This window comes from Trachurus trachurus, assembly GCF_905171665.1.
Source record: "Trachurus trachurus genome assembly, chromosome: 19".
Taxonomy (NCBI): Eukaryota; Metazoa; Chordata; class Actinopteri; order Carangiformes; family Carangidae; genus Trachurus; species Trachurus trachurus.
In genome coordinates, this window is record NC_139913.1 from 13,145,700 (window position 1) to 13,434,057 (window position 288,358).

Genomic DNA, 288,358 nt, shown 5'->3' on the forward strand with positions numbered 1-288,358 from the left:
AATCCACCGTTCAGTTCTACATATGACTGTCTGGACACAAAGCCACAGTCACTTCAACTCAAGGCTCTGGGGCTCAACTCACAAATCTTTGCATCCTGATTTTATTCTGACAGTCCTGACCAGAAGTTGTGATTTCTATCCTTCCACCACGTCGATGCTTTTTCCGAAACGGCTGCAGAGCAGAACAAGGGCAGGCTGCACTGTATGGACTTTAAAATTAAATATATAAATATCGTTCGTGATCTGTATGTTGGAGTTGTTAAAACAATATAAATGTATACATGTACCCAGAATGACCAACTCTCACTCCCAGCCAATTTTAGCCTCAGTATCTGCCCATGTCCCAGCCTCATTTACGCCACCAATTTATGCAGACCCATAAATTGCAGCACTTTCTGTGTTAGATGGTAAAATAACTGGTCATAAAAACTGCGCAAGCAGCAGAAAACAGCTGTTTCTGTCTCTGGAAGAACTAACACAATAACTATTTCCACACTGTTTATGTGTCGGGCTTAGAGCAACACATTTATAAAACAAATGAAAATGAAAAACTGGGGCATGGAGATTGAAAAGCAAGGGGACGGAGGAGAGGGGCATACATTGTGGAGCATTATGCTGTATTGTGGGAAGTCTAGTACGTTTGGAGCTTGACCCACTGGGACTGGTACGTTGCTGCTTCAACACCTTATCTGACAGTATGTCACAGTCAGAGCCACGTCTCCTGCTGACAGCTGCGCCGCCACGTATGGCTCCGCTGTTAGCCCAGGCCGTGCTTCAATTTGACATCTGAATTAATATGGTTGACTCTAATACTGGTCAGTGCAATTTCAGACCTGCTTAAAATTCATGGAAGTCCATGGGTGTGAACGACAATTCTCACAGCAAACAACAGAGCCTGCAATTCCACTCCTCCACAAACACACACACACACACATAAAAAAGAGGACGGACAAAGGGGGAAAAAAAAAAAGGAGAATAAGTTTGGGTTTCCAATTTGCACTGATCCTCTAGCCCATCACCATTTAAATGAAAATATGAGTCTGCAATCAAAAAGAATCTATGTATGAGAAAGCAGCTGAAGCGTGAGAGGCAAGATGGCAGCTGGAGGAAACTGACCGAGAACAGGGCTTTCCATTAAATAATCAGCAGCATTCCACATCTCATGAGACACAACAATGTATTTCATTACAGCCTCCTCCACTTTTAATCCAAACATGATGCAGGGGCAGAGGGCTTATCGTGCTGCTTAAAAATTTAGCTTGCACTCTGTGTACTTGGCCTTTTTTTATTTGCTTGTTCTTTGCAGTGGCTGTTGGTCCTGACTTGGAATACAAAATGAAAGTTTCCCTATCTGTGACAGTAGCTGGGTTTACAGGGAGCCAAATATTTCAACTACAATCGATATAAACACCTCAATCAGAATAAACAGGCCCAAACCAAATGGAATTTTAGAAGAACGAAAAAGCAGGCACTCACTTGCAGAAGACAAGGGTGATACGAAAAAACCCTTTAATTAATCAGGGCATATAGAACAAAAGTAAAAACCGCCGACCGGTTTCGACCGTCTTGGTCTTCTTCAGGGCATGTCAGTAGGACCAGAGCTACAGGTGGAAGTCCCTTATATAGATTCAGAGGGTGGGCTAGAATGTTGACAACACTGGCCGCTATGTAGAGACAATATTGATAAATTAATACAGTTATTCAATTGTGAGAGCATATCAACCAAATAATAGAGGCAATGTTTATAAGTTATGAGGACATGCCAAACAAATAAGAAAAGTATATCCACAGAAATATATCTGGAAAAATAAATAAATATATAAGAAGAATATGAGAAAAATACAGAAAACCCAACTTAGACAGAACAGGATAATATCAAAAGGATATATCAAAAAGACATGTCTAGGAATATGTTTAATCATTATATGATTAAATCACATGACAGTTATCACAGCAATTATAAGAAGGGTCTAAAATCTCCTCATTCAAGTCCGGATGTGTTAAGGCATCGGACAGAAAGATTCAAAAGGTTTCTCTTTGGAGGAGTTTTTGGAGGCGATCTCCTCCCCTAATAGACTGCTTGACCATATCTATTCCCTCCAAATGGAATTTTATTTGGTTTCAGAAAGCTGGAATATTCCATCTCCCAAACCGATCAAAAGTCAAATGATATCATGTACAGTAAACGGTGAAACAGAAAGTTGTCTGGTTGCGTTCTTTCTGCACATGCAAACGCGTAGTGACGATTCTTTACTTGCAAGCACGCCACACAGAACATGGTGTGCAGCGGAGAGTATGTTTTTGATACAAATTCTTAAAGGACTGAACTTCATTCAACTTCGAGAGAGAGCGAGAGAGAGAGAGAGAGAGAGAGAGAGATTTATATTGCTCTTTTTCTTCAGGTCAGGCAGAGATGAGGGTGGTGTGACCTCTGCCAGCACGTCCACTGTGCAGAGCACACACACAGTCCACTGTAGTTAAGTTCGAGTGCATCATCATTTCTTCTGACTCTTGAACTCACATGTCAAACCCTCGTCTCCCTCAGCTTCCACCACTTCTACCTGCACCACTTCACAAAACTAGTGCCACACACACACACACCGACCACCCATCAAGTACCAATTGACACCGGCAGCATAAGATACAGGAGGTGCAGGACAGACACTGTTAGTTTCACAGTCTTGAGAGGTGGATTTTTCATTTCCTTTCGAAGAACAATTCAACTCAGAGGCTGAACTGAGCTCCAGCAAAAGGAGAGCGTTGGCTTCAGGGGCGGAGGTAAAACACATACACTACTCACTAAGAGTCAGGGATGTTTGGCTTTGGGATGAAATTTCAGAATGCACTATAACCTTTACAGTAAACTTTTACATTTTTGAATGCACATGTCCAACTGTTTAATGTTTCAGTACTTAGAACATAACATGCTGTTCTCTAACAAGTGTCTGATCCATGAATCCTCCACTAAATGTTCTGTTTCAGGGACAGTTTGTATTGAAACAGTCCTCTTCATCATCCTGTTCACATTCTGACATCAAGAGCCATCAAGACCACACCTGTATAGCAATCCATCAACAGGACCTGGACATGTGGAGGCTTCAGATGATGGGATGTTGTCAGAGGGAAGTGTCTACTGAGCTCAGAGTGTCATCAGAGACATCTTGAGACAGACAAGTGAACGTCCTTTGGACACATGACGACTTACTGACACATTGACATGTTTTGTTGTTAAATTTGTTTCAATACATTGTTTTACATGAAGAAATGGCCATTCCATACTTATAGTTAAATGCTCTACTTTCATGATATAATATCACTGTAGCATGAACTTTTTGCACTTTCCATAAATTTCACCCAAAAGTCGAACATCCCTAACTTGTTGTTAGTAGTGTGTATACATACATTCATACATAGGCTACATATAATAGAAAATATAAGTTGGATCTGAATGAATTGAAATATAATCAAATCAAATTTGCAGGATGAAATTGTGCAATATCTAAATTACAGAGCTGGATTAATTTTGATAAAGAGAAAATACCATTTTGTGCATTAGTTCACCTGCCGTGGACAGACATGGTGCCTGACCACAACACAGAGATATCCCACTCTCTCATGCTACTGATTCCACCTTAAAACATTCTGATGGAGTTCACCACTGTGACCTGAACCTGAGAGACACACAGCTGCTTCTCACTAAGAATCAACCTCCAGGGCTGGACCATCAGGCCAGCAGTGAAGCACCAACAACTGCAGTTCCTCTAATGACTCACATGACCAGTCAGTCTCCATAGACTCCCATGTAAAAAAAGAAAAAATCTAACTTTACAGCAGAAATAAACTGTCTACACTAGCCTGGTACAGAAACAGTCTGGGTCTCTACAGTTCATTTCCTCCTTCATGATGACTGAGATTTTTTTATTTAAAAATTCACTTGTGATTTTATCAAGGCTTCATATAAGGCTTAATAAAACAGAACGTCCTGTCAGAGCTTGGCCACTGACAGGTGGGTTAGTGTATATTTACCACAATAACGTCTCAGCTTCACACACCCCTCCTCTTTGATCACTTTTGTATTTGCCAGATGTTCAGCACTTTCATAATGACAAGATGTCGACAGTGGAGCAGAAACCTGTGGGTGACGTCACAGAGGCTCCGCCCATATTTATTTGCAGTCAGTGCTTCTCACCAGCAACAAGAACATTAAAGGGGACATATTATGGAAATATCACTTTTTGAAGGCTCTTTATTTGGGGTGTTTACTTGGCCTCTGGCCCCTAAAATGTGAGAATTGACAAAGAAATCTGTAATTTTCAGACTCCCTAGGTTAAAATCTGCAGTATGTGGTTCATTTGCATTTAAAGGGACAGGCACTGAAACCAGCCGTTCTGAACAGGGCTATTTTGAGAGGATGAAAAGAGCTGTGATGTTTGATCCTTGGGGTATTTTGACCTAAGCATGCCACAGACATGTCTTTAAGACACCTGGGAACTATTTTAATTTGTGGAAAAGGGACAAAATATGTCTCCTTTAAAGCCACAGTATGTAACTTATTTGGCTTTTTATTAGCAAAAATCTTTCATAAATACGTATTTCACTGAAGTTGAATCACACCAGCATACAAATGAAAGCTTTCTCATACCTTAGAATGAGTTGTTACATGTCGTTACAAATATACAAGGTGGGGCGCACCGAAGCGAGGCTGCCATGTTGCATCGCCATTTTTTACGTTTAGTGGCAGTGTGACCGTCGGTAACCATAGAAACTCACTGGAGCTGTCGGCTCGGGGAGAAAGTTTTCCAGGTAGCGCCTGTTAAAACTGTCACCACTGTGTAGTAACGGTGCATTCAGGCACCTGAATGACGCAGTTGGCAAACCAATCGGATGTCATTTTACTCAACGAGAGAAAGACGGTAAAACATGGGTCAGGTAAACAATACAACATAACCATGACAACATATTGTCACACCTGTATTGTTTTGTCTCGTGCTGGCGGACCACTTGTTTACATAGATGCTTATTTATCCTGTTACATGCAGCGTCTGTTGTCTGCCTGAGGTCTGCCCGATTTCACGTGAACGCAACATCAAGAATACGTTCCAATATGCAACCGCACTGCTAGATGGGGGCGATTCCTACATACTGGGGCTTTAATGAGAAAATAGGAAACATAAACTGAAAACAATGTGTATGTGAGTCATTTATTTGGAGAACATTCATAATGTCCTGACTTTTTTGGAGCTATTATCCATCCTGAGTGTTTTTGTTTTATTGAAATATTCAGTGGTGAAAGAAAAAAACACACACTAAAGGTGAACTGCTCTGTTAAATATGTCTCGGATGTGATGAAAGCCGGCTCTGATGACAGGCTTTCAATGGAATTTTATTAGATTTAAAATTCAGAATCAGACAAAAATGATAACTGGTGCTATACTTGTCACTAAAACCTCCGTGTATTACACAGGTGCCAGCTTAACTACACTGTTAGACATTTATTGTAATTTTTACAGGAAATTCCTGGCAAATAATTGCCGTAAATTTACTGTAAACAGTATACAGGACCCTTACTGTAAAATAATTACAATAACGTACTGTACTTAATACAGTATCCTACTGTAATTTATTACAATAAAATAATGTATATTTACTCAAAAAACAGGAATTTCCTGTAATTTTATAGGATATAATCTTGTAAATTTTACAGCAAAAGTTTGAATTTGCGGCAACTCAGTTGCCAGGAATTTCCTGTAATTTTACAGGATATATTCTTGTAAATTTTACAGCAAAAGTTTGAATTTGCGGCAACTCAGTTGCCAGGAATTTCCTGTAATTTTACAGAATAGAATCTTGTAAATATTACAATTATATGTTGTAACTTGGATTTAATGCCCCTTTTCAGCCTTCTGCAAAAAAACACAAAACAGTGTTCTCTTTATCTGTCTTTATTCAATAAAACAGCAAAAAGTAACAAGTGAGTAATAACAAATTAACAAGTAAACAAGAAAATTGATTATTAACATATGAACAACAAACAAAAAATAATTTAAACCAACAAACAAAAACAGAGGAGGAAATACCCCACAAGGTAAGCGGTGTTGGGGGGGAGGAGTGCACACACGCACGCAAGTGCACGCACGCACGCACGCACACACACACACACACACACACACACACACACACACACACACACACACACACACACACACACACACACACACACACACACACACACACACACACACACACACACACACACACACACTCTCTCCTCCACCAGACACCTACTTGCCATGAGTTCAAAGTCCAGAAGTTTCCTCAGCAGAGTACAAACTGGTGCAACTGGTCTCTTCTTTTTTGGATTTAGGATTTATGCCACAAAAGACTGTGAAAAGAGAAAAAACACTTTAGTTGAGATTGCTTTGTCTCCCAGCCGTAGCTGCAGCTCATGGTACTGGCAACCTGGCTGCTGAAATGCCACTGACCCTGTGATTGGGAGAGAGTGGTGGCTGGCGCAACAGGCTAAAACACAAAATCAAATCAACATGATTTGTCTGCCGCAAATAACATTTTTAAATGCAAATATTATGGTTGTGTTATTGTTGTCATTTACAGTAGATCAGTATTTCAAATGAACAGGATTCCTTCATCTCTGGTGACATATTGAGTGATCTGTATAATGTACACTGAAAGAGGAACTAAGCAGGATTTCTCCGTGGCTATGCTACATTTTTACCTCAATTAAAAAGGCCCAGAGTAATTGTGATAGTTAACTACATGACTTGTGACTGGTTACGAGTGAGAACGGAGGCTCTCTGCCTTCACCTGGCGTCTCTCTCGTTGCAACATCAGTGTAGCAGGCTACCTGGCCGCCCCCCCCAGTGTCTGTGTCCCAGCTCTTGTCTCTGTGGCACCGCGACACAGATGCGCTGCGTAACGTAATGTTTATGGCAGTTACGTAATCCACCGCTCCATTTATTGATTTCTCGCTGGCTTCGTTGTAAACACATACACGTGGCCAGGCGGAGGTTAGAAAATAAAGCGACGAGTTCCTCTCTAACAGGTGTATTAAGCCCATACAGGGGATTTAAATGACGAGGGGCGTTCAAGCTCCTCCGTTCCTCCGCTCGCCATGACCACGCTGCACTTAACAAGTGTGTTTATTAAACATGCGCGCAACTTTTTCTTTCAAAAATCAATCCGCGGATCACATGTGTGCCGAACCGAAGATATTGATCTGAACAGATCACGGATCAATGATGATCCGTTGCACCACTAATACCCCCCCCAAAAAAGGAAAAAAGAAAGGTTCCTCCCGATGGCAGTTAAACGATGCATCGGTGCATCCCTAGTATAAACCATACAGTCTATAAACATACCTCTGGATAAACTCAAGGGGGCAAGAGGCCTCGGTTGGATACTGCATGCTGCCTCTCTGGTCAAAAGACTGTGGTGTGGCCTCATCACACAGCTTCCCTCCATTGAAAGAACCATGTTTCTGTGCTCAGTGTGTCTCCTGAAAAACATTAAAAAGATGATTATTAAAAGTCTGAACAACACACACCCAATACACAGGGTTGAACTCTCATCACTATGGCCAATGTGATGAGAAACACAAACAAAACAACTACTACTGCAATTTCAACCACAGATCGATAATTCAGCCACCTGACATGAATCCTCATTTGGCTGGGCCACATTATCATGACGTGAACCGTATGTTGCGGTTAAAAAAAAGAAAAGAAAAAAAAAGACCGTTGATTCGGTGGAAACTCGGCTTTACGGGCGGGGGCGGGGGCCTGTCAGATCGGCTCGTGGTCGGAGGAACTGGTCACAAGCCAGACACAGACACAGACACAAGCTGTGTATCTCTCAATTCAGCGGCTGCAGCCTTCGGAGGACCCAGTCTACGCGGTCTCCGGAGGCAACGGCTTTGGAGGCTCCTCTGTAGGCTGCGTCAACCGTCGGTAAATGAGACGTTAAACATACGTGAAAGTGGTGCTTGCAACGGCTCTTCCCTTCCTCCGTTCCTCACCTGTGCGGCCAGCGGAGCCCGGCTCAGCGGGCGACCGCGCCTCCAAGCCGCCGCAGAGCCGGGGCTCCGGCGGAGAGCCGCTAACGTTCGATAGCATGCTACGTTGCACACACGACGAGGTCCCCTGTTAGATAGGTACACAAGTAGTGCACACACACACACAAGCCCCGAGCCGATCTGACAGCCCAGCTCATCGACTACCCACAGCGGCACTCGTTTAAGAGAAAACTAAACACCTCCGTGTCTGGATCAGTGATCAGAACAAGGCTCACACACATCTGGGTGAATTACACCATAACGTTAATTTACTGTCCAGCATTTGAGACGAGATGACCGTCTCTTCCCGCGGTAAACCAGTCTCTCCACGGGGCAGTGGAGAGACTGGTTTACCGAGTGAATATTATGCTGAAGTGAAGTTGCATTCTGAAATTGAGTCGCGAGATTCGTGTATTTCAATCCCGTCGCGTGAAAAAAAATCGCTTCGTGTCCGGTGTCAACGTACCGTAAACGGGGCAGATTAAAAATAAAAAATAAAATAATAGCTTCAACCTCAGATGATAACGTTAGCTAACTTAGCTAACGAACTAACTTAACCTGATTTCAGTTCACTTATAGCTACGTAACTGAATCAAAGTAAACAAAACAGTCACCAACACCATCAGAACGGCACATTAATATAACATTATCCATTTTAAAATATATGTTAGGTTTACATACCTGCTGAATTCTGGTCCGTGATGTTGAATGAAGTTCTCTGAGTCGGAGTCTCGTCTGTTTTGGTTTTAGCGCCTAAAAATTCAAATCGGCAATCCCATGATGCAACGCAGTGACTGTAAAACTCAGCTTGTCCAGTGTAATTACAGTAATAATACAGGACTGTCCATATATTTCCCACAATGCATTGTCATTTACAGTAAAAACACAAATACAATGCATTATTGTAAAATTTACTGTAGAAATTACATCAATTGCTAACAGTGTATGTATGGAGATAATGGTTGTCATTATGAGTCACAGTAAGCTGCTAACACACACACACACTAAGTGCTGTTGCAGGGACTAGTTTCTGCCTGACTGTTCAGAAACGTGCCCTAAATCGCCGTCCTCTCCCGGCTTATCTGCCTGCATGCAGGACCCAATCCCAGTTATTTGTGATAATCCACAGATTGTAGGCAGCTAACAGACATTTGTTTTACGACAGATGCCAGATTCAGATAAACATTTAATTAGCAACTCATCAGCTCTGTCAAAGCTAATTACCCCGTACTCCAGCCCTCGCCAAAAAACTGCTCCTCTCGCAGTTGGTCTTGCACAGCAGCTGAGCGGAGCTTTCTCCAGCAGGGGGGGTGGGGAGGGGGAGCAAGGAGCCAGAGGCTGCACACACAGCCCAGGCCCTCCTACTTGCACCGGGATCGCGGGCGGCTAATCCAGCTATTCTGCCGCAGCTGAGCCTTATGGGGTCAGCAGCGGCGAGCAGAATGGGTTAGATAGAATTACAGGCCCAGATAACATTGTGCTATTTATCAGCAGCGTTGCACGCCTGTTGTGGAAGCGACTGCGATGCCAGGCGGCGCAGCACAACACTTTTGGGTTGCTAAGACAGCACATTCCTCGAGTGTGATGTGCGAGTGTGGTGACGAGGATGGGAAGGGGAAGGGGAAGGGGGGGTAAGTGGGTTCTCGTACAGGTTAGAATCAAAGTGCAAGAAGATACGACTCCACCAAATGACCCCGGGATGTTTAGACCGCAATTATTTTTGAAGCTTTATGCAGAACATGTGAAGAATGAGTGTAATCAGAGAAAAAAGGCAGGAATTCCAGCATGGTCTCTGTGGTTATTAGTTCATTTCAGCGCTGCTATCACATTAAGACATCTCACTGGAATTAGAACAGACTTAGATATTACACCGAGGCATCTCTACATCATTCGCATTTGGAGTTCCTCTGGACTGACCTGTAACCTAGCAACCACCTAACGTACCACACAAGCAGATGATTAAAGGTGGCTTCCAAGCATGAGCTCCCACCACCACCACCACCACCAAGCCTCCTCATCCTCACAACAACCCCCACCCTTGACTCCGGCATTCTGTCCTCAGTAGCGTGCCGACAACGCTCACATTACTATGAAATATCAATCTCCGTGCCGTGTTTAGCCGCTGGAGACGGTGGTTCTCTGTGGCTGATGCTCCGGCCTGCACAGCCCCGTCATTACCTGCTCTGGAGAGCTGTTAGGCAGCAGCAGATGATCTGCAGGGGCCAGTTGGAGGACTCTCTGGTCCAAAGTGAAGCTCATGTTCTGGGTCTGAACTGAAAGGTACACCGATGCTAAAGAGGCCGAGGAGTGTGCCAATTTTTTTAAATACTGTACATGTTCAAAAAAACAAGAAGCATGATTATTAGCCACTGGATCCCACAGTCTGTTATATAACTATCTTAATTCACTAAGTTGTTGTTATTGATCACAAGATAATAATACAATACAGTGGGAAAGGAATTGAACAAACGCGTCAACATTCTTCTCAGTAAATATATTTCTGATATATTCACAGGCTATTCACATTAAATTTTCACCAGATACTGGTAACAACCCAAGTAATCCACGCATACAAAGAAATGAACACATATAGGTCAGTTTTTCTTTTTACAAAAGTAAGACTGATTGCCCTGAAACTGTCAAACGGTGTAACCACAAAAGAATGATATAAATATTTTATGCACATACACTGGATTTCCGTGTATAAAAAAAGTATATTTTCTTGTGAAAACATTAAATTGAAATAGATTTTTTTTGCTCTGTTTCTATGAATTTGAATGGATTTTGGCAACACTGAGCAGAACACATTCTAAATCCACACTACTTTTCTGAAAAAAAAATGTGACAAATTATGTAAGAAATGTCTTTTTTATATGTACTGTAGTGTATCATGTCATTGACCCATAATGAAGTTCTGTGTAATAAAGTGAAATGACACAGGGAATAAGTAGGCTACTGAACACATGAAGAAAAGGAGGAGGAGAAAGGAATGAAAGACAAGAAAGCAGCTGGAATCTGTCAGAGTTTAGAAAGTCCTCCTGTCTCCTATCAGAGCTCATTAACATCAGCTGCTTCAGTCCTGGTTGATGATATAAAAAGGTTTGTCATCACCAAGGTCTCACACGGGAAGCATCTCATGATTGGACCTTCACAACCTTAGGTTCAGAAACATAGGCTACTGATGCTGTTAGTTACATACATGTTTCTGAACCCCTGAATGCACCATCACAAACTTCTCGTATATAAAACATGCCATACAGACAGTAAAGGATTAGTATTGGCTGTGGTCTCTCAACCCCTCAGAGAGATTCCACAGCCACCGAGTCTGGCAGAACCCCAGGCTCCCACTCCGGCCCCACCGTGAAGAGTGAAATGTCTTGACAACGATGGGCTGCCATATTTGATGCACACATTCATGTCCTCCCTCAGGATGAACTGTAATAACTTTGGCCATTTCCTCACATTCCTTCTAACCCCAACATCAGGTCAAAATTTCAATTAGTCAGGGCACCGCATGGCCCGGGGGGTTTAACACAACCCAAGAGACTCATACGTGGAGACTCTGTCATATCTCTCTACTGGCTCTATCTATTGGTATGGATGGAATATTGAAAAATAAAAAATTACAATAGCTTAATCGTAATAACATGGGAAACAAACATGGGATGTCTGCAAGACAAACAACAACAATCCCATCAGCCATTGCTCTTGGATGCGAACCATCCAACAATGCACATAAAATAATATACATAGCTGAAAAAACCAACAAACACCACTAACATCTAGATTTTGTCATCGGTGCAGACTAGAGCACACACTCCCAGGTCAGAAAGACTCTGAACTGAGAAACTGTACAACCACACAGGCCTTTAGAGCCCACACCCAGGCCACTGACACAGGAAGGATTTCTTTGCACCAGGTGACAGTAATGTAGGAGGATAGTAGGACAGTGTTCACACTCAGTACTACAACCAGAGACGGACTTTGGTACAACGCTGTCTGCTCAAAGTAGCTACTTCATATAGGCTTAGTACTCACCAATGGTCTGCCTGGAGAAACCGGAAGCGCTGGTTGCCTGGAGCATGGATGTCCGATTGTTTCCCGCCTGGTGCTGGAACAGTGAACCAGCAGAGTCAGGTCTTATAATAGATCCATGAGTCAGCTGTAGCTTGTTGCTGCTAGCAGCTACAACAACACTGTAAAGTTAGTTAGCAACCGCAGTGGTATTCTCCAAGACTGTATCTCAGCAGGTCCACCAAAACATACTGATGTTGTAGCGTGTGTCAATGGTCTGAGCAGGTCAAAAGGTCTTCTTTCGGACTGTAGTGGTGAGCCGAGACGCCTCTGGCCGAAGAGGCACGCAGCTTCTTCACCTGCGCGCGCCGCATGAGCACGCTCTTGCAGGACACTATACCACGTGACGAAATTGGACCGGTTTTATTGTTCATAAAAGATAATCATTCACACAAATAGTTGTTTATTATTATAAAGCTATGCATTATAATAAATTACTTTTTTTTTTTTTTTTTTTTTAAATATTAGAGATAATATTTAAAGGTCCAGTGTGTAATAATTGGCAAGGTTTATTGGTCTGAATACTACCCATGAATATATTTGTATAAGTGTATAATCGCTGTAAAATAAAACTTGTTTGGTTTTCGTAGCCTTATAATTATTCTTTTATACATGTAGCTGTAGAGAGTGTCGCCATCTTGTGCCGCCATGTTTGTATGGGAGCCCAAACGGAAAATCCAGCCAGCCAGAGTACCTTTTGCAAGTTTCACGTACATAAACAAACCAATGGAGAAGAAGGTAGAAGGAAAGAAGGAGTAAGAAACAGCAGACATATTCTAAAATGGTTTAGATCTTCACCTCTTCGCTCCATGCTCCTAATACTCCCGAAATACTCCCAGCTGTCCCAGTCGTGGTAAACAAAAAAGTAAGCATTCAACATTTAATTTTAAAATAGTGATGGAAAGCCTGTTCTTAAGACCTAGAATACCGTGAGAGCCTCTAACTTCTTCTTTACCTAAACATTTACCCTTTTACCATTAAAATTTAGCATGTTCACCCTCATGTGAGCACTGACTGTATATAAGGTTAGAATGCAGCTTTACCCACAACCAGCCTCACAGAGTCATAGCTTTCAGTCTTCCTCTTCCCCGACAGTAGGCAAGCACTCAGGGCTGGGATAGAACAAATAACACATAGTGACTATCTGTTCAGCAAGGCTGCTCCTCTCTTTCCTGTCTTTTGGATCATAAACTGATGCGAGCATACAGGATAGCCGTCATGAGGCCCTTTCACTGACTCCTCGATTCAAAACAAGTCGTAAAATGTGGTTTTCATCTTTGAAATAATGCAAACTGGCTACATAGTCTGCTATAGTGAGTATATTACAACTGACGGTGATTACCTAGAAATAGCTTTGTATACTCATAGTACTCAGTATCAGAGCATTGTTTAAAAATTAGCTCAGCAAAGGGTCAGCTACGTGAGTTAGTAATATTTCATCACTTCACATCACAACATTTCTTCAGCACCACTGCTGCATTAATGGCTGAAATATTTCTGTCTCTGCAGTGCCGCACTACAGTTGCATGGGCACTGCGTGTACTGTGCATACACAGAATCTGTTTTCATAATGCCACCTGAAGGTGTAATTTGGCAGTTCTATATAAATTGTCTCATCCTCCATCTCTGCTCCTCCTCCTCCTCCTCCTCCTCCTCCTCATGCCTCCCTGTCTCTGAGCACATTGTTAAAGCTAGCTCACCAATAACCAGAAAAAGGAGACGCAGGGGAACCTGGGCTGAGATAGCGAGAGAACAAGACATAGGGAAGTGGGGAGAAATTTTTAGAGCAGGGTTCTACTGTGTGTGTGTGTGTGCATCTAATGTACATGTTGAGGGATCTGTGAGACTCCACACTTTCTGCTTTGGAGGGTTTATTTAATCTCAAATGGGGAAGGAGAGAAGACGAAAGGAGTGAAGTGGATGGAGGAGGAGGAGAGAGGGGGGCAGAGTTGGTCTAAAAACTTGGAAAAGACAGGCAGGCCTGGGAGACTGGAAATGGGAGATAGGGGAATGACTGCAAATTGACAGCAAAATGAGGTTTAATGTAGAGTAATTGAAAATGAACCACAGGTACAACCTGGAATGACAAGATAAAACACCTTTATTCTTTATGATTTTATGAAGAAAGTGAAAATTAATGAAAAATTACTCTCACACATATAAAAATATATACTGCATATGATGAAAACGTGGACGTATTAGAAAATGTGTACATGGTGTAGGTAGTTTTCAGATTTGGAGTCAGCTAAAAAGTGTGAAATCTCCCAATAGTTAAATTTATTATGTGATATTCCCCGACGAGCTACAGATTTTTAACACCTCCTCATACAGTGACTCACAGATACATGATTTTACTCGACTTGTTCCACAAACGCATACAGATAATTAGCATTTTAATGAGTCAGAAACAGCAGTTGAGACAGTCTACAGAGCAGATGATTCTAACAGTTTACTGAAGGCTCAGAAATCTGCGTTTAAACATGATTTTACATGATGGATCCCTCAAACCCACAACACCCGGAGTGGAAGAAGACGGTGAGAGAGGCTGCTGCTTTCTGTAGGAAGTATGTTTTGCTCACTCACTTCTGTTTCTGAGATTTTTCTCTTGAGATGTTAATGTGTCACTGTCTGTGGGTGGGGAGAGATTTCCTGCCACTGGACATGACACCAGAAATTCACTCGGGCAAACAGACACAGTCCACAAGATGTCTATTTGTGGAGATCATATGCACTTTCATTATGCAACAAGCTACGTGTGGCTCTGCCAGGACTTTGGCAAGTGTGGAAAATAGAACAATGCAGCTTTTGGCTCAGTGTGGCCACAAGTGGAAATTACCGAGTTATGGCACACATCCATCCATTGGCTATACCGCTTATCCGCGCTGGAGCCGGTCCCAGCTGACACGGGGCGAGGGTGGGCCTACACCCTGGACAGGTCGCCAGAGGATCACTGACATACAGAGAAGAACAACCTCACACACTCACATTCACACCTATGAGCAATTTAGAATCACAAATCAGCCTAGTGTGTATGTAATTGGACTGGGGGAGGAAGCCAGGGAACCTGGAGAGAACCCACACAGGCTCAGGGAGAACATGCAAACTCCACCCAGAAAGCCCCCAGGCCTAGGAAACAAACCCAGAACCTTCTTGCTGTGCAGCAACAGCACTAATCACTGCACTGGCACAGACCTTCTATTCCAAAGCTTTGATTTTCTCAGAATTATGTTCATGTTCTGCACTGACTAAAGATAAAGAAATAAATGAGCAAGATAAACCATGTTAGAAGCAGCTAACATGGTCAGATTGCTAAGCTCTGAGCTGGACAGTGTTTTTCCATTAGTCACATGACCTGTGGTGGAAGTACTTCCTCAAAAGTGTCAAAGTGTGCTGAACATAGTGGTTTTACGTTTTGTTTTATTTCTTTTTGTTAGCTAATCTCCGATTTCCACTGGATCCGACTCCACTCCGTTCCGACTCGCAAACGCTGCAGCAGTTCGCACCCATTCAATTCATTCAGAGAATTTCCACCGCGTGCGCCCCAGCTAGTCACAGCTCCGGCATCCGGCAGAAATACGCAGCAGGTCTATCAATCCATGTCGATTAGATCGTAAATCATCACTTTGTCAACATTAATTTCACCCGCTGGCACATGCAACAACTCAACAATCAATCAGAGGGACCTAAAGCTTACTGTAGAGGACGTCATGGAAAAAAAAATATTAATCATGGAGGTGGAAAACCGCAATATTTTACGATACAACACACCCGTTCTACAAGAACACAAAAAACAGAGTAAGTAGCCTGATAGAAAATCAACCTCAGTAAGACAAAGTTATCTTTCGTTTACATTGTAACATCACTTTATACACGGCTGTTATCACGATAGTTTGTAGTTCTCTGTGATCTCGGGTCTCCAGCTGCTCTGGGCATCAGAGACGGATTGGAGACGGATCAGAGATGGATCGGAGATGCGATGCAACCAGTCGGAGTTGGAACAGAGCGGAGATGGATCCAATGGAAATTGGGGGTAAGTTTGCTAACATTAGCTAAGTTAGCTTAGCGTCAAACACAGCTCCTAGTGGAACTGATCAGGCTGTAGCAACATAAGCCCTGAGTGCTTTGAATTGATAAAGTTTCAAGCTTCAACAAATTCAAGTTTTCATCTCTTCAAGCAAGATTGTCATTTCTTGTCTGGCTTTTAAATATTTGGTCCAAATGGGATTTGAACCCTTGACCCTGTTGGCACCATCACCACATTCATAACAGCAACACTAGATCTGCAGCAGCAGGGCCACACCGGCTAAGGTCCACTTGGAGGGGCTCTCTTTGGTCTTCAGGTTGAAGGTCCACACATACGTGGGTCCCCTCTGACGGGTCTTGTAGACGGGACACTGGTAGACGTTCCTGCTGTCCTGCTTGTCCACTGGGACGGCTCTGATGAAGATGACCGGCATGGTTGGGGTGAGCTCCTTCAGACGGGCGTCAACGATCATACCGCTCTGGAAGGAGGGATGACAAACCAGTTAAAGGGATAGGAGAATTTGACAAAATGTTGAACTATCCCTTTAAGAACAAAATAAACATATAATTAAAGGTTAAACTCCCTATCTCTCATCCATACTTGTGGTTTGTCTAGAAAGTGAATGTTTGTGCCATTTTTGAAGAAGTACCATCAAGGTGTTACTGAGGTATGTCACCCACACATGGACGGACAACCTGCAGGCAACATGCCTCTGGCTCTCACTGCTGCCGACTCAGAGGGTTTAAAAATACATGTTTAACTTCTCTGGTTTGGCACCGGTGACGTCAGACCCGGAGTTTGCTGAACACAGTCCTTTGGTGCCCTTGAAAAGTGGTGAAAGTCGGCCGAGTCTGAGTGGAAGTCAAGCCGCCCTGCCTCAGAATACACACTCTCTAAACACACTGAAACAGAGTGGTCTGTCTCATTAATTAATCCTCCTACACTTAGCGCCTGACAAACAGAGCTTTCTCCATGCATGCACAGTGACTTTCAGGAATGAAACGTAAATCCTGACGACTTTGCAAAAGCTCGAAGGACAAAGCACTAATTGCATCTGCAAACTGCTGTAAAACTTTAAAGACGTGTTAAATACGAATAAGTTTACGTTTGAGTGTCTATAGATACAAAACAAAGCGTATCTTGAAGCACAACATGTGGGCTCAGTCACATTCGCTCTAAATGAGTTTAATAACACACTGTTCCTGCTTTTATTGTTCAATCTCAATCTCCCATATTGAGAGAATATAAATGCATGACCGAGCTGGAGTAAGTATTGTCCATCACATGAACACACTGGCTCCCCCCCCTGTGCATTTCCATCAGGCCCATTCAGCAGCACACAAGGTGTTTATCATGTACAGTATCTGGCTGTCTTTGATGTCTGAAATACAACGCTCATTAATATAGATGAGTAGGTTTATCATAAATCTTTGACTTTTATTGCTGCACAGAGCTGCGTCCAGATGGAGAGCTGCTTACTCTTCTGTTCACACTCGGCTTCTCCCCGCCAGTGGCACAGAACTGGCCTTGGGGCCGAGAGGAGGACGAGGAGGAGGAGGGGTGAGGAGGTGGGGGCGAGGAGAAGCCGCCTGGCCCCGTCTGTCTATTTGCCTGCATCTCCCCAACTTTAATGAAGAGAGAGAAAAAAAAAAGCGCTCCGCTCCTCTAAAGGGTGTTCTAAGTGTTCAAGTGCAAAGTCGGCATATTCTCTAATTAAGAAGTCTACAGGGATGCTCCTTGAAAGCCGGGTGTGTATACAGTAGCTGTATGTATGTAGATAGATAGCGCCCTGGGAAGCTGAGTAATGCACTGTGCTCTGAGAGCTCGACGCAAGCAGGATGCAAAGGAGAAAAAAATTAAACCGCAAAGGGAACGTGGAGGCCTTTTAGGGGGGAGAAACGTGGAAGTTGCTTCACTGGCCACGACTGATGTGTCGAAGAAATTTTCTGTGGAAGGGTTCTTCGGGAATCAAAGTGCCAATACCGTTTTCCGACTCTGTGACGATCAGCCCAGGAGAGAGAGAGAGAGAGAGAGAGAGAGAGAGAGAGAGAGAGAGAGAAAAAAAGAAAGAAAAAATCAATGGTGTACCTGAGTGTCCCAGCGCGCTCCCTCCATGTACAGCCCGTGCACATACGCGCCCTCACGAGGCGGTGAGCTGAAGTCCTCGCGGTTCTTCTTGGTGACGTCGCACTGCAGACCCATGCTGTCCAGAGGCCACTCGTTCCTGTCAACACACACACACACACATTACACCAGGCTGTTTCCATCACATCCTACAGTGGCATGCAAAGGTTTGGGCACCCCTGGTCAAAATTCTGTTAATGTGAACAGTTAGCATTCATCTTGTATTATCTTTCTGCTATCATCTCTGGTGTTAGGGTCTGTTTTGATCTGTGTCTAAAATCAGCTGTGAAATACACTAAAAACATTTTTTTTCTTCCAATTTGTTAATCATCTCTTGGTTACATTGTTAGACTTCTTTATCCATGAAAATGTTGGTTTTAATATTTTTGGTGTGGGCCCCTGGGCCTTTTTTGTCAGTATACCTCTTGACTTCAATGTAACCTTCCTCTTGTTAGCTTTCTGCTACCATCTCTTGTGTTAGGGTCGGTTTTGACCCGAGTCTTAATCCCATTAGTTTCTCATCTCTTGGTTACATTGTTAGGCTCCTTATCCATGAAAAGGTTGGTTTTTCACTTATGAGTTCAGTTTTGACTCTAATTATTGTTCTCATCCTTATAACCGGGTCAAAACCGACCCAAACAACACAAATGTCATAATTTTAACCAGAGCATTTTAGAATTTTGTAAAAAAAAAAATATATATATATATATTTTGTTTAAATAGAGGTTCAAAGTCAAGAAGCCTTTGCGATAAACAAATTAATGTGGTTCTTTTATGAATTAAAAACCTAAAAACAGGTCAGTGGCGACCCGAACACAAGAGGATGATTAAGCAAGTGGAAGATGAAATGATCTCCAAAAGACTTAAAGTTAAACATGAAACACTCTTTTGCAATATTTTAATCAACATCAGTGTATTATTTTAGATTTCTACAGTTTTAGAGTGAAAAGGGGAAACAAAGCAGCAAAACCCAGGAGACTTGAGCTCTCAAGATAAGTTTGACCAAGGTATCAAGATATACAAGATATTTACTATTTACACACTGTGATAGTTTCCAAAGGGGGGGCTTCTAGCTACTAACTATGCAGGGTGGTCAAACCTCTGCTGAGGGCCTTTTGAAAATGCCAAAGATGAAAAAAATATATATATTATTTAAAATGTAAAGGGAATGTGTCATCATGTAACTATGCCTTTTGGAGATCATTTCATCTTCCACTTCTGTTCACATTAACAGACATTTGGACCAGGGGTGAAACTTTTGCATGCCACTGTTACATGTGCGATGCCCTCGTGACAAACTGAGCCTGTACCTTCGAGCCATGGCCTGCATGATGGCTGTGAGGAAGGACTGGGGGTTGAAGAAGCCGGCCAGCCAAACCGCCGAGGGTAAGACAAAGTCTGTGGACCAGGCCTCCAGCTCCTTGATCCGGACCAGCAGGTCGGTGAACCACAGGGCCAGGCCTGACATGGAGGGGTACGCCCGCTTGGTCCAGTTCTCTGGAACCAGGTCCAGGAAGATGGCGTTCTGCAGGTTCTCCATGTCGCTGGTCATGGTTAATTCTCCCTGGGGGGATGGGGCATCACAGACAAAAAGACATTTTAAAGGTCCAGTGTGTAAAATGGGAGGGGGGGGTGACATCTAAAGTTCAGCTTCTGGATCGCAGTGCTCACTCGCTCACACTCACCTCTCCCGTCGGCAAAGGGACGGTGGCCTCCGAGGACAAAAGAACTTGTTTACCACGACTGGGGCGACTGGGAGTATTTCAGGAGCATGGAGTGATGAGGTGAAGATCTAAACCATTTTATGATATGTTTGCTGTTTCCTTCTCCTTCTTCTTGGTTGGTTTATTTATGAACGTGAAACTCTTGAAACGTGCTCTCTGGCTGGCTGGATTTTCCATTCGGGCTGCCATGCAAACATGGAGGCACTCTCTAAAGCAAGACCCTTGTTATACAGTATGTAGATATAAAATAATAATTATAAGGCTACGAAAACCAAACAAATTTTATTTTATAGCAATTATACAAATATATCCATGGGTAGTTTATTCAGATTTTGCCAATAAACCCTGCCAGTTATTACACACTGGACCTTTAAGTCCAGCTGAAATAAACACTTTTAATTTCAGACAGAAATGCCAAAGCTATTTTCAAATGCATTGTTAAATCTTCAGCAGTGATTCTCTCTGGTCTTATTCTTGTGCCGTTGAGTCTCGTCTCATCACTGTGTGAAAACCTCTCTCGGAACAATTTGCACCCTGACAGAGGAGTTTAAATAGAAGTGATGCAACCCAGCTAATTAACTCCGATAGCATCTTCTGTTTTGGACACTCTGGCTTTCTGTTCCCACAGGCCCACGCACTGTATGGCAGCTGGCCTGCCACTGGGAGAAACATCAGTGTGGACATTTGACATATGGACACAAGCTCTGTGGTAAATGCACAGACACACTCTGCTCTACCTCTGAGCCATGGCCTCCTCTGACCTGAGATGTCTTTTTATCCTTTTTGGGTCAAATCACAGTGTAATATTTGCAGAAATTGACAAATTGACACAATTTGTCATGACTATGAATGACACGTACACACTCAGAAGACATGGACCCGATGGGATGTGTTGCAATTTGCTGAAATTCAACTCAAGGATGGTGAAACTTATTTTAACAGTTTTAAATTAAAGAAGCGACCTGAGTGAGAGGAGTGTTACTGACAGATCACACGCACTTACAGAGCACTTGCAGAGCACGCATACACACACACACATACACATACACACAGTGGCTTCTCGGTGCTGAGCAGACTTGTAAAAAGCATCTGTCAGGTCAGAGTTTGGACGGTGACTGTGTGTTTTATATTTAACTTATTTCCAGGGTGCGCTCACTCTTTCATCACTTTGAGCTGTGTAGCTGCCGTGTTCTTCTGGTGTAGGCCACGTGACCGACAGGTGACAGGTGTGTTTAGAGTGTCTGCTCTCAGGGGGAGGTTTGAAAATTAGTGGGTTCTTTACATAAGCCAGTAGGTTTACATGCACAGCTAAATTGAGCGTCTCATCGGTGTTCTAGTTGGGATAACTGATGGTGTCCAACTCTTCAACATAGGTGGCGATATGCATCGTTTCAGCAGGTTAATACAGAGCCCCTTCTGGTCAACTTTTTTGTCACCTAGTAAATAACTGGATATATATAATCAAAGGGATAGTTCAACATTTTGGCAAATTGGCCCATTGCCATAATCCCTATACCGTATCCTCATACTCATAGCAGTAGGTTCGTTACCTTTAATTGTCGGTGCAAGCTATTTTTAGAACGGCGGAGCAGACCCGCGAGCTGCTCAGAGCTACGCTACGGAGGCTAATGGGATTTCTTGGTTTCCCTCATCAAACTCATCAAATACACAATCCAACAACTCCAAAACGCTGTAAAGTAACTTGTAACTATAACTAATTCCTTTTTAATGTATAGCACCCAGCACTGCTGTAGCTAGAACCTTCCATTCCCTCCATGCGAAGGGAGGTGGGCCAGTCAGTATCTGTATTTGTTTAGCTGAGGATAATTAGAGATGCTGCAGACTGGGACCCAAGGACACAGTCGGCCACATGAGACAGAAGGATGAGAAACTGACAGAGAAATATTTGGGTTTTATTCCATTTCAGTTGACTCGATCAGTGCTGTAATTAAAACATCCCAGTGTTTGCTGTACTTTGAGAACAGACTGAGTAGATATTAGAAGAGTCTGTTGTATAGTTTGGCCTCCCTCCTCTTTCTGATCATCTGAGAACATTTATTTTAATTAGACTGAGCGTTCTCACGGCGACAGATGCTGTCTGGTTCCTGCATAAGTTCTTTTGTTAGTTTGCAAGTTTCCAATCAAGAAGCCGGAGTTTAAAGGGATAGTTCAACATTTTGGCAAATTGGCCCATTGCCATAATCCCTATAGTCATAGCAGTAGGTTCGTTACCTTTATTTGTCGGTGCAAGCTATTTTTAGAACGGCCGAGCCGAGCGGCGAGCTGCTCAGAGCTACGCTACGGAGGCTAATGGGATTTCTTGGTTTCCCTCATAAAACTCATCAAATACACAATCCAACAACTCCAAAATGCTGTTGTGGACAAGTTGTGACCTGCACATTCACCACGTTATGGGATAATAACGGAACGTTACGAGACAGAGTTGTTTTCGAGGTAAATTCATGCAAAATCGCTGATGTGTGTTCCTGTCGGGAGCAGTTTTCCAGCAAGCAGTCTCTGCATTTGCCTCGAAAACAAATCTGTCTCGTAACGTTCCGTTATTATCTCATAGCGTGGTGAATGTGCAGGTCATAACTTGTCCACAACAGCCACTCGGCTGTTCTAAAAAGTAGCTCACCGACAAATAAAGGTACAGTAACGAACCTACTGCTATGACTATAGGGATTATGGCAATGGGCCAATTTGCCAAAATGTTGAACTATCCCTTTAACAGGTAACATCCTGTTTGCCTCGGCAGCTGAAACGGCGGAGGTCACATCAGGCATTGAGCAGTTACAAATGGTCGCAGACTGCTGATGCGCACGGCATCCCGGCGGCACGCAGCACTATTCCAGATAAGGAAACATGTTGTAAGATTAGCAGAGAGGCGACAGCACCGAGGAGTAATGAGACAGAGTCAAAACAGTGGTGTCCTTCACCCACTGATTCTGCAGCTGATCCTGTGGCTGATGTATTGCTGATGAACAGATACCTGTACGTGACGGTCGGAGCAATTCTTCACGAGCTCGATATGGTTCTGCGGATTTACCGTGAACCTTTCACCTCCTCAGTGTGATCCTGATCTGTCACTTCAGCCACAGACCGCCTCACCAAGGCTAAACCCGCGCACTTCCTATTTATTCCACTATAAAGACAAAATATGATTCCATTTGCTGCTACAATAGTTGACAAGGCTTTTAAATCACTGGGCCGATTTATTGAGGCTTGTAGTGTCGGGGAGATCGAATCCTCATAACTCCTGACAAATGCTTTTACTCATTTTTTTTCTTTTTTCTCTTGCTCTCTTCGTTTTGTTGTTAACACGACTCAGTCAGGCTTGACACACAAGAGCAGAGACGTCTCATTCCTTTCTGCTTTCTCTCTGAGTCACTCTTAAGACTGGGCCTTCTGATAAACACAAGAAAGAGTTCCAGTTATGCAGGAATACTAATGTGGTGTGAAGAGCATCACAGTGACGACAACTGAGGGTTTGTGTGGTGGAAGATGAGAAGATAGTTCATTTTAAAGTTTGTTTGTTTTACATCTAAGATATTCAGCTCTTAGCAACGTCCCTGCTGGGCCGGCGCCTCTCAGGGGGATGATTTAGATTGAGATGATTCCTGAGTCCCTCCAACAAATAAGAAATACAGCCCATTCAGAAGGATGGAGAGATTATATTAGAGTTATAGTTACTGTTATGGCTCTTGTAGAGTTACATAGTGTCATATTTGGCTGAGATGTTGCTGCTGCTGTAGCTGCATCTCTGACCTGCTACAGTATGTTGTGGAGATGGTGGCTAGTGTTGTCTAAGATGTCCTGGATCTTACACAGTGTTCCAGTCTTACACACTTGTTAATGAGTCCATTTTCGATAAATATATCATTTTGTCTTTATAGTTATTTTGTTATTATTTAGTGGTCGACTCACCCAGCATTTCCTTGTTTTGGTTTTGTGGACACTGCAGCAAACAGCTGAGACTCAGTCAGTGGGACACAGCCATTTAAGGGACAGATATTTGTCTCTGAGGAAGATGAGTGGATGTTACATTTACAGTTGTGGCCAAAAGTTTTGAGAATGACACAAATACTAATTTTCACGAAGTGAGAATGTTATGAAGAGTCATCAGATGAATTGCAATGTATTGCAAAGTTCCTCTTTGCCATGAAAAAGAACTTAAGGAGAGAGGTTCAGTCATTGTGGAGAAGGCTTCAGGGCGCTCAAGAGAGTCCAGCAAGTACCAGAACCGTCTGCTAAAGTAGATCCAGATCAGGGCTCCACCAGTGCAGAGCTTAAAGGTCCAGTGTGTAATAATTGACAAGTTTCATTGGCAAAATCTGGATGTACTACCCATGAATATATTTGTATAAGTGTATAATCGCTATAAAATGAAATGTGTTTGGTTTTCGTAGCCTTATAATTATTTTTATATACGTATATACATATAGCAAGGGTCTTGCTTTAGAGAGTGTCGCCATCTTACGCCGCCATGTTTGTACGGCAGCCCGAACAGAAAATCCAGCCAACCAGAGAGTTTTGCGTTTATAAATAAACCAACGGAGAAGAAGGTAGAAGGAAAGAAGAAGGAGTAGTAAACAGCAGACATATTGTAAAATGGTTAAGATCTTCACCTCATCGCTCCATGCTCATGAAATACTCCCAGTCGTCCCAGTCATGGTAAACCAGTTTTTTTGTCCTCGGAGGCCACCGGGGAGCGAGCAAGAGAGCGCTGCAAACTAGAATCTGAACACGAGATGTGACGGTTTTCCCCCCATTTTATACACAGGACCTTTAAGGCTCAAGAATGGCAGCAGGCAGGTGTGAGTGCATGTGAGGAAAAGAGTTTTGGAGGATAGCCTGGTGTCAAGAAGGGGCAGCAAAGGAGACACTTCTGTCCAGGACAGGACAAACATCAGGGACAGACTGTTGTTCAGAAGGTCCAGGGACTGGACTGCTGAGGACTGGGGTACAGTTTTGTCTCTGATCAATCCCCTTCCCCATTGTTTGGGGCATCCAGAGAAGAAAATGTGAGCGCCATGGTTAAAGGATGGTACCAGAACCTCCTCCTTAGATATATTCTGAAACTAAACTAACTAACTCAACTAAACTTGATGTAATTGTCAATAAAAAGCCTTTGATACTTCTGAAATGCTTGTAATTATACTTCAGTAACCATAGTAACATCCTAAGTAGCAAACTTTGTGACTTTGCTCGGTGTGTACACGGCCGCCTGTTTGCATCAGTCTCCTCACCTTCAGTCCCAGGCTGAGCTCCCGGAGCGAGCGTCTGATCTCCTGGGTGAGGAGGTTCATGCGCTCGCACTCCTGCAGCGCCACCACCTGGTAGGGAGTCCTCTCCTCCGCCTTCCCCAGCAGCTCGCTCATGTTGAACTCCTCCGGCAGCTTCTCCGCAATCTCCTCCAGCGCCGCGCGCACCTGGTGACACGTGAGGGGATGAAGGATTGAGTGAGCGAGACCGACGGGAGAAACGCGTTGTCTGATCAATCTCGCCGTCGCAATTAAAGGAACACGGAGAAGGAGCAAACACTGGTTAAATAAAAGACTGATGAGACAAGGGGGTGTCAGATAAACTCAGAGCCAGGACGTTGACAGCCTGAGAAACTGTTACAGTTTCAAACAGATAGGCCATGAATATTCATTGAGATATATTCTGCAACGGCAGCTCTTTGTTTTCAATAACAGTCTAATCCCTCCAGAAAATCAATGCTCACATCATATTTTTGTGGGTAAGTGATGAAAGCTAATGTCTATGTCAACATTTTCCCAAGGCAGCCGGCATTAGCGATCAATCAGCGGATTAGGTGCCGAACAAAGGATATGAGGTCATCATATCTATGGATTTTTCTGTTCAAATATCTGATCTGGGTTTGGCAGCTGCTGGGCTCAGTGAATACAAAGTGGGCCTCATCGGTGCGCCCAGTGTGGGAGTCATCTCTGAGGACAGGAGCATCCAGAAAGGTCACACATCATAATACATCATGGAACAGATACACACACACACACGCAGCAAGCTGTGGCTAAGATTTGAGATACTAGAGGGCTGAGCAAGGCTTACTGAAGTAAACTGGCTTATTTTCAGAAAACTCCTTTTCTTAAAGGAAGCTCAGTTACCATGGTAACCGTCTTGACCAGCTCAGTCCAGAGGTTTATTGTGAAAAGCCAGACCTGAATAAACCTGACAAACTGAACCAGGATTAAAATGTTTCCTGCTAAGAGCTGATGGTGTTGTGTCCAGTTAAGACTTAATGGACACAATATCTGTAATATACCTTGAGGGAATTTATTAAAAAAAAAAAAAAAAACCTGAACCCAAAAACAAACTGATTAGATATTGGTGACTGAAGGTCAAAGGTCAAGGTCAATATGACCTCTCAGAACACTTCAAAGCCAGGACTGAAGATCAACACAAACATTATTGATGTCATGCCATCACATGAATATCAAACTCACCACAAAGAACAGCTATCAGCTAAAAAGCTGCTTGAATTTGAAAGGGAAGAGAGATGAAAGTGAATATCCCAGAGTAGTTTAAGGAGATTTATCACACTAGAACTGCATTCTCTGCATTCTGTCTCTGCTCTGACTTTATTGTGAAAGTCCAGGTAAGAAGTTGTGATTGATCTCTCTCTGCTGCTTTGATACATCTTTCTAATATTTGCCTGCCTGCTGCAACATGTGGAGCAGTGGTACTGTACATGTGGTGCTACAGCAGCAAGAACAAGGTGCTGTTGTCTCCAGCTGCAGTGAGAGAGCCAGTTGTTTACACTTAACAATAGATCAGTTTGCACCACCTGAACGTCAAACATCAAATATCTAAAAACAGAAACTTTTAATCAAGTGATCTGTACCTGCATCTTCTGAATACAGTGGTAACAGAACTTAAAAAATAAAAAGGTGTTTTGATGTGAATAAGTTATCTTTAAATATAAGTAAAACAAATGTATTATTTTTGGAAATTGTACAATAAATCAAGAGTGCAAATTACTGTTGACAATGTGGAAGTAGAAAGAGTTTTCGAAAATAAGTTTCTCAGAGTCGTTATTGATCACAAGCTGTGCTGGAAGTCACATCAACTTTTTAAAGAATAACATTTTAAAAACCATGTCAATTTTATATACATGTAAAAATATCTAATAAACTCACTAAAAATGATGTACCAATCTCTAATAAAACCATATATAACTTATTGTAGAGAAGCGTGGGTAAAACTATCACTAAACCAATTCTCTTACTTAAAAAAAAAGAGCAATAGGAATCATAAACAAAGCTGATTATAAGCAACCAAACAATTGATTATCTATAAATACATATGAACTCAAATTCAAAGAACTGGTGGACTTTAAAACTGCACAGCTTATGTTCAAAATGAACAACAACATGCTGCCTGACTGTATTCAGAAAATGTTCAATAAAAGACAAAGCCACAACTTTCCATCTTCAGAGGGGTGTGTATATTCAGAAAGACAAAAATCAGAACCAACACTAAACTAAGATGTACAGTACAATGGTAACAGCTGTCAATCTATGGAATAATCCGGAAAATGACTTAAAAACATGCAACCCCATAATCTCATTTATATGTATTAAAAAAAAACTCAAAAGCTGTTGAGCTGTAATTTCTACTGTATTGTACAATGAGGTGATGCATCAGCCGCTTATTTCATTACATTTCATATAGCGTCTGAACACGAGCCATAGGGATTCGTTTGCTTCCGGGAGGCGGTTGCTTACATTTGCTTCAACTAATCGCTGCTGCTTGGTGGTCACGTGTGCCATACACCGGTTAAGCTCATAGGTTAATCTTGAGCGCTTGAGTTCAACGTCATCGCCTTCACTTACCCGTCTGTTCGCTGATTGGTCCGTCCGGAACCAGTAGGCGGCGCTAGCCTGGCTACAATGAGGTGCCATGTCAAGACCAAAATAAACTAAACAATTCATCTGAAAAGTGTATTGTCAATGGCCCAGTGCTGTTTATATTGATTTGGGGTTTGTACATAAAATAGGAGCTACTGGTTTTACTGGTGAGAGATACTGGTTGCACGCTGACATTTAAGAAGAGAAAATCAAGTAACAAGTCAGAGTGTGCTGCTGTTTTCAAGCCACACTGAGCATAAAAGACTGTTAACAAAGCTAACACTCAGGCGACCAGGACCCTTATTTATGATATTAAAAAAGTGACACTTGCACTGTGGAGGGAGTGTGCACGGCTGCACTCTCTCTGACAGAATATTTGTTTGAGCTTTTACACTCAAATAAGCTTCATTTCAGAGCAGTGCTGAACCAGAAAACGCTCCACGAAATGCCATCCCTGAAAAAAAAAAAGAAATCACCCTGGCTGCTGTCAGAGGCCCCAAACAGTTGGTCTGCAATTTATTTTCAAACAAGTGCACAGCAGCTATAGGAAATGTCACCTGTTGTCATCATACATTTACGATTCGGCGCCAGCTCCCAGAGTGTAGAGACAGTCGACTTTATGGAAGGGTTAGGTTTAAATATGTGCTCTGAATGTCTCCTCTGTACAAGAGCTCGATTTATTCTTTAAGGAGGAACATCGTGTAGGAATTATACGAGGAGTTCAAATGCAAGTTGATTTATTAGAACAAATTGTTCAAACCCTCCGAATCTGATTTTATATTCTAGTGTGGCTCCACTGTTTTTAAAGATACTGAAACTGTCAGAGTAAACTGGAGGAATGTGTATAAAGTGCAGCGGTAGTAGCACTGAGACTCTTTGCATTAAACTGCAAGAATCTAAAACTCCTCCATTACACTCCATTACAGTCCGACATTCAAATTCCTACTTTCTATCATCTAGTCAATCTGAGTATTATCAGCAAAATCTGCCTCAAGTCTATAAACAAACGTGCATCAGACATTAAAACATACTGATGCATTACAGCCTTTTACTGTTGTAATGTAGCTGCCCCAGGCATCTCTGCGACGTCGATCTCAAAACAACATGCACTGACAATTAAGCCGACACCTAAAACTATAGAGATTTTGACAATGGGCAAATTTGCCAAAATGTTGAACTATCCCTTTACCTAATGTTTCATTTTGAATATTTCTTCTATTATCTGCCATTTTGATGCTGGTGGCCATTGAGGATATTTCAGAGGCAGCAGAGAGAAGCAGCCAGTATGCTGGAGGTGTTATGGGCTAGTCAATGCAACGCCGGTGAAGGAGGATGTGAACTTGATAACTCCAGCCACTACCAGCTACCTCAGCGTGGCGTCTTCCAGCTGTATTGTGTTTGCACAAAGGATCTTATAACATCTGAGCCCAGGTTCTGAAATCCTGTGAACAGAGCATTTTCCTTTGGCACTACGTTTTTACATCCCATGAAGTACATATAACAGTGCATCTAAGGGGGGTGCTATATTAAGGTCCTCTCTCAGCTGACCTGCAGTGTAACAGAGTGTTTTTAAAGTGTTGACAGCATGTTTTTCCCGGTGGCCCAGTGCACAGCTACACACAGCGCTGGTAGTCGTCCACTGCTCCTGGTAGGATTTCCCAAGTGAGAGCTCATTGCTCAGGTTCTTATTCAGGTAATGTACAATTTATGCACAACTACCCCACATAAGCTATGTCAACTAACACAGACTGTCCCTTTAAGGCACCAAATGTAATCAGTTCATAAGTCAAATTTGTTTATTTTTAGTCTCCTCTTTGGGTCATGGACAGTTTTATTAATAGTGATTATTATGGACATTTAAAATGGAAATAACACTGATGAACCATTGGTCCTCCCCAGGTTTAGAAACCCCTCAAGCTTAACTTCTGTGGAACCTGTTAAGGGTTAAAATTTGTTTACAATGTACTAATGCATAAGGAAGTGACCACTTAAGAGTCATGATGGAAATCAGGATTGAGCAATTCAAACAAATCCAATGAATAGTGATGGAGCACCACTAGAGCAGAAAATATGTGGTCCTGATTTCCTACGAGGTTTTGAATGAGTTCTGGGTCTCCTGGAGGAAGCAGAATTAGGGTTTTGTGTTTTTTGTGGCTAGAAACATTTTAAGCAACACTTACTACTTGTCAAGTATTCTCATTCATTGGCGTTTTCCTGGTCTGCAGACATTTTCCTATCAAGTGAAGTCGTGATCTTTCCTGTTTCATCATGACAATGTCTGTGTGCACTAAACCAGGTCCTTTAAAAAAAAAATGATTTCCCTGTTTGGAGTGGACGAGCTACACTAACCTCGGCCCTCACCACACCTTTGGGATTAACTGGAACACGGACCACAGGCTTATTGCTCTTATTGATCTTATTGCTCAGCATCGGTGTCCAAATCCCAGCAGCCGACTTCCACAGACTGATGGTGTCCACATCTCCTGACCTCGGTGTGAACAATACACCACGAATAGATATATACTGTGTGATCAATTTCAGATTTCCTGTGTGAGTCGTGTTTTTTTTTTGTTTTTTTTACCTTCTCCTCCCGCGTGGTACCACCACCCTCGCCCGCTCCTCCGTCCCTGGGCTGCATCTCCAGCACGGTGCGGAACAGCTTCTCTGAGGTCTGCGTGAGGAAGCCGATCTCAGCGTTGGGATGGAGGCCGTACAGGTAGGGCGACTCAGCAGGTAGGGCATCATCAATGTACTAGCACAGAGGAAATGTGTTTTAAAGGTCACATGGTTGTTTTTTTTTTTAATTAAACAAACTTTCTGAAGCTGAATAGAACAATTTTTTTTAACTCCAACCTTAATTCTCATCCAGATTATTTTAAACCAAGAGCACAAAGATTGGCAACTCCAATTACTTCCTGACTGAAAAGCACCAAAGTCTTTTAAAGTAGTGCTGACAAAGGACAAGAATGGAACCATATAAATGACAGGATATCTCTGGGTGAGATTCAAACACTCAGGATCAATTGACACACTGCTAATGACCATAACAAGGGGAAGGAAACGTGGCATTTCCCATCTGCTGGTCCATAATGAATATAAATGCTTTTAAGTTAGAACAGATGAAAGTGGGAGCTCGATTGAGACAGGCTGTCTTTTGTGGGCCACTTAAACTAAATGAAAAAAAAGCTCTTCTAATCATAATGTCCTCATGAAAGTTTTGATGGGAAATATGTTGGCCTTTAATACAGGAACACTTTGTAGTGGGCCCGTTTGATCTCCTCTGTACTCACGGGCTAACTTCTGCTGATTGCATCCACCTGTATATTGTTGAAAGAGGAGCAAAAACTGCTGAGTCACAGGATTCTTCTTCCTCTCCCGAAATACACTGGGAGTTTTGCTCCAGATGGTTGTGAGGGAGGCGACGGCCCCTAGCAGACCCCCCGGGGACCCACAGTCATTTACAGCCACCGTTCTCCAGCCAAATCTTACCCAACTGGCCTCAGAGTGTGGTCGTTTGGTGACGACGCTGTGACAATCAGGGTGTGCCCCACTGAGCAGCACCAAGACTGACGGAGACGTAAATACAAGTCATACCCCTCAGGAATCTGGACTGTCTGAGACAACACATTTTCTAAAACACTATTATTCATAAAAATGTTGCCAGATTTTCAAAGGACTGTAGAAAAAGTGGAAAAAGAAACAACCACAACAAACTCAGCTCACTTACTTACTCCATTCTAAGGACAATACATAACCCTGAGTAGGTCTAGTTTCAGCTGCAGTGGTCTGCATAAAGAACCCAACTTGTTTCTGATTCCACCCTGTCAATCAAAGCTCATGATAAAAACGATAAATGATGATACACAACAAGCAGGGTGAAGCAGGCTGAGGTGAGGCAGCAGCCTGGCAGGACCTGGAGGAGCCGGAGGTCGGGTCTGAAGTGCTCTAAGTCAAAGTCAGGCTCAGTCATGTCAACATTATCAATGGGGATGAAGGGTTAGCGTTAGGATTCACATCTTATTAGTCGGTCGTCCTCACTGAAATTCTTCAGGTTGATGTTGATAGTTTTTTTAGCCAAGTGAGGGTGTGGAAGCTACTGCACAACTGCCGCCGACTCTGAAGACTACGTACTGAAGTTAAAGCATCTACAAAGAACTTTCATTTTGTGTTGGTTTTGGCGACCCCTGTGGATTTTTTTAAGTAGTGGCAGTGGCGGTGACCCCTCCACCAAAACAAAAAAAAAAATCTTTCCAACGTTGTTTATTGAGAACGCAACATCCGATCCGACACAAGAATCAAACCTGCTAAGTTTAAAAACACAGCGGCAGCAGCGACCACTGATCTGTAGGCTTCTGAGACTGTTGTTATTCTTTCATGAGTTCACTGCTGTGTGGAAATCCACACTGTGGTCCACTAACAAGGCGTAGACGAGTTTGTTTGGAGCTGACGAGAGGATCGAAAAAAGAGAGCTCGATGACGCGGCCGTAGCCGCCGTGATATGACGACACCGCGCCCGCGTAACCAAAGAGTAGATACTGAGCAGGATAGTTAGTTTACCTTAATAGTATATTTGCAAGTACCTGACCCACTGCAGGACTCTGCTGTGAAGGTGGAGACATGCAGCCGTGGTGTATTTGCGACAATATAAAAAAAGAAAAAGAATTTGAAGGAGCGGCGGCTAGGATTTAGGAATAGCGGCCCGCCACTCTTAAACAGAGGAAACACTGCAGAATGAAGACTGCATTTCCCATGAGCTCTAGAGCGTATTGTCATAAAGACACTTATCTGGCTCGAGCGCGCCCTCTCCGGTCTGAGTGTCATAAATTGTTTCGTTCGGTGGACCGACCCGCCCAATACCTCCCGAAGGTAAAGAGTTACACTATTTAGAAACAGCTTATCTTCCCATCGATGGCCTCATTAGCTGTAGTAGGTCACATCAGCAGAAACCAGAGACTTTTTCATATCCAGTTAAAAGTTCTTTGTAGTTGCTTTAAAAGGCTCTATCTAACACCTGGAACAAAGTGCATCACAAGTGTTGTTTCAGACCAACACAGTTGTCGTTTTCCCATCCAGTGCCCACACTGTTTAAAGCAGCAAATACACCGGTGTTTGTGTGTATTGGTCCTAAAATGAGGAGCGGTCGGGTGTGATAATGCTGCATTGTTATGTCGAAGCAGCAGAAAATTACTGACCAACAAAAAACTGGTCTGAAGTCAGTGATGCAGTATTTTACTGTTATTGTAAGGCACATTATCTTGATATGGCCCTGCACAGCTGAACAACTCTTTGCATTTCTTCCCTCAACAGTTTCATAATGAACCGGATATGTATTCACACAATATGTGACCAAGTCACCACAAACAAACACAACTAATACTGTGTCAAACTCCTGCTATGTGAAGCAATCCACCAAAGTGTGAGTGCACCTGGCTTTATTAGGGAATGTGCTTAATGGATGACAATCCTATGAATAATTAAAGGATTAAATGTTACCCTCTAGCTCCAGGCACCTGGAGCACTTAGTTTCCTCTATAGTTGAAATAAAAGTGACATGGATACACCCTCCATGCAACCACACTACATTGTTAAAGGATAGTTGAACATTTAGGCAATTTCACCTATTGCCAGAATCCCTATAGTCATAGCAGTAGGTTCATTACCTTTATTTATCGGTGCATGTTGTTTTGAGATCTGCGGGGCAGAGTATAGTAGAGTTAAGTATTTCAAACTATTTGCTTCATATGTTATAATGTTACATAATTATACATGATTATTTCATAGCGTGGTGAATGTGCAGGTCACAACTTGTCCACCAAAGCGTTGTGGAGTTGTTGGATTGTGTATTTGATGAGTTTGATGAGGGACAGGGGACCTGTACCTTTCACCTCCATTGTGTTCGCTGAGCAGCTCACGTCTCTGCCCCGCAGATCTCAAAACAACATGCACTGATAATTAAAGGTAATGAACCTACTGCTATGAATATAGGGATTCTGGTGACAGGAGAATTTGCCAAAATGTTCAACTATCCCTTTAAAATACATTTAGCTGCAGAAACAATTTCGCAATCTTGCCCACTGGTCAAAAACCCACCAAGACTCAGGTCACATGACTCTGCAGTAGACAGCATTTGATTGATGTAAACACATTGCATCCTAATTCACACCCATTTTCCTGCTGTGACTGCAGACAGTGTAAACACACCTCTCACACCTCATCACAGTGCTATCACACCAGACACACCACGACTACACTGTGCACACGGAGATGGAAGAGTGAGTTTTACAGACACACACTTCGTCGCACATCAACTGCAACACAGACTTAGCAGTCCGCACAGCAGCTAGCAGCTTATTCTCTCTCCACTGTGCCTGCATGTGGTGACATCACTGCTTCCAGCTGTGTGTGTCCGTCCGAACAGAACTGCAAACTCCACTGACAGTAGAATAAGGGTCAATCGATGTTTCATGTGTGAAATAGCCACTCATACCTGATAGTATAGGTGGATAAACGGAATAAATAGAGATAATCTGAGGACAGATCATTTATGCTAACAGAGCAGGAAGGATGACACTTTCCTCATAGATTTTACTTTTCTTTCCTACAAATGTCAGCATTGTCTGTGCATGTCTGTGTAGATTCTAATGAAATTAATAGAATCAGTCTGATGCGACCAAGCGCTCATCTGTGTGGAGCTCTCTGCTGCATGCTCCATGGAATGAAAAATGTATTTTCCAGCTTTAACCCTGTATCCACGTGTTAATTCTTAATTTTTCTTTTGATAATTGCCAAATTAATGTCAGAAAGTTATAATCTGAGTATTTATTTCAAAACTGGTGTATTTTGTCTACCTGCACTTGAGGGCGTTCCTAATTTTGCACCCAATTAAAATAGTTTCTTGAATTCTTAAAGGACTTTTCCTGTGTTTTGCTAACCCTCCTCTCCTCCATGTGCATTTGTTTACACCGAAGCCGGCAAGAAAGCAATCAACTGTATAGAGTGGTACATTATGTTATATATCATATTACAATGTGTGTAGTCTTATCTGTCATAAACAAGAGATTATGGGTTACAGGGCGCGTTTGTGTCTAGAGCTGGGACACCGGGTCGGAGGCTCTGATCTTACAAGGTTTGTTTTCAGCCGAGAGACGCTAGGTGGAGGGCAGAGAGCCTCCATTCTCCCTGGAACTAATTACAAGTCATTGATTTAACCAGCACTAGGACTCTGAAGCTGTTTGATTAAGGTAAAAATGTAGCATAGTTAAGCTAAAAATCCTGCATAGTTCCTCTTTATGTCACTGATATATAAATCCTGCTAGTCATCGTCACAACCTCCTGCTGTTAAAAATAAACTCGTACACTCCACTGTGTAAATAAAGTTTTTAAGAAAATGAAAAAGAAAAGACTAAGTTTTACTGACACTGTGAGTGTACGTTTGTTCCAACTCTGTGGAGCATCATGAACCTCCACGGTCTCAGCTCAAAACTCTTCATTGTTTTCCCCCCGTTCCATCTCGGCCCGTCTCATAACCGAGGTCCACAGCTGTGTATGAAGGGTCTTCGTAGCAACTCATAATGTAATGTAATAATGACTTTTATTACATTTAAGTTATTACATTATGAGCCGTTATTACATTATGCGTTGCTACAGTTCTCCACAGTAGCAGACACATGATTGGCTACACTTGACAGCAATCAGTTTCCATGACATGTCCCTCCCTAGCTTTGAGTTTTTACCAGCACATAAGCATGCAGAGCTGTACGGCCACTTCAGAACGTCTTTAAATGAGAACACTGAAGCAAGTTTACCAATACAAGTACATGGCCACTGCCACACAATCTGTTCCGGCTCATCCTACTGTGCATGTATATAAATGTTTTGCGGCTCCGTGATGTGACTCATCAAGTTGTGACTTTCATGCCTTTCAAACTCTCCCTGTTTGATGACTTCATTATCTCTGTTTTCCAACAGTCAAGTTTGCCAGTAAGTAAGACTTACTGACAAACTCTTTCCACCCACAGAGCAACTCCACCTCTGAGAACTATTCATATAACTCAAACTACAATCTGTTATATCCCAGGGAGCCATATGGAGGGAGTTTTATTGTTATTGATTTAGCTCTGAATTGTAGAACTCTGCACTCAACACTGCAGAAAGAAAAAAAACCTTTTAATTATAGTGATTCAATTATGGCAATATTAAACCTCCATTAATTTGCTAGAGGCCACACAGACGCTCCTTGGGATGGTCCAGAGACAAAGCCCAGACAGGTGTAATCTTAAAACTGTCTTGTACTGGTGCTATGGCTTGAATTCACTGCTTTTCTCTGGCGTCCTATTTTTGCAACAAGAATAACTTTATTTAAAGGAGACATACAGTATTAACGGCTGGTTTCAGTGCCTGTCCCTTTAAATGCAAATGAACCACTGCTTTCACCACCCCACCCCTTTTACTGGTACCAGGTAGGGGATGGGGTTATGCAAATTCAAAAACTAATGACATCATTGTCAGACAACTGAGGGAACCACATGGATTTCAACCCAGGGAGCCTGAAAATTACAGATTTTCTTTGTCAATTCTCACATTTTGGGGGCCAGAAGGCAATATAAACACAAAGGGATAGTTAAACATTTTGGCAAATTGGCCCATTACCATAATCCCTATAGTTTTAGGAGAAGGTTCATTACCTTTAATTGTTGGTGCAAGCTATTTTTAGAACGGTGGAGCAGAGCCGCAAACTGCTCAGAGCTACGCTACGGAAGCTATTGGGATTTCTTGGTTTCCCGCATCAAACTCATCAAATACACAATGCAACAACTCCAACGCTCTGGTGGACAAGTTGTGACCTGCACATTCACCACACTATGAGATAATAACAGAACGTTACCAGACAGAGCTGTTTTCAAAGTAAATTCATGCAAAACCGCTGATACGCATCCCTGTCGGGTCAGTTTTTTGGCAAGCAGTCTCTGCATTTGCCCCGAAAATAACTCGTCACGTTCTGTTATCATCTCATAACGTGGTGAATGTGCAGGTCACAACTTGTCCACCAGAGCGTTTTGGAGTTGTTGGATTGTGTATTTGATGAGGGAAACCAAGAAATCCCATTAGCCTCTGTAGCGTAGCTCTGAGCAGCTCACGGCTCTGCTCCGCCATTCTAAAAGTAGCTTGCACCGACAATTAAAGATAATGAACCTACTCCTAACATTATAGGGATTATGGCAATGGGCCAATTTGCCAAAATGTTGAACTATCCCTTTAAATAGCCTTCAAAAAGTGACATTTACACTATATGTCCCCTTTAATGTTCCATGTATTATTATGCATGTCCCACTCACCTGGTGGTAGCTGTTGTAGTCCATGTTTCCAGGTAAGGGGAAGCCGGGCGCCAGGCTCAGCTCTCCCTCCATCATCTCCGGCTTGATAAACTCCTCCAGGTAGGTCCGACACAGGCGGCGGTCCCAGTCGTCTGTGATGTGACCCCCGTACATGATCTCACCGAACAGGTAGCGCAGGTCATCGTACGGCACCTGGAGATTAGAAGTGGGAGGGGATTGGCAGCCTGTGGTGTGCTCGGCCCGAGGTCGTGTGTGTTTAGATTTCCAATTAAGGCGGGCTTTGTAATCCTTCGCGCGCGGATAAAAGAGAAAACACAGACGTGTACCTTAGGATTGGCCTCCAGGTAGTTGTAGAGGACGTTGATGGAGATGGTGAGGTCTCCGGTGTTAAAGGGGTACGATCTGTTCCAGCCTTGAGGACCGAACTTCCTCCTCTCCGCCACCACGGCGTGGAAATAGCACAGAGCGAACAAAATGCTCTTGAACTCGTTCTCCCGCGCGCACATCTCCAGAGTGTCCTGGAAAAACAGAAACACACAGACACCGTGTTACAGGTAAAAAGTTGTGGCACTCGGTCCTGTGATGTGTTTTATTTTGTTACATCTCCAATGGTGCAGTGCACTTACACACAAACGCACAAAATGAGATGACTACTGTAGATGGCAATAAACCCAAAGATGAGATTCCCTTTTAATTGTCACAACTTGTCAGATGCTCTCAGCCTCCAACCGTCTCTGGGGCTCATTATTCCAGACAGGCAAATAAAAAAACTGGATGTAAATGGCATTGTAATCTCTGGGGGGAGAGGCGGTTAAATAAGCATGCCAATAACCCCCGTGAAAATAGGAAGGCTAAATTCTCTTTATTTCAGCATGTGTTATTGTGAGAGCGGCGGTGAAGGCCTCTCACTCTCCTGGCTGCACGGCCCTGGGGAGCTGACTCCTGTGATGCACACACACACGCACACACAAGTACAGTGCAGACTGACTGCCACACACACACACACACACACACTCTTTCGGAGGTTTAGTTAATATTCCACACAGTACCCCTCTGCTCAAAACAGCTGAATGATGCAGAGCCTCCCTATTCATGACCTGTGGACTGGAGAGAAACGACATGCAGAGAGAAAGACACTTAGCATCTATGAATGAATGTGTTCCTGACAGATGTTTGAGATTAGAGTCTGAACGACCACGACGTTTGAGTCTATAACGCCTATTTCACAACAGCATTATCAGGGTTCCCACTCTTTCCTTGAAATCATTTTCCAGGACATTTTCAGCTACTACAGTCTGACAGACATTAGTTTTTACTCCACCCACTGATTCATCCCCTGTCCCTTTCATGCTTTGGAGAAGTGTTCTTTTCGACAATGGTACTTTATTTTATACATTTAATCAGTTTGTTTCTATGTTTATTCCTCTCTCTCATTCTCTCTCCCAGGAATCTGATTTAAAGGACAATTCCGGGCAAATTCAACTCGGGGGGGTCGATGCGGGGACAGACACACAACTACCGCAAAACAGGAGCAATTAAACTGAAAATCTTCAGATTCCTTCTTTTAGATCTAAAATGATAGGAAAATACAGCCCCAAGTTGAATTTCCCCTGAATTGTCCAGTGTATGGCTCTAATTTACGAAATAATCTCTTAAATACTGAGAAATTATGACGAATTCATCATAGAACAGCACACACTTGCAATCCTTAGCAGGGTCTGAAAAAGTCAAATAGAGATCTGGTAGCTGATGTCCTGATGTTATAAATAACTTTCCAGGACATTTGACTTTTTTTTCCTTCTCATTTTCCATGTGTTTTCCAATAAATTGGTCAACTTAATACCACTGTAAAAAAAAAACTAAAAAACCCTCATGCAAGACATTTACATCAACCCAGGAGGCTCTGCGGTGTAGCTTTCTGGGGTGGGGGTGGGGGGCAGTGGAGCTGTACACATCTCCCACTGAAAAGGTCAAGAGGAAAGAAACTGTCATTTCTCTGGCTTAGCGTTGGCTTTAGCCGAGCGGGTGGGCTATTACAGAGAGTTAGCCTTACATTGATTAGCTTTCACTGAGTACACATGACTGGAATATTTTCCTCCACGGTTTCCTCAGTGGGATCCCCCCCCGCCCCCACCCCACAGCTCTCTGCATAAGGCGAGGCTCGCGGGCACGCAGCACTTATCAGGCAGATAGGCATCGGCAAACGAAGGGATGGTGGAAATGGAGCGGGAGGAAGCCGAGCACTCAGGTAACGGCGTGGAGGAAGATGCACCGGCGGGGTAATGGTGAGGCTTAGACAGAGATGGGGAGCTGATAAGGTAAAGAAAGGGCCACTGCGGCGCATTGATGCATTCTGAGCGGAGCGGGCCGCACCGGCCGCGATATTGTCTGGCCGCTCGCTGATAACACACACACACACACAGAAAAAACAAAAAACAAACAAACAAACAAAAAAAAACAGGTTGAATTGACTTTGTTATGAGCTCCGTCCTCAGGTAACACCTCCATCTTCCTGCAGATTATAACCACACAAACTTTTAGCGTTAGCATGTGCGCTGTTCACATCTGCCCCCACCCCCCACCCCACGGGTCAGAGGCAATTCCAGGGCGACCGCAGCCATCTGCCAGCTGCCATATTCCTGCAAATTGGCAACTTGATGAGAAATCTGGAGCAAAAAAATGGCATGTGTTGTTTTCAACTGCTGCTAACAGCAGAGAGGAGGAAGTTACAGTAGCATGTATCAACGTGAAGAGGATACTTTCACGTATCTAAGATGCTTATTACTGTAAAGTGGTGACATCATCCTCCACTACTTGGTGTAATTGGGATCAATTCCTATTAAAGGGATAGTTACATTTTTTTTGAAGTGGGGTTGTATGAGCTACAAATGCCCATTGAGTACACTAGATGCAGTAGAAAGGTCTCTGGCCCCCCCCATTGAGAAACACTAGCGCATTGCACTGCACAAACAGGCAACACACTGTTGGGGGACAATTAATCAGCGTATTTTCACCACCTACTAGAAGTCCCGCCTCAAAATAATACACCAGTTCAAGAGTAGGATCTACAGTAAAAATGTACAATGCATCAGCTGGTCGAAAAACGTTTTATTTATTTATCTGGAACTAACCAACTGTGTGGAGGAGTACCGAGGAGTACTGAGTGAGTTGGGTAGTTCCAGATAAAAAAACTTTTTCCGACCAGCTGATACATTGAAAATGTTTACTTTAGATCGTACTCTTGAACTGGTGTATTGTTTTGAGACGGACTTCTCATAGGCGGTGAAAATACCCTGATTCATTGTCCCTCATTGACAACAGTGTACTACCTGTGTCTCTGTGCAGTGCGATGCACCGGTGTTTCTCAGTGGGGGAGAGCAGAGACCTTTCTACAGCATCTAGTGTACTTAATGGGCATTTGTAGCTCATACAACCCTCCTTCAAAAAAAGCTGAACTATCCCTTTAAGTTTGGAAAATGAAATAGATTTTTTCTCCTTTGGTTTATGATTCAAAGTGAATAGATTTCATTTTCATTTTCCTTTAAACTCTTTATATATAAAGACTCTGATTAAAATCTAGTTTTCTCATCCACATGATGCTTTGTTATTTAATACAAAACCTAAGATGATGTAAGTATCACCACCATGGCTGAGTGTTTCCACCTTGAACTGCAGTGAATCAATGACAGTCTCATAAAAAACAAAGTCAGGGCTCGATCTCACTGCTGCAAAGTGTGTGACACAAGTGTCTTTGTTCATTTCAGAGCGGCATGGTTGACATTTTCCTGTTCAGATCACTGTGCACAAAATGTTTTTGAACCTCGACACCACCCTGTCCCTGAGCTCTGCCAGCAGTTCTCTCCACCTTTTGGCTTCTGCTGTTATCTGCACTGTCAGCTGTGAGGCCGCACAGCAGGGGTCACCAACTATATTTGTCGTAGGGCCAGAATTTTTCTTGACAGACACCTTGGAGGCCAGACATTTAAAAAAAGAAAGAAATTAAATTCACATTTTGGCCTAAAAATTTAGTTTTTGATATTTACCTTTTTGATATTCCATTTTTTCTTGCAGAACTGAAGGCATTTTAGCCTTTGCCAGTCAGGCTCCTATCACCAATACCACAGCTACTCATGATGACAATGTATTTTCTTTTTGATCCTCACAATTTCAGAATCCGTGGGCCGGACTGGCAGGTTCAGCGGGCCGGATTTGGCCCCCGAGCCGCCGGTTGATGATCACTTCCTTAAAGTATGTAGACAGGTGTGTACAGCATGTGTACAGTAAAGGTCTAGAAACATCTGATACAGAGAAATGATGAAACCACAGCTGAGTTTCATGTGTAGCACAGAATCTCAACACGGATGTCAGTCCGTTTAACTTTTTAATAGTTTTCTTTTAGTCTTTAAAGCAGAAGTGAGTGATATATTTGTGTTAATATAAGTCTTAAATAGTTATATCTTCCGACAACAATCACTTACATAGAGTGTTTGGACTGAAACACGGGTCTCTCAGTCCCTCTGCTCTGCTCTGAGCCGAAGAGAAAACATTTATCGTATCCTACAGTTTTTATCCAATGAGGAGAGAGAACGGCATGCAGGGCTGTGTGTGCAGCCAAGGAACGCCGTGAATGTGGTGACGTAGCGACGAGGACTGTTATGGTGCGTTCAAGGAAACTCGTATTTTTCCGACCGTGAAGTGGTACCAGTTCGATCTGGTACGAGTTCACCGGTCGGAAGTTACGTGTAGGAGCCATATTTGTGCTTTTATTTTGGTGTTTGTACTTGGCGGGTTTTATTGTGGTAACTCCCGGTGACACCGGAAGTGCATGATGCACTACGGGTCACGGGGGGTTATTTAAACCGTGGACAATCAGCCTACAGGTGTGCTGGTCGAAGGCATACAGTTTTGACCGTGTCTTTATGTGCTTTCGTGTCCCATCCGCCAAGGTATGTTATAATAAATGTGTGTTTTAGCACAAACCCTCGCCTTGGGCACCTTTTGTTGTTTGCTGCACTAGCACGCGTCCGAACACTGGAGACCAGCAACCGTGCCCTCTTATAGGGAAAAGAAGGGCACGTACATTACGAGTGGCCGTTATAGTGACTTTCACCGGTAAAACAGGTCGGAAAAACACGAGTGGGTTGCCTGGAACGCTACAAAGTCGTAAGTTGTGACTTGAAGCTGTAATTTACGATTTCAAAAGCCTGCCTGGAACGCAGCATTAGCGAAAACGACCGGATCACTCACTTCTGCTTTAAGAAATGAAGGGTTCTAATCAATTTTGGGCTCAGCAGAGAAACAGGGTATTATAATAATCTATCAAGGTTTCAGAAAGTACTCTGAGCCCTTCACACTTAATGTAAATTCTCTTTTTAAATGATAAACTTGCCATTTTTGCACATCAATCTTCTCTTGATATCCCAACATGACAGAGTGAAAGTGCCTAGGGTCATTGTTATGCTGAAAGGTGAACTGTCACTCCATCTCAGGTCACGAGCACTGAATCGTGATGCAGCCTCCACCACGCTACACTTCATCTTTTGCCTTTAAATGTCATTTGACAAACTCCAGTGGGCTGTAATGTACCACTTACACTTTTATTCACTGTGGAGTCTGTCTCTCTGACACAAAGGTCTTAATCTTGTGGCAAGTTCTCTGCTGGACGTCTGAACCTCTGTTGGAGTGGTCATCGGGTTTGTGGTCAGTTACACATAAAACCAACAGCAGAAGAAAATCCAAACTGCAGACTGAGAACACTCCTCCTGCAGCTTTGGAGACTGTTTGAAACATTTGCTCTGTTCATGGTGGAGGTCTGCACATACCAACCTCCATGTCTTGGTTTTCATGTGAGTGAATTATGGGCTGAGCCTCTCTAGACTGAGTCAAATCAATTCAGTTTGACTCCAGTCAAGTTCTTAACTCCCAGACAAAGTGTCTGAATACTAATAAGACATGATGGTTTTTGAATTTTAATGAATTTCTGAAAACCTGTTTTCATCAAGTCATTATTATTGAAAGTGAGGGTGTCTAAAGAACACTGTGCTTCATAGATGTTATATAATATCTAGATATAAAATAGACTGTATAAGCATCATATAATCAGATCAGCTACAGATTTATGTTTTTTAGTGGTTGAGTTGAGGCTGGTTTTTAAGATGCAGGGGAACGAGCTGTAAACACCTGTTATCACCCACTGAAGCAGCTGAGCAGACAGACTCACATAGTTAACCGACTTTATTCACATTGATGTTAAACATCACTGAAATTTCAAGTTTTACATTATTTGAGGTTGTCTGTTAATACAAAATGACAGACAACCTGATCTGATTTCATGAGCTCATGTCAAATGTCAAATATTCCTAAATCCCCTCCTCTTGATTTGTCAGACTGTTTGGAAATTGGTGGCATCTTTCAGAAAAATGCTTCTCAGATTATTGGAAGAGGGGAACACACTACACACATAAAACCCAAGACAAATAATGATGTGTATGTACAGTATATGTATATTATTTTGTTCTTTTCCACCACAAAAGAATGCACTACTCGAAGCTGACATCAGAGTTTTGTTCTTTCTTTTTAGAGTAAAATACTAATGTCCTAATCAGTGTATCCTCTCCATGCTTACTGAACACTTATGTGAGACGGCTTCTGCTCTGTGTCCATGTGGAGAAACGAACTGGACAAGTGGAACAAAAAGGACTGAAATGTTTCTAAACCCTGGATCTAGCTCTGTCTCTTAATATGTACAAATATTGCCATTGTGATTCATCCACCTCTGCTTATTTTCTCTTGCCTGTCTTTTTTTCTCTCTCTCTCTTTTCTTTCTTTGTATACTGTAAAAAAAACAAAAAAACATCTGACATCAGACCTCAGAGTCTTACCTGGGTGAAGTTGTCCAGGGCCTTGTGCAGGTTTGCGTGCATCCCTGTGGGTGGCTCATTGGTGATCTTGATGGAGTTCTCCAGGATGCCCTGTGGGATGATGTGTCCCTCGGGGGTGGACGAGGGCTCGGCGCTGACGAACACCCTGAAGTTCTGGTGGCTGCCCTCCGCGTGCTGCTCCAGAAGTTTCTCCAAAGTGCCGAGCCAGCGGGCCACCAGGTGGATGTTCTGCAGGGAAACAGGAAAACATTGCAGGTTATTGGTTGGTGGATGGGCCAGTTGTTCATTTTCCTGTGTGAGGTCAGAGAGCCTGATCTATACCCAGATAATGTTTTCTGTTGGATATCTGTGAAAGTCGGGGCTTTGGATAACACATAATAGCTTAATTATGTACTTGATGCTGGAATCGCCTGTATAATTTATTTTTGTAATGACAACTAGCAAAAAGGAGCAATTAAAATGTTGCATACTCTCCTCTCTTCACTCTGACTTTGATGTGGCACCAAATTAAATGGTACACAGCACTTGAAACCCATTTCCAGGTTGCTGACATTAAGGGGCCGTTCTCCGGCGGAACTTCAGACTGACTTTTCTGCACATTCATCTCTGGGCGCTGCGCGGACAGCGCGGCTGACTTGTACTATCACACAAGCATGGATGAGCTCAATTTTCCATCTCAACTGTCCTGACACTTACAGGATATCCTGTGAATGATAAGAGTCAGCCAAGCCCCCCCACACATCTCACCATGCAGCACTGCCCATTCCCTAAATCTAATTACAGCACTAATAACTCCAGTCATTAATTCATAAGCCTCTTTACTTTCTCATTTCCCTCTGCTCTCCATATTTAATCTTCCTTGTGATGGCTGGAGTTAGAGCTCTTTCCGTACGACGGGACACGACGGAGAGGAACGTCAGTTTTTTGGAAGAGTTGTTGAGTGAGGAAAAAAAAAAAAAGGGGAGAAAAAAGTTTCACGTTGTGTGACAGAGAAGTCTGGGAGCCGAGAGAGGGATAAGTTAGTTTGCCTCTCGATGCCTTTGAGAGTAATGAATAGTATACAAATTAAAAGTCTGAATTCAAGTGCTTTTTCATCAAGCCACAGTACAAGCCTTCCTCTTGGCATGTGAATACTTTGGCAATAAAGGGAGCCAACAGAAGTGAGAGACTGCCTCAGAACTTGTCACTGTAATGAAACCATTCATCCTCTGGGCTGCAGGGGGAGAAGGGGGGGTGAGAGAGAGAGAAAGACAGACCAGCAGGCCGACAGACAAACAAACAAGACAGAGGAGCAGCCACTACTTTATGGCTTTTTAATTAACTTTCAGGTGCAACATTTTTTTGTTTCCTCAACGTCTTCTTGATAAGGGCCTTCCAGCCCCTGCGATGATGGCACTGATACTACATCAAAGAGTCACCTATTTACATAATAATATGAAAGTTGAATCTAAAACCCATTAGAAGACACCACTGGCAAGGTCTTTGATGCATTGCTATCAAACACAACCTGAGGGAGAGCACAATGGCTCACCCGGCTGCCTATCATGCGCGCGGCTCCGACAATGGCGGACAATAAACACATGCAGGTGCACGCACACAATGCTTTTCCCCCCTCCGCGCGCTCAAAAACACATTCGTCAAGGAGCGGCGTGGAGGACAGCTGCACAGCTGGGCTCCGGCTCCGAGGAGGAGGCGGCACCCGCAGTGGAGAGGCAGTCAGACTCCAGACTGATGCTGGAACACAGGGAACAGGACTGAGGCGCTGACAGCGTGACAGACTGCTGAGTACAGGTTTAAAAATACTGTGGATAAATATGCAGGAGACAGTTTGTGTTTCTGTCCCTAATAGTCAGCTAACTGCAGGAATTATGTGTAAAAAAATATATATAACTGAGGGAGTTTTGGTAGAAGTCACCGCATGAGGTGAAATTCTTGAAGGTGAACCATAAGGACAAAGATAAGAAACTATAGAAGGTCTGTTTTGACTTGAGAAAAGTATCTGTCAGTTTTTCTCAGTCGCACAATTGAAACATCACTCACCAATCTTCATGCAATTCTCATTCCACTGTGTTTATTCCAACTTGTTCATGTGTCAAACCTGCAAAGTCAGTCAATCACTTAAACACTGTCACCAGTCAATTCAAACTTTTCTCCAGCTTCAAGACTCAGACAGCAAATGGCTTGATAAAAACCTGACTGATCTGCAAAATATCTATCCATCCATCAATCCATCTTTCCAACCATCCATCCCTCCCTCCATCCATCCATCCATCCATCCATCCATCCATCCATCCATCCATCCATCCATCCATCCATCCATCCATCCATCCATCCATCCATCCAATCCAGGAAAAACTATAATGAGCAATAAGTTGCTCTGTTTCAGCGCTGCATCAGTGTTTAGTGTGAACACATGAACCTCTCAGCAGATCACTGTAAGAAAATGTACAAGTTTGTGGAGGACAGAAGAGCTTAAATTAAAATAAAAAAGTTGTTTGCCGTTTGATATAAATGCTGGAGTCGTGTTTTTACTGTGTGATATTTCCACTGTAGTGTTTTTCATTTTGAGTTAGAAAATGCGTGAAAGTAGTTCAGTGTTTGTAAAACTGTCTATCAACTATATAAGATGAACCATTCTGAGAACTGCTGTAAATTGTAATGATGTGTCTGATGCAAGACTTGCATGAAAGTGACTTGGTAAAACTATAAAGTAACTCATAATATGAGTGAGTATAATATAATACTATAAAATATTACTGAAACTGGAAATTACAGTTGGGAAAATACTTCCTCCTAGTTCACAGCTGTAGTAAAGAGTCTAAACTGTTGGAGATGTTAGTTGTACACAGCAGGATAATTCACCTCAGATTAACAGATGAAAAACAGTCTTGATCTTCTCACTGTGGCTGAGACTCAATTTATTCCTTGTTGTCCTTGTAGGTTCAAAATCTCTTCATCAATAGTTAAACTGAATCTTGTCCAACTCTCAGTGTAAGATTTCAGAAAAGGAGGAACGCATGAATCATTAAAGTTCCAAAAGACGAGCAAAGCTCTCTGGCTCTTCCCCTCACAGTGAAGTGAAGAGAGGACATTGAGACGGAGCTTTTTTTCCCCATCAAACTGTCTCTGCTGCTCTCTGCAATCCGCCCTGCCACCGGCTGCAAATGGGCTGGCTTTGGCAGTAAATACGCCAAGTGCCTGGTGAGTTTAGGCCACTTGATTGCCCCCCCTGCCTGGCCGAGGTGGGATATTCAACTCCAATCTGAGCGATTGATTGCCTCTCCACCCCCACCCCCCGTCCGTCCATCCCAATGGGCCACTTTCAGACTTTCTGCATCTCTGTCTCCCAGGCCCATCTGAGCCCAGGCTGCCGTTCTGTATAATTACCCCTCAGCCGAAAGGGACCGCTGACCTGGCCCTCCGCTGATGGGAGCCGGGCCCGGCAGAGGCAGAGGAGAGGTGTAGTGTAGTGCGGCGTAGGTAGGAGGAGGAAGGAAGGGAGGGAGGAGGGACATACGCTGCACGAAAAATGATAAATAAGTTACGTAGCAGAATGAGAAGGTGGGAAGAGGAACAGAAGAGAGACGATGGAGCGTTATATCAGGAAAAAAGAGACTGTTGGTAAAAAACAGGAGAGAGATGAGAATGTGATACGTCCCCTCCCCTCTGGTTTCTCCCCCGCCGGTGCCATGGGGGTGGCTCACAGCAGGCAGACCAACGGACAGCCGATGATAAAGCGAGTGGGAGGTTTGTTGCCAGGGGGACAAGGTCTTTTTAAGCCCATCGATTGGGATTCTTATGCAAAGGTAATTAAACAACTGCTTGTCTGTGCTACCCTGAGTCTTCAGCTAGAGAGAGACGCCTCTCTCTTCCTCCTCTCTGTCTCTCTCTCCTTTTCTTTTTGAATTTCTACCAGCTGTGTGAATTAAAAGAAAAGGGTGTCCCGCAGTGGCCCGGTCTGCGGTTCATATCTGTCGATACTCCCCGCCCATTAAAATTCCACCAAGGTTTCCACTTAAAATGCAAACGCCAGCCTTGCCCTCCAGATAAGAGGAGAACAGACACGGCGGCTGTAGATATTGTACTGTATAATGCCACTGCCCTTTCACTTAGGAAATTTCCGCAGAAAATTAAATTCGCTTTTCAATGCAGACGGAACCTGGGAGGAAAGCAAACACCCCACTCAGTGTGCAGTAAAGAACACTGTGATGCTACAACCCACACTCCTTCACAACACACACAGATAGAGGACATGCTCCTGAATGGAAAATCACTGACACAGACGAACCTGGTATCCATTTTACAGAACGTATAGTAGTTTCTTTTTTATTTGTATATATTTAGCCACTTTATAGATTTCATTTCATACATCTTACAGTGGCATGCAAAAGTTTGGGCACCCCTGGTCAAAATGTCTTTTAATGTGAGCAGTTAAATGGAAGATGAAATGATTTCCAAAAGGCATAAAGTTAAACATGAAACACTCTATTGCAATATTTGAAGTCTCTTATTTTTGTTTTCAACAGTTTTAGGCCCTGTTTACACGACAACGCTCACGGGTGAAAACGACAAAATATTTCATCGGATGTGCCTTTCGTTTTGACAGCGACTGCAAAAAAGTGAAACCACCCTCCAGAGTGGAAATCCACCATCACGTTCCCGTCTAACAGTGCGTTCACACCGGGCGTGAAAAATTCACCTCGCGCCCGGTGTGAACGCACTGTAAAGGGTAAAAACACAAAAGTCTGCTCCAATCTGCTCACGTCGCGTACTCGTTTACGTCACAGGCATGAGCCAGCACAGGAAAATAACAAGCATGTCAGATTCTACAAACTTTTGCTTCACCATATGCATGCAGATTTCCCCCCAAAAAACGCTTGTCCAAACACGGAATAAAAAGTGAGAACGTAGCGCCACTTTTGTGTTTCCGTTTCCCTGTAAACATAGTCTTAGCAGCCTGCAAAAGAATAGAAAACCCAGGAGACTTGAGCTCTCAGATAACTTTGACCAAGGTATCAGACAAGATATTTACTATTTACACTCTGTGATAGTTTCCAAAGGGGGAGCTACTAGCTACTAACTATGCAGGGGGCCCAGACCTTTGCTTTTCCTTTTCTGTTTTGAAAGATGAAAATTAAAAAATATATACATTGTTTAAAATGTAAATGTGTCATCTGTAACTTAATGTCTTTTGGAGATCATTTCATCTTCCACTTGCTGAACTGTTCACATTAACGGAATTTTTTGACCAGGGGTGCCCAAACTTTTGCATGCCACTGTATCTCGTTCAAATACCAACCAACCTACCTGCAACTTTCTATGACAACAAATGTGTCGCGTGGGCTCTTTCCTCTGCATTGTATTTGACACCACAGTGGGATATTTTGGTCTGTGTCTGTACAGTGTGTGCTGTGTGTGTACGGGTGTACTGTACCTGTAATATGACCCAGTGGCCGTTCTTAGCTGCCAGATCCAGGGCTTGTTCAGCTATAATCTCCTGACCTTGACCCAGAGAGACATTATGGAAATTCTTGTTGTCAAACGTGTAGCCCAGCTTCTTCCCTGGAGGAAAACACACACACACACACATCATTTCACACAAAACACCTTCCTGACACACTGTTTAACACATGGACCTCTAACAGTTATTTTATCCCGCTGGGAGAGAAGAAGAGCCAACAACCAGGAGCTATGACAAAGAGACTGATTAAAGGTATATTAAATAAATTAAGTAATAACAATAAGTACAAAAAAATCAAAACACATCCAAGAGTCACAGTGGTTCAGAGTGTGGGAGAGTGAACGACTTAATGAGATCGCAGATATTCAGCGAGTCGGCCTTTCTCGAGACCCGCCATTGAGATTCCATTCAAACGGTACAATTACTTGTCTGTTTCATTAACACTCCAACCTGAAAGGAGGCAGATAGCGAGGGTCTGTTTCAGGGATATTAGTCCCCTGCAGAGCATACAAAATCACATCATCTATCTAATGAGAATCTAACTGAAGCCTAATACCAATGAGAAAGCCAATAATCGCAGCTGTAATAGAAAAGCACCTCCTTCTGGTTCAGGCTGCTCCTCATCCCTCTGCAGCTTTGATGTGACTGACTACACTCAGAGAGAAGGTGCCGATAATCAATAATCACTCCTCTTCACAGCCACTTCAGTAGAAAGACTCCCAGGTGAGGATGGAGAGTTTCAGTGAAGGGTCAAAGGTTGGTCCACTTTAACACCTCCTGCTGCTTTCCAAGGCATTTAAAGCATTCACTCTATTACAGATACTAGAACTCCAGCTTCCATACACATCTGTGGTGTACAATCATTTTGTTTAAGATGGATTTTCAAAAAGTAAACAGAAACCGTAGGACATTAAAATCATGTATTGAGCAGAGTGCAGACCTCCAGCGAGGACAAACAACCCTACAGAGCCATTGATCTCAACACCATGACAACAAGGCTGGTTAATGTTCAGAAATGTTCAGCATCTGAGCTGATATTGATGCATTGTGTTTAATCCACTAGTTTTATTAGATAAGCTTGGGCCACAGACTTGAACTCTGAAATATCAGCAGAATTTTGGGATGTGCCACTGTGTCCACTGTTGCTCCATTAACCCACATTACAGGTTCATTCAGTACAAGGTGCTGCACAGACTGCATTACTCAAAAACAGAGCTAAATTGCATTTTTCCATCTGTGATCCCTGTTATGTGATAAGTGCCGTACTGCTGAGGGTTGTGTCTGTTCATTTCAAATTTCATTTTATAGCAATTATACACTTATACAAATATATTCATGGGTAGTATATTTAGATATTGCCAATAAACCTTGACAAATATTACACACTGGACCTTTAAACTTCATTTGTGAGCTCTGGCTCAAATGACGTTGGGTGCAAGGATGAGACATTCAGATTGTTCTGGAGAGGCAGTGGGATTAAATATATGTATTTTTTTCTTCCCGCTCCTTTTCAAATATGTTAACCAAGTTATCAAGTGTTTCATGTATTTATTTATTTTTGCTTTGTGTTTTCATTATCTCTAATTTTTATGATTATTTATTCTTTTTTTCCTCTGCTGTCACTATTTCTTCCAATATATTTGAAATAAACATAAACCAACCAAATGTGTTTGTGTAAACAGCCAATTTATAGAGTCATTGGATCGTGATCCTTGGTCATCATCTTTTGTTCACAGGCATTGATGAGACTTCCGCATTCAACACCTTAGGGATCAGATGACAAAGCACTTTTTGATCTGCGATGTCCAGATTATTTTCTGGGTCTGCACGATCTGCAAAATCTCAACATTAATATGTCAGAATGATTATATCAAGATCTAAACAGTACTTCCTGACAAACTGAGCAACATGGCAAAATATGCTGTATCCTGCAATAAAAAGTAAGGTGAAAAAATTGGCACCAGAATGTAAAAGGTTAATCTACGGATCATCCTCCATCTCTTCACAGATTTTCATGCAAATAAGCTCAGGACCTTTTAATCCTTAACTAACTAACTAACTAACAAACAGACAGACAGACACAGGTGAAAATAAACTCTCGTTTCCCGGAGCTGATTATGATGATGAATTACTTGAACACAAACTGTGCAGTGGTTGAAGCAGAAACACAGTGGAAACCTCCTGCCTCCAGTACAAACTGATACAATTCCCTGCCAGGTGAATATTTCATACAGCCGACTTCAAATACACACAGACTGAATCATTTGGCAGCAGATTCAAAAGTGTCAAGCTGCGATGGCGCCCTGTTCCAGGTCAGCGTGTTGGCATATGTTTGGTCAAACCTCCAAACAGCACGTCCTGCTGCCGTGCACATTATTCACACGGAAACGTAAAGTAACTCTCATACCGACGACATTTACTTTCCACGGCCCCTAATACAGCGCCGGTGTCATCTCATATTTTTCTGACCTTTAGTATAATCTCTTCAATCCAGCTCGAGCCTGTTGTGCATTGCCAGTGATAGCTGGTACGACAGCAGGGACACACAACAGATGTGTTGACTGTGTCTGACTGATAATCCTATGCAGAGGGAATCATGGATGCAGGTATGCAGTCACCTCATTTCAATGGGTCGCTCCAGGAAAACCCTGCATGTTCCCACGCCATAAAGAAACGGTGGATAAAGTGGAAATATGTCCATGATAAAAGCGGAGAACACTCTCCAAGGCTGAATTCTTACAGCTTATTAGAGATAAAAAAAAAAAAAACGAGCGAGGGCCTTACCATGTTTCTCCACATCCTTCAAAGGGTCAACTCCAGGAGAGAGGATGAAGAACATGGGCGTAGCTGGACTCGACTCTTCAAAGGAGACGGCGAAGTCCAGTGATCTGCCAATCACGTACTGGCTTCCCAGTTTCTCCTCTACAAAGTCTCTGCGGGGGTAGAATATGACTCAGTTCCCCTCAACACTTTTTATTATCTTTGACCGACAAGAACTCTAACAGTAGAATTCAGTAGCAGCGTGCAGCGGAGAGACGGCTGCTTATACCAGTCTGTTTCACCGCCAAATCCTTTTGGCCTTTCAAACATCGTCCTTTGTTCAGTGTTGTTCATGAAACTCCTCAGTCCTAAAATACATTTTTAATCTGATTGTTTAAAGATACATATAAATAATATTTGGAGGGATTATTCAATATTACAGTGAATCAAAAGCTTGAATGATTTTGCAGGCATATCACTGACCCTACACTATTGTATATGAATATAAAAATCTGATCAACTCATTTTACTGAATTATATAAAGATCTATTGCTTCACTGATATAAAGGCTGCTCATTGAAATACTTGGAAAATCTAAATTTCAACCCTGGACAATAAATAAAAAAAGCTAAAATAATATTTAACAATTTATTCGTACATAAAGTAAAAAGCAGATATTCTTGTTTTAACCCCTTTCTGGGATAAGACGGCACTGCAAGTGGGACAGCAAATCATTTGAAAAATTGTACAAGTTTGCTTTCAGTCCAGTCCTTCCTGTTCCACCATTATCAAAATAAAGAATAAGAAGTGCCCTGAGCATCACTTACCTTTGTATTCTTATAGGTTTGGTTGTTGACAACCAACATTTTGGTGATTTTTTAAACTGGTCCATGAGTTGGAGAAGATACTGTTGTGAAGGGAAGCGGCTAACACCTGGTAACCTTATATGCACTCATACATGAGATTAATAAGCAGCTCTGCTACACTGCAGTCCACATAAACAATGTGCAAATGCATAAATAAAAAGGTGGATGTTGGTCTGGCCCCAGTGGTTCACCTGGTCATGTCCCACAGGAGCTGAGGTAACATGGTGACACCTCTGCACCTCCACCGAGGTTAAACTACCTCTCCATCTCTCTCTCTTTCCCGTTTCTCACTCATCCATACGTTCCCTTCACAGCTGATTCAGTTCCTTTCCACACCTCAGGCCTTTTGTGTTTGTTGTGGTTTTATTTTCAATAAACCCATCAGCTGGCACCTTAACCCGACTCGCCCTCCCTCTTTGTGACACGTATCGAGCCACCGTTGTATCTTTGAAGCTGTGTAATTGCAGCTATTTCAGCGGCGAGCGGGTCATTCAGACGGCGAGCCAAAGGTTAAGCTGTTTCACCCTTCACCTTCCGTCCTTTTACGGCTCGCGCAGCAAAGGTCAAGCTGCGATCCCACCTCTCACCTGACGGCGTAGGTCATGCGATCGGGCCTCAGCGCCCTCATCATGCACAGCCTCTGCAGCGCGGTTTTGCTCTTCCACTCCTGGGGGAATTTCTCCTTTTCCGGACACTCGGACTCCACGAACTTCTTCCAGCGTTTGGCCGAACCTTCGATGTCTCTGTCCAGGTTTCGGAACTCGTCCATGGAGCACAGGGACTAGTGGAATGAGGAGAGGGAAAATGATTTACACTGGAGGGGGAAAAAAAACAAAAAAAAACACTGTGCTGCTACAGTACTGTGTGATCAGTGATGCTCAGAAACGTTTCACAATACACAGCAAAAAGACCTACTTTGTTTGCAGAAGTTGGAGGGAAAACAAAGAGAAAAAAAAGCAGACAGGAGTGCTTATCTTTCCTCATGCCTATATAAATAATATTTATTCAAACAGAAATGCTGAGCAAACACGATCCCCTTCATAGTGGGACGGGGGCGGGCAGGACTGAATATGCATCGGCTGCTGAACCAGTGGGGGTTTTTATTGTGATACCCCAGCTGACAGATGCCTCATCTCATCTGCAAAGAACAACGGCGTCACGCAAGCACAGCCTCAAGCAGGTACAAGTACATACACACAGATGCAGTGTGTAAGCTGTCTGCTGGTGCTGAGGAGACGAGACCGAGTACAGGGTGTCATGGAAGGAAAGCTCCATGCGGATGGGATGCACGCGTGTTGTCAGAGGAAGCGGCTCTGCTCGGCTCGGCTCGGTCTCCGACTTCAATTCAGTCTGAGTTTGTGTAATTACCACAGGCGGTTGGCAACCTCTCAGCCCCCCGGTGACGGGGGAACACACAGGGTCCCGTGGGATCCCTGCTCGGCTAATATCATCAAGAGGGGCGAGCAATCAGAAGATCTTATCCTCCTTAAAGCTTTCCAACTGATTATGTTTCCAACTGCGATAAGAAAATCGAGTGACAGAATTTGATTAGCAGTGCCTTAAACATTCACAGCGGTTGAGTGCAGTTGGAGAAAGGCCGTCTCGGAACTCTCGGAGGGGGTTTAGGTTAAGTTAATATTCTGGGGCGGTACAGATTGAAAAATTCATGAGCATGAGAGGCTAAAAAAACACGCTGCTGCCACTGCTGCTGCCGCTGCTGCCGGGGTTTAGTTTGCCGCTAAACCGATCTGACAAGCGAGGGAACCTCTGCCGCTCCAAGTCCACGAGGCCGCATCGCATCGCCTGACGTCTGTCCTTTAAGAGGAGGTGCAGGTACGGCCCAGCTTAGAATGAACCGGGACCACGGAGCCTCTCCTCCTCCCTCCCAAGAGAATCACATGCTGTCACACTGGAGGTTTGGGTGAAACAAAGAAAATAGACTTCAATTACGCCGCAGACGCCTTAAGTGCGTTCTGGGTTTAATGCGGAGCCGTTGCCGGGAGACTCGGCTGCACAAATTGCATCATAAGAAGCAACTTCAACATGCTGCACAGAGCGGCCGTGGAAAGTGCTGAAATAACTGGAGGGAGGCTGCGGGTTTCGTTCAGGCTTCTCACTCATGACAGAGTGGAGACGTAGCAGTCAATTAAATTTTTTACAACCTAGACTCTTTTTTATATTATTTTTTGACGTTTCAACATTAGGCTGGGATTCTAAAAATGGAGCTTATCTACAATTTAACACTCTTCATGTATCTTTTTTAACACATCTCCAGGGACCCCAGAACCAGAGCTCAGTCTTTATACATCAACAAACTCCTCTGGTTGGATTTTGTTCAGTTCTTGGCAGTAAAGTTTTGTGCTGTTATTTTCCATTGACATACAAACTCTAGTTACCCAACTCCAAATATGATGTGAATATATAATATATCTAGAGCTGGATATTGACTGATACATTTTAAATTGCTATCACAGACTAATTTCACAGCATCTTAACAGTGATTAACGTTTTAGTGTGACCATGAATAAGGTCAAATTAATTCATATTTCATATTGTTTTATCTGAACAACAGTGCAAAGCAATTGATCAATTTGACTTTATAATTATCATCAGCCACAGCTGTAGCCGCTGTATCACCATGGTTACAGCATCATCCGTTTCATTAAAGTGACCCTACCTGCTCACATATGAACACTTAAAGGGATAGTTCCACATTTGGCAAATTGCCCCATTGCCATAATCGCTATAGTCATAGGAGTAGGTTCCTTACCTTTAATTGTCGGTGCAAGCTATTTTTAGAACGGCGGAGCAGAGCTGCGAGCTGCTCAGAGCTACGCTACGGAGGCTAATGGGATTTCTTGGTTTCCTTCATCAAACTCATCAAATACACAATCCAACAACTCCAAAACGCTCTGGTGGACAAGTTGTGACCTGCACATTCACCACGCTATGAGATAATAACAGAAAAGAGTTGTTTTCGAGGCAAATGCAGAGACTGCTTGAAAAACTGCCCCCATATGACACCACTACAGAATGAGTATTCTGAAAGCCAAGGTTGTCCTGAAAAAAAGAATGTCAATTACTTGATTGTGCATCACAGGGCTGAGGTTTTACAAGCAGTAATACACAAGGAAACCAGGCGAGAGAAATACCATAGACTCTGAAGGGTTCAATTCCAGTACAACTGCCTCCGACTCTCTCCCTACCTTGATCCCTCCCCAGGAATGGTTGGAGAGGAAATCCACTGGTGATGTTACACCTGGTTGGACAGGGTATCTCAGAAGGAAGTCCAGCTCTGCAGGGTTTATTTCTTTATTCATGAGCAGGATCTGGGGGACACAACAAACAGGAAGCACTTTGAATTTTTATTTTTTTTTAGATTTATTTCCAGCTCAATCCATGTTTCCTTTCCAGCCGATTAGACCCAGACAGGGTCGCTGGTCTCGGGAGCGGGCCGATTCGATGGCGAGCTCGTTCTCAAAACAAACCATGCAGGAGATGAAATGGACCTGCTGCTCTCCTACCTGGAAGGTGAGCTGAGCGATGTACGTGAGCTTGTCACATTCAAACAGGCCTCTGGTGGTGTACTGGAAGACTGAGGAGGTGATGCTGTCAATTAGGTTGGACAACCGCTGCTTCAGAGTCTGGTCCGGCTCGGCCTTCAGAACCGCTCTCTGGAAGACCACACTGAACGCCTGAGGACGCACAGGAGCAGGGAGAGGCTCTGACATCAGGCTGCAACATTGCTTTCAACTGTATTGTGTTCATCAATAAAGTGGAGGGTGTTGCCATTAAGCTTCAGTTATAAATTGATTATCACTTAGTCAGTGTCATTTACTTCTCACATGATGGATTTGATGCGGTTTGTTTTAAAGACAAACTGATCGATACGACTTTATGAACAGCTCTAACACATGGATGTGTTATTATACTGTCACCAGTTTAAATGTCACACACTGGACCTTCACTGGACTTAAAGCAACACTATGTCGTTTTTTGACCTTAAAGGGATAGTTCAACATTTTGGCAAATCGGTCCATTGACATAATCCCCATAGTCTTAGGAGTACGGTAGGTTCATTACCTTTAATTGCCAGTGCAAGCTATTTTTAGAACGAGACCTGCACATTCACCACGCTTTGAGATAATAACGAAACGTTATGAGACAGAGTTGTTTTCTAGGTAAATTCATACTAAATCGTTCCCGTCGTGGGCAGTTTTCCATCAAGCAGTCTGCATTTGCCTCTAAAACAACTCTGTCTCGTAACGTTCGTTAAAAACAGCTTGCACCGACAATTAAAGGTAACGAACATACTCCTAAAACTATAGGGATTATGGTAGAAAAACAGGTAATGGGATGAATGGTGCCTCTTCTGCAGCCTGAGTGGGGTCATGCCGGCTGCAACTGCACTCTGCAACTAAGAAGAAGTTAAGAAACATTATTTTAAGGCCGAGAAACTACATAGTGTTGCTTACAGACTAGACTTTTAACACTAGAACTTTGTTTTTCTATTTGTAAAAATCCAAGAACGACCAAAACCAACACAGTTTGTCTCCTACAACAAGTTACAGCCTGTTCTATTGAGCTCCATTGATGAACCACTCGTGTCTTCTTGTCTGGACTTGTGTTTTCTGTTTTATTTTTGTAATCACTTATGAGTTTGTTGTGGTTTTACTGCCTTCAAGTGTTTCTCATGAGTATTCTGAACCTTGTCTTCCTCCTTGTCAGGAGCCAGAGTGCAGTGTTGTTTTACTCTTTGCTTTATGTTATATTTTAGCTCCTGCATTTAGATTTCAGGTTTTTACTGCCTGTCTCCATCTTCTGTCTCCACCGGTGCCTCACCGCTCTGAAAACCTTATAATGAATCATTGAGCTGCATCGGCTCCGTCTCCGTTGGCTCCTGTCCTCTGTGTTCAGGTTGTTCTGCCTTCTCACACAACCAGCAAACATGAGGCAACATCAGCATTAACTGAGAGTTGTGTATCTATCTGATATTCACCCTGTCTGACTTTTTGGACTTTGGCGTTCAGTGGGTTGATCTGGAGCAGCGAAACTCGACCAGAACAATAAAGTCAAAATGCTCCAAACTCTTGGTCGTCTTCCCTCAGTGTGCTTACATTTCTTCAGTCATAATTACTCTCAGACAGTGATTAGTACAGATTTACATGTTCAGTAGGAGTCGGTGGACATGGAGCTGAGCGACGGAGGCAGCGTGTGGCAGTCATTTTAAGAGGAGGATTAACAAACTGTTGGTTTTGGCCTTTCTGTGGGATCTGTTGTGAGCCTTGTCCTTGAAAACCTGGGCTGTTTGCTGATGTGCAGGGTGAGCTCCTGCGGTGGAGCGTCTTCTTTCAATGGGCTGTTAAACAGAGAAAGTTTAGCTCAATCATCCTTGAAATTCATGTTATAAAGATTGGACTTGTGCCCGTCTTCAGGCTGTGATCACGAATCAATTTCTTCAGCACGCCGAGTATTGCAGGTATGACGGCCAGACGGGCGCGTAATCCTCTGAAAAAGTGCTGGAGTGTAAATTGAAACCTGGCTAAGAAAAAAAGAATAATTGTCATAATCTTCCACTCTGAGTGTCATTTCTGTCAATTTCCTGGTCACACTCTCTTTCAACCTGATGTGAAGAACACCTGCAATTTATTTCATTCACAAGGTCAAAGGTATATAAACTGCGAATGAGTTTTCATTTGATTATGCTGGGAAATAACTCGGGCCGGCGCGGCTACCTGCAGAGTCTGAGAATGATTGCGAACCATATCTCAGGCTGCCTTCTCTCAGCGCTCGCCGGCTGACAATATGAAAGACATTACGCTCTACATAACCACATTAGGGAGCCACAAACACAATAAAAGCAGGGCAAAGAGCATAAAACACGGTGAGCAAATGGAAGAAGGAGGGGAGGAACAGAGAAGCCAGTGTAAAGAGGTGTCTCACTGGGGGCCCCGAGAGGCGGGGAGGAAACACGGTGGGTCAATAGACAGGGCTACCTTGAGAGAGAACTGGTACATGGGGTGGATTTTATTGAGGTCGTTCATTATGAAGTACAATAAGGAAGCCCGCGCTGCCGCCGGTCGGTAGTGCTCCCGAGCCTCATTGATTTTGGCCTCTGTCACCTTGGCTTCTTTCACCTACAGTAAAGACGGTGGAGACACAAAGGAAGTCACACACTCACACACATAAACAAAGGAGTACATCTGCACAGATATGCACATGCTCATCACTCAGCTAATGATGAAATTGTGCAACACCCAATAAAAACAAACAAACAACAAAAACAAAAAAACACCCTCCAGTGAAGAGCCGAGCGATTCCAATTTCACGGTTCCAGCCAAAATGTTCTCACACTGCGTGCAACACGACAATTATCAGACTTTTTTTGTTGTTGTTTTTACCAGCAAATGCCGGTGCAATTATGCTTAAGAAAGAACATCTGCAAAGGCAGCGCTCATCTCCTCGCTGACAGAAGGCTCACATCATCATCATCATCATCATCATACAGTACTTTCTTAGAAGAGGAGAATCAGAGGCAGGCGGAGAGAACACTCAGAGATCACAGCATCGGATTCACTGACCAAAGGAATGGAGACACAAACCAGTCAGACAGAGAGAGAGAGAGGGAAATGTTGTCTCCTTAGATCAGGCACCATCAGGCAGAAAACAAGAAAGCTTTCTACATCACTCACATTTACATTATGGCCTCGTCTTAGCATCCAGATGTACTATATATTTTGTATATTTTGTCATATCTGTCCCTTTAATCACTCCTTCCTGTTTTGGTTTGACATATGTGGAGATGCTTTTATCCACAGCTTCAGTGACTGAGGGTCTGGCCATAGGGCAATGTGGGCACGGCCTGTAGAATAGAATGTTTTTGGTCGTCAATGCATTTTCCCACGATCACTGAATGATCACTGATATAGACCTATACTGTATATACTGTATATATATACACACTACCTGTCAAAATGTTGGACACACCTTCTCGTTCAATGTTTTTTCTTTATTTTATCACTTTCTACGTTATAGATTCAAACCAAAGACAAAACAACTATGAAAGAACATACAGTACAATACCACTTTTGATTCTCACCTTCATGAGGGCGTCACCTAGAACAGTTTTCCAACAGTCTTGATGGAGTTCCATCAATCATTCTGTGGTCCAGCTCAGCCCAAACCCTCTCAGTTGGGTTTAGGTCAGGTCACAGATAACACTTTGTTTTAATTAACTTTTGCGTTTACCATATAATTCCATATGTGTTCCTTCACAGTTCTGATGCCCTAAGTATCGATGTAGAAAGTGATAAAAATAAAGAAAGACCATTGATTGAGAAGGTGTGTCCAAACCTTTGACTGGAATTGTGTGTATTGTAATGTGTGTGGCCTCCTTTTGGTACCAGTCTGTCACTTGCTTCAGTGCAGCAGCACCTTCTCCCTCTTTTCTGACTGTTAGCCCCGTCCTACTGTGTTTCACCTCTGTCCAGTGGTTCCGTCCTTCCCTCTGTACTTTGGCCTGTGTCTGCTGTGTCAGTCACAGCTCCCTAATAGTCCACTATGGAGGTGGTGTGACATTTTATAGCTTTAAATAGCAGATCAGGTTCCACTACTATGGACTGTTTGTAGGGGTTTATATCGTTCTCTCTCTCTCTCTCTCTCTGACATGAAGGAGGGACCAGAGGAGCAGAGTGGGCGGCTGCTGTTGCTGTCACATTAGTGATACGTCTGAGGACTGCTTGGGGGTGAATTCTTCTCCCATTTGGTTCCTCTTTGACAAACATGGTCAAGAATGTTGGTTTTGTTGTTTTAATTTCTTAGTTTAGTCACTAGGATGGAGATCACCGGTAGTTCACATGTCAGTTTTTGTTTGTTGGGGTAAGATGAACTTCACCTCTCTTTTTGTTTTTTGTCTTCTTTATTTTTGGCTTGTGCTTGTTCTTACATCTCAGTCTGGTGTTGTTTATGCTATATGTCTTTTTGCTAGGAGGTCGTTAAAGCAGCACTGTCCAAATGTATAAAGTGGAATTAATATACCATATATAATGCTTTCATATTGTCCCATATAAAGTAGTGTAGAACTGATGGTCACTGACCAACGGATACAGAGCCTTCTTGCATCATACACCGCACTGCACTGAAAGGAAGAAAAAACTCCCAGGATACTGAGAAGAGCTCCCTCTGTGTCCTCTGTCTTCTTTATTTCCTGTTTCTGTTCAGTCTTTGTTTCCACAGTTTGGACTTCCTCAGTTTTATCTGTCTGTTCCTCAGTTTTTACACCCTTTCACATCTAAACCACCTGTTGGCTGTGGTTTGTACTGCATCTGCAGACGTAGGAAAACCGTTCCACAGTGTCAGTATGAACACAACAATCTGGACTGATAGATCCAGTTCTCATGTTGTGTTGATTGTGTCATTCAGACAGGCCTTTTTAAGCCACATGGACTGGGGTATTTACTGACGCATTTTACGGCGCGGGCTATAACATGAAAGTGCCTCTAGCTTGTTTTAAGCTCTGACCTTCAGCCACATTCTTGCAGAGACTCACTCCTGCTGCACTCTCTCCCTGCACGCAGCATATTTATGCTGTAATTTAAGGGTGAATAAAGGAACAAACAGTAACAGTAAATTGTTATGTAAGTACTAACTACTTTAAAGTCCCTCTTAAACATTAACACTGTTCCCCCTTCTCCTCTCAGTGTTCTTAAATCCCCCTTTAATGTATCTATAGTACTTACAAGTACTATAGATGATATACTGAGGCCCTTTATCTGATGAGCAGCATCACTGAAGTTTGTGGATCTATCATCTTAAACACTGAAGGAAAGTGAAGTGATGATGAAACAAAAACCTTCTCTTCGATCTCGGCGGCGGTGCGTTTGGACGTCTCCAGGTTTTCCACCAGCTCTATGTCGCCCAGGAAGTTCCCCGAAGCCGAGGACAGACGAGACAGCAGGTTGTCCTCCAGCGTCTTCAGGGTGATCTTGAAACCGTTCTGCTCCTTGGTCAGGTCCAACTGAGGAAAAATACGGAAAACATACATAAAGTTAAAGGGATAGTTCAACATTTTGGAAAATTCGCCTATTGCCATAATCCCTACAGTTAGTAGTGCAGTGTTTATGGGAAATGTAGTGTACTCAGACTGACCAGGACCAGAGCTACAGGGAGACCGACTCTGAACAATAGGCTATACAGTTACCTCATTCATCGCCGGCCAAACTGGCCAGTATGTTTTTATGGATACCCGCCAAGGTGAATTTTAACCGGCATTTGACGGGTTGGCAGTTGTTAAAGGGATAGTTCAACATTTTGGCAAATTCACCCATTGCCATAATCCCTATATTCATAGGAGTAGGTTCAATACCTTTAATTATCGGTGCATGTTGTTTTTAGATGCTCAGCGAACACAATGAAGGCGAACGGTACTTTTGCCTTTCCCTCATAAAACTCATCAAATAGTACACAATCCAACAACTCCAAAACACTCTGGTGGACAAGTTGTGACCTGCACATTCACCACACTATGAAATAATAGCTGGAACTACATTCCGGACACGGCTGCTCGGCGGAGTGACTTCAAAAGTGCAAGTAGTTTTTTCTTTATGTGTTGTAATGTTACATAATCACACATGATTATTTCACAGCGTTGTGAATGTGCAGGTCACAACTTGTCCACGAATGTGTTTTGGAGTTGTTGGATTGTGTATTTGATGAGTTTTGAGGGAAAGGCAAAAGTATCATGCGCCTCCATTCCGTTAGCTGAGCAGCTTGCGTCTCTGCCCTGCCAATCTAAAAACAGCTTGCACCGATAATTAAGTGTAATGAACCTACCCCAAAGACTATATGGATTATGGCAATAGGCGAATTTGCCAAAATGTTGTACTATCCCTTTAAGATCCTTGGCTTGTGGGCAGGTTTTTTTTTTGTCTTTCCTGGTCTTATGGTGGTGGTCTGAAGCGGTGGGGGACGGTGGAGGCGCGGGTCAATATGAGGACATGAATACTGAAGGGCGCCTAAAAGGCACAGCTGATCAATATGCTGTGCATCAGTTATCCAGAGCCATAAAGGAGGCGCTGTGGGCTGGATTAGCCAGCTGCCGTCTGGGTGCCAACATCAAACCTCTGCTGAGCGACCTCAGCCTCACTGTGATGAGACCGTCGATTCCTGCAAGAGGGGAAGTCTCACACACACACACACACACACAAACTGAGAATCATTTGCTACACTATGGATTTCATCATCAACCTATGCAGGCATCACACACACACACACACAGGGTTTTCCTCACGCCTCAGCATATGGATTAGTGCACCCCATCGTCTAATAAAGCTTCAACTCAAACTGTTTCTTTCCGTCTTTGTTCTCGCTGAAAAAAAAAAAGAAAAAAAACTAAAGCGTCTGAGAGAAAACTTTCACTTTTTCAAAGCCGACATGCGAGAGGCGCGGGGAGAACAAAGTCGACAGGGGCAGGGCCGCTCCTCTTTATTGCTTCATCCTGCTTTGTCCTTCATTAGAGCTCCTTGTTTCTGCTCAATAATGACTTTGCTTTATTGAGTTTTCCCTTAATAGAAGCCTCTGCGACCTTTTGAATTGTTGTAATTAGGGGAGGGTGGGCTGTTGTGAGATTTGCCCACTCCGGTGTCGTCAGTAACTGATAATAGCGGAGGTTTTTTTTTTTTTTTTTTTTGAGTGGCATGATTACTGACAGACGGGGCGGTAATACGTTTCTGGCAGTGCCGTTTCTGCCCCCGTGCAATCACCATGGGAGTGTGTGTGTGTGTGGGGGGGGGGGGGGGAACCGTTCCTCCTCCCTGTGGTATAATGTTCAGATGACAAAAAGGAATACCGAGCCTGGATGGCGCTGGGGGAGCACACAGTTTGAGAGATGACACCGCTTAATTGCTCTCTTTATGACAGTATTTCCTATTGCGGTGATGAGAGGTATTTTACACCATTGTTAAAACTAATTGAGCCTCCGCCTTGTTAAATCTCACATTTGACGCTATCACCCACTCCGTAGTTTCAAAGTTCTCCTCTGTCAAAACCACACGGAGCGGGAAAAAACCTTGGCATTTTAAGGAAAAGGAGCTGATTCCAGTGCAGCGAGGACGTACACGAGCGGCGGGCGTCGAACCGCCGAGCTCTGCCCTGCGTGACTCAGCTGTGACCTTCTGCTTGGCCCGGACTCGGTGCTCTGGGGGCAGGGGGGGGGGGGGGCAGAGCTATCCACGCTAAAACATTCCCAACTGGATCCAGTAATGAGTCAGTTTTTAACGATGAGCTTTCCTCTGGCACATTGTACTTGTAATTACCCTTGCTTGGGAAAAACAAACAATTAACCAGTCAGCAGAACAGCCTAATTGGAATTAAAATGAGATATTATATCTATCATTTTTTTTTTTTTAGGCAAATGATTACTGAGTGCCACGGAGCGGCCCTGTTAAGATACTTTGGGAAGTGGAGCATTTTAGCTCTCATTAAAGCCGAGGGGATGGGTAGGAGTTGTGGGTACACACAGACACACACACACACACACACACAGATACATACACATGAATAGAGGGAGGAGCAGACAAGGTAGTAATTGTGGTAAAAGGCTGAAGACTGATCCCCCTCCTGTGCTCGCTCCAAAAAGGCAACTTGACATTTTAAGCTCCTTAGCCCCGTCGTCTGCTCGCTTTAAACGAGAGCTCTTTCACCTGCTCGGCGTCTTACGGCTCGGCGCCGACGCTAACCTCATTAAAGGTGTAATGGCGCCGAGTCACTGGGAGAATACAAACAGGTAGAGCGCCGGCGCCGCGTGCTGCTGCTATCAGTCTGATGATTGTTATCGGCCCGGGTTGTTTACTCACAACAAAAAGCCATTCAGCTCCTCAGTGTTTTGATAGGAGCGCGCACAACAACCCCCCCCCCCACCACCCCCCCAGTCCATCCATCCCCTACCCTGCACCCCCATCACCCACCTTCAACTTTCAGTGTTAATTAAAATGATAAGTGAGTTCCAGATCTTGTTTTTTTTCCCCCCTCACCCTCCGATCTCAGTGAAATGCTAATTAAACAAGCTTCATTAAATCACATTTCACTTCTTCTGCGTTGGATTTTGCTGAGGGGACATTAGGCTTAAAATAACTCGGGCGTTTTGGTGTCGTCCCCCCCCCCCCCCACTCTTCCTCCTCCTCCTTCCATTTATTAAAAATGCTGATTTGTCCGTGGATGAAAAGCCTACAGGTCTGAATAAAACGTTGCCTTGCAGAGGCCCCGACACAAACTAGGACGCCTCTGGGAAAAACCATCAAAATGCAAATAGCGGCGTGTTGGAGTAAATCTTCCTGACTCCTGAACACAGTTCCCACATTATCTAGTGTTCTGATCTCAGACTCTCCACCATAACACACACACACACACACACACACACACACACACGCTCTGAGTGGAGAGGGACTTTTGAGTTTCCTCTGCCACTCCACTAACAAGAGGAGCATTTAAGGAACAGTGGAAGTGTGTGGATGTGTTGTCAAATTGCCGCGGTACAGTAAAAGCCACCGGCCCCGATCCGTTTCAAACGGCTCACATGAAAAGAGCAGATTGTGTATGAAACGAGCGAGAGGCATCATTAGGCGCCGAGGCTTTAATCAGGTGGAGTTTTTGCTTAATTACCAACATTTACATTCACACCGCGCTGCGCGGACCGTACTGCGGGTATCGTAACTATCTGCTGCTCATTACGTCTCCGAAGTCGACTCTGCGGCTGTAACTGTACACAGTGTACTGAGCCGGCCATTAACTCTGACCAGCTATGACAGCTTCAGGCTGCGGCCGCTGACGGCCACTCTGATCAGCCGAGTGGAACGGCAGATCTTCTCCTCCTCGCTGTCGAGGGTCGGGGGTCCGCGCAACAAAGGCGATCAATTAAATTAAAGGAGGGGAAATGGATCTCAAAGCGCCGGGTGTCTGCCTACTGCTTTGATGCTGGAGAGGTGGATGTGGCAGCGCCAACATAAACGAGTCTGACAAAGTGATAAAAAACCAAATGAAACTCCCTTGGGGATAGCATCAAGACACAATTACACAATTCCTGGAGCTGAGTGATAAATGGAAGAGTCACAGGAACAGTACCCAGGGTGAAGGTGACATGCTGGTAAATTGTTAGTACTTCAGAAATAATTAGATTTTCTTTTATTTAGGATTAATGGATTACTGCCTGTACTGGCGATTGTTCATGAACGCTACGAGCGATCACGTCCAAATATAAATAAATTGGCTTTTGATGCTTTTCAGCTCATCAAAGTGTTTATTCTCTCTTTAAGGCTCTTTGTTGCTTTGGCTTTGAATAAAGAGGTGAAGTGTTTGCAGCAACAGGAAAACAGAAGGAGGACCAGAAACAATCTCAACCCAGCTGAATGCCGACAGTGCAGGAGGAGACTGTGTCTGACATCAAAACACTGAAGGGGGGGATATTTTGTTGAACAATGGAGTTCATTCATCCAGCACAGTTCAACACAACTAGAATTTTTTTTTGGAGCAACACGAGCGACAGCGACAAAAATAAAAGGTCCGGTGTGAATGCACCTTAACAGTAGCTGGGTAACACACAATATTCCAATTAGAATCGGTTTCCAAACTGAATAAAAAATGCTCCATTATAAACACCTCAATCTGAATAAACAGGCTCAAACTCAATGGAATTTCAATTTGTTTCAGAGGGATAGAATATTCGATGAAGAGAAAAATTATATCATGTAAAGGCTGAAACTAGATGGCAACAGCGTTTTGGGGGCTTGAAAACGCGAAAAAGTGAAACCACCCTCCAGAGTGGAAATCTGAAAAACGCTCCACCGTTGCGTCCCCATGTAAAAGGTGAAAACGCAAAAAGTCTGTTCTGATTGCTACGACCTGTGGAGGGCACTGAGGGCAGTGTTACGATGGCCGGCGTACAGCCTGCCGGAAATCAAGAAGAGGAAAAAATTCTGTGTTGTACACAGGCTTGGTGGTGTTGTGTGGCACACTGCCACCTAGGCGCCGGACGTGCATACAACATTGAATTCCACAGACTTTTGCGTCATCGATGCACGCGGATTTCCCCGTCTAAACGCGAAATAAAAAGTGAGAACGCAACTCACTTTTGCGTTTTCTGTTCAGATCAATTCTGTGTTGTCTGGTTGTGTTGTTTCTGAGCAAACTTCGTCTCCACGTAAACGCAAAATTACGTTTCTTCACTTGCAAATGCTTGAATAAAAGTGTCAAAACAATGAACAACTACTGTGCTGATCAGACGATAGATCTCCATCTTTGATCAGTGATCTGATCATCAAAATTAAAACCTAACCAGAGGCTGTTGAAGCTCTGACTCAACTTGGTCCGACTCATTAGCACTGATCCTCAGCCTGAACCCCCCCAAAAAAACTGAAAACTGAAAAATGACCTGAGTCATTTGTATATATTTTCATCCAGAACCAGCGCGTCCTGCCGGGTTGGTCGGCCGTGCCCGTTGGGAACTCTCTGTGCATGTCACACACTGTAAAACACCCATTCTGAATAAATGCAGTGGCAGATGTAAACACCAGATCAGAACAAAGTGACATGTAAACAGTTGACAGGAAATCTTCATTTGGAATAATTTGAACCAGAATAAAAAAAGTCTGGCTGCTGTTTCAATAACACATTTGAAAGGGGAATCTAGTGTTGTGATCACTCTTGAGCTCAAGACTCACACACACACACATCCTGGGCCCCAGCCTCCCTAAGTGAGGGACCCAAAGCCCCATAATTATCACACATTCACTTAGTTTGGCGTTAATCAAAGGCGCCGGCTGATTGTTTTGGATTCTCGGGGCCTGGACCCTGCAGCCTCTTGTGATGTTTTCTCGCCGACGCGCGCCGTTAAAGCCGGTTAACGACGAGCGGCGGCTGCGTCTCTAAAGGTGGACTGCTTCTTTTAATTACACCTGCACAAAAGAGATGTGAGGAGAGGGAGTCAAAGAGTCCGGCGTGGAGCGGCTGTTTGTTCTCTGATAGCACCTGAGGAGAGCGACAGATTGGGGCTTTCATGTTCGCTCACGTTTCGCTTTTACATTCCTGAGACATATGATGAGAAGAGATCCGTCGCCGCTTCCTCTTTGTTGTTAAACAGCCGTGTCAGCGTTCCTCCCCGCCGCCCCTGACACGTCCTCACCTTAAGCTGTTCCAGGTCGGGTCTCTCCATGCTGACCACGGCGGCCAGCAGCTGGTCCTCCAGACCGTCCCTGGTCACTGTGAAATCGATAAGCGTGCACTGGGCCTGCAGCTCGGGCTGGTAATGAGGGCTGGCCAGCTTGGTGTGCAGGATGAGGCGGAAACCGGGGTTGTACTCGCACTCCTTGTCTCCGATCTTTATGTACCTGAGCAGACAAAGGAGCGACACAGGCTTTTGATCATTGAGGCAGGATAAATGGAAGTAGAGGAAGCAGAGCGACCAAAACCTACATCACACAATGGAAGCTGACATTAACAGCAAAGCCACAGTGTTCTGCATCTGGAAACTGGGACAAATTCCCCTGAATTCAGAGGAAACCATCCTTCTTGTATCCGGTGTAGAAATGTTATGTCACTATCATTTGATAATCTATATTTTCTCTCTGCTTTGTCTGTGGCTCTCAGCCTGAACCCCTGTTCCCATTGTAGGTTTGTGAAGGTAGAGTCTGTAGGATTATCCTAAAAAATAAAATATAGACTTCAACAAAAGGAATCCTGCTTCATCATCACCTATGGGCTTCTACTCATGTGTGGTGGTGACTGTGTCTGCAGGGCCGCCGCAGTGAGCACAGAAGCCTAGGGCGTGGGGGCTGGGTGGGGGCGCAGTGGGTGTAGATGTTAGTGGTAGAGTAGCAGCAAATATTCAAAGGGGAACTTTGAAGGCCAAAGTGAAGAATGTTACATGCAGGGCTCTAAATCAAAGGGATAGTTCAACATTTTGGCAAATTCGCCTATTGCCATAATCCCTGTCATAGCAGTATGTTCATTACCTTCAATTGTCGGTGCATGTTGTTTTTAGATCGGCGGGGCAGACACGTGAGCTGCTCAGTGAACACAATGGAGGTCAACGGTACAGGTCCCCTGTCCCTCATCAAACTCATCAAACACACAATCCAACAACTCCAAAACATTCTGGTGGACAAGTTGTGACCTGCACATTCACCACGCTATGAGATAATCATGTAACATTACGAGACAGAGTTGTTTTCGAGGCAAATGCAGCCGGAACTACATTCCGGACACGGATGCTGGGTGGAGTGATTTCAAAAGCGCAAGTAGTTCCAAGTATTTGCTTCATGTATTGTAATGTTGTGATGATTTCATAGCATGGTGAATGTGCAGATCACATGAAGTTGTTGGATTGTGTATTCGATCTGTTTGATGAGGGACAGGGGACCTGTACCGTTCACCTCCATTGTGTTCACTGAGCAGCTCAGGTCTCTGCCCCGCTGATCTCAAAACAACATGCACTGAAAATTAAAGGTAATGAATACCTACTGCTATGTATATAGGGATTATGGCAGTGGGCAAATTTGCCAAAATGTTGAACTATCCCTTTAACACCCACCAACTCGTCAAATGCGGTATCAATAAAAACTTACTGGCCAGTTCAGCTGGTGATAAATGAGGTAACTTTATAGCCTATGGTCCAGAGCCGTTCTCCCCTGTCAGTCTCTCAGTACACTACATTTCCCATAAACACCGCACTATGATGCATAATAGTCATACCCAAATTAAATGTTGTCTTTACAAACTGTAACATACAAACTTACAGACTCTGCCCCAAAATATACAGTCGTGTTGTTGCAGAGTCATTTCAAACAGCTGGATCACAGTCTTTAACACCTGTTAATAGTAGTTACTGGAGTGAGCTTGAGTTCTCAGCATGTAATGGGCTTCTCCATTAGTTAACAGACTTTTACACTCTGCCCACTAACAGCGTAGTGAACACACACTGCTGCTATAAAACTCCACAGCAAATTCTGCCCATCTCTCTGTGGAACTCAGTGAATACACCACTAATGGGTGCATGTATTTATAGAAGTAGAGTTACATCCAGTAACTACCTTTTTTTATTTTGTACATGCTCCTGCAGGGGTGGTGATTTGGTTTAAATCTCTGATAATCCTTTTGGTCAGAGTCTACCTCCTGTGTCTGCTCTGATCTTACAATCAAAGTCCTGACTGGAAGTTGTGATTTGTATTTTTCTGTCACTTTGACTCTTCTTTCAGCGTTGCTAGTTGCTATTCTTCACCCACAATGTTTGGAAACAATCTGACTTTCTATGGATAATAACTAGTATATGTATTTGTTTGTATGGTGAAGTTTTTTTTATTAATGAGGTTATTCCCATCTCTTCCTAAAGTGGAGGCTTGGTTCATGTGGAGCTCCCGTTCAACCACTGAGACTTAACGCCTTCATTTGGACTTCAGTGACCTCATCATTCCACCCTGCCTCAGTCCCTACCTCGTTATTCATTTCTCCACAAGCTTATTTATCATTCAATACCTTTAATAACACCTCTGAGTTTCTTCAATGACCAAAGGAAAAATGGTAAATTGTGACTTAGATAAGAAACTGTTTCTGTAAAGTCTAAGAAGTGTCTCACCTGCCCTTCTTGATGGTCTCTCTGCCCAGTAGAGGTCCAAGAACAGGATCCACAGTTTCCTCCAAGTTCTCTATCAGGACCACGTCTCCTGCTGCCAGAGCTCTCTCTATAGCATCCAGGTACCTATCAGAGCAAAACAGCAGGAAAATCTTAACACTTTATTTGACGCCTATCTCGATAATGCGTTATAACCATACTTATGAGTTATGATGCAGTTATAGCACTATATAACTACAGTTATAAACACTCTTAAATGATCATAATGCTTTATAACAATAATCATAACACACTATAAAGCATTTTATCATGACTTATAAGGTCATGTATCATAATACGTTCGATAATGCATTATAATATAGTTATAATGTGTTATAATTGGCTTAGAAATAATAAGTGTATAACTATCATTATAAAGACTCATAAATTATCATAAGGCTTAATAACAATAAGCATAACACATCACAGAGCATTTTATAATGGCTTATAAGGTCAAGTATTATAATAGTTATAATGCTCTATAATGTGCATTGTCAGCGATTTACTAACAATTATAATGTATTATAATACCTGACCTTATAAGTCATGATAAAATACTTTATACAGTAGTGTGTTATGATTATTGTATAAAGCATCATGATAATTTGAGTGTTTATAACTACAGTATAGTTATACAGTTCTATAACTGCATTATAACTCATTATAAGTATGGTTATAATGCGTTATAGAGATAGGCATCAAATAAAGTGTTACTAAATCTTCTATTCAGAATCTTGTCCAAAAACCAGACCACGTCACACACTGCAGCCTCTTACCCTCTCTGGCCGATGCGGATGACACGCAGGCCCTCGCCGTATTTGTTTTTTATCCACTTGATGCCCTGCAGCTGGGGGTCCACCATGAGGGGCCAGCGCTGGCAGGAGGTGATGATGGTGGCGTTCTCGGTGGACATCCTGTCAGCGGGCAGCCCCTCGTTTTGCCACGTTGCAATGTCGGCGTCGTCCGTCAGCATGGTCAGGGGGTCCAGGTCAGGGGTCACAGGGATGGGAACCTCATGGGTGAGAGAACATTTGTACCGAGCTTCAGTTACACAAGTCCTGTTTCTTTATTCAGCTTTTCACCAAATAAAGTGGCAGTGTAAAGCTGGAATGATCTTGTGCTGGTTATGTAAGCACATCACACAGCATGTATCATATGATTAGGCCATACCTTTAATTTCTATACACCCAACATTTATTGTGTGTTGTCTTCCATTCACTTAAAGGGATATTTCAACATTTTGGCAAATTTTCCCATTGCCATAATCCCTATAGTCTTAGGGGTAGGTTTGTTACCTTTAATTGTTGGTGCAAGCTGTTTTCAGATCAGCGGAGCAGAGATACGAACTGCTCAGCTAAGGCTACAGAGGCATATTGTATTGCTAGCAGCCGTGTCAAGTAGTATTTGCTTGCATAATTATACATTATTTTTTCATAGCATGGTTAATGTGCAGGTCACAACTTGTCCACGAGAGCGTTTTGGATTGGTTGGATTATGTATTTGTTGAGTTTGATGAGGGAAACCCGGAAATACCATATGCCTCCATAGCATTAGCTGAGCAGCTCACGGCTCTGCCCCGCCGATCGAAAAACAGCTTGCACCAACAATTAAAGGTAACAAACCTAACTCTAAGACTATAGGGATTATGGCAATGGCCAAATTTGCCAAAATGTTGAAACATCCCTTTAATACAGAGCATCTATGAGAAGGTTTCTCTTGCCTCACTCATAAATAGACCATTGTGGTGTAATCAGTAACTGAAACCATCATGTTTACATTATCAGACCCAGACAGCAGCAGCATAAAAAAAGGTCTCACGGGGCAAGAAATACGAGCAGTCAGAGACAGGTTGTAAACAAGCCAGCAGTATGTTAGGTCAATGATGAACCAGTCAGCTGGGAGTGGAAGCTCATGGATGTATGAAGGAGACTTTAGGAAAGTTTCTGTGGACTATTTTTGGGCACAAGAGCTTTCCTGAGTTGAGGCAGCTCCCTGCACACAATACATGGAATAACTCCAGACCTTACAAATCATAGCAGGCAAAATGTATAGAGTTCTGGTAACTGGAACATTTTATGTATTTAATTTTTGAGAATCCATCATTTCCTCCGGCATCACCTGGCCACTCACCTTCAGCTGACTGAGATAAGGCCTCCAGGTGTTGTCCATGAGCTGGATCCTGTAGGCTTTGGTGAAGTATCCCAAGTAAGAGATGAAGGCAGTGATGAGGAGGACATCCCCACATAGAGTCCTCTCCTGTTTCTTGAAGTTCTCCACAGCCTCTGCCCAGCGAACGTTCTCCGATGCCAGACCTCCCACCTGAAACACACAGACACATTAATTTCCTACTTCTCCACGCTGCATTCCCCCGCAGGGCTTTCCTTTAAAATCAAATCCAAAATCAATCTACGTCTGCTGCCGATGATGCTCACAGTCCTGAACTTCAGAAAAGCTGCAGAACAACAATGCTTTGCTACCTTCAAGTCCTTTTTTATTAGGTTTTCATACGGTATATCATTTTTATTCTTCACTGCAGCAGTGATCTAAGTTCCCTTCAGGGGTTTATAAAGTTCACCTCAACATCTTACCTCCTCTAAACTTGAAAGGTCCCCACTTGAATACAGACCGTAACTTTTCAGTGTACATCATGGAAACACTGATCTGTGTGGTTGACCAGCAGATAAGCTCCACCTCTCCTCCTTCTGTTGCTCTGCTCAGGCCTTTGGAGGCTTCCTCTGAATAATTTACATTATCATACTAACTGTGTCAACACATTTTTTTGTTGCTGCTGTCAGCAGGAGATTTACGCACCACAACATATGTATATATGCGAGTATGTGTGTGTAAGCATATGTATTGTTTACTCAGGGTTTCTAAGCCAGGACTAAGACTGTGGATACACTGTGGACACACTGTGGACACACTGTGGACACACTGTGGATACATTGTGGATACACTTTGGCTGCTGTGGAAATATGATGATTATTATTTCACATGTTTGCAGATTCGAGTGGACACACTGACTGTATGACCTGCCATCTAGACAATAAACTTCTTACCTGTTTTTCACATGTGCTGTGGCTTCTAACAAAGACGGACATAAAAAAGACCTGTCAATGTCTCATTCACATCACAGCAGCAACATTATATAAAACTGACAGCCTCATTATTGTTTACTATGTCTAGGTTGAATCTGAATATGACATACATATCATATATATATCCTTTCCACAAAGAGGCACCAAGGGGTGTTTGGTTCCTTGTACCTGTGAAAGTACCTCCTCCTATCTTATAAATAGAGGCCAAGATGAGGACTTGGGCCAAAGCATCTTGTGTGTCTTTAGCATAACCTTCAAGAACCATGGCAGGGATCTGCATTCCCATCAAATTAACTAATGACCACCCTTGTTTTCTGGTGGTTTGTGGCTCCCGTTGTACTGTCAGTCCAGTGCAGGTGACGTCTGCGTGTGTGTTTGACTGACTCATGGCACTGAGAGGACTCAGGTTTGTGTCAGTGCATTTGAACCATTTGTGTGACAGTTTGTCATCATTGAGTAACAGTCTGACAGGCATCCTGACAACAGAATGGCTCTGATGGAGGAATAAAAACTGTACCTGCGACCATGTCTGTCTAAAATTCAGGTGACTTAACTTATTTTTGAGTATCAGTATTTGTATCTACACAGTTTTACGCACATCTGTATCAACCAATGTGAGTGAGAGAGCATGTGGCACAGATGTAATAGAAAGTGTATCGTGTCCACATGTGTGTGTGTGTCATTATAGAGCTGATGCTCTGTGCGACCTCTGTGTTGTCCTGCTCACCAGTCGGTTGGCCAGAGAGATGGTGCGAGCGGTCGATTCTGCTTCCTGTTGGCACTTGAGCTTGTCCGCCGTCGCTTTCTCAAACTTGGCTGTCAGCTTGGCTAGGTTCTCATTAAGGTGCTGATAGCCCCCACCACACACACACACACACACACACACACAAACACACACAGAAACAGAAACAGGGAACAAAGTGACAGTCATTAATATATTGATATATAGCGCTATCATAAAGAATCCTCAAAGACAGAAAACATAGATGAGTGAAGGAACTTGGGACTGTGTGAAAAGTTGGGTGAAATCCCTCCGTTATGGATTTGCTTGGCATATGGAAGCAATTAGCACAAGGACAAACAGGATTAATTGCTGGAGAGGCACACAGGTTCAGTAGATTAGTTTGAGGATTGTTAATCCCCCCTTGGCTCCGAACCCTATCTGCACTCAACCGATCTGACTGAAGGCTAAAAAATGACAGAGAGAAGTCATGCTGGATCTTATTAACAGTCGTCACTCTGCACTCTGCAGGGTCTGATGTAAGCTGCCGAGTCCCGGGCACCGCGCTCTGCTGGGGCTCTCTGCTGCTCTGATGTGCTGAATGTCAAATGCCACTGAGAAACAATTATTTACAGCTGCTTTTATCAATAGGGTTTTTAGGTTGATGGATTTGGTTTTAGATTAATGAACAGTAAAAGCCTTTAATAGCACTTACAGCAGCTTTGTATTGATGAAATGCTGGTGGTATATCACTGCTGGCAGAGCTCATGTGTCAACTGTCACTCAAGCCTTGATAAAATAATTCATATCCTGAATTTTGGCTCCAGCTCGCGGCCCCGGGCTGCTGCTGTTGTTTTTATTTTGTCTTATTTCTGTAGCGTCGACTTCTTATTATGTTGCATATCTTCAGGCTTTGATAGAGTTGTTGATTCATACTTAGTTGCTGAGATTACTGGCTTTCACAAGTCATTATTCAGCCCACACTCTCTTTTGTGAAGAAGTCATCCCACCAGCTAAAGTGCTAAGAAATACTTCAGTGTTAGTGTGGCTGTGTTTTTCTGTGAGACGACTACGAAGCAAGAATAGTTAAGTCTCGACTTTAATAAAATGGTGATATCATTTCAAAGAATATATTATCAGGATTTCTGAATATTAAGATAATCTTTTGAAACAGACACTTCGCATTATCCAAATAAATTGTTCATTTCCTGTGTCTTCAGTCTGACGTGCGGGCCGGGCTTACATTGATCTTGCTCTTGATGGTGGCGAGCTTCTCCTGCGCCGCAGCCAGCTCCGCGTTGGCCTTGCTGAGAGCGCGGCGCTTGGGCTCCACCTCGCAGTAAACCTCGTAGAACTTGACGATATTCAACACCCAGGAGCACAGGCCGGCCGCGGCGTTGGACTTGGAGGCCACCAGGTCCGGCAGGAACTCTGGATCCTGGAGATGAACACACACATGAGAAATTCCCAAACTCCACCAAAGGCTCTGATTCATGAAGTCTTATCACTGCTAGTCAGACTGGAGGCAGACAATATCTTTACACTGGCCTAAAGATCCGATAACCACATCTAGAAGTGAGTGATATATTTGTGTTAATATAAGTCTTAAATAGTTATATCTTCCGACAGCAATCACTTACATAGAGTGTTTGGACTGAAACACGGGTCTCTCAGTCCCTCTGCTCTGCTCTGAGCCGAAGAGAAAACATTTATCGTATCCTACAGTTTTTATCCAATGAGGAGAGAGAACGGCATGCAGGGCTGTGTGTGCAGCCAAGGGACGCCGTGAATGTGGTGACGTAGCGACGAGGACTGTTATGGTGCGTTCAAGGAAACTCGTATTTTTCCGACCGTGAAGTGGTACCAGTTCGATCTGGTACGAGTTCACCGGTCGGAAGTTACGAGTGGCCGTTATAGTGACTTTCACCGGTAAAACAGGTCGGAAAAACACGAGTGGGTTGCCTGGAACGCTACAAAGTCGTAAGTTGTGACTTGAAGCTGTAATTTACGATTTCAAAAGCCTGCCTGGAACGCAGCATTAGCGAAAACGACCGGATCACTCACTTCTGCTTTAAGACTGGAATTTGCCTGTTTGACATTTCCTCAACTATATTTATTGTATTTTATGTAACAGCTCACCACTTTAAAGGTCCAGTGTGTAATAATTGGCAAGTTTTATTGGCACAATCTGAATATGCTACCCATGTATATTTGTTATATTTGTTTAAGTGTATAATCGCTATAAAATGAAATTTGTTTGGTTTTCGTAGCCTTTTAATTCTTCTTTTATAGATACATATAGCAAGGGTCTTGCTTTTGAGACTGTTGCCATCTTGTTTTTGCAACAGCCCGAACGGAAAATCCAGCCAACCAGAGAGCACGTTTCAAGAGTTTCACGGGTTCATGGTTTCGATCTTCACCTCATCGTTCCATGCTCCTGAAATACTCCCAGTTGTCCCAGTCATGGTAAACAAGTTTTTTTGTCCCTGGAGGCCACCGTTACTTTGCCGACGGGAGGGGTGAGTGCGAGCAAGCGAGTGAGGGCTGCAAATTAGAATTTGGACGCTGGATATCACGGCCACCCCCCCATTTTACACACAGGACCTTTAATCTAGTTTTCATATCCCCTGCACATTCCCGTCAAGCTAGCTTGCTAACTCATTGAACTGGAGCTAATGGTAGAAGGCTAAAACGTGTATAACAGCGGCACACGTTGCAAACAGTCATTTTTGTTAAGCAGGGACAGTGCACATTAATCAACATTTCAGTTTCTACAGCAATGTCAATGAGCTGGAGTTAGCTTAGTCATGAAGAAACTGAACACAATAGGCTAGCAGTTTTGAAAATTAGCTAACGTAAGTAAGTACTTTTGTATTTTATTCTGTATCTGTAAGACTCATAGGAAATACCTGCATCTCCAGGTCACATGGAGTCAGTGACTGTGAATTTTGGGAACAAAATGGTATCAATCTGTCTGTTACAGTTTGGTGGACCTGCCTCTCACCCTGTGGTGTTTTCCCCACAAACATGAGTGGACATTGATTTTGATTGATTTTAGAGTCATTAAATATTAAAGGTCAAATCATGTTACATGAACATTCAGTGGGAGCAGAGCCTGGGCGGTGTACACTGATGAACCTTGTATCTGCTCCACTGAACTTCATCATCGGGGCGTCTGTTAAATCTGTAACGCTTAATTAAGTGGTTGATTTTTGTCTGGCTGTCGTTTAGACACCAGGCAGCCGTAATGTGTCACCGTCTCTGTAATCACGCCCCTGCTGAATGTATCAGTTGAAGTTACAAAGTGTCGGATGCTGCACGCTGTGTGTCGTTAGCGCTGACTTTACTGAGGGTCTCACCTGCAGGTAAGGCTGGATGGCTTTGAGGCAGGCTTCTGGGATGTTCTCCTTGTTGAAGTTTATCAGAGAGTCCAGGAAGGCATCCACTTTGGCCATCATCACCTTTGCTGCCTTCCAGCTGCGGTCCTTTGGGACTTTACCGCCAGGCGCCATCAGGACCATGACCGCCGCCGTGACATTGGTCACGGCTGCCACTGGAGAGCCGAACGACTTCAACTCTGTCAAGTTGTTCTGACGTATAGAAGATAGAGGGAAAAATGAAAAGGCTGTGATTTAATTGAGTTTGAACGACGGCACATCCCTGTGGTTTGCTGAGGGAAAGAGAGAAAGGATTAGAATAAAGGAAAAAGAACCTGTGTTGACTTTGAGAAGACAACAGAGAATACTAATTAGGGCATCTTTAGAGAGCTCTGAGCAGTGATTGAACTGTCTGTTCTGCTTGTTTGAGTAGAGAGCACCTTTTAAACACAGAGGGTGTTTTTGAAAATCCCCTAGGCTGCTCATAAACCTACATGGGATGTGAAGAAGCAGCAAAATGCCTGCAGAACATAGAAGACATTATTTTAGCAAAGACACGCCTAAATCCTCAGATTCAATAATCTTTTATACAGTTCAAGGTCTGTGTGGACAAAGCTTATTCCACTGCAGCTGGGAAAATCAAATCAAACAAAGAAAAAACCCCACAACCCCTCTTTAAAAAGAGAGCAGAAGTAAGAGAAAAAAGTATGATTGAGCAAATCAATAAGACACAGCGAGCGATGAGAGAGTAACTGACCTTATTAAGAGTGTTGAGGGCATCCTGAGCAGCAAGGAGAGCTGGTTCAGCCTTGGCCAAGTCCTCCTCACAGTCTCTCTGTTTGCCGCTGACCACCACAGCGATGGCTGCCACCTTTTGCTCCTCCTCATCAGCCACCGCCTTCTCCTTGGACACCTTCTCAGTTTCTACCCCGACAACCTGCAGACAACACGTGGGATTTGGCGCTGAGTTAATATGTGGAAGTTGACTCAGTGGCTTAGCTTTCACCACGCTACATGCAAGCAGGTCATCCAGAGTTCAGAGCGAAGAGGGGAAACTAAAGAAAGGATAAAGTTGCTGCATGCAAACACATGCAAATACACAAACCAGTCAGAAAACAGCTCCAGCTATTTCACAACACATGTTGCTTATACACACAACACAGCAGAAGTGATGGACCTGGCTGGGACTTGTTGGTCATTACCCAAGTTCTTCACTTGGTAGGTAGGTAGGTAAGTAGATGGGTCTGTAGGGGACGATGGGATGGATTCCTGGATGATGCATCAGGAGCACTGTACAAAGTGTGACTCATATGCAACCACAGCAGACAAATCCAAATTCTAACAAACCTCAGGCTACTGCAAGTTCAACATGCAGAAAATACCCAGAGAAGCTGTTACAGCAGCTAATGATCCCCCTCCGACCTATCAGAGATGGATCTGAACAGAAGATAACAGCAGCTGAAGGAGATCAGAGGCTTAATCCCATCTTTCTACGAATGTCTCACACCACACTGAGCCCTTTCTCCTCCCAGCATCAGTCTTGTGTGTGTGTGTGTGTGTGTGTGTGTGTGTGTGTGTGTGTGTGTGTGTGTGTGTGTGTGTGTGTGTGTGTGTGTGTGTGTGGATCATCCACAGTGATGTGGACACTATTTCTAGAGAGACAGGCTGGAGCTGAATTTTTCAAATGTCATATTTAATTTATTTGAGCCCCACAAGTGAAGTTTCCTTCACCTCCATTGATATTGGGGTCACGGTAAAAAAAAATAAAAAAAAAGATCTTAGAGGGAGACGTGGCAATAAAACTGAACTGTAGAAAAAACAGGAGGTGCTTTAGTGAGAAAACACCAACACTACAACAATGGTATTTCTTACAGTGTTTAAAAGGAGCATGTTCTTGCCTGAATTAGTTTGTCAGCGTCCTCGTTCTTCTGCTTCAGCTCCACCTCCTGAGCCGCCAGCTTGGCCTTCAGGTCGTCCACCTGAGGGAACGAGACATGGAGGAGATGTGTGAGTGGCTGACACTATGTCTACAAATCAAGATGAATGGGCTGTGGATCATATTCAACAGAAGAGGAATAGAAGATATTTCATTTTTGATTTAAGATCTGTTTTTACCCAATGTGTCTTTGAAGGAAAATACTAAATACCAAATTGCAAGTTCATGGTAACATTTTATGTTTGTTTGGTGTACATTTTACTAAGAGTAACTGTGTAAATAGAAACAGGTGCAAACAGCAGTTTTCAAATGATGTTTTTTTGTGTTGGGATCGTTTCCACCGTGGAGAGTTTGGATGGAGAACAGGATAGCTGCAAGCACAAAATTAAATGTGATCCAATGGAGTTGAGGTTTTAGTGGAAGAGGCAAATAAACACATTATTGAGCTGGAGCGAAGAGGAAACGCTGCATGGGAAATGATCTGTGAGAAAGTAAATACAGTCGGTAAAACAAGAAGAACAACAGATGAGGTCAAGAGAAGGTGGTGAGATATAGAAATCCTGTTTGCTTTCATTCAGTGTGTTCTGAATTCTCAAGTTTTAACCCAGATGTGAGGAAATGCAGAGACTGACTGACACCAAATCAGCCTGTAGCTCATCCAACAGCTCCAGAATGACATGGCTGGATAAGCCACAGGTCTGAATATGCCTATGTCTTCTGCTTGCTGCAGTAACAGCAGTCATGGTGCACAGCGTTGGATTAGCACGTTCTTTTCAAATGTAATAAATACAGACACAGCTACAATCTCTGCAATTACTCCCAGGCTTAGTAAATTGCATTGCAAGTGCTAAATCAGACCTTTTCCATTTTCTCCTGCCAGTATTTTTCACACCAGGGCAGAAACACCCCATATTGCATATTCAATGGGCCGTGCATGTTGTTTTGCACATATGAAAGACACAATCCTGTGTGTGTCTGCGTAGATCAGCTTTGTAGGTGGTGTTGGTGTGGGTCGAGTTTGGACACGTTTTTACTGTAATGTGTTTTTGCTGTCATACACCACAGAAATGATGCTGATATAAATATTCACAATATAACATTTAACAGGAAAACACACACAAGATGAAGCTTCTCCACTTTTCATGGGGACAGAAGAAGAGCAGAGCACACGCATCCATATGAGGGAGCAGTCAATAGAGCAGAGGAGGTGGCCTGCTGACAATGACCTACTTTTGTCTCATTAAATGATATAAGTGGCAATCAATGTGTGTATCATGGGCACTAATGAGTCTATTGTTATCATCTAATTGAATCTCTCGGGCGGTTCTGAAGGCCTGATTTCTCTGTTTTTGGTGTCTGCATCATCGTTGGATCTTATTGGTAATAACATCTCTGATCGAGTTCGACTGCAGTTTAATAGGAACCTGAACATCTTCAGAGGAATGAAGATGATTCTGAGACTCAAAACAAATGAGCTCCACACAGCTCTACAGGATGGTGTCATGGGCCACGAAGGTGATGATTAAAGGGACAATGAGGAGTTTTGGAAAGCGAAGGGTTTTCACACTACATTTCCCATGAGCCTCCATGTGCACGGTGAAATTCTTGGACCGGCGCAAGACGGATGAAAGCGAAAACATTTGCTAAGAATGTTTTCATTCATCAAGAATCAAAGTCAGAGGTTCGAAGACGATCAGATACTGTCGTAGTTCCGACCATAAACGGCGATTCGGCTGCGTTATATGACTCGCCGGGCAGCGTCCACGAAACCGAAAGTAGGAAACGCTGGTCGGCTCGCCCAGCATTTCCACCACTAATAATAATAATCAAATAACAATAGAGACAAAACAATATATTTATCGAAAATGGAGCCATTAACAAGTGTGGGTAATGTAGATTCATCCACATTAAGGTGAGACTTTTTTATAACCAAATACAAACTCCTCGTTGTCCCTTTAATCCATTATTTAAAAAATGATCTTATCTGTCGAAGAAGGTAAAAGTACACAGAAAGATGAATGACGTGCATGTGTGCAAAGAAAAAGAAAAAAGCTGTCATAAACATAAACGCACGTACACGACCATAAAGAGAAATTAAAGCTGTTACAAACTCCTCATAACTCCCGTACAAATAGGGGTCTGCATTACCGTCCGACTCCGTCAGAATGTTGCACTGGGGAAATAAAAGCAGACTGTTTTTCATGCTTGTCTTTCAGCTAATTAACAAACAGGAAATGTGTGTGTGTGTGTGTGTGTGTGGGGGGGTGGGGAGTGGGGGGTGGGGGTCCAATCGGGCGGTGGCGATTCTGCACAAAAGATGCGGTCGAACGTTAGACGAGCACCAAGTGAGCCATCAACATGATGAATAGGCAGCGGGGAAGACAGGAAGAGGGGAGGAGGGAGGAGGGAGGGGGGGGGGACAAACTAATTGGTGGGAGACACAGGTGATGTTCAATACATCTGGGCAGCCTGCGTGTTGATCTGCTGCCGATGAAAAAAACAACCAGGCAGCTCCTGACGCTCTTTATGAAGCAGCCCACTCTCTCCCTGCTGCTGTAAATGTAAATGAGAACAACTGTTTCTTTAGGCAACGTGAGATCTGATACCGACTCCCATTCATCCACGTGTGTGTGTATGTGTGTGTGTGTGTGTGTGTGTGTGAGAGAGAGAGAGAGATGGCTTATGGATCAATTCAACACAGTTTGGGATTTTAGTGTTTGGCTTGCATCGCCGCGGTGACTAAGTATAGCTTCATTCATGCAACAAAGAGACATCTGGCTGTGTGTGCGTTGGTGGGGGGGTGAAGTCTCATGTTTCCAGTTACTATCCTTTTAAGGCAAATCCGCTAGTTTTCTCTCTGATGCTCAAGTTGAACAAATACATTTCACATATAACAGCAACTACTGCTGGTACCACCAATACTACTGCTACTCTACTACTATTAGTTAGTACAACTCCGACTACTGTGTCATTACTTGTGTAGTGGTTAAGTGTAATGATAGGAACTGACAACATGATTAATGGTTGAAACTCTTAGTAACTAGTACTACTACCTCTAGTGTTGGAGTCAAGACAAAGACCAGAGCATACCAAGACCAAGACTTTGAGGGGGGTGAGACCAAACCAATGAGAATCATGTGTCTTGATATTTACATTATTCCTCCTGAGCTAAAAAGAAAAGATAATCTGATATAAAACCTAAACCATATTTAATGTAAACAAAGTTTGGATTGAACAGAAGAACACAGCTCAGAACCTGCTCAAGTCCCCTCTCTTTTCTGACTCAGATGGTTACACAAGCAGATACTTTTGTAGAACAATTCCAATTATCTTAAAGTTATTGAACCACATCACATAAACAAAAATAAGCGAGTGACAGAGAGACATTTTCAGTTAAAAACGAAGAAGATAATGAATGTATGGCAAACAAACACTGCATGTCTCCAAAACTAATCAGGCAGGTTTCCACTAGGATGCCAAGTAGCCTACTCATTTCAATGTAATAATTGACGATGAGAACTGGTGTCAAAAAGGAAAAAAAAAAAAAAAAATCGATCACACAAAGCTTCGAAGCTTGTTTTTTTTTTGGGTCAGCCTTAGTCTTTACCTTAGTAAGTGTTTAGGGGAAGAAGGGTGGGTGGTGCAACTAAATACATACACATACACACACATCACTTCATCTATACTCAAGCCTAAAGCAACCAGAGGTAGTGTTCTACCTCCACAAAAGTGAAAAAGGGAAAAAAAAACACTAATGTGTCCTCTAGGGAGCAGATGACTCATTCACTCATGCTGCAGCTCCTACAGTCCACCCCAACACACACACACACATACACACACACACAGAGGAGGAGAGATGGTGATCCTCCTGATCCTTGTTTATCATGACCACAGCAGCCCCATGAGCCCGGGATCCTCTTGCACAGAATGTTAAATAACAGTACTTATAGTGGTGTGGCCATCAGTGTGGATGCACTAAAAACAACAGGGAGCATTAATGGTGGCTCGCTCCTGCTGGAAAAGTGTGTGCTCTCTAATTAGAGGGCTCCTCAATTACCATTCAGCTCCTATATATGTGTGTGCGTGTGTGTGTGTGTGTAAGTTGTCTCATTCCTACAGGAAATGTGTGATGGGGAAACACACACAGGACTGTGTGTTTCAACAGGCTGACGTCACCTGTGTGTAAAGGGCTGTTTATGCATGTGTGCCTCTGTGCGGGTGGCTGTGTGTGGGCATGTTTATGCAAAGCGCTGGATATTCGGTGGATATGCTCGCTATGTGAGTACATTCACTCGCACTGTGTTGTAGAGCATTTATAATTAGGGCTGCTTCACATACAGACCCTGTGTTGCATTATTCATGTGGCTCTCAGGTGCAAAAAGGTGTGGAGATGGTAAACATCTGAACTAATGGATCCAGGTGTAGATATCAAACATGGAGACATGGCATGATGCAGACACACGGTTCACACGATGAACAACCAAACAAGTGTTTTTCTGTTCAACATACTATAGCTTAGCATTAGCTTTGTTTTGCATAAAGGTACAGACATGCTGCTATTAATATTCCTGCTAGAGCTTCAGTGTTTCCTATCTCACCTCCTTTAGTAGAGGAAACGCTGCAGCCACCTTTAACACTGGAGAATAAAGCAGAAATGCCTCAGCAGAAGCACATAATGTGGAAACAACAGAGCTGCATGATCCAGTAGCAACAGAAATCTGATCAAGCCCAAATCCATAAATACAGATTTACTGAATTTAAATCTGTTCAGTCACGACTCGTCATAAACAACAAGCATATTGAAATGAAAGGTAACAGTGTCATCATCATAACAAAATATTATATCCTTGTTGCTTGACTGAACAGCTGTATAAAAATGTCAAGAAACTCTATATACTATAAAGAATTTCCTTATTTCTATCTTATGATAAGTTTACTGGCTCAACTTTCTCTATTTGTGTATTCCTTTCACCTTCACATTATTTCACCAGATCAATCCTTTTTGTCTGGTTTTGTGGTTATATTAGTAATGGAGGATTTGTTGTTCAAGGGTCATAAATAAAGTTACCGCAAATTCTCAAACAGAAGCCCAGGCTTTTATTCGCTTCAACTGCCAAACTGAACTGGCTTCTATTAGAGACAGGCATCTATGAGAGAGGCTTTAAATTCATCTTTTGCCCAGCAAAGATGGAAAAATACTAACAGATTGATTAGGAAAAGGGCTTTCTCAGTGAATTTAACAACACTGCACTCTTTGGTGCTATTTCAACCGATTGACCAAAGGAACGAGCCGGAGCAAGCATTTATTTATGAGTTTTTAAGAAGTTGAATCGATGCCGATTACACTTGTAAATGAATAGAATGCTATTTGGACCTAACTGAAGGTTGTGAGTCTTCAGAACGGACCAGGTCATTTCTTTACTCTGAAGTGTAGAGAATCTAAGCGATCTAACGATGTGTACTGAGTCCATGTTGACGCAAGTTTTAACAGATGGCTAGAACAGTGGCAGCGAGGGAAAAAGAGCAATTTAAACGGTGGCGTCTAACTACTGTATGCACAAATTAAGCAGCTTAGAAACTGCTGTACATTCACAAGAACTTAGAAGAAAATAGACCTGGCTTCTAACTAAGACCAGCTTTTATTAGGCAAACCAGAAGTCTGGCGTCTAATTGAGACCCGGCTTTTATTTGAGAATTTACGGTAGTTTAGAAAAGTGCATTCTCTCTGGACTGGACCTTTTCAAGTCCCTTCTACTGGAGATTTCCACTGAGGTTGAGGATAATTGCTAAAGAAAGGTGATTGTTGTGACCTTCACACCACAGGTTTGGTGAAACTTGCAGGACTGATGAGCTGAGCACTAACCAGCTGGTCAGCATGGTCAGGTTAACAACAGTTAGCTTCCTCTGAGTTTCTCTTTGATGCTCTGTTTTCTCCTCCCTGCCATGTTTTCAGTACCGAGTCATCACAGAGGCAGAATAAAGCTCTGTGAGCAAACAAGCTTGTTAATGATGAGTTTATGTCTGTAATCTTCCTCTCAACAGACAGAGGGGCTTTGATAACAGTAAACTGTGCGAAGCAAATAAGCGCTGACGTCTTCCTCCAATTTGGACTCTCCACCCCCTCAAAGGTCAGCTCTGTCAGAGCCGCTCGCTGTTGGTCAACGGTGCACATTCACATTTGTGTTCACAGGAGCTGAACAACACAACATCCACACAAATCACCTTCACCTCCTCAGTGAACCTCCTCAAAGAACAAATACTACAGTACTCTTACCCACACACACTCCTGCTGCTGGAATGACCATGGATACTAAAACAGCATGAATGAATACCAGAAAGAAACAGGACAGGAATAAAAGAGACAAATAAAATCACACAGACAGACAAGATAAATGAGATTAGAGGGAAAGTTAAAACTGTAACATGACAGGTGTATTATGCAAACAAGAGGAAAACATCTATTAATCAGTCAGGACAGACAGTCTATAAAAACAGTCTAAGTGGAAGATCGTTCTAAGGCCGGCATGCCATGGCAAAGAATGAAAAAAGAACTCTCTGGACAGAGAGAACTTCCTGCACAGCTTTCTCTGTAATTAGTAGATTTCTGGAGGCACTTGTCAGAGAAAGTGACAACTCCTAAAAAGAAGCTGAGATCAGTCGGATGCGAGGAGTGTGTTTGTTCTCCTGAACATTACGCCAGAAAAACATCAGCTCGGGGATGGATAGAACAGACTGTGTGGTTTGCCCTCTTAACTGACTAAAGACTGTGATGCTGCACAACATGGAGGAACACTGTGTGCTAAAGTATATAATCAGAACGGAGCTGTGAAATCTTTAAGACCACATTGACACAGCTTGTCATTTCCTTTCATTATAGCAGCATGATGACACCTGGGCTGACAGGTGAGTGGTGTTCATTACCTGCTCACATAGAGAGTGACGCTCAGGGGCGGAGACACTCTTAGGGGTCATACTGACTTTGCCAACATCGCCTCTGTTGTCTACATAGACGAGACCCAAATTCTAGCGTTGATCTTCAGTCAGGCTGAGGCTACAAAATACTGTAAATGTCCTTTAAATGTAAGAAAGACTCATTAATGGAGATAATTAAAGTGAGCAAACCAAAACTAATTCCAAATAAATTACATTTCAACCAACAGCAGCTCGGTCATGGTGATTTTCAGATGTAAACATGAAGCCATTGGCCTTTAAATTAGAAATGAATTAGTTGCATGAAAAACAACAACAACAACAACAACAAACTATATTTTAACATCACAGATGTGGATGTGTATTAAAATAGTGGAACATTTATCATTTTAAAGAGGACATATTATGCTCATTTCAGGGGCTTTTATTGTGATTCTGGACTTCAGTGGGACATTACTGAAAGTTTCGATCAATAAAAAGCTCCATAACTATCACGTACACGCTGTCTGTGAACTCCTCCATTCTGGCTCTTTCCTGCTTCCCTCTGAAACGCTCAGATTCAGTCGCGGCAACAACTTTTGCAAGACGTCTCTGAATGGTAAACGCTTAATTCCTCCACATAGGTAGATATGTCTATTATTCATTCATGTATGTATTCTTTTTCCTCACTGTATAATCACTCAGTTGACTGCTTCTACTTCCTACTCATTCTTGTTATCATTTAATTTAATTGTTTCTGATATTTTGCCTTTGTTTGTAACAAATGTGATCTTTGATTATTGTCTTCATGGGTGAGGTTTTCATAGGAGCCCTCTCAGGTTTCATACCTCTCCTTCTCCCATTCCAATCATAATAATTGTTTATAATATTTTAAATGATGTTTGTGTAAAAAATAAATAAAAAAATAAAATAAAACCATCTGATGGTGGACGCTACCTGAGCTGAGGTGCTGCTGAGCTTCTGCAGGCCGTTCTCCAGCCGCTCCATCTTGGTGGTGAGCTCTCTGCTCCTCTGGCCCAGCAGGCTGCGGTACAGCTTGATCTGCTCCAGGAAGGACTTGGGCGTGGTGTAGTTGTAGCGCCGCTCGTTGGCCAGGTACTCTCTGGACGTGTGATTAACGCTCGTGTGCACGTACGCCATGAATTTACTGACCGACTCCTTCACTTGCGGCTGTGGGAATTATAAAGTCACAGCAGCGGTTAGTTTGCATTAAAAGCAGATGACTGTGCAGATTCAGCCGGAAAAGCAATATTTCCTGAGGCTCGGGCTCTGGATTCAATTTTGGGGTCTTCCGGTCTCGCTCTTGGAATTAATATCACATTGGCTGCATCACGGTGTCTGACATTTGGAATTACATTTTCAGTGTGAACATCATTATTGTAGGTGCTTTGTCCCTGTGTGTATATCAAAGCACGAGCTGCTCTCACTTCAATATTCTCCACCTCCTGCAGGAACCTGTAGCTGACCGACTCCAGCGCCTCCTGTGGCCACTCGTGGAACCAGTCGATGGCGGTGCAGTTCACCACCGCGGGGAACTTCCTGCTCCGCAGCCTCAGCTTACTGCCCACTGGAGAGAAGCACAGAGCCACCTGTAACACACACACACACACAAAAACAAGGTCAAACAGAACTGAGTGTGAAGTCTGATCACAGTCGTTTTCTTTCCTCTGTGAGTAAAACAGTCAGACTGGGAGAAAGAAGGCTGGGGATTCCTGCTCTGATTCATATTTCTTCATGGTCAAGAGAGGGAGAGAAGAGTGTGAATTAATTATCTGCAGCTCCATCATCAGCATGTGAGCTGTGGGCTACGTCAGACTGATTGGCGGTGCCGGAGATGAACAGGTGGCTGGTGGAGGAGCTCAGCCAGATGCTCGACACCATTAGACTGAAGAAACAAACATGCAGAGGGCATACCCAAAGACACCGCTGACGATCATCAACTGCGGAGGAGGGAAGATTTTACATTTCCTGTTACACTTGTTTTACACACTGACTCATCTAACTGCTCCTCTCCCTTTTTCCTTCCCTGGTTCCGCCACCTATTCCACCAAAAACAACCTGGTGCTGGTTCTCAGTTCACAGCTGGTTCAAGTTGATCTATCTAAATAGATTCAAGATTTTAAACTCCCAAATTCTCCCTAGGTGTTCCTGATGTAACGCATTTAAAAGTGTGTAAGGTCACTTGGACCTTGACCTTTAACCTTCAATGTAAATAATCTAATCAGCTCATCCTTGACTCCAAGAAGATGTTTGGACCAAATTTGAAGAAATTCCAAGGAGGCCTTACTGAGACATCACGTTCATAAGAACAGAGTGGTCAACAAGAGACGGAGAAAATCTGCTACAACACAACAACACAGTATCTTTCCTTCATTATTTCCTCTGTCTGTGATCATCATCTCACTCCTATTTCAAGCCCTCTCAGAACCACTTGTGGGGTCTGGCCCTCCACATGAAGAACCACTGGTCCACAACTATTAATATTCTGCTCCAAGCTGTGATGCTAATACAGTAATTAAGGCATTAACGCTGCTCATTTTGGCACTGTTTTGTAAACCGAGGCAGAGTCACATGCAGAGAAACGTCTTCAGCGAACACAGGAATGAAAACATTTCTATGGAGCAGCTTCTCTCCATTCACACAGAAACCAAAGAGGCAGAAATCCTGTCTTCAGCAGCCTGTGCCCACGGGACTGCCTCCCTCATTTATTCATCCTCCGGTCCAGGGAGACTGGAGCTGAGAGCCAGGCAGCGGTGGAGGATGTGGGTGGTGATGGCGATGGGGGGGGGGGGGGGGGGGGGGGGGGCAGGCTGTAATAATGACAGGATAAGCAACCCCCTGGATCTCTCTCTCTCTCCCCCTGGGGGAGCAGAGCATCCGCACGTCGGTGAAATTATCTGCGGCTAAACGGCGGCTTTTTCTGTCCCTGCTGGTGATTTATAACGAGGTCCGCCACTTCCCAACGCGCTCAAGTTCATCTGGAAATGTCAGGGAAGAAAATTGTCTGGGGAGAGGCTTCATCACAAGACCAGATGTTTATCCCAGTCTGAGGGTTATTTTACTTTGGGTTGCTCCATGAGGGTATGTAGAAGCATGCTACCGTGGTATTAAGAGGGGATGGAGATCAAATTCAGACACAGTTTTAGGAGAGAGATTAATGACAAACTTCCCCCCTGAGGGGAGACAGTGAGAAAAACTTCTTCTGGATGATTAGTGGTGAAAATTCACAGGAACAAAAAAAGCAAAAAAAAACACCCAGATCTGTGGGACTCGTCGGGGCTGGTTCACCTTGAGCTGTCTGCGGACGCGGTCGATGAAGAACTTCCAGCAGTTTTCCCTCGTATCCATCAATCCCGAGCCGCGGACCTCTGGCCTCAGGCTGCCGATGATGTTCTCCACCTCGTCGTCGGGGAACAGGTCAGGGATCTCTCCTAGAGGGAAGAAAACCATCCACATTTACCACAGAGACCGGAGAAAGCAGAACTATTTTTTTTTATGTTTGAGAGCTAAATTTGTGTGAACCCTCTTATCTTGTCAGGGTCTGAACTGACACAGACTGTTGCATCAAATCTGGGTGTGTTAACAGAGCTGCAGGCAGCAGGAGTTCATACAGAGGGTTTATGCTAATGCAGAAATCTGCAATCTGCTGCAAGTCACAGTTGAATGTGGAGGGTGACTTTCTACTCTCGCCTGATAACTGTCAGTATCTAAGTTCAGATCTTTGCGCTCACCCCTCTGCAGCCCGAGTGGCCTCGCTTGTCCATCACTTGTGGAGAAATGCCCCTCTGGGCTGATCAATCCTGCTCAGGTGTGACATCAGGGCAGAGTATAAACCCAAGGTAGAGCAGGCCCACAGCTCACTGCCCTGCTGCTGACATCTGAAGGAGTTTAGTAGCACTGCAGTCTGTGATTTTCATCACGATTAAAGAAATGTCCTAATCTAAGTGATGATTATAGACTAAATCAAATTATAACATCTGGTCGATGATGTCAACAACCTCCGGCTAATTTTACTACAGTAATGAGCTCAACATCTGAAAAAACTTGTAGGCTCCTCCATGGCTCTGTAGATGAAGGTTCCACAGTAGTTCTGTTATATCAGTATCAGTAAAAAAAAAAATAAAAGAAAGTACAATTACCTCATGGTTGTCAGCCAGACAGCTGTTTAATCCAGAATGATATCAAATACAGTTTGTGTGAAATGATAGTTCGAATGATTAGCCATATTTATATGGACACAAATGAGCAGAATAAAATAGGAATAAATGCCGATCCAAATAAAACTGTGTCACGTAAACACATTGGTTGGAAAATTTTAATCCTAAAGGGCTCGTTTGGAAAGAAAATTCTTTCCGATCAAGGTTTATACCTAAAGGGTTAATCTGATCAAAGTCTCTGCTTCTGACCTTCATCTACTGGCTCCTGGTTGTTAGTGGTGCAAGGGGCACAAAATGAAGCGTTGCTGTTATGTGAGGGTCCTGCTGCAGTCGACCCCTTCGCATAGATCGCAAGAGTAGTATAAACTGCTGTGGCTGCAGCTTAATTCATGAGAAAACCAGAAACAAAAAGATACAGGTCCATTTTGATCAGAGGAGGCAACAGGCAGGTAGAGAGAGAAGGTCAGCACGGGGAGAGAGAGGGCCGAGCCAAGGAGCAATTTAACAGCGTCTGTTTATGGAAGGAAAAGCTTCTTCTACTGTTTTCAACAAAAAAAAAAAATGCACATGTTAACGTGGCTAGTGTGTGAATTCCTGCAGTCTGGCTAAACAGCGTTATCTAAAGCTGAAATCTAATCAGTGTCCATGAGAATGGGATTGATGAAACTAGAGCTGTTTTTTTTGTTGTTGCTTGCATTATATCAGTCTGAAAAACACAAAAGTTCCACACAGCCAACTGGTTTTATTGTGGCGGTCTGTCAAAAAGCTGGGAGGAGGGGCTAAACTACTCGGTATAGAATGTTTCTCTCAGCCACAGACACAGGGTGTTTGTAAACTGCCGGTTTTAAGGTGGTCAGTGACTGGGAGCATTAATGCTGGTATATAGATCACATACTTTCAGTCATGATCATCATGATGGTTGTTTATCAATCGGGGCATCTCTTAACCTACTCTGCCTGTCCACAGCACAGAGGCATAAAAAACACAACACGTCTTTCTCTTGTTTCTTTAGTAAAGTCACAGTTCCGGAGACGCTGAATTATTTTAGGTCAGTTGCCTTAAAATGACATCATGATTAGGCAATCTGCTGAGAGTGAATGAAAGCAGCGCTGCTCCAACCTGCAGCTCTGAAGTTACATGACCGCTGGCTGCAGCCGAGCCAGTGCTACTCAACACTTTCCATTCCATTACAACAGAAACACAGCGCTCCGTGCTGCTTGATTAAAACCACACAGAGGTGAGAGGATATAAAAAGGTTCATGAACCTGGCGTCTAATGGAGGCCAGGCTTTTTTCTGTCAAGGCTCCTCAGCTCTGAAAATCCTTACCTCAAGGTCTCTTTGAAATCTCTTGTCAAACCTTATCGCTCTAATTTGGCTGCACATATTCTTCTTTTCTATTGTTTTATCTTGCATTTGCCATTGATGGTAAAACGAGAGACAGTCTTGCACCTACTCTACCCACAAGTAACACAAAAAAAGGTTTCCTCTGCAGATTGTGAGTGGCTCTGTTCTTTCAGGTACATTGCCTGCATCATTAAAGACTGCAGTTAAGCAAGAAACCTCAACGCCTCTGCACTTAATTAATATGGCCCATCTCAAACCTCTCATTCATAAGCAACATAACTAGGAGAGCTTTTTTTTCTTTTTTTAAATCAAATCAGCCACTTAAACATGAACGGCTACTATGACAACTTCCAATCAAATAGAATTTGAATGTCATATATATGTCGTGTTATAAATTAGTGTAACAGCAGCATGTATGATAGTAGTACAGATTAGCCACCACTGGATTATCTGACACACCTGGACTGGTTTGAATCATATCTCGCTGGCTGTACTCAGCTGGTCCAACTCAAAACATTTACATCCCAACCGTCCCACCTCTCTTCTGGAGTACCCCAAGGTTCTGTGCTCGGACCTCTCTTGTTCATAATCTCCCTCATCTTAGCAGTATTTTCTCAGTATTTTCAGTATTTCAGTATTTTTTCTTTCTCATTGGCATTAAACCCACCCTTTAAATATAAACAACTTCTCTTTTTCCATCAACAACTCCTCAGTCCCCCCCCCCCCCAGGTTAAGAGTTCTGGGTGTCATCATTGACAACACTCTATTATTCCAGTCCCAATTAATGTCACTCGCTCAGCTTACTTCCACCTACGTAACATCTCATGTCTGTGCTCCTCTCTCACATCCAACAGTACTGCTGTTCTGGTCCACAGCCTGGTTCCATGCAGGACTCTAAATCAACACCCACCAACCCATCAAATGCAGGTTAATATTCACCTTGGCGAGTATCAGTAAAAACTTCCCGGCCAGTTTGGCCAGTGATGAATGAGGCAACTGTATAGCCTATTGTTCAGAGCCGTTCTCCCTGTAGCTCTGGTCCTGGTCAGTCTCCGTGTACACTACATTTCCCATGAACACTGTGCCATGATGTATCATACATTCATTAGCTGTGGAGTTATGGTGCATCCCAGTTGTACTGTCGGAAATTTCATTTGGAATGCCACCTGAAGTCGGATATCCGACTCGGAAAGTGGGACGAACCTCATCAACCCCGACTTGACCACAACGTCATAAAACATCATCCAAGATGGCTGCGCCATACATCAACAGTAGTGAAAGCTCTTGTAATGTATTATTTATTAGCACGTCTGTTTTGTTTTTGTGAAATTAAATAAGTGGTACATGTAGTATTGTCCAACGTCTATCTCTGGACATGGTACGGTATGGTTTAAATACCGTTTTATGCGTTGTTTTCAACTGGTATTGCTCACAACGGCTAACAACAACAGGAGACGTCATGTTTTCAGACTTGTTTACTGGAATACCGTCAACTCGGGTGTGATGTAATTCCCAGCTCTGACTTCCAACTTCCGAGGAACGCACCATTACCTCATGCTGTGGCGAGCAGAGTCTGACGACACTTCAGACGACACTAAAGAGTGATGAAATCTTGGAATGATAAAATCATACATTTTCTTGTCTGGTTCAAAACTTGTTGTTCTTGTACTTGTAAAATAAATGTTTAAATAAAATGATCAGATGCATTCAGTGACACTCAAAATCTGTCTTATTTTCAACGAAGAAAAAAAAGGCCAGTGGACATTCTGAATGGCTCCTCTTTTGTACTGTGACCTTGAGTGTCCTGAAAGGTGGCCATGAATAAAATGTATCAGTATTATTAAAGAGAAGTCATGTACCTAACTGCGTCTTGCAGCTGTTGTTGTTCTGGCCTCAGTTGCCGTCTAGTGCAACAGAGGAGCCAGATGACTGCACTGCTAACGCTGGTACACAGAGAGCAATGCTTGAAGGTGTTGCGTAAGGCTGCATGTGAATCTCAGCCGGTGATGAGCTGTGGCTGATGAGTGATGCTGCTGAAATGGCACGGCGGTGATTTGTCGCCGAGGCGAAGCGAAGGCATTTCTCTCCTCACAAAAACATGACACGCGGTAATTAGCCGAGCCTGCTGTTACCTGACGCCAACAGATCGTTGACCAGAACGAGGAACTTCTCATCCGCCACTTGGGCATCAGTCATTAGGAACACGGTGCCAATATTCTTCACGCCGGCTTTCATGTAGAGGGATGCCAGGTCGCTCTGGGTGACGGAGGGAGAGGGAGAAGTTGGAGGAGAGTGACATACATAATGAGATTGGGCTGTTGAGAGGCCTTGTTATTTCACAGTGATACATGCCTGAGACCTGAGTGACTGTGGATTAGCAGAGCTGTGTTTACCTACTGTAGGATTATGTCTGTATTTCCATGTTTAAATTTAGACCTCACCTGGCTGCCAGAGCTGCATGTAATAAACTTTTAAGGAGCTAATGTGAGACTAAGTGACTTGTTGAAGTGGATGTGATGTGTTTTTCTTTGCAGTGGAACCTTGAGGTCTGTGATGCTGTAGCCTTTTCTCAAGGTAATCTGGAAAACCTCCAGGTTGGAGATGAAGGCAGCCAGTCGGGTCAGACTCTGCTTGCCGCTGCCGCCCACTCCGACCAGCAGAGCGTTTCCCCGTGGAGACTCCAGGATTCGGTTTATGCGGCAGCTACATGAGGGGGTGCAGACAGTCAGGGGAGGGAGGGGAGGGGAGAAATGTGAGGGAGGAATGAGTGGAAAGGGTGAGATAAAAGATACAAAGGCAGAAGGAGGCGAGATGGATGAAGACAATCTGAGTCATAAGACAAACAAACACAGGTAGTTTGAGTGTGTCTCTGCTTCCTCCATCAGCCTCATCACTCTGCCTCATTAAGATGCAGCACAATGAAATGGATTAAACATTAGACTCAGTTGTACTGTGCTCCTGAGAATCTTTACACCTTCATTAAAACCAGATGAATCCTCCTCTTGTTTTTTTTCACTTTTAAACAGATAAACTGATTTTATTTTTATTTCCACTGCTTGGTCTGAAGCTGCTGCTAAACGGAATGAACGATGACATTTATTAGACACCTTACTCGTTAAATGATGAGAACCCTACGTGCTGCTTGTTAGACCGCCCCGCTCTATGATTACAACTCACAAAACAGATAAAAGGACTGACCTTTTAAACAAGGCCTTGGGTTTCTGGGTAATAACATCGAAAAACAATAAAAGATTATCTGCAGTAGTTACGATTATCTTTGGAAAATCAGGAACATTTTCAGGGATTTTAGCTCAACACTATCTTCCTTCACCTATCACCGTACTTTACTAAACAAACTGGTTCCTTCCAGTTCAATACTACAAGTTATCTTTGGCTTTAAGATATTGTTTTGAATTACTTTGCACTTTTGAACGATGTTTGTTGCCATTTAAAACGTATCCACCTTTGCCTCACTGAGACCAACAGTTCCTCCTGAAGACCCAAATATGGTCACAAATGCTTTTACTACTGCTACACTGCTATCCATTTGTAATTTCTTGAAACAATTATACACAGTCGTTCTAAACTAAATGACATTGAGTTGGCATATAAGAGGTTAAACACAGCTATAAAGACAAGTTATAAAAACATAGATAAATATGATCACAGTAAAAAGTCTTATTTTCTACAATGTATATTGAGTGTGAGGGTGTGAGTTAAGATAAACTAAAGTGTACAACATTGTATCTCACCAATAGTTTGAATAATAATGAAAGTCTGTGGCTCAGAGGAATAAAATATATGAGATATTTTAATACACACACACTGACTGTGTGTATCTGTAATTAGCATCAATTCATAGCTGGTTTGGGTCTGCACTAAGCTGAGCCTGTGAGTCAGTCCACATCCACTTTTATGGTGGATTTTTTTTGTAAATATCAGACAGTTAAAGGGGACATATTATGGAAATATTACTTTTTGAAGGCTCTTTAAGATATATCTGGGTGTTTGTCTTGCCTTCCGGCCCCAAAATTAAGTAATTTTCAGGCTCCCTAGGTTGAAATCCATGTGGTTTTACCAGCTATTCCCTCAGTTATTTAGCAATGATGTAACTAGTTTTCAAATTTGCATAACCCCACCCCTACCTGGTACCAGTAGAAGGGGCGTGGCAAGCAATGGGTCATTTGCATTTAAAGGGACAGGCACTGAAACCAGCCGTTCTGAACAGGGCTGTTTTGAGAGGATGAAAAGCTGTGATGTTTGATCCTTGGGGTATTTTGACCAAAGCATGTCACAGGCATGTATTTAAGACATCTAGGAACTATTTTAATTTGTGGAAAAGGGACATAATATGTCTCCTTTAATTTGACATGTTAGCATTGATTAGCAGTAACCACACGTGGTTCTTTAGTTTAGCTAACTAAGGAGCTACATATTAGCAAACTAATTGGCCTCAGGTCAGCCTTGTGGTCAGCTCCACTTCTTTACCCATTTCTGCATTAGGGCGGAGCTAGACACTGCCAAGATGGCGATGGTGCAGCAGCTCACTCTGAGATTCAAAACAGCTCTTGAGAAACCTGCGGGTGACGTCACGTCCGTCTTTGTTTACAGTCTGTACCATCTGTACCATACTCTGCTATAGAGTTGCTGACAGTTAGAAAAATGTAGAACAGATAAGGTCACCAGTCGGTTAAACAACAAGAAGAGCCTGACACTTCCGTCAGAAACATATTTTCAGACTGAACCTCTGCTCTGCATCCTGACTCTGCCTCTGACAGTCCTTTAATGGAACTGTTAATCCTAAAATACCTGCGAAGCTAGATGATTTTCCTGACAGACATTAAAGCAGAAGTGAGTGATATATTTGTGTTAATATAAGTCTTAAATAGTTATATCTTCCGACAGCAATCACTTACATAGAGTGTTTGGACTGAAACACGGGTCTGTCAGTCCCTCTGCTCTGCTCTGAGCCGAAGAGAAAACATTTATCGTATCCTACAGTTTTTATCCAATGAGGAGAGAGAACGGCATGCAGGGCTGTGTGTGCAGCCAAGGAACGCCGTGAATGTGGTGACGTAGCGACGAGGACTGTTATGGTGCGTTCAAGGAAACTCGTATTTTTCCGACCGTGAAGTGGTACCAGTTCGATCTGGTACGAGTTCACCGGTCGGAAGTTACGAGTGGCCGTTATAGTGACTTTCACCGGTAACAGGTCGGAAAAACACGAGTGGGTTGCCTGGAACGCTACAAAGTCGTAAGTTGTGACTTGAAGCTGTAATTTACGATTTCAAAAGCCTGCCTGGAACGCAGCATTAGCGAAAACGACCGGATCACTCACTTCTGCTTTAAGTGAACCGACAAACACACTGTTCCCTGCTCTCTCTCTCTCTCCTCGGGGTCCTAAAACTTCCACTCACATGTGAGCCATGGCGTCCTCGAACAGCACCAGGTTTAGGGTGGCATTGACCTCATTGTAGCTGTCCAGCACCTCCAGCAGGATTTTGTTGAGGCTGCTCCAGGACTCTGCAGCCATGTACCTGGCCTCCCCCGGCCCACGGGCGAAGTGGCAGTACAGGTTCATTTCCCTGATCTGCTCCAGAGTATCCTCCATGTCCTCGGGGAGGGACACACACACACACACACACACACACACACACACACACACACACACACACACACATTGCAGTGGTAAACATACAGAGCCACACACTACCCTGTCAGCATAACATTAGTGTTAAGCTTAAACAGTCTGGACAGGGACACAGCTGAATATCACAGCTGCGCGAGGGTGACCTAGTTCATTTTCACCCTGGCAACTGTTGGGCCCACCGATATTCCACTGGAGAGATTTTGTGTGTCTCTTCGGGATGTCTGTTCCCTCTGCAAAAAACCGCAGTAGGTGTGATGAACGACTTTTTTCTTTTTCTTTTTTTTTGCACAAAGTCACATATATATTATCATGTGCCTGTGCAGTCTTCATTTTCATAGTATCACTTGAAAGCGCTCTCCTACCGAGCGGCGGTCTCTGAAGACGTTCTTGTTTGCATGTAAAAATAGCAAGAAAACATGCAGGCATATTGCTCCGTGGCACAGGGGCAAATTGTCAGAAGTTTACAGAAGGTGCCAGCTCTGAATAATATATCATGGAGTGGGTGGGTTATTCCCCCCTACCTCCCCCCACCCCCACCCCCATCCCTCTCCTCTCCTCTCTGTCTGTGGGTGTGTGTACACATATACTTGTCAGGTTCTTCATTGTGGCATGACTAGTGTGCATGCCATGGAGCCAGAGAGGGCAGTGAGGGGAACACTGGACAGAAAACCATTAGAATGTTTTTTCCAATTTGCTGGGCTGACAGTGCAGACCCTGACAGCCAGACCCCCCCCCCCCCCCCCCTAAACCACACTGATTAATATTCTCTCCAACCCCTCTCCTGCACCCCCCCTGCCCCATATTCTCCCACACCCACCCAAAACATTCCCTTTACTCCACTCCTCTTTCTCCTCGCTGTGTTGGCCACTGATGTCCAGGGCCAGACACAGAGCAGGCCGCCTAATGATTTCCCCCGCCTCCTCTCCCTCCATCCCCACCCATCCTCCAGTCTCCCGTTCTTGTCCTCCTCCGCTGAACTTTGTAAAAACTCTTACCTCGTAGAACTTTTTCACTGTGTCCGCCTGCAGCTTATCAAAGGCCTGGAAGTCCTGCTCCTCCACCAGCTTGTCTCTGTAGACCCGGTTGCACTCGTGCAGGTAGATTTTCAGCAGGTCCGGAGGGGTTTTCAGACACTCGCTGGTACAGAAGAGGAGGCCCTGGGCAGGGAGGGAGGAGAGGGAGGAGAGGGAGGAGGACACAGCACAGTCACTGTGAGTAAATCAATGGATATTGAATGGAGGAGCTGTTACTAGGTGTGTCAGAGACACTGAGGAGGCAGTGGCAGCGCTGCTCTTTCATCGCACTGTCACATACTGTACGTGCTGCTGTGTGGCGATAAGTTCTATAGGCAGGTGCTGGATGAAAGAAATGAATTATGAAAAACAGAAGAATGAGTGTGTGTCTTCCTGTGTGGCTTCCAAAGATTTTTTTTTCTTTTTTTTTCCAAACACGAAAAAAACTCGTCTGAACCAACTGTTATATATTTTAGCCTGAAAAATTCACACCAAGAAGAGAAAAGTAATGTACATGACTAATGGACTGCATTTTATAGATGCAAAATTACTGTTGTATAACAAGTATCAATGATCACATAAAGGGATGATTCATCATTGACTGTAATTTTAAAGGGATAGTTCAACATTTTGGCAAATTGGCCCATTGCCATAATCCCTATAGTTTTAGCAGTAGGTTTGTTACCTTTAATTGTTGGTGCAAGTTTTTAGATCGGCGGGGCAGAGCCGCAAGCTACTCAGAGCTACGCTACGGAGGCTCATGGGATTTCTTGGTTTCCCTCATTAAACTCATCAAATACACAATCCAACAACTCCACACAACCTACAAATTCACCACGCTATGAGATAATAACAGAATGTTACGAGACAGAGTTGTTACTAACTCACACATTCAGTGGAAATCTATCCAAGATTGGTTAAGTCCTTAGTTAAAGGGGACATATTATGGAAATATAACTTTTTGAAGGCTCTTTAGCATGTATTTGGGTCTCTGTCTTGCCTTCCGGCCCCAAAAATGTGAGAACTGACAAAAAAATCTGTAATTTGCAGGTTGAAGGTTGAAATCCATGTGGTTTTTACGAGTTTTTTTTTTTTTTTTTTTATAAACTTTATTAACATTTATGTACAGAACAATACTGTTGTGCCAGGGGGGAAATAAAATAAAAAAATATATAAGTATACAAAGAGATAATGTTTACCATGTATATATAAAAAAATAAAGTATCTATATATATGTATATAAAAAACAAACAAACCAAAAACAAAACAAAAAAAACATTGCATTAAAGAAGATCATATTAAATAAATAGGTATTTATCCAAAATAAAATTGGTTTTAAATGCTTTTTGTGTTTCAAGTCCTTTGGTGTCGGTGCCATACTGAAAAATCTCTTTCAAAAAAACTGCAAAGTTTGGTTTATTGTCAGTCCATTTTCTTTTGTGAATGTGAAATTTTCCTAAAAATAAAACAAGTTGTACAAAAAATATTAAATCATTATCCAATTGGTTATCATCAAAATAAAGAAAAATGTCCTTTTCAAGTAGATGTATTGGATGACCAGTTTTTCTTTCAAGAAAGTTTTGTACATTCAACCAAAATATTTGAGAATATAAACAATGAAAAAATAAATGTACAATGGATTCATCAAATAAACCACAGAAATCACAGGAGTATACAATATCAAGTTTGAATCGTTCTAATGTTTTTTTTGCCGGGTAAATTTTATGCATTATCTTAAAGGAAACCTCCTTGATTTTATTATTTATGAAAAATTTATTACTTATCAACCACATTTTTTTGCATTCCACATCCCTATAGAGAGATTTCCAAAATATATTAGCTGGTTTTTACGAGTTGTTCACTTGGTTGTCTTCCAGTGATGTCATTAGTTTTCAAATTTGCAAAACCCCACCCCTACCTGGTACCAGTAGAAGGAGTGGGGCGGGGCAAGCAGTGGCTCATTTGCATTTAAAGGGACAGGCACTGAAACCAGCCATTCTGAACAGGGCTGTTTTGTGAGGATGAAAAGAGCTGTGATGTTTGATCCTTGAGGTATTTTGACCAAAGCATGTCACAAACATGTCTTTAAGACACCTGGGAACTATTTTAATTTGTGGAAAGGGGGCATAACATGTCTCCTTTAAAAAACAAAAATGTCGTCCCTGTCCTGCTGCTGAGGTCAGGGCTTTCACAGTTCTTCTTCCATGAATGTCTGCAATCCATCCTATACTGTAGCTGTGAAGACATTTGTGTAAAGACCAAAGTGATGCTCTCTCTAATCAAAATATTTCCTGCTCATAATTCCTACGTCATCCTCTGTTGAATAAAAAAAAAGCAAATGATGACAATGAGCAGTCGAGGCTGGTGGATGTTTGATGATTGATGATTGATGACTGTGTCTCTGGAGGAGGCCTGTGTGAGGTGTTGCCTTTCCCACAGGGCCATTCACGCTGCAGCCGAGTGGAACGGGCGCTGTAATCTGGGTACCTCGCAGAACAGGTGCCGCAAAGGATGAGGAGAGGGGGGGCGGGGCCGGCGGGAACTGTTTGTTCCCCTCTGTGCACTGTCACCCAGGAGGCTGAGGCAAGCAGATGTTGTGTTGTTTCCAGCCCCAGAACTTATTCTAATCAACAGAATCATCTCCGGGGGTAAAGCCAGCTGAATCTGATCTCATATCTGAGCCCAGTGAATGTGACAATTGGCTGCTAAATCCACTGTGTAATGGTGCAGATGGGGAGGTGCGCTCTGTGTATTTGCGTGTTTGTGTGTGTGTGTGTGTGGTCATTTGTGTGGATGAGTGTGTTGAAGGTTCAAACTGAAGCAGAATTACTGCCGCTTCCCTAGATCTACAAAACATCAAGATGTTTTTCCCCGCAAAGTACGTGTGAATGATCTAATGCTTTGACTCTTAATAGATCTGTCTTTTTCTACCCCATTTCATTGCTTAATGGTGTCACTCATGACACAGTGCGTTTGTGTGTGTGTCTGTGTCTGTGTGTGTGTGTGTAAAAGTGTGTGCCTGAGCAAAACAAAACACCATATGGCAACTTCACATAACACTCATACTTGCGGCTTAGCTGTTCGTCGTAGCGATCGAACACACGAGCAAAGCGCCGACAAATTGAGAAGGGGGGGGGGGGGGGACTTTGTTTTCCTTCTCTTCGTCTGACTTTGGCAGACGATCTCCACCGCTCTGTCCCTGATCTTTCGGCGCTTTGTTCCACTCACAGGAGAGGGATTAGAGAGTTCTGGGTGTCGGCGTGTATCTGTCTGTCTGTCAGGCAGTCGGCTGCGGGCATGCTTTCCTTGTAGCCTGACAGCTGCTCCGAGCCCCAAACAATACCACCACCCTCCTCCTAAAACAAAAAAAAAACACCCAGCTGACTATCCGCGGAACATCATACAGACATATTGTACAGTCAGTACTGTTCGGCTTCAGAGTCTCTTGTGTGCTCTCTCTCTCTTTCCCTTTCCCTCGTCTCTGTCCTCTTTCACTCTGTCCGTCTTCCCCCCCTCTCCCCCCGTCTCCTGTTTGCCTCCTGAGTGCAGAGGAGCTCATTTAGGCTGACGTGGGGAAGACAGGCCTCCAGATATGCCCGCTGGTCATGGCAGACAACGAACACAGACGAACGCAGCTCCTTGACAACGCTCCCTTTCTGTTAAAACTGTTTGTCTAGCCCTGTTAGTGTGATTTGGCAACTGTACACTCGTGGTGCATATGTTCTAACACCCATGGGGTACGATGACCACCCCAAAGGAGATGCTATGAAGTCATCAGGGGGATCAGGGACAAAGTGGGAGAAAAAGCTCCTACTAATTATACAACAAAACAGCCCCAACTTGAGAAGCAAATTACATCACAATGATAATCAAAGCCACAAGGAGCAATGTCTGGGATACTTCCATGCCGTGAGTGGCTCGCAGCACGGCTCACAGTCATCGCTGCGACAGTTGGACTCCATGTTCAGACGTTGGTCTGCAGGGACCATGTGGCAGCAGACGAGATTTACTGCATTCTTATATAAAATTGTCAACTGTGTCCAACAGCGGGAGCCAGAGACACCACAGTAGGTACATCTGTCTGTATCAGACCACAGAATGAAAAAGTCAGCGAAGGGACATTTTCTATTTTCAGGGGTCGGCCTCTTGTGAGTATGCTAATGTGTTGTATCTCTTGTTTATAACAAATACGACTAAATATACACATGGTAACATGGTAGATGATAAATAACGTTATCCACCGCTCCATGGATTGATTTTTCACCGGCTTTGTTGAAAACAAATGCACATGGAGGAGAGGAGGGTTAGAGACACAGAGGAGGAGAGACCGGACTTGCATAGTTCCCCTTTAAATTAATAGTCACAATATTCACATTAACCCACCATCAAGAACAAGCAGGAGGACTGTGAGGCTGAGGACAACCTGCCCGGAGGGATAAATGAGGAAAAAGAGTAAAACTTGACGTTTCATTTTGCCGTGAGGTGGCGTTGTGAGTGTAACTAAATACAGGCATGTAGCCTATAAAATCTGGCCATGTTGGACAGAGCATGGTGGAGTTATAGCAAGTAGATTATTCATGGCAAAGGATCAATATTCACTGCATTAAGATCGGTGATGCCGATGTTCATCCTGTATATGCAGTATACAGATGTATACATTTTCTTCATATAATTTTTTTCTTCACCTTTGGTGTTTCTCAGTCTTGTTTTTATTATTGTTATTCTTGTTATTTCTTCTGTTTATGTCTTTTTTTCTGAGTGATGTGCAATTAAAAAGAAAAAAAAATCAAAATCCACTCATAAAGATGCAACCCTGACCACAGTCTGGACCCGCTTCATTTGTCGCATTTAAAAACACCTTTAAAAAACTCACACACGCTCTCTGAGCTTGTCTCTGAGCCTCATTAGACTTGATCATAATGAACCAGTTCCCTTTGGCTGCATCTCAAAGCTGCAAAGTTAAAGAAAAAAATAAAACAACACAGCGAATCACAAAAAGTCACCCAATTATTTCAGCTGAGGTAAACATCTAAGACGTCGAGCTGGAAAAACAGTGAGTGACAGCTATTTAGGCCTCGTGCTCGAAATTAGAGGAAGCGTTTGTACTGTCAAGCCAAATACTCTCCCACTTCTGACGGTGTGAAAGCACAGATGTTACGGAGGGGGAATTGCGGCGGAGGCAGAGCTGTGAGCCGCGGGGCTGCTCACCTCCCTCCCACCGGTCCTAAGGTGTTAGAGCCGGGAGCTGAATTTAGGCAGGAAAACTTCAAACGAGCTCCAGGAGTCCTTTTCCTGGGTTTCTCTACAATCTCTCTCTTTCTGGGTGGAGAGAGCAGCGGCGACAGAGCTTTGACATTGTTTCTTTTCTGTGGTTATTGGACATCCAGTCACACTGTGCAGAATGGGCCTCTTCAAACACCGGCCTCAAAGTGTTGTGGCGTGGCTGAACTCCCCTGCTGCTTGAAGGCAGTGTTATGTGTGATCAAAGTTCTAAAAGGGAAAGTCTCGGGGTCATCGGGGCTTGCGCTTAGGGATGGTAATTACGCTTAATCTCAAAGTGCAGAAGGCTTAAACCTGGTACAAAGCAAAGCTCATTATAATGGCTAAAATCCAGCAGTCATACAGGAAAGCCTCAGTATGTTTAAAACAAAGTGCTTGTCAGAGGGGCCTCTTTTCTTTCCAATGGCCGGAAACTTTCAGGAGATGCACTGCACATCCCACAGTGACTTTCCATGTGTGGTGTGAACTTCTCTTTTCAACAAACACACAGTACTGGTCATCATCTGGGTAATTTGCATTTCTGTAGAAAAACCTTGATAATTAAATTTTTATAGATGTTAAGATATTTCACTGGCTAGCCAAAGACTTGAGTAAAATATCTCAACTACACCTCACAAGGGAGCAGGGTGGAGTCTGATAAATGTCATCATCATCATCATTATCACTTGGTGTTAAAGACTACACATTAGAAACAGGGGGGTGAGCTCACACCTCTGTTTCCTGCTTCTCATCTCTGATGCAAACAAGCTGTCCTGCAGGTAATATAGATGCAAAGTTATGACAAAGCAAAAAAATGAAGGTTTCCTTGAGCACCATCACCAGGACAAGGTTTTAATTTGTCAGCAACACATACAGGTGCATCTCAATAAATGATAATATCATTAAAAGTTCATTTATTTCAGTAGTTCAATTCAAACAATTTAAACTCATACATTTTATAGATTCATTAGACACAGACTGAAATATTTAATGTCTTTGTTTCTTTTAATTGTAATGATTATGGCTTACATTTAATGAAAACCAAAAATTAAGCATTTCAAACATTAGAATATAGTGAAAAAGTTCACTATTGTAACCTAATGATGTCACACTCTAATCAGCTAATGAACCTCAACCACCTGCAGAGGTTTCCTGATCTTGGTTCAGTAGCTGCACTATCATGAAGAACACTGACCTGACCTGACAGTTATATTCTCATTTGTTGAGATGCTCCTGGAAATCATCATATCAGCCCCAGCTCTAATTGATTTTAAACAGCATTCTAAAGTCAGATGGTGACATCCACTAAACATCTCCACTGAGAGATAGTGTTGTGTGGGACATGCTGGTGTTAGGATTCAGCTTTACTGTAACTGTACAGCCTCATGAAGCTGCTCAGACTGCTCATCTGATACCTGTCTTTGAAATAAGCAGATTTGGTCTCTGTAGCAGTAACTTCCTCCTTCATAACAACTGGGATGCATGTTTGTACAACTCACCTTCACACATTTTATCAAGGCTTACAGTCCCCATTGAATGAAAAATGTATTTCCAAGCTTTAATCTTGTATCCATGTTAATTGTCCGTTTATATCCCCATATAAACAAAATCTTACTTGAGTATTTTTTTTTACATCAAAATCTATTTTCTCTTCCTGTTAAACAAATTCAGATGTTTGATGACTCATCCTGCACCCGTCCTAATTTTGCATCTAATTTAATCAATTTCTGGAATGTTTACATACCTTCTCAAACGTTTAATCTTGCCAGTCACCATGGCAACCTCAGTGCTGGACCTGCTGGCTAGTTTGAGAGTCTGGACCTATGCTGTACCAGGTGGAGGTGAAGGTGGAAGAGAGAAATCCTCTACAACAGAGTGCATGTTGTTTTCTACTGTCTAACCCCACAGGTTATACTGCAGATGTCAATCAATATCTGCAAGACCCTCCCTACCACTGAGTTTTTACTGGGTACTGGAAACTGAATGGCATTCAGAGAGACATTTTAGGACCTCTTTAAAGTTATAGATTATTGGGGTGCTCGGAGGTTGAGTAGTTAAAGGGATAGTTCAACATTTTTAGCAAATTCTCCCATTGCCATAATCCCTATAGTTTTAGGAGTAGGTTCATTACCTTTAATTGTCGGTGCAAGCTGTTCTTAGATCGGCGGGGCAGAGACGTGAGCTGCTCAGCTAACGCAATAGAGACGAACAATACTTTTGCCTTTCCCTCATCAAACTCATCAAATACACAATCCAACAACTCCAAAACATCGATAATTAAAAGTAATGAACTTATTCCTATGACTATAGGTATTATGGCAATAGGTGAATTTGCTAAAATGTTGAGCTATCCCTTTAAGTGCTCATCCCATGTTGGCAGTACCCATTATAGTGATCACTGGAACAAAACGTAAATGTGTTGATCTGCACTATGCCACTCCTCCAGTCTCTCCCCCCACTTTCCTGTCTCTCTCGCCACTATTCTGTCTATTAAAGGGACAATGAGGAGTTTCAGAAAGCGAAGTGTTTTCACACTACATTTCCCATGAGCCTCCGTGCGCACGGTGAAATTCTTGGACCGGCGCAAGACGGACCAAAGCGAAAACATTTGCCAAGAATGTTTTCATTGATCAATAATGAAAGTTGGAGGTTGGAAGACGATCAGATACCGTTGTAGTTCCGACCATAAATGGCGATTCGGCGGCGTTATTCCCATGACCCGCCGGGCAGCGTCCGGGAAACTGAAAGTAGGAAATGCTGGGCGAGCTGACCACTAATAATAATAACAAAATAATGATAAAGATAAAACGATATATTTATCGAAAATGGATCCATTAACAAATGGGTAACTTAGATTCATCCACATTAATATGAGACTTTTTGATAACCAACCCTTTAAAGGCAAAAATGCCCAAAAATGCCTTTAAAAAACAAAAAAAGTTATGGATAATTGAGGCCGTGGCCTCAGGTGAGCAGATGCCCACCACCAACCAGTATGTGCTGCAGACACATCTTTGAGGGAATCTTCAGAACCACTCTTTCTTTATATACATTCTAAGCTTTCAACCAACCTGCACCATCAGTGTCCAGATGAATAACGACTCCTTTTACATGACTCATAGTTATTTCATGCAAATATGTGAAATACCGATGGTGTATTCAGAACAGCATTTTATCCCACCTTTAGTTTGCATGCAGTACACAGTATAGTAAGAGTATAGTAAGAATTCAGAGCTGCCTCCTGTGTGGAATGATGAAAAATGAAGTCCCTATAGCTGAGTGGCTTAGAGCATTAATTATACAGCCGAGTATGTTAAATGAGAGAGCCTGCCCTCCATGAAACCGTGGAGGATTCTGACAGAAATATTGCCCCAAAAGCTTCTCCCTTGACAGCCTTCCTGCTCTGATATTATATTCATTTAAATACATTAAATCATCACTAACACCCATGGAAGTGCAAATCCATTCTATTTTCTGTTACACTTATTTCAGACTTATTTCTAGCTTTCAGAGCCCGGCTCTTAAATCAATAATCATTTAGATGAGAAATTAGTGACAGAAGCCTGGCTTTTTCCACATGGGAAGCAGAGCCACAGAAACAGAGCAGAAATATCTAACTCCTCGTTTGAGACAGAAAAAGGGAGGGATGTGAAGAAGCACACAACTTTTACACTATAACTTTTAACAAGGCATTGTGTTGAACTTATATATTGGTATTGTGTGTGTGTGTCTCACCTGGAAGATGTTGGAGAGGTCTCGGAGGTTGAAGATGTAGTGGAACTTGACGGCAGTGGGGAGGAAGGTGGAGGAGATGCGCTGGTGCATGGCCAGGGCCGTCTGGACCAGGGTGGGGCAGCTCTTCTGCAGGGCCACGCTGAAGCCCTCCCCTCTCAGGTGCTGGGACAGGATGGAGGTGTAGATGGTGCTCAGGGCCTCGGCTCCGGGGAATGACAGCGCAAAAACGCAGAAGTGGCGCTGCGGATACAGACAAAGCGGAGAACAAAGTGGAGGTGAATGTGCTGCTCTTCACTAATGATGCGGTTTGTTGTCTTCTGGACCAACAGCAAAGGTCACTCCGTGGGCGTTTGGAGCAGTTAAGTGGACAGGGACTGTCACTCATTCAAATCTGCCTTTTAAATTCAAACATGAGATAATTATGACTGTCCTTTGGAAAAGTGCTTCTCTAAGTTTAGTTTAAACTTGGACCACCAGCATCTCAGTTATAATTCTCATGGTGTTGGCTGCTGTCTGCACAGAGCCCACTGGTATTTTCCATACAACATAGACAGTTGATAGGATTCTCCTTTCATAAGGATTCTCTTCAGTGAACACATCACGCTCTCTATGTTTACTCAGGGCATCTACGTGACTCTGGATACTTTAAGTCTCTAAAACTGAGAATTCTGGAGACTCTGCTGACACCTGCCTCGCCTCCTGATTGGTCCTCATCAGCCTCCACTGTCAGCGGTGAATACTGACCTTGCTGCCTTTGCTGGCAGCTGTTGCTCAGATGAATTCTGTATTCTAATGTAAAAACTCTTTGCTGTTTTTCATCCACAGTATTTTCTGCAGTGCTTTGAAAAAAATATTTCACCCCTTCCTGATTTCTTACTTTTTTCCATATTTGTCACACTTCATCAAACACGTTAAAGATAACCCAAGTAAATATAAAATGCAGTTTCTAAATGATGATTTCATTTATTAAGGGAACAGCCTATCCAAACCTACTTGGCCCTATGTGAAAAAGTAATTGCCCACCTTGTTAAATCATGAACAAACTGTGATAAACCAATTTTTTTTTTGGAAAGCTGAGTTCAATTTCACTCTCCACGCCCAGGTCTGATCACTGCCAGACTGGTTGGATCGATAGAAGCTGTCTGACAAAGTGAAGGAGGCTGAGAGATCTAAAACAGCAACACATCATGCTGCAATCTAAAATAATTCAAGAAAAAGATGAAAAAACAAAATCATTGACATCTATCAGTCTGGAAAGTGTTACAAAGCCATTTCTAAAGCTTTGGGACTCCAGCGAACCACGGTTCATTTAAAAGCATTCATTCATTTTATATTTATTTGGGTTATCTTTGTCTAATATCAAAATATGTTTGACAAATATGCAAGGGGAAGGGGGGAAATACTTTTCAAAGCACTGTATTTGACGTTTTTGCAGGTATGACAGTATGGAAGGAGATTATTTCAGATGCTTTTCTGGACATGTACTATTAGTGATCTAACCAGGCAGCAGGAGGTGTGGCCACTGGTAGTTCTGAGTGATTCCAATGAAATTTAAACTATTTCATTCAAATCTAAACTATAATGTTACATGAAGACAAAGATGCTTCAAAGCTGCATCTTTATTTTATTTTCCGTACCTATCAGCACTCTGTAGTGGATTACCTATATATGATGTCATGACTGTGAATCAACTCAAAAACATCAGTTTGGTACTATAACACGATGGTGATGAGTTAAAAATGGTGGATAACATGAGCTCTTATGAGCATCAGTTGAAGATAAGATGAAGGAGTGACAGTGTGAATGATGTCAGTCCTCAGCAGATGAACAGCAGCAGAGTTTGTTTGTTCAGACGGCTCAGACCTGTGACCTGGTGTGGTGGAGCTAATAATGAGCGTCCTCTCCCAGCAGCGCAGCCGGCAGTAAGGTTGTGCGTGCAATCTGTGTGACCTCAACACTGGAGACCTCAGTCTGTCCTCGGCCGCTGTGTGTTTCTTTTTAACATGAGGGGAATTAAACCAACTAACGAGCGTTGCCTGCGTCTCTTTCCTCCTGTTCCACTGAGTCTAAAAAGCTTGATAAAAACAGCAGTGAGCAGCTGTTGGAGGATGTTACTGAGCTGTTTCAAAGGACGAAACTATGTATTTATGACAGATGGACTTTATGACAGAAGGTTTTGACCTTTAATAGTGTTTGCAGATAATGAATGGAATATAAATGACTGAACATAAACAGACTTTAAACGTAATAGATTACGGAACACATAGGAGGTCATGACAGCAGGCAGGTTGTCTCATTTAAATATGGAAGCATGTATCATTTTTCATCATATTTTTTTCATTTTTCCTTTATATGAATTTACCTGTTCTCCCTGTGTCTGCGTGGGTTCTCTCTAGGTTCTCCAGCTTCTTCCCACAGTCCACAAACATGCATATCAGGTTGTTAGGAGACTCCAAAGTGCCCATAGGTGTGGATTAGTAGCCCACTGATTCATATCAGGGCCACTCATTTTAATTGTGCAGTGTGAGCAGGACAACGCCTGAGAGTTACTGACGAGTGCATCATAACCTCTCAGACTCTCTCATGTTGGGGTGGGGGGGGTGGGGGGATGACCCACCACCACAGTCTGAGTCAAAATCTGGGGAACACTGCACATATTGAAATATGAAGAAAGCAAAGAATATGTTCTCTACAAACATGGAGGGACAGGGAACAAGCTGAGGCCAGGTAAACTTGTACACTGAGTTATTTACATTTTGCAGCATATTTGCCATTAATCCCTATAGTCTTTGGAGTAGGTTCATTACCTTTAATTGTCGGTGCAAGCTGTTTTAAGATCGGCGGGGCAGAGACGTAAGCTGCTCAGCTAACGCAACAGAGGCTAATGGTATTTCCACGTTTCCCTCATCAAACTAAATACACAATCCAACAACTCCAAAATGCTCTTGTGGACAAGTAGTGATCTGCACATTCACCACACTATGAAATAATAATGTAACATTACAACACATGAAGCAAATACTAGGAACTACTTGTGCTTTTGAAGTCACTCCGCCAAGCAGCAGTGTCTGGAATGTAGTTCCGGCTACGCATTTGCTTCGAAAACAACTCTGTCTCGTTATCATTTCATAGCATGGTGAATGTGCAGATCACAACTTGTCCATGAGAGTGTTTTGGAGTTGTTGGATGGATGGATTGAGTTTGATGAGGGAAAGTCGGAAGTACCATGCACTGTGCAGAGCTCACGTCTCTGCCCCGCTGATCTAAAAACAGCTTGCACCCACAATTAAAGGTATTAAACGTACTGCTAAAACTATAGGGATTATGGCAATAGGCCAATTTGCCAAAATGTTGAACTATCCCTTTAATTTTCATGTTGCACAGCTTGATTTTTTTGTATTGCCTGAAAATAGTGTTTTTCTGGGATGGAAGTAATTTAAGAAAAAGTTTTACATTTATTATCATTGCACTTTTTGCACAAACTGCAGAATAATGTTCTTAAAATATCTCTTCAGAAGCATTTATATGAAAAATCCAGATGAATATTCTGTGATATATTTTGTTAACGCATGCTTCAAATTACACTTTAATATACATTTTAGCCCATATCATCCTGTGCTGCAGTGAAGGTGGGACGTCCCGCTCTGGCAGACTCTGGTAGTTTGTTCCACCATCAGGGAACCACAGAGCGGAACAGTCTAGATTGAGTGTGGTCTGTCACCACCCTCCTTATTTGCAGGGAGGATGGTGACAGACCACACTCCCAGGAGGAGAGGGAGCAAGAGGCTGAATGACTGAGATTAAGATGGTGCAGTGGAGGCAGCAGCAGTGGAGGTCAATGAGACTGTCCATGAAAAGTGGGCTGATGGAGGAGCATTTAAAGTTTTATACATCAGATCACATCAGTTCAGTCTGTTGTACAAAAATAAATAAATAAATAAAAACACACACGAATAAGCTAATAACCGCCCTCAGGAAAACAAATGTAATTTCCTAAATGGTGAATTATGTTGAAGCCATTTTCTTAAAGTTTAGTCAGAATCTAATCAAGCGGTCTCTGCATGAGCGCCCTGACAAATGAAGGAACAAATGTTCCCATGGAACAAAACAAACAATGTGCCGGTCGGAAAAAATTACAATAAACAAATGGGAAAGGAGAAGCACATGACGTCGCCTCAGTTTAACAACAGGAGGCAAACACCAAGGCTGTCTATGATAACATGTGCGGGAGGACTTAGTACACATGTAACCTCAGCGGTGTGTTGCATAACCAGTGGAACAAGATGTGCTGTGTGAAGATGTGTGTATGCTGTGTGTGTGTGTGTGTACCTGCAGTCGTGGATTGATGGTGAAGCTGCCGGCGGTGGGGTTCATGCAGGACACATATTGAACGTTGTGTATTTCCTTCAAAAGCAGTTTATTACGGTCATACCTGAGAGTACACAGACATATGAAGAAATCATTATTTAACAGTCTTGCATACTCACAATCTCTCTCACACATTCACACACTCCGAGACTGAACACACCTTCCCCACACACACACACACACATACACCTCTTGCTGATATGGACGCCTCAGCTCCTACTTAAGCTGCCGTGGCTCAGTAGCATCCTCCTTCCTCTCAATTTCATACCTGGAATCCTCCCAGCATATCTCTAATGGGCTGACCGTGTCTAAGCCAGTCGGCTTGTGTCTGACGCGCTGGAACCATGTTCAGAATGGCCTCAGTGTGTCAGGGAGACGAGCAACAAAATCCTTTTAAGGGGGAATCAAACAGCCCCGCTCTTCACATTTGACTTTTGACACTCATAAAAGTTGCAACGCATTGATAGTGAGGCGGGCATCTGTCTGGAAACTAAAAAAGGAGGCTGTTTTCAGTAGGAAAGGCTGTTCATGTGAATTATTAGGGCATTTCACCTGTCAGCTGCTGGCGCTCCGTTATCTGAATCATCTCCTTCTGCGTTAACACATGGAGAAACTGTCTGACCGGCCATCGTTTAAGCAATTACAGTGAGGAACAGTTCTACTGCCTGTGTGCTGTTTTACAGTCCAGACATAACACTCCTCTTTCACGCAGCAAATGCTTGTTCATGCACATATATATGATGTATTATCACACGGCTGCATGCTAACGTCAGAGCCTCACCAGTGGTGGTAGTCCATGTGCTGCCGGATGAGCGTGTGAGGCTGCACCGTGCCGTACGCGTCCACTTCGGGCATATTCAGGTCGTCTATGAAGTAGACCAGTCTCCTGCTGCTGGGGGGTCCGTAGTTACGGCCCGCTTTCTTCTCCAGGGGTTTTTCCAGAACAGCTGCGCAGGACAGGACAGGAAAGAAGAGGCAGAGAGTAGGGAACCAAATAATTTGAGAGAAGATGGAACTCTATGAACATCATCAGCAGTAAACTAGGATTTTAACCAATGGCTCAAACCTCAGGAGTCGTCTATCAGTTGAAGGGGCTGTGCAATGTTTGATGTTTATGAAAGAGGAAAAAACGAAACATTTGCACTCAAAAGGCCCAAAAGACAGATTTTCTGTTGAATTTTGTTCAGCATTTTGAACCATCTTGGCTCCTTATTCATTCCATTGACAAGATACATCTCAAATAACTTAATCTCTTCTATCTCTCTGAATAAAACTTTAATTCCCCTTATATTAAAACAAGGTAAATCAGAAGAATCTCATTCAGACTTGAGACCGACTCATGTAATTAATTGTGATAATCAAATATGAATTTAACTTGTAGCCAACAGACTATCAAGGCTTTTACCAGATCTCATATGAATCTGACAGTATTGAATAAAAACAAACACAAGGACATGTTCATGTTATTGTTGGCATAAAAATAAATTACACTTTATTGCTTGCAAAACCCATTCATGTTGAGCAGGCATTTGATCGTCTCAAAATGCGATTTCTGTTTGAAGCCTTAAAAAGTGTCATTTTCTGTCTGAAATGTTGGAAAATGCTCATATCAGAAGACCACCAAGCTGTTGATGTTGTTGTCTTCTATCCACCTATTTCACTCAACAAAGACGCCCTTCCTGATGAAACCTCAGGACTCAGGGGTAAGCAGCAAAGAAAGCAAATGGAAAATGGATAAATCATTCAGAATCCAGCAGAAGTAAAGATGATCAGCAGTTCAGACAGGCTGACAAGAGAACAGTAGAGGTGTCAAGAGTGATGACCAAACTCATAAATAATGGGAAGCTGCTAGGGGGAGTGGGGAACAGGTGAACAGGGATGTGTAGGAAACCAGGTGACAAGAAGAGGTGGAGGTGTCTGAGGGCATCTGGTGAGGAACAACATCTGGGAAGCTCCATGTTTACACATGAGTACGGAGACATGACCGATCACGAACCAATCAGCAGCTAACATTTTCTCCAGCTGTTGTATAAATCCAGTAGAATGGTTCCTACCTTGGAGCATGGCAGATGTGGTGTAGTAGTTGAAGGGGACGTTTTTAATCATGTATTTCTCGGCGTCCAGTGATCCCAGTTTGTCCCCAACCAGAACGGACTTCCCAGTTCCAGCGTTTCCAACCAACATGACGGGATGACGGTGTTCCAGGAGGCGGTCCATGAAGTAACGGACTCGTATGGTCTCCATGGTGTGGACTAGACACGCCTACACATGGGAAACAACACAGGGCAATCACATTTTCATACTTAATCTTAAAGGGATAGTTCAACATTTTGGCAAATTTACCTATTGCCATCATCCCTATAGTCATAGCAGTAGGTACGTTACCTTTAATTGTCGGTGCAAGCTGTTTATAGATCGGCGGGGCAGAGACGTGAGCTGCTCAGCGAACACAATGTAGGCTCATGGAATTTCTACGTTTCCCTCATCAAACTAAATACACAATCCAACAGCAACATTCCCGTGGACAAGTTGTGACCTGCACATTCACCACATTATGAAATAATAACATATAATTATGTAACACATGAAACAAATACTCAGAACTACTGTACTTGTGCTTTTTAAGTCGCTCTGCCGAGCAGCCGCGTCTGTAATGTATTTCCTGCTCGAAAACAACCATAGCGTGGTGAATGTGCAGGTCCCGACTTGTCCAAGGTAGTGTTTTGGAGTTGTTGGATTGTGTATTTGATGACAGGCGAAAATACCACGCGCCGCTGCCCCGCCAATCTAAAAACAACATGCACCGACAATTAAAGGTAATGAACCTACTGCTATGACTATAGGGATTATGGGAATAGGCAAATTTGCCAAAATGTTGAACTTTCCCTTTAACATAATGAATATACTATATGGTATTTCTTTGTACAAGTTACTATTAATATTTTGCCTATGTAAATGTGACAGTGCGGTTAAAATGATAATCCGGCCGTGGTACCTGAAGCGGTGTATCTGCATCCATCTGAAACCTGGGCACCATTTTGGACCAGGGTTCAAACTTCTTGCTCTCCGGGTCGATGTAGAAATCAAACACAGTGCCCTGCGACGGGAACTTGACGGTTTTGAACTCGGCCACCCACCACTTGCTGAACTCCACTCTGTAGTCCACCACCTACTCACACAGAGCACACACACAGGGACACACACACACACACACACACACATGGGGTCAATACTCTAAAATGACTTCCCCCCTCTGCTTTTTTTCTCTTCCATACAGTAGCTATGGATCTGTGTGTTTGATTTACACTGGTGTGAATACAAACCAGGGGACGGATAAACGGCAGTAACACAGAGATGCGGTCGCAGCAGCTGAAGGGGAGAAAATGAGAGATGGCAGGCCCATCTATCCGTCTGTCTGATCCAGACAGTGAAGTAGCCTCATCACCTGCCGGCTGGCAGCTCCCCTCCCTCCCCTCTGCCCCCCCCCTCTTGGTACCTGTCTCCTCTATTCACTCCCAACTCTCCAGTCAATAAAACTACTTAGCATTTAAATGCATTTGTGATGGGAAAATAAAGTAGAGTACATTTGTACCAAGGGGAGAGCAGTTTTATCCCATAACTTAGATGGACGTGCTTACTGTATGGCACTAACTGGATTGCTTAGCAACTGCTCGCCGCGGCTCTGCTGCTGATTTAAATTTGGCCGGTCTGTGTGTCGCTGAGCGGGTAACGGGGAGTCCGCCTCATTTTCAGATGGGGATCTCAAGAAGCTGCAGTTTCTTCAACTTCAAGAGTGAGTTTCTCATAAACAGAGACACACGGCTGAGTTGCATAAGAGTCATCCAGGCTTAAATAACACCCAGGAATACCCATAATGCAAGTGCAAGAAAACTCTTTTCAGGGAGGAGTTACGCGGAGGGCAAAATCATTCAGCTTTTTTAAGCTATGTCCCATTCTTTTCCCTCTTTACGCAACCACTTAGTAAGAGTCTCACATGGCCAGAGGCGCTGGCAGTACCTGGTCCTGGAACATGGCTCCCCCAAAGGCCCAGACCGCAGCAAAGACAAAATAGAGCTCATAGAGTTCCTTGGCGCAGTCTGCCGGGGTGTTCTCAGGAGTCAGCAGACACTCCAGCAAGTAGCACAGCATCTGGACCAGACTCTGCTCCGGGATGGGGATGATTTTCTTAAACCTGAGCACAGACAGACAGACGGACGCGTTATATCACTAGAATTTAAGCATCACCACTGACTCCTGGTGTGTGACTCATAAAAGAGGAAAACAAAAAGATGAAATCATGTTTTCACCCTATGCCATTTTGTATCGCAGATGTTTTAACAGAACAAATACAGTAAACTGTGCGTACTTCCACAGAACGGTATGACAAATCATTATTAAATATATCCTCTGAGTGAGGACAACATATTCCTCCTCTGTGTCTCCCTCCTCTGCTTCCTGTTTTGGTTGTCTGCTCCAATAGCGGTGCTGATGGAGGTGTTGGAGGAGGCGAGTGGTCCTGTACAATAGAACGCCATCCAATTCTTCTGAGTCAGCCCCTGCTCAATCTGGTCCAACCCACCCACTTTTTTCGCACCGTCCCTCCCCGTGTTATGTCACACCCCGACACCTGCGTCATCTCGTCGTGAGGCAGAGCTGCCGACGAGCTGCTTCACCTGGATCTGACGGCGTCCAGGCAGGAGGGCAGGTACTTGTCGAACAGTATGGTCAGGTTGGCCCTCTCTGATTGGACCTCTCTCCTGTCGATCCAGCTGGTGACTGCTGGGTTCCAGCCCAGATCTGCAGGGTTTATGTACAGGATGCCTGCAGGGGAGAACATGCATGATGCAAAACTGTTGTTGGGCTTTTAATTATGATTAATAACAATTTCCATTTGGTTTAATAAAGTGATGTCCAATTCACACAGCAATATACATGTCATAATACATAAAACATAGTTTTCAAAACAAAGGGACATGTACAAAGATATAAGTTCAATACATACAGTATTGTATTTGACTGTTTTTGTTTTCATCCAGGCATTTTAAATCATACTTATAGAATATATATGTTCAAGTTGATCAATAATGAAAATATTATTGATCAATTAACTGTGATCAATCAATCATTTGGTGTATTATGAAATGTCAGAGGAATGGGACAAGAGCCTGTTACACTCCATCTTTTTACACTTTACACTGATGTTTAACAGATTTTTAAAAATTCCCCAGATTGACCAGTTGGGATTTGTTTGATCATTTATCTTTTTTTTCTGTTCATTTCTGTTAATTCTCTTAACTGGTTAAAGTTACAGGAAAACTTGACACTACTTCGCAAATAGAAGTCTATTATTACCTGATGATAAATGCTTGTGGGACTATAACTATAGTAACACCTCTGACTTCAAGTGGACATTTATGTGTTTGTAAAAATACATGACTAGTGCAGAATTTAAATTACGACAGAGGGGGCAGGTGCTCACTTTCTCTGTTCTTAAAGGGACAGTTCAGTTTCAGAAAAGTTCAGAAAAAAAAGCTGCAGGCAGGCTAGGGCCAGGCGATGTGCTGTATCACTCCGCTTATCAGCTGTTTGGGCAAATTTCTAGCAGTGTGTGGTAGAGGCCGAGTTGGTTAGTTCCAGATAAACTGCTTTTTTTTATACATCTTAAATAATTTATATATTGCTAGGCATACACTTTAACAGGTGCGATGAAGATGGGGCTTCTTGTAGGCAGGGAAAATACTGTTCGTTTGGGTCTGTTCATGTTTATCTCCACACTATGTGCTGGTCTGGCTGACTGGGGGAGAGCAGAGACCTTTCTACTGCAGATATTATACTTAGGGGCCATTTGTACCTCATACAACCCCACTTCAAAAACACTGACCTATCCCTTTAACACGGCCAAGCTTCAACAGAAAGTCACATTAAATCAAAGTACCTGCTCTGGATACGGTGGCGGGCGTAGCAGTGCGGAGGTGGCTGATCTCAAACACCAGCCTCATGGTGGGGTTCAGAGGGATCCTCTCGTTACTGGCCAGAGTCAGCACCTGGTGGAGGAGCGGCGTGTTTACAGGGAGCGGCGGCAGATATCTGAGGGAGGACGTGTTCTCTTTGTGCTTTCTACACCGTCTAAGCCTGGATTATGTTACCTGCCGTCCTCAGCTCTTTTCACCATTATTAGCATTATGTGATTTACTCCGGCTTCCACAGAGGACAAATAGTTTACTACTCTCTCACTTCAGCGATGAGTCAACCACATTCTCCTTTCATTTATATCCGACTGCTGATTTACAGCCAGCGGTGGAAATGTCATTCTGATGCTGAACAAAAGACTCAATAAACACACACATACTCTGTTCCTCTGCTTTTCTGTCTATCTCCTTCTCTCAAACACACACACACACTTCCAGCTCGCCCACACCTTGTTGTCATCCATGACTGTGTTGAGGGATTCGATCCACATTGGGTCAATGTCTCCATCCAGAACGATCCACTTGGGCCCAGTGTGACTGACGTTGGCCAGTTCACGCATGATATTGGAGAAGAGGCCTGTGGGAGAGAGTCAGGGTGTTGGCTACTCAGGTCAGGTGGTGTTAAAGGGATAGTTCAACATTTTGACAAATTGGCCCATTGCCATAATCCCTATAGTTTTAGGAGTAGGTGCGTTACCTTTAATTGTTGGTGCAAGCTATTTTTAGAACGGCGGAGCAGAGTCGCGAGCTGCTCAGAGCTACGCTACGGAGGCTAGTGGGATTTCTTGGTTTCCCTCATCAAACTATCAAATACACAATCCAACAACTCCAAAACGCTCTGGTGGACAAGTTGTGACCTGCACATTCACCACGCTATGAGATAATAACGGAATGTTATGAGAGTTATGAGAGACAGAGTTGTTTTAGAGGTAAATTCATGCAAAACAGCTGATGTGCGTTGCCTTCAGAGACAGTTTTCAGCAAGCAGTCTCTGCATTTGCCTCGAAAACAACTATGTCTCGCAACGTTCCGTTATTATCTTCTAAAAACAACTTGCACCGCCAATTAAAGGTAATGAACCTATCCTAAAACTATTGGGATTATGGCAATGGGCCAATTTGCCAAAATGTTGAACTATCCCTTTAAGGTAAATAGTGTCTCTACAGGGGGACTCCTCCATCACCATCTTTCCACTCCCTGGTCGCCGGGTTGATGATCCCAAAGAGCTCATCGTTGGTCACAGCCTTGGGGTTGAGGTCGGCCCACACGGGCCTGCGCTTCATGTTCTGATAGGTCCTCTGGAGCGACCTCATCACCTGACTCTTCCCGGTGCCAGCGTTCCCCACCACGAACACAGAGTGACGTACGGCCAGCAGCTCCTCCAGCTGCACCACCTGACACACACACATTTCAGATAATCACACAGTGGATTGATGTGGCGGTGCTCAGATAATCATTCACCCTCTCCTCTGCAGCGCTCAGGCTGCCTCGTCTCATCCTTAATGCTCAGGCCTGTATTCACAAAACTGTTTTCAGTTCATCAGGCGGCCCCTTACTGCATGTCGTTCCCCCTCTGTCTGCCTCCTCATTTCCTGTCTCTCCCAACTATCCTATCCCTTGGTCAAGAAAAACAATGACCACATTGCTGTAATGTCTATGACGTGACCTACTCACAACCCATGGTTCTCCCATGTTTTGTTCCTATGAATGTGTTCATATGTATGTGTGCAATAGTGTATATTTGAATATGTTTATGTTTATTTGGACATATGGGTGTAAGCGAACATGTGCACATGTGTGTTCAGGTGCACAGCCATATATGTGTGCATATACCTTTTATTTTTCTTCATTCCTTTTGTGTTGTTTCTTTTGTATCAATAAGGGTACCACATGGTTAGCATTTGAATTATTTTGCCATATCATATTGTACGCACGCCTACTTTTATTCAATACACTGATGCTGCCCATGTTTTGTACAAAAAAACTTGAAAAATAAAGTAGAAAAAAGAAAAAGAAAAAAATAACTATACAGTCCAATACAAAAAGGCATAAAAAGCCCCCAAATATATATATATAAAAAAAAATAAAAGCCGGGTCTCAAACAGACACCGGTCTCCTATACGGGCCAGGTCTGGCTAGCCTCAGACTGGTTACAGGTTTGAGCAAATAAAAGCTAAGTCTCAATTAGAAGCCGGGTCTGCTTCTATTTTCTGCAAGTTCTTGTGAATGGACAAAACCTCTCAAAGCCCATGATCGGCCATTGGAGCAGTTTCTAAGCTGCTTCATTCCTGCTAGAGTTCTCAACGGCCTGAAGATTAAAATGTGACCCGGTCCGACCTGCGGGTGTTGAAGCTTTGACCCAACTCACGAGCATTAATCCTCGGCCCAAATGCGGCCCAACATTTTTTTTTTTAAATGTCTACGACCCAAACCCGGTGCGTCCGGTCGTGTTGTTCGGCCCGTTGAGAACTCCAACTGACCCAAGGAAAGAGCTGGATACTATATATACAGTCTATGGCTGGGAACATGCTTTTATTCATTTGAAGTTTGATCTGTGCCGATTAAACTTCTAAATAATTGCTGCTCTGGATCCGACTCTTTCCTTCTCTTACTCTTTTAAACAGTAAGAACAGAATGATTTGAATGACTTTCCATCTTTGCTGAGCAGAAGATTTGTTCAAAATTAAATAAAAGCTTGTCCCATAGAGACATCTGTCTCTCATATAAGCCTGGTCGATTCAGCAGTTGAAGCAAATAAAAGCCCAGGCTTCTATTGGAGAATTTACGGTGGATAAAATCTTACTGTTTGTTTACAAAGCACTGAATGGTCTTGGAACAAAATACATGCTAGATTTATTAGGTCCAAATGGAGCATCCAGAACCCTCAGGTGGTCTGGGACTGGTCTACTGTCTGTTCCCAGAACCAGAACCAAACAAAGTGAAGCAGCATTCAGTTATCATGCTCCTCATCTGTGGAGCCTGAGGTCTGCTCACACTGTCCGTTTCTTTAAATCAGAGTTGAAACGTTATTATTTGCTGCAACTTTTACTGAAATTCAATACATTATTTCAATGATTTTAATCATTCTAATCCTTAAAACTCTTTGCTATTGTCTTCTACTGGCTTATTTCTCTATTCCTCTTTTCAATGTATTTTTATTCTCTGTGATTTTAATGTATCCCTATGCCTCTATAAAGCACTTTGTATTGCCTGCTGTATGAATTGGCCTATACAAATAAATTTGCCTCGCCTAAATTGTCAGTGTGAGGTTTAGCCTTGATCCAGATCTGTGAGGTAATACCACCGAGCCAGTAACAGAGAGTGACAGAGAGAGAAGGAAAAAAAAAAAGGGAAAGAGAGATTTCCTCCCCACATCCACTCAAACATACAGATGGCGGAGCTCAATCAATGCCATCGACCGGCTCCTCGCGGCTGCTGCTCCGCATCCATTCAGTCAGAGTGCAGGTGCCTTCGCGCTCTCAAAGGCCCCGGCTGATTACTGCTTTGATGTGGGGAGGACTAATGCTAGCACAGGCTAACGCTTAAAGGTATGTGCTCTCTCTCTCTCTCTCTCTCTCTCTCTCTCTCTCTCTCTCTCTCTCTCTCTCTCTCTCTCTCTCTCTCTCTCTCTCGTCTGAAATCAAAAGGTTGGGCCACACAAACAAAGACAGTAAAAGTTCAGGCTCTGGGGGTGGACGGTTGTTATTGACCACTCTGCTGCTCTCTCTCTCTCTCTCCCCGTCTCTCCTCTTTGTTTATTTCCGTGGCTGTCTCTCACAATGTCAGGGTTAAGTGGCGTGGTGCAGCGCCAGCCTCCATTGATGGGCTGTTATTATGTGGTTCCCGTGTCTATTTGACCTGAGGCAGATTGCACTTATTTCCCCTGGTCCTATGTTCATGTGTCTCTGACATATAACGCATTCTATTGTGCATGTGTGTGTCTGTTTGCGTGTGTGTGTGTGTGTTTGTCTGTGTGTATAATACATTTGCCCAAAGCCCAATTTATCCAGATCCTGCAGACGTTGACAGTAATGTGTATTTCCAAGTGGAACACTGCGATGTGAGGTAAATAGCTTTGGGAAAGAACTAAGACAAATCTAAATGAGTGCTACAATTGCAGCCCCACCCCCCACCGACTCACCCACCCACCCACTCTCCCTCCATGTCTTCATCTGCGGCTCAGTTGTGACTCGTAATCAAAGCGGAGTTTGATAAACTGCAGCAGACGAGCGTGAAAACGGATCCTCTCTACCTTCAGTATGAAATTGTCCTCGGCCTGTAGCTTCAGGTCCAGGATGGACTCCTTCACGTGCTTCTCAAAGTCCAGGTCTCTCTTCCTGGGGACGTCCAGAGCCGGGAACAGGTCGCCGATCAGCCCCATGAACACCTGCATGTCGTCGCTCACGATCTTGGGGATGTTGAAGTCTCTCAGCGCTCGCATCAGGACCTGGTCCTCCGCTCGGCCGGGGTCTCCTCTCTTCAGGGAGCCGGCCACCACCAGCACCGACTTGATGGCTCGGAGGCCCCAGTCGTAGTGGTCCTGCAGTAGGGGACGGAGAGACAGAGACAACCGTGTGAGACCAAGGCAGCGGTGGGCAAACGTTTTGGTTCAGGAGAGTGTTTGTGTGAACTGATATAAATAACATGTAAAAGCCATTACCTCAAAGTAAAAGAAAACTCACATTCAAATCACATTTAGTTTCAGTGGAGCAGTGTTGGTGCCCACCCTTTTTTCCCCTGTCAATCACTGTGAAAGACTCTTAACCACTCCTATGTTCACTGTAAAGAGCTACAAGCATTAACTTCTGACTAAGGCTCTTAATCAACTCTGTACAGCAAACATCCCAGTGTTCTGTCTACTAAATAAAGAAAATGGTGTAAGATTGTTATTGTTCTCAATTTCACCATTTGAGTAATGCTTGTTCTGATTATTCTGTATACACTGACTGTTACACAAAACACTGGGATGTTTTGTACAGAGCTGAGCTCTAACAACTGGGTAAGAGTGTTGCATATATGTTGCTTATTCTGCTTTTTATTTATAACATAGAGTTCATTATCTTAAAGCAGAAGTGAGTGATATATTTGTGTTAATATAAGTCTTAAATAGTTATATCTTCCGACAGCAATCACTTACATAGAGTGTTTGGACTGAAACACGGGTCTCTCAGTCCCTCTGCTCTGCTCTGAGCCGAAGAGAAAACATTTATCGTATCCTACAGTTTTTATCCAATGAGGAGAGAGAACGGCATGCAGGGCTGTGTGTGCAGCCAAGGAACGCCGTGAATGTGGTGACGTAGCGACGAGGACTGTTATGGTGCGTTCAAGGAAACTAGTATTTTTCCGACCGTGAAGTGGTACCAGTTCGATCTGGTACGAGTTCACCGGTCGGAAGTTACGAGTGGCCCTTATAGTGACTTTCACCGGTAAAACAGGTCGGAAAAACACGAGTGGGTTGCCTGAAACGCTACAAAGTCGTAAGTTGTGACTTGAAGCTGTAATTTACGATTTCAAAAGCCTGCCTGGAACGCAGCATTAGCGAAAACGACCGGATCACTCACTTCTGCTTTAATGTTGACACTGACAGCGGAATATGAAAATGACACTGGCATCTTCCTTACAAAGTGAAAGATTCAATGTGGCCAATAAAAGCAAGATGAAGACGTACTGTAAACAGTGTGTAACTGTACAGTATAAATTCTGAAGAGAGCGATCAGTGGCAGCCTTCATTTTTATTACTTTTGGGTGCCCCCCCCAGAGTCTTTGCAATTAATTTGGATAATTCTGTACCAGTATTTGACATCGTTTTGATTTGCAAACCAGTAGTAGCAATTTATTGCCCCCGTGGGGAAATTGGGTTGCAGCAGATCACACATGACATTTCATCTATTAAACAATACTAAACAGTAAACACATTTCATTTAGTTCATCATACTAATACTACAACTACAACCACTACTTACTGCCCATGTGGGCTCTGGCCACTATGCAGGAGATCACCGGTTTTATTTCCCAAACAAGACGATAATCTACATAGTGTTCCCTTATCCTCTCTCTCCCTGATGTCATACTTCCAGTCCACTGTCCTCTCCACCAAAGGCAAAAATGACAGAAATATAGCTTTAAAATAATGATAATAATGATGTAGAAGAAAGAAGAAGAAAAGTTCAGAAAAACTGTTTTCCTTCCTTCCTTTTCCCACCAGGGTCATGCTGGGAAATGACTGCAAAGGTCTCAGTCTGAGAGCTCTGACACACGGTCTTTAAGTGTGCTCTGACACACGGTCTTTAAGTGTGAGATGGTGTCATACTTTTCAGTGGGTCCATGTGGTCTTTCTAGTATTTTGTCCATCCGTCTCTCTACCTGTCTTCAGGCAGATGTCCTCTACACTCAACACATTAAAGATTTACAGATTTCAGTGACTCCAGGTCGAGGAACTGCAGCTCAAGTTTTTTAAAGTGGTGTTTGTTCTGGATCATTGGCTCATTCCTTTCTGCACAACATACCTGCACTTTTATCTGACTTTTATATTTTTTTCTTGGAGATCTGGTCTCAACTTGCACAGTCTCCCTTTAACTGCAATTTTCTATTGATATTTCAGTGGAAATTTTCAAGCTGGAAGCACTTTGATAACTTTTTATAACCTCCTCTGCTTCATAGCATTTAGCTCCATTTTCACATCCAGACTCAGCTGGAGGAGCTCATGGTGGTTGAGTCAGAGAATTTATCAGCTCTGGACAATTTCTAACAGCTCATGGTTCACTTTATGAATCTGAACAGTCAATTAAGAACTACCACTAACTTTTTAATGACTTGTTACTGTTATTACTTCCTCTATTCGTTAATTTGATCAAATAAGATGATAAAGCAAGATATGAGTGAGTTTCATGTTGCTGCACAGGATGTGTTTCCCAAAGCAACGACATGTGGTGCTTCCAACTTGAGCCCAACTGAATTTTCACTTTATCAAATCTGTGTTATTATTATTATTATTATTATCCAGATGTGTTTTATGTGAAGATTAAAAAAGGATAGCAGAGTAGTCACATCCACCCACTATGACATAAAAAAACTAGCTGGCTTCATCATTTCATTATTTCAAGGCTTGAATGACATCCCTATAATAATTATTATGAGTCTCGCTGTTGAAATGATCCAGTGATTTTACAGCTTAATGTCCTTTAATGCAATTTATAACATTGGCTTTCAAAGTACTCATATTGTGACTTATTGTTCCCAGCAGCAGCATGTGTCATAGTTACCAGTCCTGGCTAATTCAGCTAATTGCTCAGCTGACACTGTGGTGCTCTGTGGCATTTCTCTGTTCAACAGTCTTTAAAGGTATAGTTCAACATTTTGGCAATTGACCCATTGCCATAATCCCTATAATTTTAGGAGTAGCTTGTTACCTTTAATTGTCGGTGCAAGCTATTTTCAGAACGGCGGAGCAGAGCCGCGAGCTGCTCAGAGCTACGCTACGGAGGCTAATGGGATTTTTCTTGGTTTCCCTCATCAAACTCACCAAATACACAATCCAACAACTCCAAAAGACTCTGGTGGACAAGTTGTGACCTGCACATTCACCACACTATGAGATAATAACGGAACGTTACGAGACGGAGCTGTTTTCGAGGCAAATTCATGCAAAACCGCTGATGCGCATTCCCGTTGGAGGCAGTCTCTGCATTTGGCTCTAAAACAACTCCTAAAACTATAGGGATTTAGGCAATGAGTTAATTTGCCAAAATGTTGAACTCTCCCTTTATATAAGCTATGTACACTTTCTACAGGGCAAAACGGAATATGACGGTGCTTTTACAGAGACAATCTGTCTAAATAACAGTGAGGACTTTTGTCTGCCAGTCGTAGGTGATATATTGCACTGGTCAAAGTGCAGTAAAACAGAGACACCAGGATCATAACACATTTACCAACCACTGTTTTACAGCCATGGACGTTGAGACCCCAAACTTATTAGAGCATTATTTCAGCTCCCTGCAGTCCCTGACATATTTCACTGTTAGCATGCACTGGAGTCTAAAAACAGCACAGTCACTATGCACAGCAGTCCACAAGTCCACAATTACGAACCAGTTGTTGTAACTTGACAAAAGTGAAAATAGTAGATCGTGGACTTTGCACCGATTCGCCGTTTCAGCCTATGAATAGAGTTCAGAGAAGCAATATGTTCATTATTAGCTGATTTCATTACCATTGAGTTACTAATGTTGGAATGAAATGAAAATGAAAACTAAAACAGCTTAAAGAAGTGTCATTAAGGTGACACCTCAAAGTGTCTGAAGAACAGGAGCTTCATAAAACAGCCATAAAGAGGAAGCCCAGCTATGACACTTAAATGGATGTGTGGTCATGGGGAATCATCCAGAGCTGAGGGCCCATAAAACCCAGCTCCACTGTTACTATTAGTCACCACTGTGAGTGACTTTATTGCTTTTTTTAAATCATTAAAATAATGGCAGGACATGTAAAACAGCAGAAGACTGGGAGAGGATTAAAGATGAATTTAGATGGAATAACATCCAAACTCCCCGCAGCTTCTTTCTTCATGTGCATGTAACACTTCAGTCAGACAGTCGAGGTAGAAAGTCAGCTCCTGTGCGGTGCCTCTGAGTCACTCCCTTATCAAAAGCCTCATATATAACAAGAGCATTGTGTCAGTTGTTGGAGCTTTGAAGTGGAAATGTATCTGGCTCTTCTTAAGCGTATCAGATGTGAAGCGTTGCTGGAAGAAGACAGTACCTGTTTGGACAACAGCTCCTTACACAGCGTGTAGAGCGTGATAAACTTCCTGGCGAGGACTCTGGCGTTAATGAAGCCTTCAGCCACCAGCATGATTTCACAGATCAGCTCGAAGTCTGGCACCACCATGGCACAGGGTCTGTGGGGAGACACGGGGAGCGCATGCAAATGAGCTCCACTCTGGTTCAGAATCATCATGCGGGATAAATAAAGCTTTCATTTCACAAACACACAGGCTGTGACTTCTGCCTCTGGGGCTCTCTCAGTCACAACAATGACAGAAGATGGACAGAAGATGTGACACTGTTTAGTGACATGGGGTCATGGGAGTTGTTGTCTTTGGTTTTGGGCTCCCTCTGTGTCACTTACAAGTTTCTTTTTTACCAGCAGTTAAAATCTCCATTGAGGTTGTCTCCTCTCCTCAACCACACCAAGTGTTTCTAACCAGTAAAACACTGGATGAACAGTATCATAATTAAAATCACAGACACAGTTACAGGACACACAACAGGCTTTTTCCTGTGATATTCTAACACAGCGTTTACACCTGGCATTAAACGGGACATATTATGTAAATATCAGTTTTTAAGGCTCTTTAACATACAGTATATTTAAGTGTTTGTATTGCCTTCCGGCCCCCTAAATATGAGAATTGACCAAAAAATCTGTAATTTTCAGGCTCTCTAGGTTGAAATCCATGTGGTTTTATACAAGCTGTTCCCTCATATGTCTTCCAATGATGTAACTAGGATTCAAATTTGCATAATACCACCCCTACCTGGTACCAGTAGAAGGGATGGGGCGGGGCAAGCAGTGGTCCATTTGCATTTAAAGGGACAGGCACTGAAAGCAGCCGTTCTGAACAGGGCTGTTTTGAGAGGATGAAAAATGCTGTGATGTTTGATCCTTGGGGTATTTTTGACGAAAGCATGTCACAGACATGTCTTTAAGGGAACCATTTTAATTTGTGGAAGAAGGAGCATAATATGTCTCCTTTAACATGCGCTTTCAGTGATCAGAATGCTATCGGATAGTTCTTGACCACATGAAGGTACTGGTGAAAACTCACCCAAGACACATTGAGGACGGAATGTGATCCTCAGGGACACAACTACATGGGCGGAAATATGTCATCACGGCGCTGCTACAGTTTACAAAACAAACTAGCCTGGTGGAGAGCAGCGGCCAGCGCCAGAAGCTACGGAAAATGTTGTGGATACTCATCCTGTTTATGTGTGGGAGTCTCTTCTTCTTCTACTATTTATTTTCTTTTTTAATTTACACACGCAAATATGTGATTGGATCTTAATGTGGACACTGGAGATGCATATCGCTGCCAGGTGTAAAAGCTATCTGGTCAAACTGATGCAAGTTACATGCTAATGCCAGGTGTAAATGAGGTGTAAGCATCAGTCTAAAATCCTTTAAGTTGTAACAAGTAATTTTTCAATTAAAGGCAATAAAAGCCCAAAAAATATACTTAAAAAAAAAAAAAACTACTTCCCTCAGAAGAAATAGTCTCTGTGTCCCTTGTTTAGTAATTTAACTGAACTGACCCTTTAGCAAAGTCAAACTATTTCATTTCCTGTGGTTTGAAAATTGAGCTTTTCTTTTTGTCGAGAAAAAAAAACAGCAGAGATTCAGCCATATCACCCAATTAATGTGTAGGTTTAAACATCAATCCAGCCACCCATGCTTATCCTGAGGCAGGTCCTGCTCAGTGTTGCGGGACCGGAGCCTGTACTATTTCAAAATTGGAAAGAGGAGGGATTCTCCTCGGACAGGTCAGCAGCCTGTGTCAGGGCAACTTTTAACAACTTTTGTGAGTTCTGTTTTCAAAGAGTGTTGTTCTGTTTCCTTTAATGTTATAAGATTGTTTTTATATCTGGAGATTTTATATTATTTGAATTTCTCTGGAAAATCAAGACAACTGAGAGCCAGAGACTCTGCTGGATCTGAGCTGTGCAGCTCGGGTGGGTTCCTCACCTGAACAGAGCCTTGAGGTTCTCAGGGAGCTCGGTCCTGCCGGCGTAGCCTGGATTCATGGTGATGAAGATGCCGACGGACGGGCAAAGACTCACCTCCTCTCCCATGAAGTTAAACCTCTGTTTCTTATCTCGAATGGCATCCTGGATACTTTTGACCTGCACATACACAGAATAACCGCAATCAGTTCTTCTACCAACCAGCCAGAGTCACAGTCCTCACAGGTGTTTCTGCAGAACATTATGATGTCACAGTGAAGTTGAACTTTGACTATTTTGTCTTTTTGTCATTTTTTATTATTGCATTTTTTATTTGGTTATGTTAAATTATTCTGTAATTTATGAATTTGTGAGTTAATCCAAAGTAATTCAATTAAATTCTGTCCAGATTTTGATCACATTCATGTTAATGTGATGGACAGGCAACCTGAAATCATCATAAAAACATGGTGCCTGTATTACCCAGAATGCATCTTGATCACTAACAGTTCATTGTCCACCTCACTTGAGCAGCTGAAGTCAAACCTGCAGACTTACAGTACAGACACACCTCATTGTCTATTTGCTTCATGTTTTAGTCATAATACATTACGTCTGTGACACCCGGGGCTGCAGATGCTAATAAGCTAATCGCTGTAATCTGGTGCAAAGCATCTTATCTCAGTCAGATCAGTGGTTCTGGTCCTCCACAAATAAATGAACAAACAAAACTAAACAGTGAATCAACATGTGAGCTCTGCTCTGTGTGAAAAAAACATGAGGTAAAGCTTCTGTTTGTACGTCAATCTTGATGATGATGATGATGATTATTATTTATTTATTTCCTGTTTAGTTGCTGGGTCAGATGCAGGGGCATGAACGCATGATTTTTCCACGTCATCCATCCAAAACCTTTTGGAACATTTCAGCCTGGGCCAAAAGTGGTGGACAGAGTGACACCGACGTTCCTAAAGCCTTGCTGCTAGCAAGACTAAAAATGTCCATCCATCCATCCATCTGCTATACTGCCTGTCCTCAGGGGGCCGGAGCCTGTCCCATCCATCCCAGCTGGGTTATGCCCTGAACACATCACCCACTCACACCCACAGGCAAATTCAGCACTGACAGTAAATCTAACCTACCTGGAGGAAACTTAAGCTAGCACAGTTAGGGCCACAGGGTTTGAACCTTTTTGCTGTGAGGCGTCGGGATTCTGCCCTCCTCTTCGTTGGTTTATTTATGAACGTGAAACTCTTGAAACGTGCTATCTGGCTAGCTGGATTTTCCGTTCGGGCTGCCGTACAAACATGGCGACGCAAGATGGCGACACGAAAATCAAACAAACTTCATTTTATACACTTATACAAAGATATTCATGGGTAGTATATTCAGATTTTGCCAATAAACCTTGCCAATTATTACACACTGGACCTTTAACCATTGCACCACTGCACCACCGCGCCACCCTGACTGAACTGAAGTTCTCCATTAACAGCATCATAAAGTTTCAAACACTACTCAGTGGCAAATCACACTCATCACAGGCACTCCCACTGTATGCTACGCTGATATGGGTTGTAGCCTGGGAAAGTTTGGTATTACTCATTAGCATATCATTAACATCAATTTGTAACAGCCTGTCAAACTGTTATGCAGCATGAACCTTTTTGTTCCAAGGACACAATTTCATCAATACTAGTCTGCTATCAGCCAGGGTTTACTGAATGGATGAACTGCCAACGCTCCGCTTGTCTTACATTATGATTGAATGAGATATCAGAAATTAACTTTGTGTGTGTGTGTGTGTGTGTTGGCCTATAACTCTCTGACTCCCAGCCTGCGAGAGGCTTTATGAATTTAACATGCGTGTGGTAAAAAGAGTGTAGCGAGTCGACAGCTGGAAAAAGGAGGAACATCTCTTCATGGATGAGTACTCGGCTACAGATCAGTCAGTCATACTAACGAAAACAGGGAGGGGAGGAGGAGGGGAGTGGGGCGGAGGTTGCAAAAACAAACAGTTGCAGCTGCAGCGAAAAGAACATGAAAAGTTTCCGTGAGAAAACATCAGTGGGGTTTGTTTTTTATGTGTGATGGCAGCACTCTGCACCCAGGCTGGAGCGTAGATGCTGCTGTGAGAGGTGCGAGGTGAGGAGAGATGCCGCCGTTCCTCTGGACGCACGAGCTGGAGGCAGCATCCGCAGTCCGGGCCCCGTGCGGAACAGCAACAGAGGCGGAGCTTCGCCAATTTATCTCCATGTTGTTACATCTGGCAGCCTTCTGTTTGTCTCTGCTTTATTTAACGTCCGACCGGTCCCCGCCACCTGTGTTAGCAGACCCGGCCGGCAGCCGAGCTTGTCGCCGCACGACGCTCTAGCTGCTCCCACTTTAACAGGATGGATTAGGTGTGTGTGCGAGTGGCGCTGAGAGATGGCTCGGCATCAGCTCTGCTGAAGCGGGCTGGAGCGGGCCGCCAGCTGTCACAGCGGGGGTTTGATGCTCCTCTGTTCTCAAGGTCTACTTCTCCACGTATAAGCCGCCGTGATTTATTATTCATTACGCCGCACAACACCTATTCATTCTGCCGGCACTTTAAAATTCTCTAAGTACCGTAGACTTCCGCGGCTTACGGAGGACGACTGCTTGACTTTCATTGCTGCTGAAGAGAGAAGGAGGCAGGGGCGAGTCTGGTGGTTAATAATGATCCTTTGAGGAACTTTATCTCCATTATCATCACCATCATCATCAGCGTTCCTCTCAGCTGTGCACATTCTGTACAGCTACGACAGTGCTGCACATGCATGATGATAGTGTCTGGGGCAACAGCCCGCAGGATTTGAATATACCAGAGGGAGAGGATCCGTTTGATCCCAGATAGCTGAATGCAAGATAGCAGAAAAGCTAGCATCAGCTGAAACACAGAATATGGCTGATTTCTCAAAAGAGGCCCAGAATCAAAGGGCCCACTAGTGTGGGTCGGCCAGAGTGTACAGCATCCCTCTGTGTGGAGAATGTGAAGGCTTTTAATAACTTTATCTGTCGCTGTGCAGGATGTGAAGGTGAAGGCGGACTAACTGAGGCTGGACCATGTGGAAACAACAAGCTGTTTGAATGTAAATTAATTTTCGTTAGAGTTCCTCTAACGCTCCTCCATGTTCACCAGCTTTTAGGGGTGTAACGATACACAAAAGTCACGGTTCGGTACGTACCTCGGTTTTGAGGTCTCGGTTCGGTTCATTTTCGGTACAGTAAGAGAACCAAATGCAAAACATAAATTTGCTTGTTGTTTATTAGGAATTTTTCTGAACCAAATTTACATGTTTTAGTCAAATGTAATTATTTTACTCATCTACTAATGTTATGTTGTAGGTACATTGTCCCTGGTACAAATAAACGTATAAACGTATTAAACTTAACTTATAAACTTACTAAACCATTATACAAAATATGAAAAATAAAATAGCCTACTGTTGTAAAGTGCTGCCTTATAAGTTCAATAAATTATTCTCAAATTAACAAAACATATAAAATAAGCCTTACAATGAATAAAATATTCACAAATAAACAAAACATATAAAATATGATTTTTAAAAAACTTCGCACACAACTTTTTTTTTTTTTTACATGTAAAGTGCAGCACTAACAGTTCAAGCCGGCAATGTGGGCAAATGCCACAACAGCTGCCTGACGATGCAACCATTCGGCCGCAAATAAATAAATAAATGAATGAATAACGCGGATCATCACGATCGGCGCAGTGCGTTGTGTCAACACAGCAGCGACGTGCGCCTGTTGGCGCATCTGCAGCAGATCCACAGGTGCTGGAGCTCGTGCGCGACACAGAGAGAGAGAGACAGACAGACGGTGGGACGGACGGACAGGGGGCAGACAGACAGACAGACAGACAGAGAGAGAGGAGATAGGAGCCACAGCCCCCACCTCCACTCCTCCTACAAGCAGGAAGGGTCTTCAAACCTCTGTTTTCTCGCTAGCGGCAGTCATGGATGTATTAGGCGGCAGTATTAGCGGTAGCATTAGCGATAGCCACAACGTAAACGGGCTGCACGTGTAGCTGCAGGCGGACTGTAAACACACACAACTTCTACCGAAACGCACTCGTTCTCAGCGCTGTGCCGAACCATAGACTGTAAAAAGAATGGACGTAGCGTCCGTGACGTCACCCATTGGTTTTGGGGAGTCGTTTTTGTGACTCAAATATGGCGGCCTTGGACAGCGCCATGTTGGATTGGCCGGCCGAGAACCGCCGAGAACCCGCCCACTGGCCTCGAAGCAGCTGTCCACGGAGCTGCTCGGACCTGCCACTCAACGTTTCCGCGCCCTAATTGGCCAGAGTTTTAACCTAACAACAGTAAAACGGTAGAGTTAAAAAAAAATTCACCCCCCTCAGAGTGTGTGCGGGGGTAGAAACTATCGATTGAGAAAAAAAAACGTTCTGACACCAGGCTTTTAACATGTTTATTGAGGGTGTAAAATCGGCGATTTTAACATGGGGGTCTATGGGGAATGCTCCCTTCTGACACCAGCCCCCAGAGGAAGCCGCGGGGATTGCAGTTTTTTGAACGCGGAAGTGAGCTTCACTTCTCAGACCCACAACTGCCCCCTTGTGCCGAACCGAACACCCCGTACCGAATCGGTTCAATACGATTACATGTACCGTTACACCCCTACCAGCTTTATCTGTCTGCCTCGTTCTTTTATCACAGCTGTTTCACCGTTTCCTTTATTTAACTAGGTTTGTCTGAGAAAAACATAAAAAACCCAGATAACAATATTATGCAGGTTAAAATCAGAGAAAATTTAAAAAAGAGATCTCATCAGATACTCTACAGCAGACAATTTATCAAGCGGTCATTTGCCATTAAAACAGCTTGGGTATTGCATTTCTTAAAGCAACAACCTCGATTACTCAGTCAGTTGATCCATTATTAATACAATATTTGACATTTAAATGAGTAATTCCTAAAGGCTCAGTCTGCACTCTGACTCTTCTGAATCAATTTGTTATTGTAAGTGCTAAAAAATAAAGTCTTGATAATATTATTATCATTCAACAGTGTTGGGCAAGTTACATCCAAAAGATAATACATTACATATTATTAGTTACTGTCACTTGAAAGTAATTAGTTACATTAAAATATTACTGTCTCTGAATTGTCATGTGTTACACTACTTTTGTGTTACTTTTGAGTTATTTTCGCCAAAATAACCGCAGAAAAAATGCTAGGCATTCTAAAATGCTGAAATTTAGTTGCATTATACATTCAGGAAGGAGATGTAGCATAATGACCATGTAGCCCCTAAAGCTGTTAAAACTAGTAGTTTTGCAGGTAATCTACTAAGAGTAACTGCCTAAATAACAGCCCGGCCAAACCGCACGATTGAAATGACAGTGTTGGGCGTTGTAATCTTGCCCGCCATTGGACAGTTTGGAAGGAGAGCTGGATGGCTGCAAACACAGAAATTTGATCCAATGCAGAAAGGAGCAAATAGTTAGTTCATCCAGCAGCTCCAAAATTACCTGCCTGGTAGATGATATGAATTATGTTTTCCTTTTGTTTTATGTGTTCCTTTGGTAAACGTTTCTATTATGTACTCTGCTACTGTGTGTAATGCTGGGCTGATTAGCACCTCCTTTTTAAACGTATTAAATTCAAACGCAGTAACAGTTCCCGCAACTGATGAGTTTGCACACGTTTTTATGAAAATGTGCTGTAACGTGCGTTACTTAGATACAGTAAAACTGTGTAACAGGTAAAATACTGTATTATCAAAATTGTATTAGTAATGTGTTCTATTACTGCGTAACAGCAAATAGTAATACATTACTGTAATTGTGTTACTTTTGTAATGCGTTACTCCAAAGATTCAGGAAATCCTTCATTCCTGCTGCCATCAAAATGCACAATGCCTGTTGTTAGGCTATACATTTCTACTTGGCATTTATATCATATCATGCTGGACAATTTTAATTTCCCTCCAGGGGATAAATAAAGAATTTATTTTTCTTCTTCTTCTTGAAGGTGGAGCTTCCTCAAAATTAAAGGTGCAAATATCCACTTGAACTCACTCAGGTTAAGTGGTTACACTTGACAAAGGTCAAAGGTCATGGCGAGCACAAAAAATCACTTTTAAGCCATCACTTTTGAAATTAAAAATTTTGATTGTGCAGTTGAAAATCCTTTTTGATGGCTTGTGATTATTTTTGAGCTGGTTGTCTGAGTCTCCTCCAGCTGCACGGTTGAGACCACGGGGCCCAGAGTCGCTGAATTTCCTCTCGTCCTGTCACAGCTCTGTGATCACAGACATGTACCAGCTCTAATTAATGAGTGCTGGTTAGGAGCGTTCCTGTTCGACGTAACATTATCCCAGAGACTTTGCTGCTAGTGTGTGAGTGTGTGTAATGTAACACACGTGAGTCAGGTTTTAAGGCCCTGATTGGACTGATTCTGCTGTCAGTCAACTCCAAGTTTCACTAAAGCGATTCATTAGAAAGCAAACAGCTGCAAATTACAGGTACATATCGTTTCGAAAATCAAAGTTGTGCTCAGAGCAAAAACATTAATCCTCCTAAATGACTGCAGCAAGTCCTGTGAGAGCGTTTAAGAGAGTTTGTCCAAGAGAGTTTGTCCACTCAGAGACGGTGAAGTGGAGGTAGTGAACACTGTGAGCATGATGACCAGCACCACAGGCGAGTGATGGAGGTTTTTTTTTTCTATCCTCTGCTCTCAAATCAGATCAGAGAAAGCTCCAATTATGAGGAAGCTCTGGGGTGCAAAGGTGCCAGCCTTGGTGAATTAGTCTTATAGCCGGAGCAATTTACGCTTTCACTCTGTGATGAAGAGGCTATTTACTCCTGTGCTGCTGTTTTCGGCGGCTTACTCTCACCACAACTTGATCCGGATAGACCTGCCCTCGCAAATATGATCAAAACTTTCACATCTTAGCTCCAGTCCGCCCCGGGGTGCAAAACGCACACTGCCCTCGCAATGAGATCTGGAGCGAATGGGATTTTGGAGAGCACCTGAGGCGGAGGAGCCGGACGTTTCTCACCTGCACGGCCACCACAGACAGCACCTCCACCGAGATCCTGTTGAACTCGTCGAAGCAGCCCCACGCCCCGGTCTGAGCCAGGCCTTTGTAGATGTTCCCACAGGACTGATGGACAGAGAAGACAGGAAGTCAGTCAGTCAGGCTTAAAGGGACAGTTCAACATTTTGGCAAATTCGCCTATTGTCATAATAACCCAGTCTAGTGTTAGGGATAGCTTCATTACCTTTAAGGTCAGGATCAGACTACACAATTTTTTTTTTCTTTCACCACTCATCAATCACGACCGATCACACGCTGGGCGAGTTCAGGCCATCGGGGAGGAGTAACAACAAACTGTCAATCATGGTTCCATTAGCGCTGTGTGTGAAAGTGGTCTTTTGCTCAGACACGAAAAACACAAGGAAGAAAAAAGACTGTGGAGCCTTCAGTGGAGCCGGTTCAGTTATACTGTCCTCTTCACCGGACCCTGATCCTCTATTCTATAGACTGTTCTTCAAAGAGAACATGTACATTAACAAATGTGTAGGCCCACACTTCAAAACCATTAACTTATATTGCGCACATGAAGCACATGTTCACTGTGTGTAAACACTGCGTCAGAGCGCTCTGTCATGCTATTGGTCGACATCAAGGTTCATGTCGTATGAGATGTCAGACTAGGCGAAGAAATGCAAAAACTTGTAACATGCTAGACTTTCTGTCGGGGCATCGCACAGTGTCGTAGAGCGTACTAGATGCAAAATCGCTGTTCGTCAGACATGTTACACTACACGTCCGTTCGTCGTTCCCGATGCTCATAATCGGGCCTGACGCTGGAAATGTCGGCCGCGACAAAATCATGTGAAAATCGGCCTGAAATTGTGTAGTCTGATCCTGCCTTAATTGTAGGTGCAAGCTGCTTTTAGATCGGCGGGGCAGAGACGCGAGCTGCTCACGAAACGGTACTTTCACCGACCTTTTACTCAAAAGTCATCAAATACACAACTGTGACCTGCACATTCACCACGCTATGAAATAATAACGTATAATTATGTAACATTACGACACATGAAGCAAATACTCAGAACTACTTGTGTTTTTGAAATCACTCCACCCAGCAGCCATGTCTGGAATCTAGTTCCGGCTATGTATTTGCCTCTAAAACACCTCTGTCGCGTAATGTTACATTATCATCTCATAGCGTAGTGAATGCGCAGGTCACACCAGAGCAGAAATGTGGAGTTGTTGGATTGTGTATTTGACAAGTTTAATGAGGGAAAGGCAAAAGTACCGTTCACTTCCATTGCATTAGCTGAGCAGCTCGCGTCTCTGCCCCGCCGATCTAAAAACAGCTTGCACTGACAATTAAAAGGTAATGAACCTACCCTAAAACTATAGGGATTATGGCAATCGGCGAATTTGCCAAAATGGTGAACTACCACTTTAAAGACGGAGACTCGGCGTGGACGGAGAGGTTTCATCAATTAGACAGGAGATATATGGGAGGGTGTTTTCTGCAGCGGCGCCACAGCGGGCTGCTGAGAGTAGGCGAATAATTACAGGATGATGCATAAACAAGGCCTCGCACTAATAAAACAAGGTGCTGATGGCAGGAAGACAAAGGCTAAAATATCCACCACCCACATTTTAACTTTCCAAGGATCGACTTGAGAGCAGGTGAACGACGTTCCTCCAGAGAGCAGCTGGACCAGGATGAAGCAGGCAGCTGACTTTTCTCTCCAATTACAGAACTGAGGAAACCTGCTCTGACGCAAACCAGAGCTGACTGGGAGATTGATCCCACTTCTGTGTGTGTGTGTATGACTGAATATGAGTAACAGTGCGAGGCTCTGTGTTCCTCCTGGAGTGTATTAGCACTTCTCTCTGACACCTTGCTGTGGTGTGTATAGCCGGAGGTGTTGTATGCCTTTATACTGTAATGATGAGCTCTGTCTTGAGGGGGGGGGCGGGGAGCATGCCACATCACAAGATTATGTTTATGTCTCCCTTGACCACTCTATATGCACAGGTTGTGTGTGTGAGAGACCATACTAGAGTGTATAATGAAGAGAGGTGCAGGCTGGATACAGAGGGAGCAGGTTTAGCAGAGAAATAAGAATCAGACTTGAACTAATCAGCTCTTTTTTCCAGAGGGGTGGGGGGGGCGCAGGATGAAAAGGAGAAAGATGAAAAGAGAAGGGTGTAAAGGAGGGTTGACAACTTTAATGACAAATGCATACCATATTGCTGACAAAGGCCGGGATGAAAAGAAACATGCATAACGCGCGCTGCTGTGAATACACATTAAGGTTCAAATGTAGATGCATGTGTGTGTGTGTCGGCTCACCTTGTAGTCCATCTGCTCGGAGCAGTTGAATACGTAGACCATGATGCCGAGGGCTCGGCCCAGGTCTTTGGTGGTCTCGGTCTTGCCTGTGCCAGCGGGGCCGGCCGGAGCTCCACTCATGGTCAGGTGGAGGGACTGGGTCAGGGTGATGTAGCATCTGAGTACAGCAGAGACACACAACATTAGACTGTAGGCTACGCTTAGAAGACAAGGTGGTTACACTTCACAATAAGGTACACAAAGTTAGAGTAGTTACTGAGGAACTAATGAGAAGTTAGTGAGGAACTAAGGTACACAACATTAGGGTAGTTACTCATTTTGATGTCTCACTTTAGGGCAGGCTACACAAAAAGGGGTAACTAATGATTAAGTAATAGTTAGTTCCTCAGTATTTTGATCAGGAGTTACTGAAGAACTGACCATTAACTAATAGTTAGTTCATCATTAGTTCCTCAGTAACTACTCTAATTTTATGTAGCTCTGTTCCTCAGTAACTACTCAATTGTTCCTCATTCGTTCCTCAGTTACTACTCTCATTTTAGTGTACCTCAGTTCCTCACTAACTACTCCTTAGTTTGTCATTAGTTCCACATTAGTTATCCATTAGTTCCTCACAGTAAATATTCTAATTTTTGTGTACCTTATTGTAGGTAAGTTGTAAGTTGTTGGACTATACATGATATTTTAATAGTTAAATATATATGAAGAGTTCATTTGCAAAAGCAGATAAACGCCAGTTTGAAAAAAATGAGCTGATGCTTTTGAATTATTCTTTGCATAGTGTTGTTTTCAATAATCTCATCAAAGCCACTCAACTTTGGTTTGACTGATTAATTAAAAATGTTTCTAGAGTTATCTGCATTTGCAAATGAACTCTTCATATATATATATATATATATATATATATATATATATAGACTATTAAGACTAAAGCAGTTGAAAGCAGAAAAAGGTGATTCCATTTAAAATTATTATAAATATTCAATATCTGAAAAATTGATGGATGGATTTAGCAGGACTCCTGTGCAGCATAACCGCTGGTTGCTGTGACAACAAGCCTTCTGGAAGTCAGCACCCTCAGCTATTACAGGGGTCAAAAGGTTCAGGCCAGCTGTTCCCTGCTTTAGTCTTTAGGCTAAGCTAAGATAATGTAATAACAGTAATGATACTGATCTCTTCATCTCATCTAATGGTATAATATAGTATTTTAAAATATTAAATTATTCAGACTGAACAGGGAACAGAATTATCATTTGGCAAATGTAGTTTAATTAAAAAGTTTTTCAGATTTCAAATTTCTCAAGAAATGCAAGTTTAAGTTTAACATGAACAAATCTAGTGGAGTGAAAAATCTGTACTTACAACTTCACAGATGTTTCTACAACTAACTTAATAAATTTAATCACATCGAATCAGTGCAGTAGCATTTGACTGCTGCAGAGGACCACCATTATGTCACAAATAACAATGCTCTTGCACAACAAATCATTCAAGTTAATGCACACAAAAGATTCCCCTCCCCTGCCTCTGCTGCAGCAGTTGTAATGTGATGAACACTGGATGTGTTGCGTGAGCGCAGCAGCTGATGTCGCTGAGCTGCTGCAGAAAAACTCATGTTAACATCAGCTGCACCTCTGTTGAGTTCCAGGATACTATTCAAATGTTAGATTTCTGCTCATTACTAATTCATTTATGATTTCAAAACATCACTAAAATGCCACCGTCTCTGCATGAAGCTGCTATAATGGTTAAGAAAAATTCATTTATATTTTTCCATGTCCGTGTCATATTCAGATTCAGCCATGACACAGAGAGACAGCTGCAGTGTGAATGTGACATCAACAGGTCTTCTCTCTGACTCTTATTGCTGGGACACATGAAAAACTGCTGACTGGGTTCCTGCATCACTGCATGCAGCTGTGACACACACACACACACACACACACACACACACACACACACACACACACACACACACACACACACACACACACACACACACACACACACACAGGCAGTTGTGTCCGCTCTAACCCTTTAACATGTGAGTTGAAATAAAAGTCAACACATTACTCTGTCAGGTCAGACCTGTAAAGGCTGTCAGATGTATGAGCAACACAGTCTCACCCCTTTGCGTCAAACGGTTGACGCTTGGTCAAGGCCCCTTACGTCAATATACTGACGTGGAGGGGGTACCCTCGAGGTCGTTTCTCGACGAATAGGGCCACTCATAGACTTGAATGCAAATCCCTCATCCTCGGATTTTGACGCAGGGGGGCGGGACCGTTTCTCCCTCGACGTTGCTCCAGAACGCAAAGGGCCACTCATAGACTTGAATGCGAATCCCTCATCCTCGGATTTTGACGAAGGGGGGCGGGACCGTTCGCGTTGTTTCCAGACGCTCAAGGTACCCCTCAGCGTGGGACCTGAACGCACAGGGATTTCAATTGATTTTAATGCAATCCCCTCCGCGGCGATATGTGACGCTCAGAGCAAGTGCTCCAGCCATCCATTCACTCCTATTCCGATCCGGCCGCGGTGCTGAAAGACGCCGTGAGCTCCCCTCCCATTGGATAACTGATCCTCGTACCATTTGCAGCTGAATTCGTATATTTATACAGCAATTTGGCCGCAAAAATAACATTTCAACATATTTTTTATGACATTTCTAACGAGAAATGTGTGTTTTACTTTCAAAATCTATGTTGAACGAATTCAAATTATATTTTGTTTGGCAAATTGAATCTGTTAAAATGTGTACAATATGTTCATTCAGCTTTCTGGCCATAAAAACAACATTTCGGGATATATCTGGCATTGTTTGAGGACATTTCTAGCGAGAAATGTATGTTTTACTCTCTAAATATATGTTGAATGAAAGCAGATTGTGTTTTATTTGTCCTGTAACGATATCACAGCTTGTGCTTGTGACTGTCGAGCCGCTTTGGGCGTCATGTTGCCATAACAACGGCCCGCAGACCTATTTCTCCAGCCGACAGGCGGACAGCTTCCGCGTTGTTGCCGAGGATGTGACGTCATTGCAACGGCGCCACCGGTCGCGACCATAGCCTGCGACACTGCCATCTACGGCGTCTGGACGGAACTACAACACCTTAACAGTGTGTTTTTAAGCCATGTTGATTTAATTCAACAACATGTGAATAAACAGTGAGGAATCAGAACAGTTAGACAGCTCTTTTTCAACAAAGTCCAAATAATTCAAGTAACTCAAGTCATATAGGCCTTTTTTTTTTATTCCAGAAAACAACATTTCTCCCCCCTTCTCCCTCCTCCCGCCCAGGAACCTTAGTTTATAATATAGTGTAGAATGAACCCGTCCACTGTAGTAATGTTTATGCACAACTGCACCACTTTAGCCAGCTCCTTTATTTCTGGTTTTACATTGGACAAACTGATTAAGGCTCCATTTTCAGGAGACACAGCTATTCTTTAATAACTTCCACATTCGTTGGGTTACGTTCAGAGGTTTATCAGGGCAGGGCCTAGGGTCATCCAGTGTTAGCAATTACAGACCCATCTGACCTTCACAGGGGTCACAGGTCAACTTTTCATGTGAAATTTGACGATTTTTGCTATCAATTCAGGCATAAAACACCAATACTTTGAGCTGGGAAGCTGAAATTTTACTACCTAGTCCAGACCTTGGAGCAGATTGACGGTGCCAAATATCAGAGCTCTGCTCCACTCAGAAGTGTCCAAAATGGCCAAAAAGCAGTGTTCATTTCTAATCCCCCATTGTGTACAAGACTAAATTCAACAGATAGTCTTTAATAACTTCCACATGCTTTGAGCTGGAAGTCTGAAAGTTTCAGGGTTTTGTCAGGGGCCTAGGGCCACCCATTATCTGCAATTTCAGACCAATCCCACATTCAGAAGGGGTCAAAGGTCAAGGTTTAGTGTGAAATTTGACGATTTTTGCTATCAATTCAGGCATAAAACACCAATACTTTGAGCTGGGAAGCTGAAATTTTACTACCTAGTCCAGACCTTGGAGCAGATTGACGGTGCCAAATATCAGAGCTCTGCTCCACTCGGAAGTGTCCAAAATGGCCATGCTAACTGTCAAAGGTCACAGGGGTCAAACATCAAAGTTAATCCTAACAAAACACCCACGCTTTAAGTAATCATCATGAAATTTAGATATGTTGTATATCAGAGAGTCCTCTATCATTATATTGTATTCCCATTGCTCTGGGGGCCACGGGGGGCCCCTGGGGGCCACTTCGCTTTCCCATGCTCTCACAGATTTGGGTGTCGGGTCAGTGGATAAGGGCCTCACAATGAGTCCACAGGCCAAGTTTCAAGTGATTCGGTTGGTTTCTATGGAAACAGCGGCCTCCTGGAGACAGAGGAATGCGGCTGTTTGAAGCCCCGCCTCTCGAAAAGTAATGGCTCAATCAGGACCGAACGCACATCAACGCGTTCGTCTTGGGCCCCCGGAACCACTGATATCAAATTCAGAACTGTACGACTTTTAGAAATATATTTCATCCATTTCAGCTTTTCAGATTCAGAGCCTCTCAGACTTAATGCCTGAGAGACCTTCTGAGGTCTTCTCCTGAAAATGGAGCCTTAATCAGTTTGTCCAATGTAAAACCAGAAATAAAGGAGCTGGCTAAAGTGGTGCAGTTGTGCATAAACATTACTACAGTGGACGGGTTCATTCTACACTATATTATAAACTAAGGTTCCTGGGCGGGAGGAGGGAGAAGGGGGGAGAAATGTTGTTTTCTGGAATTTAAAAAAAAAGGCCTATATGACTTGAGTTACTTGAATTATTTGGACTTTGTTGAAAAAGAGCTGTCTAACTGTTCTGATTCCTCACTGTTTATTCACATGTTGTTGAATTAAATCAACATGGCTTAAAAACACACTGTTAAGGTGTTGTAGTTCCGTCCAGACGCCGTAGATGGCAGTGTCGCAGGCTATGGTCGCGACCGGTGGCGCCGTTGCAATGACGTCACATCCTCGGCAACAACGCGGAAGCTGTCCGCCTGTCGGCTGGAGAAATAGGTCTGCGGGCCGTTGTTATGGCAACATGACGCCCAAAGCGGCTCGACAGTCACAAGCACAAGCTGTGATATCGTTACAGGACAAATAAAACACAATCTGCTTTCATTCAACATATATTTAGAGAGTAAAACATACATTTCTCGCTAGAAATGTCCTCAAACAATGCCAGATATATCCCGAAATGTTGTTTTTATGGCCAGAAAGCTGAATGAACATATTGTACACATTTTAACAGATTCAATTTGCCAAACAAAATATAATTTGAATTCGTTCAACATAGATTTTGAAAGTAAAACACACATTTCTCGTTAGAAATGTCATAAAAATATGTTGAAATGTTATTTTTGCGGCCAAATTGCTGTATAAATATACGAATTCAGCTGCAAATGGTACGAGGATCAGTTATCCAATGGGAGGGGAGCTCACGGCGTCTTTCAGCACCGCGGCCGGATCGGAATAGGAGTGAATGGATGGCTGGAGCACTTGCTCTGAGCGTCACATATCGCCGCGGAGGGGATTGCATTAAAATCAATTGAAATCCCTGTGCGTTCAGGTCCCACGCTGAGGGGTACCTTGAGCGTCTGGAAACAACGCGAACGGTCCCGCCCCCCTTCGTCAAAATCCGAGGATGAGGGATTCGCATTCAAGTCTATGAGTGGCCCTTTGCGTTCTGGAGCAACGTCGAGGGAGAAACGGTCCCGCCCCCCTGCGTCAATATCCGAGGATGAGGGATTTGCATTCAAGTCTATGAGTGGCCCTATTCGTCGAGAAACGACCTCGAGGGTACCCCCTCCACGTCAGTATATTGACGTAAGGGGCCTTGACCAAGCGTCAACCGTTTGACGCAAAGGGGTGAGACTGTGTTGGTATGAGAGTAAATGCTGGAAACTACAGATAATTTGTGTGTTTGGTCTGTTTTTCCACTTTAAAGAATTCAGTGCATCTATGATTTCCTATTTTTCTGCTTCATATAAAGGGTGACCTCATAGTTGATGATTAGTTGATTCAATTCGGAGGAGTCTGAGTCAACCGCCAATCTCGCCGTCAAATCGTCGCAAAATGTGGTTATGCTCACTGCTGCTGAACATCTGATTTTACAGAGAATTTGTTTATTCTCTGATAATTCATTATGTGTAGCCTGTTTTAATTCAAACATCAGCCTGATTTCTGTTGATTGGAAAATGACGTGTGGGTTTAATCCGTAGTATCCTTACTATGCATGAATAAGGATGTTTTCACACATACTGGTGCGTGCACTGAGTGTTCCTACGTAAACACTGCCTGTGTGAAAACACCCTAAATCACCCACATCAGCTGTAGGATCCAAATAAAATGAGGTGAACGTGTAGCATCTACAATGATTCCTATTGGCTCATTAGCAACTTATTGGCTCATCATGTTCACTAAAAAAATCTTCAGAAGTGGGAGGATGTCCTGTTATTGTGATCTTATGTCAACTGAAGAATTGAATTTGTTTATTTGGGTGTTTTAGCTCTTTTCTCTGGAGCGGAAAAGGATTATGGAAGAGGATTAGGGCCACTGTGAAAAAAAAAGGTAATTCTGACATTTTTTTCTCTCAGAATACTGATTTTAATCTCTTAAACTCAGAATTTTCTGAAATTAAAGTCAGAATTCTGAGAATAAAAATCACAAATTAATTCTGACAAAAAGTCAGAACTCACTTATTTTTAAGTGGCCCTAATCCTCAACAGACAAAAAGACAACATGATTCAGGGGTTGGCCGACTAAAGGCAAAATCTGACCAATCAGATAGAAAATATGAAAATGTTTAGTCGGGGACACTTCTACATCCTGGAAATAAGTTAAATAATGGAAAAAACTTTCAGCCCTAACTGAGAAAAGCTCCAGACTCTTCATAACCATCCATCAAATCTCCCAGATTAACTTTTAATGAATGCAGACTAGAAAAAGGTTTGGTTTCTGCAGCAGCGTTCACACACTGCAAACGACAAACCCTGAGTTGACACAGCCTCCTAACCAGCACTGACAATGTCTCAGTGTCGACATCATACATAACCTCATTATATGATAATATAATCCGCTGCTGTGCTTTGATTATCACGCAGGCTGATTGGTGACGCCAGTGATTGCCTCTCCCGCTGAAAGTGTCAGAACTAACAAACAGCCTGCCCATCTCGTATCAATAAAAAGCAGCAGCGACGGGACATGAACGGATGGAGGCAATCAAGACTTTATTGATCAGGGCAATAAACACTAGGGTTTGCCTTGAATATCAATACAGCAATGATTTTAATGAGCTGCTGGTTAATAGATGATGTATGGAAGGGGGGGGAGTATTGGAAAGCATAACGAGAGACAGAAGCTCAGAGAAGACAAACGATCCCATCTGTATACAGTGTATCATCCGGAAACCAGTGCCAACAGGCTTTATGACTCTCTCTTGAAATATGGCCAAAAATCACACAATCAGTGTTTGAATAGGCCGGAGGAGGAGGAGGAGGAGGACGTCCTGCACGGAGACACCGAAGCCGGAGAGAGGACGAGGCAGAGACTGAACCGAGTGGACGAGACAAGGTGACTCGTTTTACGCCAGTGTTTTTCTTTTTTCTTTTAAAGAAACAGCGATACATCAGTCTCTGGGTCTGACTCATTCTCCTCCCATTCTTTTTTCTGTGTGTGTGTGTTGGCTGGGTAAAAATATTCCTGACATTTTGCATAATGGTGCAACTTTGGAGCTGCTGCAGTAACTATTGAACGAATGCTAACACTGTGCCGATAACATTCCCGCTGTTATAGATTAGCAGGAGTGATTCCTTAAGCTTAATTATCCTGCTGCAGGGAGTGAATACAGCAAATCAACCACAGACCGCCTGTAGTAAACAAGCAGATAGAGGCATTTCAGAGCAGCTTTATACGTGTGACTCAACACTTCAGCACTGCTGTCATTAAGATCTATTTACATTTTATTTATGTTTATAATTTCAAATAATTAAAACGGTTCAGACAGGCTGTGTTCATCAGATGAATGACAGCTGGATCCCACTGAGCTGCTTCAGTTCCCAGCTCCTCCATGGAGCCGCTACATGGAGCTCGTTTTGACTCTGCAGTAAAAGAGAACCAGCGCGTTGATCTGGACTTGTGGGTAAAATTTCAAATTATTCAAAAAATAATGAGAGAGCTCACCTTTCACTGGCTTTCCTTAAGTTGTATTTTTGAGTTTTAATTGCAGCGCCATAGGGAGTGTATTTTTAATGTACTATGACACTGTAGAAATTGAACTAGGCAAGACAACATTCAGGCTCCTGGCACCTAATGTTTGAAATAAATGACAATCGGAGCTTTTGTGAGCAAGTTTTAATTTAATATAATAATAACACATTTTATTTATAACGCGCTTTTACGGGTGCTCAAAGACGCAAATGTTGCGTCTTTGAGCACCTGTAAAAGCACGTCCTTTGATGTTTATTGATTCTAATGTAACTATGCTGCTGCCCTTTTGGCCAGGTCTCCCTTGTAAAAGAGATCGAATAGGTCTAACCTGGTTTAATAAAAGCTAAATAAAAATAAATAATTGTTTTTCAGCAGAAAAAAGTCCTCATCCAAACTAGACACATGCAGGTGTGTGGATAATCCTTAAATACCAAAACTAGACAAGATTCCCCCTGCTGTGCTGCACTAACTCATCTTTTGCACACTATGATCTCATGTTCAACAGTAGAAACTAAAGCAGATACAGTACTGTATCTTGGTCTCTTCATGGACTCAGACTGTTATCAACTGCAGCACCTTAAAAATGTAGCAGGAGTTAGAGAACTTTTGTCTCAGTAAGCCCGACTCCTGTGGTATCTCAGATCTCTCAGAAAGTTCTGTCAGAGTCCACGCTGCCTCATTAGTCCAGATCTCAGGTCTCTGCACCGGTTTCCAACATGTCTGAGGAGTGATTTTAAAAACAGTAGAACTACTAGCACTGTAGCTGCTTCCAAAATACACTTTGAATTGGTGCTGTGCTCTGAACAGTGCAGATCCTCTCTGATTGACTGGGACAGGTCTGTTTACTGTCTCTAAGTAAACATGGAGGAGAAGCAGGATCAGTTTCCAACAGTGTGAGCCAACTCGCAAAGAAACTGTGGCCTGCTCCAACTCTCTTTCCATTCCAATCAAGGCTTTCGTTGATGGGACTATTAATGAAAACTTTAGACTGGATTTAACTACAAATTTTCTTCTGATTATTTCATTTAGCTGATTTTCCTCCTCATCCTCATCTTATTTTTTGTTAAACAACTTTATCTTCTGCTGTGTTTCCATTGTCGCAGTGTTACAGAGTGTTTAAATTGCTACTTTGCAAAATGAGGTATTCAAATTAACCTGCTTTGCCAAGAGGTAAAGAAATGTTTTTCTCCTTCTTTATAATTTGCATCATCTGAACTTAAAATGTGTCTTTAGGCGACACTCAAACATCCAGTGTTGGACTTGGAATAAGGTTTTCATTTTCAGATGACTGTAATCTTCGGTGGCGTCAGGCTTTCACCCGACGGTGGCGAGATGCATTCTTCTCTCTTTCAACAATATCATGGAGCAAACACGCTTTTATCTGTTTTCTCAAGTCATGGATTAAAGGATTTGACACCCAGACCCCCCCCTTGGTCCATGGTCCACCGCTGAAAGGGAGCCAGTGGAGAACCGTGTGAGTGGTAGCGGGGCCGCGGCGAGGCCATGCACCATATGGTGAAGTCTTGCTACGCGGCTGCTGATCCAGCCATCAAAGCCCATTGTTTCTGCTTTGTTCAGGCTTCAAAGGGAATACTGGTCAGTCTGGAAAAACCACACAGTCAAACGCTGCAGTTTGCCAAAGGGCTCCGGGAGGCAGGTATTCATCTCTGTGTAGCTGAAACTTTATCGGGAGCACTGCAGAAACATGTGCATGTGAATGAACGAGCTGCTGGCACGGCGCCCGAGCTGAGCTGAGAGGCTCCTGCCTGTGGTGGGTGTACATAATGACTCCAACCCAGCTTCACAATGAGATAGGTGGGTACTGTGTTATCAGATGAAATGTTTTTATCCTCTACTCAAGTTTATAAGGGGGGAAAAAAATCTAAATCATCAACGCAAATGGACTTTTGAAAATGGACTAATAATGAATTAGGGATTGGCTCCGTGCTAATTGCAAATCCTTCAAAGGATTTCCAGATATTTGGTGCTTTTAGAGTGAGAGTGGCTGGACCGGCAGCTGTCCAACTGTCAGTTGTCCACAGCCTAGCAACAGTAACTGTGAGCACGAGACTGAGTGAGAATGATGCTCTCCATCTAAAGAGGATAGAGGATGTGTGTGGGGGGGTGTCTTTGTCTCTTTGAACTATGGGATGGATTAAACTGTGTTCTTATGTGATGTGACAAACTAAACTAAACATTAACATAACCAGTGAGTAGCGATGAAGCTCCCCGACCAGCATCACTTCAACAACCAACAGACTATTATTAGCCCTGTTCAGCTAGCAGGCTAATGGCAGTAGCACTGTCCTCTCTTTTAAAGAGGAACTACAGTATGCAGGAATTTTACCTTAACTATGCTTCAATTCTACCTTAATGGAGCAGCTTCAGGGTCCTAGTGTTGTTCAATGACTTGTAACTAGTTCCAGGGAGAGTGGAGGCTCTCTGCCTTCCACCTAGCGTCTCTTGGCTGAAAACCAACCTCGTAAGATCAGAGCCTCCGACCCGGTGTCCCAGCTCTCGTCTCTGCGGCACCGCCACACAAACGTAACGAGCCCTGTAACCCGTAATCTCTTGTTTATGACAGATAAGACTACACAAATATACACATGGTAACATGGTAGATGATAAATAACGTTATCCACCGCTCCATGGATTGATTTCTCACCAGCTTTGCTGAAAACAAATGCACGTGGAGGAGAGACCGGACTTGCGTGTAGTGCCCCTTTAATGTGGGAAAGACACTCCAGTGACCCCTAGGCCCTGATTAATCACTGAGACCCCTTTTCCACCAAGAAGAACCTGGTGCTAGTTCGGTGCTGGTGCTGGTTCCAGCTCTGGTTCAACTCATGTGCCTCCAAAGAACAGGTTTGCTCTTCCTCTGGTGTAGAGCCAAGCTTCCCATGCAGTTGCTGCTCCTGTCTTTGCAAGCCAGTGATACAGAGCTCTTGGCGGGCCTGAAAATTAAAACTCGGTCCGACCTGCAGAAGCCTCGACCCCGACACGGCCCGTCTGACTAGCATTAATTCTTGGTCCGAAATATATATGTAATATAATAATACTTCTTCAATCTACATGGAACTGTATGCAGGAGAGTGAAGAACCCTTCACGTATCAACCACCTCAGACCAACAGAACCAAGGAGGAACTCATCTATTATAATGTGGAGGTCACTCAGACCTCATCCACACAGACACACCTCCACACCCTCCTGTCTCTGTGCTCCAAACGCCAAGAGAAGAATCTTCCCCTCCACATTGCTACATCTGCAACACAGTCCTCCCTCCCTCCCTCTTCCTGACACTGGGTGAACCCCAGCCTCACCCAGTGTCAGCTGAGATTGCCCCCATGTCTTCACCTGTCAGGCAGCGGAGGAGCAATCATGTTGTTTTATTGCTTCTCAGTCCAAACAAAAGCCACCCCCAAAAAAACAAGACACCTCCGTACCTGTCTGTGAGGGGAGTGATGACTAATCGTGGTGTGTTGCCCAGGTATTCGTAAGAGTAGACAAACTGGGCGTCGCAAATGTTGGCGAAACAGTGCCTGTCCCTGTCGGCCCAGCGGTGTCTGAGCTGAGACAGCCACACAAAGGCCTGAGAACTCTCCACCTTTAAAAAACAAGACAGGACAGAGTTGAACAGAGAGCGCCACAGCCCAAAATAATCGCAGCTTTCCCACCTTCTAATTATGGAAATGAGATAACATGCTTGAATATCTTGAGCGCATGACTCACTGGTAACAGCCCCCTCCCCTCCCTCCTCACCTTCTGAGCGATCATCTTGGCCACCACGTCTCTGGCGTGGACGTCGATGGTACAGATGGTCATAACCTTCTGTCGGTCGCCCGGCGTGAGCTGACCAATCAGCATGGAGATGAGGGTGTTGAGCTGGGACACCTGTTTCCTGTAGTATTCCTTCATGGCGTTGTCGTAGCCCTCCTCCAGACGGCCGAAGGCCATGCCAACGTCTGACGTCCACCAGATCTGAGTGCAGGTCAGCGCCACCTGATCCCAGCACAGGAAAGGAAGCACAGATTGAGATGGCATGATGTGTGTACTGTACTGTATGTGTATCCAGATGTGAAACAAATGTACTGTAGGACCTGAGCCAAATGAGAATTAAAGATATCAGCATACATTGAACTAAAAACCCTGTGTCTTAACAATCTCTTTATTTCTGCAAAAGTTTGGATTGAGATGCAAAGTTAATTTCTGAGCTCGTTTTTGCTGATCAGCGTGAAAAGTGGGCTTCAGTGAGCACTGGATGGGCCGAGTGGTTTTTATGTGACCTGCCCATTAATCTGTCAGAGGCGTAATTTCGGCTGGAGATCAGAGGGAGACGTCCCCCTCACTTTTTAGAATCCTATTTTCATCTAACTGACCGGTTGTTACGACCCACACAAGAGAAAAACTGGGTTGATAAAAATGTTGACACGCTCCTTTATGTTCCCTCACGTTACAACCAAACTCTCTAAGAGTCATGAGGTTCCTGCAGCAGAGAGCCACAGGTCAGACCTGAGCCTCCAGACCGGAAGTAAGAACTAAGCCTTCAAGATGCTCAGAAACAGATCTCAGAATATCATTAGGACGAGTGCAGGATGAGTCATTAAACGTCTGAGTTTGTTTTATGTTTTGGGCTTTTTGCCTTTAATTGATTGGATAGTTAAGAGAGACAGGAAATGGGGAGGCAGAGAGAGGGGGGATGACATGCAGCAAAGGGCAACCAGATTCGGGATTCGAACTGTGGCCTCTGCTCAACCCACTGATCCATAAGGCGCCCCCATCTGAGTTTGTTTTACAGAAAGGGAAGATACATTGATTTTTCTCAATACTCAAAAATCTATTTCTCTTCATATGGTACTGCTAATACTTTAGCTGGATTAGCATTATGGACATACCATACCAGCTTCATAATAATGTGTTATGTTTATTTAAAGCAATAGTTAAACATTTTGGCAAATTGGCCTATTGCCATAATCCCTATAGTTTTAGGAGTAGGTGTATCACCTTTAATTGTGCAAGATGTTTTTAGATTGGCAGAGCAGAGACGTGAGCTCTATTTCCACATTTCCCTCATCAAACTCATCAAATACACAATCCAACAACTCCAAAACACTCTCTTGGAGAAGTTGTGACCTGCACATTGACCATATTATGAAATAATAACATATGATTATGTAACATTACGACACATGAAGCAAATATTCAGAACTACTCGCATTTTTGAAGCCTCTCCGCCCAGCAGCCGCGTCTGGAATGTAGTTCCGGCTACACATTTGCCTCGAAAACAACTCCGTATCATAATGTTTCACGATTATTTCATACAGTAGTGTGGTGAATGTGCAGGTCACAACTTTTGGAGTTGTTGGATTGTGTATTTGATGAGTTTGATGAGGGAAAGGGGAAAGTACCATTCGCCTCCATTGCGTTAGCTGAGCAGCTTGCGTCTCTGTTCCGCCGATCTAAAAAAAAACGTGCACCAACAATTAAAGCAGAAGTGAGTGATATATTTGTGTTAATATAAGTCTTAAATAGTTATATCTTCCGACAGCAATCACTTACATAGAGTGTTTGGACTGAAACACGGGTCTGTCAGTCCCTCTGCTCTGCTCTGAGCCGAAGAGAAAACATTTATCGTATCCTACAGTTTTTATCCAATGAGGAGAGAGAACGGCATGCAGGGCTGTGTGTGCAGCCAAGGAACGCCGTGAATGTGGTGACGTAGCGACGAGGACTGTTATGGTGCGTTCAAGGAAACTCGTATTTTTCCGACCGTGAAGTGGTACCAGTTCGATCTGGTACGAGTTCACCGGTCGGAAGTTACGAGTGGCCGTTATAGTGACTTTCACCGGTAAAACAGGTCGGAAAAACACGAGTGGGTTGCCTGGAACGCTACAAAGTCGTAAGTTGTGACTTGAAGCTGTAATTTACGATTTCAAAAGCCTGCCTGGAACGCAGCATTAGCGAAAACGACCGGATCACTCACTTCTGCTTTAAAGGTAATGAACTTACTCCTAACACTATAGGGATTATGTCAGTAGGAAAATTTGCCAACATGTTGAACTTTCCCTTTAAAATCATGTTTATTATTTGGGTGGAGACCCCTCTAGCCTGGCTGGCATCTCAGTGTCAGTGATCGTCTGTGACCTGGATACAGAATTCCATCTTTTTTCAAGGCCATATCCTGGACTTCAGCAGCCTGCCCTGTAGTTTCAAATAGTGATAAATGTTGCCTGTTATCCAAACAGAATCTGTTGCCAAGTTGTGTGTGTATCCACTGTATCTAGAAATCACACCCACTTCATGTGTTGGTATCTGCTACTCTAATCTGTGGCGGCTCAGAAACTGATGGTCACAGATTATGGAACATTTTGGAACATCGGACGATAAATGAACAGAAGGGAAGATTTGCTCAGTAAGTGAAACGCAACCCAGCAACTGAATTTTTACCTACAACTGGTAAAAGCCACATGCAAACCAGTGATGTCAGGCAGAGATAGTCACTGTGTGTGTGAGGCTTTAGCAGAGTGTGTGCACTGGACTGAAATATCTCAGAGAGAAACAGTTCAATCTGGTTTCATCCCCGCAGAGCGTGTTTACCTGAGCTGGATACTCAAACAGCCACTGCTCTCTGGGTTTGTCCTCGTAAGCCGCCACAGCTTCCGTCATCTCGTGGCGAACTGTGGAACGCATGGTGTCCAGCACCCGGTTCAGCCACACCTCCACCTTACACACACACACACATATGAGAAAACAAAACCCAAAAACAGTGTCATGAATACAAATGAAGAAAAACATTGCTCTGTCTATCAAGTGAGCACCAACGGGCTTTCTTATCAATGGACCCTAATGAGGTCATTAATAAGCATTAGAGTGGATGTGGAGTCAGGCAAATACTATGGGATGTAATGGAAAATTAATGGATTTATGGGCTTTGATATGCAAAACCCCAGGGGCATCGACAGTCTCAATTTCATTTATAACCTTTATTGTGTGTTAGAATATCTGTATTTGCTGCGTGCTTTTCCCTCAGTGTCTTTTCCATCACAGAAAACAGCAGGTAAGAGAATTCTCTCATCTGTTCATCTACAGTACCACGTCTGTGGATTCACTGAGACTGATGAAGATGAAGATAAGAAATGTGGAAATGAGCATTTAGCTCAGTCCGCATGGAAGTTAAGCAGGGTTCCCACACGTCCTGGGAAACCTAGAAAATAGTTGACCAATTATCTAGTCATGGAAAACACATGGAAATTGAGAAAAAGGATAAAATGTCCCGGAAAAGCTTGAGTTGTCCTGGAAAATTAATTATCACATGGTGGCATGAGCTACCAGAGCTCTATTTGACTTCTTCAGACCCGACTAAGGATTTCTTTTCCAAAGATGTGCCCGTCGAGAAAAGAGAGCTGTTTTAGGTGTGGTTTAAAACCAAAAACAACATGATAAATTTGTCTTAATTTCTGAGCACGTAAGATATTATTTCATAGATAAGTTAGAGCCATACTGTACTGTAGGTTGCACATCTTTAAATCAAACTTATGGGGGTGAGGGAGATTAAATAAATATAAAAACAAACTGGTTGAATGTACAAAGGAAAGTACAACTGTCGAACTATAAATTCTCCAAAGCATGAATGGGACGGGGCGATGTGTAAGGCCTAATAGTATGTCTCTCAGACTGTAGCAGCTGAAAATGTCCTGGAAAAGTCCTGGGAAATGATTACAAGAAAAGAGTGGGAACCCCGTTAAGGCATCTCAGTTCCCCAGCAGGTGTGTGTTACCTGGCCGGTGCAGTCACAGGCCTGATTGAAGGGGACGTATTCCTCCTCTTTGCTGTACATGCCCAGACCAGTTTTAGAAGGATTCCCCTCTCCATCTGCTTCAAACTGCATCTTAGCCATGTTGTCAAACAGCTTAGACAGATGCTTCTGGACCTGAACAAACACACACACACACACATTAAGGTCAGACTCAATTTACAGTGGGCTCATGGTCCGACGGGTATTTTTCTTCACCGTCGCACAAATAAATAACGTTTCATTATTGCGGTTCAGAGGTGTAGGATCCACGTTATGCTGCATGCCAGCTCACATCCTCTCTGAGATATTCAGAGGAAAGTTGTGCTTAACAGAGATTTATTTCCTGGAAATGTAAAAGACAACGTCCTGGTGATGGAGGCTGGAGTTGGCTGCCAAACTACGACCGAGATTGCCCCTGTGTGGACGCTGAGGGAACTGCACAAGGCAACAACAGCAAAGAAGCAGAAAAGTCCTGCACAGAGAGAGAGCCAAGCCAAAGATTCATTGCTGCACCTCCGGCAATAAAAAAAAAAAAAGTAAAGTGAAGCCACCTGATGTGGGTTGGTCCCATTAGAGAGGATGTCCAGCAGATCGGCCGAGGAGATGAAGTAAAACCTGGGGAAGGCCAGACGCTTGGTGTCCAGATATTCTGCCAGAGCTTTTTCACACAGAGACAGCCTGCAGAGAAACAACACAGTGTCACACATTTCATTTCATTTATTTCAGACAGATTACAAGTACGCAAACACCCTGCGAATGGCAATGAGGGAAAATGAAGCTTCAAAAGCTGGTGAGCCACAGCCCGGTCACAGTGTCATCAAATACAATTCCAGCCACAAAATACCTCAGTCTTAATACCTATTACCTTAAATGCTAAAAAGAATAACTAGACAGTCCCAAAGCATCGATCGCATCAGTCCAATTATCAGATTGGACAGCAGCCAACACCAGAGTCACAATGATCTGTTAGGCTGCATGATAATTCTTCATTGGTTATAAATGAGGGTGAGTTCAGACGGTGGTTAGTGTTTATACCGTGCACACCTGCCACTTAGAAAACCTACCTATAAAAACCTGAAAATCTACTTTGAACTCACATTATTATTATTGTAATAATCATTGTTCACATCCTGGGAACGGTCCCAAGCCCCTTGGACATTACAGTTTTTTCCAATTGCTAACGCACTAAAATGACATCCATAGCACAGATACATATAAACTGACACACAGAGAGCAGAACCTCTTCTCAAGTCTCCAAAACTTTAAACATTTTCTGCTTTACACACATTTTGCAACTCAAAATGACACTCAAAAGACCACAGGTGAGCATATTTCTTTCCTTTTTTTTTTTACAACAACAATGGAAGACGTTGCAGAGAGAGGAAGAGGGAGAGTTTTTCTATTTTTTTCTGCAATTTTCTTTTTTAGTTTCCTGTTTTGTGAGCATATTTTTGTTCACTCCAATGTAAATATATCTGCTGTGCATATGTTGCACTGACTTGTTTGGTAAAAAAAAAAAAATGTTTCAACAGTACTGTATGTGTGTGTATCAGCAAATATTTCTGTGCATGTGAACAACCTTAAGAATTCTCTACAATTTGAACTATTTTAGTTTCATGGCAAGTCTAGACTCAGACGTGAGTATCTGTGTGAGGGAAGGTCAGTGTGAAGAAGGACACAGAATATCACTGAGCCTCGTGGAGCCAGCTCTCACCTGCTCTGAATGTCCTCCAGTTTAGCAAACAGGCCCGGTTTATTGGTGGCCTCTATCACGTTGGGCGTTTGGTGCAGGGCATTCACCAGCTCTTTGAAATCTGAATCAATTCCCTCAAAGCGCTTGGAGTCCTGCAGAGGGTTTCAGGTGGAGGGAGGGAGGGGACCAGGGAGTTTAGGTTCCCACAGGAAAGAGAGAAAGAGAGAGAGAGAGAGGAGAGGGAGAGAGAGCAGAATCACAGGTTTAAGTGCAAACATCTGGGTTCAAGTGCAGCCCAAACATCGTGGGAGCAATTAAAAAGGTGTGTAATCTCAGCTCCTAAACCGGCAGTGTGGGCTAATTAGTGCATTCTTAATTAACATCCATTAACAGTCATGCTATCTGCGCTCATATGGCAGGTTAAGGCCTGAGTGTGTCACCTGAAAGAGCAGTAATTAAGCGCGTGTGAGTGTGTAGGTGTTCCTGTGTGACCTCAGGCAGCTGTGAGCGGATGTCCTCTGAGCCGATGAAGATGCTCTCCAGGTGGGTCCACGTCCGCTGCACCTCGAACCAGATGGAGATGACGGAGTCGGCCACGGACAGCTTGCTCTGCCACGACGACACCTCGTCCATGAAGTGGGCGACGTGCTTGGACGACATGAGGTTCTGCAGCTGGACCTGGTTGTCCTCCAGCGTCTCGATCAGCTCCTCGTCCGTGCGCAGCAGCGGCACCTGGGTGCGGTGGTGTGGCTCGTACTGGAACTGCATACCTGGAGAGGGGGACGGGACTACTCTGGGTTAACCGCTCACATGACGGCAAGATGGAAAACTCTGAGAGCGAGTGCCTTGCTGTACCGGTCCACGTGGAGTTGAGCTCAGAGAGAACCTTCTCCATCCCCATCTCTTTCACCGCCTTGTCCACGATCCCTCTCACTTCCTCCTCAAAGCAGTGCAGGTTGAGCTGCAGCAGGTCGGCCAGAGTGGTCTCCTGTTCACAAAAAAACCACGTCAGCACTTCACCCACACCTGGTATAGGCTGCATTATAGGGATGTCACAATTACTGGTTTTCACTATTAACCGCGGTATTAAAGCTCCAGTTGGTAAGTTGATGAAAGTAAACTCCGCAACTTGGTCGGAAATTTCAAGACAATACACCTTTATGAACCTCTGCCAAGTGCACCCCGCACACACAGACACACACACACACACACAAAGAAGCCATAAACGCACCCACAGAAGACGTACCGTATCCATAGCAACCGGAGATTCCAAAACAATCTCACATCTCTCTCACCATTTTTTTCATTTCATTTTATTGTTTATTTGACGAGGACAATGCACATTAATGAACACACATCATGTCATGTAAATATGCCGGATTTAGCTCAAAGCTAATTTCCATCCGTAGCTCTCACACTTAAATGATCTCCAAAATACATAAAGTTAAACATGAAACAATCATTTGCAATATTTGAATCAATATCAGTGTATTATTTTAGTTTTCTCCAGTTTTAGAGTGAAAAAGGGAAACAAAGCAGCAGCCTGCAAAATAATGGGAAACCCAGGAGACATACTGTAGAGGCATGCAACTGTATTACAGGTGTGACTACTGGTTTTAGTTTGACAGGGACACTCTGTTACACTGTTAGACCTCCATCACCAAATACAATGCCACCAGCAGGAAATGATTTATATTACTGTGGTAACTCAGTGCCTGCAGGTGGCTCAAATATGAGTCTTTGATGTCTCAGTTCAGAGATTATCTTAAAACAATGACACATTATGAAGTTAAATAAACAGCTCTTGTATTCCCTTTATATGTGTGTAGAATTCCTAAAACTATATATAGAAAATATGCCATCAAATCCAGGTTGTCTGGTTCCATATACTTGCAACTTGAGATAAATGTTCATGGACACTGTCTAATGGAAAAAAGTAATTCACTTGTTTTAGTATTTGCCTTTAGAGGGAGGCTGGTGCTAAAGGATTAAAAGTTTTCTCCTCTTGTTACTTTTCTATAGGTGACTGAAGCAGCTGCTATAAGGTCCAACAGAGCTAGGGAAGAAAATAGGAAAATAACTGGAGTGTGTGTGTATGTGTGTCCCTCTTGATGCTCTCTCTTAAACCAGTGCTGCACTGTTAGCATCACTGCTTATATCAAATGTGAAAAAACTGCTGTAACTGTGCTAATAGAAACAACACCATGACAAAACTCAACCACAGACTGAACAGTGATGTCATCTCTCACCTGGTCCATGGTGAAGCGGACTCCGGTAGCAGCCATCAGCTGGTGCCAGTGTCGGGCTCGTATGGCCGGGTTTTGGAGCTCGGCCACGGCACGGAGGGAGGTGAGGAGGTTCTTTACCCTGCTGTCCAAACCAGTGTAGGCCTCCCATGCTCTGACCTACAGGAGACAAGGGCCAACGATCAGGAGACAGGATTTGGACAGAGAACAGGAACCAGAAGCTGCAATTTAGTATTAAATCTTAAAGACATGTCTGTGATATGTTTTGGTCAAAATACCCCAAGGATCAAACATCACAGCTCTTTTCATCATCTCAAAACAGCCCTGTTCAGCAGTGCCTGTCCCTTTAAATCAGTGTTTTTCAACCTTGGGGTCGGGACCCCATGTGGGGCCGCCTGGAATTCAAATGGGGTCCCCTGAAATGTCTAGTAAATGATTTTTAAAAAAAACAACTAATAATTAGGATAACAGACACCACACACAATCTTAAACACCTGTATTCTATACTTTCACTTTCTCGAATATAAATTGAGCATCTTGATCTTGATTGACAGCCACGGGGTCGCCAGAGATTTGTGATGTCAATTTGGGGTCAAATGCCAAAAAAGGTTGGGGGACGCTTTATATGCACATGAACCACTGTTTGCCCCACCCCACCCCTTCTACTGTTATCAGGTAGGGGTGGTGGAAAAATACTGATATCACTGGAAGAAAACTGGAGGAACAGCTCACAAAAACCACATGGATTTCAACCTAGGGAGGCTGAAAATTACAGATTTTTTTGTCAATTCTCACATTTTGGGGGCCGGAAGGCAAGACAAACACCTAAATATATTGTATGTTAAAGAGCCTTCAAAAAGTTATGTTTCAATAATATGTCCCCTTTAATCTTAGTCGTATTTATTCTTCTGTGTTTGACTACGATGCAGCAAGGCATATTTCTACTTGAGTGTAGAGCTATTCAGTACTAATGCTGTAGATAGGCCTACACACCTGTATGTAAAATACTTTTAGGGATAACTAACCCATATGTTTAACAGCTGAAATTATCTAGCAGCCAGAATCCACCTGGAAAAGTAAGATCCACAGAGGACAGAGCCCCCCACCCACCATCAGGCTGAGCACACGAGGTACACCCCTTATAATGTGAAATCTCCTGCACAAAGTGAAATCACTTGCTTATGTTTGCTGTATTTGTACAGGTGGGACTAGATTTGTACTACATCTACAGTATATTTGTATATTACTTTTTATATTTTTATATTACGTTTTGTTATATTACTTTTACCTGAGAGAGGATGCATCCAATTTGTGTTGTGCTTCACTGTACAGTGACGATAAAGGAATTCTATTCTACTCTACGTGACATTGTCTGGGGTCATTAAAGCGTAAACTTCCCCAGATAAAACAAAGAGCAGGACAGAGCTGCCAACATCAGTTTTAACTCCGGGCATCCACGGCTTCTCAATACTGGTGCTTTTGTAGCTTTTAAAAACAGATCTCAGTGTGTTGACTCCTGTAAGTGCAGGGTATTTTTCTGACTACAGTCCACTGCACACTGCTTAAACATGTGGAGAGATCCCAGGCTTGGCAGGCCTGCCACACCTAGTTAGATTTACTAAGGCTTTGAAGGGAGAGCAGTTCAGTGAATGGTCAATCACAGTTTGAAGTTATTTATTCATGTCAGTGTTTCAAGATTAATTTTTCCTGACTACCCTTCTTTCCAGCCTTGACTTTCCTCCCTGTAAGATGTGTTAAACATCCATCCACCATCCATCCGCCTCCTGCTCCCACCCCTCCCTCACCTCTTTATCCAGGCTCCGGATATCTTTAGAGAAATGTTTGCACTCCTGCTCCATGTCCTCCACGTGGATCTCCCTCCAACGAGTTGTCCGCCAGGCGGCCATGCTCGATTCCACCATGGCGATCATGTCCCACAGCTCCTTCAGCAGGCCCACCTCGCGCCTCAGGGACGAAGGAGAGAGGACAAAGCAAATTTAAAGCAGCGTGAAAACAGAGGCGCTTTAGACGCCGACTGTGAATGTAAAAGAGTGTCTCTGCCACAGCGGCTCATTAGTTTTAAATTTGGCACAGGAGCGTGATGCTTTCTCCTTCCAGCTTTGGGCTCTACCTGCATTGTCGAAGCTGTTTGTACTCGGAGACGGTGACCTCGAACAGGCTGGCAGACTCCACCAGGGAGGCCATCACCGCCTCCCGCTCCTGGATCTGCAAGTGGAACGCATCCAACATCTGGTGGGGGCTCTCGCTGTCAAACCTGGACGGATGCACGAGAGCACGCAGGCAACCATCAAAATACACACACACACACACACACACACACACACACACACACACACACACACATTTGTGCAACCCCAGTATGAGTCAGACTGTGTTTAGACAATGAAAGGCTGCAGTTTTGCCAAGCCTGATTCGCCTGCAGCGACACCAGACCTAACTGCACACTGTGACAATTAACAATGACTTTCCATGACATTAATGGGAAAATAATCACCAGGTTATTAAGAGACCAATTATACACATAACTAATCTGACAATTAGACGTTATGACGAAGCATCTCTACCTATGAATTAATTATCATTACATTGAGATTCAATTAGCCTTGTCGGATGTGAGCGCCTCAAGATAACACTTCTCTATTATCAGTGAGAAGATGAGCAGAGTGACAGTTTCATCTCTTTAAAGGTGTAAGATGAACTTAGTCACCAAGAAAAAAGCTGACTGACTGACTGACTGACTGACTGACTGACTCTGGGCAACTCCATTCAAAGTGCCACTACTGAGAACTTACTAATTTATCAATTGCTTATAACACATAACACATCAGTTGTTAGGCAGATAAGCAGATGTTACGGCCAAAAGGGGTCCGGCCGTGTTCTCTCTCTCTCTGCTCCCCTACAGCTCCACCCAGACCCTGATCATGGAACAGGATCCACCTGGCCTGCTTGAGGAGCTTAAAACCCTGCAGCTGGCTGTGAAAAACACAAGTCGGTTTACAGTGTGCGCCGCTAAACTTTCCGCTTGCACACTTCCATTTTAAGTTAGGGGCCACTGTGCTCCTAATAAAAAAGGTTTGTCTGAACTGAAGCCCTGAGCAAACATTCACGGCGGTGGTTCATTTTTGTGTTGCATTTAAAACTCTTACTGCTGGTTGGCAGCAGTCATTCAGCTACTGATCTTGTGAGAGTACAGCTCTCTGGCTCATCACATACTCAAGCATTAGTCAACTTAGTCAAAAAAGGAAAATACATTATAGTATCACGCCACACTTTTGCCAATACACACCCCTAATTTTTAATTATAGTTATAAATTAATACTCCCTCTTCACTGTCTTCACTGTGAGTGACAGGTCATGTTCTGATGGAGATAATTTGCTTGAATGAGTTTATTCTTAATGAACACATTTTACTATAGAGAAAAAGACAAAGTTTCCAAATTGCTGCTTCTTTTCACCAAATGCTTTTGAAAAGAGAAACTGCCAGCAGGGGAACTCAAACACAGACACATTGTGTTATATCACCAAGCAGTGAATCAGTGACAGACCTGTTCAAGTGTGTTAGGGAAATGTAGAAGTCCTGGTTTCTGTGTTAACAGGCTGGGAAGTGTGACATTCATTTTGTTTTACTGAGCTTTATAGTGAGCTTCTGCTCATTGTTTATCTTTTCAAGCGGCAAATTTACTGTTTTGACTCTCATCACTCGGATTACATTGTTTTCAGATGTTTCCATTTAAAAAATTCCTACAGATGGAACACATACACACTCACTTTAATCAGCTGATTATAAAGAAGAGCTGCTTGTTATTTGTAAATTCTGCGCTGTGATTTAAGAGAGGCGCTCCACACACAGACAGAACACATCACTTAGTCCTGATGTTTGTCATCATTTACACTATGATTGTCATGATTACAGCTACATTGGGCCATCAGTCACTCACTGTTTACACACCAGTAACAGATGCTTCATATGAGTTATTGACAACTACAGGAATAGACGCTCCATTGTGCCATTCATCCAGTGTTTATATGGTGCTTAAAATTGTAATCATGTGTTTTAATGGAAGTGAATTGTTTCTAATCAAATTCTTGGAGGGAAAAAAAATCGATATTGGTTGTACCAGAAGGGCCCTTTGTTGCGGAACTGCTCCCTGAAGGTGTGCTGCTCCACATCGAATGACGCACACTTCCGACGCAAGCTGGCCACCTCGATGCCCTGCAGCGGCGCCACCTGTTGTTTGACCAACACCGCCTGCTTCTTCACATTGTTCCACTTCTCTGGCAACTCCTACAGACAGACAGACAGATAGGTAGATAAACAGAATGTTACAGAGAGATGGAGATAAAGAGGAGGACGGAAAAACAAGGAGGGCAGAAGTGACAGATGACGAATGACCAGAGGGAAGAATACGGAACAGAGACGAGGCAGAGGACGACACGAAGGGAAAGTAAGAGGAATGGCTCCGTCTCAGCTGGAAGAAACACAGGAACACACACATGCTGGTAAAAGTAATGTGAAGCCACTGAGCATCAGTCCTCACCTCCAACTGTTTGTAGACCACATCAGGAAGCTCCTGCTCGTACACCTTCAGCAGGGTGATGGTTTTCTGCAGAGGCTCAAACATGGCGTCCGTGGTGGTTTGTCGTTCTTTTACAGCCAATAGGTGACCCATGACCACCACCAGGCCACCGTAGTCGCCCTCCTCCACACGCTGGCCCAGGCCAACCGCGGCCACGCTGACGAACTCCTCCAGGTCTGACAGACTGAGGAACGACAGCCATGATGATCAGAGAGAGCATTTTCTCAACTTAGTTATGAGTGGTACAATTCAATCAGCTGTAAGCCCACATGATGGCATCAGAGAGGTTACACATGTTGGATGGAAGGAATGGTACATATTTGGGGCTCGGCATCCAACAGGTGTGGCAGATGTAGTGGAGGGAAGGCTATCAAACTTCATTAAAGCAATACTTACCTTTCTGGAACTTTTGCACATTTCTTTGTCTAAGTTAAAATGCTATTAATAATCTGATGATACATTAAAATGTAAGAGAAACCCAACAGGGTTAAAAACTCATCATTTTTTCATTCTCATATAATTCTGAGAAAAGTCTGACCAATAATATTATTCGGTCCGATTAATAAGATTTGACGAGCGACCGAACCTACTTAATATGTAATCACTTTGTGCACCCCTCTCCTCCTCTCCCCCCTCCCGACCAGGAAGAACGCTTATTGAGTTGACACAGAGCAGTAGCAGGACATGAGCAGAGGAGACTAGAGTCACAACACACAAGAAAGAAGGTTTTTGGAAATAAATAGTTTTTTAAAAGACCAATAACTGCAGCCGCAGCTGGTCGTGGAGTTTCATGTCTGATATTGTAACGTTGATAGTGAGCAGCCCCGAGTGATAAGTAAACACAGGAAGTCACATGTGTCTATAAAGCATCCAGTGCTAACGGCTAACGGCTAGGCTACTGTTAGCTCTGTGCTAACGGCTAGGCTACTGTTAGCTCTGTGAGTTCTCAGCGGTCCGGACCCGGTTGAACTCCGGACCGGCGCGGCTCGACTCGGCTCGGTCTGGATTTATTTTCGGCCTGAACCAGCGCATCAGGTGGCGCTGGTCCGGCCGCCAGCCCGGCTCGTTGAGAACTGTAATCTGTAAGAATCACTTCCCCTGCGTCTCCAGTAGCAGTAGGCTAACAACAGTTTATTATAAAACTCATCAGTCATCATCACTGAGTCCGTTTATACGGTTTAAAACTCCGGTGTTGTGTTTGTTTGTGTTGTTCCCGTTTCACTCGCGTTCCTGTTCTGTTTACCGTTGCCATGCCAACGCATGCAGCAGGGAGGGAGGGAGCTCGTGGAGATGCTGCAGGAGGGAGAGGTGGGTGGGACTTGTGAGGGAGGTGGAGCTGTTGATTTTCAAATGTTTGTGCTGTGCTGAGTGAAATGCCAGATCGGTAAGTATTGCTTTAAAGTGATTGTTCATCATTTTGGCAAATTGGCCCATTGTCATAATCCCTATAGTCTTCGGAGTAGGTTCATTACCTTTAATTGTCACGTGAGCTGCTCAGCGAACACAATGGATGTGAATGGTACTTTCGCCTTTCCCTCATCAAACTCATCAAATATGCAATCCAACAACTCCAAAACACTCTGGTGGACAAGTTGTGACTTGCACTGTTGGATTGTGTATTTGATGAGTTTGATGAGGGAAAGGCGAAAGTACCGCGCACCCCGCAGAGCTCACAAACTGCCCCCATTACTTCGCTGTTTAACTGCAGCGTAGTGCAGCTAGCAGAAGGAGAGATAGGTCCCGGCTGCACATATTTTTCTCAGATTTTTTCCTATGGTCGCACTCGGGGACCTCGAGCTGTAGAGCGTTATTTAGAAAATGACCAGAATTCTCCTTTAATCGGTGGCCAACAGGACAACAAGAGCCACATGAGCCCAGATGAGCACAACTTCAGAGTATATTACTGTAAATGTGGTCTCACCTCTTGGTCACATGGTCCATTAAGTGCTGTTTGAACATGAAACTCCACTTTTTGATGACGTTGAGTAAGGCACTCTTCATGCTTCGCCCATCAACCCTCATCCACCCATGGAACACATGCACTGGCTCCAGACCCTGCACCTCTTCATAGATCTTCTCATACCTAAGAAGACAAAAAAAATATTCAGTCACCAAGTTGGATATGATTCCAGAGTGCAAAAAAATAAATTCTTGGTCTCTGTTTGAACAATACCTACTTGTCTACTTGCTCCTTAAAGTTCTCCAGGGTTGGTGGGCTCTCTGGGACTCCCTCCTCAGCATGGACCTCCATCTCCTGGCTGGTGAGAACGTGGCTGTAGAGGAGGAACTGACGCATGAACTCCTTCCTGTCGTCCACGTACAGATAGCTGTAGCTCTCTAAGGAGTTGCGAAACTCGCAGCACGTCGCCATGACGCCCTGCACGCGCTCCATGAGGAGATGACGCATGTCTGCCAGGTCGGCCATGTCCTCCATGTCAGCCTGAGGAGAAACCAGTCACCAGCCAGTTTAGATGTTAGAGCTGGAGGTGAAGTGTAGATGTTGGAGCTGTGTGTGGACCAACAGTACCTGGTAGTGGGGAAAGGTGGTGTGCTGGGCGAGGCGAGGCACCAGTGAGGACATTCTGAACACATCGTTGATGAGGCTTTCCACCACCTCAAAGAGATTGTCTCCAGACCCAAAGTCCAGGGAGGGACTGAAGACCATGTCAGGAACCTTCAGGTCCAGCTGAGCCTCGAACAGAGGGGCTACACCGGCTCTTTGGTCTATGGCCAACGGACAAAAAAATTTGAAACACTAGAAACACTTCCAATGTAAGTGAGGTCAAACATGACCTGCAACACCAACCATCTCTGCTGCATGACCCTTCATCCCTTCACTCTCTTCTTACCTCTGTTTTTCAGTCTATTTCACCTTGTTTGCCACTTTAACTGAGTGTGTTCCTCAGAGGGAGATTAACATCCAAAATATTAGTAATAACATTAGTATTCATTATTAATTAAAATGGTTATCAAGAAAGTAAGAAATAAACTTATTTTGTTTATCTGTTCGTTTAAACCTAATGAAATAAATGTTTACCATACAGTTTTCATTAAAAACAGGGACTCTCAGACTCAGTGGATGCTACACTTATATTTTCTGTATTATTTTGACCTCAAAAAAGGAATAATACTTTAACACAGTATAAACAGGAACATTAATTCATTAACAAAATAAGGTTTAGTCACACAGGCTAACACAGCACAACAGATGTTTCCAGTTAGTAATTAATTATAAGTCCAGTGTTCATTCTGCCTTTTGCTCTGGTTTGGTCCTGAGAGGTTTAAGGATGGTAAATGTCAGGCTGACTGGAGCTTGCTTTGTCCGTTCAACAGTGGGTTTATCAAAACTTTGTATGTAGTTTCATCACATTAATCCTTGAATCCTAGTTAACGTTCATATTTTTGAAGAGGCTCCGTCAAGGTGTTACTGAGATATCATGTTCACAAGAATGGGACGAAAAGAATGACGCACAACTTAATACCTATGGAGCTCTGGCAGCAGCCACCACAGAAGCATAATAATGTGCGCAGCTTTGAAATTCTGTGCATGGGCTCCAGATCTTGTGAAATATTTTCAGTTTATAAAAGATAATCTTTTGAAGAAATACTATAGGAGGAGGTGCTGAAGCTTTATTCTGCTCTTATCGCGCTCAGTTCACGTTCAGAAAGCCTCCTGATCATCAAAGACATTTTGAAGCAACACAAGGAGGAAGGACAGAGGCAGGAAGGAGGTGAAAAAACAAGGAGGAGAACTAGTGGCCACAGTGGCAGCCTGGCAACAATCCATCACATCTTGAACCACATCCCAGTTCATCTAAAGCGGTTGACAAAACTCCTGCCAGCAAGCAAGTCCAGAACTATTTCACGTCCACAGCCAATACAGGCGGACACCCAATTGACTTCAAACGCCCTGAGGACGTGTTGCTAAGAGGCATTCCAAGTCCGTGCTGGCTGGGAAATGATGTTTTTCAGTTTATAGTGGAGTCAGAGGAGTGAGGGGAGCTGAATGTGTACTACAGTACATCCAGGGTTGGCGGGAACATTCTGGCACCGAGGGAGCCGTAGTAACGCTATCAGCATCACCACAGTACCGCACGTAGTAAAGTGCGAGTGTTTCTAGTCTCGCTCACCAGTAGTGATGGGAATAACGGCATTTAAAATAATGGTGCTACTCACTGCACTACTTTTTAATCAAAAAAGTTACTGTTTCCTCCATTACAACGCCGTTGTGATAATAAAATGCACCGTTGCGCCGTTACTTAACTCAAGAAGTCCCATCAGAAAATAATACACCTTTTTAAGTGTAGGACGTTATATACACTTTTCTTCAGTTCATTAAATGGTCGGAAAAAGCCATTTAACTGGAATTAACCAACGCAACCAACCATTGCATTCCTCCACACAGGCAGGTTCTGCGACGCGCTGCATCACTCCGCCTCTTCCACATGCCACTGATTTAAATAGCTGAGGCGGAGTGATACAGCGCATCGCAGAGTCTGTCTGTGGAGGAATACTGAGTGAGTTGGTTAGCGCAGTAGTGAACTAAGATGAAGTGTGATGATGATGATTTAAATTGACATGCCCAAAATAAACAAATTGATTGATTGATAAACAGGGTTAGGGAGGGAAGTCCAAGTCATTTGACATATTTGAGCATTTTATAAAAAAGTAATGCAATAGTTACTTTCCTTGTAATTAGTTACTTCTATCATTTAATAACTCTGTTACTAACTCAGCTACTTTTTAGGGAAAGTAACTAGTAAATATCTGATTACTTTTTCAAAGTAATGTGCCCAACACTACTCACCGACTGGACCGATTCCAGATAATATCTGTGGTTCCTGTTGTCATTTCCTTTCTCCGAGGGGACTGTGAAAACTGCAACAGGAAGGCGGGGCTTCCCCTGGGTGGCTCGTTCCGGCCAATGAGAGGCAAACTTCCCCGAGCTCAATCTAGAGTGTTTCTGAGGGCGTTTTCACATGTGAAAGTCCAAACCAAGGTCCGAACCAGGGTTGGTGTTTCTGCTACATTATCTACATGTGATCCAGTTGGTTCTGGTTTCACTCTGCATTCATGTGAGGGCACCAAAGAACCTTTTATGACATACTGATGTCCTGTCCTCATCACCTACGTGTGCTGCGTCTACAGGTGTGTGTATGACGCAGTCGCATCACCAAAGCTCCGAGACCACCTCTTTTGAATGGACCAAATTTCGAGTCTTTGGTCCAGACCAAACGAGGTTGGTGTGAACGCTCCCTGAGAGTGTCCTACCTGTGTTGTCCAGGAAGAACTTGAGAGAGTGCTGGATGCTGCTGAAGAAGCCGTCTATGACCATGTCGTCCACATACTCCACATAAGCCTTCCACTCCTCAGAGGACGGCTCGGCTCTGAACAGCTCCAGGTTGCTCTGAGAGGGGACGAAGAGTAACACTGATGCTGAATCATCACATTGACAAAGGTCAGAAACTGATTTTATAATAATCACATATAATATGATGAGGTCTATTCAACTTTCCACATATCTCTCAGCTACCTTCAGCAGGAAGTGGATCTTTTCCCCTGAGGACCGGACCAGATTATAGAACCTGTCCAGCCTCTCGGCCTTGTCCTCCAGACTGAGCAGCGTATCTTTTTTGCCCTCTTTCCTGTCAAACACGGGGCTGGCCCACGACCTCATGCAGTTCTGGATCTGCTCCACATGGTCTTTGGTTCTCTGGAGTCGGCTCTCCAGGTCGCAGACAGAGTCTCGTAGCTCCTGGATGTACTGCCAAATATCTGCAGGATGTGGTAAAGAAGGGCAGAAAATAAAAGAATAAAATCAACTATAAATAAAAGCATATGACTCAAACACATACAACACGTGTTATTCTTCCTAAACAACACCACCACCCTCATAGCACAATTATCCTGCATTACAATTAGCAAAGCAATTAAGACATATTTGACGATGAGGTCTCAGTTATGTAAAATAACCTGCTTCACAGCCACTGGTTTCCTACTCTGAAGCTTTAATTTGCAAAAGGTCAACAAAATATAAACATAAATAGTAAACACCCTTTTCATATCAGAATTTGTTGCAATTTGATAAGGATTATTTATTATTCTGACTATTTCAAGGTTATTTTAATACATTTAACTTCTATAAATGCTGCTATATGGATGGATTGTTGCCAAAACTAAAGTTTGTTGTGTTGTTTTGCCAGTGCAATGACAATAAAGTATCTTGAAATCTTTAAAGTCTTACACAGACTGTGTGTAAGCCATTTCTATGCTTAAACCGAATATATAAGCACTTTCAGTAGCATATGTCATGTCTACATTTTCAAAATCTTTCGAAACCATGAGTTCTTTTCTCAAATTCACAAACCTTCAAGGATATCAAGGACTCATGTGAACCCTTGCCCTTTCACGGATAAAACCTAGGACAGACAGAAAACCTCACAAACTGTCCATATGTACCTATCTAGAAAATACATATGCTGCACACACATAAACAACAGAGAGCAGATATGTGTGTGTAGCGTTGGTTGGTACAGTAAACACTCGTCTTATTTCTGCTCTGCTCCCCTGGGACTCCTGAGGTCGGAGAAAGTAAAACATGCCTGCCAGCACCGTGTCAGTCAAAGCGTATCAATGATTCAACACTCCCATTCTTATTTATTTGTATCTTTCCTTCAACATACACAGCCTCTGTTCATATGAAATCCCTCAGCGCAGCAGCCTGCACCAACTGCGCACATGACACAGGTGGAGAGATATCAAGCAGCAGCAATGTTCCTATTATAATCTGTCAATATTCATACAAATAAATATCAGTAGCACTGACATGGAGCTGATTGTATTTTTATCATTTGCTGCCCTGTCTTAAATATCTGTGATAGGAGGCCATGCTGTATTATATAGCTATAATATTTTATGTGAGCAGCTGGAAAAAGGATGTTAGGATGTCCACAGAAAGACACAGAAATAATGGTGAAAGTATAATACTCGAGCATATGGGGGCCTGATTTGTTTTGTTCTGGGGTCAATCTCACATGTGTGATTTAAAGGGGACATGGAATGGAATGGAAATATCACTTTTTGAAGGCTCTTTAACATACAGTATATCTGGGTGTTTGTCTTGCCTTCCGGCCCCCAAAATGTGAGAATTGACAGAAAATCTGTAATTTTCAGGCTCCCTAGGTTGAAATCCATGTGGTTTTACGAGCTGTTCCCCCTGTTGTCTGACAATGATGTAACTAGTTTTTGAATTTCCATACCACCCCTACCTGGTACTGTACCAGTAAAAGGGGTGGGCGGGGCAAGCAGTGGTTTATTTGCTTTCATTTTTCTGAACAGGGCTGTTGAGAGGATGAAAAGAGCTGTGATGTTTGATCCTTGGGGTATTTTGACCAAAGCATGTCACGGACATGTCTTTAAGACACCTGGGGACTTCTTTAATTTGTGGAAAAGGGACATAAAAGTCTCCTTTAAGTCCAGAGCTGCAGTGAGGATGTGACTTGTCTAGAGGATTACACCTGAACAAGCTTGTTTCATTCAAACATAATCACTCACTGACATTTATCAGTTGTTCTGCCCACCCAGTAATGGCCAACCTCTTCAACATGACTGTACCAAGAATAAAGACTTGTGTGATACTAACACCAGTGAAAACACAATGGATGGATGAAGTGATACTGTATGTAATATATGTATAATGTGAGTTTGTGGCACCGTTGACACTTGTTCAGACCTGCTCCATCCATCTCAGGTGATCAGAGGTCAGTGTGAAGAAGTGTGAAAGATTCCAAGACTCATTGACAACATTCAGAGGTGGTCTGGACCATGTGTCCACCGTCTTTTAGCAGCATATCCTGGGCCACATTGAAGGACAAATGACTCTACAGATGTCCTCCATCATACTGTAGTTTGGTCCCATTTCATGATGAACAGAAAATATTTTACTATTTCAAATGCTGAGGTAACACCATGTCCCACTCTATCTCTGCCTCCCCCTCTCTCACTCACTCACAGTCCCACTTCCTTAAAGACAGTACCTCTTCTGTTTCATCAGCAGTCCTCTGTCTCAGTACAACAGCCTCTCTCTTCTTCCCTCGTTCATCTGCAGTACATCACTGTCTTATAAACACCCTGACCTGTGGCTAATCTGATCCAGTCTGGGCTCCCTCCTGCCCCTCTGTAAGTTGACCCCAGGTGTTACACTGTTAGCTCTCTGAATGAAAATGCCTTTTGTTCCTACAGTTCTGATCCACCTGTTATCCCGTATGACCACATGTAACCCTTGGTCAACTGTATGTAAATACAGTGATTATGTAAATGTTTTATGTAAATACAGCTGACCACCTCCCTTCTCCTCACCTGCTCTGTCCTTCACTCTGAGTCAGACCTGCTCTGTGTCTGTAGGCTCATTGTATTCTGAAATACCAATCAACTCACAGCTAAAGCAAACTGTGAACTATGGAAGTGAATTGACTCTTGGGAAGTGAGACCTGATCACTCGCTGTCAGGCCGGCACAACGAACTACATAGAGTCTTAGGCTATGTTTACACGGAAATTATCTGAAGAGAAAACGCATAAGTGGTGTTGCGTTCTCACTCTTTATTCTGCATTTAGACAAGCGTTTTTGGGGGGAAATCTGCGTGCATAAGTTTGTGGAATTCGATGTTGTATGCACGCCAGGTGGCAGTGTGAAAAACGGTCCACGCACCTGCGTAGAACCTTCCTTCTATTCTACTTCTCTCCCTGGTAGCGCAAAATGGAAAATCAAAACCAAAACATGGCGAAGCAAACAAAAATTGACAATTTTGTCTGGACAGACGAGGAGGTGGAGTTATTGCTCCAAACAATGTTTGATCATAAAGCCACAAAGACAAGTCGCATACACGACGTGAGCAGATCGGAGCAGACTTTTGCATTTTCAAGTGGGCCCTAAGTTGGAAAAAGCTAGGAACCACTGCTCTAAACTAAGTGAATGAGCACCTCACCCAGAATGTTGAACTATCTATTCCTTATCATCAGGAGAATGATAATGTTTCCAACTGCTGCTACTAACTACACATTGAGGATTACAGCGGCTACAGAGATACCAATGATTTGCAGAAATCACTCCATTACTTCTGCCGACCTCCTGCACGCTGTACCCGCTGCTCTTTATCACCGTGCATGACTCCAAGTACATAAATAAGTTCAGTGCACAGCAGCGGTCTCCTAATCAGTAATGAGACAAGATACACCTCGCTGTTGCTGCACTATATCGCAGTGGAAATAACAAAGTAACACATCCATTACATGTAGTGTTGTAGGAGAGCTGTCAGCAGCTGAAATCTAACACTAAAACTCTAAACCTGTCTCATGTGCCCACATAATTCTGTCAAAAACACACAACATTGTATAAATACATAATTATTAAGCATTTTGTGGACTATAAATTCAGTGGTTTTGCTTTTATTGCCTTATCTGGGACAATTTCTGAAAAAAGTTATTTAAATGTAATTTTACAAAGCACCAGATGTGACATTCAGTTTAGGACCCCCTCGAAAACGAGAGGATTCCTCTCAAGGGGTTTATCCTATTAAATAAATTTCTGAATGAATGAACACATCCTTTGTATTGTGTTGCAGCCAGAAGCCTCATATAATTATACCTTAATATCTGGACACATAAGGCTACAACAGCAAATCTGCATGGCTACACATGAGAATAAGTGAGAAAAATATGTTTTCTGTAACATGGCTAAGCCCACCCTTCAACGGTAAAGAGAAATAAGACATATAAGTGCAATATCTGCAGAACTACATCTGCTGGTATCAGAGTGTCCAGACCTTGGCTGTTCCAGTTCAGACTCTCCTCCGCTTGTTTGAGCTGCATGTCAATTTCCCTGAACTGGCCCTGGATCAGAGGACGCTCCACGTTGAGCACAGAGTGCATCACCTGCAGCCAGGTAATGGGAGAGGAAACAAAACACAATTTAAAAAAAAAAGAAAACAGAGAGATGTGATGTGATTTCCAGCTTCCAATAAGCGTGTACAGAATTCTCATTTTAATATAACAGCCGGTGAAAGGCCACACAGGAGCCCAGAGCAACCAGACGGGGCGTCGTCCTCATTACAGGAGCCATCCATGTTGCTGGGACTTAATTGGACTTGAGCTTTTTAGCCACCTGAAGCGATGAAATGCTCTATTTTAAAAGCGTAATCGTCTGTGAGCGAGGCAGCTGTGATATATGTGGGTGAGCTGTCCTCAGTGTGGCTGAGTTAATTACATCACTGATTGCTCTTGTATTGTTTTATGCTACATTACTGAAATTGCCATTTTGCCCCCACGCCCAGTTTCTTTTACAACCCAGAGCAGAATTATGCAGCAGCATCTTTTATGTGCTAATTGGTTCATTTAAATCATTTAGCAAACACACACACAGTGCACATCATCATTTGCATAATTTGAGGGTCAAATTAAAATACTGTACATCTGCTTGTCTTCTTTCTGCATCTGCAGGTGCACAGGTAAACGTCACTGATATACACCATGTTTCTGTTTTCACTATTTTTGCACAGTTCTTGCATCATTGCACCATTATTTATTTATTTACTTATGGATATTTTAGATGCAGATATATATTTTTATTAAAATTCTATTTCTTTCTTCTTATTCTGTATTTGCACAAACAGAAATGCTGCTGTAGCGCCATCATTTACCATCCTGGGATGGATTCAGCATCTCTATCGCTATTTATCTTGATAGAGTTTAATGCTTTAAGATTTACATCAAAGATCATCAATGCAACATTTGAAAGGAAAAGCTGATGGAGGTAAACGCTAGCCTGACCTGGGATTGTGCTAAATTTCACCAGTTATCAGCCTCATCCGAATATTAGGCAAGTAATAGGTACTGTAGTGCATTTGATGACATTCAGATGCATATGATTGTTTTGACATGTTGCCGTGCAGTGTGTGGGGTGCAGGGGTTGTTCAGGAATAAAACACATTTCCAAATCCCAGCAGCCCGGTGAACTGAACGCTCAGGACACATAAGCATGGGTTGCTGGTTTGACTTTTTGTCAGTGGGACATTTTACAGCATTCCATTCCCTAGGTGCACTGTCTCAGTTCACTATCCTGTCAAAAAAAAGAAAAACCTTCTCCTCGTGTTCCTCAGTGCAACAGTACAGTAGTATTGCAATAGTTGCTTCTGGGGTGTTTTTTGTGGCTAAATAGACCTTGGTCTGAAAATTTAGAGAAACGATGAATCACAGCTATACAGTACCAGGAGGCCCACGGATTTCCACCACTTCTTACAAAACAAAAAATGCTTAAATTTGTCCTCAAGCCAGGTCAGTATATAGCAATTTCTCTTTTTCAAAATACAAATGTAAATGTTTCACCAACATTAGAGGGTTTCTTTTTTATCTCTGCAGAGCATGATCTTCACAAAATATTATGGTGATCCATACAGGATGTGATGTCTTGGATTCAGTGCCTATATGTCCTGTGTCATAATAAGATGTGGGATCAGTGTAGCGGGTTCTTAACGCAGATTCTGTGAGATCACCCACATGTTTCTGGAGAACCGTTGTGAAGTTGATCCACTGTCGCCATCTTGGCAGTGTCTCAGCTAACATTAGCATCTTTAGCACAACTAAACAATTGTTGAAAAAAACTGGAATTTTGCTTAATTTTTTTAATATTGTAGCACAGACTTTCTGTTAGTCAGTCGATAACATTTCTGACTCTAGTGGCCATTAGAGGAACTGCAGTTTTGCTACTTGGTCGTGAATGCTAATTCACAAATTTACTGTATTTCTCTGAATTACAGGTAGATGTTACTCAAAGATGCTTAGGTATCAGTATGTATTACTGAGGAACCTTAGTGGATGTTGCCACCCCTATAACACTGGTGTTCATGTGCATACAAAGCCATATTCTGCCAATTAAAGACATCTGTTTTAATTCAATTATCTAAATACCGGAAAACTTGACTTTACGTGACTTGACTGTGAAGTGGAGTATTCCGCACAAACCTTGTTGTATCGCCCCACGGTGAGCTCTAGGTTGGCCACATACTGCCACAGCTGCCCCCTGGTGGTGTAGATCTGTACTGCAGTTTCAGGGATGGCCTCAGTCTGTCTGGCCTCCAAGTACTTCACCTCCCTCAGCACAGACGCCAACTGAGGAGAAGTAATAAAAGATGACAACATTCAAAATTTAAAATTTAAGCTCATTTGACAGCAGATGAAGATTTGAAAAACACAGACACTATGTGGTAGACTTTTGGTGTTGGTGGGAGAAAACATTTTCACTAAGGTTCAGATTAATCAGAGGTTGGTTTGTGACTCTTTAGGGAAGCATGGCCCAACATCACTGACTGGCTAACTAATTAAAAAGATGAATGTGCACAGGACACACAACCTTACTCAAGGATTTATGCAGCTGCAGGGTAGAATGTGACACTTACTGGAAGATATTTAATGAAAGAGATCAGCTTGATATAAAGTCCAGGCGGTAACTATTTGGACAGTAACATATTTTCTGCTCCTCGGGCTCTGAGCTTCAGCGCATTATACCTGACATAAAATAATGGATAAAGCTTTAAAGTGCCAAGTCTAAACTTTAATCTGAAAAGGTTTACGTCAATATGGAGAGGAGTGTGTGTGAGATATCACCCTTTTAATTCATTGTGCCCAAATTGCAGGGGTTTAAAAGTAATTTGACACTCGTCTAGTAAATGTTTCTTGAGCGATGTTAGTTCATGCACTCGTGAGTTGGGAGTAGACTGAGAGCTGCTATTTGGAATGTGAAATGGAGTGTGTCTGTCAATATGAAAAGTGCAGAGGTGACCATGCAAGGGAAACAGATAAGCAAAGCAAAAACCCATCAGAGAGATATCACAGCTTGGTGGGTTGGGTACACAGGAAAAGTAGAAAATAACAAACAGTAATATTGATAACAATAATTTTCATTGTGAAGAAAACCCATTTGTGATTGTACATGTCAATACTGTTCTTTGGGATGAGGACAAGACACAATAACCAATACAAATTGGGAAAAAAAGATGGACTAATAAAACTGAACAATGGAAAATAGAAAATGCAAGCAAAAACATAGGAACAGTTCATGACCTGAAGCCACCACCTCATCCGTCCGACACAGTGGGGGCTTATATGGCTCCAGTGGAACTGAACAGTGTGATGCAGACATTGCTACAGGACTGTTCTGTGCTCAATTTCAGTCAAATGCATCAAAACTCAGCACTAAACTTGGAGCACTGTGTTTTAGAAAGGCTAAATCTTGCACACAAGTCCCTCTACATCGATGTAAACCTGCTCAAATTAAGGCTGGCATTTTAATGCAGTGTCCATTATTTTATTTCAAATTGAATATTCTGAGGTGTCTGAAACTTATAGTCAAACTAATACAATTTTCGCAAAGTTTTATGAGCAGTGACATGCAGCAACCAGTCATGGAGCACTTCTTCTAATGTAATAACCTGCGGGTTAAAGTTGACTGAGATCAGATGAGTGTCCGGGTCTCTGCTGAGCAGCGGCAGGCTGAGGTTGTACTGAGAGCTCTCGCCCACCGTCTCTGTCCACGTCTGGAACAGGCTGCTGGAGAATCTGGGATGACAAACACAAACAACACAATCAAACACAAGTTATTACCAAAGAAAAACAATTGTTTCATATTCCCATTAAGAGGCCCGGGGCTTTTTATTACACAAGGCCTGCAAGGCATGAAAACAGCTCACGTCATGGAAATTAACACGAGCAGCCAAACGGGCGGCTAAAAGGCATATGATTGAGCCGTTTTCCCCCCCAATTCTCAGAGGCTGTAAACAGAACGAGAGGCGTGATGTGCTGGTCCACACCGAGCAGACAATAAGGGCAGAGGCAGAGGTAGCGGAGCATGGGGGGAAGGAGGAGGAGGAGGAGGAGGGGGGGTTAATATGAGGATAAACGCTGATTCATCTCCAGCAGACGGGGAACAGACAATATGTCAGGGCTCTGTACGGCTATATCAATCTGTAAATAGCTAAGATTATGATGAGAACTTCAGTGCGCGCCGTGTGCTCCTTATTGGATTTCTGCTGTGAGCTTCATTTCCTGATAGTGGCACCACAGACGCAGAGGCAATCAAATGCCGCGGTCATGGCTATAAATCACACCGCATTTTGTCTGTGGGGGTAATGAGTGAGGAAGCCCACCCTGTTCCTGACTGGAATATGTATAATAACGGTGACATTCATTCTCAGGCAGCAGTGCCGTGATTATTACGGCATAACAAGGGATCTAATTTCTGATTGGAGTAAATTGAGGGCAAAGAACTGCTGTTGTTCATCATTCTATTACTCTGGCTGGGAGAGGGGGAGGTGGGGGGAGGGGAGGGGGCATAAAGTGGAGGAGTGATAATAAGCATGAGAAGCATAAAGAATGGGTGTATGTCTGGGTGTAAGTGTGTGTGAGAGTGTATCTCCGAGTCTGCATTCACAAAAGATGTCTACACATGTCTGGTTATACAGCACACACACACACTTTCACATTACCACACTTGTAAGCACTTGGAGTGATTGATTCACCACAAACTGCGCTGTGGTTGCTCCTGTTGGCAAATTGGCATATTGCCATAATCCCTATAGTTTTAGGAGTAGGTTCATTATCTTTAATTGTCGGTGCAAGCTGTTTTTAGATCGGCGGAGCAGAGACGCGTGTTTCCCTCGAAAACAACCCCGTCTCGTAACGTTCCATTATTATCTCATCGCATATCTTTTACTTGTGGTCAAAGTATAGACGGACAGGAAATATGGGAGGAGAGAATGGAGGAGTGACATGAGTCCAAGTGGAAACCTGCCAGACGGACTCTTTTCACACCGATGCTGAATGTGCCCTTATCGGATCACGCCCTCAATTCAGTCCTTACTTTACTAGTCCAACTCAGAAATCCCACACACAAGAAGAACTACAGTCAATGTGTCAGAATAAGAGTAGAATGACCACAGTGGTAAATGTGTGAAGTTATCAGCTCCAGCCTGCACAGACTGCACAGCCTCAGTGAGTTTTAGAATTGATTTTAAGGTCTTATGTTGCTGATTTTTAAGGCAGCTCACGGCCGCTCTCGTCACTACAACTCAGCCTCTTTGCACCAGATGAGTTGCTTCATACTCACAGAGTGTCTGCAGTCGTGGCCTTGTCTTCAAACATCGATCCCTTTCTTTTTAAATTTCACTTTTTATCCCTTTTTTCTATCATATCTTTAATTTGAAATCATTTATCATTTTTATTATTGTCATAATAATATCCCATGACTTTACTCCTCATCATGTGAGAATATCTTGACAGCTGATTCTTCCATCACACTGTAAATGAAGAAGTAACCCCACAGAAAGCTTGGGATCAAGTAAAATATGTTCTTGATTCTCTCTACTCTCTGTCTGTAATTGTTGTTGTCCTTCTGTGAGGACTTTTCCTCAGCGGCGTAAAGACACAATATCTCCCTCTTGCTGTCTTTGACTCTCACACAATTCAGTTTGACTCCATACAAACAGCATTTCCTGCCCGGTGGGATTCTTTATCTCTCAGCCTCTGATGTTGGATGTGGTCTAAAAGGCCATTTCTCACTTGGCATCAGTGAACAGTGACAGAACATATGGGATTATGGGAGTCCTGTGAAATAATCTGCGAAGCAGCGCCGCAGTAATGACAACATAAATCACGCTCAGAGCTGCACGTCCGCATGCTTCTCCTCGGGGGCTGCTTCATAAATGTTACGCACTCGACTAACACAATCACAAATGTTCAGTATAAACACAGTGTTGGTGTGAAATGGAGCTAATATCTAACTCTTGTGATTGGCTCTCCTGCTCTTTACCGTCCAATCTGTTTATTCTGTTTAATCTTCCTCTCTGTTCTTTTATTCAGTGATACACCGATCTAAGCCTGATGACATATAGAGAAACACAGATAGGCCGGACCCACACACACCTGTCCAGCAGTTGCATCATTTCCTCATACTTCTGAATGACCCTGGCTCCTTCTGCAGACTCCAGGCACCTGCAGAGAAGAGAAGATTTTACCATCCCTGTAAAGTTTATATCCAGTGGCCAATATTCCAAAGCTTGATTTTTATGAGGCCTTTAAAGCAGCTGTGACGTTAAAGAGACCAGACTCACGGGTATGAGAGGTGTCTGAATTTGGAGAAGGGGGTCTGGATGCGCTGCTGCAGCTCCTGGGCCCATCTGAGGCCTCCGGCTACTGCTGGCATGTTCTTATTCACTGGAGTAAAACCTGAGGAGGTCAGTACGTCACAGTCATACTTAATGTAATACAGTCAGTGAAGCCAGAGATAAAAACTGCACTGTGTTGGTTAAATATTTATCATCATACACAATTTCATGCTGCACCGGAGCTGAGGACACTAAATAGCTTTACAGACTTCCATACTGTTGACTCATTATCACCTTTTACTCAACAGCTTTTTACTGTAAAGGTTTACTTAGTTGACCCATAAAAAGATATACTTGGTGTTTTTACAGTGCAATCATTCATGTTTCAATGTGTATTATTCATTATACTCTGTATAAAGAGAAATTATACAGTGTGAACGCACAGTACAGTCTTGTGTTTTAAAAGTGCAGTGTAATGTCTCATTTTACCTTTTCACAAACAGAATAAAGGCTTCACAGATCACTATGTACTGAAGACTATCTTCTCGAGGAAAGCGTTAGACGTTTTACAAGGTGAGTTGCCATAATTCAGAGCTCAGCTGTCAAATTTAAGTTTCCCTTAAATTGGAACTATGCAAGTGGCCATGTGCATTTGTTTACAACGAATCCGCCAAAAAATCAATACATAGAGCGGTGGATAACATTATATACGTTACAACGTGTATATCTGTGTAGTCTTATCGGTCATGAACAAGAGATTACGCGTTACGGAGCATGTTTGTGTGGCGTTGCTGCAGAGACCAGACCCGGAGGAGAGACGCTATGTGGAAGGCAGAGAGCCTCCATTCTCCCTGGAACTAGTTACAAGTCATGAAGTTAACTTACACACATCACAATTACTCCAGAGCTTTTTAATCGAGGTAAAAATGTAGCATAGCCGCGGGAAAAACCCTGCTTAGTTCCTCTTGAACTTTCCCCTTAAAAGCCGAAATGGAAGTTATGAATCGGAAGTTAAAAGTTAGCAAAGAGTGGTTATGTTTTTGTTAGGGTTAGTCATCATGGCCGACTGCTGACTCCCGAAGCTTTTCCTACCTATACTGTACTTCATATTCTGTGCGATGTGTTGGTTACTGTTTCATCATAGCTCCCGTCTTTACGAAGCTTAACTAACTCGATGCGCTTGAGGATGATCCACGTCATGGACTCAGAGGCTGGAGCTGTGTGTGTTGTCTCCTGTAGCTAAGCAGGGCCTATATACTAGTGCTGCTCAACACTCTGTGTTCTGCCCCACTAGGTTTGATTATAGACCTATAACTCTCTCTCTTGATTCTTTTTTTTTGAAAAAAAGAATGACACCCATGTTCTTGTCATTTTGCACAACAACTACGCTATAACCATGTACGATATATATGTCGCACACCTCCAGTAGTTTTAATGTTCTCTCACAGACTTCTTACTGGAGCTCCAGTAATGACAGGTGGGTGAGCTAATCACAATACAGGAGGCCCCACGCCTTTCATCTGATTGGCTGAATTTGAACACATAGCAAAATTCAGGTAAAACACCCAGAGAAACCAAATCGTGCCAGGCTGAGAGGTAGAGGTGCTTCAGGAGCTTGTTTAATCAATCTCTGAGGCTCTGTGGAATAATTTCACAGTATTAAAGAACCTAGCTATAAAACCTTTAAAATAAAGACCCTCTCCAGATTAAGTTTCCATGTGTCCCTGTTATTATGGATCTTTCTGCTGAGTGTACATGAAAATGACACTCCCAGGTATTTTGGGGGAGTTTATGTCTTCATTAGAGTTCAAAGTTGAGAGAGAACAGGGTATGAGGGTATTATCGAGCTATCTAGCCATGAGGTTTAGTTGTTGTTTTATTTCCCAAGGATTTGAGAGACAATGAATCAATCTGACATTTCTGCTACACTTCACAATCTCCACTGACAGCTACAGCGACTGATGTGATCATGTCATACTATCAGAGTGTTGTGCAGGAAGTTTTTACTCCTGTGGGAATTGTTGAGTCCATTTTACAGTTCAGGGTATTAGGTATTCAAAAAAATGGCTGATAGTAAATGTACTGCACTGTAGGCCTACAGCAAATATGAAATAGAAAACAGCTGATTGTGTGTTTGCGGATTACTGAGTGGACACTGTGTTGCTGTGTTATGTATGTTTTTAAAGCAGCATGGATAGATAACAACTGAGAAAAATGTTTGGTTGACTCTAGATCTGCAACAATTAATCAATGATTCAAACAATAATCGATTATTAAATTAATTGTCAACTACTACTAAATCAATTTGATTGATTTCAGCTTCTTAAATGTGAATATTTCTGGTTTCTTTGTTTCTTTATGACAATGAACTGAGTCTCTCTTTGGTTTGTGGACAAAACAAGACATTTCAGGACGTCATCTTCAAACACTGATTGACATTTTTTAACATGTTATTGACCAAACAACTAACCGATTAACTGTTTAAATAATCAATTGATTAATCGATAATAAAAATAATCGTTAGCTGCAGCCCTAACTGACTCAACATTTTAAGAATAAATCTGCAGACAGGACATTAACCTGGTAATTTAACCAGAATATTCCTGTTTGTAACTTCATGCATGACCTTAGCAGTCTCAGTTTTGATGTTTACCTCAGCATCACAGCCAGAATTCTGCAGACTTTGCTCACTGGTTCCTTTGCCAAGTGGCTGAATCAGGTTGTATAAACACAGGACTTTGTTTTAAATCTCACCCAGCTTCTCTGCAGTTTGGACGTGTTTGTTGTAGAGGAGTTTACAGGAGTCCAGCTCCTTGTCAAACACAGAGACCAGGAGAGGGTATCGGTCCACGGCAACGGTGGCCACTAAGGGGCGCTCCAGCAAGCTGCCGAACATCTCCAGAACCTGCAGACATTAAATAAGTGAGTGGGATTAAATGCCGGTTTAGAAAAAGAGAGCTCCATGGTTAGTGTCAAGTTTTGTTTTTTTATTTGTTTATTTTCTATTATTATAGTTCTATTGTATAGTTTATTGTCTGTTGCTTCAATTTTTAAGAAATTTGACAATAAAAATATTTTTTTTTTAAAGAAAGAAAGAGAGAGCTCCATCTCCCAGACCTTGAAGGCGTGGTCCAGTCCAGAGGCGTCGTCGAAGGCCTGACAGAAGACGGCTCCCAGCTGTCGTTCTGTGTCGTCCACCTTCAGCCTGAACTCCCTCACGTCCTCATCAAACTCCTGCAGGGCGGAGAGCTCAGCTACAGCGACAGCCACAACACCAACACAACAGCTCCAGCTAACACATATTCCTTTTCACATCTCACTGACTCAAAGCCGTCCGGCAGGATACACTGACTGGGTCTTACAAGGAAAATAAATTGCTTTTCTTGCTGCAGCTCAGAAACATCTCGCTTAAGCATCTACACGGGGCTGAGAAAAGACTGGTTTTTGGCAGAAAAACAATTTGCTCCACAAACGCTGGAGTGACCAGGTTGTGTTTGCGTTTGTCTGAGAAAAAAAAAGAGCACATGCTCAGTATTCAGGGGTAAAAAAAAAAAAATTAAAAAACGCTAGAAATGCAATCTGTGTCTAGCAATTCATTAACCCTTGTAAACTGATCTTAAAAGTTGCTCTACACAACGACACCTATCCCCCATTAGCAAGAGAGCAACACCCGGTGCACCCTGCTCAGCCCGATGCTCCGTACCCTGTTGCTGAGGTCCAAGCAGTCGTAGGGTTTCTCTGTGAAGACTTTGTACATGTCCACAAACTCTTGATGGAGCAGCTGGACCTGCTGGCTGAGAGCTCGCCCTCTCATGCCTCCAATCTCCAGCTTCTCCAGCTTCAGCAGGTCCACGGCTGTTAACAGGACGTCCTGTAGGGAAACGGTTTCAGCATCTGCATGTTACCAACAACACTGACATTTGGCACCTTTTGACTAATTGATTGTGTCTCCATACTCACCTGAATGGTCTTGACCCTGTTAATAAAGAGGTCAAGTCCAGAAAAGACCAAAAGTGGAGAAAAGTCCCAAGGCCTAACCAGGCTCCCGTTCCTCTGGTACTTGTTCAGATTGGCCCTGCGGTCCTCGTAGGTGCTCCTGAAGAGCTGCAGGATCTCCAGACTTGTTTGCACCTTCAGGAGATTCTCCGACACCTCTCCTCTCAGAACCTCCTCTGGAACTAGATACACCTGGGCCTGGTTTTGCAACGTAACAGATTAGTTGGGTTTAGAACATATAGTCACAACCTTGTGCTTGCATAATGATCCAACGAACACCCTGGAAACTGATACCAGAGCACCGCTCTGCACATCTCATACCAAAGATTCCATTTGTCAGCACGCAGCAGAGGGGCAATGTCCTAATTCTATGGAATCTTACAGAATCTGAATAACGCATCGTCAGACCCATTAAAGCAAGTTTGGGAGAAAGACTTGGACAGTAAAGTCTCAGATGAGATGTGGGAGAATTGTATTAAGAACATCCATGACAGCTCAATTAATGTAAGACACAATCTGATACAATTCAAGGTAGTACATAGACTACACTATTCTCAATCCAAATTGCAGAAAATATTTCCGGAAGTGTCATCCCAGTGTGTTAAATGTCTAAGCAAAGAAGGAACACTTTCCCATCTATTCTTGTCATGTGATACGCTACAACCATTCTGGGGCTCCTTGTTTGGAGTTTTTCATTAAGGCCTTTAATCGTCCATGTAACCAAGCCCCACTCATTGTTTTGTTGGCGGTGGCTGGATGGTGTGAAAAGTAGATATGAGGCTATAGGGCTATTTCCCTCTCATCGTTGTCAGCCAGAAAGCAGATTTTACAATCCTGGAAATCTGAAAGGGCTTCTACATTTGAAATGTGGCTGAGGGAGCTGGGAAACATATTACACTTGGAGAAAATCAGGTACAGCATGTCTGCTAAAGAGGATTTTTTTTTTTTTTTAAATCTGGCAACTTTTTCTCCATTAAATGACTAGTGGCTGACCTAGTGCACATCTGTCACTGTACCATTATCTATGTCCTGTTTGTCACATGTCAAAAACCTCTGTCAAAAAAAACTGTACTGTTCTGTGTAGCACCGCCAACTAATATCTATTCATTTGTTATGAAAACAATAAAGTCCAAACCGTTCTAACTGACTGTGCCAACATGCATTCCTTACCTTTGTATGAATGTTTCTCAAAACAACAGAATGCACTTGCAGTAGTGAGAAAGCTCATGCACTGATCGTTACCATGGCCTCACATGCCATGATCTTCAGATCACTGTGAAAAATAGTTTTGAACAATCTGTTCTCTTTGCTGCTGCTGCTGTGTTTACATCAGAAACAATGGAGACAATTGAGGGATACTGCTGTCTGTAACAGGGCCTCACAACATCAATGAGCATAAGATAGGTGCTGGGAATTCTCTCCACAAAAATATTAATTAAACTGAATACAAAGTTCAGCCATAAAGACCTTGAAAACATAGTTCATGCCAAGGGTTAGATGAGAAGATCAATAGCACTAACACATCTGTTTGTTGAGCTGAGCTGAAGTCAGGAACTCATTGATTAGCTTAGCATAAAAGCTAGAAGCAGTCAGAAGTAACTACCTTGGTTCCCCCACAAAGTTAGAAACAAATCCATCTCAACCTTTATTGGGTCTATTTAGTTTTTGTTTCCACCTTAATGTCTTTATATTTCTTGAGGCTGCACATAGGAAGAAATATACAGAGGTTGGTAAAGTACGCTGAATGCATATTGTATTTACAGTATCTTTGTTTTCCCTGTTTTGAGTTGAGCCAACAGCTTCCATGCAACTGTGTTCATCTTGTGGCCCTCTCTGTCTCTGGCCAACTGAGCATTTTCCCCATACACAACTCTTGGAAAAGGAGCGACCCCAATGGAATGCAGTTTGATCCAAGGATAGGGCTGGGTATTGTGGCCAATTTCCTGAATCGATTCGATTTCGATTCCTAAGGTTCTAAATCGATTAATCACGATTCGATTCGATTCGATTCGATTTCATTAGAATCGATTCAATCTCCTCTTGAAAAATGAAAATGGCTCAACTCTGTGTTACAAAATACACTGTTCTTTATTTTTTTCTTTTCACCATAAACAACAGCTTTTAAGTGCAAACTTGTAAATGTGACAGTTTAAACTTGAACTGTAAATAAAACTGTTCCAATTCTCAAAAGGGCAATTTTGAAATTAGAAAGGAATTGCAAGTGAAAGTGAACTTGAACTGCAACATTCCATCACTGCAAATTGCATTATTTAATTAATTTATAATTAAGGCATTGTTTCTTTAAGTGTAAAAATAATATTAATGGTAAAAAAAAAAAAAAAAAAAACCTCAAACTGTCTCAAGTCAAGTCTGCAGCAGCTAAAGCTCCCTCCCTCTTGAGGGAGGAAATGTGTATAAACGGAGCCCATGGTAAATAAAGTGACGGTGAATGTGTGGAGCGGTTCCTGTGACAAGTCCGGCCCGGTCACGTCGCTTATCTCCAGAGTCCGGGCGTCATGTGTTATGATCCGACAGTCATAAAGTGGAAGAGAAAAGTCTCGAGCTGCTCGTGTCCTTTATTCTGCGGTAACACGTAGCCTATCATACAGTATGTTGGCTCACCTACGGCGTGAGGAACATGCGGTTCCTGTAGATGTCTGTGTGTGTGTGTCAGCGCACCGCTGCCACACGCACACACACACACACAGCGTCGGAGCGCTCAAGTGAAACAATAACCTGCAGATCACCTGTCCTGAGCTGATGTGAACTCCGCTCGTAGTTTGGTTTGGTTTTTATTCATATCAAACACAGCAATAGCTACATTGCACAGCTACAAAGAGGAAGAAAGAAACTCCGCTGGTAGTTACTGTGAGTCAGAGCGTCAGACGTAACCGCGCCGCTGCTTCATCACGCACGAGACTACCGGGGGAAAAAATCGATCTCACGCGCTGTGAATCGATATTACAAAATTTAAATGAAATCGATCCAGAATCGATTAAATCGATTTTTTTACCCAGCCCTATCCAAGGACTCAAGTAACATTTTGGAATGTCTGGGAGAGCCATATGATTCCATAATTTGATGTGTGCAGGGAATCAACAGGAAGTCAGCCAGATCAAACCACCACGCCATCAACAAGATCCACTGAGTATGCTGCATCCACCATGACTGAATGCAACATTCACTCCCTAATACATAAATATGCACCCATCTGCAGCCTGAAGCTACGACCAACACCTTCCTCTACGGAGACATCCTACTGAAAGCCTATTTCTAATATGACGAACTTCACCAGCCCAACAACAGTTCCAGGAACTGCAACTCTCTGTACACTACTTCCAGTCTAAAAGTGTATTCAGACCTGGCTCGTTTGAGCAGCTGTTCCAAAACAGGGTGCGTTCCACACAAAGATCAGTTCATTCGGTCATACAGTAATGTGAGCTCAGCAATTGCGTTCGGATGCGTAATGAAACAAGTGGGCCGAGATCCCTTAGACGGGGTGGTCTTGGCTTGTTTCTATTTGAGCCCTGGAGCGGTTCATTTGCAGTGAGAACGTAAACGACTCAGCAACCAACACATCACGCAACACACTGCTGATGTTTCATGGTTCTCAAAAGACTGGGCTGGTTCGGGCCGAAAATATACAGCCTGCCTAGGCTTCTTTTTTTTTTTTTTTTTTGGCCGTGTTCGGGTCAGTTTTGGGCTGACAATATACACAAATGACTCAGATCGGATCGGATCGGATCAACCGTGGCTCTGACGGGGTTGGATTTTAATTTTCAGGCCAGTTGAGACCTCTATTCCATGTTTTTTGTTCCCGGGTAACCTCGTCCTCCTTTCAGGTAAGATTTCTGACCAATGAGAGAACAGTTGGTTTGTGCATGGCATTTGTTTACTGTACATCTCTGGACCGCTTTGGACTGATACTGTGTTAACAACAAATGACCCAAAAGAAAAATGCAACAATTGTACCGGTTTAGCCCCAGAATCGGAACAAAGCAAACAAGCCACAGGTCTGAATACACCCTAATAAGATATGCTAATCCTGTCCTCACACACACAATCTCAGTGAATTAATAAAATGGACAACTGTCCCTGTCCTCCAGGTTCATACAGAGCAGGACATGTGTAACTCTGGCTTCTCTTCTACACTAAGTATCATAGAAACTGCCAGATGAAACTCACAGTCTACTGTATGCTTGATTGCTTAATCTTTTTTTACCTTAGTTCTAATTTTAATATTGTTTTGTACAGAGATTTGAAATCCACATCAGGAGAATACAGTGTGTATTTAAAAACCTGACACATGCTAACGCGGGCAGGATGGTACTTCAGGAGGGATCACACGTTTGTCTGTGGGGTTTGGCAAAAGTAAATTGAAACTGCCCTCTGTAGTCTGCTGAGTACCTGATGAGTACTTGAGTACTAATCCAAGCGAGAGTGAGAGGAAGAGGAGAGAGCTGTGAATTGGGGCTCACAGCCCAGTTTTGCCCCAGGCTCCTCTGGAGGGTTAATCTGACACTGCTGCCTCATTAGTCTTCCCTGGAAAAAGTTTTGTGATTCACTCACATTTTCCAGCAGCAAAAACACAGGTTTGCTTCCAATAAAATGAACACAAAGGATGAGTTGCTATCATGAACAGAGAAAGCCAGTCATCACCGAGAACGGAAAAGTGCTCTCTCCAGAAACCTCTGACAGGTGACTACTGCAGTAACCAGTCAGCAACAGCCAGCTTACAGTTTTTCTCAGTGGCTTTGGTACATTTCTCGAATCATGTTCTCAAGATTCACATTTACACTTTTACTGTTTGTACTGTAATTTGTTGACACACCATGTCACTGCAATACTGAAAGGAAAAGACAGCAATGCATAGCACAAAGAAAAAAACTTAAGTAGAAATGTGAACATAGGACAATCTCCTTAGGGAAAACTGTACATGCAGTGCTGTAGTCCAATTCCTTGTCCTTCCATTCTAACATTGTGTTGTGCTCTGGATGTGTACTATATAGTTGCCAGTTAATGGTTACTGAGATGCACCTTGAGATGCTATTTCAGAAAACTGGTTGATCATTGGTTGATCTAATGCTTCACACATTTCCCTTCATTAGAGAAAGTCAAGATTCACCTGGGAGCAATTTACCAATTCAAATGTATAGAAATATGCTTGACATGTTATGACAACTTGTTCAACCATTTTGCATGTAAAGAGTTATGCAATGAACTAATGCCTAAATGTTGTGGGGGGGGGGGGGGGGGGGGGGGGGGGGGGTGAAACTATTCAACAGAGACCCATTATGATACATTATGATCAACATGACGTACATGTAAGCAATTGATAATGTAGGAAACAGAATTGTACATAATCATTTGCATGGATGTACCAAAGCATTTGCAACTTGTTCAAATAAATGAGAAACTGCTTTTTTTGATGTGGAAGTGGCACAATGATGTGAAGATTTAAGTTTTGAGAATTTCAATTCTGATCTGAGAAATGTACCAAAGCCACTGAGACAAACTGTAATAAAACAGGCTCTTAGAGGTGTGACAGTGAGAGGAGGAACTGCTGCTGCTGACCTGCTGTATGAGGAGGTTGCAGATCTCCCGCAACAGAACGATGATGCGTGCGGGGGTGTTGAAGTATCTGGAGTTGGCCCACACCAGACACAGCGTGTGCATCAAAGGGCCGATTTGACCCCTGACCTCAGGAAACTCCACGTTCTCCATGTCCTCAAACAGGCGCTGCAGGGGCCTCAGGTAGGTGCAGATGTCCCTCGCCTCCTCCAAGGCTGGCAGGTGAGGAAGAAATATCACATGTATCTTAAAGTATACTTCAGCTAGATGCACGTTACACCTCAGACAGTTATGTTTACATAAATCACCTGCGAGAACGTCCTGCTGCATGTTTGTAAAAGCAGGGAAGTAGCTGCTCTCCACAGCATCCAACAGCAGCGCCATCTTATTCACCTTGGAGGACTTTAACTGGGAGTGGATACACTCCAGATCTGCATATCTTCAGGAGGAAAACAAAGATGTTTCTGTCATATTTGCATTAGACAACAGGATTGGATTGCAGCAGCTGTTTGTGAATCTGTTGCTGGTTTTCAGTTTAAAGTTCTAAGGAACTTCAAACTAGACATTTACCTAATTCTCTCACATCATAATTAAAAATGTCAGAATTACTTTGTCAATATACTATTGACTCAATCATTCCATCTCTGATCAGGATTAACGGTTATATGCTGATGAAACTGCAGGAATGCCAGGCGGTTAGTGCTGATAATCATAATAACTGTGGTTAATTGCACTGGTTAATTTCACTCATGTATGGTTCTGTATGGAATCAACTCCAGTCCCTTAGACGCACACAGGCCAGCATTGTGGGTTTGTGATGTGTCAGTCAAAACCTGCTGGAGGGTAAGGACAATGCCACCCCAGAGATCTTCCAGGCTCTATCCTTTTTACAAAATTAATGGGCAATTAAACCAGCTGGAAAAGGCAAATGATTCCTTTGACAGTCAGATGAGTTTGCCTGCCTGTGCACAGAGCTCACACACAGACAGTAGACACTGAGCTGAGCTTACTTAACTTGCTTTATATTATAACTTTGTTAAATTAATACATAGAGAACTTTGTGTGTTTAGGAGTTAGTAGTGTTTAAAGTTTATTCTGAGGGGGGAAAACTGATCTGATTATGCTAAGTTAACCAATTCTATTAAGTTCTGAATGTTGTCAAGAACACATTTTGTACATTTAGAACAAGCTCTTCACCACGGAAGCCGAGAACAGCCACATATATTTTTTATCATTGCCATTTTCTCTTGATAACTACTTATTATTTCATTATCTCGATATAACAAAGCCAGTTTTCACGTGATAACTACGTATACTCCTGTTGCTAGGCAACCGTGTCAACACTTTCTACAATAAATCATTTCGTTATCACGACAGAACGGACTTTGTTATATCGCGATAACGAAAATATAAGTAGTTATCACAAGAAAACGACAATAAAATAAAAAATATACGTGGCCCTTCTCAGCTTCCGTACTTCACTACAGGTTTTATAATTTGGTGTACCGGAAAATTGTGTTACTGTTGTGAAGTGCAATGTACAATATGTCAGTTTACATAATTGTTTAACAACATTTTCATCATTTTAAGCGTGAGGTCAAATATGTCAACCACAACATATTAGGACTATCAGCTAATATGCTATTTTTACATGGCTCTATTGAATGCTGCATTGTCATTGGCCAATCGCTGCATTCTACAGTCTGTTATTTCTGTATAACAGACCATTGTAAAGTATAACACACTGTGGAAGCCACTCTGATCCAATTAATATAGAAACTTTACCAACCAATCCTTGCCGCTGCTGAATCATTGTGGGCGGAGATTTACCCAATGTATTAATTTAAAAATCAAATAAAAGTTGCAGGCTATTTGATGCAATTTATAAACCAATAGAATTTGTATTTATATCAACATTGTGTCTCAAATTATCTATTTCCAGTCGTTATGGAGAAACAAACCCCTTCAGGATGAATGGAACCGTCCTGTCAGGGTTTATAACACATTACTTTGCTGAATGCTGTCATTCTCGTTGCCGTTCCAAATGTCAAACTAATGTTTTAACCAGTACACTGGTTTTGATTCAGTAACAAGAACATCTAGCAACATTAGTTTTGAACTTAGCAGTCTGGGCTGGTGCAGCCGGAGCGGATTCACTCCATCTGTGCTGATCTCCAGCAGAAAACAGAGAACAAACAAATGTTGTCACATTTGTGCCAAGCAGAAACACATGGTGGAGGATATTAGCTGCATGAGAAATAATTCTGCCGCTTATTAGAAAAAGCAGAGAGCCCTTGGCTTCAAATTACATTTTTTTCCCTTGATAGCACAGGTGTTCTGAAAATCCAATAATTAGTCTCACCAGCAAAAAACTTACAAAACAATTCAACTTTGAGGTCCTGCAGGGACACGTGTTATTTTCACTTAGTGGTACAGTGAGTGGCTGGTAGATACTTGGTGTCTGTAACGGCAGAGCTGCTGACCTGTTGTTCCAGAAGAGCAGCTCGGTGTGAGGCGTGGGGCTCTTCCCCTCCAGCAGGGCCTCGGAGGAGTCCTTCTTGAGGACTGCACGGATCTGATGGCTCCACTCGATCACTGCCGACTCCAAGGAGTGTATGATGCCCTTGTCCACCAGCTCCCCCCTGTGATGTTTCATAAGTAAACCGTTTTTAAAATGTACAAACGGGGACAAATGATGCGTGGACGCGAACCTCTGTTTGTTTACCTCTTGTCTGTCCCCAGGGCGGCTCGCTCCACTCTGTCCGATCCCGCTGGGAGAGGCAGCAGAGTCTTGCCTTGGACTTGGCCCGACACCACAAACACATTGGTCCTGAGGGAGTGGACGTGCTGTGTGATGTCCTGTGACACTACTTTGGGCCATTCGGCGTGGTTCCTGCTGTTAGAGAGCAGCGGGGCCACCACCTGGGAGAGTGGAAGAAGAGTTTTTTGGAGTAAACTTTTGATGTATAAAGTGAAACATCCATCCATGCTGCTCATTCATGCAAGGTGGCAGGAGGGCTGGAGCTAATCCCAGCTAGGGCTGCAATTAATGATTATTTTCATTATTGATTAGTTGTTTGGTCAATAAAATGTTAACAAAAATGTTAGAAATGTTGAAAAATATCAATCAGTGTTTCCCAAACTACAAGATGACGTCCTCAAACGTCTTGTTTTGTCCACAAATCACAGAGATACTGAGTTTGTTGTCATAAAGGAACAAAAAAAACAGAAATATTGACATTTAAGAAGCTGAAATCAGAAAACATGGACTTTTTTCTTTGAAAGACTACTCAAACTATTTATTTGATCATCAAAATAGTCGAAGATGAATTTAATAATCGATTATTGTTCGAGTAATTGTTGCGGCTCTAATCCCAGCCAACATGGGGCTAGAGTGCGGTCCACCCTGGACAGGCCACCAGTCTTTCTCTGGGACAACGTAAAGAGACAAACAACCTCACACACTCACATTCACACCTACAGTATGGGCACCAATCAATCTAGTACGGTAGGCTACACAGTCTTTGGACTGTGGGGGGAGGCCCGAGTACCCAGAGAGACACCTGGCTGGTTTTAACTGTCTCTCATCCTGATGTTTACTGATAGTCAGCATGCCATGGGGACATCTATAAGCTGTAGTGTATGCGTGCCAATGGTCGGTGTTAGGGTGGAGGTTCCTGCCCTTGTTCGTGTTTCCTTGGCTGCAGTCAGTTAAAGTAAAGTAGACTACATCCCTCCTATCAGTGTTGAATTATGAAATTATGAAATGCACAGTGCATGTGGGCAAATATGACTCTTTTTTTCATTTTTTCACTTTAGTTGAAGTACAGACATGATTGCTTGTAAAAAAAATATATATATATTTGAATATTCAAAACCATTCAATTAATTGTTTTCTTGTTCCACATTCACAGAACCTTATCTTAAAACAACCTTACCTGACTCGCATCGGTCATTTTCTAAGTAACGCTCTCTAACTCCAAGTGCAACCACAGGAAAAAATCCGAGAAAAATCTGTGCAGCCGCCGGCGGGACCTCGCTCTCCTCCTGCTAGCTGCGCTACACTGCAGTTAAACAGCGAAGTAATGGGGGCAGTTCTTCTAACCACGACTTTGGCCTCTATATAATGCTCAAAATATCACTACAAATGCTTTGCAACATCCACCAGTTCCTTACCACACAACACTGAGTGTGAATAACTCTGTTAATATGAGAGAGCAGTGTTAACTGTGTGTTTTTATCACGTACCTCTGTTTACGCTAGCTTCCAGGGTAGACCTTACTAGTCGACTGTCGAGCTCAAGACTGTTTCCATAAGACAAAACCACGGGTTTGGGATGACCGTAATTCTCCTGTCTGTCTATCATTGTTACTTTTTACAGGTGCGTCTCAATACAATAGTTCTGTGATGGAGGTCAGTCAATCTTCTCCATGATAGTGGAGCTATGGAAACCTTTGCAGGTGTTGAAGATTGAGCTGATTAGTGTGACATCATATTGAAATTTTTCACTGTATTCATTTTTTATTTTTATTTTATTTTATTTACTTAATCAGGTATTTCACTAAATGTACGCCATAGTCATTACAATTAAAAGAAACAAAAACATTAAATATTTCAGTCTGTGTGTAATGAGTTTCTCTAATTTGATTTGAACTAACTTGGTAAATTCACTTTTCCATGATATTCTCATTTATTCGGAAGCACCTGTATCTAGTCAGTGTTTAGCCGCTCACCTCCTCTATGAGACCAGTAAACTGATCCAGTGGGGCGCTGGACAGGTCTCCGTAGACCAGACTCTCCTTCATGGACCCGGGACGGAGCGCAGCTCTGCTCCGCTTCACAAAGTAGACCGCCTTGTTCCTGGAGCCGGCGGAGGAGCCGGCGGAGGAGCCGGCGGAGGAGAAGGCGGCGGCGGCCTGCAGCAGTCCGGCCGCGGTCACACACACCACCAGGCTCCCGTGCTCCGCTTTGTCAACGAAGTCCTGCAGCACCCGTCGATTGTCCTCGCTGGACACGAACTTCTGCCATTTGTCCTGTTTGAGTTTAAGAGTCCTCAGCACGTAGTCGGCTATAAAGTCCAGTCTTCTGTCCTCGGCAGGTGAGTCCTCCATTTCCGCAGGACTCTGTGTTGTCCCGTCCCCACGAGTGGATGAACTGATTGTGTGTCTCGGCCTCCATAGCAACGCAGTGTTTGCATTAATCAGGCCGTTGCTAAGGGGACACGGGCCACCGGGAGGTGACCCGGGACCAGGACATCCCTCTGTCCTGCTGACTGATACCTATTGTTCACTGTCTGTCAGGCTTTTGTCTCGGGGTTGTTGCACCTAGTGAAAGTGAAAACCATGAAGGTCTGGAGGAAGTCAGCATCACAGGTTTTCACACATTTCAAATACTCTGCTTTCATAATAAAACTTTGACTAGTAGTAGCTTTATCTTTGTGTTGTGTGGCCCATTCACTGGGACAGGATGAATTTACAAGAAGCAGGTATCCTATTTTTTTTTTTAAAAGATCTCACTCTTTTTATTAGGCTACCATCTTATCAATTAATCTATGTTAAAAGTGAAGCATGGTATAGGGATGAGGCAAAAACAAACAAAATCCGGATGGTGACAAAACATCTCCTTATGTTAGGAAGGTCGGGTCTGCTGTGCTCACCAGCCGAAATAGCCGCTGTGGAAGACAGGAGAGAGGACAGCAAAACTAACACCACAAGCATGCACTACAGGATATACATCTAGTTACTTTCAAAATATCATGCAGTGTCACTAGTCAATAGCCTATACACACATCACTACAATGTGTCACCCGTGCAGTCCCACCACAGACAGGAGCAGTGTGTCGGTGCAGTCCCAGCCTTGCACAGTGAACCTGCAGACAAGAAAGGGTGGGGGGGGGATTAACACTCAAATAACCATCCAGGAAAATAATATACATTTCATTAATGATAGAAAACACTGGCTGGACTGGTCCTTGAAAGAAAACATGAAATGTATTAGTTAACATTCCATGCACCATCATAGTTAGAAACACAAAAAATGTATAATAAAATATGAGTCTACTTTTCCATGCATAAATAACTACAACTTTGTTCATGTGGCAATTTTCTGCTTGAGCAGAGGGCAGGTCCTGGGTGTAAGACATATATGGTACACATCGTTTACCAGACCTTTAGCCACAGTCGCTCTCCCGTGGTCATGTCATCCTTAACTGGAAGATAAATAAATATAAACAGTAAATATAAACTTTCAAGAAGCAATGTTGCTTCCACACAAGTTAAAATAACATAAACAGAAAAGGTCTGGGGGGCTGCATTTTAGGAACGAAAAAAAAAAAACGTTCAAAAAATGAATGTGATTTTACACTTCAAGGTCAAAGGTCATTTTGAGAATAATCTAATCTAATTGTACTATGACATCATCAGTTCTCATCTCCTCACAGGGAGAGTAAAGGCCCCCACATACTCGGGCGTACTTTACTCCACGGACATCCGCACGCATTCGAGGCAGACTCAAGGGGGCAGTTGTCGGTCTGAGAAGTGAAGCTCACTTCCGCGTTCAAAAAACTGCAATCCCCCCGGCTTCCTCTGGGGGCTGGTACCAGAGGGGAGCATACTCCATAGACAGCCATGTTAAAATAGCCGACTTTACATCCTCAATAAACATGTTAAAAGCCTGGTACCATTAAGTTTTTTGGTCTCAACCGATAGTTTCTACCCCTGCACACACTCTGAGGGGGGTGAATTTTTTTTTAACTCTACCGTTTGACTGTTTTTAGGTTTAAAATTCTGGCCAATTAGGGCGCGGAAACGTTGAGTGACAGGTCCAGAGACCGCTGCTTCGAGGCCAGTGGGTGGGCCCTCGGCCGGCCAACGGCCGCACCGCTCCAAATATGGCAAGTCAAATCCAACATGGCGCGGTTCAAACCCCCGTAGTAGCGGCACAAAACAGACTCCCCCAACCCAATGGGTGACGTCACGGGTGCTACGTCCATTCTTTTTACAGTCTATGGGCAGACTCAATGTGGACCCAAAGCGGACATCCGCCCGACCCATCTGCGCAAAGCTCAATTTTTACGACCGCGCGGACGCGTACTCGGTGTCACACAACAGACTGCTCGGCGGGAAATCTTCCGGTGATCTGTTTTAAATGTGAAACCGTACGCTCGACTATGAAACCTCAAACGTCCACGGACAGTGCGCGCAGCTCACAGTACGCGCACAGTCCGCCCGACTCTGTGGGGGCCTTAACAGTGAGATGATGTCACCACACGTATAATTCCATTTCATGTGCATCGTGACATCATCAACATTTATGTGCATTGTGACATCATCTCACAGCACTGTGATGAAGACAACATGAGATGATGTCACCACACACATCAAAAGAAAAATCCCATTCTTTATGACATCATCAGTTCTCTATTATACTGTACAGCAGCTCCTTAGATCTCCACAGTATCACAAACCATTCAGCACGTGACACAGAACTGCAAGGAACTCGTTCACAGAACTGTTCATAGAACAACTGTGAAAAGACTTCGATTGAATATCGATCGTCGCTAAGAAGATGGCTACATCTAACTTTGTCTACCAACAAAGGAGGAACAACAAAAAGATGACACGAAGAAACCAGGACCAGTGGATGGAAGTTCAAGACCTTCGTCAAGAAGTTCAGAAGCTTAAAGAGCTTTTGAATAATGAGCGGGCCAACTTCTTTAGAGAGCAAACCTGGAGGAGTGAACTCTGCCAAGAACTGGAAAACACCAAACAGGAGTTGACCAGGCAGAAGAAACTCAAGGAGATGTTCATCAAGCGGGAGAAAGAAACAAGAAGAGACCTGCAAAGACTCCAAAAGTACAGCGACCCAGAGACCCTCAGCACCACAAAGATGGCCACTGAAGTGCGAAACACCATCAAAAGGAAAAAGAAGAAGCTCCTTCAAATAGACTATGAGGAGCTCCAGGTGGCACATCTAATCAGCCAGGAGAAGTTCCCTGCCCAGCTCCAGGCAGAAAAGGAGAAAAACAAGGCTCTCCAAGAAGAACTGGAGCAACTGAGGACTTCATTCCATGAAGTCACGACAAGACATCAAGTTGATGCCCTCACAGCCAGACAGCAGATTGAAAACCTTCAGAGTGAGCTAGAGAAGGAAGACAAAGCTCATGCTGATGGTGTATCAAAGGACCTGCTCCTGCAGAGAAACATGAGGGCCGACCAGGGAGCTCTCCAACAGAAGATGGCACAGGAGATCAGACTTCTGCAACAAAATGCCACTGAAAAGGAAATGTCTCTGCAGAGAGAACTGGAGCAACTGAGAACGTCCTTCCATGAAGTCACTAAAAGACATGAAATTGACGCCCTCGCAGCCAGACAGCAGATTGAGAACCTTCAGCGTGAGCTAGAGACGGAAGTCAAAACTTCTGTTGACAGTGTATCAAACAGCCTGCTCCTTGAGCAAAACATGAGGGCCGAGCAGGAAGCTCTCCGACAGAAGATGGCACAGGAGTTCAGTCTTCTGCAACAACGTACGGCTGAAAGAGAAATGTCTCTGCAGAGACAAGTGGACGAGCTGAGAACTCAGTATAACACTCAGCTCGCTATCAACCAGGAGCTCTCCATGAAGCTCAACCAGACTCCCCCGGCAATTTTCACTGGCCAACAGAGCCAGGAGAAACCTGTGGAGGAGCCTGTATATGAACACCAGACTGGAACAAACAACACATCTCTGTCCTACCATCTACCAATGGAGATTGATGTATCTGAGGAGATCCTCCATGAGAACACACCTACACCATCAGCATGGAAGACCACCCGCCACTTTCTGGGGTTGAGAAAACCTCAGAAGTGGAAGAAGCCAAGGGCACCCACATCCAGCACTGACAACTAAGCTGGCTATCTATCTATCTATCTATCTATCTATCTATCTATCTATCTATCTATCTATCTATCTATCTATCTATCTATCTATCTATCTATCTATCTATCTATATCTCTTTCTATCTATCTATCTTTCTATCTATCTATCTATCTTTCTCTCTGTCTCTCTCTATCTCTATCTTTCTATCTATCTTTCTCTATATATATCTCTTTCTCTCTATCTATCTATCTCTATCTCTCTTTCTTTCTATCTATCTATCTCAATCAATAAAAACAAACAAATGTCAGCATACCGTATATTGTTATATATTGTAGCTTGCAACATATTTGTAGGCCTTGACAGGGTTTCAGATATGGAAATAAAGCTGCTCTTAACTTCAATGCTTTATCCTTCATCTACTGAGTGATTTCCAGGGAACCACAGTGGCTCACCTGGCAGAGTGCAGCAGCCTGGGTTTGAATCTGTAGTACTGTAGGTTGGGTTACAGTTAGGTAATTTTTTTTAAGCACACAAGACAAAACACAGATTTCCACTGAAGCAATACACATTTATATCAGTAGATGGTGCTGTCATGCTACTGTGGATCCACAGTGGAGCTGTATCTGTCCATCTCTGCTCATGTGCAGGTCAGAAATAAAGAAGCTCCCCCATGGGCAGCAGGCTAACTCTGTATCTCTCTCTCTCTCTGTAGATCCACAGGTATGTTTTGTGTCTAATGTGAACAGTTTTATAATTGTTATATGGTGTCACAACTTGACTTTGAAACACATTATTTTGTGTAGCAAATGAGTTATGTAGTCGATAGTGAGAAAAAGAGTGCAGTGTGTTCTCTAAAAAAAAAAAAAAAAAAACCGCTGATAATGGGACAAAGGCTCATTAACAAACAAACTGCTGTGTTGTCATATAGCTCACTTGGTAGCGTGTGGCTTTAACGCAGTCAGTCCGTGTTCGCATCCAGGGGTTAATTATGGGTTTTGGTCGGCAATGCATTTTCTCATGATTATAAAGAGTAGCCTATGTGGTTGTGTGTAAGCTGTGGCCTCTCAAAAATGCCCATTTTAATTTGATAGCTCTATTGATTTGTTCAGCTGTAATGTACTTCAAATCAAACAGTAAGACATTTAGCTGCCTCATTCTTGCAATATTTGGTCAGTTATAATAATGTGATATAAAAAATCTTCTTGATGTCTTCGTTCTTATAAAATTTGAAAAAATAGTTTACTGTAACTCGTAGGTCGCCATTGTTGTTTACGTCGCAATGCACTCTGGGTAGTGACGTCATAAGGTTCCTTCCTTCCCTCTTCTTGAATCGTTGGAATCATGTTTATTGATCAATTTGGGGGGGATGTATCAGGGTCACTATAAATCTGGGGGGGACATGTCCTTGTGAAAAAGTTGTCAAAGTAGACAACGCAGTTGGAGGGGTTTCTGATGGTTTTGCACAGCTGCAGAACAACATTTCAGCCAAACCCAAACTCTTTGTCTGCAGTAGCACCATCAAATGTAGACTTCCCTGTGTAAACCATGAAGTCATACACACCAGCTTGGACAAAGATCTTGAAACCCCATTTCTTGGGTTTGCTGGGTAGATACTGACGCAGACTTCCAGCTTTTTTTGCCTTTGTATGGAACCATCATTTCATCAATTGAGAATTGGTTTTCACTCTCAATTTCCATACACTTCCCCCTCATGTGGTCAAGTACAGGCCTTATTTTCACCAGGCGATCTTCACTGGAATCAGAGCTCATGTCATCTTGAAAGTGGAGCATCCAAAATGGAGCATCCACATGGGTGCTGTAACCATTTAGGTAGCGGCCAAAATCACTTTAGATAGGCAGGAAAACCTTGTGTTGTGTCAGGCGGACATACTGTTCTTCACCCATAAATACGGCGCTGCTAAGAGAAAAAAAAAAAAAAAGGACGGCTCTGCTGCTCCTCTCTCTTTAACCTGGTGTTTGGCTGTACTTTGTATAAAAACAGTTCAATCTTGGAAGAGATCTAACCAACATCTGAGCACCCATAGGCTGAACCACAGTGCAACACGTGTGGCGTGTACAGCTGAGGCAGCATGTGTGTTCGGCAAGAGAAAAAAAAACATCTAACCTTATTCAGTAAATATACAAAGACGTGTGTGTGTCATTTTAAGTCAGACCGCCTGACGCAGCGCAATAGTGTGTACCAATAGTTGGCTGGTTTGAAATGTGTGCGGGAGTTTCCCGCATTATGAGTGTTAAGACTTGCAGGAATCAGTTAAATTATGCACAATACCCGCAATCCTGCTGCAAATTTCAGGCCCTGCAATTTAGGGCTGGGGGGCAACCGCCATTCCGCCGTCCCCACCAGTCCGACAGCCTCTAATTGTCTAAATGGCAACAATTAATTTTCAATAATCAAACGTCCCATCATTCCGACACTTCTTGCCTCCTATGGTCAGAATGGCGATATTTTTTTTCTTTTTTTGCCTGCCTCTTTGACAATTCCTTACAGAGCGCTTTTTTTTTCCCCAAAAAAAAGATTTTGGCTCGGGCTTAGGCAATGATGAAAGGAGTTGGTTAAGTTTAGTAAAAAAGACCAGGTAGAGGCTAGACAGGCAGACTAGTCCCTGTCTGCCCTCTGCTGCGTAATTACGCACAAACATGTGGGTATTCCTCTATCGGCATGTCGTAATTGCGTAATAACGCAGCAGAGCGCAGACAGGGACTAGTCTGCCTGTCTAGCCTCTACCTGGTCTTTTTACTAAACCAACTCCTTTCTTCATTGCCTAAGCCCAACCAGTGCAAAATCTTTTGGGGGAAAAAATACGCTATTAAAGGAATTGTCGGAAAGGCAGGATGTTTAAAAAAAGAAAAAATACCGTCATTCCGACCAAATAAAAAATTGTCGGAATGACGGGACATTTGATAGAAAATTAAGTGTTGCTAGACAATTAGAGGCCAATGTCGGACTGGTGGGATGTCGGAATGGCGGTTGCCCCCCTGTGCTGAGCTAGCTTGATGAACTTCGGCTAGCGGTAGCAGTTAGCATCCGCCGCTAACACCCGCTTCTCTCAGCGGCTCCAGCGTTTCACTCGGACTGTGTTTCCTTTCTTTTGCAGTCCTGACAACTGCTGCTGCGGCTAACGTTACTGCTGTCAGGGGCAGGAGGCTAACGTTACACAATTTAGCCCGACAGGAGGGGCCCAGTTTGAATGTTTAGGTTACAAACTGCAACGAACAAAACTCTACATTAAATTAAAGAAAATGTGGACTGATCGGTTCATTTAAAAACATTTATTGATGTAAACGTGGTGATTTCTGTAGCTCCGAGGTAGCGCTGTTCTTTTGTTCAGCAGCACACACCTGAAGCTTTACTTTTCATTACTGTAAGACAAGCTAATGTGACTACAGTTCATAGATTTCATCAATGAGACATTTATCTCCTAAAACATTTACCAGCGGGCGGTAAACCTCTCTGCGGGTAAGTTAAACGGTGTGTGCGTGACGAGTGAGTGGGACTGCTGTCTGCTGAACAGAGGATCACAGGAAGAACGATCTGAAGTGCCCGTTTCAGCTACAAAAACCCGCTGAACTGATCCGAAACCAGCCCAATTTTTATCCACCCGCCCAAACCCATTTTTTCCGTGGGAAACCACCCGATCTGGCAACACTGATTCTGACATGCTAACGTCCCACAATTTCGACAAGGCTTTCAATATAAGGAAATGTGCGTTACTCAACAGGTGACTCTGCCACATAGTTTCATTTCATTTTCCTTTATTTGTTCGAGAGGGACAGTGTACATTAATGAACATTTTAAAAGGATAAAATGTAAATGCACCCAATTATAGCCAATAGGCTAATTTCCGTTGGCAGTCCCCCTGCCGGATGGAGCATGGCAATGAGACCTATAATAAAGGTATACAAATTACATTAAAACAAATAGCACAATATCTACAACAGCAACATTACACTTTAACCCCCACCCCTCCCACCCATACGCACAAATGCACATACAATATTACAACACATCACCAGCACCAATATATGTCAAAACAGGTCAGCACACTAGAGACAGACAGATCAGCACACCAGAAGCATGCAGCTAGAACATTAAAGGTGATTACATGTTTGGTTGGCTCTAAGCCATACCTTCAGGTGGCTCTTAAAAGTAGTCAGAGTAGGGCATTCCTTTATGGGTAAGGGTAGTGTGTTCCAGATTGCAGTTCCTTTCGTAGACAGTTGTGCGTAATTACGCAGAGTGCAGACAGAGTCTAGTCTGTCTAGCCTCTACCTGGTCTTTTTTTACTTAACTAAACCAACTCCTTTCTTCAAAAAAAAAAGAAAGGAGTTGAAAAAAAAAAAACGCTATCAAAGGAATTGTCGGAAAGGCAGAATGTTTAAAAAAAGAAAAAAAATACCGTCACTCCGACCATTGGAGACAAAAATTGTTGGAATGATGGGACGTTTGATAGAAAATTAAGTGTTGCCATTTTACCAGGGTTCAGCTTAGGGCAAGTTAAATTCAAGACTTTTTTAATGCCATTTGAAATTAAAGCAGAAGTAAGCGATCCGGTCGTTTTGGCTAATGCTGCGTTCCAGGCAGGCTTTTGAAACCGTAAATTACAGCTTCAAGTCACAACTTACGATTTTGTAGCGTTCCAGGCAACCCACTCGTGTTTTTTCCGACCTGTTTTACCTGTGAAAGTGCACTATAACTGCCACTCGTAACTTCCGACCCGTGAACTCGTACCAGATCGAACTGGTACGACTTCACAGGTCGGAAAAACACGAGTTACGAGTTTCCTTGAACGCACCATAACAGTCCTCGTCCCTACGTCACCACATTCACGGCGTCCCTTGGCTGCACACACAGCCCTGCATGCCGTTCTCTCTCCTCATTGGATAAAAACTGTAGGATACGATCAATGTTTTCTCCTCGGCTCAGAGCAGAGCAGAGGGACTGGGAGACCCGTGTTTCGGTCCAAACACTCTATGTAAGTGATTGCTGTCGGAAGATATAACTATTTAAGACTTATATTAACACAAATATATCACTTACTTCTGCTTTAAATTTAAGACCAACTTTATAATAAACACAAATGGAAAAATAACACCACATCATAGGGTTAGGGACAATTTCACCCAAATGTTTATTTTAACATAAAACATGACTTTTTGGTCCAGTGAAAAAGTTTCATTTTGTACAACTTAATACTTTCCTGAGTTGAAGACATGGAAACCCATACATAAAAGAATGTATTCATCATGAATCCTCAGTCATCATAAAAACACATGCTTGCAAAAAACCCAGTATAAGCATTGGTGTTTGTTCACTCTTTTTCACTGCTATGGCATGGATGTTCTTGCTTTATTCAGTTCCTCCTCCACCTGTTGCAGTTCTGTAATATTTAGGATGCGTGAAACATAAATAAAATAGTGAAATGTGCGATTAAAATTTAAATTGAAGTGCAATGTCACGCTCGGAGTGGGGGGGGTTTCGGAACAGCGGTGTGTCAGAATGGAGAGCTGTCCCCCAGAGAGCTTTGACGAATCTGCGTGTTTAGCTTGGAGGTGGTAGCTCAGAGTACTTAATTTTAATTAATTAAATGTCATCGGACACAAGGCGCATATACTTTTGTTTTGTCGACTGAGTCGTCTTAAAGTTTTTTAAAGTGAAACGAACGATCCAGGTTGAGCTTGGACTCACGATGCCTGTGGAAGCTTAACTTCGTCCAGCTGCTCATTTTGTTCTGACAAGTCAGAAACACGCAGAAACGGACCATAGCATTAGCGGTAGCAACAAGCCACGCTGCGCCGCACCGCAGTCGGAGATGACATCATCCAGGTCAGAGGTTAGTAGGTCAACCTACAGACGCCAGATGTTGATAACAGGTCAGCCCGGACTCAGAGGGGACTAGCACTAGCCTATCATAACAAAACATTGGTGAAATGAACGAGTTTCGCGGCTGATAATGTGTTATTTAGAGGCTGCATTGCGGGCCCTCTCGCATTATACGGATATACGTGGCTATCGGCTGAATCTACGTCGGAACGACTTGTAATGACACCAAAGTTATCTGGGTGAGTAAATGATCGTATTTTATGATAGAAATAAGGTCCAGATTGTAAATCACCACCCAATGAAAGACGATCTTCAAGTCTGTGTCACCTCACTTGGATTAGGGTGAGGTCAGGGGGCGTCCACCTGCAGCCAGAACTGAAAGGGGAGCTTGTTGGTGGCCATCTGGTGACCAGGCCCTGACCCATGGGACCCAGTTGGACACAGCCCGAATAAATCATATTAAACCATGTGGGCTCCCCACACCTAAAATGTTTACCTCATATTCATGGCCCAGATGGACAATAAAATGTCATTATAATAACACCTATTCAATAAAAAATGGAATAGTTGAGTAGTTAAAATAATGAATGGGATGTTGTACTTCAAGGTCAAAGGTCAAAACATTATGAGAATAATCCCATTCTGTTTGTACAATGACATCATCAGTTCTCATCTCCTCACAGGGAGAGTAACAGTGAGATGACGTCACCACACGTGTAATTCCATTTTATGTCTATTGTGACATCATCATCATCATCATTATTTATATGCATTGTGACATCATCTCACATCACTGTGATGAAGACAACATGAGATGATGTCACCACACACATCAAGGGAAAAATCCCATTCTTTATGACATCATCAGTTCTCTACTATACTGTACAGCAGCTCCTTAGATCTCCACAGTATCGAAACCATTTGGCACGTGACACAGTACAGCAAGTGACTCACAGAACTGTTCAGAGAACAATTGTGAAAAGACTTTGATTGAATATCAATTATCGATAAGAAGATGGCTACATCTAACTTTGTCTCCCAACAAAGGAGGAACAACAAAAAGATGACAAGAAGAAACCAGGACCAGTGGATGGAAGTTCAAGACCTTCGTCAAGAAGTTCAGAAGCTTAAAGAGCTTTTGAATAATGAGCGGGCCAACTTCTTTAGAGAGCAAACCTGGAGGAGTGAACTCTGCCAAGAACTGGAAAACACCAAACAGGAGTTGACCAGGCAGAAGAAACTCAAGGAGATGTTCATCAAGCGGGAGAAAGAAACAAGAAGAGACCTGCAAAGACTCCAAAAGTACAGCGACCCAGAGACCCTCAGCACCACAAAGATGGCCACTGAAGTGCGAAACACCATCAAAAGGAAAAAGAAGAAGCTCCTTCAAACAGACTATGAGGAGCTCCAGGTGGCACATCTAATCAGCCAGGAGAAGTTCCCGGCCCAGCTCCAGGCAGAAAAGGAGAAAAACAAGGCTCTCCAAGAAGAACTGGAGCAACTGAGGACTTCATTCCATGAAGTCACGACAAAACATCAAGTTGATGCCCTCACAGCCAGACAGCAGATTGAAAACCTTCAGAGTGAGCTAGAAAAGGAAGTCAAAGCTCATGCTGATGGTGTATCTAAGGACCTGCTCCTGCAGAGAAACATGAGGGCCGACCAGGGAGCTCTCCAACAGAAGATGGCACAGGAGATCAGACTTCTGCAACAAAATGCCACTGAAAAGGAAATGTCTCTGCAGAGAGAACTGGAGCGACTGAGAACTTCCTTCCATGAAGTCACTAAAAGACATGAAATTGACGCCCTCGCAGCCAGACAGCAGATTGAGAACCTTCAGCGTGAGCTGGCGACGGAGGTCAAAACTTATGTTGACAGTGTATCAAACAGCCTGCTCCTGGAGCAAAACATGAGGGCCGAGCAGGAAGCTCTCCAACAGAAGATGGCACAGGAGTTCAGTCTTCTGCAACAACATACGGCTGAAAGAGAAATGTCTCTGCAGAGACAAGTGGACAAGCTGAGAACTCAGTATAACACTCAGCTCGCTCTCAACCAGGAGCTCTCCATGAAGCTCAACCAGACTCCCCAGGCAACTTTCACTGGCCAACAGAGCCGGGAGAAACCTGTGGAGGAGCCTGTATATGAACACCAGACTGCAACAAACAACACATCTCTGTCCTACCATCTACCAATGGAGATTGATGTATCTGAGGAGATCCTCCATGAGAACACACCTACACCATCAGCATGGAAGACCACCCGCCACTTTCTGGGGTTGAGAAAACCTCAGAAGTGGAAGAAGCCAAGGGCACCCACATCCAGCACTGACAACTAAGCTGGTTTTCTATTTCTTTCTTTCTTTCTTTCTTTCTTTCTTTCTTTCTTTCTTTCTTTCTTTCTATCTATCTATCTATCTATCTATCTATCTATCTATCTATCTATCTATCTATCTATCTATCTATCTATCTATCTATCTATCTATCTATCTATCTATCTATCTATCTATCTATCTATCTATTTCTTTCTATCTATCTCTCTATATTTCTTTCTATCTCTCTCTATCTTTCTATCTATCTATCTATCTCTATCTTTCTTTATATCTCTATCTATCTCTCTCTATCTTTCTATCTATCTATCTATCTATCTATCTATCTATCTATCTATCTATCTCAATCAATAAAAACAAACAAATGTCAGCATACTGTATATTGTTATATATTGTAGCTTGCAAGATGTTGCAAGCTACAAAAATTATGTTTAGGCCATGTCAAGGTTTTAATGAACATAGAGGCTCTTCCTCAGACTGTACAATGGTTATTGATGGAGGCAGCATGTTTACGTAAAAAAAAAAAAAAAAAGTTCTTCCCTGTAATTAGAGTCAAGTCATACAGCTGTGGAAAAATGATACAATTCAGAGAAAAGATGTGTTGGTCTAGTTGAGCCACCTCTAGTTGCTAGGGAACCATAAGAAAAAGTGCATGTGACCAAATATTTAGGAGGAAGGCATCATTTCATGGAGTCTGTGAAGGTAAGAACCACATGAGTATTAACATTTTTCACCCTCAAAAGTGAATTCAGTCGATCATAAGTTTCATGAGAATTGTGTTTAGACCAAAAGAGACAGGTCCCAGCAGTTTGTGTTCACCTGCAACCTGGACAGGTGGAATATTGAATCCGCTATGATATCCCTCACTAGACATGTGATACTGTATATCCCTCTCCAAATAAACAACTACCCATTGTTCACATACAAAATCAGTGACAACAAGAAATAGCCTACATAATAAAACAAACATAAAAATAACTTAACTCTTGGCTCGCCTCGGCCGTTCCAAAAATAGCTCAACAAATAAAGGTAACAAACCTACTGCTACTGTATGACTATAGGGAGTTTGCCAAAATGTTTGACTATCCCTTTAAACCATCACAATTACTCCAAAGCTGTTTAATTAAGGTATAAAGTTGGCATACAGTAGTTACGCTACAAATCCTGCATAGTTACTCTTTAAGGCCAGCAATGCATTTCACTGAGCACGATGAAATAAGAGCAGTTAACTGTGGCTCGAGTATATGACCCAGCCATTAAAGACAACCCCAAAGGAGCACAGTCTGAAGGGCCAGGGGGGTGAATTAAAAAGTGCACCAGTCTGTTTCAGGTTTATCAGAGACTTCTGGGCCGCAGTCAACATCAAACTGTCTGAATTCTGCTCTGTGTTAATGTGCTGCCACATCCCCACTGTCTTTGTTACAGAGATAATGAAGAGACTTCACATCTTCAGCTGGATAGAGAGCAGTGGACCAACCACAGAGTACAGAGTTGTAAAGAGGAGCCTGGGATCACGGCTCTGCTCAGAATCAGCTGAGTTGACTGCACACTGATAAGTGGACATCAGATTATGGTGCTATCAGAAAGAAGAGAACTACCATGTTTATTCGTTAAATTCTGCTCTACCTTCAGCTTTGCCTTAAAAAAAAAACACTGAACCATTGTAGACATGAAGAGTTGAAGTTTTGGAAGCTACAGAATCTGAAATATTAGTGCAGGAGCTTTTGAAAGCACTAAAGAGCGCCTATGAGACCCACTGCAGTAGTGATACTGTAGGTCTCAAATGTGCATTAAACTGATATTTAAGGTGAACACAGAGAAACACATCTTTTACAGTGCAGGGTATGGTGGCCCTGAGGGCTCAGCACTTAAAGGACAATTCCGGGCAAATTCAACTCAGGGCTGTATTTTCCTATCATTTTAGGTCTAAAAGAAGGAATCAGAAGATTTTCAGTTTAATTGCTCCTGTTTTGCGGTAGTTGTGTCTGTCCCTGCATCTTCACGGCAGCGATGAATGGGAATTGTCTTTCAACACAACACAATTTTACTTTGCACAGTACTATGTTTTGTTAAACTGAAGATATTTTCTTCAAGCTCTCTGGGCCACTGTAGCAGGGGGACTTTAAATGTTTAATAAATATATTTGCAATACTAACTTATTATTAATATTAGTATTAAAATCAGATCATTTTAAATGTGTTGTGTCCCATGCTGGGTTAAATTGTGAAGAGCGTAACTGTCATTTTTAGCTCATGTTTATTGAAGTTATCAAATGCAGTGAATAAAGGAAGTTCACCCCTAAAATAAAACAATGTCATAATGGTTTGTTTTGACAAAACAGTGGTGGAGATCCTGGTGGGTACAAGCTGCTGTGATTGCTACAGTCAGCCACAAGGTGGTACCACTCCCCTTCAGACTTGTTAGAGGCCTGTTCCAGGAAGCGCTTATCTCCATTACCTTGAAGAACAAAGTCTTTAATCATCATACTCCAGATTTGATTCCAGCTTTTTGGTTCTGCTTCTTGGAACAGGTTCCATGTCTGATCTGAGACTTCAGAGGCTCCGGGGCTCAGTGGTGGGTCTCACTCATCTGTCAGATGAGCGGGTGTGATGATGATAAGTTTAATAGAATCCTAATGCGTCTTGGAAGCCGTTGTCTGTGTCTCTTTTCCTTGTGAAAATGGATCAAACCACATGTTTATGTTTGATGGAATTTGGCTCCAGCAGAAACACAGTGCGTGTCGTCCTCTGTGGATGCTGGTGCTGGATGTGAAACAGGATTATCAGCCATGCGACATCAAAACTTCTCTCTGACGTCTTTTGTCTCACTGAGCTCTAAGTCATGGTGATACACCTCCAAGGAACTGGTGCATGTGTGTGTGTGCGTGTGCGTGCGTGTAAATATATGTGCATGTTTGTGCATGGAGGTGTGAGTTGTTTAGACTGTCCAGAAGCAGAGACTGAGGATGTTTAGTTCCTCTGAGGGACTTTGAAGATTAGGATGACAGACCTCAGAGGACCATCGCAGACGGGGTTTCCCACTCAGAATCAAAGCAGCCGAGCGGTCTCTGATGTGATGGAGCTGCTGCTGCGTCCGGCTGGGTGGCTGCACACTTGATACATAAACCAGGAACGTCACAATCTTTAGATCTGTTAGTAGGAAAGTGAGGCTGCCGGAGCACAACATGGTGACAGGGACTCACTGTGTTGTTGAACCACACACCCATCTCTCTATCCATCTAACTGTCTATCTGTCTACCATGTTTATATCTGTAGGGTGAGAGACTGCTGTAGTGCACACCTGTCACCAGCAGGGATCAGTAGAGCACTTAGATTGTCTAATTCTTCTTTTGGTTAACCTTCCTCTTGTGTTAGGGTCGTCACCGACCTGTTGTAAGGTTTTTAATGCATGAAAGTACCAAATACATTTGTTTATTGCATTAAGGCTTTTTGACTTTGCCAGGAACCTCTGTTTAAACAGAATTAAACAAACTTCTAAAATGCTCTGGTTAAAATTATGACATCTGTGTTGTTACGGTCGGTTTACTGAAATCATAAGTGCAAAAACTACTTTTTCATGGATCAGGAAGCCTAACAACGTAACCAAGATATGAGAAACAAATGGGATGATAAATAATTGTTTTACTGTGTTTTGCAGCTGAAGACAAGAGATGGTAGCAGAAAGCTGACAAGACGAAGGTTACAATGAAGTCACAAAAAAGGCCCAGGGGCCCGCACCAAAAATATAAAACCAACATTTTGTAATGTAACCAAGAGATGAAAAAACAAATTGGATGAAAAAAGAAAAGTTGTTGGTGTGTTTTAAAGCTGATTTAAGGCTCGGGTCAAAACCGACCCTAACACAAGAGATGGTAGCAGAAAGCTAGCAAGAGGAAGGTTACATTAAGTCAAGGTGTAAACTGATTAAAAATGCCCAGGGGCCCACACCAAAAATATTAAAACCAACATTTTCATGGATAAAGAAGCCTAACAATGTAACCAAGAGAAGAAAAAAAACTAATTGGATGAAAAAAAAAATGTTTTTACTATATTTTTCAGCTGATTAAAGACATGGGTCAAAACCAAACCTAACACAAGAGATGGTAGCAGAAAGCTAACACAAGACGGAGGTAACCCTAACCCTAACCCTAAACCTCATCATGATACAGAATTGTCTTTATTAAAGTCTCATTCATATATGGTTTATGAGTAAAAAGCAGATTTTACTTGTTAAAGGAGCATTATCGCAAATACAGCAGTAATAGCATAAAATAAGCTGACATATGTAAAAGATGGGTCGGGGGGAGCCATAACTAAATTTACAAAAAAAATCGCCAACAGTATAGTGTCCGTGGGGCAAATGCAGCATTTGTCTTTGTTATGATCCAAGCCGGCCCGGCGCTTGCTGCGTTAAAATGCACTCGGAACTCGCAAATCAGACCTCCGAACCGGACAAATATGCAACAGTAAGTAATGTAGCAGTGTTAGAGTGCTCACAGTCACTGAATCGCTGGTAGAACACTTTGTCTCCACGTCCCTGTGTCTTTCTTCAGCTGTCCTCTCAGCGTTATTAAGGAGGAGGACGTTTCAGTTGTTGTTGTCGTTGTTGTGGTTGTGCGCGACGTAGAGCTGCCGCTTCCACTAGCGAGTTTTCTTTTTCCCGCGATTGCACGTTCATTCAGCCTGGCGAGGGAGGAGGAGGGGCGGGGGGGGGACTAAACGAGGCTGCTCTCTCTCTCTGACAGCTGCCCACTTGTTTATATCTGATAAGCTCCGCCTGGCTCCATCTAGTGGCCGAATTTTGCGATAATACTCCTTTAAGTTTAGGAATGCTGTGCTCTCAGCAGAGGACAGGACGTTCCACGGAGACATCGGACCACAAGCATCAAACTAATTGTCTCAGTGAGACAGATGCAGTCTTATTGTCCTCTGGTCATGTGGCATTCCTCCCTAACATCTGTGTCCGTGTTTGCTCAGATTCAGAGCATGAATATGGATCATGACATTACAATATTAAATGTAGACTGAATAAATGTATTACAAACTTATGCTAATGCCGCTCTCCTTCTTCTTCTGGTGCATCAGTTCACTTTTTCCATCAGACGCTGGTGAAATGCGCATTTAGCCGGTTTTCAGCTTCACATAAAACCTTGTAAACAGGTACAGTATAAAAAGGTATTTATGAACTTGTTAAAATTCTTCTTTCACCATCTACAATTTGCCGGTCCCTCTTGTGTTTTTATTGCTTTCAGATGTGTAAGCGGCACTTGAGTGAGAGAGCAGAGCTGGGTTTAAGTAACAGAGTTGGTGTTTGTCAGAAAGGATCCATCCACACCTTGTTTCTGTGGAATAAAAGTGAAGGGAGGTCACGGCATGTGCATGTCCTACTGATGTTCACTTACTCACCAGTGGTGGATTTAGATCTATATTTACATCTGAATGTTTGTGATAAACTGAAGGGTCCTTCTAAAGCAAAAACACCTATCAAAACAAAACCCATTGCATCAGATGGAAAACATGTTTTTGCTTGTTTTCTGCACATCTGTAGCATTCCAATGAAAGATTATGAGGAAGTAGAATTAAAATGGAATTCATTGCAAACAGACGGAATAGACTTTGGTGCTCAGACCCATGGGAACACCATGGATGAAGGGGTCCCGTAGGAATGAGGTGCTTCCGATGTTCAGGAAACTTCACCAGTGGAGGTGATGAGGTGTGGAGCATCAACAGGTGAAGTGGTGGAAGTGGTGAAGTAAAAACAGAGAGAGGGAACACTTTTTTAACTCTGACAGCTCACATGTAACTGGCTAAAGGCCAGAACCTCCGCTTAACAATGAAGAAGAGAATGTGACTCGGGCATGTGCAAGTAGATGGTGGTCCTGATCTGCACCTCATATCAAGAAGTTCAATTGAGCCTTAAACACCTACAGCAGTAAAACACAACATACACATTACTGCAGCAGGGATATTCATCAAAAACACCATATACAGCACTGTAGGGCTATTTCTTTATGGAACACTCTTGAGAGTAAATTTTGTCTTTTAATGTTACCATTTTGGGAATTGTTATTATCATGGATTATTATAATAATTTCTTCTTCTTTTTTTTACTCTAGCTGGATCTGTGTTTTGTTTTGGCTATAATTTATAACTTGAACTTTTAAAGAGGAGCGTAGGAGGACTAGCCTGTCATTTGTGTATCTACAGTAATGGGGATCCTCAATAAACAATAAACAATAAAACCGAGACAACAAATCGTACTGCACAACCAGTTTGAGGTTTCATAAGTGCAGATTGATGATACTCAAACTTTTACTTTACCGCTGTTTTGAATGCAGAACTTTAACTTGTGGTGGAGTACAACCCAACGCTGGCTAACAGACATTATAACTTAGCCGACGATGCACTTTACTCACAGCTACAATATCAGCATCCTTACAAGTTGCAAACAGGATGGAATCGGTGCCTTAGATGTTCTGTAAAACTTTACATTGTGGTCACTTTACAACACAAGTTAAATCAAACATAGCATCAACATCAGCTACTGTCAGCTTTAATTTAATTTTGGTCATCAGATGAGATCTGTAAATTAAGAACTATTCAGTCTGACTAAATTCAATATTGGAGGAGGTGCTGCCTTATACTCCATCAGAAAGCCTATGTAAAATGTCCCATATCTCTTACACCCTGTAAACTACAACATATTGTGCTAGTTTTCATAATGCAAACCATGGCTGGCTGGAAAATGTGTCAGCCACACTTCAAAGCTCTTTCATTCACCACAGGAGGGGGCTGCAGCATAATACAACAACATCTCATACTGACACATACATGCTCTAGCAAAGCCTCAAACACACATACACACATCTGTGAGATAAACAGAAGTTTCATGCATGCAATGACCTCATATATGTGATGATAAAAAAAAATGCCAAGTGCAACCAGGTCTCTGAGTGATGAGAGTTAAACGGGGGCAAAGTGGGACTATATGATTTCAAAGGAAGTCGTTTCACTGACCAGCAGTCAGAACCACACGGGGACCACAAGTGGACACAGAGAATGTGATTGGTTTTGCATCCGGGATCCCTCAACGGATTCTGAAATATAGATCTACACTGTCACACACACACAGACAGACACACACATTTCACATTTGCATGATTTGTGTAGCAGGATAGCTTTTATACATCAGTTCCAAGCCATTCCTGGCAAAGTTGGCTAACCGAAAAATGTGACGCAAAGTCTAGTGCTGAGGATATGCCACAATTCATAAAGGCAAACATCTGTTTCAGTGAAAGCTTTGGTTCCTGGCGCGGTGCCAGTTGCCGCTCAAACCCTCCGCACCGCCAAAGTCTGACGGTCTGAACCATCCTAACCTGACACTGGCAGCGCAGGAGGCAGCACCTGACACCTGACGCTGTTCGCGCATGAATGTGTATGAGGAATCTGGCGAATACCTCAGCCTCTGGGGAATGCCAGTAATCCTGAGCGCTTCTGAATGATGCCTTTCCTTCTCAGTTTGGATGGAGCTTGATTCATTTGTTCGCTTCACGTCAGGAGCAGCAGCATTAATCATACTTGACTCAGTCTGAGTGAGGGCGTAAAATCAAGACCAAGAACTATTCATATCTTTGGCTGTTTTTACTTGACCTCTCGCAACGTTTTCTTGTATTTGTCAGATGTGAGGCAACGGCTGCTTTTCCGAAAGCCTCATTGAACTCCACTGACAACATATTATTACGCAGCTCTCAAAGCAAAAGTGGTCCTCCCAAGAGCGTCTGAGTTTACACATTCAGAGGCCGCTGCCATGAAAGAAATGCATACTACTGGGCTGTGAAGGACAGCAACACTCAGAGACAACGTGTCGAGCTATTTCTGAGCCCGACACTCAAGAGGGATGTGACACATCGGGGTAAAACGCAGGCCAGAGTGTATGAGAAAACTGATAACAAGGCGAGAGGAAGCTGGTGCTGTTTATCTGGACTTTCTGCAGAGCCATAATCCGCGTAGGCCTCGCGGTCGTTGAATTGCGCAGCCTTACAAATAACACCGAACGACCCCGAGGAGGTGAGAGGTCCTGCGGTCGGCGGTGGCGTTGGGCAGAGCCGCGTTCTGCCAGTCAGGTTCTGGCTTCAAAGCCGTGTAGAGGTTTGTCAGAAGGAACGCTGATGGCTTTTAAAGAGCTACAGGCCACGACTGGATGGGTAATTTTCATACTTTTGTGATTTGGTGAGGGGCCAAAAGCAACACGCTGGAGGCTCACTCACTCTGAAACAGGATATTGGGTTAGTAATGGCTGTCAGGGGACCAGCAGAATGACATAAATGTAAGGTTTTTTTCACACATATTACTGAGAGCTAATGGAAGTCTTAGCATGTATGAAACCTATTTTCAAAAGGAGAGTCAGGCACAGCACATGTTGGACTGATGTTGTGAACATGGCTCAACTTTTAGGAACACCCCTTGTTCCCCGACACAGACAGAAAAGAAAAAGCAGCAGATTCTCAGAAAATGTTCAGATTTGAGAATTTTGCAGCTATGATTAGGGTTTTACTAATAACTGCAATCACCTCGTTATGTTGTTTCATCCAGCAAAAAGACAAGTCACGGGAAATGTGGTCAACGTATCTCCTTCTTGAGTTACAGCATTGAATAATGAGCAGAAGTGTTTTTGCAGAACATTATGATGTCACAGTGAAGTTTTGAATATAAAAGGTCATCATTCTAACATTTGTGTTAATTGTTATAATTTAATTCATAAGTTTTGCCAAAGACACGTTTGGTGAGGTCACAATGACTTTGACCTTTGACCATCATTGTTTAGAAAGAGATTTCCTCAAGGCTTTACTGAGATATAACGTTCATGAGAATCAGACAAACACATGAAACTTAATGCCACTGGTCCTCACTGCCACCAGACAAAAGTTGAAAAATGTTGGTTATCTGTCAATATGAACACTGGCACGGCTTTTATATGATACTTTGTTGCTTTTTATTCATAGATTTCACCCCAAACTGTCCAGCATGCAGAAGCAAAGAAGGAGTTTTCTCTAAATTCTTTCACTGAATCATAGTTTGATACTGAGGTTTAATATCCCTCTGTGTTTGTGTCTTTTAAATGTTGAGCCTGCATGATTTTTTCTCCAGATAACAGAAAACACAGGACACTAATTATGATAAATTACCTATAGCATAGAAATGTATTTTCTTATGGTGGAAGAAAAAGTTCATCTTTGACCAATTATCACAATTTCTACCATTAGGGAGATGAACTTTGCAGAGACTTCAAGTTTTTCAGGCTCCTTTTTTCTTTTTTCTTTTTCTTTTTTTACATATTTGGAAAGTGTTCAGTGCCGAGGACGAGATTTATCCAACAGTGGAAGCTGAACCTTGGCAGATTTTCTCTTCTGGTCCAATGGAAGTTTTGATTTGGTCGAGGAGCTGTGATCTGTTTCAATGTTGACATGTTGCCACGTGAAGGATGAGGTGTGACCCAGTCATAAAGATGTCAGGAAAAAAACAGAAAGCGCTGCAGACTACTGTTCCACAGAGTGAGGTAGTCTTCAATAACCACTCTGTAATCCTATAAGAACATTATTTATTGAGTGATTATTCTTCTTTCTCTGCTTTTAAATTGCATCAAATTGTACTCAGGAATAGTTGTAATGTAATAGCCTCAATTTCAGCCCTAACTGAGGGTCCGCTGGGTTTTAGCCCTGCAGTGACACCTTACCTGGGCTTCATAACCGATGGGCTGGCTGGGTTCAGGGAACTCTTCCTAATAGCCATGTAATCAAGGCCAATTATGAGCCAATTAGAAGCAGGGTTTCACCTATGAGGTCAGCGTCCACATCGTTCCAGGATGCTCCCCAGCTTGTGGTTTTTAATAAATCATTCCCGGGGTTTATAACAAGCACACGCTCGAGTAACGGTGAAAATGATTTTCTACTTTTTTCCCCCTCCAGCTGAACTGAAACACAGAGGTATAGCTGGCACAACAACGGTGCGGGGAAATGGTGAAACAATATGTTCTGTATAGCACAAACCTTGGCTATGTGTAGACTGGGCTTTGAAAATGTTTAGGGGTTTGTTATGTCATGCAACAGCCACACATCAGCCCACAGGCCACCTAGAAGTTCCTGGAACAGGTGAACAAAGACGTGACATGACATTAAAAGATAGTGTCTGTGCTGTGGCTGGTGAGTGTCCTTTAGCTCTCAGATTCCTGTGATATGGCTAAAGTAAATTTGGGCCTTGTTGTATATGCCTTACAGAAGTATACTGTTTATTTAACATCTCCAGTGTGCTGAGTTATGACTAGTAATGATTACTCAAATGCCCAGTGTTTGGGCTATTGTACCAGGAGTGCCTCCAAACAGGCCCACTGGTGTTTATTTGAATTTTCCATTTTATATTGCCACGTGTCATTAGGCTGTTTAGAGTTTACTCTGAGTGATGGATCATTTCCTTCACCCCTCTCCACTCACTGAAAACCTGCTGGATGGCGCGTGCTTGTCCTGAAGGTGCAGAACGTGAATGTGTGTGTGTGTGTGTGTGTGTTGCAGAGAGATAATGGCACCCAGAGAGTGCATGACAGATGTCTTATTTCACCACACTACAGACAACACCTATACAATCAGTACATCAGCCTGGCCCTGAGGCAAACACAAGACCATGTGAAGTTCTTCCACCTTGGTCCACACAGATCCTATAGGTCCTACACAGATAACACAGTCCTATACAAAAGGAAAATATCATTTTTAGAAACTACTAAAATATGTATAGGCTACTTTGTTGTTATTAACTATTATTAGTTAAATAGATATTTCATCATTTTGGCAAATTGGCCCATTCCCATAATCACTATAGTCTTAGGAGTAGGTTCATTACCTTTAATTGTTGGTGCAAGCTGTTTTTAGATCAGTGGGACAGAGACGGAGAGACAGAGCTGCTCAACTAACACAGGAGACGCACGGTATTTCCACGTTTCCTCATCAAACTCATCAAATCCACAATCCAACAACTCCAAAACACTCTGGTGGACAAGCTGTGACCTGCACATTCACCACGCTATGAAATAATTGTGTATAATTATGTAACATTACGACACATGAAGCAAATACTCTGAACTACTACGCTTTTGAAATCACTCCGCCCCGCAGCCGTGTCTGGAATGTAGTTCCGGCTACGCATTTGCCTCAAAAACAATACAGCGTGCCGTGCAGAGCTTGCGTCTCTGCCCTGCTGATCTAAAAACAGCTTGCACCAACAATTAAAGGTAAATGAACCTACTCCTAAAACTATAGGGATTATGACAATAGGAGAATTTGCCAAAATGTTGAAATATCCCTTTAATGATGGACATATGTTTAAAGTGACCACTAGGTTGTTGCTTTAGGATTCATGGTCCACAGTTTTCCTGTTACTGGTTTGACAGTTGCAACAGTCCAACAAGCTAGAATCACCACCTCATGTTTGTCTGCCTCCATCATTACTAGTTTCATCTTACATCCCTGTTTATCCAGTCACAGAATCTGAACAGTGTGAAAGTCTTGATTAACGGCTAAGAAGTGTTTTGTGAGATCACAGTGACCTTTGACCACTTTAAACCAGTTCTTCCTTCAGTCCAAGTGAATGTTTGTGCCAGATTTGAAGAAATGTAGCTCAAGGCTTTATGGAGATGGAGTTTTGGAGGCCAAAAAATGTGTCTTGTGAGGTCACTGTGACCTTTACAGCCTGAAAACAATAATGGCTCCAGTCTGACATGGAGGCATGAAAAGCTACCATGTAAGCTAAAGCCCTACAGTATGAAACAGTGACAATGAGCCAGGTGGAGGCAGGAGACAAACAACCAGATAAGGATGGCAGCTGTAAACCAGGAAGTGAAGGAGTGATGAACCTGAAGCACAGCAAACAGAGGATTAGCCAGGGTCACACACTCAAACACCAGGAGAGTTATGAGCTCTGGCAAAGAAGCAAAGCAAAGGAGTGGGTTTAAATCCTGCAGGTTCCTGGTTGAGCTGATGAGTGGATGGTCAGCAGGTGTGTAGATGGATCAGTGGGGGAAACTACATAACTGCAGGAGACAACAGCAGGAACAGCAGGAAGGAGCCAGAAACACTGTTGGAACAATTACACATGAATTAAAAAGCTAAAAGTAGCTCTCTGAAATCACTTTCTGTTTATAGTGCATTAGAGTTACCATTAAACATCTTTATTTCAGAATAAATTCAAGAGTGTGTAATTGTATCCACTATATTTCACCAAGCTCCTGTACTGTATGTGTACAAGGGAAGTACAACGTACACCAGTGAGGAAACCTTCAGGACATTCTGGGCCTTTTAAAAAAAGATAAATATAAATATATTTTTTAGCCACTGTTTTATTATGTTTATTTTTTAAAGAAATTAAAGTGAATATTGTCCTAAAACAATTAAAAAGAGTAATTGAGGAAAGAGATATCTCACTCCGTGGCCAGAAAACTGGCAAAAAAAACAGAAACAGATCAACTAAAAAAATCAAAGCTGTCAGAAATGTACAATATGTCTGGATCATTGTGGATTGATACTTGTTATACCTCCTGGGGGGGAACTATTGTTACAGCAGCTCAACCCCACTCCTAGGAAAGTTAGACCTGAATAAGATATGAGCCATAGGAAAGAACAGGTGAGTCTGTTATAGAACAGGCTGAACTCATGCTATCTGTCAGTCTCGGCTCAGTTTGTTGTTTGCCAAACATTTGCAATAGATTTGCAGGTAAATTCCTATAAAGATGAAATCTTCCGCAACATGTGTTGAAAGATATGGATGGATATTGATATGGACTGGCTGAAAATTGTGAATGAAATATCTGTTATGGAATGGTTGACTCATTAGATAAGGACTCAAGAAGAACAATGTCGCAAAAAGTGGGAGAAATGACTGTGCACACATCAACAACAGTTTATTTGCTTATCCTTTTGTTTTCTCTCTCTCCTATGTATGATGTTTGTATATTGAAAAAAAGCAATAAGTATATACTGTACGCCTTCTTCTGAGGATACAGTATAAAGAGTATTTATACACAACTCTAATGATAAATAAGTGATATGTCTGTAGGTTCCTGTAGCAGCAGGTTTAGGACAGTGTTATAACACTAACTATTGTTACTGTAGTGTACCTGAATGCCCAGACACCAGAGGCTTTGCAGTGTTTCTCCTCAGCTCTGGAACTACAGAGTCAGACGGACACAGGAATCATAAATTAGTTTCCCCTGTAATCTCTACACCCTGGCTGGCTGTCCCAAGATGTCCTCCTAGATTTAAAAGCAACAGCGTAATGTTTATGTTGGCCGAGAAAGAGTATGCATCAAACTAAATTTGATGTATTAAAGACCCTGCTGGATGTTGTTTACACATGCAGGTGAAAGCTCAGTGGATGAATTCCTATTTTCTCCCTGTTTGATGTCAACGCTTTGAAGGCAAGAATCAATCTTAAATCAAAGATAAGAAGCTGAATATCATTTGCGTGCTTTTACGCATTTTAGATATTTGAGAGGAAAACATGCAGGCTCGAACAGCCTGATAGGACCGAGTTCACGGCATCTTGTCCTTCCCATGAAGCCTTCGCAACTACTCCGCAATCAGTTTCTAACAGGAGGTCAAGTGGATGTTATAAAACAGAACAACTCACTGTATCTCTCAGATTCTCAGCAAAAACAAATTAAATTTATTGGTAATTTGATAATTTTCAAAGACCTTGTCATATTATCAGGGACAAGTGAGTAATCCCCTGGCTGCCAGTGTTGTTGATAGATAACCCGGTGGAAATCCTCTCACTGCTCTCTATTTCAGCAAAAACCCTTCTCGTCCATGGGAAATGCGAGTGTGCTTATTTTTTTGAAAATGGTGCCTTCTGTACGGAGCAGACTGTGCTTCCTCTGTTTCATGTGCAACTCGGAACATTAAGCATGATGAAATCTATCCGGGACGTTCATTACAGCGGTTACGTCATGAAATATTCATCTCCTTTGCGGAACGTACAGGTTTGCAAATGATCAAGAAAGAAAGATTTTATTCCCTTACACACACTCACACGTACATGGGAACACGAGAACCTGAAAATAAAGGTGGTCAAAATGTGCATGTTAACAGCGGCTGCAGACAGAATTAGTCTCTCAAAATAAACACGACGTCAGTGAACATGTTAACAGTGAATGCTTTAATGCTTTTTAACAAGCGCAGTGTTGTAAACGTGGTGGGGATGAACCGTGAAAAACAACAACGCTTTTTGTTTTGCGCAGTGGGGACCGTGTGTGTTGAACATCATGGATGTTGACAATGCTCTGATTACACACTCATAAATCTGATTTCATGCCCCGGAGTATGACACCGACTATAACCTGGAAACATGTGTGTGTTATTGGATAATCCTCCTGTGTATGCAGGGCCAGTGTCGTGAGGATGAAAGACATTTTTGCGTTGGACTGTGAGAAGGTACATTAACATACAGCGGGGGCTACTTACAGGGCCGTTGCTAGGAATTCTGGGCCCCCTGAAAGAATACTAAAGTGGGCCCCTGACTTTTCCACTTTTTTTCTTAGACTACGTATGTATTATCATTTTTTATTTTGCCTACTTTGTTTTGATGCTAATGCAGCATTACTATGAGTACTAGTCAGGGTCTTATGCAGAATAATTCAGTCATACAAAGATTACACTACTGGGGTTTTTTGTGGGCCCTACTGGGCGCTGGGCCCCCAGAATTATCATCATCTTTCTCCCCTATACAACGGCCCTGGCTACTTACTATGCAGCCTTGTCACATTGTGGGAACAGTCAGAGTCAGGTGGGCTCTGGAGGAGAAACGGTTCAGCATTGGGACTTCATGGATCCAGGGGGAAATCAAATAGAGAAGAGCAGAAAAGAACACAAAATTTCCCCTCTACCCTCTTTGATGCTCTCTCTCTCTACAGTATATTGTTTTGATATTGACAGAGTTGGAGGTTTTCAGGAATGCCCACCCTCCTCCTTGGCCTGTGTCGTTGGAGCTGGTTTCAGTCCCTGCTAAAAGTATTAATACACACTGCCGAGAGACTCTGGCATCTGTGTTTAGTTAGTGGGTTTGTGGGAGGCAGCGTGGCCCGCTCAGTGTGAGGAGGAACATCAGGGGTCCAAAGCCACACAGCTTTAGAAATATTCTGATTTATTACAACTCATTGAAATAGTTTTGGCCATCATTTCTACCAGTTGTGATAAAAACTGACGAAGGAATGCGGCAAGTTGACAATCGCAAAGTTTGTCCGGGCGGAATGACTGAAGCTGACGGACGTGTAAATGACCAAACTTTTTAACTTTGATGACTGGTCACACATAAATGAGGCCTTAAGGGAAAATATAAAGCTGTTACAGGTGAATGTGTTCGCATTTCAGCAGGTAATTAACAAAGTTCGCATACATTTTCATTTGTGGAAGTTGTTAGGGGCCAGATGGAGATTCATGACTAAACACCAGAAATATTCATACACATTTCTTTTCATTAAAATTGCTAAGCAGTACAAAAATGTAGGTGCATCAACTATAAATGGATTATTATGAATGAATGGAAAGACACACTAACTCATCATTGGTTTCCAAAAAAAACAAAAAACAAGACAAAACAAAACACTGTCTCATTGATGAAACATGGCACAGTGAAGAAAGACAGCAAAGAATAGTTTCACTGATCATCAAAGATAATTCAAGATTTTAAAACCAAAACAACAAACTGAGAGACACAAAAACTACTCTAAAACAACTCTATTTCTACTCAACCAGAGATCTCATGTTTTAGTTATACTGTCTTCTCAACCAGTCCAATTGACCCCAAAGACACAAAATACATGTGAAACATATCATCTCCTGTCCATTACCAGTCTCACATGAAGCTACAGTTTGATGTGAGAAACTTGGACTTCCACTGAGCTTTATTCACAACAACAGGAACGACCGTTAAAACGCGCACGAGGACAAACGAGCGAAGGAGAGGCTTTGAGGAAACCCAGACCACCTTGGCTCCTCTTCATCTTCATCTTCCTGCGCGAACAGGCCGGCACAAACACGAGGCCGCGGCGGCAAGAATAGTATACTATCTGGACATGAACAATTGTGCTTGTTTTTGCCATTACACTCCAGGCTGGGTTCGGTTCAACATACCATTAGCTGCTATTACAACTGGATGACAGCAGCCTCTCTCTGCCCGGGCTTCAAGCACACCGCACTCACTCAAAGCTCCACGGGCTGAGGTAATGCCTGGGTCGCAGGCCAGAACTCCAGGCTCAGAACAGGGATACAAAATCAGATCTAAATTTAGAGGATTGTTAAGTAGACTCTGTAACAATTCCATCAATCAAACGGGCTGACTTCTCCTTCTCATGTTTTACAAAAGAGGATTTTTTACATTTTATTACCGTGTATCATGGGATTACGTCACGGCTGTGGCTCATAGGCAAAGAGGTTCTGCGGTGTCACATTTTAGATGCCTAACGTCAATGTAATGTAATCAACAGAGTTTAACCCCCCCACTACTACCACCACCACCACCCCTTCCTCACATTCTGACATCTGCGTCTTTCTCTCCGCGCTCCATAACGCTGACCACCGAACGCAGCCTCGGAGGTTCAGCGCTCATCCTCCCAGTGTTTTGATACTTTTGTCTTGATCTGAGGTGAACGATACAAGCTTCTGGTAAATACGGAGCTCACTGTAAAATATTAGCCTCTCTCTTACAGGGTATCACATGAGCCTGCCTCGGGGCATTGCTGAAAGCCCTTAATGCCTCCCACCCTGCTGCAATGCCACTTTTCCCAGGAGCTGGACTGTCTGTCAAACTCACCAGTCAAAATATAGGAGAAGAATTTTTGACATGGACAGAAACGTTTGTAATTATATGTTTAATCAAAACCAGTTAACGTGCACAGACAGATTGATGGCTAGATGAATAGATCTCTTTATAAATCCCTATGGAAATTTATATTATTAAAACAGCCAGGGCTCATAAATCACAAAATGAGTGGACACTGAAGGAAGAGGTAGGTGAGCACCGAGGACGCTGAGGTCATGTCCTCAATAACATTTGGGGCATTTTATTAACCCTGGCACAGTTAAAGACGTACACATATTTTATAGGCTGAGCCCGGTCATTATATACTCAGTATTTTTCCACCAGGATTCAGTTGTGCAGTTCCTGGCAGTGAGGAGGGGGCATTCAGACTTTCATGAAATAGGTCTAATCATTCCTAATAGTCGTCCAGATAGTCTCCTGATAACTATGAAACTAGTGGTAATTGTAGAAAAAACACAAAACATTTAGTTAGTTGTGCTGAGTTTAGAAGCAGCTGTTACCAGATACATGATTGAATACATATTAACAGAGTATTCTGGCTTAATATTCATATTCATCACATTTAATATAATATTTTCATATTGTATGTTGCAGACTGCAGAGTTACACAAAAGTAAAAGAGAATAAATACAAATAAAATAAGATGAATGAATAAAAAAAGAGAGAAGAAACAGAATTATTACGTTTATTAAAATGGACAAACTGAAAATATGTTGTTAATAAATTTAAACTTAAAACACTTGACATTTAGCTCAGATACCTCCCATGAATGAGGAATATACACATCTACCTACTTTTTCAAATGATAAATCCACATCTGTACAGAGTTACAGCTATTTTGGGTGTTTTACACTGTTTCAAGTTATTATTTTATGTTATTATTTAATATTGGTTCAATCATCAACCCCATATAGCTAGAATAGGCAGCTACCAAGTACCTGGTGAACATTTAATGAGCTGAATCGTTTTCTCTGGTTAGGAAGAAACCAAAACAGAGCACAAAAGGAGAGTTAATATAACCTGAAAATAGCCTGTCTCCTAATGAATCACATTTCTGCTGCATACGTTGCACATGGAAACCAGTAGGACGACGGAGAGAAAACATATATGATTGGTGAGTCCCGTTCCCTCCAACTTAGAAACCTGAATTATCGTGGATGGGTGAGCACAGAGTCTGAGATCAAGGCAGATAAAATAAGAGTGGTTAAGCCTGCCTGAATGATTACCAAGCCACTGAGCCACTGGAACTCATCAATTCCCAGTCGCCGCATGCTTGTTTGGTGGAAATCACTCTTATCCAGTGACCTCACTACTCTATCAAATAACTCCCAGATAAGCGAGTGGAGGTAACAACCCAGTCTGCAAACAAAAACCCAGATTATAAATAGCCGTGCAGAGTGCTTCAGACTGCTGGGAGGAGAGAACACGTTGCTTTACACCCACAAACACACACACACACACTCAAACACACACATACACGCACGCACACACAGGGTTGGACTTGTACATGTGGAGCAGCAGCAGGGCCGGGTGAGGACACCCCCTTTTGCTGGATCAGGATTACCCCGCTCCTGCATCAAGCCCTCCACCGACCAGTCAGTGTGAGTTATGCAATATATCTTCTCTCATCTTCCCCCGACTGAAGCTAATTTATAACTGCAGTCAAAAACTCTCTCGACGCAGTTGGCTCCTTTTTTATTCAGATTGGGTTTTATAAAGCGAAGCAATCTGGAATAACAGAGCTGAAACATAAATAACAGAGAAATAATATTGTGCTGTGTCATTCATAAAGGATTGCAAACCTTGCCTGTCCTCCGCTTGACTCGTCCAATTTTTGAGTTCTTGTAACAGTTTCTGTGCTTCACTCCTACTTAGTGATCAAAGTGTGGTAGAAGAGGATGAAGATATTTCACTAAAGTATGCATTGTGATACTGGCTTCAAAGGCATGCAGTATTAAGATTCATAACTGCAGGCTTTGGTTGGGTAACTCAAGAAGATGATAATAGCCTGAGCAGACGTTGAGGGTGATAATGCAGAGGTGCACTTGTTTTTCTAACTCAGGGGAGAGGTGGTGATTAGTCCTGGTGTAGAGGAGCGAGCGCTGGAAGTGAAGGAGTCAGGAATTATGGGGGAAAGAAAATGGTGGGTCGGTGGAGGGGTGAGGCGAGAGGGACGACAGGTGAGGAGGACGGTGGCATCTCTCTGGAAAAGATGAGGGTCCTGTTGCACAGTTATGACGCTGATGTTTCTGGATTCCATTAAAATGAAATAAAGAGTAACTTTAACAAAGAGATCTATGACAAAACACATTATAAAAACTGAAGAATCACATGAAAGGAACAGGTTAGCACATGGAAAGGTATGCTATGATGCTATGAAGGTATGATGATGATGCAGGTCGTCTTGTCGTCTTCGTCAGCAGTTCAGTATTCTGTTTCTAGCCAGCTCCTTGAGTTATTGACCTGATTCTGTTCCATGTTTCTGAGTTTCGCCTTGTAATTCTCTGCCTGGTCTGTTTCCCTGCCTGGTTTGACCTCTTTGCTTTGGGTAAACGGACTGAGACTAAGCTTGATCCCTGTGTGGCTCTGCATCTTTGTGTCCCTCTGCCTGTCCTGAAAAGAATGATTAGAAGACATAAATATGAGACCGAGACCATGTCCACATGATGGATACTTTTTTTATGAGTTTGGGCCTATCATCCACACCTAAACCTAAACAGTGTTTTTTTGAAATTGAAAGTAATGGATTTGTGTGCACCAGGCATCTGAACGTCCCTTTACAACACAATGTATGCTGCATGGATAGTAAACAAAGATAAAACTGGAAGTACGCCTTTGTACTTCTATACTATGCTGTGATTGGTCAATGCGTTTTTAAAAGTTAAAATTATATCACCGCCTGCTGGTGTGGCATGTAATGCACAGCGTTTTTATTGCGTTTTTGCATTAACATATGGACAGAGATTTTTTGGTGACACTACATGACAGGTAGGTGCATAGCACATTCATAAGACCTTTCATAAGGTGTTCATAATTTCATTCATTCACAACGGCTTAATAAGGCATTCATACATCGGGTTACATTGCTATAAAATAACAAACTGGGATTTTTTTTTCTGGAAATTCTACCTAAAGGAATAAAATACCCTTATTCAGCATTGCATAGTGTTTTACACATATTTCATCAAAGTCCCTTTATTACACCTGGAGGTCAGGTCTACTGGGATAAAATACCAACTCATACAAAGGCTAAGTTAAAGTCATGTATGCAGAATTTATCCATTGTTTGTAAAGTAAAAAATAGTAAAGTGACATGCAAAGTAAGATTCATAAACCATCCATGAAAGATGTACAAATAACTCCTAGCCCTTATGAAACCTTCACTTGCTGTATTGTAAATGGATATACAAAATAACATTCATAAGCTGCAATAGGGTTATTTTGTTCTTGTATTTCCAGGTACAATTAGGGGACTCTTAATTTGAAAAAATCCCCCAGTTCGTTACTCCATAGCAATCTTACCCGATGTAGGCCTAATGTAGGCTAATGCTGAGTTATGCCTTATGAAGCCATTGTGAATGCATTATGAACACCCGATGAAACGTCTAGTAAAGTGTTACTGATTTTTGTTTTAAAACGTGCTGGTGTGGATGTGATTTTTTTTTAAACGGGTGTGGACTCGGCCTTCATTGAATTGTCTTTACTGTCCATTAAAACTAACAGTATCAGCAGGCCTGACACAGGAGAGCAATAAGTCACTTCAGGTAGTTTAATTGTGTTTAAAGAAGGAGACTAATGACAGTTTCATCATTACAGTGCATACATTATTTCTATAACACAGTGTTTGTACTTGTCAGCGTACTTGAATAGGACTCTGGTGGATGCACAGTACCCAGTGAGCTAAATGAGCATTGTTCAAACACAATAGGCCCCGCCCACGTGACATGAGTCAATATGGTACTTGGAACATGGTGAGGTTCTGTCTGCTGGGTTTTGCCGTTCATGCTTTTATTACCTAGCTTTATCTATCTAGTGTTTTGAGCTGCAGCAGACGACACTAATAAATGTAACGCTATTAGCATTATTGAATCAAAGCTAACATGAAATCCTGTCAAAAGATAAAAAGGTCAAGATTTTTTTCTTCATGTCATAAACAAATGTTCCATATATGATTATTGTTATTTGAAATTGCATCAGGCGATGAGGCCTGAGTAGACTTCTTGGCATGGCTGAGCGTTGGGGGCCACGTCTGAGGCCCCAGTCAGCTCAAGCTCCAGAGGAGGGTTGTTTATAAAAGCAGAGACGTTCAGGAGGAACGTATCTTCTGGGCTGATCCCAGGAGCCGGACCTAATTAGAAACAACTGCTCTAAATTCACTTCAATGGCTGCGCGGATCTCTCTTTTTATGTTGCTTGGCCGGTCCTGCACGTTCATCAGCTGCACCTCGAGGCTCATCTCCATCTCTTAAGACTCCCCTGGCTGCACGGTGTTTGTGGATTTCATGGATGGTAAAAAGAAATTTGAGGCCCGCCACCTAACTCCCCAGCACTATTTTCTCTCCTTTCTCTCTCTCTCTCTCTCCCTCCCTCACACACACACACACACATAGGTCTTGTCTTGAAACAACAGGCTACAATCACACTTGTCAGGTCAAATCTGTTTCCAATTGGCCCTGGACTTTCATGTGTTTAGACCTCGCCCTGTTGCTTTTGAGAAACATTACGTCATGGACCTGGTTTACTGTAGCTGCACTGTAGGTGCCTCGTAGCGTTTTTAATCTCTCACCCCCGCTCATGTTTGGAGTTGAGTCAGTTATCATTAGCGATGAGATCACAGAGGGATCTCGCTTCAGAGCGAGAAGTGGCACCGCCGACTTACTCCGATGCGGCGATGACCCGGTCCGCAATGTGATTTCTGCCGCAGCGTAACATCCATACCGTGATTACACCTCTGGCAATATCTGGTTTTGGCACAGACCAACCCAGACGTGAACCCCTCCAAGCTTTCAAATCAATCTAACCCTGTCATCGGACCATCTCGACGGGGAGTTCGTCATCCGACTGGCATCCTGAAGGCTCTTTTTCAGACAAGCACTGGCAGAGGCCAGACGCTCATATTTGAACCAGGTGATGGAGTTTCATGTCAATATTTCTCATAATATAGACTAAATAATCAGGGAACGTGCTGCTTGTGCTGCCACAAATTCGACACTACGGATGGTGTTACTGCTAAAAAATAAGCTTTATTTTCTCAACTGACAACTTTATTAATGAGGAGACGTCTGCGGAAACACGCTCGTGGAGAGAATGGAAGAACTTGAGAAAGGGGCTGTTGTGAAACTGATGTGGAGATGTGTCAAGAATGTGACGGATGAGATTGCAGAAGACACATATACAGTACAAAACAGTACAGCACTGCACAGATGCTCTTGTTATTTGACTCATGAAAGAAAACAAATGAGGCCCCAGCTGAAAATAAACTCCTCTTTATTGACTACTGAAATGGTGTAACTGTAATCCCTGGAATTTACTCTATATTCCACATTTGCTTTGTATTAAATGTGTTCTCTCTGCCTGAGTCTTCCCAGAAGTGTTTTGTCACTGTCAGCAGGTCGTGGCAGATGGTTGGCCATGCAAATCAAAGGACTTCCTTTAACACTGATACCACTAAAATGCTTAAAAATTAAAGGTTCACGACTCAATATTTTTTTGATATTTTCAAACAATATTGTGTTTTGTGAAATGACTTTCAGAAATCACTCAAAGCCCTTAATAGTTTGTTGGGTCTGAATAGGGAAGCTACACACAAAACCAAAGGTGGGGAGGGGAGGGACACACGAGAGGGTCAAAACCTTTTATTGGAATAACAAAGAATGGTAGGTTTAATTCTCTGCAGCTCTGTGGAGTGTTTTAGCTCCTCATAAACCTTTGGTTTTCTGGCCTGTTTTGCTATTCAGCTCTGATTTGTTCTCCACCGGCACCAGTGGATAACAGAGCTGATGAGAGCAGAACTCAGATCTGTTATGCCGGGCTCAGACTACACAAAATTTTTTTTGTCTTTCACGAATGTCACCATGTCAGATTGAACACTCACAGTGGCATGAATTCTTGCTGTGTCTTGGTAAGAAGACTGGCAACACTACAAGTATCACCCCCCGACCAATGATTGTCATAGGTCATCGGGGAGGCGTAACAACAAACTGTCAATCATGGCTACTGTAGTGCTGTGTGTGATACTAGCTGTCTTTAGCTCAGACACGAAAAAGAAGAAAAAACAACCATGGACCTGTACCTGGGTCTGGTGAAGAGGACATTGGACTATCTGTCCTTCAGAGAGAACTTGATGTACATAAAAATCCTGTAAAAATCGGCCTGAATTTGTGTAGTCTGCTCCTGGCATAAGGAACATGACAAGACCAGAAGTTTCACGGTCTGCTCCAGGACTTACAATAGAAGAATAGTGGCCACACTGCTGCCATCTTGGCTCGGTCCACTCGCTCCCTTTATGCATTATGGCATTATGACTATAGTGTATGTTCCACCCAGCCTTTTCTCCAACAGCATATAAAATAAAATTAATTTGGCATTTGGTTTTCTTAGTCTTATAAATATTATTTTACAGCAAGGGTTTTGCTTTAGAGAGTGTCGCCATCTTGCACCGCCATGTTTGTACGGCAGCCCGGATGGAAAATCCAGTGAGTTTCACGTTCATAACGAAGAAGAAGGTGGAAGGAAAGAAGAAGGAGGAGGAAACAGCAGACAGATGGTAAAATGGTTTAGATATTTACCTCATTGCTCCATGCTCCTGAAATACTCCCAGTGGTCCCAGTCGTGGTAAACAAGTTTTTTGTCCTCGGAGGCCACCGTCACTTTGCCGACAGGAGGGCTGAGTGCCAGCGAGCGAGTGCTGCAATCTAGAATCGGAACGCTGGATCTACTGTTTCCCCCCCATTTTACCAGGCTTGGGGAGTAACGGACTACATGTAACGGCGTTACGTAATCAGGATACAAAAAAAAGGGTAACTGTAGTCTGTTACAAGTACATGTGGCAAGGTGAAGAGGGCCCGGGCGGGGATTGAACCCACACCTCCCGGGTAAGAGTCATGCGCGCTTGCCAGTCACCCAAAGGGACATCCCCTTGGCCAAGTAGCCAGGGCACATGATCAATTGGAGGCATAGTGACAGGAACCTCAACTGTCACATCTCTCCCCCTCTTTTCACAAGCACGTCCTCGTGCTTCCGCGCAGGCTGCCACACATTAGGGATCCATGGACCCACCCCTAGTGCTACATGGACCCTGCTCACAGCGCCAGAATGTGGCAAGGTGAAGAGGGCCCGGGCGGGGATTGAACCCACACCTCCCGGGTAAGAGTCATGCGCGCTTGCCAGTCACCCAAAGGGACATCCCCTTGGCCAAGTAGCCAGGGCACATGATCAATTGGAGGCATAGTGACAGGAACCTCAACTGTCACATACAGAAAAAAAAACCGTAATCAGATTACGGGTACATTTGATAAAAACGGAGATTACTTGGCTGATTACTTCACATTTTAAAAATCAACCACAGGCTATAGAGCGGCCGTAGAAGCCACTCAGAGGAGAGGCACAGAGCTGCTCTGCCTCTTCTGCCTGTACGGTGTGTGTGGCTGAGGCCACGCTGCCTCATTGCGTAACTCTACTGAGTGTGAGCGGGGTTCCAGGGTGCCATTCCGAAGGGCCGCCACTCCGAACGTTTACTTTAATTTGTCGGAATGCCGACCCTTAATTATTTATGGGAAAAGGGTGTCATTACGAACCTGAAAGAAAGGGTGCCATTCCGAACCTGAAAAAATCTTGAATGGTTTACGGCACGGAGTAAATTAGCCCAATTGCGGTGGTAGCGTAGTGGTCAGAGCATCTGCTTTTGACGCGGAGGATCAGGGTTCGACTCCCGGGGGAGATACATAACTGCGATTTTATTGGCCTCTAAACTTAACCAACTCCTTTCTACATTGCCTAAACCTAACCAAAGCACAGAGCAAGGACATTTATTTTCAGCAGGAGTGCCGCGGCTGCATCAGACCATGGATGTAATGCATCAGACTCGCACCTGGGTGAAACTTTGGAGGCGGAGGGGGAGGGGGAGGGGCCGGTCGGGCGCTGTCCCCGCGGCGCGTCGTGTCAAGCCGGGCAGGAAGTCAAACCACGAGAGAATCCGGTCAATTTTCAAAATAAAACACATTCGGAACGGCGGCCCCTCGGGAAGTTCGAAATGACGGACCTTCGGGAATTTTCGGACTGGCAGACCGTCGGAATGGCGGTCCTTCGGAATGGCGGTCGCCCCCCGCGAGGGGCACGTACGTTCACGTTGCTTTCGTGAATTGTAAACACAGACGGCACCCTCGGTTTTAGCGTTCAGCAGTTTAGCGGCTAATTCAACAGCAGTGATGGATAACTCTACCGGAGAGGCTCAACAACTTCACGAGCTTCATATGAGGAATAAACGGCAGCTTTTACCTGACGGGAGACCGACGCCTGAGCTACGGTAGCTAACAGCTAGCAGCTAGCAGGTTACAGACTTTCTCTCTCTCCCTCTCTTCTTTACACACACACACACACACACACACACACACACACACACACACACACACACACACACACACACACACACACACACACACACGCACACACAGGTTGTCTGTCATATCTGTTGTAAACCTTGTAATACTAGCTTGTTGAGTACAGTTAACATTATTGTTGCTTCGGTTTGAGTGTGGATTAATTGTTAACGGTTTGTTGTGTAGCTAATGTGAGCGGTGGTCCAGTATCACGATCCTGTTACTTATGAGTTGGGTTTTAATAACAGCTGATCTGTGAACTGTAAGTTAGATGCAAGGGGGCAGTTGTCGGTCTGAGAAGTGAAGCTCACTTCCGCGTTCAAAAAGCTGCAATCCCCTCGGCTGTCGCTGGGGGCTGGCTCCAGAAGGGAGCAACTCCAATTGAGCCCCATGTTAAAACAGCCGATTTTACAGCTTAAAAAAACATATTTACAGCCTGGTACATTTCATTTTTTTGGTCTCAACCGATAGTTTCTACCCCCGCACACACTCTGAGGGGGGTGAATTTTTTTAAAACTCTACCGTTTTACTATTATTAGGTTTAAAGTTCTGGCCAATTAGGGCGCAGAACCGTTGAGTGACAGGTCCGGCGACCGCTGCTTCGAGGCCAGTGGGCGGGCTCTCGGCCGGCCAACGGCCGCACCGCTCCAAATATGGCAAGTAGAATCCAACATGGCGCGGCTCAAACCCCCGTAGTAGCGGCACAAAACAGACTCCCCCAAACCAATGGGTGACGTCACGGACGCTACGTCCATTCTTTTTACAGTCTATGGTTAGATGGCGTGGATTGTGATGAGAAGGTGTTGCAATACACACTTTAAGACTTATCTGTGCAAAGTGTAAACCATTGTTTCCCTCAAACCTGTTTGTTGTGACCCCCCCAAACTCGTGGGTTGTGCCGGCTGTCACTAATGTTGAAGTGATGATTTACAATCGAGAGTTTATCCATTGTGTTTTATTTTGAAATTTAGCGGATGCTCGGTGCGTTTAATTTCCTGTTTCCTCTGCTTGGATTGATGCGTGATGGCTGCCTGACTGAATTTGCATGTTTGGTATTAAAGTAATCCAAAAGTAACTAAATGTAATCCGTTACATTACTTTAATTTTGTGGTACTTAGAGTAAGTTACATTTTCTAACAGGTAACTTGTAATTGTACTGGAATACATTTTTAAAGTAATCCTCCCAACCCTGCATTTTACACACTGGACCTTTAATGGGGCTGAGCCAGGCCGGGCCAGGTTAAGATGGGCTGGGCTCAGGTTGGTTCACGCTGCGCCTGATCTAAACTAAGACATTAACATCTGTTTCAGAAACTATGGGTTGCATATTTTCAATATATTTATATTTACATGTAGATATGATGAGTTTTGACCTGAAGTGCCAGTATTACCAATGGTAGAGTTGACCAGTAAACACACCGTTGTGTTATTGCACTCCTCCTTTACACTGCCAGCCTGTGTTGTGTGCTAATATCCTGTGTGGTAGATTTAGTCTGTTTTGGTAAAACACACATTCCTCTGTCTGTGTTTGGGACAGAAAAAGGCTGTAGGAAGTTGTTATAGCTGGGAGGCTTTTAAAGGTAAGTCAACCTAAACAGGGTTGTGTTAAACAGGCTACATAGGCTGTGTGTGGAGCAGAGAGAGTGTGTGTGTGTGTGTGTGTGTGTGTGTGTCGAGGCAGCAGAAGAGGCTACACACAGTCAGTTTAAGGGGAATGAGTAATATGTTGACGCTGCGATGATTCATAGCTCTCCGCCTCCAAACGGACTGAGCAAAAAGAATCACAATGAAAAATGATATAATTCTTGACCTTCATTGTAATCATGTAACACATGGAGGGCTTAGCTGTAAGCTAAACCCTGTGTTTCGGGCTGAGGGGAGCTTTCCCAGACAAATGGTATCAATTTGCTCCCAGTCATTAGAGCACATTGTTGACTGGGATGACATACTGTGGAGCCCAGCTATCCAGGACCCCAGAACTATAAATGACCAGCTTCCCTGCAAAGGAACCCACTCTGTCTCTGCCACTGGAAGAGGAGACTCGGTTCAGACTGAGAGTTTAATGGTTTAGACAACTGCGGGCAGTTTGCAGCGATGATTGAAAATGTTCCGGCTTCTTCTTCTCCTCGTTTTTTTTTTCTTCTTTCCAGATTTCCCCTCCTATTTCAAGGGGGAAAGAATGAAAAACAAAACAACACATTCTCTCGTCTTCCTCTTACTCTCCCCTACTTGCATGCACACCCCCGTAGAGAGCACACCAGAGGCATCCAACAGAAACACCAAACAGAAATAGAGCTGCTATTTCAGTCTGAACTGGCTGTTATTTTTAGAAAAAGTGACATGCTCTACGTTGAATTACAACATCATAAGGTCATTCCATACCTCCTTTTTTTTTCTTTTTTGCAGGCCTCAAGCCTCCAGCCTGTGAGTCACTGCAAAGTATGTGGTGACGTTACTGCAAACTATCCACCCCAATGTTCTGATCAAAAATTTGATATTCAGCTCATTGACCTGATTCAATCATAGGAGAGGGGAGGGCGATGTTCACTATCCTCAGAAATCTGCTTCTAGTTTTACCAGATGGTTTGATACCAGCATCCAGCAGGTAAAAAGTCTGATCAGGATGCTTGTTATGTTTAGTTTAGATTGGTTTGTTTTATCCTCGGAGCAGCTCAGTGACGTTCCTCCTGCTTCTGACAGCACATCATAACATTTGTTTGCAGCATGTGAATGAAATGCAGTGAAAACATGTAAGAGGGTAATGTGGCTGTTTGGTATGCCAGGCTCAGACATGAGGAAATACAAAAAAAAAGAAAAGAAAAAGAAAAAACCCACATGCTTCCAATTTCTGACTCACTCCGGTGTTTCATCCAACCGGTGATGCACTCGGAGTCTAAGAGGTAGGTAGGTGATCACCACAGGGCAAAGCATCGCTACCGCACATCTCTAAAATCTCGGTTTATAAAATGTTTTCAGAGGAAATCATAAAATTGCGCAAATCAAAAGCGATGAAACTGTTTTAAAAATATACATGAAACATCAAATGAGGTAAAAGACATTACAAGCAAAGGCAGGACTATAAAACATGTTTGAACAACAGCCTATAAAAGATGAGAATGGATACCCCACTTGAAATTCCTCTGGCAGACACTCGTCTTACGAGACTTTATTCTTCTGACTTACAGAAACTCAGTTGTATCAGTCAGTCAGACCCTTTGGAAAACAGACTAAGATATCTTAAGTTCTGCTGTAACATTTTGTGAAGACATTCATGCTCCAAAGAGGATTTGACATGTTTACTCATCCCATTATATATCTTTGTAGAGATGGATGAATATCAATGACTCTGATGATCCTGATTTCACCTTGTGCGTCCACATTTTTCACATTGTGTATGTACTGTAAATGAGATCCGAAGTGATTCTGTGGCTGTGTCACAAATGATCCAGCACTGACCTATAATATTGGAAAACATGAATTCATGGATACAATTTCAAACCAAGTTAAAGGGACAACGAGGAGTTTTGGAAAGCAAAGTGTTTTCACACTACATTTCCCATGAGCCTCCGCGCGCACGTGAAATTCTTGGACCGGCGCAAGACGGACGAAAGCGAAAACATTTGCCAAGAATGTTTTCATTGATCAAGAATGAAAGTCGAAGGTTGGAAGACGATCAGATACCGTCGTAGTTTCGATCATAAACGGCGATAAACGGCAGCGTCCGGGAAACCGAAAGTAGGAAATGCTGTGCGAGTCGACCACTAAATAATAATAACAAAATAAAGACAAAACGATATATTTATCGAAAATGGACCCATTAACAAGTGTGGGTAACGTAGATTCATCCACATTAATACTGTATGAGACAAACTCCTCGTTGTCCCTTTAACTACCCACTTGTCGCCGCTACATCCCATAACCAAAACCTCACTATTCAACAGTATCTGTTGTGTTAATAATACAAATGATACAAATGGAAGTTATCTGTTGTGTTTATAATACAAATGATACAAATGGAAGTTAAAATAAATATAGGATTTATTGACAGTGGATCATCGCCTCCGTTCTGCTCTTATCTTTCCAATGAAATCACCAGTCATGTCGCTGAATGACCATTTAAAGTAAGGTCGCTCACAGCAGGAGGCTTTATCAAGACAAGGTCAGATGATGCTTCATCCAAGATGTTCAATTTCCTGTGAAAGTTAGCAAGAAATTGTATTTATGCAGGGGAAATAACCTAAATCTCATCTAAAAGCTAATCTTCGAATTTTGTGGAAACAGCTGAACTAACTAATCTATGGTGAGGGAGTCGAGGGAAGTAGCCATGGGTCAGACCGAAAGTATTCTGAGGCAAGATTGATTTTTTTATTTGACACTTTCTTATAAACCATGATACACTTCTGCACCATAGTTAAAACAAAAGCAAAAGGCTTATTTCCATTGTGGTCCCTACAAACAATATCACAAATCACAGTAGTCCAAGAGATGTACATACATGCATACAGTAAATGAACTATGATTGGTGTCTGAGCCATTTTTTCAGTTCTTTTTTTTTTTTTTTTGACCCTGGTATTACTACTAAAGACAACCAGGAATCACATTTACACTGGCAGAGTGCCACTGCCAAGACAGTTAAGAGATGTACCACCTTCAGATGGTGGGTGTGAAGGCTCTCTCTTTTTATGTGCATTTTAGTTTCCTTACCTTACGCTTCACCACTGTTCCTTCCTTGGACGATGTCTGATAGATCCTGACCACTGCAGACCGGGAACAGCTGACAATGCTCAGAATGCTAGCCCTGATTGATGTAGTATATAGGCTATCTAATGATGTTCTGCCCCAGAACAGAATCAGAATAACTTTATTGATCCCCAGAGGGAAATTCTTTGGTTACAATCAAATTACTAATGGAAAAGTGGAAAAATTAAACTTAGAAAGAGGTGCATAACATTTTATGAATTTAAAAATACTACCATACCCCTTAAATAAATAAAAATCAGTTATTTTGCCCAGCAGGTAGAGAGCACCGTAGCATTTTCTTCTTTTGTCTTCTTCTTTTTTAAAAGTATTTTTATGAATTGTGTATTTCAATATTTGTCCTGCTTTTATTTCCTTTTGTTAAATGCTGCTGTCACGAACAAATTTCCCCTCGGGGATGAAATAAAGTATAATCTAATCTTAATATATACTTACTGTATACACACACCCATTAACCCTTACCCAATAGCAGAAAATCTAAGTATTAGAAGGCTTCTTTTTCTTTTGTTTTCTATTTTGGAATCACTTCCACAAGAGTCATTAGAAAAAGTGTTGAGCTAAGGCAAAAGAGCTCATACATCTTTGGAACATACTGTATATGGCATATGTCCATATCCAGCTTCCTGCTGTCAGATCTATGAAGAGACTTAGCCATTTGGTGAAGCAAAATGCATGGAGAGTTGTTTTTCACTAACATAAACTTTCTGATGACAGTTAGAAGGAGGCATGTGTTAATTCCACTTACATGTTTTCTAATGAAGGCTTTGGGTTGTGGACACAAGTGGACAACAGCAAAACCCATTCCTTTTTATAGTCATGTTGATCACAAGTTCAAGGCCAACAAACAAACAAGGCTGGTTGATGTGCTATCTTTAATAAGAAAACTCATGCACGTGGGTGGGAAACTTTAAACGTTGTTTGCGAGAGAGCATCATGCTCGTTACAGAAAATGTGTGTTTGACATTAGAGCTCTCAATTTCATCTGCTCTGCTCCCATATTTGTTCACTGCCTTATTCAGCAAAGAAACAAGGATCAGTTGAAAAGTTGGAATAGAGTGACATGATGGAGCAAAGACTTTGGTGGCAAATTAAAAAGTAGGCCTACTTTAGCTTAATGAGACAGAGGTGTTGCAGTACAGTGGCTTAGTGGTGGGCAGTGATGTATTTTCTTTTTCTTTTTTAAAAGTATTTTTTTGGGGGCTTTTTTCCTTTAATTGAGAGAGAGACAGGGAGGCAGAGAGGGGACACGCAGTACAGGGCCGCTCGGGACTCGAACCTCTGCTACCACGGCTCAGCAGTTAAATAACAGAATTCCAAGAAAAACTCTTCTTTGGGTCTGCTGATATAACACTGACAGACTAAACATACAGACTTACACACAAGTATAGCCTACAAGTGGGCTGCCACAATGAAATAAGAAATCAATATGTTAGCTTCATGCTAATGTCAATAAAAAAATACATTTAAATGTTAACAGTTAGCCTTGGCCTTGCTTGCTAACAGTTATCAATAACGTGACATAACATTAAAATACATAGTTACAATCAAATGTTTGTCCAAGGCCAGAAACTGTGTATTGACAACTGTGACTATGTATTGATGATGGTATCTATGACAACGGTGACAATACTTTTAACCAGAGAGACATTTCACAAAATTAAGTCAAACATCACCCTGATGTATATATAATTGAATATATACACATTCAATCAGGAACTCTAAGATATTTACATTGATAAGCACAGCACTCACTACTGCATTGCAATAGACCTAGTGTTTTTTTTTTAAACATTTCATTCACATATGCAGTAACTTAGACTATACTATCTATAATGTACTACTAACTAATCATACTAACTAAACGTTATTGGTACAGTAATTATTAATGTTATTATACTTTATTGATGTATCCAAAAGTCAGTTTCCATAAATTCCCATGTTAAGATGTCCAACTTCATAGCTTGTTTCCTCCTTCATTCAAAGTTGTATAACGCATCACGCCTCAGAGTTTTCTTTTAATATTGCTCAAAATCAATAGGCAGAAAATGAAATAGGTGACAAATAAAATGAAAAACCTTAAAAAAAAAAGAAAAAGAAAAAAAAAGAAGCTGATAAAGGCACGAGGACCCTGTTTTTTACTAATGTGTTTCAGATTAATATACTGCAGTAATCCAAATTCGATGTATCCTTTTTAAGTGAACACAGCTGAAGCTGCCTGCTTAGTCTCGCCCTCCTCATTTGTGTTTGTTACTGTAGGTTGTTATACAAAACATGAATACTGCTTAGAGATTAATGACTGTGTTTCTGACAACACTTGACGGCAGCATCTTTTGCCTCTCATTCCAGTGGCATTATGTGTTTTCCAAAGAAACCACTGGTCATTTGGGTCAACAAGAACAACCAAGATGACTATTTATAGTAAACTTGCTCATGAGATGAGCCACACACATCAGTTGAAATATTTTCTGAGTGATCATTTAATAACAGATTTTGTTAACATTAATATGATGGGAGCTAATTCCAGGCCAGGGGATTCTCCACTATCCCCTAAATACACAAATGTTTTCTCTGTATCTTGTGTCCTGTACCATGGACTCTCATTTCCTCCCACTCCATAATAGTCAGTAGACCCTCAGTCTCATTCTGGGTCTCATTTGGTAGATTCAGATAAAGTACTCTCTCTTTAAACTCTTTTTTTAACAAAAGAGAGATTTAAAGGGATAGTTCAACATTTTGGCAAATTTGCCCATTGCCACAATCCCTATAGTCTTAGGAGTAGTTTCATTACCTTTATTTGTCGGTGCAATGATAAGTGGTCTTACATGCCTGAGTTGTTGTGAAGGCAAATGCAGGGACTGCTTGCCGGAAAACTGCCCCCGACGGGAACGCGCATCAGCTGTTTTGCATGAATTTACCTCAAAAACAACACTGTCTCGTAACGTTCCATTATCATCTCATAGCGTGGTGAATGTGCAGGTCACAACTTGTCCACAAGAGCGTTTTGGAGTTTTTGGATTGTGTATTTGATGAGTTTGATGAGGGAAACCAAGAAATCCCATTAGCCTCCGTAGCGTAGCTCTGAGCAGCTCGCAGCTCGGCTCGGCCGTTCTAAAAATAGCTTACACCGACTTTTTAGGTAATACTACTGCTATGACTATAGGGATTATGGGAATGGGCCAATTTGCCAAAATGTTGAACTATCCCTTTAAAAAACATACAGAACAAAATACGTCCCACTCCAAACTGACAGTGACTGCAATGTATAAAATAAATAAATAAATAAAAAGAGAGAGAGAGAGAAAAGAAAAAATAATAAACATAAAATACACAAGAATAAATAAAAATAAATAAGTATGATGTATGAAATATGTCGAAAAGGTAGTCAGCCCTCATCTTTCAAGGACAGATGGTGAATAAGAGTTTCTGAAGGAAAGATAAACTACTCTTTAAACATCAGCAGGTAATTATAGGATGGGACAGGCATGTATACACTTTAATATCAATATTTGTGCTCTCTTAGGAATACAATAGTTCAGTAGTGGAAAAGAATATAGTGCCACAGGAAAAAGATATTGTATGATTGGGCAAACTCTTTAAAAAAAAAAGAAGACACATTTCCCTGCCTCTGTGCTGGAGCTCCTGGGCCACCTCTCCTAACTGGCAGCATATACTGTACTGATCTGAATCCACTGCAGGTTACACATGGACTATGCACCACTACCTCACATAACCCCACATCAAATATCCAGAACTATCCCTTGAAGCCACAAACTGGACTCCATCAGTGGTCTTGTGATGTGAATGTTCATACATGTTTGTAGCCTGTAGGTAACCCACATCAAAAAGGGCCTGATTTACTAAAGGTTTGCGTGTGTAAAAATGTGTGAAAACCTGATATCACGCAAACATGTGCAAGCTGATCTCATAATGGTGAGGACTGAGGACTGCGTCTTTCAAATGTGCAAAACAACATGTGCTGTCCATGCAATATGGGGTGTTTCTTTATACTGGGAGGGGGGAAATACAACTAGCCTGATACTTCACATGCAACGTGATTTACTAAACCTGGAACTAATTGCAGTGATTGTGACTGTGTCTGTATTTAGTATGTTTGAAAAGAAGGTGCTAATCAGCATCACGCTTACATCCCTGTCCCCTTCCTTGCATCCGGGTCAGATCAATGTTCCAAGTCCTGCACCTCTCTCCACCGGTGTGCTTTTCTCTTCCCAATACTACCAGACATGTAGTGCTGCCTGTAGACTTATGGGAGATGTAGGATCTCTGGGGCATGAACTAAAAGCAACTAAAAAGTACCCCTTTAAGTGTGGCTGTAGCTGTTATCTTACCTGTGATCAGTGCGGTGGTTCAGAGTAGGGTGTGTTAGTGTGACCTGATAGCCGAGTTGTGAGGGCACACGTCACATGGGCACAGTGATAAGAGCTAAGTCTGGATGGCCAGACTCTTTGATGCATCTCTATTGATCCCCTCTGTCTTCACAGCCCTGTCCAATAAAGACATAAAAATTCCCCACCAAAAGTAACTTAATTATCGTAGCTACAACTTGATCTAATTGAGTGAGAGAGCATTCTCTAATGGTGAGAGACCATGAAGATTAGAACAGCCTCTGTCTTGATTTGTAGTCCAACAATGTGAGTCATCTGTGCATTTTTATTGGTTCACCTTGACGGGTAACCATGATGCTAATTGTTGTAGCTCAGTGGCTAACAGTACAGGTTGTTTGGTACAAAATTGTCCAGATTATAGGAAGACCACAAACTTTAAAGCACTGGCAAATGTAATGACTTCAGAGACAAAACTGGTGGCATGGAACATGAACATGACTAAAACTAACAGACTTGAAGAGACACAACACAAACACTGCTCCCACTGAAACTGAATGTTTTAAGTCTTCTTTTAATTTTAGGTAATGACTTTTACATGTAATTTCTACAGTATTAGTTCACACAAACACTTACCATCTTGCTGATACTGGCCCATCTGTCAAATTTTAAAACCTATTGTGGCCCCTGAGCCAAAAGGTTTGCTCACCAACTAGTTCTTGTGATCCAGCTAATGGAGTTGGAAAGTGGCTGAACTCAGTTTTCCAGACACTTTGTAAACAAATAGATTAATAATATAAAAAAGAAAATATATCCAAAAATGTTTGATATGAGTCAAGTATATTGCATATTGCACAATAATCTACAAAATAGTAAATTACAGTGAGATGAACAATAGCAGTGTTAGATGGCAGATGATTTGATGATTGCTAATTACATGACGGTATTGCCCAAGAGTAAAGTGCAGTCATTAAATGCTTGCTTTGGGTCAAAACCACATTTTCTGTACACTTCTGCAAACTATCAGAAACCTGAGTGACATGAAAGTTATTGTTTTATTATATTGAGGGAATTTCATGCTTTTATTAAGCAGCTGACAGTAGAGAGCTGACAGGAGATGAAGGGAGAGGGTTATGAGTAATGGCCGTGGGTGCATTTTTCCTTTCTCTCTCAAAAGTCAGTAATTTAATTAATTTCCCTGACGTAAAAAATACTGAGTGACATTTAGATACAAGTAGAGCGGAGAACATCAGCTCCTCCCCTCCTCTCTTTGTCCTGCACAAACTGCGGGAGTGGTGGTTTACAACAGTTTGACACATTTTAGATTTGTGGCAAACTAAACTAAACAATTAGATGACGTACAGACACCTTTCTGTTCAGCCTGTTTGTAAAAGGGGGGAGATGCAGAGGGATTCTGCAAACTATGTAGATGCAGCATTGAGGGAAAATATGCATTTTTTTTATGAAATAGTCCATAGATATTAAACAAACAACAAATAATTTTGATTTGTAGCTTAACTATGCTACATTTTTACTTTAATTAAAAAGCTTTGGAGCAATTGTGATAGAATGGAGGCTCTCTGCCTTCCACGTGCATGTCACTTATTGCGTGTCTTGACTGAAAAACAACTTTGCAAGATCAGAGCTGTAACTATAACCCGGTATCTCTTTTTTTTAAGTATATACTTTTTGGTTTCTTTGCCTTTCATTGAAAGCGTAGTAGAGAATGAGGGGGGGAGTGACATGCAGCAAAGGGCCGCTCGAGTCAGGATTCGATACGGGGCCGGCTGCAGCGAGGACTACAGCCTCTGTATGGGGCACCTACTCAACCAACTGAGCTAAACAACGCCCCATAACCTGTTATCTCTTGTTTATGACAGCTTAAACTACACAAATACACACGTCTTAACATTGTATATGATATATAACGTTATCTACCGCTCTGTTGATTGATTTCTTGCCGGCTTTGTTGTAAACAAATGCACATGGAGGAGAGGACGGTTAGCAACACAGAGGAAAAGTGAACCGACTTACATAGTTCCTCTTTAAGTCTTATTCATTTCATTGTAAGAAGTGAAGAGCACCCTCTATTGGCCATGAATCACTAGATATGAAATCACCATGATGACCCCACTTTAGAATAATTAACATGATATTATACAAGGATATGAATGAGCAAGTATATTCATATTCCATGAAGCCATCAGATCCTGTATGATAAAACAAGACAAAACAAAACAAAAAACCCGAGAATAGCTTCACACTAAGCACCAGGACACTGATGTGCATGTGGACTTGTTCTCCCTGCCTCATGATGGTGTGTCATTATCACTCTTCCAAAAGACACTCTGCTATTTCCATTGATAGTGACGCTGGCGGCGGCAGGAAGGAAGTCACTGTCACATCAGCATCATGCAAAGCAGCGTGGTGGCAGGCCGTGCACTTTGCATGCTTTACGGTGGCTGGAAGCGGGAGCAGAAGGCGGCGGCGGCGGGTGTGAGGACACTCGCCTCTTTCCTCCAGGGGATAATAACTGTGCAGGAAATTGGACGTGAAATGTTCCTCACGTATCTGAAGTGAATTATGGACGGAGTCTACAGTAGTGAAGTAAATTAAAGTGAATCCAATTACTGTTTATGGAAAGCAGCTGCCCAAGCAGCATATGTTGGTGAGTGAAACTATGAGACTAATGTTGAGGTTTTGGGGGTTTTTACTTGTCTGTATAACATGGAGAAGCCAAGACGTGTCTGACAGACCACACGCCATATGTTGTGATTTGTGAAGGGTGAAGATCTGAGGAGCTGAAGTCCATTGTGTCTCTGTTTCTGTCCCGGTTAACTCACTCTTCATGAAGGTATTCTGATGTCATAACAATACGATAATTCGCCTCTGTGGATTTACAGAAAAACATAGTTAGTGTTTGCTTTCAGTCGTGTACAAACCCTCTTATCCATGTGTTTATTTACGTACACTGAATCAATTCATCTGTAATCCAGCCAACAGTCATGTACTGGATAAGCTTTAGTTTCAAAACATTTGGATTTAATTATCATGGGGATATGATATCCAAACAATCTGGTTTCTTCCATTAATAACATGATTGCTGTGCATGGCAGTGCGAGCTCAGGCTGAAGCGTTTTCATATATTTTCATGGATTTGGAACTTGTTTACTTACTATTATGGGCATGGGGCAAAACCCAATTTAGAGTAATGACACAGTTTACGTTTTGGAGTTTTAAAAGCTCTCCGTGAGGAAGTGTCCTGGGTCTCACAGCCTGCAGGATCCCAGCTGAAAAACAAACAGTACCCGTGTGATTTTTCCAGAATAAAAGAATTCTCGCTCGCTTTTTCAGGTCAGCGCAGTTGACACGAGGAAAAGGAAACTGGCCAAGAGCTTTTGTACCACTGATAAGTGAAGTGCTGTACATTAAGGAAACTTAAGGCCACAGCAGTGTGTTGCTTCACAGATAAAGCACTACAGAGCATGATGTTCTATTTATAGGCATTAACCACGGTCCAGAGTCTGGGCCATGGGCTGGAGGCTCGTGAGTGTTTTTCTCCTCCTCCAGATTACAGTTGGACAGCAGTGTTCATTTTGGCACCTGATTCTGATTTAGTTCAAGTCCTGTAATGTGCATGAGCTTAGCCACATTTCAGTCTTTTGTTTTGGACCAGACAAGAAGTTTTTGTCATTGAAATTGTAATCTAATTTTCATCATCAGCCGGTGCTGTCTTTGATGTGAATGGTTACTATGGCTGCAGGTGTTGTACACGGGTTGTGGAGTTTGTGGAAAAGGTTTTTTTTCTTATTCTTTTCTTCCACTTGTCTAAACCAGACTGTCATGTTTACATTCACAGAGCCCACGTCAGTCTGCTCGCTCGGCACTAACACAATACACTCATTCTTCTTTCTCTGACTCTGGCTCTGTGAAACTCAGCTACTCACTCACTGTCACTCAGCACAGAGCAGCACTGTCACTCCTTCAATTACAGTATGAAGATGTTACAATCTTCTGTTTAGCTGTGAAATTGTTATGTGAGCATGAGCATCTTCACACCACAGAGTGTCTGATCGTGCTGTTAGCAGACTAAAACAGTAGTGGAACAGCAGCGGACATGAAATAATTACAAAATACTCACAGTACAGGGGGCAACAACATGAGATCGGGGAAGCGTGTAATGACACTTAAGTCAACAGATAACTGTTTGACTAAAGATAAATGTTATACAAAATATTGTTTATCTAAAGCAAAGCAGCCTGTAGCTATATACAGTACTGTCAGAGGTGGTCATGTGACAGTCATAGAGATACTAGACGACAGAATATTATAACCTGCTGTGGTAACAGACAGGATGATGATGAAATGCCAATAACACCCAGAAAAAAATGTCATTATGGTATATTTTTGTTGTTAAAATTTGCACGTTAGTTAATATATTACACTCCACATATGAATCCTTCTTGTGTTCACAGGTTCTGTCAGTCTTGTGCCTTCATGGTTTTTACTCTGTGATTAAGCCTTGTTATCTATTTACAACAATTGATTCAGTCTGAGGATGAACGACTTTAAAGGGACAAGGAGTTTGTATTTGGTTATAAAAAAGTCTCATATTAATGTGGATGAATCTACGTTACCCACACTTGTTAATGGGTCCATTTTCGATAAATATATCGTTTTGTCTTTATCGTAATTTTGTTATTATTATTAGTGGTCGGCTTGCCCAGCATTTCCTACTTTCGGTTTCCCGGACGCTGCCCGGCGGGTCATGGGTATAACGCCGCCGAATCACCATTTATGGTCGGAACTACGATGGAATCTGATCGTCTTCCAACCTCCGACTTTCGTCATTGATCAATGAAAACATTGTTGGAAAATGTTTTTGCTTTCGTCCGTCTTGCGCCGGTCCAAGAATTTCACCGTGTGCGGGAGGCTCATGGGAAATGTAATGTGAAAACACTTCGCTTTCCAAAACTCCTCGTTGTCCCTTTAATTGGTCATGGACATGATCACAATAACACACATATATAACACATTTCATCAAAGCTTTAGAAACTTTTTATTCATTTTATTTTCAATCTAAAAAAAAGGTCATCAGCCAGTTTTTGTGGCCATATTGACAGTTGTTGGGAGAGTCTGTGCAGTCCTGTCTTTTTCATTTATAGTGAGTTCCTCCTAGGTTGAGGTTGGGACCTGGAGACACCTGACTTTGTACCAGCGTAGTTTTTATATATGAGGTACATTCGAGAAAAGTCCTTGCAGCCGTCACAGTGTTGAGTTTCACTGGGAGGCAGGAGACAAATCATTTAAATAGGTCAGTTGTATTGTCAGTTGTCGGGGCTCAGGGGCTGAGTGCTGAGCTCACGTTTCAAAGAGCTCTATCTCCATCATCAGTATCTGTTGGTCACCTTAACCCACTAATTCCAGCATCTTGTTTATGTCACTTACAGGTAATGACTTCTTTATATTTAGCTTTTTGTTTCCTGGTCCTGCACCTGGTCTGATGTCTCAGCTGCTCTGGTCCAGCGTCCTACAGTTTGTCCTCTTATCTCCCTCTGATAAGTCGCTCTTTAGTTTCCCTCACTCATGTTCTCTTAACACTCACACGTGTTGATGTTCCCCCCTCTTTGTGGCATCAGTCTGGTAGTGTGTGTTTCTCTGGAGACCCACATGCAAACAACAGGCTGTTCATATGGTCATGGGTTTAGATCATCACTACAACCATGTGTGGATGCTGAGGATGACAACATTGCATGTCAAAGCTTCTTATTGAAAAGAATGGAATTTGTACTTTGTCAAATCAGTATTATTAGGGCAATTTTTTCATTCTATACTGGATTACATCTTCATTTTCCTCAAAACCACAATGTACTACCTCCCTGCGGTGGTATGGAAAAGATCAGGGGTCACTATTGTTGAGAGGCAGTATCCTCTCGTGACCATGGATGTGTGTGAACAATTACATCTATCACAATTTTGTTGACTTACAAATGTTTCCATCAGATATCAAACCAGAGAAGTTGAAGTTCACAGTAATGTCTCTCAATGACATCGTATGAACATGTGTCCATTATCTGAAATAGTTTTGTTTTTTTTGGTTTTCAACTATTCTGGATCTGAAGTTATCAAGGAAAAAGCTCAGCTCACAGACACTGGAGACATCCTGGGTCCACTGAAGAGCGTTAATAAGTCACTTGCGTTTAAAGTGAAACTGTTTCCTTTACTGTTTTACGGCTGATCACCTGATCTGTTTGTTCTGGAGAGGAGGATTATTCAACTCCACCCAAACCACTGACACAGCAGGAATTCTAACCAGGAGAAGCTGACAGTAAAATCCACTGGCCCGCCGGCCGGCCTAGTATGCATTAGATGCAATGGGACCCACAGGCCAGTGGGATTTAAGGGGTTAAAATTTGTTTGCAGTGAGCTCTGTATGTAGCTGTCTGAATACATATGAACATTGTTTTTTTTTACATCCAAAATCCCATTCACTGCTATTACATCAGGGTGGTGGCGAAAACTAAGTGTAACAAATAACACAAAACCTAGACAGATTAAAGGCGCTATGTGTGACTTTCACTATTGCTACATAGCTAACATAAAACTTAACAGCTGTTTATTTAGTCATGGCTTTTATAATTGTCATGAGTGCACATGACATTTACTACCTTTACTCACCTTTTACTCTCTCATTTTGCTTTAACTTCTGCATCATTTATTTTCTTATACTGAGGTTAGCATGCTAAACAGCCAGCTCCAGGCCTGGACTGACCTTCGCACCATTTTCTGATACTGAGTCACTGAATCTTTTGGCCAGACTGTTAAAGTCAACAGCTGGCCACGCTAACATTACTTATGTAGCACACTTAAAATAGCTGCTTTATACCCAAACCAAGTGCACAGTCAAATACAGTACCACTAAAGAGAAGTGACAACAAGTGTGATGTAATTTGACTGTTAAAGATTTATTGCATCTACATGTACTGTACATGTAGCTGGTTAAACTGTGTTTCACCTCTCACTGACAGTCCATGCCACACAGACTGGCTGCATGTTACTGGTTTCCTCATGAATTAGTGCTTGGACACATCCTACCACATGTGTCCAATTAGACTTCCAGTAAACTGAATTGGCGCACACATCCTACATAATTTGTGTTGCTGAAATGCAGCCTATGGGTTTTCCTATGATGTCTAATTACATTGTAAGACACGAGTAATTGCAATAATAAGTAATGTGTTTAGATTATGCAGAAGTCAGTCCAGATGTAAAACATCTGTTTTGATCCCCACAGTTGTGCTTTTGTTACTTTACATGGTATTGTGAGAGCTGCTGTCAGATCTGCTCATATCTCTCATGTAAATTTCAGGCAGTAGGAGCGTATGAGTGCGCTAATGGCTACATCTATCCTCTACCTTCCATATATATTGTAAATTCAAAGTGAGGTGAATTGCATTGTCCCATGTAAAGCAGGGAGTGCTTTTGGCATGTTGGCAGGATGGAGGCACACAGTAGCATGATTGTACTGTATCACAGTCCACAGGCTGTTTAAAGAGATGAGAGCCTCAGATCTGCTCCCGACTAATCGAGCTATCAGGGAATTTTTTTGTTTTACGTGTCACGTACAGTATGAGCCGACGCATGGGGCGTATAGGCGAGAGGATGCCACTTGCCCAGTCAAGTAAAAAACATCAGGCGGGGAAAGAATGACTCCCATGATCAAGAGCAGAGAAACAAGAATAGCACAGTCTAGAAGAAGGTCTATGGATCCAGCAGCAGCACAGGGAAGGAGAGTAATGATATCAAACTAGAGATAATCCGCATAAAGCAGCACTGACCTCAGCTCAGCCTCTGCACCCATACAGGTATGTCATAACTATTGTTGAAAGATTGTTTTTATTAGCTTTTTTTTTACCCGTTCCGGTTGATAATCAAAGCATTCGCAATTAAAGCTTTTTCTACACAGATTATTGTGAAGATGAGCAGCAGCTGTCCGGTGCCTAATATGGACACTGGCCTTCAATTGAAGAGGTCGGATTTTGATGTGCCGAGTATAAAATTTGGAGCGAAGCATCAAAAAGCCCCAGAGATAAAGTTACAGACAGATCTGGCAGGTTAAGCAACACCTTTGCGAACTATAATGAGTTTATTCTGCTGCTGTGCGCAAAATGGTTTTAAGATGTCATAATGAATTCTTGCGGCGGAATCTATTTAATACTTTGGTGGGTTTGTGACACGGCTTAAAGGGATTGAGTTCATGAGACGTAATCCACCAAGATGCCTTTGAGTCTTTTAACCTCACGCTGAACGCTCAGTGTTTGCCGACCTCCGCATTCATACCTGTGAAGAGCGTTTAACTTCAAAGGCCGAGATGTGGAATAGTGCTGCAGTAGATGGCGGGACCCCGGTTAGTGTAGGAAAAAGATTGTCTGAGGATCAATACAGTCAACTCCATTTACTCTCCAATCAATCAGGTTAATCAGAAACAGGCACTATTCATCCGAAATGCTCATAAGTTTGTGAATAAATCTCGCTGTGTTGTTGTTATCAGGATCCAGCCTCTGATCATAACAGGCCATAAAATATAAAGCTAACAGAGCGAAACGAGCCCAAACAGGTGGACGACTGGGACATGATGATGGATCAGGCAACACTTCATGTAGTCGGTACATTATTCCAACTATCTGGAATGCCTCAGTGATGCAACTTCCAGATGAAACTCTTATGTGTAGATGTTTCCTTGAAATCCAAAGTTATTTTCTTCCTCTTGACTTGAAGTTTTAAGACAAATGTTATATCAATTTCTGGCTGCCATTATTAGGCCTCCATGTTGCGGGCAAGCAGGTTTAGAGGTTTAGTTTTCGGGTTGCATGTCTCATTCTCAGAAATATATACAGATATCTCAATAAGGTCCAAAGAGAATTCTTATGATTTGGTACAAAATGTCCACTTGGACTCAAAGATGAACTGAGTCCAAGTGGACCTTTGACCACAAGATTTTAGTGGTGAAAGGTCAAGATCTCAGTGACTTCAGAAACCACATTTTTTAGCTTCTTGAGTATGATATCTGAGAGGCCTTGAGGGGATTCCCCCGGATTTGGCACATTGTCCATTGAACTTTAAGTTTAAATTCTTTCAAAGGGACATAACTCACAGTTTCAGATGCTAATCATGACACATATGTCATACTTCATTTCCAACTGACAGTTATCCTAAAAAAAAAGATATCCAGTGGGACATGCTAATGTAAGCTATGCTAACTAGCGTCCACGCAGAAACTGTAAACTAATTATCAACAAAGACAATAGGGATTACTACTTCCAAAAATAACACGCATTGCATCCAAAACAACAACCATCCCACACCAATCCTCCAGAGCTCAATGAGCTATCACACGCCTCGCACTGACCATAGCATGTGACCCAAATCACCCTCTCAGCCCACTTCGCACTGCTGCCATCAGGGCGCATATTTGTAAGCACTTATATAAATGTTCAAGGGCACTTTACACTTTAAAAAATAGAGCAAAATCAGAATGAAATAAAATTAAAAACAGCAATAAAACAGCATAAAACACACAAAATTATAGATTCAAAGCTATTTAAAAAAGGTGAGATTTGAGCATGTGTAACACAGTCACGAGGTACCAGTAAGGAGAAGTGACAGCGTGTGGCGGTTAGCGGTACTGAAGTAAAACTCACTCACCCATAAAAAACGTGCTAATCCACTAAGTGGTCATTGATCTCTTGGCGAAACAGTTAGCATCGTCGCCCGCGGTGCGGGAGACCCGGGTTTGGAAACCGCTCAGGGCAGGTCACAGAACAACATCGGTCACACATGGTCTTGAATGTTGGGAGGTGTGTGCTGATACGGGTGAGTTCCAGAGGGGGCAGCCATGGAAAAGGCTCTGTCCCCCCAGGTTTGGTGCTTCATGGAGCTAGATGAAGACTAAATGTGAGTGAGGTCTTGACCAAGCAGTGAGCTATTAGATGAACACCTGAAAATGACTGTGTGTTAGGTGCTAAGTGTGACCAACGGCATCAACTGCACATCATTATCTTCCTCACATGTGTTTGTCCCTGTTTCTTTTGCAGAGCAGCTGCTTGAGACTTATTTTTGTCTACACTGGTCTACCAGTAAATGTACTGAGGATGACCCATCCTGTAACGACCCATAATGATGCCTTTAAGTTATCTTATCAGTCGCTCTATTTGCTTATGGGTTGAACATCAACAGCTGATTCCTGACTCAGAAACTGACATGTGCATCTTTTACAAACTAAATACCTTGTCTGACTGCATATTTCAGAGCAGACTGTTGGAAGGTTCGAAGCTTATTTCATAATTTTTCTAGGATTCAGACTTGCGGAGGTTATACAGCAGTTCTTGCAAAATGTCAGTGTTAGTCTGCCAGCTTGAATTCATACTCCTGAGCCAACGTGCACCACTCATGCACCTGAGTGTGACTTCTATGTCTACTATGTAGCAGGTCGGGTTGGAAGGTCAGACTGGTATTCGTGGTAATAATTATGGGAAAGTGACTAATCACACAACCAGGAGGGAAAATAAAGAGGGCAGCGTGTCTTATTTACAGAAGAAATAACGAAAGGGCTTTAAGAGGAGAATGAGTCAGTGACGGATCCACTAGAGGAGCTCCATCTCCATCATGGCAGGAGTGTGTGTGCATAGAGCAAAGCAGCAATTATTACTTTGTGCAATACTCACATGGTTTTGTATCTTAAAGAGGAACTATGCAGGATTTGTAGCTTAACTATGCTACAATTTTTTTTTACCTTAATTAAATAGCTATGGAGTAATTGTGATGGTTTAATAAATGGCTTAAAATGTTACAGGGAGAATGGAGGCTCTCTCAGATTAAACTACACAAATATACACATCATAACATCGTTTATGATATATAACATAATCTACTGATCTATTGATTGATTTTTTTTGCCAGCTTCATTAAAAACAAATGCACATGAGGGTTAACAAAACAGAGGAAAAGTGACCGGACTTGCATAGTTCCTCTTTAATACCAGGCCTAGTGAGGACTGTGGTCAGTCACATAGTGGGAAGCAGCTCAGACCATTGATAGTGTGCATTGCTGTCATGGGTCAATGTGTGAAGATGGACTTCTCTTCTTTTTATCTAACGCTGTTTCTTTCCTTAGACTGTAAAACTTTTTACAGCAGTTTTGTTTAAAAGCATATTTGGCTTAATGATTAAATGACGATGCATTGTTCTCGACACAAGAGGAGATCAATGGCACGATTTTGGCTTCCCACTCTAATGCACTTGTACTTATAATTGTTAGTGTTTAAGATCTGGCGTCACAGAAATGTTCCCGACCATCTGGCCACGGTTAAATTCACCACATTGATGACTATCACATCTGCAGCAAACACATATACAGTGCCTGCAGTGAGATGTAGTGTTTACAGAGTGACTTTTAAATGGTCTGGAGTCTGGACACTGATCTTTTGACCAGATTCAGAGTCTCCATGCGAAGATTTGATGGAGTGACGAGCTGTTATTTTCTGTAACTTGTATTATTTTGTTCCTGACTTGGCTCCGCTCACCGGGCCTGATTAGAAGTTGGGTGTTGTAATGCAACCTGTGCTGAAGAATGTAATGATCTCACACATCAAGCAGATGTTCTCAATCAATACTTGTTGATGTGAGAGCCCATTAGTTTGCTAATTACATTTGCATAAACATTTCACCATTTCATATTTACTATGCTAAATTGGTTTTCACACAGAGTTTATACACAGTGGCCCTCAAGTGCTTACACATGTTTGGTGCAAATACCGTTGGGCCGAAGTGACAATGTATACACATACATTTACGACCAATCACATACTACATGTGTGTGTATTCATGGGGCTCACACACGTACACAAACAGAATATCAGCAACATCCCGCCCTAAACAGCTTGCATTCCCCTTCAATGACTCAGAGCAAACAAACATTTATCTGCCTCTCTGCGCCCCAACAGTACGGTGCTAGTGTTTGTTTGGTGGACACCCCGGCCTCGTGTAAACAAGCTATTGAACTTTGTTTAATGAAAGGTATGATTTGGACAAGTCTAGAGGGTTTTCTTTTCTCCTCATGGCCTCTGCACAGCCACAGTTTAGAGCGTCTAAATTTTCAGCGGTTTGGCTGCTTGTCACAGGGAGCTCCAGATAATTAACTAATTGCTGAGCTGGCAGGAGAGCAGAGGGCCCGGTGAAATGAACGCACCCTCTGGCGGGCCGTGTGGGAGGTCCACGGCTCTTGAGTAATAATGGACTGTGAGCAGTTGTGTGTCCAGGTGTTCTGGTGTGCTTCCCTCTCAGAGAGGACGTAGGCCTATATATATCTGTGCAGTGACCGACTGCAGATGCTTTCATCCAATTCATCAGCAACTACTCAGTGGCCATCTTGGTTGGTACAGAGAAAGTTTCTCTAAGGAGTCATATTATTCGAGGATTTAAAGGGATATTTCAACATTTTGGCAAATTGGCCTATTGCCATAATCCCAATAGAAATAGGTTCATTACCTTTAATTGTCGGTGCAAGCTGTTTTTGTGCGTATGTGTATCATTTATCCTGGAAACTATAAAAACATGTCATCCTAAGTTGACTGTCTGTATGTGACTGACTTGATGGGTCACGAATAAGAAAGAGGTGGTAAAAAGCAGTAGGGGTGGGAGAAAAAATCGATTCACATAGATATCGCAATATCTTTTTTGATGATTTTTAAATCGATTTTTTTTTTTGAATTTTTTTTTTTTTGAAATTTTTTTTTGAATTTTTTAAAAATATTTTAAATATTGTGCAATGTGTATTTGTTAGTCTCTTTTATATACAGAGAGTATAGGCTTTGAAAAGAGTTTAAGTTCACTTTATAATGGAGTATGTTAATTTATAGGCTCCTACAGTATTTGTGTGCAGATAAATGTTAAAAATGCAGACCAAAAATCGAGAGAATCGGCAATATCGTAGAATCGCAATTTAAATCGAATCGCCATCCAAAAAATCGTAGAAGAATCGAATCGGGAGAAAAGCATATAGTCCCAGCCCTAAAAAGCAGTTATAAACAGCTTTAGTTACAGTCGATGTAGAGTAGCCATTTTTTATTTTGTGGTCAGGGTTAGTTTGGTTCTTCCAACTCCATGTGTCAAGAATCCAACAGGTTAGAGATACAGTGAGACTGGATCAGTCAATACCGATTTATATATTGCATCAAAACATTCAAACTGATCTCTAAAAAACGGAATAAACATGATTATTTAACAAGGCATTAAATATATCCTGACTTCTGAAACATTGACATCACACCAGTGTCACTTCATGACATGATTCAGTCATACCTGAACACATAGAAGTAATGACACCACCTCAAATAAACATCCGCTAATGTACAAAAAACAAACCCAAATCACATGAATATCAATCTGCTCAGAAATCAGAGGAACGAGAAGCTCCGTGTGCACTTCAACATGTCCTAGCAGGAAAAGCACAGGTGCACTTTATAACAATAATTAATGATTGCTGCATTCCACTTAGGTGTATCAGTTCCAGGGCCCAGAATGTGCACATGCTGTTTCACTGACACGTCTTCCTGGGACACGTCAATGGATCAGAGCCTTTGTTAATGTTATTAGTTACACCTGTGACTCTCCTGCAACGACCAGTGCCACATATTTCATGATCCCTTTGAAAGGCTAATGCATAAAATAGAGCACTTTCCAAAAAAAAAAAAAAGTCACATCATTGGTAATTTGATTTCAGTTTAAACCCATTTAAAGTGATTTAAATGACCCCCTGGTCTCTTCGCACGCTATACTTAACTGCATATGATCATATTAATCATGTGACTGTGGGCAGCTGAGAAATAACAGCCATCTCTGCAGCTCTGTGGAGCTTTCAGCTACTTCTATCCTCTTGTGGCTCTTCAGCTCACACACACACTGTTTGCATGTCTCACATAAAAATGTATTTAAAATGGCTGGTAAGCAGTCAGACTCCGCAGACCCTAACACACTAAAGACCCAGGCCCAGACGTATATCTCAGACATTGTCGGACCAAACCAGACGTAAACGTAGAGTCAGGACTGGACTTCATCAGTTTCTAGAGACACAACTCCAATGGCTTGTTGTACAGTATTGCGCAGCCTCTCTCTTCTTGATGTATAAGTAAGCATGATGTTTTCCAACGCTTAAAGCATAATAACTTGTCCAGCCAATAATATCTCCCACTATTATTAGCTTGACAAATTTTCATAGTTAAATCCGCATGAGAGCAGATGAGATTTGTGACAAATGTCTCTGTCACTGTCAAAGCTGTTGCGAGGGTTTGTGATGTAGACTATGTCTGACATACTGTAACCAGTCAAGATGTTACTGGTTTGTATTTTAGAGGCCAGCTCTGCAAGGAAAATGAAAACTCTGTGTTCAATGCCTGAAATAGTTGTCTCATGCAGTGCAGTTAGAGGATTTTAAATAATAGTCAACTACACAGTTTAAATACATCATGTTTTATATTGTGCACTGTTAAATGTCGCCACATTTGTGTGTTTAAAAAACAACCTCTCAGCCTCTATAGTTGTCAGAAACCCAAACAAGACTTGGGTAGTACATCAGCATGAAAACCAAACCATTCAGTGAGTTTATGTCTATTTTCTGGGTTTGACATAGTGACTGTTGTTAGAGGAGGGCATCTGAAGAAAGATGCCCAGTGCCCACTGCTATCATGTCTGTAGCCTATAATAAGACTCGACAGTGTATCCTCTCTAAAAGAATAACAAACATCCACAGGGCAGTGTATTTGTTGTGAGGGAGGTAAATCCCAGCCACCCTGTCCCAGTCATGAAACCTATCAAAGGAGAGACACTGCACAGGCGAAGAAAAAGACTCCAAGGGACTCTCATGTAAAATCCCCTCTCTCATCCTTCACAGTGGTGTCAGATGCCTGGTGGTCCTACTCCCCACTGAGGAGCAGCTTTAAAGACTTTAAAGACTGCTGTGGCCTCCTGTGGTTCCTAAATGTTTATTTTCATTATTGTGACGTGTGTTTTGTTTTCTTTTGAGAACGCAGTTGCATACAAGAGGGCAAGGGGGCAGTAGTGGTAATTGTTGTGGTGTGGCAACTTAGAGAGAGAGAGCGAGAGGGAGAGAGAGAGAGGGAGAGCATGTTGATTAGCTTCAGCTGAACACCTGTGCAGCTTTTTGTCTGTTCTGGCAGGAGTCGGTGGCCAAGAAACCACAGAGATGTTTGGTATGTATTGTTGTTTGAATCAACTACTTTCCCGCTAGTAGGTTCAAATAAATTAAACATAATAAGTTACAACGTGGGCTGGTTTAGTTACATTTAAGTTATTAAAGGTTGGGTCTGGAGTTTTGTGCCCAAAAATAAACATTAGACTTATACAAATGAAATCTGTCTTAATCATCTATGGGCTTCTAGTCATGTGTGGTGGTGGCTGTGTCTGCACCGCCCCCTCCCCCTGCCTGTATTTTGGTCTTTTGCTCTGTTTTGTCGTGCACGTGGACGTTTCTGGGTGGAGAGTGAGGGAGTCTATGTTTTCTATGCAGCCAATGACAGAGCTCAGGTGAAGCTACGTGCAGCAGAGTAAGGAGGCTCAGGGCTGCTAGCCGCACTAGCTGTCTCTGATTCCAACCGTCACTGACAACTAAAGCCTCGACTGGTAACAAGTATGAGGGCTGTTGTAGTGAGCTAGCTCGATGCTAACTTTGGCTAGCGGTAGCAGTTAGCATCCGCCGCTAACACCATCTTCCCAGCTCACCACAACGGCATACCGTAACTACATAACATGGAGGCTCCCGGTGTTGGTGACGGTCGGTTATCGGTCCACGGCTCCAGCACTTCACTTGGACTGTATTTCCTTTCCTTTACGGTCCTGACAACTGCTGCTGTCTGGGGCAGAAGGCTAACTTTGAGCCCGAGAGGAGAGGCACAGTTGGAATGTTTTGTTTACAAACTGCAACGAACAAAACTCCAGTGTGTTTGCAGTACTTCCGTTAGGATTTGGTACAATAAAAAAATTGTATCCACGAACTCACCATAGCCAGCAAGCACATTTCATTGCTCCTCATTGCCACTGGTGATTACTACTGGATTTTCTGTTCGGGCTGCCGTACATGTTGGTGCAAAATTGGGTAACACTTTATTTTAAGGGGTCCTTGTTCCTGTGTATCTACCTAATTAATTACAGTGTAATTACCTATGTAACCGTATGTAATAACATGTACTTACATTGTAAATACATAGTGTATTTTGGTGTACTTACAGGTCCTTGTTACACTTGTAATAAGAAATGCTTGTGCAAAGAGAGAGGCCACTTTGGCATTTCTTATTACAAGTGTAACAAGGACCTGTAAGTACACCAAAATACACTATGTATTTACAATGTAAGTACATGTTATTACATACGGTTACATAGGTAATTACACTGTAATTAATTAGGTAGATACACAGGAACAAGGACCCCTTAAAATAAAGTGTTACCCAAAATTGCGACACCCGGGTATACGTAGACGTGTATATAAAAGAATAATTAAGGCTACGAAAACCAAACAAATTTTATTTTATAGCGATTATACACTTATACAAATATTCATGGGTAGTATATTCAGATTTTGCCAATAAACCTCGCCAATTATTACACACTGTACCTTTAATTCTGAACATTAGTTGAAAATGAACTACACCACAGGCAGTTTTCTGTCACACCAGAGACCGTTGTGATGTAAGGATCACATACCTCAGGCCTCCCATCCCACAAACACAACTCACTCAGTGTCTGACATTATTTGTGCTCGGCCTGTTCTCCAGTTGACTTCTGTGATGACGGGACACGTGGCTCCTGCTGGATTCCCGTACTCTACACACTTTGTGGTATGAAGTCTGGTTTCACTTGTGTTCATTTTTATATGTATGAGCCTTCATCGTTCATCGCCTCACACATACCTTCAGAACGTTCGTAACGTGTCACGCTCTCCTCCTGTAACTGGTTTGTATTATTGGGGTCCCTGATATGACAACAGCTCGGGAGCAGAGAGCGGCGCAGTGTTCTGGAAGCTGTTGCAAGTATATAAAGTGTAAATCTAGAAGAGATTGAATACCTTTCTGCACTTTCATCACATGCAAGAAAGAGCGAATTAGTCCCAGGATCCTGAGATAAACAATCAACTCTTTTGTTGGCTCTATCACACACGTCCTCCTCTTGTCTTTGACCCCGTGAGTCCCCTGACCCTTGGCGGGGGCCTTGGGAGCTGCACTAGCCGCCTGTGTGCTCACCGCTCGGATTAATGGCTGTTTTGGCAACATATGAGCTCATGGGTAATTGGCTGAGGTGATGTTTCCTGTTGAATGCTACCTGGTTCTTTTGTGGTCGCCTTTCCGGTTGGTCGCCCCCCCCTGCCACTAAGACTGGTAATTGAGCAGCACTTTTGTGACACCAGCTGTGAACCGTGATGAGGAAATTATATGTTTCCTCAAAGTGTCATTGGAGAGAATGACAGGCAAGTGTGGTGTTTGCACAGAAGCCAGGGTGAATCTGTTTTAATGTGTGAAGACTGATGAAAATATTCTAATAGCTTTTCTTTTATTGCTTTGCTGTAAACCTTTCTTTAAATTGTGTCACAAAGTAAGAAAATCAGATAACCCTGTAGCACAGTATGATTCAGGCTTGTTGTCCTGACACCTCCACTGTGTCCCTTTCTACCTCACATTTAAATAAAAGATTTCCACATCTTGTCATCCTCCATCTGTCCACCAGATGCCCTCAGGGTGTTCTGACCTTTGTCAGTCACCTGATCATCCTCCTTCCTACCTGGATGTGTTTTCACCTGGTACAGAATCTCTGCCTTTACTTGGTTGCTAAATTTAAGACACATCACTGAGCCTTGACAATAATAAAGCTGCCTCTGGCACAGATCTGAAAGGTCTTAGAATGTTAGATGCAGATTAGAGATTAAAAAAATTACATTAATATTAATTTTCCAATTTAGAACTTCCCTGCTAAAAAAAAAAGTTCATAATTTTTTTTCTTTTTCTGTGGAAAATAAGAATATTCATTATATCAGATCCAGATTCAGGTGACTTTTATTGTACCCGTATAGGTAATCTTTTTCTGCAGCTGAATGTCCACACAGCCTCAGACAGACAACATAAGAAAGTAAAATAAAACATTTAAAACAATTAAAAAGCCCAACAGAAATTCGACACAATTAAGACAACTAACTAAAAAAGTAAAAGTTGAATTAAAATGAAAAGAAATTAGACTAAAATTAAAAGTGCTCCTGCGCTAAAAAATATAATAAATATTATATTTAAAAAAAGAAAAAAGCATTTCAAACAACAAATAATACATACAGTACATAAGCCACCAATAAAATGTCAAAGAAAGTTGTGCAGTGTTTCCTTATAGCCTGTTCATCAGTGCATTCAATACAACATCGGGGCCCTGCACATCTCTTCTCTCTCTTTCCCTCTTCTATCCCACTTTGCACTATTTGTTTCTCCACTGCTCTCTATCATTCCGTCTATCTTCTGTTTGTTTATCTCAATTCACAGTGACTGGCTGAGAAGTGTCATGTGTCTAGTGCCATAAAGACTTGAAAAGCTGAGCTGGGTCCAAATCTGTACCCTGGTCTGAGTGATCTCTGCTTCAGGCTATTCCAGAGTAGAGGACATTTTTTCCTAAGACGTCATCACCAACAGCAATAACAGTACTTTTATTTTTGCATAAATAAATCAGGCCATTGTTTACTGTATGTGAGTTACATCTCTGGTCTTGTAGTGAAATGTGTTAGTGTAAGCCTGTGCACAACCTGTTGCACTTTGGTGGAAGCTAACTGCTGACCCCTGCTTTTGGTTAAACAAACTGATCTGTAGTTTGCCTCAATAGACAAACAGCATGCCCTTTATAAACAGACACAATAATTAGATTACTGCATCTGTGAAGCACACATCAGCATAACCAAACCTCACCAGAAACCCCCCGGAGCAAAGCACCAGAATAAGACTGCTCCGTGGAAATGAGAGATCCGCGATGTTTGAGTACATGATGTGCCTGTAATAATAATCTGAGGGGGGATGAGGTCTCGGGTTCTCCCGGGCTGAATCCCCTCAGTTAAGCAGCATGCATACATAGATCAAAATAACAAGGCTGAAAAAGACCAAAGTAAAACTGTCAAGAATGGGCACTGGTCTGGATGAATGGACATGGACGAGGCTGTGAATTCTTCCACTGGGTAATGGCCTTGTTGTTTGTATCCTGGAACAGAATGTACATGGAATCCATCACTCAGGGGGAAAAGAAATGTGTATGATCCCGAAGAGTCGGAAATCTTTTCGAAGCGCCACTGCTCGTTCCTGGGAGGAATCATTTCCTCCCCGGGCCTGAAGGTTAGAGAAGATGCTCTCCCTCCTCATAATCAAAAAAGAGATAATGAAAATTAGAGGGTTTTGCTGTTGTTGTTGGCTCTTTCTAATAAAACACTTGATGCTGTCATTAGAGTAGCTGAGAGAAACAGCATGACTTCATGCCAGCGTCATTTCCTTGGAAAGGTTTTGTAGTTCTCTTATCACATGGGAAAGAATTATGTTTATTAAAGGCCGCAGACTAGAGCTGTTTCTACAGTGATTCAGCAACTTAATGAAGCACTATACGTTTTGAAATATAGGCTGTTATTGTACCGTTTGCTCAGGGTGATTTGATATGAAACTAGAATCCAGCAGATGAAAAACAATACGTCTTAATTCATCTCAGTCTCTGGGTTTATTGGGAGATTTATATCTGCTGACCTCCAGTTCTTCTTCCAAGGAACATAAAAGAATATGCATGCCGGGAGTGTGTGTGTGTGAGTGTCTTCAGTCTTTGTGTGTTTTTGTGTTTGCTTGTGCAAGATAGTAAAATCAGATGGCTTGCAAAGCCCTCAAGGAACTAAGTTCACACCTATGCAAACAAGCTGGGCCGTAGCTAGCAGCACCCACACTTTGTTTCTTCTCTTTAAATGTCTGATATCACTCTGGATCCACATGGTTTGGTTTTTGAAAGTGCAGAAAGCAAGTCTTCTTCAGTGAACAGGAATGTGCCCATTTCCCCCGTTGTACCCTCTCCCAGATCCCACTGGGATTGACAGAGCTGTTGACGCTCTCTGGGATCCACATTAACTGGTTGAACATTCTTGTCGTGCTATTCCTGTGTATTTATTGGCTGCTTGATTACATGCATCTTGGCAGCTTGTTGCCCCGCTGTAAAAAAAAACAACAAAAAAAAAACTGGAGAAGGAGTCCAACCATCATGATTCACAGGAACCACTGGAGCTTTCAGGGGAAGTGCTTCATGGCTTTGGACTGTCAATCAAAGGGAGAAAGTAAACAGGAGAGATGTTTCTAATTTTCTGTCCTGCTTTTTTACCTACACGGAGGACAGGATATTTGAAACACCTCTAAGTATTATCAGAGTTCTGATAGGAGAAAAAATACTGCATAGAATCCATATTGTGAGGATTTTTTTCTTTTATCAATTCTCACATTGGGGGCCAGAAGGCTAGACAAACACCCATATATATGTTAAAGAGCCTTCAAAAAGTGATATTTCCATAATTCGTCCCCTTTCGGATCTTGCCAAGATAGCCAATCAATAATGAGTCCAGTGCAACAAACCCATTATCATCATTAACATTATCATTTCTGTATCTCTTCTAACAGGAGGAGGACCCTGGCCGGTGGCTTCACACAGGAAGACTGTGACGTCAGTGAAGAGAAGGTAAGAAGTCTCAGTCTCACATGACTAATAACTGTTTCATGTCATAGATGAGGATGACTAAAAATGTGAGATGGCTTGTGATGATGGTCCAGATATTACGATGGCTATGTGAGTTACAGTTTGAGTTTCTGCATTTCATCTTCACTGAAAATTTGAAAAATGATGTGATGTGATATTTGTTGGGCTTTGTTCCCTTACTGTCTGGAGGATAGGATTTGTAGACTGAGCTGTCTATAATAATGCATGACTATTTTGTGACACATTTTAACTTCATCATAAAAAACAACAACGGATGGTTGCACAGGTGAAAACTTGCCTTGTCAAACAATGTTCTTGTGAAAAGGGCGAGTGCTGAGGTCACAGATTGGACCAGGTGAAACCAGATGTTCTGTAACTCTGAGTGTGTCAACTGTTAGTGAATCAGACAAGCAATGATCCTGGGTCAGTTAATAACGCTGCTGCTGCTGTAAAAAATTATTTTCAATTTATTTGCAAGAGACTGTTGTGAAGTATATTGGCATCGAGTATCATCCTGGGGGTAACAATTCATTAGTCTGAGACAATGATGGCTGAATAAAAGCATCCTGAGGTGGAGACGTACACAACATCTGCAGCAGCTTGGAATTGTTGTTTCTCCTGGAGCTGGCTCGGTTTACATGTCACTTGTCAGATGTGGTTTGGCCCCAGTGTGAGTGATTAAACCGCCTGTCGGCTCTCGGTGGCTCCATCCGAAGCCTTTAATGCTAATTTCTCGATAATGCTCCTATTTTATCCTTAAACCTTCCACTGGGACCATAACTCTTGATGGAAACATATTTATTGCCCCGTGATAATCTTGTTTTCCCATAGTCACCACTAGGTACGAGAACTGGTTGGTTTTTACATTTGGTCCCACGTGAAATCCACCAACATATATCGAAGAAAAGCTCTGACACTCATGTAACGTCTCAGAATGACGACTTAACGGCCGCTCTGCAGGGATTTAAACATTACTGGCCCTCATGAAACGTGACTATGTACATTTTTTCCACCCCATAAAAGTTCCCTCCCAAAATACCATGCTACATATCAATCTGCAGGAGCTGCTGCGGTTGGGTCGGACTCTCGGTAGCAGCTTTGCAGGCCTACTGTGTGTGTTACCTGCATGATGGTGTGCCTTTTGTCTGTGTGAGAAAGAGTTCATGATTGTGACATTTATTGCAGCCTGTCACAGGGAGGCTCATGGAGCCTTTTTAGTGTCATGGGGCTTATTTCCAAATGTTCTCCTGTGTCAGGAGACCCGCAACATCAAACTAGTGTCACTCAAACATCCCTCTGGTTTCTGTACATGTATTTTATGCTATTTTTTTTTTGCTCATTTTCCTGGAAAGATGCTTTGCAGATAAGCAGCATGAAAAACACACAAAAACACCTTGTACAGCCACTACCTTATCTCATCTTTCCTTCAGGACACTGACCTTGGACCAGATCAGTTTGATGCCTTTTTAGTGATGGATTACTCCATTTACAACTTCCTCTGGGTCAAAGGTCGACTCCGAGGTCAGGCAGAGGTCATAGCTGCTGTTCCCAGAACAGTATACGAAGCGTCTTGAGACACTTTTGAATAACAAATTCTGGAGAAAAAAACCCAAAAAAAACATCATGAGATCACAGCATTTCTGAATCTTAGAGGGGATTAACATCTGAAGATACCTCTGCTTTCTTTAATTCCTCTGCTCAGGGTGAATTGCTTGACCCATGACGGAGAGGAGGACTCACTGTCAGTGATGTCCGTGCACACAGCAGTTTATGTCAGCATGGAATGGGTTGAAGGGATCAGAGAAATGAGTGAGAGGTAGTTGGTGGGTTTTAGGGCGCTTAGGAGTCTTTAACAATTACTTTTCTGGTTGAAATTTCCCTATATAGCAAATGAAAGCTCCAGCTGCCTCTTTCACTTACACATGATGCCCATACGTTAGGAGCAGTGTATTCCCATGTGCCCATCAATAATACTCAAAGGGAAAGCTAGCTGTTACACTTGGATAGACGTTCATTGAATGTAACTGTTTCTTGTTTCATTCTGGACTTGAAATGTATGATATACAGATTTGTGAATAAGTGTAATTGGCAGTTTCTCTATATATTCAGCAAACACTTGGAGCTAATGCAAAACCCACTTTAAAATATAGCTGTGGAAGATTTGCATAGGGGGAAAATATTCAAATAAGTCGGGAAAATAAGAGTAAGTTACAGAACGGTGCTGGGTACCAGTCGAGATCCCAGGTGAACCTCAGGTTCTGCAGCCTGACTTTGTGACCCATGAATTATGCAAAAACAAAAAGACAAGATACAAGACGTACCTAGCCATGAGGGAGCAGACTAATGAAGTTCAGGTGGTGGGATCAAGTCCTGTCTTCTGGTAGCTACTGCCTACGGGCTGTGGGGGAGAGCAGAGACGGGAGGCTGAGTGTAGAACAAAGTGTTTCGGTTTGATGCCCGTAAATTCCCCTCGCTGAAGGAAAAAAGTAATGTAGAAGTTCAGCTTTAGTCGGAGCAAAGCTGTGCGAGGAGATAAGACGGCGCACTGGCAGGTGATCCTCTGGATTCTACTTAGCGTGCAATCAAAGTGTTAATGTTGTTTTTTTATTCTGGATATCGGCGGCAAAAGGGAGTCGGAGGAAAATACATCTGACTCCAGGCAATGTAAGCTGAGCTAAAGAGGAGTTTCTGCTGCTGTAATTCACTGTCTGTGTGGCACTAAGAGCCACGTGGGCCTGAACCCACAAAAAGGCAGTAAAATATATTTTTGTATCGTTACAGTAAAATCAATTGTAGACAGAAATTTTAAGTTTCCCCTACCCTCATTCAGAGGAAAACCGTTCAATTCCTCTTCTACCTGAATCATTTTACTGTAACCAGCAAGCTAACTGGTCCTGACTAGTCAATGCACTGGACGGAGACGTTTTACTATTGACAGGCCTGTTGTTGTTGGACAAACAGTCCATGTGTGTTTTTAGTTGGTCTGGATTGGTGGAGATGGATCCTGTCAGTAGCCAGGGACTTGGCACTGATAAGGTTGTTCTTTGGTAAATGACATGATTTGTTTTAAAACATTGTGCACCTGACTAATTAATGTGCTTATAGCAGCAGTAACAATTGGAGTGTGTGTGTGAGAGAGTTTGGTGTACTGTGTGTGTGTGTTTGTTTGTTTTCATATGAAATTCACTCCCTACTCACCTGTGCAAGGAGGTGGCAGGAGATAGGCCTACAGTCTTTTTTTTCCTTTTTTTTTGCAATAAATATAATTTCTTTGAGTTCTGACAGCTTCCCTTTAATAGTTCCCAGTTCCCAATACCCAAATACCATCATCTACATATGATCAACAATTAACAGTGAAATTAAAGCAAAAATAAAAACAATCCTTCTCAACGTTTGAGCTGGCATGACTCTGAGATAAGTCAGGCAGGTAGAGTTAAAGGCCTTGCCTATATAGCTACAGTATATATAATATACTGTAGGCTATATAATTCAGTTTCTCCATGTGTGTGTATATACGTATATGTATGTATGTATGTATGTATGTATGTATGTATGTATGTATGTATGTATGTATGTATGTATATAAACTTGAATTTTACTTAATGTCATTTTTTACCCTCTGATAAGACTCAGAGGAACATCTCCTGAAATACAGTGGCAGGCATACCGGACCTTCGTTGTCATGGTTACAATAATAAACATGCAGCATGTAGGCCTACTGACAGCAGCGTACTGAACATTCATCGCCATATTGCAATAATAAACGTTTCGTCTTGGCAGACTGAATTAAAATGTGATTACTTCTTCGACGTTAGATGGCCACGGTTGTCATGGTTACAACGATAACAACTTAGTTAAGATTGTTGACACTGTTGACACTGACATGGACAATAGAAATAACATAAACTGCTATTTTCACGTGGGAGTCGAACACCGCTCTCTTCTCTTCATGCTACATCACTGTTATAATCACTACGACCACTAGGTGTCGCCTGGCAACAACACCTAACTATCTTGCACAAACAACATGGGCTTGTTAACAATATTGGTTAGCAAGTTAGTTGCACTTTCCTTATGTTTCTTCAGTTTGATCTTGAGTGTGCTACACTTATTTATTTTTCAGTCTCCTGTTTGATCTTAAAATCCATTTTGACCGATAACTGCGTAGTGAATCGATGCATTCACTTACAATTTGACTTTACATTTTCTGTATGTGTTCTTGGACTAAAACTACATTGTGTCAGATAAGGAGATGTGAGGGGATCAGACCAGTTGTAGGTCAAGTGTTGAGCTTTGTTTAGTGAGAGAGATCAATTCCTTTTCAAACATCTGCATTGCAGGGAGGAGATGTCTTTAAAGGGATAGTTCACCCAAAATTCAAATTTCACTCATTATCTACTCACCCTCATGTCAACTAAGGGCTGGGAGAAGTTTCAGAGTCCTCCGTGCCTTCTCAGAGTTACAGCGGGGCTCCGTGCAGCACTGCATGTCCATATGATGGTTGCGAACAGAGCTCACTTTTCTTCGTCCAAAAAGACACACCAAAGCACTGCTCTTTCTGGTCCGTCCAAATCTCACGCGATTTGCCCAGTTCACGGCTCCGCAAATCGCGTGAGATTCTGGCAGAGCAACACTGGGAGCTTCCGCTACAAACAAGCTTAAAACATTTACTTATTTAATTTTTTTGGAACAATTTCTCATGTTGGGGCTTCAATACAAGAGGGACATTATTGACGAGCACTATGGAGGTATTTGGATGTTTTTTGGTGTGTCTTTTTGGACAAAGAAAAGTGAGCTCCATTCGCAACCGTCATATGGACATGCAGTGCTGCACGGAGCCCCGATGTAACTCAGAGAAGGCACGGAGGACTCTGAAACTTCTCCCAGCCCTTAGTCGACATGAGGGTGAGTAGATAATGTGTGTGTATAACTATGGTTGAACTATCCCTTTAACCGTACAGTAAATTTATGCATTTGGCAAAGTGGTTGTGATCATTTGCCAACACACAGTGTTGTCGAGGCCTAGACCTGATGTTGCAGTGATGGTGAATCTTCAGGAACTGGATCAGACTCCAGGCGTTAGCTGTTAGCTCCGTGTCACTGTGGTTCACCCCCGATCTCTCTGAGCACACACTGCTGCCTCTTTATACCCATAAGTCCTTGCATTACAGGGCAGCTCCTTGAGGCTGAGTGAGATTACTCTCTCACTCTGGACGGGCTGCACCTTCCTCTTCTTTAAAGAGGACTACGAGCTGCATCCGAAGGCCAGGGGGTGCACTCGTCTACGACCACCCACGTCTCGGTGAAAATTGCTTTCACTTGGCCCAAATGGGAACCTCGTAACACCCTCGCAGCACAACAAAAAAACAAGTTGTGCATCACACTAAAAGGCCAGGCTCATGACAGTTTCTCCATGTTATCTGCCTGCCAAAGCTTTCTCACTTGTTTTATCTAGGAATACACTCTGGGAATCACTCCAGCTTGTGTTTTTGATTACTTTAAGCCAAGATAGCTGAGAGCAGTACAGGATCTGAGCCCCCATCCCGTGACCCCTCAAATCACTTTAATGCCCCACCTCTGACCTTTGACCTTTTGGTCTCGACCTGCACCCTGAAGTTCCCTGAAACGGCACAGGCGAGATTAAAGGGAATTCCCTCCATCAGTGACCTTATGTTTCTGTTTTGTTGCCGTTCTGACGATAATCTCCGCTCGTATTTCACCGTCTCCCTCTGCAGCGACGGCCTCTAAAGTCCAGATAATGCAGCCGAGAGGAGGGCAGCGTCATAAAAAGGACTATTTGCCGCAAAATCTGTCAATTCCTCCGAGAGTTTTATTCTCATCGTGCGTCTCGTGGAAGCATCGGCGGGTGAAAACGCTGCCCACCCAAGGAGGCCCCTCGTTGTGGGGAGAAGCCGGCGGTTGTTGTCTCCCCTCTGGATCTCTGAGCTGTCCCCGGGTAAACAGCCTCCCCGCGGTGGGAGGAGGTGCACACAGAAAAAAAAAAAAAACGTATTACTGCAGCTTGACAAAGCCATTCACTTCTGAAGAATGCAAATTTAGATTGTGAACGCTCCCTTTGCTTTATCACACTGGACAAACAGTGTTGAGTTATTGGGAGGATTATGAATAACGTTTTTTTCTGCAGTGGAAAAAGGGAGATGTGGCCAAGACGGAGTCATCAGAGGTCCCTAAAATAGAGCTGCAGTCTGAGAATGAAGCAGCGAAAGGTGAACAGTACTGGCTGATGTACTTCAGTTAAAGCATTTCTGCTTCAGCACCCCCAAAAAACCTGATTCACTTCACTGGAATCTCTCCTTTTTCTTTTTTTCTGGATGTAGCCTGATGGGGTTTTCAGAGATGCCTCGGCTTTGTAAGTTGTGAAGCGTTATTGTTTTCTTTTAATAAATGGTCTTTTGTGTGGTGTTTAATGTAAATGTTTTTGTTGAGGCGTGTTGCGTGTGTGTGTGTTTACTTTGGCAATAATTGCGAGCATATCCTCTTTTGTTTACGGGTCTGGTCGGCTTTTATCTCCTCACTCAGAACGTCTAAGACAAGTCAACAAGACGTCTCCATGGAGCGCCAGCACGCGGCCAACCTGCGCGCACGCACAGAAGCGTGCACGCAACGCAGCCCATGTGTGTGTCTGTGTGTGTGTATTGTTCACAAATGATGAATGAGCATTTGCATCAGTGATGTAAATAGAAATAGTGCGGGATGTGCTGTTGCATTTATTCAGCTCAAATCTCCACAGACGGTTTAGCATGGTTCCCATGACAAGGTCGCACCAGTGTGGTGGGCGGCGTCTGCCAGCCCCTTTATTTTATTTTAGACCAGAGGCTCATGGGAAAGCTATTTCAAGACCTTTTCCTGTTGGCCTCAGAAAACAGTGCCAGTGGTTTGTTAACAGGTGCAATGTGACCAGAAGGTTTTAAAAATAGCTTTGTTTTTACTCCAAATCTTAATATATATGCTTTTGTTTGGTTGGATTTCGTTTGAGCATGTAGAGGAGAGGTCAGGAGTCACGTGCTTTTCTCTATACATGCATTAATCACATTTAATGTAGAGATGGAGGCTGGGAGCACTTTCCCCAGAATGGGAACGTCGGGACCCCGCTGCATGTGAGGGGACAGAGGTGATCATCAGTTTGCTGAAGATCATAAAACACCTTCATGCAGGGTTTCTGACTCAGGCAATGAATGTAAAAACAACAACTTTCAGTTATAAGTCCTTAATAAATACAAGCTTTGTGTTGCCAGGTTGTAAAGAATCCCTCTGGCTGGTGTTCATCCTCCACCCTGCGCACGTGTCTTTTAAATAACTGCTGAGTTCATTAGTACGACCTCTTCACTGGATCATTAGACTTCTCACCTTCAGCAGGAAGCGCATCTATTAACAGCTATTTAACATTTACAGCTGTGGACTGGACTATTACAAAACCTCTTTATTATGGACGTGGAACTGCAACACTCTGTACATGATGTGTAACTGATGGTGAACATTCATGCATTTCTTTATTTATTAACAATAAATTAAAGTATTATTTACAACTTACTACACTTGTGAACCTTGTCCACATGTCTCACTTGACAGTTGTTTCATTTTCCTCTTTGTTGTCTGGCTTCACTCCGACTTTAGTTTTCTAACACTTCATGCATGGCTACAGAATGTCTTTTTATGTGTATATCTAGCAAATGACTAATTTATAGTAACTGCACATTAAATTCAGGTGAATGAAACTGTATACAGTGCAGCCCCCCCCCCATACTGCAATTTGAACAATTTGAAGAAACACATGTAAAGACTCAGACAACTAGGAACACATCTCCAACATCACATGTGCTGCAACTAATCACAACCACAAAGTCCTATTGGAACTTGCCTGCCTGTTTGAAGGGTTATGAAACGGTGTACTGAAATGCAAATTAGACATTTTAAAAGACAAAAAAGGGACAATGCATCTATCTATCTATCTATCTATCTATCTATCTATCTATCTATCTATCTATCTATCTATCTATCTATCTATCTATCTATCTATCTATCTATCTATCTATCTATCTATCTATCTATCTATCTATCTATCTATCTATGAAACTCTGAAAGAAAAAAAAAAATATCTGAACAGAAAAGACATTGCTTGCGTACCTGTGCAGGATGATGAGTTGATTCCTGCAAACATGAGTCACCAGACAGCTCCAACCACAGCTGGGTTTACGTGTGCAGGAATCACCGACTCGGAACCAAAGCCCGTTGATTGACAGATTGGCCCTGGATTAGCAAAAGCTAAAGGCATTTGTTTTTTAGTGTTCCATTTTTCATATTTCTATACTTTTTTTGCAAATTAACTTCTTTATTCTTTTATTTATGTTTAGATTTCCATCCATCTATATTTTTATTCTTTTTTTTTTTTTTTTTTACAGATTTTTTTCTTTGCCTGGGCCTGCTGATGTGTAGACGGATAACGACCGTATCAATGTGTGTATAACAGCACATATTTACAATAGGAGGATAGCAGAAAAAAAACACATGCACATGTACATGTTTTGCATACACTGCAGATGCAACTGCACATGCACTCTGTTGCACCAGAGCACAGTCCAATATATACCCACAGACAGTGCAGTGCAGGAGTGTGTATATGCATAGGGTGTGTGTGTGTGTGTGTGTGTGTGAGAGAGAGGGAGAGGTTGGGCCTACCACTGAGGGAGGGAATGAGTGAGAGATTGAAAGTCCTGTCTTTGGGAGCAGGACGACCCATGTGACTCGGCCTGCCCCTCTTTGTGTTTCCCACACAGTCTGACATGACTGGAGCTATATCCACACCATCACATTCACAAGGGCCTCTGTCTGCAAACTTCCCCCTACTTATGATTCATAGCTCAGTGAAGGGCACCATGTTTGCTTATGGTACTGCCAGCTGCACATGGCAGCACCAAGTGGTGTATTTTTTTTATTCCTTATACAAGGCTTCTCAAAATACACCAGTCACTCCCTTCTTTCCTCCAGCTCACGTAGCATCGCGGAGATCCTGCTGATATTTGTTTGAATGTTCTGATGATCATGGAGACTTTCACTTTGTGTTGATATGCTGTGTATTTTAGGATCTTTCCATCATTTTGCTCATCATAATGTTCATGTTTACTGCAGCCATGTTCTATATATGTTTTCTGCAGCCTGTGCTTCTGTGAATGAGGGACTGTGGGAAATATCAGATAACATGCTCTCATAATATGATTATAAAAATGAATGTGGATGTTGTCTCCATAGGAACAGGTGTAGAATTTATTTGCAGTGCACTTTACTCTCAGTGAGGCTTCACTGCTCTGCTGCTCATTGGTTTATTTCCTTCTTGGTTTTTAAATAACAGCCTCTTAGGCTAAATTTTCTCCACTGATGGCAACGGCTCATTTTCTAGATGACCTGTAGATACCAGTGTAATTATGGGTCAATGGGTTTTTGGTTATTTCCTTAGTTGCAAATTTGCACCACTTATGCACAGTGTAAACAAATGCAGGTTTTGTGTTATGATCTTGTGGGGCCAAAATGTGTGTTTACACTGGTACACACACAGGTACAAATCAGATTTCTGCAGTAAGAATGTAACTTTATTAATTGAGCATCTTTCAGATAAAAATGTTTAATGAAAACATAAAACACACACAGTGCAGAATAAAGTACATCAAGTGCATAGGAAACACATGGGGTTTTCGTATAGCTTCTTAAAATGTCACATTTTTTTACGACTAGTGAAAGACAGCTCCAAAGGGCAGAGGTCACAACTGCAAAGGCATGGTCAGCTCAGGGCAGCAAGAAGGTGCTGGTCAAATGACCACAGTGATGTTTCTCTTTTTTTAAAGATATTTTTGGGGCTTTTTGCCTTTAATTTGGTAGCAAAGTGGAGAGAAAGACTGGAGGAATAACAGGCAGCACAGTTGGAAATCGATCTGGTGATCACTCCTTTGGGCATAGACCACCGAGCACCCCATGACTACAGAGATCTCTCTGGTAACGGACACATTTATTCTGTAACACTGACATAAATACACTGTATTTCATCAAATAGTGACGAGGGCCTTTATTCACTCAACTGCCCAGTGTACCGGCCCTGATTGGAGGCCGGCTTTTATTACAGAGAGGCCTTTATTTCTAATTCCCTCTGTTGTATCAGTATATTTGCTCATATTTTAATATGAATCCTCCTATTTTCTCCTTTTCTTCCACTTGCTCTGTTAATTTTTTACACATTAGCACAACAACAAGCGTATTGTTCAGTAGCTCATCTTCATCTTCCTCTGGGCTGTGCACGCCGGAGCAATTGGCTCCCATTCAAGTCAGAGCATTTCCACAGCATACTAGTCAATCACAGCTCTGGCAGTCCCAGGCGGCAGATTTTTTGTTTGCCCAGTCTTGTTTTTGATGGAAGCCTTTATTTATTTGTGTGAACACAAGATACCCAGTAAATACAGTACATGTTAAGGCCTGTGTCCGTCTTCAGACCATCCAGAGGAGCGAAGAAGATGAAGAGTGATGTCACTGTTAACTCTGGCTGCTAAGTTAATTTCTTCACACATGCATGGACACTCACCTGAACTCCATAACCCAGCATCATCACCACATATCAGAGAGGTAAAACAAGCAGTTTGAAATTGACATACAGTATCATATTGTACAGAGTCTGTCCAGGGTTTGTAGGAGCAGCTGTAGGAAATGTGACCATGTGAAAGACGTTGAGCTTGGGACGTGTAAACAAATGACATAGAGTCTGAGAGTTTGAAAGGTCCAATAATAAATGATGTTGCTTTGAATCTGGTGTTGGACTGTAGCTCAGGCTGACTCTGGATCTGCTGCTTCAGTTTGAACCTTTGTTACATCCGTCCTTCAACTTTGTGATAAACAGTGTTAGTGGCCCTTCAACACGTCTGATGGATGTTTATGTGACGGTTTGAAATTGTCTGTCAGTTCAACAGAAAGTGAAAGTCACTTTGTGTCCACTGTTATTTGTTTGTACGGTTGTCCAGTATGTGAGCCAGAGGGCCCAAGTCAAACGTTTTGCCTTTCATTGACCTCTGTTAGAGACGCGGCCGTCCTCCCTCCCCCCTCGGTGCGAGAATCATTGCGTGGGGTGCATGTCATCGGCGTGGTCATGCCAGGCCGACATGGCACTTTGGCAGCGTCTTCCTCCCTCCGGTCCCCCCCCCCGCTCCCCCAGGACCTCCCGAGAACACGGACCCAGCTTGTTTCCCATCTGCTGGGCCACAAACAGAACCAAACAAAATATGCCGCGCAGCGCTGCCAAAAGGCCCCCATCACTGAACGTCACCACGACGACCGCTGCTGCTGCTACTACAGCTGCGTGTCCATCAGGCCGGGCCCGTAGTCACTGTCCCAGAATTTACAGGGGCTTTCCCCGTGGTCTGGACGAGCTATTTCCATCCTCTGTCTTTAACCCCCACACCAGCAGCGCCTGGGAACCCCTCATTTTGGCATGAAGCCAGAAGAATTTTGTTTAGCTCGTTTTTTTTTTTTTTTTTTTTTTCAGAATCATTACTGGCCGTCACATAATCTCAAACCAGATAATTTGGATGAGCCCGAGACCTCCTGAGCCAAGTAAACAGATAGTGTGAAAGTTCAGTTGGAGCCGCTGGACTTCATATTGGATTTAGAGGGGCTGATACTCACAGAAGTGATTTGTGGTTCCCCAGCCTCTTGGCCCTCGTGACACGATCAGCGTCTGATGAGTTAGGAAGCATGGGATTTCCCATACATTCATCTGAGTGTGTCGGCAGCAGATCTGATAAGGGAATAGTAATGTCCCTTATCAACTGTAGAGTGTCTCAATGCTTTTTCCTTCTCTTCAGATTTGTGTGAACTGGCTCGGCCATTTATGATATATGGAGTCTCTCTCTTGTAATCGTGTCAGAAGAATAATGGAACAAACTCTGGGCTGGAATGTGTCAGGAGTTTTCTGTCTCTGAATGTTGCAGTCCAACGGCACCAGAACGACAGATTCTGACATTTATCAAAATTAAAATCCACTCCAGGGAGAATTATTGCCTTCAACAATTTGTAGCACAAATCTTAGTATTATGTCATTATGCTTTGCATATCAGAGAATAAGGGCCTGACCACAGGCCAGACCACAATGACTGCTTCCAGCTGACCCCTCTGGGACTCGCATATGGCCCCCATCCCCCACCCACACACACACACATGCGGAGAAGACAGGAAAAGCAGTGGGCTCAGTGTCGGAGTGAGGAGAGCGAGTGTTACAGAGGGAGAAGAAATGAGAAGTGCAGTGAGGGTGAAGGCCAAGGAGACGACCAGGAGACAGAGAAGAAAATCCAGCAGCAGAGGGTTCAGGAGGAGGGGGGGGGCAGCGCTCATGTGGAGGTATCATGAGTGGAGGAACACGGCGTGATTCTGTCACTTGCCCCCTACGGGATGTGGGGATGGGAGAGGGATGTGGGATGCTGTGTTCCCAGCCCAGGATCCGGGGCAGGAAACCTCCCCTGCATTTCTTGGAGGCAGCGGCTGCCGAGTCTGTCCGGCCTCAGCCCACCTCGGCAAACCCAGGGAGAACTCATGAGTGATGGAAACAGGAAGGGTTTAGAGGTGGACCCCACCAGTGACTTAAAACAATAACTGTCTCCATAAGGGGCAAAAGAACAAAAACAAACGTTTTATTGATATTTGTCTTCATTGCGCCTATTTATTATCAAGCTGCAGCCACTAGAGAGGGTTAGGTTAGGCCAGAAGAACACGTGGAACCCACAAATGACAAAAACAAGAATACACATGCATTGGCTTTTTGTGGAGGGAGCCAGGTTGATGATTACTTCAGTGCTGAACTACAAAAGTACATCATACCTGCAGCACTATCTTGTTTTTATGTAGAGGTGTGTGGAAAAAAAAGGAAATCACTGGAAACCATAAAGGACGTAAGCATCAGCATTTGGATACGTATCTGATTTTATGAGAAGAAGCAGCTTATATAATATATCACAATATATTATATAATATTGTAATATTGTGCTTTAATGTTGTCATATTGGCATTTAAATACTATTGAGAAAATTCAAATCGTCAATAGTGCTTTGAGCAGTGGTGGACAGTAACAGAGTAAATTTACTTTAAGTACATATCCAGAGGATTTGTACTTTACTTGAGTATTAGATTGCTTTGGTACTTATTACTCATACTTGAATACATTTCCAAGACAAATATTTTTACTTTTACTTAGGTTAATTCCTAGGAAGCCTGAAAAGTACTCGTTACTTTTTCCTAAAATACTATTGGACACAATAACCCCTAAAAGCAGCACATCAGTGCAGGTGGTTTCAAAGAGTTAATTCTCAGAAACAAGAGTTAAAAGGTCCTTAAATTCATTTAGAAAAAATTATAGTAATTCATTGATGTGAAAAATAAGAAATGTACTCTTCCTCTTACTCTTACTTGTACTTAAAGTAAATTTAAAAGCATGTACTTTTGGATACTTAAGTACCTTTAAAAGCAAGTACTTTTTTACTCTTACTCAAGTAACATGTCGACTGAGCTACTTTACTTGTAACGGAGTAAATTTTACTCTTACTAAAGTACTGGGGTCGAGTACTCCATTTCTGGCTTTGAGTGACATGCAAGAAAGAATTCCACCTTAAAAAAGTCTGGTAGCTACTGGTTGTGCCTGAGCTGAGCTGCTCACTGAATTAAATGTATAATTAGTGAAAATGAGACAACATACAATAATTCACCAGAGCTTAAGCTGCTCTTGTAGCCTCTGATTACACAATGCTTTACTCCACATGAAACACATGAGCCACTTTTTATGATAAACCATTGGTACTGGCCTTTCTGGTCCTGTGTTACATGGTATTGGATTGTGAATAAATTAAATTACCCAGCTGTAGTTTCCAAAGTGGGTTCATTTGTACAAAACAAGTAAGAAAGTGAAATCATCCAATAGAGGTTACATAACCTCTAAAACAAGCTTAACTTCATGGTGCATATAGGCATGCATGCGTAGGTGTCCTACTTATACAAACAGCACCAAACATCTATGTGACATATGTATTTAACCCTGACTCCCTCCTTCCAAAGTTCAGAGCCAAATACACATTTGGATCTCTGAACAAATGACTGATGCAGTTTTTCCTCAGGAGGACTAGTCTCCATTTTCTCTTTACAGTTGAACTATAATGGTGGAAAGAGAAAACAGAGAGAAGTGTGGGAGAGAGGGACGCGCTGGCAAAAGGTCAGGCAAGGTAGAATATCCAACAAAGCAAAGGCGGGGGTGGCGATGAGAAAGTTTGAGGCCACGGTGAGGCCAAGGCAATGAGGAAAATACAGGATGAACGGGGCCAGCACAGGTCCAGGGCCGAGGAGGAGAACTTGGAGGAGAGGTCCAGCTGAAAGAGGCTGAGAATCCTTGAGGGCAAACGAGGGATTAGAGTGGACAGCTCTGGACGGGGCTGCGGAGCGTGTGCGCTGTAATTGAATTTCACGCTCGCTGCCCTCTTCTGAAGTCGTGTAGCAAAGCGATCATTTGAAAAGAAAGCTATTAGTCAAGCCCTCTGCTAAGCTCAGAGCTGTGCCATAGGAAATCTGGGATTACCCAGGCAGCAGGCTCCGGTGTGCTCCGTCAAAACACAAGTGTCACGATGAAGCCGCAGGAATGGGAGGGGGACAGCGGCGGTGCATCGCTGGCTGCTGGTAAACACAGACTTACACACTCAGCCTATGTGTTGAAGCTCGTGCATCCCTCTTCTAGCTCTGGTCAGAGTTCAGACATTTTAAAGTGTTTTTTGCTTTGCCTGCTGTGTTTACGCGCGCACACGCACTCATGCACGCACGCGCACCCACAACCAGAGAGCCAGCGTGCTTTTCCAGTCAATGGTAACAATGTTGCCTTCACATCCAGTCACTTTCTGTTCCATGCAGAAATGTAGAGCGAAGGCCCAGGCCATGAATCTGAGGACCTGCAGATCTTAAAAGGGTTGTAAATCCACTTTAATTTAGAAAATATTTAAATATTTTTATTTAGGAGTCCTAGATTTACACTCCTTTAAGTAGGAAGGAGGCTATTCAACTTTTCTTCTTTGTGAACTCAGTGTAGTTTCAACTCAAGTACCCTGTCCTTGATCTTTTCGTTGCACCATTTCCATTCTTTTGCCTTTATTTTCAAAGTGGTCTGTTGTTAGAATTTTCTTTCTGCAGGACAATCAGAAAGCTTCATGTTCTTGAGTTGTCTAGATATACACCCATCAGCCACCATTCAAATTAGGTTACTGGTTTAAAGGCCTATAGACTGTACCTTTGTAAAAGTAAATATCCATGTGTAGTGTGATTATAAAGCAGCTCTAGGTTCTTAATACTGTGAAAGTATCAAAGCCTCAGAGAAATACACATAGCCTGGATTCAGAAACTGAGCCTTAAAACCAGCCGTCAGGACTTCTGTAACTTTGTGATGTCACAACAAAGCAGTCACCACTGTTAGCCATGACACAAGCCCTGGACCCACAGTCCAACCTTAAAAATAAAAAAAAATCTCTGTAACATTGACAGAGATTAAAAAAAAGAAAAAGAAGAAAAAAGGCACAAATGTTGAAGGATGAACTGATTAGATTTTGGTTGTCAAAGGTCAAGGCCACAATGATCTCATGTTCAGTTGAGTTCAGTATACCAGGAACGCCCAGGGGGAACTTCATTACGTCTGTCACGCTGTGACCTGACACACTTTCAGCCATAACTCACTAGTTCATTAACTAATTATGACACAATTTAACCCGAATGTCTTTAAACAGAAAAAAAGTGGTGATGTTCTACATCCAAAATGTCAAAGCTCAACTTCACTGTGATGTCATGCAGTCATGCAATTACTCAACACTGTAACTCAGGAAGAAGAGATTGAGACTACAGCCAATCAGGAGAGGCTTAGAGACTGGCAAAAAACCTCTTGTTGCGAGTTCCAGAAAAAGGAATGCAAATATGTGACTTTTTAAAATCCAAATATATAATTTTATACTAATGAAACACAGAGTAAAATGTAGGACATGTTAATGTTGGGACTGATCTGGGTATATCTGAAGTTACTTCAGTGTATTACCTTAGACCTTAGACTACATTTACAACCACCTGTAACTGACCTGATAAAGCTTAGAAACAAAGCCAAAGAATTACTACAAAATTAATGAGAAAAGTTTGAGTTGACTGATTTTGAAGAACGTCATAAATGGTCCTGAGGCTCAACAACCATGACTTAATCATTTTCCAGTCATTATGATTTGTATTAATAATGTGCTAATTTTGTTTATTTGGATTTGTTTTTGTAATTCATTACTAAAACAATATTTTTATTGTTTAAAAAAACCTAGGGAAACGTTGATTGACAGGTCTGGGAACAGAGGACACGATGGAACAATTATTCAGCTATTTACACACATGTTGAGATTCTTTTATCAGACCACATGTTTGATTTTATTTCTCCTGATCTGTGAAGTGAGACAGAGCCACAGTATGCTTTAACTAAATACTGACTGGCATGTGCACTGAATCAAGCCTCACTGTTATGGTTACACATTTATTTTGGGCTAAGAGAAAAAAACACCAACATGAGTTCTGATGAAGCAGAGCGATGCTGTTTGTTTGGTGCTGCAGAATCCAAGAAAATAAACACGGTAACAGCACATTCATCAAACATGCAACTGTTGCTTTTCACTTCCATTGTCCCAGAACCTGCAGCAGCACAGATTACATTGTTACATGGCAGCTAAGATACACTTATGTGTCATTATAATAGTTGGCATTTCTTTTCATCGGATGTGAAGCTGCAGTTCAGTGGAGGAGCAGTGACACAGTTATTTTACATGTTCATGGAATTTTACCTTGTTTTTAAACATTCTCAGAGTTGGGACCTGTTATTCTGCCATAGCCTCTTTATTTTATTTATTTATCTCTGTTTAATGAAATAGTACAAATTCAACATGTTTGTTCGGACACTTGTACTCTCTACTTATCTCTACAAATGAGCAAATAAGAGTAAAGAGGAACATCATCCTGTCTCAATCACATTTATTACAGAGAGGGGATATTTCAAGTCCAGTATTCCTCTACATGCCCAATAATAAAATGTCACTCATTTTTTTCAATGGGACCTACTAGTACAAGTAAAAAATCATACAGGATTTTTAGTGCATTCAATCTAAATATGCATTACTGAGAATGTCAAGTTTATTAGTTCTAAAGTCTTTTGACTGGAGGAACTGAAACAGAGCTGAAACTCATTGAATTAAGTTTTTAGTCGAACAAAAACAGACTTACCAGTGTGCATTGATTGAGAGTTACAACTCTCCTATGTCAAGTGTTTGCACTGAGAAACTTGCTATTATTACTATAAGACATACAGTTGTTAATTTGGAAACAGTGTAATTGTTGCCGTTAAAATTGAGCAAATAAACCTACAGTACATTTTTTAAGTTGAACCACGTGAATTATTTTTATTAGTAGTGAACTATTTTTTTAGTCATGGTAAAGTTTAAGCAAAGGACGGCTACAACTGCTAATGATGCAGGACTAATTGTTGACCATGAGTGAGATGCAAACTAGTTACTGCTGTGATGTTAGTCAATGAGCACTGGACCACTCATCTTCTGTATACTAAAGCAGTTCTGTCTCGTTTGATTGGCTTATATCTGCGACTGTGTCCTGATGGTTTTCTACTGTCAGTTCAGTGTGATGTGTGTTGAATGACAGCTTCACATGTGGCAAATGGAAAAGAGAACATTGCTAAAGAGAGAGACTCAAGACAGACAGTAAAATATAAATACATGTTAGGGCTGCTTATTCATTGTATTTAAAGAGCCAAAGACAACTGTGATTGAATGATATTAAGTGTGTTTCATTACCAAAATCATGCAAAGAGGCAAAAGTGGTTGTGACTTTTTAAAAGATTTTTAAGTTTATCTCATTCATATAACTTTTCTAAAAGCAGACACAACAAACACATACAGTATCTCTTACAAAAAGTAGAGTTGATGGAATATTGTAAATTATATCATACTTTACAGGAGTACACATGTTAACAGAACATTGATGGACTTCATGATAAATCCAAACTCAACCCAACGACAGTCCCCCCCCCCCATTGTTTGACATAATGTTATTGTTTTTAATTACAGTATATATAATTTAATCATTAGTTTAATTACATTAATATAATGTTCTTTATGTTAATAGCTATGTTTTTTTCATTTAAGTTAATGTTTCAATGTTATTCTTATAGTCTTTATTTATTATTATAACATCACATAATAATCTAACACAACAAGATCTGCCAACATTTTCAACATTGATTGATTTACACTGTACCACAGAATATAAAAGGACATTTTTTACAGTGTACTTCCTCTCTCTCCTCCACCGACCTGGCTGTAGTGTTGTGACTTCAGTATCTGCCTGTAGCTCAGAAACTGTTTGATTCAAGCTCAATCTATTTAGAAAAGTGACCGTTCAAAAATGCAGGAATGAAACGGGTTTACGCTAAATTCAACAAACGGTTTGTCAGCGACTGGGCGACGGTCTGGATGGACCTGTTTGAAAGGAGCTGCTGACACTCGGGAGCCTCTGTGATACACACGGATCAGCACAACACACCATCCAGACTGTTTTCAGGAGAAAAGAGCTTTCTGCTGAAATATAAGGTGACAGAAGGTGTTTGGTCTGTTTGTGCCGAACACGACAGAGATGGATGAGCGCACCTTTATGAACGCTCCCTTCTTCAGCTCTCACACCTTCCAAGCAGAAATATCTCCTGTGATTGGAATGTGTTATAGACTGATTTTGATGTCCTCTGTTTAAATTTCTGATTTCAGATCAAGACCAATAATGTTTTTTTTCCCTGTCTTCCTGGCCCTCGCTGGAGGAATCTTAACACTAGACTGTTATACACAACATTCCTCCACATGAAACTATGTGCAGGCTGCTCTTTATAATTTTGGCTGCAGACTGGGACAGTAGAGCCAGATACTAGAGCATTACTTGAACTAATGCACTTGTTGAAATGTTCCGACTTTTATTTTTCACTTTCAAACATGTTTGCGGCACTAAATGCAAAACACGGAAATGAACATTTCATTATATTTGTGGTACTAATGTACAGTATTTCCTATACAATCTTTAAATATACCAAAATACTTTAGAGTTTGCAGATATGAGAACATTTAAGATGAAATCACATAAAGACAGTTTCTGGTGGTGTGGACATGTAAAGGTCTCATACACTCTTACAGCTGAGTGAGAACCAGCAGCTCAGGCTCGTTTGCTAATTAGCAGCCAATTAGAAAGCTGAGATTTCAGCGTGACACCCCCAGTGTTTGTTTCCTGCTGGGGAGTGTGCAGCACCGATATGACCCCGCTCCAGTGTCCACAGTTATGCTGTGGATCGTTGCTCACTGGCCCTGTAAACACAGAGGGCCTTCACATGACACACACACTCTCTCTCTCTCTCTCATACACACACAGGCTTAATATGCCCAGTGGCTTCACAGGACAGGATAAATCAAACAGGAAAGCTTGGATTTAATTTACTCCAAATAAGACTGGTATTATAAGATTTCTCCAGGCGGTATTAATTTGTCTATTTTCTTGTGTCATGTCTGTAAGAAACTCTGATTACAACATAATCAGATTATATTTTAATCACTGAAAGTTTTTAAATTTCTGAACCTCAATAAAAGTTTTACTTTACTGTAGTCTGGGTAGCACCTTTCCTTTCCTCCGGTTCAAAACTACAACCATTAGAAATGGTTGTATTAAAGAATCTCTGATGTAATGCATATGTGCATATGTACTGGTATTAAACATGTTGAGGAGCCTTATCACATCCAGATCACTGCTGACACTGCTCTGCTCTGAACAACTGTTATTCTAGTGTGAACCAGTGAGCACCTGTGAGGAATCAACAGCACTCTGCTGTGTAAACCAAACCTTATAGAACCTGTTAGTCTCTGGGTTAGGGGCAGTGTGGTGCTCCATGCAAAGCAGCCAACATGACCAAGAGACCCTTAATCACTTCATTTTACTGTATAATGAGATGACACAGCTCATGTGTTGTATCATAGATAGATAGATAGATAGATAGATAGATAGATAGATAGATAGATAGATAGATAGATAGATAGATAGATAGATAGATAGATAGATAGATAGATAGATAGATTTACTTTATTAATCCCGAAGGAAATTCAGGTCAGACCTACAAATAACTGTATAGGAAACAAAGACACTGTACATTTAGATGATGCTGTAGCCTACTATTGCATGTGATTAGCCGTTAGATCCATAATAATCTAAGTATTACCCTGTTTATACAGCAATTTTACTCACAAAATGTAAAAGTGCTCAACAGAAAATAAAAACAGGTAGAGACTAACAGTGCAATGCAAACAGATCTGATATATAGTGCTCCATAAATTCCAGATTAATATTATCAGAGATGCTGGTGTAATTAGGGAAATTGCCAAGAGTGTAATAAGTTAACATCCAAGAGTGGACTTTCAGGGTTTAACATCTAAAAAGTAAGAAGTGAGGTTCACAGGGCTGCTCCAGAGGGATACATAACTGGGTATCATCAGCACAGAAATCACAAGACCTTGAGGAACGCCCATCTGAAGTCAGACATTAAAAAAGTGCAATAGAAGTAGGGATGAGTACCAAATTCGAAATTGTATTGGTACCAAACAAATTCTGACAGTATTTCCAAGTATCGATTAATGTAAAATCCAACGGTACCACATTTCGGTACCTGAATGCACCCTCATGTCTGTGAGATAGTGGTGGAGTGTCTGAGTGTGCTTCTGCTTTCCTTCCCTGATCTTTGTCTCTCACAAACACAATGACAACGGAGCTGTCTCAGTGGACCGGGCCGGCCCGACCAAACCAACTGGACGCACTGGTTGGAAAATATATACAAACGACTTGGGTCTGGTTGGGCTTCCTCTTTTTTTGGCCGGTTCGGACAGAGAATTCATTCTAGTGAGTTGGATCCTGTTGGGTCCGGGCTTCAACACCGGACCCGACGGTGGGTTTGGGTTTTAATTGTCAGGCTCGTTGAGAACTCTGCTGTCTGTGAACAGCTCCTCCTCTCCCTGCACACTCTGAAGTTTTAAACAAAGATCTATAGGCTATAGTAGCCATTAAGGAAGACCCTTCATTATGCAGAACTATAACAATAAATATTCAAAATTCTGAAGTATTTCTTAAGTTTTAATAAACAAAATAACTTGAATTACGACACATACACAGGTACCGTTGCATAATGGTACCAGTTCCCAGGAACCGGGTATCAGTACCGTATTGGTTTAAATGTGAAAAGTACCCATTCCTAAATAGAACTAGTTAAATTAGATATGAAATGCCATGACATGTCGGAGCCACAATATGGTAAATGATTTTCTATCCCACTAAACATGCTGGTAATATTACCAACAGCTTCTGCGGGAACTTAGCTGCAGCTTCTATGAAAAAACGAAGCAGGACTTCTTGCTGTCTTTGTTGTTTTTTTACTGACCAAAAAGACAATCACAGTGGGCTACATTAAAACAACGATCAACAGCACATAAACAATCCCTCTTCTGTTTCCAACTGACACTTTGTTCTTCTATGGTTCGAACTTTGACCTCCTCTCAACTGACATGTAAACAAAAAACGCCCCCTTGTGGTCCAAATGTGTGACATCACATACCAGTAATAAATGAAATCGTGTATAGAAGTAACTTTACTTTTAACTGTACTTTTAATACTATCTATCTAATATATTGAAACTATCTGAATGTAAATCATGAAATATAACCCATGAATAAATACATAAATGATTTCTAATACTAATACTGAACAAAGGATACAACAGTTTCATTAGACAACTGGCTGATTAGTCAAATGCAACTCCATATTATCTCAGACAGAGAGATCTCAGATGACAGTCAGTGTATCTGTCAGTGTCCTGGCAGCTTCCAGTCTCATGTTTCTGTTTTTTTTCTAATACGAAACAAATGACGGACAGAGAGTGAAACCATGTTAAATAAAAGTGAGATCTTTAGTGTTCTGTGCTATTTTATAAAAACCTTTTTGTCATGTGATCAGATGAAATTAGTTCCATTTCATGTATGATGATGTAAGCTACATTAGTTTTTCTGTTTAGATTAGTATATAAAAGTCTGAGCTGTGCTGGAAAGTAAACTGTTGGTGTGTGGAGGCTGGAACAGGAGACAAGGTTCTTCATCTTTGTCTTTTCTTGGTCTTATAAATGAATTAGAGGTAGACACGTAGGTGTGTGCAAGATCAAAACGCTGGTAGTTGTCTAACTAAATGAAAAATTAAATATGAAATGCATCGAAGGTTCATGGAGTAGTTTCATGCAAATCTCTTCTTTTCTAGAAATGATGTTTAATTTAATCTCAGGAACAGTTTCTCATGTGCTGTCAGACTCCACCGGTCTGCAGGTCTGACTGCGACTCCTCAGACCAGGAATAGACACCAGGACCGTTTCTTCCTCACATTCTAAATATCATCACAACAGCTCTAAGCTTCATCTAATCAGTCTTGCCCCGCCCCATCTTCTCCTCCATCTTCTCCCCCCTTGCATCCTGGGCCAAACTCCTGCCACCTCACGGGCTCAGAGACCTCATCCGGGTTCTGCCTCCCCAAAGAGGCCGGTCCAGGCTGCGTCAGATTCCCCTGGCGCTGGTTCTGCTTGTCTTGGAAACACAACAGAAATCACAAAAGGAAAAGAGCAAAGGAGATAAGACGTTACACGCGTCAGAGCCCGTCTTTTATTTTTCCGAGTAGCGAGAGCTCATAAACATGCGTGACAGCTCGCCCGGGCCTTCCTTGGTTTTTTATGGCCTCCCTCCCTGGAGATCAGGTCTTTCTTCACACCCCGGTGCCGAGGAATCGCTGCTCAGTCTGCTGCATGAAGTGTGATAGCATGCTATCACTCGCTCCGCAGCTATCTGCAGCCTTTTTGGCCAAATTTTCTGCAGCACTCGGTGTAAAACAACAGAGAGAAAGACGCACATATTTTACAGTTTGCAAAGCATCGAGCCTTGCCAATTAGACAAAACACAATCACCATATTAGTCCTCACGTATCTGCACTCATCACAAATAGATATTTTTCAAGGTCTGTGTCCAAAGTACAGCTATTTATTATATCAGCAACATATGAGTCAAATAGCAGACTTCGATTTGGATGACATCATCCGGCGGCACTTATCTGCATTAGATCTCTCTAAACACTCAGAGATGCAGAATTATTTCCTCTTGAATAAATATAACAAAGTGATGCAGTCTACGAGGTCCGCACTGCGAGGCTTTTGGATATGAGAAGGCATGCACTAGATGCTTAATAGCCAGCAGCTCAGGCACACTCGAACGCCACATCTCTGAGGAAAGACACTGTCTGCGTCCACTTTGCTTTTATAAAAACAGTGAAAGTACACAGGCTACATTGATATGGAGACTCAGCCATGGAAAAAACAGTTTTGGCTCAGTGTCCCGAGTGTTTTGAGGCTGATGTGACACCTATTAAACAGAGCAGCACCTTGCAAGTCTCCTCTCGGCTCCCTGTGTCTGATGAGGCCGGCGAAGGCTCAGATCTCAGACATGGCAGACGCATCAATTCAGTTTCTTTCTTTCTTTTTTAACCGTGTGCAGATATACATCTATTCATAACCTCTTGGAAAAAAAAAAGGTACGTTTGGGAGAAAAAACACACACATGGCCCTTGTCAAGCAGCTATGTATGTGGAATAGCATCAGGGCGAGGCTTCTGCAGCGTGTCACGTTCAAATGTTTGGGTGGAGGAATGTGCTCGTGTGTACCTCTGCTGCTCTGTGTGTCAACTGGTGCAGGGATGATGGAAAGTCACAGTGGAATGAGACACTTTGTCATGAAATGCAGCGCCAGGATGAGGATGCTTGCATATGATCACACAATAAATGAATGAAGCACTGTCAAATGAACAGGGATATATCAGTGCTTCCACATGGAGGACTCAGGTAGCCTGTTTTAGACCGTAATACCACGGAGACTTCCCTGCTTGTTGGATTATTTGACAGCACCTGAGAGGCCGGTGGGCTGTGGACCTGTTCAAAAGTGACAGACTGACAGTTGAACCCATGTTTTGATTTGCTGAGTGAGCAAAAGGGTTTATACTTGTTTCTTGTTTCTCAGCTCGTATGAGGAATGTATGCATGTGGAAAGCTTTAATTGACTTCAGAATAGCTGATTAAATAGCAAAGATGTTTGTTGACTAGTAGATGTGTTCCCATGATGTTCCCATGATGCTACCAGATGTGTATGTAGGTGCATAAAGAGATTTTTCAACATTTTGGCAAATTCGCCTGTTGCCATAATCCCTATAATTTTAGGAATAGGTTCATTACCTTTAATTGTAGGTGCAAGCTGTTTTTAGACTTTGGCTCACAGCCTTTCCCTCATCAAACTCCTCAAATACACAATCCAACAACTCCAAAACACTCTGGAGGACAAGTTGTGACCTGCACATTCACCACACTATGAAACAATAATGGAACGTTACGATACAGAGTTGTTTTCGAGGCAAATAAGTAGCCAAAACTTAATTTCAGACAAGGCTGCTGGGTGGAGTGACTTCAAAAGCAAGTAGTTCTGAGTATTTGCTTCATGTGTTGTAATGTTACACAATTATACGTTATTATTTCATAGTGTGGTGAATGTGCAGGTCACAACCAGAGTGTTTTGGAGTTGTTGGATTGTGTATTTGATGAGTTTGATGAGGGAAAAGTGAAAATACTGTGCGCTGTGCAGAGCTCGCGTCTCTGCCCCGCCGATCTAAAAACAGCTTGCACCGACAATTAAAGGTAATGAACCTACTCCTAAAGTATAGGGATTATGGCAATAGGCCAATTTTCCAAAATGTTGAAATATCCCTTTAATTTGAACATTCTGAGCTTCCATACAGTCATGGAGTCAAGAGTTAGTGGTTTAGGGTAAAGCGACCTTTGAATGAACATTTGGGGGAAAATTGGATTGTGTTGGAGAGGACTTCAGAGAGCGATGTAAGAGCAGTGAGGTAATGGCTGCTCCGCTCCAGCTCGGGTCTTAACATGGGGAGACCTGAGCAGGCGGCAAATGTGTTCGCTGCCACTCATAATTACTGTCACCCCACCACTGCCATTTCCTGGACCACTTCAGTTTGTTTTCTCAGCTAAATGCACTTCAGATGAGCGTTATTACGTCAGGGCGCAGCGCCTCCAGGAATCCGCACCAACTCCACCTCATGTTGTAGCGCCGACTGAAGAAAAAGCACCGAGGCCCGCGGAGAGTGACGTCTCGCACATCAGCGAGCGAGGAGTTCAGAAACTGTCATGAAGAGGGAGGGGAAGCCTTTTAACTGGAACACATCAGCTGCTACCACGCGCCTATGTTCCAGACCGCAGGTGACATTGAGCAGATGTTTACGTTATGTCTGGGATTTCACGGTTTTTCATTTCTTTCCATATTCACATAGTATATGAGCTGCACTTGTAACACTTCACCACATATCAGTCCAAACGCAGCAATTCTCAGCAAGAACAAATGGATTTTCAGCAGAAATGTTAAGACTCTAGCGTTAAACGTCGTCTGTGTTTATGTATGAGTGCGTGTGTGTATGTGTGTGTAAGCGCCATAAGTGGTGATTACATAATCCAGGAGTGTGTGAGCATGTAAGTGTATGCAAACAAAAAATGGACCCATGAAGACATGAAATACTGACGCTCCTGTGCAGTCAGACGATATTTTCATGTCTCCTCTTCAACCCTGATCCATCAAAACTACCGCGAGTATTACCCAGAATACTTTTTGACTCCGAAGCACCTAGCGTAATGTAAATATTGCTTCTAAGGGTGGCTTTCCTAGAACTGACATCATGGAGACACGGAGAGACATAACGTTTATTATTAGCAATATCTGCAATGACTTAAAAATAACAGATCGATGATGTGCCACCCCCTCTTTCCACTGCTACTACGTGTCTTCGCTCCGGTAACAGAGTGCGTGCTCGGCCCCCAAACACAAACAATCACATTCACCTCTTCAAAACTTGCTTTCTCTGTAACAGGCTTACACTAACATGGGAAAGTGAAATTCACAAACACACGCTGGTACTGGTTGGTTTCATATTGGTGCCATCCAAAGAAGGATAAGCTGATAGAACATTAAACAAAGGATTAATCACCATACCTGTGTGTACCGCAACAGTGCTGCACCAGGCAGATGACTCCCATCAGCTGGGCCCGTTTTGTTGCTTTACCTTCCACTCTTGTGTAATCTACTGTGTTTGGGATCAGTGTTCATGTTGGAAAATTCATTCTCTGCCAAGCTCCTTCAGACTGGGAGTCTTCTTCTCCTTAAGTTCTTTTTTTTTTTTTTTTTTTTAGATACAAACCCACATTCATAGTTGCATCTATAAATGTCACCTCTCCTACACCTTCTGCTCTCGCACTGCCCTTATCAGATCACTCCCACCTCCTTGTTTCAGGGTCGTCACTATGGTGGTCCTGGAAAGGTCCACATCAAACACGCTGGACCCCGTCCGATCCAAACAGCTTTGTTTTAAGTTTAACCGACCAAAGGATCTGCTGCCAATATTCTCTTCATGTTCTTTGGCCACGTTTATTTCTTCTTGGACGCCATTGTTGGTTCCAGGCAACGTCCTTCACATTGCTGTTTCAAGTTGCACATGGTGACTGCACATTCTGTTGCACATAGTGTACATTAGCTCTGCCTGTACATCCTAAACACTGCTCCACCTGTGTCTCAGGTTATGTTCAGTTGACCAATGACAGTCTCCCATCTTTAAAGGAATAGTTCACCAAAAAATGAAATTCACCCTCATGCTGATGAATACTCCGGAGTATAGTTTTTTATTCCTCAAAGTGCATCTGGAGACCCGGGAGGGGGGTTCGTAGTCCAACGAAAACTTTATATGAGATTAATAGGGGCCGACACAACAACGTCCATACACAAAAACAATTTCATATTCCTCCACACTGCTCGTCCAGTGCAATCCAAGTGTCCTGAAGGGATATAGTCCAGAGGTTACTCGAAACGACGTCATTTAGGACATTTTTACAGCCTAAACAGTCCTGTATTGAATTTGCCTGGTGCGCGC

At 42.7% G+C, this 288,358-nt stretch overlaps 1 protein-coding gene across 3 annotated transcripts; it reads right to left on the reverse strand.

Annotated features, from left to right (window-relative positions):
* Nucleotides 1–16,416: 16,416 nt before the first annotated feature.
* On the reverse strand, nucleotides 16,417–193,906 carry dnah9 (dynein, axonemal, heavy chain 9; the record flags this gene model as incomplete). Of its 3 annotated transcripts, none has more annotated exons than XM_083994241.1 (78): nucleotides 16,417–16,644; nucleotides 18,255–18,390; nucleotides 19,601–19,854; nucleotides 25,264–25,446; nucleotides 30,467–30,637; nucleotides 37,221–37,412; nucleotides 37,547–37,738; nucleotides 44,102–44,329; nucleotides 49,536–49,663; nucleotides 52,347–52,495; nucleotides 53,776–53,969; nucleotides 56,395–56,517; nucleotides 56,713–56,883; nucleotides 59,185–59,325; nucleotides 62,040–62,204; nucleotides 68,361–68,565; nucleotides 70,809–70,931; nucleotides 71,621–71,856; nucleotides 72,975–73,163; nucleotides 74,670–74,789; nucleotides 75,907–76,101; nucleotides 78,023–78,253; nucleotides 78,798–78,977; nucleotides 79,939–80,019; nucleotides 87,843–88,076; nucleotides 88,334–88,495; nucleotides 90,195–90,337; nucleotides 94,541–94,664; nucleotides 94,949–95,111; nucleotides 97,826–98,022; nucleotides 99,054–99,215; nucleotides 108,066–108,305; nucleotides 112,395–112,497; nucleotides 113,215–113,380; nucleotides 114,488–114,695; nucleotides 115,429–115,602; nucleotides 116,451–116,625; nucleotides 117,107–117,254; nucleotides 118,369–118,477; nucleotides 118,852–118,979; nucleotides 119,586–119,796; nucleotides 122,655–122,942; nucleotides 127,163–127,301; nucleotides 129,149–129,306; nucleotides 136,195–136,299; nucleotides 138,521–138,677; nucleotides 150,191–150,351; nucleotides 150,507–150,746; nucleotides 153,342–153,467; nucleotides 154,522–154,674; nucleotides 155,091–155,217; nucleotides 156,254–156,384; nucleotides 156,725–157,002; nucleotides 157,088–157,220; nucleotides 158,482–158,637; nucleotides 160,284–160,443; nucleotides 160,610–160,753; nucleotides 162,618–162,784; nucleotides 163,038–163,260; nucleotides 164,998–165,159; nucleotides 165,254–165,516; nucleotides 165,604–165,800; nucleotides 168,348–168,483; nucleotides 168,610–168,851; nucleotides 172,899–173,007; nucleotides 175,093–175,239; nucleotides 176,559–176,685; nucleotides 179,047–179,115; nucleotides 179,235–179,349; nucleotides 181,983–182,133; nucleotides 182,346–182,462; nucleotides 182,932–183,099; nucleotides 183,189–183,422; nucleotides 188,799–189,010; nucleotides 189,104–189,234; nucleotides 191,279–191,437; nucleotides 191,521–191,714; nucleotides 193,529–193,906. In XM_083994241.1, 78 exons carry the CDS (start codon nucleotides 193,904–193,906, stop codon nucleotides 16,417–16,419), a joined length of 13,419 nt encoding a protein of 4,472 aa, XP_083850367.1. The 3 variants fall into 3 exon arrangements, with proteins under 3 accessions (XP_083850367.1, XP_083850366.1, XP_083850368.1); XM_083994240.1 differs by having other exon boundaries at nucleotides 191,521–191,717; XM_083994242.1 differs by having other exon boundaries at nucleotides 176,559–176,676; nucleotides 179,041–179,115; nucleotides 191,521–191,717.
* Nucleotides 193,907–288,358: the final 94,452 nt, after the last annotated feature.